The sequence below is a fragment of the Thermobia domestica genome, chromosome 14 (assembly GCF_964235325.1).
Source record: "Thermobia domestica chromosome 14, izTheDome1.hap1.1, whole genome shotgun sequence".
Classification (NCBI taxonomy): domain Eukaryota; kingdom Metazoa; phylum Arthropoda; class Insecta; order Zygentoma; family Lepismatidae; genus Thermobia; species Thermobia domestica.
In genome coordinates, this window is record NC_137467.1 from 168912082 (window position 1) to 169200439 (window position 288358).

General features: G+C 34.7%; 1 protein-coding gene across 1 annotated transcript; it reads left to right on the top strand.

Moving 5' to 3' along the window:
* The first annotated feature begins 50820 nt into the window (after positions 1-50820).
* Positions 50821-186280, top strand: LOC145670103 (vascular endothelial growth factor receptor 2-like). Its single transcript, XM_081738472.1, has 12 exons — positions 50821-50860; positions 113217-113323; positions 114028-114181; positions 128756-128980; positions 155103-155295; positions 156614-156765; positions 160070-160233; positions 165829-165951; positions 174690-174819; positions 177890-177971; positions 181022-181127; positions 185526-186280. The coding sequence occupies exons 1-12, from the start codon at positions 50821-50823 to the stop codon at positions 186018-186020; spliced, it is 1971 nt and encodes a 656-aa protein (XP_081594598.1). The 3' UTR covers positions 186021-186280.
* The last annotated feature ends 102078 nt before the right edge of the window (positions 186281-288358 follow it).

Here is a 288358-nt window from a genome sequence, read left to right on the forward strand (position 1 = left end):
TCTGCTCTCCCGTAAAGTTGTGATACGATCTACTACAGGATAAGGAATCAATTATCAATTTAACCAAGTTGTATTACTACACATCTGCTTCCGCCTCTGTCAACTCTGATCGATCTCGTTGACGCGACATTTTTGCTTTTTTATACCCCTTTCTTCGTTTACTGAACTAAACAGTAACTGTTCTGAACTGTTCTGAAATATACTACTGCGCATGCCTCGTAGATAAATATTTCTGATGCCAATAGTTTCCGTTTTGTCCAAGGCATGTTCTTTTTCTTACTCCCAACATGACCCTTTTACTACATTATATGAAGAGCATGTAGGTCTAAATACCTCATGTATTACATAGAATGTAGGTTTAACTCTTCCAGCAAAGAAGAAACATGCGATCATAGTATACAACCCACAGAAGTGATAGCTGGTAATACAGTGGTCGTAATCTCTAACGACACAGGGAGTGAACGGTGTCCTCCCCGCTGGTCTAGTGGCTAACACGTGCGTCTTTGGTGTATGGTGTCCCGGGTTCGATTCCCGGCGGGAGAGTATTTATGAATTTTAACTGTCCTCGATGTTTCTGTGTTTGTATCTCTGTCGTTACAAGTTATTAGAAAAAGCGAATTAAACGAGTGAAGCAAGTAAAATTAGCAATAAGTAAGTTACTGAAACAAGTTCGGTGAGTCAGTGAAAAAAAGTGGACAAAACACTGGCTTTTCGCGCCGTCCATGCGAATTCGAATCTATCTCGGCTTGTTTTTTTATCTATTTGAGAGAAAGTATTATTTCTTTTCCTACAGGTAGCCACTCTGATAGTATTTTTCGCCGTCCTTCACAGTTAAAGTAACTGGCTATTCTTATTCTTTCTACGAATGATGGAGCTTCTCTTTGGTTTCATGTCAAACATGCACACGTAATGAAAAGACGCAGTTAATAATAATAATAATAATAATAATAATAATAATAATAATACTAATACTAATACTAATAATAATATGAAATATCACTAGCTAACTCGTGTGTGTATTTCGACAATATAATTTTATATTATTATGTGGAAATAAGTAAGGCTGGCTGGCGCCTCCCCCTAATTTTTTCGATGCGCCTTATGGGTCCACGGTGTCCAACGTTGGTCCCATCCCACTATCACCTCCTGTTCTCTCGATATAAGTTGTCGACATTTTGCCTAAAGAGGGCTCTGCCGTGGCCCCATGACTCCCCATGACAATGTGTCTTCGTTCATTTTGCATTGAAATCGCTTATTTTTCTGAGTACTATGAGTGCATACTGTCCAACGTTGCTCCCATCACTCTACAATTTCCCGTTCTCTCGATATAAATTGCTAACATTTTGTTTGTAAGGGAGATATGGCATTACAATCATTACGTTTGAAGAAGATATTGCCTTGCCACAAAAAATAGCTGTCATTATTATTATTATTATTATTATTATTATTATTATTATTATTATTATTATTATTATTATTATTATTATTGTTTTTGTTGTTGTTGTTTTACTTATCACTAGTGTTGCTACCTTTATTTGCAATGCAATGTGTTACTAAAAAGCAAATCAAATAACACTCCTCGCCATCACGCTCCCGAACTTGAAATATATGATTTACAGTTCTCTGTGTTAGGGGAAAGCACATTTATTATATTATTCTTTCAAATAACACGTTTCACAAGTTACTTCACTTTCAATGTGTAATTTCATATCATCACTAATAATCATCTTGTTCCTATAGGAAAATAACCCCCCTCCTGCAAAAAAAAAATCCTGACCGTAGCGAAAGGACGTGAACCTTCTTTAGGCGATTAATCGGGTCCAATATTTCAATAAAAGAGGATAAGTCCCTGCACACAAATATTTCAGTAAAAGAGGAAAAGTTATTTATACTTTCTGAATACCTATTTATGGGCGAAATTTAGTTCCCTTGGAACTTTTTGAGAGTTTGAAGGGCCGCCATTTTGAACATTTTCATCTGATTATTCTGGTTAACGAACTCATCAAGATATTTCAACAATTAATGTTTGTGCGAAGTTTCGTCTCAATCCGCTGAATATTAGTGTGGTTATGGCATTCACAAATAGCGTTATATATATACAGATAGATAGATAAATAAACACACAGAGGGAGAGAGAAAAGTGTATTGCTCCCTTCTCGCCCCTGTGGTGCGTCAGAGTTAAACCGGGCCTCTTTGCAAAACGTATTGACCAGCCTAATCTAAACACTATGTATTATTAACAAAAAAATTTAAAAATGTCCTTGCCGGAGATTCGAACCGACGTCCTTCGCATTTGTAAGCGAGCACCTTAACCACTACACCAAGATCATGGCGTAGTGAACCTTTGGTTGTCGCCTTATTTGTTGTAGTTGTGTTTTATGTTTCCACTTCGGCAATTTTTAGTCTTTTTTCTCCGTTTAAGAGCTGTTTCTGGCATTCTTTTTCGGCGGCGTCCTTCATTTACACTATGCACTATTCGTATTCACAGCTTGTGTCCCTCTGCAATGTCTTATTCAGATTAGACTTTTCATTTTGTCCCTCAGTAAACATTTGATTGATTTAATTCTCATACTCTCCACGGATGGAGCGCAGGAATGCCAGAATCGAAAAATAGGTGTACAATTACTTTCCTGACAGATAATACATACATGTGTCCTTTAACATGGTTATTCTACGACGTGCATGGGGTAAACTTTGATCTGGCAAGCTTGGACGTATAAATGCGAAATACTGACGTGAGAATGCACTCCAATGTCTAGTTTACATATAACATCTAATTGTATCAACATTTCAACAACAAGAACACAAATACCTACAAAAGTTCCAACAGTCATATATACCACGTAATATGTTCAGAGAAGGTAGCCCGTTCTGCAGGTAATAAAACATACTTCTATAGGGTCGAATTATCCCCATGAAGCTCCGTTAAATGCGCAGATACCCTACGCTCTTCCTCAACACTCTAATTCGAATACGCAATTATGTAGACGTAGGGTAAACGAGCGAACTTCCGAACAAAGTTCGTAACTGTGGTCGAATATTACTACGAAGAACATAGAAACGTAACACGGGACATTCAATACCGTAATATTGTAACATTCCCAAACTGTGACAACACAACGCCCAAAGAGGTTCCGGGACTATACGACTCTATTCTCTACATATTACTTATGTAACCCACACTACACTATATATTAACCAAATCTGTTTCCATGCTATTGCCGGTTGTACATAATCCATTTACTTTATTATCTATATGCAGCAGCAATTTCCTTTTAATACCATGGTATTTTTCTACGTCAAAAATTTACACTACTTATTAACCGTTAATATAATGGAAATATCATTGTTTCAATAAATTAAAAATAACACGCCCCCCACCGTTGTACATCGAATAGTTACATCGCATGAACTAATTCTTCAATTTGTAACAAGAAGCGAAATCCACGATGTAACTCGTATGTACCATCGAATTCACCTAGCCCTTGTTTCCGATAGTCCGCGTGAATTCAACCGCCGCTAGGTGTCAGCAAGTCACAAGATAGAAACCACATCAATAGTTACCTGCATAGAATGACGTGACACGTTCATGCAGAGGCGACGTTTTGATGTTTCGGTTCGCTTACGTGCTGGTAACACCTTCAGAACAAGAAAACAAAATATGAACAAAACATTTGATTTTGTCACATCTTCTAGTGGCTGTATCCCCTAAACCCTTTAAGCTTTGTACCTAAAACTTCATTGACATTTTGAGCTTACTGTATAATATATGTCTCGGGCAGAAATTCGATTCAACCAAACGTAAAGTTTACTTGTCAGCCGTATAGTCCTTAAATGGTGCTACAAATACTTTCCAACGGTAACTCTCTAACTGAATGAGTCCAATTTTACAGTTAATAAACAAACTGTGCAGTTATACTGTGTGTTCAGCGCTTGCTTCAGAAGTATGGATTTCAGAAGATGACGACTCACGAGAGTACGACTTCTTACTATACCGCACCGCGCCCAACCTCGTGCATGAGTCACCGAACATTGTAACTGGATCATCGACGATTGCTAGGAAGGGAAATGGAGTGTTGAGCTTCGATTCCGTCTGCATTACCCTGATAGTAGACTTCAAATAACACGCCAGCCCCATAAAACCAGATTGAAAGTGTACAAGGTCATGGCTTCTAAGTGATGGTTTGGATCAATGTTTGGGTTCTTCGGTGCGTGTATTACGCAACCTCACTACATCGATGTACGTAGCACTTCTGTGGGATTACTTACATCCCTTCATATTTTCCTGTTATTCGGATTGAAATCGATTGTACCAGCAGAGAAACTGCTCCTGTCATAGATCCAGTTGGCTATTAGATGATCCGTGGAGGCATTCCACTTACTTATCCCAGATGGCTAATTAGAAGTCCGAACTTAAATCTCTGTGATCTTCTCTAAGATAACCTGGGAAAAAGTGTGCAAGCATATCAGCCACTACCGACGTCTTTAATTGATTTAATGGAAATTTCTGGAAGATATTTGGCAGGCAATACCTCCTTACTATTTTCGTCGACTTATTGAATCTATGCTTCATTGTGTGCCAACCGTTATGGAGGCCAATGAATTAGCGACTCTTTACTTCTCAGAATCTATAATTCAGTATATTTTTTTGAACATATTACTTCTACAAAATGATTCTCGAGCTCCTTCGTGGCTAAGCGGTTAGCGTACGCGCCTTTGGCGTGGGAGACCCGGGTTCGATTCCCGGCAGGAGCTCATGTGGTTCGGATTCCACGTTGATAGGTAGGTCCACGTCTCATATAGCCTCGCTGCTGAACGGGACGTAAAACTCAAAATCAACCCAAAAAATGTTTCTTACAGATATTACAGGGTTTATGGTAGTTATAGTATATCTGTGTCGAAATAACTTTATACAATGTTCTATAAACACAAATAACTTTTGTTGCTTACATATGCCAATATTTAATGCATCGAGCTCGAGTTACAAAGACTTAAAAAATATCATAGCTGATGTTAGAGCTGAGTATATTTTGTGAATAGTTAATACCAAAGCTTAACCGGCACCACATATATTTTTATTAGGTCCGGTCGTAGTATTGATGAAATATTTTATTCCAACAGCTACTGCATGGCAATCTTCCAAACAAGAACTTATTTAAAGATTAAAAATCAGCATGAAAGACGCTGGGAAACTATAAGATGACTGTTAGCAATGATTTTGAACAAAAGTAACAAATTTTTAATTTAATATTAGAAGGTGAATTCGAAATATTTTATTATTTGTATTATCTCTTAAGCACAAAATTGAGCATATATTTGTCTTGTATATAAATATTGTAATAATTAAATATAAACTTACCTTGGTATAATTCAAAATTTTAGTAGAAATTACATATTTCAAATAATTACGTGAGACCTTTCACATAGACAGTTGACATGATATAAAAGGTAACGTGATGTGTGCAGAGTAAAATTAACTCCGAGAAATAAAAGCTTATGTTAGTAACGATGAAGTGACTTCTCCCATTCTAGACACTCATTTGTATATATTTGTCTCGTTGAGTCAATTGAGTCAACTATTTCATGTTACCTTTTATTCTTTGTTCTCAACTGCAACTGAAAGATAGCCCAAGTAATTAGCAGAAGTACTAAAGTTTGGAAAAGTCTAAAGTAAAACATTTAGACGACACTCACGTCGAAACTGTGTTCAAATGTACTATTACGACAAGTTGTGGGATAGGTACGAGGGGAGTTTTGTTGCTGCGATAAATTATTTGTTGTGAGACTGGTACGTGGGGAATTGGGCCACTGCAATAAATTGTTTGTTGTGGACTGGTACGTGGGGAATTCTACCAGTGTGATGGTTAGTTTGTTGTTGGATTGGTACGAGAGGACTTCGTACGCTGTGATGGATTGTTTGCTGTGGTAGTGGTACGTGAGGAATTCTGACACTGCTAAGGATTGTTTGTTCTGGAGCTGGTACATTGGGAATTATACTACTGAGATGGATTGCTTGTTGTGGAACTGGTACGTGAGGAGTTTGGCCACTGCGATGGGTTGCTTGTTGTGGAACTGGTATGTGAGGATTTTGGCCACTGCGATGGGTTGCTTGTTGTGGAACTGGTACGTGAGGAGTTTGGCCACTGCGATGGCTTATTTGTTGTAGGACTAGTACGTGGGGAATTTGGAGGCTGTTATGGTTTATTTGTTGAGGAACATGTACTTGAAGACTTTAACCGATGGGATGGGACTAGTACTTTGGGAGTTGGACTGTTGCGATGAATTGCTCGTTGTGGGACTGCTAAGTGGGGCCTCTGACAACTGTAACAGGTTGTTGATTGTTGGACTAGTACGTGAGAATTTGACCACCGCAGGAGTTTGAGTTTTTGTGTTTTACGTCCTCATATAGTACCGAGATTATGAAAGACCTCACAATACTAAGGTGAACTCCGAACTATGCCCGGGGTTTCAATCCAATGAATTTGTGGGATGCACAGACCATCATGCTAGAAGTTCTCTTTCCCTTACATAATTCTTTTACATATATATATATATATATATATATATATATATATATATATATATATATATATATATATCAGATGTTCTAGAAATGGCGACCATGGACAACAGAGCATTAGTTTGACTTATATATATATATATAACTTTTCTTCTATTTTATTTTATATAAAATGATAGTTGAGTCCTATTCTGTACACTCATCAGAAGTTTCGTGTCAACGCAAAATTTAGAAAATTTCACGACAAATTCTATTAGTTTGTTTAGTAGTCTGTGAATTTGAGTGATTGGTTGATTTCGAACTGAAGCGAAAGGAGGTATTTTCCCGTTTCCTTTTTAAGACTGCTTTCTTCATCTCTTTGTGCTACAACGCGAAACTAACAATGGTAGCTGTTAGAAGAATACTTCGTTGCAGCTTCTCAAGTCTAAAATTCATAGGATTAAATCATCATAAAAGTTTTAGGAAGGAATAGGTTTGAAGGAAAAAAGGTAAGAGATGTTACTAAAAATATGATTATTTCAGTGTTTGCGATTGTGGAGAAAATTGAGGGTTTTGGAGACGATGTGTATTAAGTATCTATCCTAAAATGAGTCATGTCGTTTATATCTTAAACTGGTGGTCAAAATAATTCAGTGTCTCCATTTTACATACTGGTTTCTAATATTGAATAATATCGGGTTTTCGTTTTATATTCTGGTTTATAGCATAAATAATTCTCCTATCAAGTTTTCATTATTCAGATATCATTACGATAAAGTTTCGATGAAGCAATATTTGTATGATTATTATGTGAGGAAAATCCATCTTCTATTACTTCTATTATTAACAAGAATATAAAGTGTTTACATTCATTTAATTAGTCTAAATATTGCTTCGAGCTTATATTTTACCTTGGAAGTTCAGTGATATGCAATTACGAAGTAAATATTTGTTAGTAAAGTTAGTGTGGAGGAAAGAAATAAGCATTAGACTGTTATTTACGTCTAACTTAAATGAACACTGCTCGGTACATGTATCAATGTAGGGGAGAGTTGTATAAAACGAGGATGGCGCGGCAGTTGAAACGGGGACATGCTGTTTCTACATGGTTGGCGCTGCTTACAGCGTCAAGGCTATGCACTATTGTTCAAGGCCACAATTACATCATTTTGGGCAGGAATATAAACAGTTTTTGATGTATCATCTGCTTACTATTTGACTTACTGCCTGATTACGAATACAAATAAATTTCGTAAGTACACTAATGTATTCATTAGATGTAAACCATTGTTTGCACGTTTCACTTATTGGATTATCTAACCTATGAGCATAGGGAAGCCATGTTTTTCCATGTATGTCACATTCTGCCAAAACGGGGACAAATTGGAAACGTAACCATTTTATACATGTATCATCATTATAATTTATTGTTCGTATATAACAGTCCGATCGAGGACAAGAGCTTCGCAATTATCGGCCAGTGCTGAGGAAATGGTTGAGGAAGCAAGCCGGTTAAAATTAACAACATACAACAGTAGAACATACTCCTTACTTGAATATACTGGAATATACCCCTTACTGGATAACGAATATGCCCCTTAAACAGAGATGTATTTGCTGATTACTTATTTGCTCCATCTGAGACAACCGAAAGAACATGCGGATCGATAACAACTGCTGAGCCTTCTCAACTTTCAACCCCTATGCCCACTTGTTTCCCGTCACCGGCTGTTGAGCCATCTGAACACTCAAAATTTGTAACTACCACTTCTACGACATTTGCTGCTGAGGTTTCTCAACCTTCAAGATCTGTGCCAACTTGTGCGCTGCCGCCAGCTGGTGAACTATCTCAACACTTTACATCTGCGGCTGCCACTTCTCCATCAAATGTTGACCCTTCTGAACCTTCAACATCTGGGATTAATTGGGATCTGGCGGAAAGTTTTTCAGGTTTTCGCATTTCACCAAAATTGCTCATGCCTTCACCGAAAGAACTGAGCAGGATTAAGAAAAATAAAAATGATGAAAGAAGGAGTAAGGCGGTTGTTCCCACTTCCTCACCATACAAAGCTGTATTAGAAGCAAAAGCAAAACAAAAAGAAAACATAAGAAAAATCTACTAAAAGGTTGTTTAATAAAGGTACTCCTCGAGGAACAAATATTAAAGGATCTACTAGTATAGAACGAAAAGTGAGCAATCGTATTTTAATGAAAAAAGATATTTTGTCTGATAAGGGTTTGCACTGTTAGAGATTTAAGGCTAAAGAAAATTACACTCAAGACGGAAACTATACTATCTTTATCGTTGGAAGAGAATTTTAATGTTGCTTGTCTTTTTTTTTCAACGAACTCTATAGTTATTCGAAAGCAAAAGAAGGAATGATTAGTTATTATTGTTGCAATGGGTGGGCACACGATGTCTGCTCTAATCAGGACGAACAAGATATTAAATTTGTTAGTGACTTTTGTAGCACGTAAGGTTTAAAATGTATACTATACAGAATTATAGTGGTTACTATACAAAATGCCTGCTCTAATGCGGACGAAAAAGATGTTAAATTTGTTTGTGACTTTTGTAGCAAGTAAGGTTTAAAATGCTTACTCTACAAAAGTATTTTATTTCTAATTACAGCGAAACCTCTCTGAAACGGACAGCCATGGGGAATCAAAAATTGTCCGCTATAGAGAGGTGTCCGCCTTAGAGAGGGTTCAATATTTTATGACGTAAATTAGTACCAATTAGAAAACAAATATTTCTGCATGAATCATGTATTTACGAATATTACAAAAATGCCTGAATTATCCTCCGCCACCCAATACTCTATGTTCGAGGCACAACATGGAAATAAGATGATATAGTTCTCTGCTCTTTACACTTGCTACTACTTACTACATTTTCGGTATGTTGTTTTAATTTGTGAGTTAATTGCAGTTTAGTAGTGTCTTTTTTCAGACAATATGTGTACCCGCGGGCCAAAAATACCAAACTTGTCTTCTGCTTGCTTACAGATTCTAGTGGAACAGTACCATAACGTGTCATCCCAAATTCTGGGTAACTGTCAAACACTTTTCTCTCTAAAACAGTTTGGGTGGGAGTGGGATGCAAGCAAAGGACATGAGAGTGTTGTTAAAAAGAGACTTCGTCTGGGTTGCTGAGTAGCCAGTTGAGGAGGCAAAATGTCACAATGCTTCCTTGATGAAACATGTATGAACTACTAAAAATATATTTTTACTGCACTTTCCAACTTGTTTCTAGAGAAAGTGTCCGTAGTACGGAGGTAAATAATACCTGTAAAAGACAGGAAAGACTGTCCGTGTCCGTACTAGAGAGTGTCCGCTTTAGAGAGGTTTATCAATATGTTTTTTCCTATTACAGTGTTTGGGGATTACAAAATATGTCCGTTACGGGAGGTGTCCGCTTTATAGAGGTGTCCATTGTTAGAGGTTTCACTGTACTTTTGATTATTTAGTACGAAAAGCTCATTTTTATTTCTTTTCTTGAAAACAAGATATGCTTATAAGATATAAATATGGAGTATAAAATGGGTGCTCTTTTTCGGTTTTTCTTACTTTTTGTTAAAATAAACGTTTTTGTGGTGCAAAAAGGGCTGTTTTATGGTAACCAACATTCTACTGAAGATTTTGATATACATTTCGCGATTTTACCATTGACAGTTTTGGTTTTTATATACAAAAATGTATGAGTCCCCATTTTGCACAATGTTTCCCCATCTAGTCGTATGTTTTCTCTCCTCTTTATTGGAGTCATTTTAAGGAGTTGCAATTCATTCCATCTAGCGTTTGATCAATATGCAAGTAGAGTACATTAAGTTCTTCTTTGGTAGTACGCCTCGTTTGAAATAATGTCTTTAGTCGTTCCGTCGAATTTAATAATGCGAGGGTTAAATATTAATCTCTCTCTATCCAGTCATGTCTCTGCTTGTTGTACTCTCTGAGTTCGTTTTCTCTTTATATGAAAATAAAATTTTGTGTATATAATAATCATAAGAAAATTTCTATCATGTAGTTAGTATACGAGTTATAATGATCATCAAACATAAATTTGAGTATTTAATATTAAGAGTTATATATCAAGTTAGTTTGCATTCACGTTAATAGTCATATTACTTCTGTTTTATTATTCAAGTATATTAATATTAAAGTAACAGGTTATTTTACTTTTGTCCAGATAAATTCATATACATTTTCAGTATCATAAATATAAATTCTCTGTAGGAATTCAATAGTTTTACAGAGCAGTATCTACATATTTCGGTACCTCCTGTATTCACCTTACCAATTGTTTTTCCTCTTTCTCAACATATAGGAGAAGCTGCGTTTTTTGTTACGCTACGTTGAATTTCTATCAAGCTGCTTGGATAGACCATTGCAACAATCAAAAGTGATCATTATGTATTTTTACAAATAAGAGCTGTTTTCAAGAGCCTTATTTTGGACTCTTTTTCTTTAAACTTAACAAAACTGCATTTGGTTATATACAAATCTACTTGGGGAACAGTTATGGGAATTTACAACTATTTACAACATTTCATACGACACTGTTCAAAATTTTTTCACTTTTTATTTTTTTTTTACACAAATGAAAGTAGCCGTTCTTTATTGATTTTTCCCACAGAATGAGAAAACTCTACTCAAAATTCTCTCCTGGCTCAGGTTACTGAATAATTTAGCATTTTATATTTTGCATATAACACTATGGGACATAATAAGTACATAATTTGAAATTATTGTTTTACACGCTACAAAGTGTCGTTCTTGACAAGTATTTGCTGCATATTCTACTTGGCAACGTTGTACGATATCAACAGCTAGTGTGAACGCGTCATGAATGACGTGAGGCAATGATTGCAAGTTGCAAGTACCTCCACCAGTTAACGCCTCTAATCGTATTCGTGACGTTCTTCAAGCAGTATCTTGGCAGACTATTTGTGTTACTGGTGAACCAGCAGTTTGAAAGTAGAGAGTGATGATATTATCACTGTTGTACATATTGTTTTCATTGCGAAGTGTCAGTGATTGAAGAAAAAGTGCAGCAGTGCCCAGCGTTTGTAAACTTTCGGTGGAGAGTGTGTGCTATATATATATGCAGACGTGATTTATTGGTTCCAGGAGGCGGCCATTGACTGCTGCAGTGCGAAGAGAATATTTACTATACTTTGGATGTCGTGTTGGAGACAGGATCAATCATGGACTCCCCACGTTTGTTGTACGAGTTGTTCATCTAATCTAAATGCCTGGATGCATGGGAGGAACGTTGCCATGCGCTTTGATGTGCCCGTCATTTGGCGTGAACCAGCAAACCATAGTACAGACTGCAACTTTTGCATGCTACCCTACTTGAAGAAAGGTATAAATTCGAAGAAGGAGAAGAAGTTCGAATACCCATTGATACCATCTGTCATTCGTCCAGTAGCCCATGAGAAAAATTACCTGTTTCCGATTCCCTGCCACCATTTCGACGGAAAGTGATATAGAGAATGAAAGTGAAGGTGAACCTACTCCACATACCATTCACATTGAACCTTCATTTAAGTCGAAAACTAACTATCCTGAACCACACCGACTCACATAAGCGGAGCTTCATGACCTGATTAGAGTTTTGGAATTATCAAAGAATAAAGCAGCGCTCTTAGCATCTAGGTTACAGCAGCGCTACCTTCTGGAGAATACAGTCAGGGTATCAACTTTACGCGATCGTCATAAAGATCTTGCAAAATATTTCTGCTGCACCGATGAGTTAGTATTTCGTAATGATGTTCCAGGTTTGATGCAGAAACTTAAGATTCCGTACAAAGTAGAAGATTGAAGACTGATTATAGACGCCTCCGAAACAAGACTTAAGGATGTGCTCCAGTGCAACAGTAAGGAGATAACAGCATCAATCCCTGTTGCTTAGGCACCCCTAGGTAAAGAACGTTTTCTCATGTTGGAACGCATTTTGGATGTTACAAAATATCATTAACACAAGTGGTTACTTTAGCTTTTTATATTTTGCATATAACGCTATGGGACCTTATAAGTACCTGACTTGAAATTATTATTTTACACGTACAAAGTGCCGCTCTTGACAAGTATTTGCTGAATATTCTACTTCGCAACGTTGTATGTTACCAACAGGTGATTTTAAGGTGATCGCCATTTTGCTTGGTCTACAGGATGGATTTACAAAGTACAGTTGTTACATATGTGAGTGGGATAGTCGTGCGAAGAATGTCCATTACACTCAAATTGAATAGCCTCGACGAACAGCCTTGTTGCCAGGCGAATAAAACATTTCAAATGTACCTCTTGTGAACCCACAAAGCATTGTGCTACCACCATTGCACATCGAATTTGGACTCATAAAAGCGTTTGTGAAGGCCATGAACAGGAATGAACGTGCATTGGCATAGTTGTGCCAAAAGTTTCCGCGTCTAAGTACAGAAAAGATTAAGCAGGGAGTCTTTATTGATCCGCAAATACGTAAGCAATTGCAAGACGAGGTGCTTGAATCTATTCTCAGTGCTGATGAGCTACATGCGTGGCATTGTTTCCGCAATGTTTATACCAGCTTGTTGGGCAACCGCATAGCCGAAAATTACAAATAATTACTAGAAGAATTGCTATCTGCCTACGAGAAACTTGGGTGCAATATACCACTCAAAATGCACTTCCTCCATTCCCACCTTGATATCTTTCCAGTGAATTGTGGATCTTTCAGCGACGAGCAAGAAGAGCGATTTCACCAGGACATATCTGCGATGGAACAACATTACAAAAGAAAGTGGTCAGTTTCAATCAGTGGCGGATCTAGGGGGGCGATCGCAGTAGCTCTAAGTAGCAGTAGCAGTATTACAACCCTTCGCCCCCAGAAGTTCGTCCTGGATCCGCCCATGGTTTCAATGTTAGCGGATTTCTGCTGGATGATTCCAAGAGATGCTCCAGATGTTCCTCTCAAGAAACAAGCAAAGAGACGGCGTGTTTAAAACATATTCTTTACGTAACTTTTACCAATACAGTTCTTGTCCTGTAGCGCTATATGCAAAATGTTAAGACTGCTATTACACCGGTAGTGTGCCAGGAGGACGTTATAATTTTGATATTCATATTCAGTCTCCAAACATTTATAAGAGATAGATATTTTTATTTCCTTAATTATGTTAATGCTTGTTATTTTTATCTTTACAGTTTTATTATAATAGCGTTATATACAAAAGGTAAATTATGCACTCACCACTAAATCTGAGCTAGGAGCATATTACCATTATTTTTTTATTGTTCGGCGTCCAAGAAATTATAAAGAATAACTATTTTTATTTCCGTAATCATTTAAATGTTTTGTGACTTTTGCCTATATAATTTCATTATAATAGCGTTATATGTAACATGTAAATTGTATAATTACAAGTAAATCTTAGGCAGGAGCACATTTTTATTGTCAGTTTCGTGTTCAGCGTCCAAAATCAATGAAGGATGACCATTTACATTTCCTTAAAAAATTCACTGTTTCACAGTGCTAGTCGATAAGCATTCGAAACTATGTGCTTTTAAAATGTTCAAAATGGGTGACAACATTAATTTCCAGTAATAATTTTAAACTTTTGTAATTTTATTCTGAATGTAACATAATTAGCATTTCAATTTTACGAATTCGTTAATATTCGTAGATGGAGGTGAAGAATATGTTTAATGTTTATATTTAAAATCCGAAATATAGTTTGGAAATATAATATGGAAGAGAGTTGCATAAGCTGGGACACTTTTGGAATTCATATTTATTGTACAGATACTAATATAAAATATGAAAAACAAATGTGCTGATTGGGTACTTGTATCAAAGAAATAACAAATATGCAAAACCATATTTTGAACCAAAGTTTGCAAATGTCTCATCTTATGAAGCAAGTCGTGTAAGTTAGGTCAGAACGTATCTTAAGATAGGACATGCTGCTTACTCGATGTCGACGCACTATGCACAAAACTAACCTCTCCAATTGCACCAAAACACTATAAATGTAACCATCCTTCACACTGGAAGCACTGAATCCATTCTTCTATTACTGTACTGTACTGTTCCTACACACTAAACAATACTCTTTACCAGTGTTTCAAATTTATTACCTCCGTGGCGTGTACGAGAAATAACTTGAGACAAAGCTTCATGAAAGGTTATCTTTTCTTTTCCGTACAATGCTCTTCGTTGTGGAGTAGATGTTGGTTTATACGCACGTGTAGATGATGATGTTTTGGCACGAAAACTATCTTTCTACGGCGATGTAGTTAATACCTGTGCTTCCATTTTCTTTCTAGGAACAGTCCTCGGTTCCTGTTTCTGTAACTTGGAAAAAGTTTGGGAAAGAATTTATTTACTCAATACTGACACCTGATGATTCAGGGGTATGGCTAACAATTCTGGATGTAGACAGTACTTCAATATTATCGAGTTTTCGTGGTGCCGGCACTACCACAACCGCGTTACTTGTAGATTATGACGGAAGAAGACTGCCTTCATGAAGTGATTGTGAGTTTCGAAAACGCCCGTGGCGCAGATCATTCTCTGAGTGTTAGTAGGGCTACTACGTGCAGATTCACCTAGAGAAGCAATGAGATCATGGTGTGCGAAAATAGTACAATCGATAGGCCAAATACATGTTTTGCAGAAGCCACTTGAAGCATTTGCCACTTACAGTTTCTGACAGTTTGTGTTCTGTGAAGGATCTGCCAGAATGTTGGAGTGGTCACATTTGAAGAGATTTCAATTGGTTGAGTACATAAATATCCAGTGGTTGCACTTTGTGAGTATAATGTAAGAGAACGTTGAGAAAGAGGATTATGTTGTGAGAAGCAAAGTCTAATGTGGCTAGATGTGAAGTGTGAGACGTGTGCTCATCCACAGTGGGCAGTACAGGATTCCGCTGCCACGATTGAACACGAGTAGCCAAATGCTTAATGTGTGCAAATAACAATACTGCTGTGATCCATCCGTTCTTAATAACTAATTGAATCGAACTTACAGCGACCTTGTCTGTTAATATGAAAGCTGATTTCGTTATCATAACTCACTTTACAAGTGCGCCGTCGAAAGTATTAGTACAACGACAAAAATGTTTCTCTCCTTCCACAGTAATTTTGTTCTGCACCAAAGGTCATCCACAGTGTCGACTTCGGTACTACATTATTTCTGGCTGCTTTCCTTGCAGGCATTTTCTTTTCCTTGACATCACAATTACCTGCATTCATATCGGCTTCAGACCAATTACAGCTTTTAGATTTTCTCTTGTGTGTCTCGTAGGAATCATACTTTAAAAGGTACGAAAGAATTGTTTTTTAGAAATGGGAAATGAAATAAAAAGTATCATAGGCAGAGCTTGGAACCGTGGGGACAATTGTCCCCTCAAATTTCCTGTAACTTCTATAAACGGTAACTTACAACTCATTTTTGCTTTAATTTGTAATAAGAATTTTGATCCTTTCTCCTTTTCCTTCAAACAGGTTATTTGTACCAGCACCCAAACATCGAGACAAAATTGCGCTTATGCGAAACATAGACATTGAAATTGGCTGAACAGTAGGATGACCAAACATCTCATATGCCATAGATGCTAGGTTTCCTTAAATAAATTCAAATTCTCAAATTGTCCAAAGTGGCCTATTTTGATTGTCTATACTCAGCAAATAAGTTTGTGTTAAGCAGACGGAAAGATTCTTCAAGGAGTATTGGCCTACTTACTAACCTTCAAACGTGAAATGTTTCGTTGTACTTTTTTTCTACGCTTGTGATATATAATGCTTTGAGCCAAATTTATAAGATGGGATGATGTCCCATCTAACGCTCCAAGCACTACCCCGTCTTACGAACTCGTCTTGTGTAGTCGTGACCCCACTTTTTTCACTTTTTAGAAGACACTATAATATCTATGAAATCTTCGTGTTTTGTCAACATTCACATACTTATATAGTTGACACAACAGAAACGCTAGATTAAAACTGTCGTTTATCGCAGTACAGCCGAGTTTTATATACCATTGCAATATTTTAGAAACACATTGTTCATAGATACTTGCAATTATTACACATGTATTTATTCTTGCAGATCCTCACAACTAACGTTGTGTCACTTGTTCATACAACATTTACACACTAATATTCGAAGCTTGTAATGTAACTCGCTTACTCGAGCAGTGTTTCCAACATCACATTTTATAAGCCGCCCCAATTTATGCAACTCTCCCGTATATATATTACGCAAGTAGATACGTACGCATAAAAAGTATATCCCGGCGATACAAGTAGTTAATGGAGAATGATCTTAATAATTACATTAAATTGAAAGCATTTCATATGTCAAAGGACAAAAAAATACGCTGGTGGTGATCAGTCTCTGAAAAAGACGAAATTCGTTTGGTTAAGTTCTGACCCTTTTAGCCCCTACTCTACGACTTCGAATATGTTATTATTCCCCTTGATTGCCTTCATTTTTAATTTTCCCGCGCAAACAGCAGCTTGCATGTGCCTCTACGCTCCTATCATTTTCATACCTTCATTCTCACCATCGTGATTAATCCGATTGGGTAGAAAAGCATGATTAACTAAGCAAACTTATAACCATCACAACGCTGACACGTATTTGACTGACCGTTTCCGATTTTGAAAACGCTCCTGCGTATACTATTAGTCATTACTCGGAACCTTGTATATCACATCGTCATTAACAAATCATATAAAATAATTTTCTTTAAGTAAGAGTAAACACTTGTTATGTCTCTTATTGAAACATTTGGGTTGCGAGTGGAGATTAGAAGAAAATTATTAACAAATCAGTATCTTTGCAAACTGACAAGAATATTTATTTAACAGGGCGCCAATACTTTTTCGGGGTCAATCGTCGTTTACTCATTTCCAATACTTTTCCTTTTTTCCCGCTCGTACGGCACCCTCTTCCTGTCAGCGCCCGGGGCGACCTCCCACTTACCCTCGGCTCTGTAGTTTTATCGCGCGTCTGTGCAATATTACAAACATGTCTATTGAAATTAAGTTAGGTCTTAGATATTATGCAGTGAAGGTTCTTGTCTTAGGATATTCAGTTCATACCATATCCCTATTTAAACCTATCAAATTAGTGAAATTTTGCTGTGTATAGTAGGAGCATAAAAATTAGTAGTTCGATCAAGATTCATTCTCTGAGATCTCGATTATTTTTCATCAGTCTGCAACATCAGTTGGAGAAATAATGTGCTGTAGAGTAACAATTTAGCGCACCACCTATGTGTTAAAGGAAAATAAGAATTTAAGTGGGTTTATGTTACTGAATTTATAAAATATTGTGAATGGTTAATGTGTCCTGTCGACATACGGTTCAGAGTAAAGTTTTCTCATTTGAAGGTACTCATCAATTCAACTAGTGGATATTATTCGAATAGTATGTGCTTTTTGCCTGTTTAACTGACATAATGTTTTCTCCGCTTGTCTTTTAGCTGACTATTATAAAAAGGGAAATAATCAACTGAAAGAGACATACTGTTCTGAATTTAAATCTATGATCCTTGATGTACAGCGAAACCTCTCTACGTTGGCCACCATCGGTTCCATTGAAACGTGGGCAACTTAGACAGGTGGCCAACTTACAGAAAACGAAAATAAGTATAATTCATGTATTTATAGAATAGATTTTCTAGTATTACTTGATTGTAAAATTTTAATAAGCAATGGCACGACAACTACTTTTAAATAATGTATATAGAGTAATGATAACAATACTTTGCTAACTACCTCTTGCTAATAAGTTACAAGTGTTTCTGTCGGAGCAAAAGATATTTTGAGAAAATCTGAAGGGAATTCATATCTCAAAACCTCCACTACCTTTCGAGAAGGCACTAGGTGCCAATAGTTGACAATTGAGATGGTTAGCTTTAACCTTGACAATTTTCCGTAATTATTAAAGCTTCCCACTGATGGAAGGAGCCGATATAGCTAATGATTTTACTAAAAGAGACAGGGTAAACAAATACGTACAACCATTTCTTGAATTCCTGCATGTGCGTTTCCTTATTGAAATCTTCCTTCATCATCCCTTTATCAGGGTAATATTTTGGCCGTTGAACTTCAAGAAGAAATTGTGGGAATCCATGTTTCTTTGTCTCCAGTCACAAATACAGAACATCCACCTTCTATTGCTATATATATATGGGTAGGGATTTTTGATTATTTTTGCCACATATCACATCATTTTCCAGATCGGTCGCTTTTTGTTTTAGTATCAAATTTATCTTGGGCTACGTTAATGTTTCGTACGGAGCTCAACTTCGGTATAAACATGTTTGTTGATGTGTTATGAATCTGTATATCTCAATTTATGCATATTCAAAGGATGAGATCGGTTTGCACTCTCTGCAACATCACAAGGTTAACACTGTTGCCATAAATGACATTATGAGATTCGTACACGTTTCAAAATTACATGTTGAACGAATACTTGCAATTATACAGTATTACTGTACAAACTAAAGGCATTACAGTATTACAAACATCCAAATTTCGGAAGTCTCTACGACAGTAATAGTGCAGGTAAGATCAATGCACATCTATAAAGCATCGTAGCATGTAAAATGTTATGATCACGATATGATGTATTTCGAATAAATAAATAAATAAACAAATAAATAAAATTAAAAAGGATTGAAAATTTTACTTTTTAAAAGTCTTCGTTTCGAGAACGCTGCTAATAAATGTCATCCAATCATGAAAATTCTTTTTAATAGAAATAAAACTCAAAATACCATTTACAGCAATTTACATTTATATCATACCGTTCCGGAGATATCATAAATATTGGTAAAGTTTGCAACAGTTCTTAAAAGTGTTTAATTGAGGAACTTGTTTTAATTACAAGTACAAATAACTTTGGCGTTAATATTATATAAAGAAAAGGAAAGCGACAATCATTCTATTTTTAAAAAGTAATTTTAAACAGCATAGCAATCTCTACTAAAACTTTACTCCTATTAATTCGAAATACGTCATATCATGATCAATTTGTTTCACATTAAATACTTTAGATATGCGTTGTCCCGTTCAACTTACTTCTGTTATTATAGAAGTTATCAAAGTTTGGATGATCGTGACACTGATGCGTCCTTAGTTTGTAACACTGAATAATAAATGTCGCATTGTAAATTTTTGTGTAATATGTGGATTTCAAATATGTAATTGTATTAATTGCGATAGTTTTCAAGATAATACTATTTAGAAAGTGATTATTCGCTTCTTCAATGGTTTATAACTCTGAAAGAAGATGTTTTTCAACGTATGTCCATTAGAACTTTTTTCTTTCGTTCGACACAAGGAGTTACTCCGGGAATTTGGCGTTGTTGCTTTTCCGTAGCCTATATATATACGGGGTTGACAAAAAATCTAGAAACACTTCATAGAGGACACGTAAGCTTGGCCCTCCAGTGTACAACACATATTGCGGTTGCCGATCGTTTTTCTTTTTCAATGTGTCATGTGAACCTTCCTCTTCCGTCAGCAGTGAACAGTTCACCTTTGAGTGTCGTGGTGTAAAAGTGGTGCGGTAAAATGGGCGACATGAGAGACTTCGAAAGAGGCATGATCGTTGGTGCTCGTCTGGTTGGAGCTTCAGTGGCAACAGTGGCGAACATTGTGTGGGTGTCGAAAGACACTGTGTCCAATGTCACGAGGGCATACACCATTCATGGGCAAACGACGTCTGCAAAGCACAACAGTGGTCGAAAGACAATCCTGTCAGACAGGGACCGGAGGGCATTAAAACGGATTGTAGCAGTTAAAAAGAAGATCACTGCAATCAAAATTACGTCTGAACTCAATTCCGGCCTACAGAATCCGGTTTCATCGAAAACAGTGCGACGGAAACTTCATAGAATGAAAATTTATTGCAGGGTTGCTATCGCCAAACCCCCGGTCACAGCAGTAAATGCGAAGAGGCGTATCCAGTGGTACAAGAACCACAAGGCGTGGACTAGTGAGCAGTGGAAACAAGCAATGTGGTCCGACGAATCGACCTTCACATTGTTTTCAAAACCTGTCGTGTTTACGTATAGAGAACACCGTTGTAGGCCTTTGATACAGACTGTCTGCTCCCAACTGTAAAGCATAGGGGTGGTTCTGTTACAGTATGAGCAGTGATAACGTGGTTTTCTGCAGGTCTCATCATAACCCTGCATGAAATGATGAGTGCTAAGGCGTATGAGGCCATTTTGGGGAACCAGGTTCTACCCATGCCCCAAATATTGTTCCCTGATGGTGATGACACCTACCGAGATGATTTGACATCCAGTCATGCTGCAAATACAGTGAAATCATGGTTTGAGGAGCATGAACAGGAACTATCACATCTCCCCTGGGTCCCACAATTACCAGATCTGAACATAATTGAGCCATTGTGGTCTGAGTTATAAAGGCGTGTTCGGTCTCATTATCCTCCACCAGCATCCCTTAAGGAACTGGAACATGATACAAAATTCCACACACCACGATTCAGGAGCTGTATACGTCGATTCTACGTCGGATCCAAGCTGTTTTGGGGAAACAATGAAGCCCCACAACATACTAGGTATGATTTTTCACACTTTTGCAAACGTTTTAGATGTTTTGTCCAACCTCTGTGTATGTCTATCTATCTATCTATCTATCTATCTATCTATCTATCTATCTATCTATCTATCTATCTATCTATCTATCTATCTATCTATCTATCTATCTATCTATATATGCGTGTGTGTGTGTGTGTGTGTGTGTGTGTATAAAATACATATAAGGGCATAGTTAAAACATAATGACATCCATTAACAATGGTGCTCTGTAAGGTCTTTCGCTTAATAAATGCTCCGGTAAGGAAGGGAAAGAATACAGAAAAAAGCTAAGAATAATTAAATAGAAAAAAGTTGTGTAGCTTTCAGGCAAGCGTCTTATTACAATATAGGGTTATATGATATAAAGTATATAGAGGCCAAGTAAGCATGAAACAAAATACGTATTCTATTTAATAACAGTTTGTTATTATTTTTATTTTATTTTGTTGAAAATGATGGTTAACAATTTGTTTTCCCTTCTTTTTTCTTCTTTATAGTCCCTCGTACTCCGTCGGCTTCCTTACAAAAGCTTAATGAAACTTTTTACAATTATGATGAAGAATATAAGGTGAAATGCATTCTACTTGGATATCCAATTCCCGAAGTTAGGTGGTATTTCAAGAAGTGCCATAAATATCCGAGATGTGAAGGAGATTTTGAGTCCATAAAGGTACAGTTTATTATTCTCACAACATTGCTTTCAAATTTAAATACTAGGAAACAGTTCTTTTTTTACCTTACGAACTCAAGACCGATTAGATTAATCTGTACACTATGTAACAATCTTTGTGTAATAACAGTTTACGGGTATGTTAGGTTTGTTATTAGTGTGTTTATTACAAAAGATAGAATTCTGATTAAGATTTGTATACGTTTAATGTATTAATACGTCTTATATTCTTTCCTTTAATTAGTCAAATCAGTACCACGATCTTGTTCACGATAAAGAGAAGAAATCAACATTAGAGATTAATGCTACAGAGACAGGATTTTTGTCTTGTATAGCATGTAACGAACTTGGTTGCTCCAACGACACGGGCCATTTCCGCGTTCTTGGTAAGTGTTTTCTTGAAGGAACAATTTCCTGTGCGGTTACTCTTCTTTCATATATACAACATTATTATTATATTACTACCAGAATCACCAAGTAACTCAGAAATCTATATTTTCATAATACAATTTATTTTGGAAATTAAACAGATTTAACGAGTTTCAAGTTTTATGATAACGCATGTCATATACTGCTTTAACAAATATCTACTCTGACGTGATGAATGTCATAAACTAGTATAACAAGTGGCATAAAAATTTGTGGATGACATAGATTGGTATAATAAATACTGTAGATTCAGATCACGAATTCTTAGAAGATTATGGAAAATATACATTAAAAAATTGTTTCATACAGTAAAGTTCTATGGGAAATATTAAACTCAAATATTATAAAGTAACATCACGCTTAGTATAGTGTTACAAATATAATACACATAGCACGGACTAAGACTACAAGTACTAAATGTCATAGACCTGCACGAAAAATGTTATATACTGAGATCATAAATAAATACTATAGATTGAGATCAGAAATATTGTAGACCAGTTTCACAAATGAAATGAACAGGTTTAATTCGTTTTTCTAACGGCTAAGCGGTTAGCGTACGCGCCTTTGGCGCGGGAGACCCGGGTTCGTTTCCCGGCGGGAGCTCATGTGGTTCGGATTCCACGTTAATCAGTAGGTCCACGTCTCACATAGCCTCGCTGCTGAAAGGGACGCTAAACTAAAATTCAACTCAACTCAACTCGTTTTTCTAACGGTTAAGTTAATCAATTAACAATCTTTCTAACTTTTAATTTAATCAATTAAAATTTCTAGGATTTAATTTTTGTTTAAATATCGCTAAATTGTGGCAGAGCCCATATTTCATGGTCATTTTTAAGTGTATTTTATTAAGTTCATTTTTATTAAAGATTTTTATTTTGGGTTAAAGTTTGTAGAATAATAAAAGAATACGGAAACGATTAGTATCAGCAGCAAAATGTAACAGTCACTAATTTCATAATCTTATGTAACCAATTATTTAGAACACCATTTTAGCAAATTGTTTCTTGTCTGAGAATTAAGGAATAAAATGTCATAAATGTTTGAATGAGAAGAATTAATAAAATCTAATGTAAGTGCATTTGTAGAACGATTTTCAACAACAGAATCGTGAGACGAAGCATTCCAAGGATTGCCAGTTGTTGATCACAATGAGGAAACGATTTTGTTTCCTGGAGAAAAAGAGCACACGCCTCTGACGTCGTGCAGCAGCGGCGAATTCCGACGAAGAGGAAATTGAACAAAACCTGACGGACGAGAGGTCTCGAGAGAAGTAGAGGATTAGAGAATTGGAGTTGGAGAGTTGGATAGAGAATTCGATAGAGAGTTGTCGTGAGAGTGTTTCGGAGAGAGTTTTCCGAAGGAGGAGTTCGATGGTCATCATCGGTTAAGTGTGACTAACCTTAAGTCACATAAATACAACGTTCGGCAGATGAACATTATAAGTTAAATACGTCACGTATATGAGATGTTAAGCTCGCCTATAGTAGAACCACAGATGTATACGGCTTAGTCTCCTTCCCGTTCGAGATTCGAACCATCAACCAACATCGTGGAGATACAATCAACGGAGTTACCTCGCAGCCTGCAGCCCGTCAAGAAGAGAGACCATTGAGGACCAGCATCGGAGGACAAGCGGACCAGAATCCAAGAGGTATGTGTTGCTTTCAATTCATTGATCAACAGCTCAATGCTTGGTATGCGATGCGTGATCTGGCAAAACATCTAATTACCCGTTTATGAATACACGACATTTACACTTGCACACATTTTACTATGAAAATACACGTATCATTCATTATCGTATTTCTGAGTTGTTATTCCAGTACTAAAATTCCCCGTAAGGTTATGTATCGTAAGTTTAGCTCTCGATTATTAGTCAAATACATTCCCACTCATATCAGATGGTAAGTGGAAGGTAACTTCTTCAGTTCACCTAAACATCCCCGAATTACAGACGAACTGAGGAGGTTGTCAATATGTAACGATTAAAAAATTAGTCATTAATTATTTCTCCAAAATATATGAAAAAGGTATTTTGAAATGATTTTTGGCGGCTTATATCAAAAACTTAGTAAACGATTCCACAACGGTAGCTACAGAATTGACACATGTATCTGCATGTATGTCCTGCTTACAAGTATAGAAGTAACTGATATACAGAAAGTTAAATTAAAAGACATAGTTTTTATTGATTTCATTGATTCGTTGATTAACTATGCTGGTGGGATCTGATAAGCCCTGGACCCACTTTTCTTCCTTGTATTGATCAGAATATTCGATAGTCAGCTCTAGCTTTTCTAATTACTTTCGTACGCCCAAAGCTTTTATTTAACAGAAAAATTGGCAGTTGTATCAAAGACGGAGATTGGACCGGATCCCACATGCACCCTAATCTATCATTTTTTTTATCATAATGTAAGGTAATATAAAACTTTTCGTTACTGCTTATGTTGTGTACATTGTACTAGTCTGCGAACTAAGTATAAGTTGCTAATGTGAGAAGATGGTTCGACACAGATGTAAACCTGAACCATCTCCTAAAGATAATATTGTGAGAAAGGGTCATTGCTCTTTGTGCCTTCAACAGCATGATAGAAAAACAAAAATTTCTTGTATCCAGTGCTACAAACTGATATGCCTGTAAAGTGGAAAATATATGTGTACAAACTGTTAGTTAAAGTTAGTATAATGTGTTGCTCTTGTCTTGTTCACATGTGAGTTCAATATGTTCAATGTGATCTGAAATAAGTAATTCGTAACTCTGTTTTTGTTATTCATTAGAGTACATTTGGCCCCAGCAACATATTAGTGTCAGTAGATTTTACAAGCACAGTTATAGGCTAACGTCTAGAAAACAAAATAATCTTTATTACATTTAACGAAAGCTGTCATTTTCATTTTGAAGTTAATATTAATTTTAACTCTTTTTCTGACATATTTAATTTAATCACTTACATTTCCCAGCCTTATCTTTTGATTTAAATTTGTTAAAATTTTCTTTAATCTTTCAAACTATCCAAATAACTTTGGCTTAATACGAAGGAATCAACAGAAAACAACAAATATTGTAGAATCCGACGTTGAGTGTTATATTTCTACAATGAAACGTATTAGATAGAAATATGTTAACCACAATGTGCGGTAACTGATATAATAGACTAGAATAGAATCCTCAAATGAGAAGAAGAATGTCCTAATCTGAGACTGCAATTATCAGGGCTAAATAATTTAATAACATGGAATGGTAATTATCAAGTGAGAAGAAGAATACCCTAATCTGGGACGGCAAATATCAAAGATAATAGATAAAATAGAGTGGGATGGTAATTATCAAATGCGACGAAGAATGCCCTAAACTGGGACGGTAATCATCAGGGCTAATATAATTAGAATGGGATGTTAATTATCAAGTTGGAAGAAAATTGCCCTAAAATGACACGGTAATTATCAGGACTAACTAATATAATAGACGGGGATGGTATGTATCAAGTAGGAAGAAGAATGCCCTAATCTAAGACTGCAACTAGCAGGGTTAACTAATATAATAGAGTGGAATGATAATGACCAAGTGACAAGAAGAATGCTCAAATCTGAGACGGAAATTATCATCGCTATCTAACATAATAAAGTGGGATGATAATTATCAAGTGAAAAGAAGAATGCCATAAGCTGAGACGGCAATTAATAGGGCTAACTAATAGAGAGAAATGATAATCACCAAATGAGAAGAAGAATGCTCTAATCTGAGACATCAATTATCAGGGCAATCTAATATAATAAAGTGGGATGATAATTATCAAGTGAAAAGAAAAATGCCATAAGCTGAGACGTTAATTAATAGAGTTAACTAATATAATAGAGAGAAATAATAATCACCAAATGAGAAGAAGAATGCTCTAATCTGAGACGTCAATTATCAGGGCTATCTAATATAATAAAGTGGAGTCATAATTATCAAATGGGAAGAAAAATGCACTAATCTGAGATGGCAATTATCAGGGCATAATAATATAATAAAGTGGTATGGTAATTATCAAGTGGAAGAAGAATGCCCTAATCTGAGACGGCAATTATCAGGGCTAACTAATATAATACAGCGGGATGGTAATTATCAAGTAAGGAGAAGAATGCCTTAATATGAGACGGCAATTATCAGAGCTAACTAAAATAATAGACTGTGATGGTAATTATCAAGTAAGAAGAAGAATGCATTAATCTGGGACGGCAATTATCAGAGCTTACTAATATAATGGACTCGTATGGAAATTATCTAGTGAGAAGAAGAATGCCCTAATCTCGGACGGCAATTATTAGGGAAAACTAATATAATAGACTATAATGGTAATTATCAAGTGAGAAAAAGACCGCCTTAATCTGGGACGACAATTATCAGGGATAACTAATATAATGGACTTTGATGATAATTATTAATTGAGAAGAAGATTCCCCTAATCTGGGACAGCAATTATCAGGGCATAATAATATAATAAAGTGGGATGGTAATTATCAAGTGTGAAGAAGAATGCCTTAATCTGAGACGGCAATTATCAGGCCTAACTAATATAATAAAGCGGGATAGTAATTATGAAATAGAAAGAAAAATGCCCTAATGTAGTACGGCAATTATCAGGGCTAAGTAATATAATAGAATGGGATAATAATTATCAAATGTAAAGAAGAATGCCCTAATGTAAGACGACAATTATCAGGGCTAAGTAATATACTAGACTGGGATGATAATTATCAAATAGGAAATAGAAGAAGAATGTCCTAATCTGAGACGGCAATTATGAGGGCTAACTAAAATAATAGACTGGGATTGTAATTATCAAGTGAGAAGAAGAAAGCACTAATAAGAGACTGCAATTATCGGAGCTAATTAATATAATAGACTGGGATGGTAATCACCAAATGAAAACAAGAATGCTCTAATCTCAGACGGCAAATTATAAAGACCATCTAATATAATAAAGTGGGATGATAATTACCAAGTGGGAACAAAAATGCTCTAATCTGAGAAGGATAATATAAGGGCTCACTAATATAATACAGTGGGATGGTAATTATCAAGTGCAAGAAGAATGCCCTAATCTGGGACGTCAATCATCAGGGATAACAAATATTATATCGCTGGATTGCTCTAATCTGGTACGACATTTATCAGGGCTAACTAATATAATACAATAGGATGGTAATTATCGAGTGAGAAGAACAATGCCCTAATCTGAGACGGCAATAATCAGGGCTAACTATATTAATAGAGTGGGATCGTAATTATCAAGTAAGAAGAATGCCCTAATCTGAGACTGCCATTATTGGAGATAACTAATATAATAGAGTGGAATGTAACTATCACGTGAAGAGAAGAATGCCCAAATCTGAGACCGCAATTACCAGGGTTAACTAATATAATAGAGTAGGATGATAATTATCAAGTGAGAAGAAAAATGCCCTCATTTAAGGAGACAATTACCAGGAATAAGTAATAAAATAGACTGGGATGGTAATTATATGAGTAGAAGAATGCCCTAATCTGAGACAGCAATTATCAGGGCTAAGGAATATAATAGAGTGTGAATTTAATTATCAAGTGACAAAAATAATGCCCCGAAACTCAGACGGCAATTATCAGGCCTAACTAACATTCAATCTGTAAAGAAAAAATAGCAATACCTCAATTTTCAAGGTAACTTACACAGAAAACCATAGTTTTAGCCGGCTAGAAGAGGAGTAGAAGGATATTATGAGTGTGATAGTTCATTTGCATTATCTGTGACACCTATGGCGTACAACGGCGGTTACGAATTATTTATGTATCACTAATATTCTCTCCAGATGGCACCTCAGAGCGTCTCGTAAATTATTGGGGTGAGAAATCTGTATTGCATTTCTGATGTGCAGGCCAAGGTAATTAGCATTTTGTTATTGTTCTCTGCTTTGTCATTGTTTAAACAGTGTCAAGTGGCAATATTGTTGTTGTGCAGCGTTGGTTTTTGTATGAAATTGTTGCTACATATGGACTGTAAACAAGTATGATGGGTAGGAAATATGTCTTGTCGTCACGTGAACAAAACATAATTCTTGCTTTGTACAGCTAAGTTACATCTCTAATGCAGATGGCTGGACTGTTCCAAATCCACCATTCGATGGCAGAAAGAGTAATTCACAAGCAAAACAGTACAAGTAATAATCCTTTCGTCAACAGTGTGATAGAAAAAAGAAAGCATCACCCAGAGCAGATCGCCAAATAAAGTCAATAGTAGACCTACTACAGAATTAAGGAATGGCTTCCCCAACAATCGTTTCTATAATTTGAGATGATCTTGGAACTGCAGTTACTCGTACGACTGTATTGTATTAACTGTATGAAGAAGATATTACGAAGAAAAAATCGCCTGGAAAGTCGAAACTGACAAAAACACAGAAGACTCAATATACAACTATCTCGGATAAAATGGAATTCACGGAACTGATAATCCGGGAGTGATACCATAAAATCAAGGTTGGATTTTGCAATATCTTTGTCACCAAAAGGCCTTGACGATTCCCTGCACTTCCTAAAGCCCATGGTCCAGATACAAAATCTAGTCTAATGTATTGTACCTCTCAATGTTCGTACACAATACATCTTACTCTTGAGAAATTACATTTTATTGTTTAGTACTATTATTGTTGATCTTTCATACTTTTATGAATAATTCTTCCAACAGCCGTTTTTGCTGATAACACACATAGCTACTTATATATGCATATAAATTCATTATATTCATGTCAATAACCTCAAACTGCGGCGCAAGTATTAAGGATGAACTACTCATTGAGAATATGCATTGCAATATTACCAGGAATTCAAGTAAAACATTATATTGGTTAATGCATGTTCTGAAAACCATGTCCGAGCAAGTGTCGCTATTTACAGAGTGTAATAGAGTTGGCTGGCATCTACCAAGTGAGAAGAAGAATGCCCTAATCTGAGACGGCAATCATGAGGGCTAACTAATATAATACGTTTTGAAATAGAATCCATTTTCTGAGTAAAACTGAACCTTATTGAATATGGACTTGGATCCATTGTGCTCGGAACGCATCAATCATTACTTTCCTTCAATAAATTATTGACTTGAAAAAAGCAACCAATTACATAGGCTCGTAGAATAAAATTTAAAGTTAACACAACGCGAAGTGTGCTTCAAATATTACCTTTCGAATATTTATTATTTTAAAATAATTTTATTAGCATCAGTGTTCTGAAATAGTAATCAAATTTTGCAACTAAAATCTCACCCAATTCCACGAAACGTGAGTTTAGCCCCTAAGGACATAACTAGAAAACTTTCAGAAACAGTAACTCTGAAATGACTTGTCTTAGGGCTAAAATAACCGCACAAGCGTATTTCTGGTAAAAATTCTAACCTTAAAACATGTAAAATGACTCCCTTTGCATTTGAAATTTCGAATTGCAATCAAAAATGGCAGCCATGATGCTTGATAGCACCATTTGATGTGTCAGACCACTTTCAAGTTTCATCATTTTCCCTCAACCCGTTCTCAACACACAAGGGTGGTGAGTACTTTTATTTCACCATGTATATTGATAGATTGTGTGAAATCTCCATAGTAGGTAGATTTTAAAATCTACCTAAAAAGCTTATTACAGCCAAGAAAGTACTTATGAGAGTTACTGGCAAGAGGGTTAGTAAAAGGGGTCGTGACATGAAAAAGGTTGTGAGTCTATACTGAAATATTCTGTACCCAATACATTGTAGTCTTAACAGGGATAAAATAAATAAAAAGGTCGGTTACAAGCAGTGGTGCTATTCAGCCAGTTCCGACCGGTTCGCTAGAACCGGTGGTTAAATATTTCGAGCTCGCAGAACCGTTTGTTATAACCAGACATAATAGTGAAATTCACCCAGTTATACCCAGTGACAGTAAATTTCAGTTTAACTATCTTTGTTTTTAGAAATTCTGAGCTAAAGCGTTAAACATAAGAAGAAGAGTTACCTAATCTGAGGCGGCAATCATTAGGGCAACCTAATATAATAGAGTAGAATGGTATCCACCAAATGAGAAGAACAATGCTCTAATCTGAAACGGCAATTATCACGGCTATCTATCATAGAGAAGTGCAAAATTTCATTTTTTATGATTTTTTCCTGGGTTAATGTATAAAAAACTAATAGGAAGAAGAGAAATTTCGGGGAATTTTTAAAAGAAATCCCTGTGTTGCATTCCGCATGTGGAGTAAATGGTAAGTGTAATACGTGGTCTATAAGCGTAGTTATTTGTTATTCGAATGAAGTAAAAATAGCATCAATAGTGCAAATACAACTTAAGTTATACCTATTAAAGTGAGAATCAGTCATTATGTTTAAAAAAAACAGACTTTGTCGTCCATTTCCCAATATGGCGGCCAAACTCTTCACCGGATGTTTCCGGTACTTTTAGTATGTTGTTACTGTATATACACCTTCCCAAAGGTAAGTGCAAAATTTCATTTTGTTACGATTTTTTCTGGGTTAATGTATAAGAAAACTAATAGGAAGAAGAAAAATTTTGGGGCATTTTTAAAAGAAATCCTTCCGTTACTTCCTGCATGTGGAGTAAATTGGTAAGTGTAATACGTTGTCTGTAAGCGTTGTCCTTTGTTATTCGGATGAAGCGAAAATAACATCAATTTCTGGAACACCCTGTATAATGGTATGTAGAAATCTTCTGTAAACAAATATAAACTCGTGGGAAGAGAATATTATTATTATTGAAGATCTGAGAGTTCAAAGCAATATCTGAGGCTGCAGAATTCAGAAAAAAAAAGTTGAGAATGCTCCAAGAGTATTGCCAGAAGGAACTTAAAAAGAATTATTTTTTGTTATTAACTTCTACAGGCATTATATCAATTTATGTACTTTATGTACTTTATTATTATACCCATTAAAAAATTCTTGTAATATATCTATCCATTTATATTTCCTAGAGTACTAAATTTTTTCCACGTGTTTTGTTAAAGAATTCTGTTAAAACATTCTACAATATGTTGTTTTACGAAGACACATGATCAAAATAGTGGGCTCAAAATTACAAAATTCGCAAATATCGACTCTCTATGACTTACGATTCCCAAGATATGGCTCCTTAAATCTCTCGAAATCCGGACATTTTTGTTCAATATCTGGGGAACGGTCGCCAGTTGGCCAGTGGCCACTGATTATCTCTCTATGACTTACTCTTCCCGAGATATGGCGCCTTAACTCTCCCGAAATCGGATTTTTTAGCCAATATCGCGGAAACGGTAAGAGTGAAGCGAAAAATTCCATCAGTTTCTCCATGCTTTATCGAATGGAGACCTCAACATTGAAACATTCGCAAATATGAGACACACAGACAGATAGTTCAGTAACGAAACTTTGTAGTTCATTGAATACATATGGCCTAGAATGCAAAAGGAGAGAGACGGAAGGCGTGTAGTATGAAAGTTATACCAAGTGGGCGCCAAGTAAAGAAAGTTGGAAACCGCTGCATTAGATGAATAAAGGGCATTTATAATAATACAGATCTTTAGCAGTAATTTAAACACCAGACACAAAATATCATATTTAGCTATTATAATTCTATATTTAAAAACGTGATGTAAGAAGAATATTAAAAAGTAATTTCCGTTTGACAAAAAGCTACTGACAAATACACAACACACACTTATGTATTGCTATTATACGATTTACTTAATTTGTATTTAACGTTCACATATAACGTTGACGTTCTGTCAACATCGCAGATGTTATATTTTACACAATAATTAATTATCTTAAAATGATTCTGTAAATATACAAATAATTTATTTATTTTAATGTAATTATTTATGCATTGAGGAATATATCATTAAATATTAGAAAAATGAAATAAATGACAATCTATCTCACGATCTTCCGACTAGAATTCCAATCCTTCACCACCGAGCTAACATGAACACTCATTCACAGTTTCTTCTAAGGAAATATAACTGAACTACAAAGAGAGTAACATTCAAATCCGTCGCAAATGTTGTTGTTTCTTCTCCTTTGCCTTATTCATTCTACTATGGATGAATCATTTTATATGTAAGCTGTATTTACTGTTATTGGAGTTATTCTTTTACGTATGGAAATACAGGTGACAAACAAAGCATGATTTCACCTGTATACATATTGTAGTTTCGAAATACTTTATTATTATGTATTCAATGAATATTATTCTTTTCTACACTTAATACAATTTATTTTGTCTTATTTCATTTCAAAGAATAACAATACGTCTGCATAATTTTACTTCATTGCGAGGATTGGCTTGATAAATATACTAGCTGAGATGCCCTTTCTTCTCAAGGTGAAAAATTGATATGATTAAAAAGCCCACCTTGAAGTAGGTATTAACTACCTTGCAAAAGTTACTAAAAATGTTTACCCGACCCCGAAAACTATGAATTCAACAAACATTTTCGTAATTCTTTACATTTTATTTTTCATCTCTCTATTCCCTCATACTCTGCTGATGGAGATAATTTGGACTTAAAAGCCATTGCGAAGGTCACTATACATTTCAGCCACTCAGATAACTATGGATAACACACTAAGATCAATCTTTTGCATTATTTTTACATGTCACTTCTTCCAACTTCGATTTCCTGGGGTGTCTTAATACCACTGTATTTTTTTCTTAGATGGTAAGTAATATGTATTCCACATTTGTTAAAAGTTGCTCCAGACGTTCAGGAGATACGCTGGAATACACATTTATATACACATATTAAACTATTTATAATTATGCAAGCGAGCAACGCCTTCAATGTTGCCACTATAAGTTCAAAATCCAGCTGACATGCTAGTTCATGCCTAAATATGTCATTAAATGCCATTACGATTGTAATCTAAAAGCTTCACGAAACAAAATTTTAATTTCTACACTAACCTCAGTCATTTGAGACATTTTTTAAACTCCCTTCTCACTTTACAATAATATCGCTCATTTTTCTTCTTTTTACTTGTCAATCCCTTCCCACGAACCCAGGGAACTAATGGAAGCTAAATCTGGAGACTTTAAATGGTATAGCGAGTGTTGACAATCAACATAGGAGTCCCGAAAACTATAAATTCGATACTAATGTCCTTCGGTTTTGGATATTTTTCAATGTCACCATTCGCTCCAACACCAAGGGTACTAATAGATTGAATTTGGACTTAAACGGCATCAGAAGTGATGCTATTTATGTCGGTGATCCCGGAACTACACTGGCTATCCTGGCGATGGGAAGCTAACGCGTATTCCTTTGTGTTCCGAAGTTTTCGTGTAAATGCGTTCGTTTTCCTGTGTTGTACTCTCAAATGAAGTGATACAGCATAAATAGTTAGTAATGCAGATTTATTTCATATACGTAACACGTCATTTGTCTATTTTATCTACATTTAAACATTGAAAACCATGCTGCTGGTGAGCTGTGAAGTGGAGTTGTAAATAAACAATTGGTAGTTATAATCATAGTTACCAGCACCGAGTTAATATATTCGTAATGCGTCCTAATATTACTAGATTGTCGGTAATTGTATAAGAAACAAAATACTATAATAAAATGAGTGCATGTATTGAATGTGAAAAATCGATATCAAGACAAGAATTATCCAAAGTTTAAGGCACAGACTGTTATAATCTATGCCATTTGAAATGTGCAAAATTAACCAATACTGACATTGAATACATGGAGTCTATGAAACAATCATGAAGGTGTAAAAATTGCTCAAAAAACAGACGCACTAGTATGCACGCGGAAGTTGCTCAAAATCCCGATATTCCATCTTTAAGAGATATCTACAAATTGCTTCAGGATCTCAAAGACGAAATGACGAAAATAAAAAGCTCTAATAAAGAACTTAAACGTGAACTGGGAAAATCACTAGAATTTGCTTACCAAAAACTAGATGAAACAACAGCCCTAATTAAAACAAACTGAGACAATAAATGCGTTTGTTGTTAAAATTGATCAACTAAAGAAGAAAATTCACTTTTAAAGGAAGAATTAAATGAAACACGCTTTATTGCCTGATGATGTAGATCAATATAATAGGAGAATACTGTTGAAATATACGGAATTCCACAGTTACCGAATGAAAATGCTTAGGAAATTGTAAAAAGTTTCGGCCACGCTTTAGACTTAGATGTAAAAATGAAAGCAATTGATGTATGTCATACGTTGAAACAGACTACAAATCAACCTGAAAGTGCCATTATTGTTAAGTTTGTTAGGAGGTTTGATAAAGAAAAATTCTTACGAAAAGGGAAAATTGAAAGAAATTTGAACGCAATTCAAGTTGGCTTCAGAAAAAATCAACCCATGTATATCAATGAAAGTCTAACTCAATATAGAAAGAATACATAGAGACAGGCTAGGCAAGTTAAACGGGAAAAGGGTTATGCTTATTTGTGGGTGGATGATACAGGTACAATTAAAAAAAGAAAAAAGGGTAAATGATAGGAATGTATTTGTATTTAAAAAACTTGAAGATGTTTTATGTATCTAATAGGTGGATTATCATAATGGCATAACTATTTATTATCAAAATGAAAATGGTTAGAATACTAAACTTAATGAGTTTTATCTGAATAGTTTCTCTTGTGAATATGACATTATTGTTTTAAAAGAAACATGGTTACATGATGAAGTTACAAATAATAAATTATTTACTTATTCTTATAAAGTCTATAGTTCTGATACATTAAATGAAAGAGATGGTAGAGTATTGATTGCAATAAAAGAGGATATTGTCTCTTATAGAATTGATCTGGGTAATGAAAATGAAGTTATCTGTGTTAGAATAATTTTAAACCACCAAGTATATTACACTTTTGGAATTTATTTTTGTCGTGCATCTAAAATTGAAACAAATTTTATAATTTATTTGAAACAAATTATTACTGGTTTAATGAAAATGTAATTGTAATAGATTTCAATCTTCCTTTAATCACTGATTCAAGCTATGATTCTACAAGAGGAGGGGCTTGTTACAAAACACTTTCAGATTTTTCGAATATTTCTGGTTTGTGCTCAATGAATAATATTATTAGGAATTGCGATTATAGAACTCTTGACCTATTTTTATCGAACTTTAAAGAACGAATTGATACTTTAAAGAAAATGACCCATTAGTTAAACCGGATAAACACCATTCTCCATTAATTATTGTGATTAAAGAAGAAACAGTAATTAACTATATAGAAAATGACTATGCTCTTGAACGAAATTTTAAAAGAGCGGATTTTATGCAATTATATAAATTCCTAAGTGAAGCTAACTTTAATGTTGTAACTACCTCTTGTAATATAGAGGACGCAGTATATAACTTTTATTAGATTTTGAACGGAACATTTGATGTAACTGTTCCCAGGAAAAGGATATATGCTCAAAAGAAATATCTGAGTTGGTTCTCAAAGAATATTATAGAAAAATTAAAACTAAAAGAATATTATAGAAAAATAAAAATTTTCTGAATATAATAAATTTATGTCAGTACGGACCAGGAGACCATTAGAAAAAATTATAAATATTGCATATTCTAATTTTGTAAATCAAATTGAAAAAAAGGTGATATATCCGTTCTGTTTGGAATTTAGTTCAAAACAAAAAGGAAAAATGAGATATAATAACAGTATACTAAAATATCAAAATCATGTATTGGAAACTGGTAAAAGTATAGCTGATGGGTATGCCCAACTCTTTCAATTTGTATATGAAACCTCTTTCAATACTATGGACTGTCCCATTAGTGATAATATGTTAGTTTCTCATAGTGTAACTTTAATTACTGTATCTATTAATGAATTAATGAATCCGTGTAACGTGGGTTCCTGTCATCACGGCATGGCGCGTCCTCAGGTTGCGTATCGAGGAGAAGGCCTCTAGATATAGAGGTTAGCTGCGAATATACTGAATAAGCAGTCGCGGACAGCCGAGCCGACTAGGAGTGGTCCTCCAGCTTGAGGAATTGGGTAAGGGTAACACCCTCATCCTGTAAAAAAAGGTACTTGTTCAGAAACATTCACAAAAGCCTCGGACAATGACTGATAACTTGGCACGACCTCAGCAAAAGAAAATGGACATGAGATTTGGAACATGGAATATTAGAAGTCTTTATAGGGCAGGCGCGTTAAAATCTGTTACGAGTGAGTTAGAGAAATACAGGATGGACCTAGTAGGAGTTCAGGAAGTTAGGTGGGAAGGAAGTGGATCTGTGAATTCCGTAAATTTTACGTTCTTTTACGGGAAGGAAATAAAAATCACCAGTTAGGAACAGGGTTTTTCGTTCAGAAACGAATATTACCTGCAATTAAACGGGTTGAATTTGTTACTGACAGACTTTCTTTTATTGCTCTCAAGGGACGGTGGTGTGATATTCTTGCTTTAAATTTACTCCCATGCGCAAAAAAATTGCGCGTATACTGTAACTCACGATTTTTCGCAATTATTTCATTTTCCTTATGTTTATGGGTAAAATTCAGTTATTAGTATGTGGAGATAATAGAAAGTAATCCATCTAAGGAGATATTTCCAAAAAATATAATAAAATAATAAAAATATAAGCAAAAAACCAAATTATGTTCGGTTTTGTGTATACTGGCAATAATGTTTTCGAGGGAATTTTTGGAGTAGCACAGCACGATTGTAGAGGGAATTACAGAATTGGTAACAGAAGAGGGGGAGAGTTGAATCAAGGAACAGGAAACTGGAGTAAAATATTGCATTTATTGGCTTAAATCTAGGGTATAAATTGTCTGCCAAATATAAATTAGCTTCTGTAACCAAGATGTTGTACGGAAATACATAAACAATGAGAAAAACTGTTGTCTTAAGTTTGGAAGTGACATGCCCTATAGCCATGAGCATTTATTTCTTAAGAAAAAGATAGGCAACAAAAGAAATTCTGTGTGGTCAAGTGGGTAGAGTGACGGATTAGTAATTGTTATACTGTTTCGAACCCAGATCGAATCCCATCCGATCCTGTTCAATTTTTTTTCTTTACAAAACATTGTAGAAAGTGTATAATTTTTATGTTAATAAGAACCGAAACAATATAATAATGAAATCACGTTTTGTTTTTCTGATGACGTATTTATTCAGAATTAGCTTACTAGTTTATGGTTTGGTATGCTTAATCATTCCCTCTCCGTTTTTTTTAACACAGCGGAAGTAACTTCAAACTTCAACTCACTGCGAGTGTGTCTGTAAAAAACAAAACAAGCGCGACCTGCAGCTTTACACAGCGTGACGAACACAATCACAGCCATAGCTCGTTGTCTGTTCTAGTGTTTCTGTGTGTGTGTGTTCCCTTTTAGAGTTTTGACTCTCTCTTTCTCTCTCTCCTTTTGTTTCATATCAACAAGTGCAACAAATGCAAGTCTGTGTAAAAAAAATCAAGAATGCTTTCTTTAAAGAAAACTAAATTTTACAGCTCTCTTTGTGAATAACACGAATGCTTCAGACGAATTATACAGTAGCGTGAAAAACTGATAATAAAATGATCTAACATGCGTAAGCTTCTTTTTCTAGCGTGACAACACATTAAACATAACAAATTAAATTTTTGGGATTACGACGAAAGAAGAAAGTGTGGTTATAGTTATAAAAACCGAATACCAGATTTCAATGAATTCAAGTTACATGGCTCCTACATATCGAAAAAATGATTTTTCGATGTCTGTCCATCTATTCGTCTCTCGGTTCGTCACGCTTTTACACGCACTCAATAGAGGCCATACTGTTCAACGTATCTGGACCGAATTCTAGACATAACGTTTTAATGACATACTATCTTTCGAATTTTATGTCCTTCGACATCTAAAAGTAAGGGTAATTTACTGAAGGATTAAAATTTAAAACAATTCAATTTTCTCAAGTAAAAAAAGCTGTGACGATTTTATTTACTTTTTATAAATATATATTTTATTAACGAATCTCCACCGCATATGAATACTTTTTCTGAAAAAATATATATGGTGTAATTTACTGTATGGTATGCGTTGTTTTTGCAGAATTTTCTCAACCACATTTCATAAATAAACGTATCATTAATAACCTAACAAACAACTCGTTCGAAGGAGTAGCTTAATCTTAGGGTGAGGTTTACCCCGATAGTTTTCCCATTAACGCCTCAGGCAATTTTGTTCATATTTCGTAAAGAAATGTTTCATTAATAAACTAACATACAGCATAAATCGTTTATTCTGATAACATACAGAAGAAGTGATTTTCTCAAGGGTTGAATTGTTTGGACAATTTTCTCAGTAATAACTGAGACAAATTTGTTCTAATTTCAGTAAAATATTTTCTGTAATAATCTTACAATATGGTATAACTCGCTTGTTCCGAAAAGAAAAATCCAAAAGAGATACTTTGACAGTGAATTTTTTCCCGACGATTTGCTTAAAAATTACTCGATATACTGTCAAAATTACAGATAGAAGAGTTTACCTTTGGGGGTAAGCTTTTCCCGATGACCTTCCTAAAAACACTCAGGAGATGTTTGTTGTTCATACATAAATAACCTAGCTATATGGCATAATTCCCTCATCCGGAAAAACTAGAAATGGTATATTACTTTTGACAGTAAGTTTTACCCTGCGATTTTCTCAAGAACGACTCAGGCAATTGTGTTCGTATTTCATAAATAAATGTTTTACGAAAACACTAACAATATAGCATAGCTCGTTTGTCCTGAAAAGATCCACAAGGGATAATTTATTCTTGGGGGTGACTTTTTTCATGATTTTCTCAGAAATTACTCAGACGCTTTTGCTTATAGTTCACCTACAATTATATCCTTAATAATTCTAATATATGGATCAAGTTATTTCTAACGAAAATATGACCAGTGGGTACTTTACTTTTGGGCCTGAAGTTTCTTCTAGCAAAGTTTTCCAAAACATTATTTGATTCACAATTTCCCAAATAAATGTTTCAATAATAGTTACAGCCTAACATAAGTCAGTGTAAAAAATTCGAGCGAGAAAGTACAGTGCGTTTGCTCCGTATCCTTTCTTAAATATATTTTTTTATGTTACACCTAATCACAATTTTCCGAACAAAGTCGAAACTTCTTTTTAAATGTGCCTTGTTGTGGTCATATGGTTCAAGTGCATTGGTTCTGGATTTGATTTCCAGTGAGAGATAGTGTATTTTCATCCAAGAGATGTGACACGTCGGTGCAAAGAAAAAAGTGTTTAAATAAGCCTAACCAAGCTAATCAACAAAAGAAATAATACAATGTTACGAAATTATCGTAGAAATGATGTTAATATTAGGTAGGTGCGACTGAAATGTCCAAACGATTATTGTCAATTCCAAAGGCCTTTGTTTTCGTCCGGCGGGAGCTCATGTGGTTCGGATTCTACGTTAATCAGTAGGTCCACGTCTCATATAGCCTCGCTGCTGAAAGGGACGTTAAACTCAAAATCACATCACACATCTTTGTTTTCGCCTTTGTTTTAAATGTTTCTGTTCATGAGCTCCTTAGTGGCTAAGCGGTTAGCGTACGCGCCTTTGGCGTGGAAGACCCGGCTTCGATTCCCGGCGAGAGCTCACGTGCTTCGGAGTCCACGTTAATCAGTAGGCCGACGTCTCCGCTATATAGCTTCGTTGCTGAGCGAGACGTTAAACTCAAACTCAATGTCTTTGTTCATAAATGTCTTTGTGTATGGTTTTGCATATACGTGGCATGGACATTAAATTTTGATTTCTACGCCATATGTATCTAATTACATACACAGCTATAGAACGAACACAACAAACTTGGAATATCTACTGTTACACAGTTAAGCCTCGAAGTCCTAAGCCGGACTCAAATTATGGGGCGAGACGCCCGCGCTTTTCTAATTGTGGGTGTAGCATAGAAAAGAGAGAAAGGGAGAACGGAGTCAGGTGAGGCTTTGATTGTATTAGCAATCTGATGCCTCATTGACGCCAACCCACACGCATGTAATAGTGGTATGACCCTGGCTTTGATTTACTCAAATCACAGCGCCGGGTCGCGGATGTAAGTTTAGTTAACACCACGTAAGCGATAAGTACATGAAAAACATTATGTATTTGGAGCTATGCGTGAAATAAAATGTAGTAATAAATGTAAAATAGATACTTCAGCCCCGGCGTGATGGGGAAAAATCATAGAAAACCTAGAAGTCTTGGCCACTATTGAGCATGCGCGAGAAAAGCTTCTCGAAGCTCGTCAAAGCTCGTGACGTAGCTCTCGAGCGACGTCAGAACTGGCAGAAATGCGTGGGACGAAGTCGCTTTATAAGCGAAGCCCGTCGCCTAGCTCGGTTGATTTTCTTTCCAGCATTCATCCAGTGTGTTTCGCTCTTCGACCCGGACGCTCGTCGTAAAATCAGGTATGTGATTATTTTTCGATTCGGGATGAGCACCTTGAGATTTGTTAGTGATTAATATAAAGTTTAATTCCAACATGAGACCAAATTCCCCCTTCAAGAATTATCATTTTCCCTTTTGGGCCAATGCAAGTTGCGAGTACGGATTATCAAATTTACTATTTTCAATCTACCGCGGCTTAGTATAACCTTCTAGCACCCGTCTGGTAATGAAGGGGTTGTGCCCATACGTGCTATGTAGTAATAGTTTCAAGTTGTAAATTCAAGTATCCGATTTGTGAGATTCTTTGTATTTTCATTTTTATTTTTTTATTCTTATAAATAAACCGTACAATGGAAATGGTCTCTTTAATTTAGTCATGCTATCCCTCCCTAGCTAGATTCAGCTCACAGTCTTCATATGTTACCTGGGTTTCGATTTCCAGTACAAGCTCTACCTCTGAAATACGAGTCTCCCTCCCCCCCACTATTGAGACTTTTAGTGCACTTTCTCATCATCTTCGAACCAGTAAGCCAAAGACGTTTCGATACTGAGGCTTAAAGGGAGTTAGACTCAGAACCAACTTCGACATACTGGGTGGAGAGTAGAGGAGTGATCTCAAATATGATTTCACGAAAGAAAGTGTATACAAAAATAATGTCAATCTAAGAAAACAGCATAACACTACATTGTTTGCGTATGGAAAATAATCACGCTCTACTGCACTGGAGAGCCGTGTGTATGGAATTCCATACACATGGCAATCAACGTAATAAGAAATGTATAATAATAAGAATTAATAATAATAATAATAATAATAATAATAATAATAATAATAATAATAATAATAATAATAATAATAAACAGAAAACGATACGATCACTTACATAATTTATAAATATAAGTTAACATTTAATAAGCATATAACTGCAATGGAATTAAGTTGTTTCGCTCTCTCCCTGAACGCAACAGCCCTTATTGTGCTAAGGCGTAGAAGGGAACTTGTGGCACTCACGATTTGGGGCGGTGTGTGGTCACAACTTCGGATCCCTTTGTTGTTAGTCCTAGCTTTCTAGACGGATGCAGTTATTCCCGGTAGAATATACAAGCAAATATATTTTGTATTACTATTAAAGTAAATAATTATACTCATTCCCTCAATGTGATACTTGTGGTTGCTTAACCGTATACAGACAGCTGATCCATGGAAGAATCGTTGATAATAATAATAATAATAATAATAATAATAATAATAATAATAATAATAATAATAATAATAATAATAATAATAATAAAATAACACAAGGTCGACAAATATTCTTGCAAATAATAGGAAAAAGTTTCCGTCACACAGTTCACTCTGCTGGACACACCAGTGTGCCGCGTTATACCGATTGTGGCACACTGGAATATAGGGTATGTTTTTTTTTTATTATTTTTTTCCAACTATTCCAACTGCTTCAATTGAAATGGATCTATAATAATAAGAGAGTGAATTTAGTCTTCTTACCCTTCGATTTAGAAATAAGGTTCGCGAGAATTTCATAAAAGAATAATATACTCAGAATTGTATATAGTAGTTTGTTTTATTCGAAATTACATACTTCCTGCAACTGTTTTTTGATTGAAATGATTTGAAATGAAATCTTTAAGTTTTACGTCCCACGATTATGCCGGATAGGCTAAAGGAGACAGTGATGATAAGAAATGAATGAAATGATCGAGTGAAGAAAGTGGGATAAAACGGGAGAACCTCGTACAGTGTTTGTCCAGCACAAGGTTCACTTGGCGCGAGCATAGATTGAACCAAGGACTCCATGCACCAGAGGTGAACGCTCTACCACTGAAACACCGTGGGCTCTGAAATTACTTAAAGGAGAAAGGGACTACTTTATGAAAACTTGATGACGAACACATTTGTTAAAAAATACCAGCTTTTCGTGAAATATTGCTTATAGACAGGGGCAGATTAAGGCTTTTGGGGACCTAGAACCGACTGTTTTAAGGGGGCCCTATGTTAAGAATAGTTCCAGTGCATAAATTTTATTTTCTGCCTTCCACAGCCTCATAGGCTTATGGAACTACCGAGAACTATGCTGTAATATTTGAATGTGCTCCAAGTTTAGAATAATTAGTTTAGTTAAATTTATTATTAACAATTAAATAATTGCATTCATTATGAACAGGTAAATGCTGCTGATAGAAAGACTTAAATCTAGCGATACCGCGAGCGTAACGAGCGGGGGAAAAAAATAGCATCGGTCTCAAGCCTATAATATAATAAGTTGATTACTATATTTTAGTATTAAACAGAGGGATTTTAAAGGGCCCCCTGAGCTTGGGGCCCCGAAGCCTGGGCTCCATTGGCTCCGCCCTTAATCCGCTAATGCCTATAGATTATAAATTAAAGGGGACGGGCCGGGTCCGTTTTAAAAATTCCGGCCCGTGCAGACCTCTAGCCCCTGTGTATATGCTATCTTTGAAAATACAGTAGAGTTTCGCTTATCCGACATGAAACAGGCAGGCAGAACGCCGGATAATATGGATGTATTAAGGAAAGACCTATTAAAAGTCAAACTATGATATAATTTTACATATTACGCATCTAATTATCATGTTTTGCAAGAAACAAATACAATGCATTGACTCAGTGACGTATCCAGCGTGAGGTCCTGGAAGCTGTCCCTTACCAAACCTCAAGCACTTTTTAATAAACCTACTTTTTCCCTTTTGAGGTTCTTTTATGTCAGATTACTTTGAGTCAGTGTCCAAACTGTGGACAATGCGTTGTTGTTATAATTCTAACAAGTAACACTTCCCAAGTGTAACACTCCGATTTTGATAAAATTTGGCAGGTAGATACTATACATAAAATAAACATATAAGTGCTTCTTTATTTTTTGCTGAAAAACGGTTTTAGGGGGCAAAAGCCCTCACCAAAAATGTTGAAAGTTGACGCCCAAAGGCAAAAACAAGTGGACGAAAGTGAACGAAATTGTGAACAGATATTGCGGACATAAAATTAGGAAATACGTGTTTTGTATTTTCCTGGAAAAAACGGTTAGGTGGGGCACAGACCCCTCCAAACCTTTGATCATGAAATATCAAAAGTGCTAATAACAGTATGCCAGAAGTGCCTAAATTTATACGAAGAATTGGAACAAAACTTTGTGTTAGTACAATAAGCAAAAAATAAACAAATACGGCTTTTTTATTTCCTGCGAAAAAACGGTTTTAGGGGCAAAAGGTCCCACCCAGAATTTTGAAATTGGACGCAAGAAAGGCAAGAAGAAATCGACCGAACTGAATGAAATTGTTCACAAATGTTGTAGAGGTAAGATGAGGGAATACGTGCTTCGTATTTTCCTGAAAAGAAAAAAAAACTGTTGAGTGGACCGAGGCGTTGAGTGTCGGATGGAGAGGACCGAAGCGAATGAAATTGTCTGTAGATATTGGATATGAAAAATAAAGCCTCTCCTGTTTCACAAGCGTCTCCATCAGATTTCTTCAAATTTGGCGGATCAACAACAAGCACAAACAGTTAGCGTATTTTGTAGTATATCACGAGGCAACTTTAACCCTTATAATGTTTTTCCGCATAAACAAAAACACGTGCCGATTAATTTCCTGTTTGTTGTTGATGTGCCAAAATTGATAGGGACATGTTAAAAACACGAAAGTCCTTATTTTACATACAGTCTATAAAATATCTACACGCAATTTCATTTGCTTCGGTCCATTCCTTCCTGCACTTTTACGGTAATATTTACTTTTTTTTATTTTTTTGGAGGGGCTCTAGGCCCCAACACTGTTTTGTTGTACAAATTAAAACGCATTTCATTTATTGTTTTGCAAATTGTCCCTATACGAAGTTTCGTTGCAGTTCTCCATACTCTTTAGGAACTTCTGACGTATTCTTATTTGCACTTTTAATATTTCGTAATCAACAGCTTAGAAGGTCCGTTCCCCACTCAACCTCTTTTTTTCCAGGAAAATACGAAACACAATTACCTCAATTTACGTCTAGAATATCTATGCACGATTTCAAAATTTTGGGTGGGGAATTCTGCCCCCTAAAACCATTTTTTCGCAGAAAATAAACCCGTATTTGTTTGTTTTTGCGTATTGTCCCTACACAATGTGTCGTTCAAATTCTTCATGTCCTTTAAGCACTTCTGACATACTATTATTAGCACTTTTGATATTTCACGATCAAATATTTGGAGGGGTCTGTGTCCCACCCAAACGTTTTTCTTTTTTTTTTCAGGAAAATACGGAACCCATATTCCCTCATTTTTCGTCTGCAATATCTTTGCACAATTTCATTCATTTCGGTTCACTTCTTCTTGCCTTTCGGGCGTTAACTTCTAAATTTTGGGTGAGGGCTTTTGCCCCCTAAAACCGTTTTTCCGCAGAAAATAAAAAAAACCATGAATTCGTTTATTTTATGTGTAGTATCTGCCTGTCAAATTTTATCAAAATCGGAGTATTACACTTGGGAAGTGTTATTTGTAAGAATATACCGTAATGCCATTGATACCAGGTGGAATTAAAGAACACTTTTAAATGGGATTACAATTTCGTTTCCGTTCTGTTTATAACATTACTGTATTAGAACGATACACTCATTGCCACTTGCTATTTTTGTTATGTGATATACGTAGCAGACAGTTTTCCTTACATGTCTCTAGACAATATTTTTTTGATTTCGTTTGTGTTAGAATGCAGTTTGACCGGTTCATAAATGAAAAGTAAGAAATGTTTAAGAGAAATACAGAACTGTTGCATTATTATTATTATTATTATTATTATTATTATTATTATTATTATTATTATTATTATTATTATTATTATTATTATTATTATTATTATTGATATTTTTGAAACATTAGAATTACGTGCTTACGAGCTTTCGTGTCGGGCCCCCTCCGAAAAGTAAAGCTGGATATGTGCCTGCACTGAATGATAGACGTATGAGTCAAGATATAGACGGGCGTGCTAGGCGATCGAGTCCGGAGCATCAAAAACAGACTAAGACCACAACTTGCAGTTTTTCTTGCCGATTGATGCTGCTTTTTACCTGCTATGATATGTCGGATAATAATGTGAAATAAACGAAGGTCAAGACCATGGCGTATTGGTGTTTCATGCACCTAGACCTGCAAAATATTTGTGCCGAAAACATCTTTCACCCACTAGCTAAATTTGGGGGTATGATCGCACATCTTGCCTTATAAAGTATATATATAGCATGCTAAAAACCTAAAGACCAAATTCAATGATTTTCTATAGTTTTCCTTTTTAATAACGGGAAACTTGTTTATTTCATCACGATAAATCACGTTTGATACTAAGATGTCTGTTTCTGTCTATATATATTTTTCATACTTTATTGGAGACAAATTTGTTTTTTTGTTTTGTTTTTTTTTAAGAAAAGAGGATGATAAAAGAAGCTATATAACAGCATAAACTGAAAGCAATGGTAAAGTACACTAATTCTAAATAAATACGTCATCAGAGGAAACAAAAAGTTATTTCTTTATTGTATTGTTTCAGTTTTTATTAACATACACTTCTATAATATTTCGTAAAAAAAAATGAACAGGATCGGATGAGATTCGATCTGGGGTCAAAACAGTATAAGAATTACTAGTCCGTCACTCAACACACTTTTTTTAAATAGTATTTATTGAGCACTTACATAATAGTTACAATAATAGCAATTAGAAAAATGCAACTAATAACAAGAAATAGAAAAAATAAACATACCAGTAGCTAAAGCAAAAAAAGAAATTAATAGATCGCCTGATAATACTGAGCAAACCAGCGATGACGTTGAGGAACAGGTATACGCAAAAGAGAATAAGATAACCAAGAAATTTATAAATCCGGGGAGAAATCCGCAGAAAGATGAAGAAAGAGATCAGCCGTTGTAATTGTCAACCACACAACAAAATTATGTTTAACTGGAGGGAAGAAAACAAAATCGAGGCGCAAAATCATATTGTCACAAGTTATATAGTCGGTACTAGTGCGAAGGATTCTGGCAAGAATCTGAGTATATTTTTGCCAAAGAGGGTATATCCTGGTACAGGTATGAAGACGATGTGAGAGGGTATCAGTTTGTCCACAAATATGACAGAGGGAAGCAGGAGAGATGCCCCGGGTATAAGCTCGTGCATTTGTTAAAAATAAGTTATGCACCAATAAATACCAAAGCGAACGTAAGGGGGAAGATAAAACTGGGGAACCAATGTTACGCCAAATTTGAGGCCAGTTATTATTAGGAAATTTACGTACTATAAGCGGAGCGCAAGAGGGAGAAGCATAATATTGATATAATTGTGAAACGGTCATATCTTCAAGCCGAGCCCGTGCGATAAGGCCATATGCAATATCGAGAACTACCGTTTTTAAATAAGGATAGGTCTGTGACCATCCATGAACGGAGACAGGAGCAGTAAGCGTCACGTGACTCAGGCAGCGCATGATGTATTGTGACGAAAAGGAATTGCTAAAAACACAAAGCAGTTTACAGGTTCTATGAAGAAAAACACATCTGGCCTGTAAAGCAATGTCCTTGATACCAAGGCCTCCAACAGAAAGTCGACTGCAAACTACCTGGCGATTTACCCGAAGAGTATGTTGATACCAAAGAAAATATAACATATGTTTGTTTACTTTGTTAAGAATAGCAACCGAGGGCGGGAAAAGTTGCATAATAAAATATAAAAGACTAAGAGCATAAACCTGAATAAAAGTGGCACGCTCAAAAAGGGTAAGATTTCTTGTTTTATGTTGATAGAATAAAGTAACCAACTTAGAAACAACAAGATTATAATTTACCGAGATGGTATGTTTAACGGATGGATACCAGGTAATACCAAGAATTTTATGACAAGAAACAGATGTGAAGGGGGAAACAAAAGACGTATGTGCTTGGTCGGAAAGGCATAACTATTTGGTTTTCTCAACATTGAGGGTCGCACCTGAGGCTTGGCTAAATAAGTGCAAATTATATTGAATCGTATCAAGGTCACTTGAGAATGAAGAAAGAAGCTAAAATCATCAACGTACGTTTGTGGTTTTTGAGAACCGCCTTATTAAGACAAATGCCATCAATTTCACGATAAATTTTACTAATAAAAGGCATAACTGCAATGCTATACAAAAGGGTGGATAAAGGACACCCTTGGATTAGACCACGTTCAAGCCGAAATGAAGAAGTAAGCGCTCCATTAAGTTTCAATTGTGCCGTACGATCTCGATAGAGCACGGAGCATATTAAAATAACTGGTGCCCAAATGTAATGCTTCCAAAACACGAAAAAGATAGTCATGATCAATTTTATCAAAGGCCTGGGAAAAGTCAGTACTTAATATTGCTGTGGCGCGAGTGGGATAACACTCAAAAAAAGCGATGGTGTTACGAATATTTGCTAGTGCCAAATATAGGGGGTGTTGGACATCATGACCAAATTGGGAAAAATGTAAAATATTTGGGAGGAAATTACGTAAACGAAAGGCAAGAACCTTGGTTAAAAGTTTATAATCACAGCAAGTAAGACTTATAGGCTGGTACTGAGTGACACAAGGAGACTGAGACTGCTTCGGAAGTAAAACTATAATACTATGCGTAAGAGAGGTCCCTAAACGTAAGTTGACACGAAAATCATTAAAAAGTTCGGTAAAAAAAGGAATAAAAATATCAGCCAAAAGTTTGATAAAATTCATAAGGAAATCCATCCACACCACTAGATTTATGTTTTGGCGTGGTCATTATAACATGCTTGATTTCATTTTCAGTAAAAAGGGCATTCAAAACATCTTGAGCTGCAGGTTCTAAGGGAGTAAACTCAGAAAACAAATCATCAGGGCACGGAGAAAAAGGATGTCGGCTATAAAGACGGGTATAATAACGGGTAAAACAAGGAGCAACATTGGTTCCCAACCATAAACGACCCTCCTCATCTTGAATCTTACCAATTAGCCGTTGTTTGCCCCGACGGCTTTCAGCAGTTACTTGAACTAGACCGGGAGATTCAGTGGGCTGAATCGAAATAAGTTTCCTCCTCACACTAATACCGGATAACTTGGTACGATGTAATGATAAAAGAAAAGCTTTTACCTGTTTAATTTGTGATAAAACGGGAGCCCCTTGTTGATAAGCAAGATGGTACTCATGCAAAAGTCGGTAATAATAATTATACTGCTCATGAAAGTTTTACTTCGCTCACGACAATAGTCTCGACAGAGACGTCTAAGGGTAGGTTTACCCCGAGAGTCCCACCACAGCATAATGTTACGCTTACGTAAAGATTGCTTACTTATTTCATTCCATTTTTGTCGAAGAAGGGATTGAAAGGATGGATGAGACAAAATACTAGTATTAAGATGCCAAAAAAAGATTTTCGTAGAAATTGTGTTACAGGTAAATTAACAGTTAAAAGAACAGAATGATGATCAGAAAAAACAGACAGGGACCAATTCTATGCTCTGAACATAAGGAATCAAGGATGCAGAGATGAAAAAAGCATCGATGCGAGATGCTCCTTGAGAATGAACATACGTATAACCCGGGTCGTGAGGGTGAAAATGACGCCAAACATCCACGAGACCAAATTGATTAAGAACATGAAGTAAATTTGTGGAAGGGGCACGGTTCTGTAAGGAATCTTTAGAACCGGGAACTTCATTGTGATCGCCTCCCCAAATAATAGATCGAGTACCACCATGCAAGGCAGTAGCAACGACATCGCTGAAAAAATTATTACGTTGAATACGGTTTTCCGAGCCATATAGACTATAGGAATTACAAAGGTGTATAGTTTCTAAATTGCCAGTAATAATGCGGCCATCAGGATAATTATAGACCTGATCGAGGTGTAAATCACTGCGATAAATAAGTGCAGTACCTGTACCTGCTACAGTTTCATTACTAAGAAAAGTATAATTATATAAACCGGGTAAATCAGTAATTTTAACCTCTTGGGCAAACAAAATATCAATCATTCTAGTATTAATAAAGGCAGCAACTGCATCTTGTTTCGGAGCGGATGAAAGTCCGTTAAATATTATTGGACCAATCCTAACACCATACATAATATGGAAAAGAGAAAAGTAAAAATGTAAAACATAGGAAAGTAATATACAAAATGCAAAGGCTATGCACGAAGCAGAAAAATTACCACACCGCAAGAATTTAAACCCCCAAAAAATTAACCAAAAATTAAGATAGCGTTTCAGCATTCTGGTTGGACGAAAAGGAATGTTCATTAGGCACAGAGGGCACCTGTGGTTGCGAAAGTTGTTCAGATCTCGTGCGGAGAGCAATACTAGGTTCATCAGACAGAGAGGAGTCAAGCACTTTTTGAATTTTAGGAGCTTTGCTATCAAGGAGAGGGCGTTTCTTTTTCTTCGAAGTATCCAAAGGTACCATTTCAACATTCATCACACTAGGCAAATTTGCGGTGGGAATAACAGAAACACTAGGAGAGGTAACAAGTTCCGGACTAGATACTGCAGCTTGTTGTTCATGTACTGAGTGGTCACTTGAAACGTTCACTAAGGGCGTTGAAAGAGACGAGTCCACTACTAACGACATCGCAGCAGCAGCCTCTAAAGTATCATCCGAACTTACCTGATTCAATCCAGATGAAATAGAAGGTGGTGTCACACCTTTGATGGAAACATCATCAGGCGTAATAGTTACAGAAGATTTCTCTAAAGAAGGAGCTCCAGGGGTACGAAGAGAGGGAGGGTTATTCTCCACATCACCATGAGCACCAGTATTCTTGACTAGGGAAGAAGTAGAAAGTACAGGAAAAACACTGAAGTTAGTAACATCTGGAACAGCGTTAAGTTGCACTGGAGGCGGAGCCAAACGTGAATTTGACTCGGGAGGTAGTCGAGAACCTTCAGAAACCGGAACAGTCACAGGAGCACGTTTAGACAGTCGTTTATCACATTGCGAAATCAAATGCTGATCACTATCACATCGTGCACAAGTTTTAATTTGTCCAGGATATGTCACCCACAAACGAAGACCATGAACTGTGACATATGACGGAATGTTCTTTTTGAGGACGATCTTAAGTAATTTCCGCCCGGTACGCACCGGGTAAAAATGTCCAGTAGAGTAGAGTTCATCGGTAAGACTTAGAATTTCCCCATAGGAAAGAAAAACTTGTTTAAGGTGTATATCGGAAAGTTCCATTGGAACCGCATGAATGGGGACCAATTTAATCAAATATGAAGCCGAATCAATAGGTAGGTTATACGAACCTACCGCATCAGAATACTTAACAGTATCTGTAAATACATTTAAAATGCGTTCACAATCTTCCTGAGTTTTTAATTCAATATATAATAGCTTACGTGGAAAATCCATTTCTATACTGAGCACAGTTTCCAAGGGTAACCCAAAGGTATCCTTAATCCACTCATGTAAAATAATAGAAGTCGGCACAGTTACCACACTTTGAAAACTGATAAGAAGTGTATTGAGGCGAATCGTGTTCATATCGAACGTAAGTCAGAAAACTGAATCCCAAAAAAACAAAACAAAAAAACTATGTGATAATATTAAGAACAGGTGAAAAATACAATTAAATTCAGTCAGATAACACACACACAAGACAGAGGAACCGACACACTACACTAGCAGTGGTAGCTGTTCGAAAGAAACACCAGTGACCTCGAGCGAACCACGCCGAGAACCAGCTCACTCGGCTACCAGCCATGAACTCCTACCCACTTGACCACACAGACTTTCTTTTGTTGCCTATCTTTTTCTTAAGAAATAAATGCTCACGGCTATAGAGCATGTCACTTCCAAACTTAAGACAACAGTTTTTCTCTTTGTTTATATATTTCCGTACAACATCTTGGTTACAGAAGCTAATTTATATTTGGCAGACAATTTACACCCTAGATTTAAGCCAATAAATGCAATATTTTACTCCAGTTTCCTGTTCCTTGATTCAACTCTCCCCTGTTCTGTTACCAATTCTGTAATTCCCTCTACAATCGTGCTGTGCTGCTCCCAAAATTCCCTTGAAAACATTATTGCCAGTATACACAAAACCGAACATAATTTTGTTTTTTGCTTATATTTTTATTATTTTATTATATTTTTTTGGAAATATTTCCTTAGATGGATTGCTTTCTATTATCTCCACATACTAATAACTGAATTTTACCCATAAACATAAGGAAAATAAAATAATCGAGAAGAATCATGAGTTACAGTATACGCGCATTTTTTTTTTTTTTTTTTGCGCATGGGAGTACATGCTCCAACTGAAGATAAGGGTGACGATATAAAAGTTTTTACGAAGAAGTGGAATGGATATTTGGCCAACTCCCGCGATACCATATGAAGATTCTATTAGGGGATTTCAATGCGAAGATAGGACGAGAGGATATTTTCAAACCGATTATAGGGTACGAAAGTTTGCATAAGGAAAGCAATGACAACGGTGTTAGACTCGTGAACTTTGCAACATCCAAAAAGCTAATCGTGAAGAGTACAAAATTCCCACATCGCGACGTTCATAAATACACTTGGACATCACCATACGGAAAAACACATAATCAAATTGATCACGTTTTAGTAGATAGAAGAAGGCAATCTAGCATAACTGACGTCCGGTCGTTTAGAGGGGCGGATTGTGACACTGATCACTACCTGGTAGTGGCGATAATACGGGAGAGATTATCGTTCAATAAAGGTAATATTCAATGTCCGAAAACGGAGAGATTTAATTTAAAGAATTTAGAAGAGAGCCAGATAAGAGAGGAATACCAGGTTGAAGTTTCGAATAGATTCTCGGTTTTAGAAGACTCGGAGTGCACTAGTGTTGAGGATACTTGGATTGAAATTAGAGATAGCATTAAAATTTCAGCAATAGAAAAATTGGGACACGCGGAAATACGTAGAAACAAACAATGGTTCGATCAAGAATGCATTAAACTAGCAGAGAAGAGAAAACAGGAAAAATTACGGTGGCTACAAAATCCGATTGGAATAACTTTACAAAATTTCGCAGATATCAGGCGGGAAACTTCCAAAACTTTTAGAACAAAGAAACGCGATTTTCTGAAAGCTAAAATTAAGGAACTTGAAGATAATAGTAAAAATAAAAATATTCGGGACATGTATAAAGGGATCAGCGAATTTAAGAAAGGCTATCAACCTCGTGCTTATATATTAAAGAAAGCTGACGGAACAGTTCTCACTGATACGGATAGCCTCTTAAATAGATGGAAAGATTTCTTTGACGATTTGCTGAACACGCAGCCAAAAACTAATGTGCGTGGAGAAAAGAAGATACACACCGCAGAACCGTATATTCCAGAACCCAATCGAATAGAAGTAGAAACCGCTATAAAGAAATTAAAGAAACACAAATCTCCGGGTGTAGATGAACTTCCGTCTGAGTTAATTTTAGCTGGAGGCGAAAAATTGTGGAACAAGATACACAAACTCATTCTCCTTATCTGGAACAAGGAAGAATTGCCGCAAGGGTGGAAAGAATCAATCATTGTTCCAATTCACAAGAAAGGCGACAAAACTGACTGTAATAATTATCGAGGCATTTCTCTTCTGTCAACATCCTATAAAATCATTTCAAATATTCTATAAGCAAGATTGACCCCATACGCAGATGAAATTATTGGAGATTATCAGTGCGGATTTAGACGAAATCGATCAACTATCGACCAAATATTTACCATTCGACAAATACTCGAAAAAAAGTGGGAATACAATACCCCGGTACATCAACTATTTATTGATTTTAGAAAGGCGTACGACTCGGTTAGGAGAGATACATTATACAACGTTCTTACAGAAATCGGAGTACTGAGAAAGCTAATTAGATTAATTAAGATATGTTTAAGTGAATCCCAAAGTAAAGTCCGGGTAGGAAAATTTTTGTCCACAAGCTTTCACGTCGAAAATGTCCTGAAATAAGGAGATACGTTGTCGCCATTATTATTTAACTTTGTGCTGGAATACGCCATAAGGAAAATCAAAGATAGCAACCAGGGCCTAGAGTTAAACGGTATTCACCAGGTTATGGCATATGCCGACGATGTAAATTTAATAGGAGATGATAGGAGAACAATAGAAAGAAATGCAGAGATCTTATTAAACGCTTGCTGGAACATGAGTTTAGAAGTAAATGCAGATAAAACTAAATACTTGGAAGTGCGTCGGGACCGTAATACGGCAAATTGTGGAGGCGTTAAAATATTAAATAATACTTTTCATAAAGTGGATACTTTCAAATATTTAGGATCAATATTAACAGACGAAAATCATATTCACGAAGAAACTAAATGTCGACTAAAGGCAGGGAATTCGTGTTATTATTCGGTTCAAAATCTCTTGTCGTCGCGAATTCTGTCGAAGAATTTGAAGCTTAAAATATATAAAACGATAATCATGCCTGTTGTTCTGTATGGTTGCGAAACATGGTCGCTTACTCTGAGGGAAGAACATAGACTGAAGAACATAGACTGAGAACTACATCCTGAGAAGAATATTCGGACCCAAGAGGAACGAGAATGGGGAATGGCGGAAACTTCATAACGAGGAACTACATAATTCATATGGTTTACCCAACATTGTTAGGGTCGTCAAGAATGGAGGGTTAGGTGGGCAGGTCATGTAGCTAGAATGGAAGAAAGTAGAAACGCTTTCAAAGTCTTGACTGGAAGACCAACCGGAAAACAACCATTAGGAAGACCTAGGCACAGATGGGAGGATAATATTAAGATGGATCTCGCAGAGATATGAATACAAAGTAGAAACCGGATGCAATTAGCTAATGATAGAAGTCAGTGGAGAGCTTTTGTGAACGCGGCACTAAACCTCCGGGTTCCATAGGCCATAGAGTTAGTTAGTTAGTTATCTATTAATGAATATAGAATTGCTATTAAAAAACGGCTGGTGGACCTCATGGATTCCCTCCTTGCATACTTAAGGCATGCTCTGAACTACTTATGAATCCATTATGCACTATATTTAATATGATTATAAAAACTACTTGTTTCCCTACATTTTGGAAAACAACTCGAGCATGCCCTGTTTTGAAATCTGGAGATAGTAAAATAATTGAAAATTATCGAGCCATAACAATTTATGTGCACCAGCAAAAACATTAGCACAAATTTTGTTTGATCGAAATCTAAAACATGTCAAAGCACATATTTCACAGCTTCAACATGGGTTTTACCCTGGTAATTAATGACAAATTTAATTATTTACGTTCAATACATATATAGTACTATTTTCCATAGACATTCACTGTCCACTCAGTCTATGGCTTTTCCAAAGCATTTTACTTTTTTGACTTTTCCAAAGCATTTAACAAGACTGATCATACTATATAAATAAATAAACTTGATAAATTTGGATTATGTTCAAAATATATAAAACTCTTTCGGTCAAACCTTCCAAATCGAATTCAATATGTGATATATAAACAATTTAAATTCGTAGAATATAGATGTAATACCGGAGTACCTCAAGGATTCAACCTTGGACCTCTTCTTTTTATATTGTATATTAATGTTATACGGTTAAGTATGCCAACTGCCTAATGTACGCAGATGACAATAAATTATTTATCGAATAAAAAACAATTCAGATAGCCTACGTCTACAATATATTGATGAACTGTATAACTGGTCGGTAAGAAATAGACTTTAATTTAATGTTAAGAAGTGTAATTATATTGTATTTAGTAATATTAAGAATAGTCCGGAAGTTCAATATACAATTAATAAACAGTTAGTACAGAAGGTAAATTATATTATGGACTTGGGTGTAATATTAGATTCAAAACTTACATTCAACAATCACGTGGATTATATAGTAAAATGTGCATAAAATCAGTAAGGTTTTATTATCAGAAATACAACAAACTTTAAAACTATTGATTCTAACAAAGCGTTATTTAAAAGTCTAGTAAGAAGTAAGTTGGAATACGGATCCTCAATATGGAAAATTTTTGCCTTCTCCTATTCCAATAAAATGGAAGCAATTCAGAAACGTTTTCTACGCTACTTATATTTGCAGAAATATCAAGTCTCAGCTATAAGATATAGAATATCATACCAACATTTGTTAAATGAATTTTGTTATAACAAGTTATCTACTAGATAAAAGTAAATGAACAAATACTTTCATACAAACTGGTGAAAGGTACACTCATGTCCAAAATGATTGTCGCATATCTATAACTCTCTTCTTGTAAGAATATAATTTGATAATGATTTTGCAGGCCACTTTTAATACTGATACTATGTGTATAATCGGAAAATGTACATTTGTGTCAAATTTCATAGGAAAAGAATAATAAATACGAAAATTAGAGCGAATAAAACATAATGTTGCTAAATGGACAAGAAAGTTTTATTTTTGTTTTATTGTACTTATTTACTGCTCTTTTGACATGAAATTTGCCACATACATGTCTTTGACGATTGTACACGTACTAACATTGTAAGAAGTACCGGGCAAATTCAATATCAAATTATATTCCTACAACAACGTATTTATAGACATGCGACAATAATTTTGGACATGAGTGTATATACGATAACAGTTCGTTTTTGGGACTATTTGAATTTAACACAAAAATGGCTAATATTCGACAGAGATACTTATTATTATATGACATACCTCAACAGAGCATTACAGTGATTCACCATTGGTTCGAATGTGCAAAACATATAATATTATACCTCAGAAATTCCCGTATTTAGATTTTAGCATATCTTTCAAACCTATTGTGAATTATTGCAACAAAATGTTATATGGATTTCTATAAAGTATATTCACTTGTTTATTTATAAGTGTATTAAGTTCATGTATTTTTGCTACTGTAGCTATTTAAATTTAAAACAGTTTGTTAGAAAATTAATTGTATAATATTTACCTATATTCGTATTATTATTATTTCTTTTAAATTATTATAAAATAAGATTGTAAAATATTTATTTCAGGTCTTCTGTAATTAAAGAATATAGTCTCTGTTGAAGACAAATAAATAAATAAATAAATAAATGAACTATGGACTCAACATTATTATCGGTCGTTTTGAATTATTTTATATGTTCTTCCTTTGAATGTCCCAGGTGTGAGAGGGGGTCTAACGTCTACTGCAAGTTGAATTTAAACTTGAAAATCATCGGAACTGCTCCCAATGAACTTGAAGACCCCGAAAACTATGAATTTGATACTAATATGGTCATTTTTCATTATTTTTATATGTCACAAGTTCACACACTCCTTCAGAGTGCTAACTGGGGCTGAACTTAAATGGCATCTAGAGTGTAACTCTTTACATAACAAGTAAGTGATCCCCAAAATTATGGTTCGACACTAATTTCGGTCTTTTATCATTTTTACATCTACCCTTCGTACTCCTCCTAGGATGGTTTAGGGGTATTGCTACCAAGAGAGCTAAATTTGAAGTTAAACGGCATTACAACTGCTACCAATCAACTTAACTTGTTCCGATTGTGAAGGTTGGCTTGGAGATTCGAACCTGGCATCTTTGGTTTACTGGTTTCCGAAGATACCTAAAGCTGGTCTTAGAAACCTTTTGCCTTAGAACAGCCATAATCAATGCGCTCAACCCTTTTGAAACAAGGTGTACCTATCCACGGGAAAAAATGCCAGTATGTTTATTTGAAAAGTAAACAATAAATGATACTTCACAATGTAACTTATTTTTCCTTGTATCCCAAGTTAGGTAATTTACTTTGACTATTTCGGTGTGATCTGCAGTTTGCTAAAAATTATTGTAAAATTGCTAAACTGGGCATATCATTAGATTCTTCCTCCCTGTGAAACCATCCTAGAAGAATTAGTGAAACTTTAATACTGGGAAATTGACTGGGAAAGAAGGTTTTATTTCTTTTAGGAAACACGTGTCTTGTATTGCTAATAAAGATTATTACAGATTTTCGTATTTAAATTTCCTGTAAGTAAAGCAAATAATGCAATTTCGAATAATTGTTACTCACCTACCACACTGATTAGAACTGATCAAAGTGATCAGTTCATTAATTCAGCAAACTGATTAATAATTAACAACGAGTTAGCAAATCTCGTGTGAATGAAGGAAATCACAAAAATCCAGAAAACGTTTGACCACTTTCCACTCTTTAACCAAATGTCTTTTTTTTTTTAAAGTATAATGTTTCAATTATCTATAGACGCCGAGCTTGTAAACTTGATAAATGTTCAGGTCCTGGGACTAATAAGGATTTTAAATTTGGATTTGGAAATGTTCCTTCCATCTTTCTCGAACGTCATCTTCCTCTTTTAATTTCCATTTTTTTCTCTTTATCAAATCATTGATCAATTTTGTTGTTCTTCTTCTTACTCCTCGTATTCCTTCAATCTTTCTTTCTATGACAGTAGACAATTTCTTCAAAATATATGTCCAAATTAATTGGCCTTCCTACGAAGGATGATGGCTAGAAAAGGGTCCTCTTCTCTCCTACTCATTTTAAAACATCAATGTTTGTTACTCTCTCCGTCTATTTTATTTTCTGTATCTTCCTCGAACATTATCCTTCGAAGCTCTCTAAATATTTCTTCTTTATTTACATATAGACTGTAGAAATAAATATTCATTTACGTGTGAATTTAGCTATAGAAAATACAAATTTTGTTGCACACTGTCGTTGTGCTGGCAAACCAAAGACAAGCGACCTCCGTACCAAACTATGTTTTTATGCTGCTGTTATGTATACGTATGAATAAACTAAATCAGTAACTATGAATAAAGTAAATCAGTTAACTTGACGTACAAGGCGAAAGCGCTATATTTAGCTTATACAAGAAGCAGTCATAAAGTTTCCGGAATTTTGTTGCAGTTTTGACATCTGTAATGCAACCACAAAGAATCTTGTGCACTTCAATCCTTATGTTGCCAAATTATAAATATGACAAGTGTGAATACGTCTTAACAGACAGTATACGAATAGTGTAACTGAACGGAATAGTGTGTAGTAATCAGTTGTCCCAACGTCACAGCCTTATAAACAGTTAGCGCCATCGAATGTTTGGCTTTTCTCTACGCTAAAAATGGGCCTCTTCCATTTCGCCAACGTAGAAGAGATCAAAACCAACCCGACAGCTTAACTTCGGAAGATACCAAAAGAGGCATTTCGTTGGTGTTTGTACCAATCACAGGAGCGGTTGAGCAAGTGTGAGTTTCCTAAGATACCTACTTGGTAGGTGAATGAGTAAATGTATACTTATATTGTAGTAATAGAGAGCTACAACCAAATTCCAGGAACTTTTTGACTTCTCTTCATATATTCTATAACAGCTATTATCAGACAGCTAATAATAGTTATGGACCAAAACACACAGAAGAGCCTAAACCTTTGATCTAGTTATTTCGTCGTTACAACACAAAAGAAAGAGAAGAAGTAAACAAGGACGACCTTTAAATATAATCAATGCAAATGTTTTTTCTCTTGTACTATACAACGCTTAGATGTTGATACAATAGTAACAAAAGCTTAAAAATTCCTAAGAAAATAAACTGACGCATGTTTAAAATATTAACTATGACTCACCTTAGTATACATCAAGATATTTATTTATGAAACCTAGTCAATGGTTGCATCCATCATATTTTTGAGAATTTTACAGCTATTTACTTCTGACAATTAAGAGAAGCAGATCTTATTTTCAAGGAATGCGCTGAGATTGTGGAAGTTACCATCCAAAATTTTCCGTTAATTAAATATCTAAGCGTATACTAAGGAAGTCGTAATTTAATGCGTAAAAATTTCGATATAATTTCTCGAGAACATTTTGGTCAATAACTATTATTGATTGAAGCACGGGATAATCTACTATTCGCCTCAACATATACTTGTTTTTCGTCTGTTCGTCTCTAGCACAGTAGCTTTCGCAAGATTTATTAGATTTTTATGAAGCTGTTGTTCGAGAATAAAATTCATAAAGAATTAATGGATAAAAGAACTAAAATTCATCTCAAGTTGAAGTTCTCATACTCACAATGTAACAGATAATAAGTCTGTAGTTCCCGGTTGAAATTCATAAAGAATTAATGGATAAAAGGAGATAAAATTCGTTCCAAGTTAAAACCTCTCATTTTCGTAACGTGATAAGAAATAAGCTTATTCTTTGAGGTTCAAATTCATAAAGAATTAATACATAAAAAGACTTAAAATTCATTCTAAATACTACAACAATCTCTACTCAAACTCAGGTCCTATTAATTAGAAACACTTCATATCATGAAAAAAATTTTCGACATTAAGTACTTCAGATGTTCATATCCCGTTCGTCTTACTTGTATTATTAATATTATATAAGTATCAAAGTTGGGATCTTAGTTGTTCTGACGCGTCTTTAGATTGTAGCACTGAATAGCAAATGTGATTGTTTTCGTTTAATAAGTAGATTTGAAGTATGTAATAACTTAACGTAGTGCCAGTTAAAACGATATTGGTTGGGAACACTATTTATATTTTGAGAGTATAAAGCATAACAAACGACTTCACCCAATCGAGATTTCCATCGTACAGAATTCTTATATATTAGTTTAACAGTTATAGAAATATGTTTCAATGTAAAAAGTTCACCATATATATATATATATATATATATATATATATATATATATATATATATATATATATATATATATAAATTATGCATACAGGCTACGGAAGAATAACACCATCAAACTTTGGGAGGTGACTCCTTATATCAAGTGAAAGAAAAGTTCTATAAATATGTCAACAAGCCCTTTATTTCAGATTTGTAAAATGCTGAAAATTCGAAAAGTAACTTTTTGAAATGCGCTCCCTTGAAAATTATGTGCTTATGGCAAATGGATCAAGGATTTGCATTGGAACTAGCATGGGTTCTATCTAAATACCCATGTTCACGGATCCTCCGGTACGGCGAAACGAATATTGAATTCATACTTATGAAATGTATACTCCTACACCCTAACTTTGATTGTGCAATTTGCTGCTCTAATTGGCAATCTGCGATAGTTTTCAAACTAGGACGTTTTAAAAAGTGATTTTTCGTATCTTTGGCGGTTTACAACTTTGAAAGGAGAGTCACCTCCCCAATTTTGGTATGTTATTTTCCCGCATCCTATATAGATATATATAAATTACTTATAGGAGATAGTGAGAAGATGATGACATCCACCAGAACTGGTAGTCAGTTAGTTCTTTCCCTAATTAATTCATTACGTGCGGAATGGAAATAATTCGGGGAAATCTAAGAATAATTAAAGAAAAACGTTGTATGTAGTTTTCAGGCAGGCGCTTTATTGGAAGGCAGGGTAAAGCGGTATGAGATATATGCAGGCGAGGTGATCATGAAATACAATTGTAGATCTCAGTGCAAGAAGAGGACAGCTAAAATTTAACAATATCTTCAATATTAGTTTTTTAAAAGAATGTCTATTTTCTTTTTTATTTTGACGGAAACTTTTAGCAAAGTCTGTTACGAAGTCATAGGGAAAGGTCCTTTACAAAAAGTTCGGAGGTTAAAGTGAAAAAAGGATTGTAGTAGGTAGTAGGATTGTAGTTTTTTTTTCAACCGTGAAAATATTGTAATATTTGAACTGTCCCCTTCCTTGCACCCATGTCCTCAATTGTAATATATTTAATAGTAACAGTTTATTATGATTATTATTTTATTGTTTCATTTTCCTTCAAAATTGATGTTTACTAATTTGTTTTTTCCCACTTTCTTTCTTCTCCGTAGTTCAGCCGTCGGCTTCCTTACAACATAAAACTTTTTACAATTATGGCAAAAAATATAATGTAGAATGCAGCGTACTTGGATATCCAATTCCCGAAGTTAGCTGGTATTTTAAAAAGTGCAGTAACTATCCAAGATGTGATGGAGATTTTGAGTCCATAAAGGTATAATTTATTATTCTCAAAATATGGTGGAGGTATTGGCTATTTACCGAACTTGCTCAGGAGAAAGCTCAAATTATAAATACTAGAAAAAGAGTTTTTTTTCTTTTTTAACTGCTTATGAGCTCAAGACTGATTATATCATTCCATGTATTAAATAACAATCTTTTTATAATAGTTTATGGGTATGATAAATTTATTTTTATGTTTATTACGGAAGAGAATTCTGCCTAAGATCTGTATACGTTTAAAGTATTAATACCTCTTATTTTCCTTTCTTTGATTAGCCAAATCAGTACCATGATCTTCTTCAGGGTAAGGAAAAGATATCAACGCTAGAGATTAATGCTACAGAAACGGGGGTTTTGTCTTGTATAGCATGTAACGAATATAATTGCTCTAATGGCACGGAAGTTTTCGTCGTTGTTGGTAAGTGTTTTCTTCAACAAACAATTTGAGTACGGTAACTTCTCTTTTATGTTTAGCATTATTACTATATTACTACCACAATCACCAAGTAACTCGGGAGATTTTTGTATTTTGATAATAAGGAATAGTTTGTTTTAGTAATTAAACAGATAACGAGTTTCAATCTATATGATTACACATGTCATATACGTCTTTGACAAATATCGTAGACTGAAGTGATAAATGTTATAATCTAGTAAAACAAGTGTGATAGACACCTCGCGTCAATCATAGATTCATATGATAAATACTATAGATTCAGATTTCATATTCTTAGAATGGTACGAAAAATATAGACAGATAAAGTATATCATTAAGTAAAGTTCTATGGTAAATATGAGACTGAAATATTATAAAGAATGGTCTGTATTACAAATATAATAGACATAGCACTAATTGAGGTTACAAATATTAAATGTAAGAGACTTCCATGGTGTTATATACTGAAATAATAAATGTCGTAGATTGAAATCACGAATGTTATAGACAAATAAAATGACCAGGTTTATAATAAAACGGTTTTTGAAGGTTAAATTAATCAATTATTTTTTTCTAATTTTTAATTTCATCAATTAAAATTTCTAGGAGTTAATTTGTAATTAATAGTTGCTAATTGTGTTAAAAAATTAATCGTTAATTTTTTCCCAGAAACATATGAAATAGATATTCTGCAAGGATCTTTGTGGCTTATATATATAAAAAAACTAAAAACGATTCCACAACAGCAACTACAGAACTCGCACATTTATATGCATGCATGTCCTGGGTAGAAGTAAAGAAGTAATCTATACGCAGAGTTAAATTAAAACACGCGTAGTTTTCATTGATTTTTTTCCTGGCTTCTATAATACTTTAATTTTAGTTTTCAATAATTAACAGTTTTGTTTGAAAAAAGTGACTTTTCACAAGAATAGATTAATTTTCTCATGTTTTTAACTTTATCCATGAAATTTTGCATTAACCCTTAACTATGCTGGTGAGGTCTAATTTACCCTGACACTCTTGTTTATATTGACCAGATTGCTTGGTGAATAGCGCCAGCTCTTCTCATACCTTTCATACGTCCAAAGGTTTTTATTTAACAGTAGAGTTGGCACTTGTATCTAGGATCAGGGAACTCGTACTGCACCTCACCAGCACATTAACCTATCTTTTCTTTATCATAATGTATGACAATGTAAAATTTTTATTCTTCGTTACTGACGATTGCTGTGTGCATTGTACTAGTCAGCGAAGTAATTATAACTTGCTACGTGGGAAAATAATTGGACATAGATGTGAACCTATACTACTTGCTGGAGATAATGTAAGAATTGGTCATTACGAAATATACCCTCGACAGCATAACATAAAAGAAAACAAAAAATAAAAACTGATATGTTTGGAACATGGCAAATATATGTTTACAAACTGTTGGTTAAAGTTAATGTAATGTCTTGCTTTTGGCTTGTTCACATGTGAGTTAAATATATTCACTGTCACTAAAATAAGTAATTCTGCTATTGTTATTCATTGGGGTATTGTGAACCTCACTAGCATGTTTGCGTCAGTGGATTGTACCAGCACAGTTAAAGGTTAACTGTCAGAACTCAAGATAACCTTTATTGCATTATAGTGGAAGTCGTAAATTTTAATTAGTAGAGTACATATGTAGGTTCTGCCCCACTTTCCCCCCCTTCCACCCCCTAACTATCAAAATTTTATGAACCCACCCCTGACTATATTGTACTTTAACACAGAAGGATACCCCAAAGTGCGATTGAATATGCTTTTATGATATTTAAAACCATAAAAAACTTACATCTAAAAACTTATAACTAACTTACATCTAAAACTTATAACTAAAACTACAACTATTCCTCTTCTATCCCATAATGCCCCCAAGCTAACGTATTTACACCATCTCGTAGTATATATCTTTTATCATCTGAAGAATCTAATGCTAGCTTATGAACGGTTATACTATATAGGCCCTATATCGTGCTTATAACTTCTAATGAGGTTTATGTCTTTATAAGTTTTAACATTTTTAAATAAGCTTTCTTTATAATCATCAAACTGCAACTCCTTGGCAACTACGCATTTAGTTACTCCTTTAGCTTTTTTCTCTTCTTTATTTTCTACTCTATAAGCATACATCTTTGATCTCAATCCAATAAACTCTGTCATTATCTTACCTTTATTTTCATCTTTCATCTTACCTATTACTTTTTTGTTTATTAGTGGTAGTCCATATATGTTATTTTCCTTGTATTCACTCGTGTCAAACTGGTCAACTATTTCTGCTATATCTTTGTAAAAGTCTTCAGTCTCAATCTCATATATAAAGCTATCAGTATCCATATAACATAAATCTATATTGTTTCCATATTTCGGCTTCATCGTGTTATAATGAAAATCATACATTAACAGTTTTGATAGTTCTAACACACTCATACCAACATATATTGGTTTATTGAATGTCAATCGCTCTTTTTTCATATGTATAGCACATAAATTCTCTGTAAATATTGTTCTGTAATCAAAATTAGGTTTTGCAGTTAATGCTTCTACCCTCTTAGGATCACATTCTAATTGTATGGGCTGCCTCTTTCTAATATTTTCCATTGTTTTTCCAAATACCGAGTTATTCATGAGCTTATAAAAATCTTCTTCAAACTTGTTTTTAGCTTGCGTTCTCATATTTGTATTTAAATCTATGTATTTCTTTAACCAGTCTGATTGTTTGAATTCTAATACTCTATGCACTTTCTTTAATCTCATTCCAAGTGACATATATAGTTTTAAGTTCCTATAGTGAATTACATATCTTTCCTTATTATAAAGTGTCGTTAGTAGTTTTGATTGTTTAGATTCTGGTGGACGCATGTTCTCTGGAGCTAATGGTAAATCAGAATGCTTGTTATGTAAATGCTTTGGATATTCTAAATCTACTTCTAATATGTAACCAGTTTCTGAGTCATCCGGAATGTTCATTATATCTATGTAAGGTTTAACCCACTTAAAGTCTTTATAAGGCATGTATTTACTCATAGCCCATCCATATAAGTTGTTTGCGTCTAAATATGCTAGGTATGTTGAACACTCATCCTTATTATAATCTTGCATATATTTGTTGTTAGCTTTTACATATCTTTTACTACATTGTGAGATTCCCCCTCGTATGCCCTTTTCTAACATTAGTATTTTATCATAATCAGTCAACATTTCCAACTTAATTTTAGTCATCTTTAGCATTGCATCCCACGATAAGCCAGGTGCTGTATAATACCAAGCAGGATCTAATCCATATGCCTTTAAACACACATCTCTAAAGTTTTCAAATATATCTGTTAATTGAAGGACATCTGTTTTGTTATAATGTTCAGTTAAATCTTCCCCTATTTTCAGATCGAATTCTTTACAAACTCGTACATGAAGCTTATGGCGTTCAGGACTCATTTTTTCTCCTGTTAATCTGTTTGTAAATTTATCTGGAGATAATGGAACAGGTTCTTTCAATTTTTCAAATGAATCATAAAAGTCATATGGATAATCACCTTTTGTAGTAACTAGATCAAGCTTATCAATTGGAAAAAAACTTCAATGTTTCTCGAAATTGTTCTGGCTTTAAATTCTTTGTTAACTCTGCTAAACTCTTTGACATAAATCTAAATGAATCAACAAATCTTAAATTTATTCCATCTTTTTTTGCTCCTGCTTTTACATATTTTTCGTATGTTATGTACCTTTCCTCATTATTAGCGATCAGTTTAATTTTCTGTGTATCATAAGCTAACTCCCTAATAAACAAATGCGTATCATAGCCAGTTAAGTTGTGAAGAAATACAGGAACAAAGTTGGGATTTTTATAGTTTAAATTGCAATAACTGTGAGCTGCACCTCTAAACTTTCCAGTTAAATGATCATGATCTCTTACCTTTGCTTTATTTTTATTTATCTTATACAAACATTTTTTTTAATTCATGCTTCCATTCTTCTATTTTTTCACTCATATCATCTTTATCTTTGTAAAACTGTATTTTCTTCTTTAATACACCTATCTTCTTCTCAACAGCTGGTGGTAAGTCATTCAAGTTTTTCTCACATATATGACAAGTATCCGAACTGTTATAAACTTCTATTTCCTCCTCACTAAGCGGGATCATATCAACTACCCTTTTATATATTTTCATAATTTCTATTGCTTCTTTTTGTAACATTTCAATAAATACCTTCGCAGCATCCGGACCTATATAACTAACAGGAGCTTTATAGTCCCCATTTGAATATTTGACATAGTAACAAAAACTCATTGGTTCATGCTTTTGATATTTTACTGTTTTACTACAATTATGCTCTATTTTTAACTTACATAAGATACATTCAAAGTCAGCTATTATCGTAAATGGAACTCTCAAAGATCGATTATAGTTTTGAAATTCTATTTGATTGTCGTATGGTTTTGGAAGTTCTATTCTAACAGCCTCATGCTCTTTACAATCTAATTCATGTTTTTGCAACTGCTTCTCATTTCTAAAGTGTCTTGTTAAACATCTATCACAAAAGTATAGTTTTTCCTCATGTTTTGTCACTTGACTTCTTATTAATCGTGATAAGTCTTTTATCCAACAAAAATGACTGTTTTTTTCATCTTTTACATATAATAAATTGATATGAGTTTCCTGCTTATTTTTTGTGATTTGAAGTGGATATACATTATAGTTCTTGTCATAGCTGTAAACATTGATGGAGATATTACTTCTTTTTTCAAATTTAACTATATCTTTTAACTGTACAGGAAACTCAATACCATCACAATATTTCTTTTGTAATTCATTAACAAGTTGTTTATAATGAGAGGGTCTTTGAGGATTTTTTGAAACGGTTCTATCAATAGGTTTTAAATAACTTGCAATAGAATATAAGAAACATTTATTATCTTTATTTTGAATATTCATTACCGCTTTCTTATCTTTAATCTGCTTTGGAAGTTCAATATAGGAAGAAGCTCTTAATGGTACAAACTTGTTTAATCTGATTTCTAGGTGTTTAATTTGATGTAACGTCCATCTTGATCCTCGGCCTTGAAATTCTTCCATTTCTCTACGAAGTTTTTGTTTTGCATGATGTATATATTCACTTAAGTCAGTTGATTCTAATATTCTCTCGTTTGACGTTTTGAAATTTCGCTCTTGTATTTCTTTATCTTTTATATAATCACAAATGAGAACAAGGTTTACTTTAACTGGATGAAATTTTAATTCCTCTTTGATTTTGTTAATAGCAACTCTTCCACTTGTATCTAAAAATTTTATTGGGTCTTTATATCCTCCTGTGTTTTCAACTTTAACGGTTTGTAAGCGCTTCTTGAATGCTGTTTCTTCTAATTCTACTTTTATAGGTATACGTGCTGGTTTCGGTTCTTCAATTACTTCTTCTTTAAATGGGAATATATCTCTAATCTGTCTTCTGCTTTGTTCATCATCATATTGTTTAAGAAGGTTTATTAGTTCTGCTTTTCTTAATCGGGAATATCTTTTGATTCCCTTTTCTTTACATTGTTGTCTTAACTCTACTACAGTAAATCTATTATAATTACTCATCTTATTTATTATATAGAAAATTCTACTACTCAATTTTTACCTACACCAAAATTTTTTACATCATTTTCGTCCATTTTTTTAACACACATCGTTCAAACATCTGCATGTGCCTACATATGTTTAAACTGTGTGTTAGTCTAGAACTTTCATGGGAAGACCCATCAAAGTCACATATACACATATTAAAATTAAATCATTTTTGTAAACTTACTCATCATCATCATCATAATCATCACTACCATATTTATATTCATCATCACTACTCAAATCAGATGTTTTTTGTTGCATTACTAATAACTCTTTCCTTTAACAGTATTTGCTTCTCTAGTAGTGTTGCTAAGAGTTTAAGATCATGATGAATAAGTTTAAGTCCATCATGTAATAAATCAAATTCTTTCTCCATATTTGTTATATAGAAAACCAACAAAAATGAAATAAATTTAAAATCTAAGAATAAAAAACAAACATGACTAGTGCTAAGGAAATATTATCTTACAAACCTGTATTTGATTGTGTATGTAAATATTTAGATATTGGTGGTTATAACGATGAAGACAAAATAAATTTTAGCGTATCCATAGGTATGTTAGATCATTTGTTCAAGAAAGCCACTAAAGAAAACAACTCATTTCTTATACAAAACATTCTCTATGCAAACGTTATGGATTTGTCTGATGAGATATTAGATTCACTGACTAATGAACAATGGTTATCTATTGGTTATGATGATTATGAGGAGGAATATAACTATGATCACATTACAGAAGATTTCATACGCAAATATCTGCAGAAAGTTAATTTGAGCGAAATATGTTTATGGAAAAAGTTATCGGAAGAGTTTATAAGAGAATTAGCTGATAAAGTTGATTTGGAGATTATTTCAGGAAGCCAAGACTTATCAGAAGACTTTATAAGAGAATTTGCAGATAGAGTTGATTGGAAGGAAGTATCGTATAACCAAAAGCTATCTGAAGAATTTATTAATGAGTTTATAGATAAAGTTGATTTTGATGCTATATCTTATGGAAGCAAACTCTCTGAAGCCTTTATACGAAAACATGCAGATAAAGTTTCTTGGTGGCGCTTATCTGAAACTCATCAATTATCAGAAAACCTTATAAGAGATTACGCTGACAAAGTAGATTGGGAAATAATTTCATTGCTTCAAAATTTAACAGAAGGATTTATTGCAGAGTTTAAAGACAGAGTTCATTGGCATAACATTTCAATTTTTCAACGCCTCTCTATAGAGTTTATATATTTATTTAGACATTACGTAGATTGGAGAGTTATAATAAGAAAATATCATAATAATCCCGATTTAGGTAGTATATTGAATTTAGCATTCGATGTTACAACAGATGGTTTGTTTAATGTTTAACTAATTACCTTTTATGACTATTATATCATAAAAGTCGTACCTTAATTATTAGATATTAATTTTAATTATCTTTTATGATTATTATATCATAAAAGTTGTAACTTTAATTATCTAATATTAGCCTTAATTATCAGATAATAACCTATCATATAAACAATCAATTTCTCTAATCAATTCTTCTTCTGATAGTGATGTCCAAAACTCATTGCCTTTACGTTTTTACACCTATTCATCTTTTAACTCCAATCCTTTTAATTTTTCGATTACTTCATCATCTTGAATTTTTTCTATAACTTCTTTGATCGTGTTGAGTTTACACTTCAAAAATTCACCTTTATATTTAAATTCATCTAATTGTTTATGTGCAAGTGACTCTAACTTTTTAGCATCATTTGTCTTATACGTTTCTTCATAATGAAATAGCTCGAAGTCAAGTCTAAACTCATTAAACTGACCTAGGCGTTGTTCAAGGTTTTTTGTATAACCCACTTTATATATATTCTTCTCTTGGTGCTGTTTGGTAGTTGCTATATAAACAAAACCTGACTTATCATTATCTTTTTTCAATTGAGACCATCTTTTTATTTCCTGGAACAAGTCCGGATGAACGTATGTACCCCTGATTATTGTTATTCTTCCTCCACTAACCGCGTAATATATTTTTTTAGACTGATACTTTTCTTCTAATTTTTTATTAACTTTTTTGATCCTTTATTTTCTAACCAATGATCAAACCTCCTGCCACCATCTTGACATAACTTAGTAGCGTTAAAGTATCCTGTACTCTTATCTATAATCAATTTAAAATCACCAAAAATACCATACCAATAATTACCCTTAATCTGTTCATAACAAATATCATTTAAACTACACGAATTATCCATAGTACTCATATTTTATTATATAAAAATGTTGATTTAATCATTTTCGGAGTTTTTACCCACACAAATGAGTGGTTGGTAGAATCGCCCTCCATCGCCTGTTCAATGTATTCTTAAACTATCCTTTTATGGAATAATAGCCATAAAAGACAAACATTTATATTTACACTACAACATTACTTTTATCTATCCAACTATTATGTGAATCATCAAATCCTAACCATTTAACATATACTTTATCACCTTTCTTTCTTAACACTTTTTCCACCAAGTATTCATCTTTATGTTTCGTCTTTAATAGTTCTGGTTCGTAAAATCTACCTTGTACATCCTCTTCTTCTAAATCTTTAATTCTATATGTAGGTGGATTAGATGGAATAACTTCACTAATAACAAATACTTCTGTTGACCAATTAGGTGTATATCCTTTCTCAAATAACCCTTTCGATTTACTTATACGAACATAATCACCTAATTTGTATTTAGATTTAACACGCTTATATTCTTTCTTATACACTTTCTCCAATATTGTTCGCTCATTCTTCTTATTAACTTCTATAGGCTTTAAACCAATTGTTCTATGTACTCTATTATTATACTCACTAACCAGTGTTGGTAATATCTCTATCCATTTATAATTTCCTTGTGTTGTAAACCTTTTCCACATGTTTTGTTTAAGTGTTCTATTAAATCTCTCAACAACAGAAGCTTTCTTACCACTATAGGTTGAGTAGTGATTAATCTTATTTTCATCCATTAACTTCTTAAACTCTTTATTATAAAACTCTTTACCTTGATCTGTTTGTAAGTTACTAGGTTTTCTCGTTTTTAATATGGATTCGAATGCTTCTGTAACATTCTTACCACTTTTATCTTTAACAGGAACAGCAAATGCATATTTTGAAAACACATCTATAATCGTTAGCAGATACTTATAACCTTTATTTAATTTGGAAACACCTTTTAATACTCCACTATCCATTTCAACAAGATCAGCTTGCCAAAGATCATCAATACCTCTTATAACTACACTTAATCTGTCAAAGTTTTTTCTAGATGGTTTGTGAATTTCTTCTATAATGTCTTCTCTAACACCTTCACCTTCATATAGTCAATCGGGTTTTTTAATGAATTGAGTTTTAGTAACACCACATACAGAACAAATACCTTTCTTTAGATATCTTCAATTCTTTGTTTGTTCAATTCTAATGGTATCTTTGTCCGTATCTGTTAACTTCTTACACTTAACACAATACATCATCATTATTTATTGTATAGAAAATCAACAAAAAAAATTTAAAATTTATCATTACCTAATACTATACTTTTAACATTATCATCATCATCATCACTTGATTCGTTTTCATCTTCTATTTCTACATACATAATAATCAATAATAACTTACCTTCTTTCAATTCAGAATCTTTAGATGGTCTAATTGCTAACTGATCATTTATATTAAAGTGTAATGGAAAACTTTCAACTAAAACGTCATTTAAAAATAAGTCTATATGATGTTTATTAAAACTCAATTCTATATGCATTAACCTATCTCTATAAAGAAATTTATAGGCAGCAGCTAAATTATGTACAAAAAAGACTTGTTTCCCAAGATCATCTTCTGCCAATCGACATGGAACTTCAAAAATTTCTTTTCTTGTAAGTAAATTAAACTCTTTTTTCACTGATTCAAGCTGTTCTAATGTTACAACATCTTGTTTATCAATAGCATTAGATACATTACCAAAAATATCCATATTTATTATATAGCAAACGTCTTTAGGAAAGCTCTCTTTCTATGTACATCACAACAAACAATAGTTGACCTTCTTCCATAGCTGAATTTTTAGTTGGTTTAATCGTTATTATATCATTCTTCTTAAAACCAAAAGGTATATTTTCAATCAAAGTATCACCTAAATATATGTGTAAAAAGTATTTATCCAAACTTAAGTCCATGTGCATTATTTTCCCATTATAGAGAAATTTGTAACCGTTAGAGAGATTAAATATTCTAAAGATTGGCTCCTTAACGTTTTTAGCTCTTAATCGATATAGTAGAGGTACAGTTTCTTTCTGCATAACCAATTTAGTAGTATCCATCCTAATCTTTTGAAAATCTTCTTTCTTTATGTATGTGTCTTGTAACGTTTCTAATGCATCTTCAAATCGTTTTCTATCGTTCTCTAATTGGGTTTCTATTGATCTAAGTTGACTTACGCTAACAACATCATTTAAATTCTCCAACAATTTTAATTTTTCTTCACTAATATCAACATTATCTTTTCTATCTTTAACATTACCAAATATATCCATACTCATTTATTATACAGAAAATGTCCATCCTAATTTTTCAAAACATTTCTTTAACATCTCTATTTGTTTAGATGAATGTTTAAAATCAATATCAACATGAACATCGTGCTTTTTCAACACATAGTACAATACACATTTTAAGTTAATAAACAATACTCTTTTCGGATACTGTTCTTTAAAGGTTTTGTATAAGTTTTCGAAGTCCGTTATAAGTGTTTCTTCCATATGTTGTAAGTTTAATGGTTTTTGATCGTTAAGGTGATAGTGTATTAAATAAACATCATCATAATATTTTGTGTATTTGTTTTTCTTTAATACTTCTAGAACATCTTTTGTTGATATTAAATGTTTTGATATATCTCTAAATTCATCATTTAACACCTTGAACACATCTTCAGGAATAATTCTATACTGTAAAGCTTGTAAACGAGATAACTGTAACTTAAATCTTTTTATAGTATCATACCATGGTTTTCTTACGCAAGCTCTCATTCCTTCACAAGTACTGTAAACAAAACCATTCGCTACAGAACAATCATCACAAATGTATGTACCCCTACCTTTTGTTAATGACTTACTACCACAATTACTGCATTTTAATGGTCTAGAACTATAATTTTTCAACATATCCTTTAAGGTAATTATTGGATATAACTTTACCAACTCTTCTTCCGTATACAAAAATTTAGGTATTAACATTTTCCATAACTGAACAACTGTATATGCGTTGTTTTTATCTTTTAAGTCTATCCTACTAACATCCCGAAAATACCAATTAAAATTAAATCTAACTAGTGCATCTAGTTCATCCTCATTTTTCTCAAAATAATCTAAAAATCTATTGTGTAAAGCTTCCATATTTATCTTAAAACAAAACTTTTATGAACATAAACCATAAAAGTACTTAAACTTAATAATATTTAATCATTTTTAATCATATACATAACATCACTAAAAGAATACCCTTGATTTAGAAGATTTAAAACCTTAACACAAAGATGACCACATATAACTGAACTAAAGTCTTGTATTCGTTCGTCATTGTAAAATAAGTTTTCGGTACCAAGATATTGTACTAGTTGTCTAGGAGGAACACCACCATAAGAATCGAACACGTACTTTATGTTGTTATCTTTCCAATAGCATATCCAATGAGTACCAATGTTTTCTGATTTATCAAAGTTAACTACACCACATTCATTTATATAGGGTTTTTGTGGAAGTTCATCACTCATAAATACGCCTCTAAATTGTTTAATCTTTAATTCTTTAACCAACCTCTCTATATCGAAGTTGGTCAATGGTTTTAGTTTTTTGACTTCTTTGGTTTACCTGCCCCTTGCTTTTCTTCCATAGCCATATTGTGTCTTTTTTGTTCTTCAAGTTCTTGTTTATTCTTCTTAGCATCCAGTACAGTTTTAGTAATCGCTGCTGCACCACCTGCTAATGAGCCAACTGCTCCTAAAGCTGCTAAAATGGCTGGAATTGTAAAGATAAAACCACCCATATGCTCTTTCTTAATCTTTTTCATTTGTGCAGTAGTTAAAGTTAAATCCATTCCTTTACCTTCTTTAATTTTCTTAGATTTATCGTTAAGTTGTTTCTTTGTTAATACATGATCAATATTTAAATCCTTTAGTTCGTTATAAGGAACACTAAACATACAACCTTTAATAGAACACATCTTCCTATTTATTTAAGAGAAAATCTTAGTTTGTAAAAATACAGTTGTTGTTGCTCCACCAAAATCAATTAAGGAATCATTCTCATCTGTTATCCTTATCTCAAAATTGTCAACCTTGTCTTTGGATATAGGGAAAAATAATGGATAAGTAGGCTCGTAAATAATACTATGTTTGAACTCAGCATCTGTTTTGAATGACGCTATAATTCCTGTTTCCCTATGTGTATATTCTGTATCTTTAACAAACATGCCATCTGCTATATTACAGTGAACATTTATAGTATCAAACGGATGAAACTTTGGCAACTTACTTCCAATATGTGTTTTGTTCTTTTCTAAAACTTCAAAAACATTAAACCCGAGGACAGTACCTATACTCCCAATTGTAACATCATTACTATCAGTTTCGATTTTAACTCTATTTCTTAAATGATCTTCTGATAATGTTATGTTGATGGATTGAGATTTTAAATACTCATTAAGTGATTTTAAATTATATTGCCCTTCTGGTATAAAAACTTGTCTATTACCATATGAGAAACTGTTTTTTTCTGTTGTTATGTTTGGAGTTAGATATGTACTGTAAAACCCAACTAGTCCTATACTTAAATAGTTGCTACTGTTGTCTAATTCGTAATGGAGTTTCTTCTTTAAAACAGAAGTATCACTCGTTAACTTAAATACCTTAGCCATTTATTATATAATAAATGAACGAGTTTGATTTACCTAGAGATATTCCAAGAGAGAAAGTAATCAAGTTAATAGAAGATGTCATTGGAAAGTTAGAATACAGTTTAAAGAAGAAAAAGAGAAAACTACGAATTGTTAAATATGCATACTACACTTTGATCACGTTATCAGTCATACTTTCTGCAACAACTGGATTTATTAATATTTTTATACCTGTAACAATTTACTCAATATTAACAACGTCTCTTGCAACTGGAAGTGCTATAATAACAGGTTTGTCTTCTAAGTTAAACATAAGCAAAAGAAAAGACAAATATAAAACCATTGTCACTTGTATTAACTCATTTAAAGAACAGTTAGAGATGATAATAACATTAAATGATGAAATGGATAACGAATATATAAAAGATACGTTGCTTAAGATCAGAGAACAACTTAAATATATAAGATCATAAAAGAGTCGATTTTCTCTATAAGAAATGAGTAAGAAAACTATTAATTGGGATGTAAAAGAGATGATAAAAGAAACAACAGTTAAGAAAAGAAATGGAGAGCTTATACCTGATGATATTCGTTGTCTTATCGTAGGTTCATCGGGGTGTGGTAAGACGTTTTTGTTATTTAATTTTTTATTACAGCCAGGTTGGTTAAACAATAATTACTTCTACATATATTCTAAAAGCATGAATCAGCCAAAGTGTGAGCAGTTAAAAGATCGATTTGAAAAGGCAGAACTAAAGTTTAAGAAACAAATAGCAACGTTCTTAAGCGGTAATGATTCTATTGTACCTATTGATGAATGTGAAAAATACTCTGTAGTAGTGTTTGACGATTACATTTTGGAAAATCAAGATACTGTTAGAAATTACTTTACAAGAGGTAGGCATAGACATTTAGACTGTTTCTATCTTGCACAAACATATTCAAAAGTACCTAAACAGCTTATAAGAGATAACGTTAACTTCCTATGCATATTCAGACAAGATGATACTAATCTTAAACATGTGTATAATGAGTTTGTTGGAGGAGATATGTCTTATGATAAGTTTAAAGAGATATGTTCAAAATGTTGGCAAGAAGATTATGGTTTTATAGTAATTGATATGACAAGGAAGGTAAACAATGGTAAGTATAGGAACAAGATAAAACACTTCCTAAACGTTTGATGTTTATTGACGTTTATTTATGTTCTTTGACGTTTATTGACGTTTGTTCGTTTTCTATATAATAAATGGATGAGAAAGATATTAATAAGAATATCAAGTTAAAGGAGTTCTTGATAAAGGGCTTCAAATCTTGGAAGAAAGAAAGAGCAGGTATATATGATAAATTTAAGACACAAGAACAACCTGTAATTGATGCTATTCAAAACTTAGGAAGTGAGATCAAAGAAGTAGCAGAACAAAATAAAAATCTAATAACTGAACTTGTTCCAGTTGTACATAAGACGGTTTCATTAGATCCTAGTCTACTAGAAACACCTAAAAAGATAACTTATGATAGTTCCCCAAGTAGTAGTGATACGCCTATAACAGGAGAAATAAAACAAATGAGAAAACAAATTAAAGACAAAGTTGAAGGAGTAGAGCCTTTAACAACAGCACAATCATTTGGTAAGATTGCAACGAAATATTATAGTAAAAGAAATGATAGTGTGTTTGGAATAAGAACTGTAGAAGAAGATGGAAAAATAATAAATAAAATAGGAAATTCTGAAGTTAAAGTGAATGGTGATGATTTGATAATTAATGGTAAAACTTATAAGGGAACAGAAGGTCTATGGGAATTGTTAACGATGAATACTAATAAAACCATTGAAGATTATGATGATGATGATTTTGAACAGTACAAGGAAATAATAATAGAATCAGATGCTGCCTTCCCAAAATATAATCGAGATAAAAAAGTAGCATCTAATAGGGGTTCTAAGTACATTAATATTATCAAGCCTATTTGGGATAATTATATTAAACCATCTTTACCTCCAACTCCTAAAAGGACTGGTGAAGGAATTAAACAATATACAGAGATACCTAAAGAATATATATGGATGGATGATGTGAGAAAGTTAATTGATCGGTTAATAGTTATAGATGGAGAAGAAAAGGCTGGTAATAATAACTTTTATAATGAGAAAGTAGGTATAGTGAGTATGATTAATAATAAGCTTTCACAATTTATTCCTAATGATCCAAAAGGTATAGGTTATTTGATTAAGATCTTAAATACATTACCACCACGATTCTGGAATGATGAGAAGCTTGGAAAAGGACTAATGAATAAGATTTTAAACATGAAGGGAATACCAGAGTTACATATACCAGGCTTCAGATTTTGCGGGCCTTTTACGAAGCTACAAGAAAGGTTAGAGAGAGGTGATGAAGGTATTAACCCATTAGATGAGGCTTGTAAAGAACATGATATATACTACAGAGACAATAAAGATACAGAGTCAAGACATATTGCAGATAAGGAACTAGAAACTAAAGCATGGAAAAGAGCATTTAGTAGTGATGCGTCAATTGGTGAACGATTAGCTGCTTTTGGGGTTGGTACTGCTATGAATGCTAAGGTTAAGTTAGGATGGGGATTATAAGTTTTTAATTGTTATTATGTATGATTCTTTTATGGGTATATCCCATAAAAGCGTTGTTTCAAGATTTTCTTTATAATAAATGGATAGTGTTGAGAGTTACGAGTTACAAAGCTTTAAAGCTAACACAAGAACATTTAATAATTTGAATGAAGCTAACAAAGATATTGAGTTTGATTTCGATGTGGGGGATGGGTTTATACATCCACACAAAGCAGATTGTCATATGACTTTTGAAGTTGTTGGTGCATCAGTCGGAGGAACATTTGGTGCAAATGATACTATAAAACTTGTAGATAACTTCTTACCATTCTTCTTTTCTCAAATTGAGGTTAGAAAGCATGGTGTTGTTATAGACAAGATTGAGCTACCAGTATAACATCAACAGCTATCGGAACATTAAAGATTTCCAAACCAGAAGTTGAATATCTAAAGCAAGCAGGATTTGAAACAGATGATAAACTTGGTCTAAGAAAGGACTTTAGTGTTTTATATCCATTAAGATTAATTCCTGGCTTTTTAAGCGATTATAAAGAGGTTAAGTGGAAAGGTGGATTGAGAATAACATTTACAAAAGCAAACAACAATAACGATGTCTTGTATAAATGAACTGGATCAGGAGCAGGTGCAGCAGCTCCTCATGATGGAAAAATAACAATAAAAAGTATGGAGATAAGAATGCCTATTGTTGAATACGAATCTAATTATGAAAACAAGTTAAAGTTGAATATTCTTAAAGAACCTAAAATCATGTTTTCATTCCATACTTATCAATGTGTTCAAAAGACTGTTGTAGGTTCTTTCTTGGAGTTTGATGTTACTACTCAATTTAATTCTAGACAATTTGATATGCCTGATTTCGTAGTTGTAATGTTCCAAACTGATAGAAGTGGCAAACAAACAGCAGATGCAAGTAAGTTTGATCATTGTAAGGTAAAGAATATCTATCTTAAGAATGGAAGGAATGAGGTGTTTCCAAAAGAATCAAGAAACTTAGATATTGCTAACAAGGATTATTTTAAGATGTACGAAGATTATACTGCATTTAAGAGAATAACATGTGGCAATATCGAAATGTACTATGATCCTAAAGAATTTATAGATAACAGACCAATGTATGTGATTAATTGTAGTAAGAGGAAGAATGTATCGGTAAATGAGAGAACAAACATAAAGATTGTAGTAGATTTTGCAGAAGCTGTGGCTGCTAATACTATATGTTATGCGATTTTAATTGGACAAAAGAACTTTACATATGATCCTAAAAATGAGAAAGTAGTAGAAGAGTTTTAGATAGCTAAATGTATTAAAGTTTTTCCATAAACAAAATTGATAAAAAATGATAAAATATTTTTTGGTGAAGATAAAAATTGAAGAGTGTTCATTGATTTTCTATATAATAAATACGATGGCAAGTCATATTGAGCTTTTAAATAAACTTGAAAGTCTTGAACAAAAACAAGTTATTGGATTAAGAGAATTAGAATTAAATACAGAATATAAGATTGTGAAAATGGAAAATATTAAAACTAAGTTTGGGAAGAGCATTTTAGTTGAATGTGAAGAGTTCAAGGTTTTTCTTCCACCTAGATTTACAAAACACTTAACAGATAAAATGATTGATGAGATCGTTAAAGATGGAATAAAAATCAAATACACTGGTTTAAAAGATAATTATCCAACTGTTGAGTTCTCTATGTAAATGTTATGTAAATTTTATGTATGTAAATGAGGATTGGTTTTATGAATTTCTCATAAAACGAACATTTTACTTATAATAAATAAACTATGGCTAGTTATTTGAATAGAAAAAATGATGTTAAAGCATTGAGATTCCTTCGCATAGATGAGTTAGAAAAAGGTAAAGCGTACGAGATAACATTATGGAAATTGATTCAAACACAGCGTTATGGTCAAAGAGTTTTAGTACATTTAGATGAGAAATATAAGACGTTATTACCACAAAGGTATAATGATGAAACTGAGCAAGTATTGAAAGATTTGAAAAAGTATAGGCTGTTTGTTAAGTATGAAGGTTTGAAAGATTTAGATAATGGTTATAAAATACATCAGTTTTACTTTAGAAATGAATCCAAAAAATAAAACTTGTAATTTTAAGTGTATAAGTGTTTTTATGATTTCATTATCAATATCCGAACTTGTAATTTAAATGTTTTTATAGTATGAGACTATAAAAACTAAAACCTTTGGATATACAGAACATAATGTCATTTGAATTTTAAAGATACATATATAAATAAGGGATTTATTTGAGTCTTTTGTAATTATATCCTTAGAGTTATGCAATTTATAAGACATTCAATAGATAGGAAATTTATTTGTCTATTGATTGTCGTTTGAATTTTGAAAATCGGTTAATATTTGACGAAGTTACAGCAAGTTCAAAATAGTATCCTTAAAGTTATGCAAACTGCAATACAATCAAAAATAGCAAATTTTTTTCTTTATCGATTGCCGTTTGAATTTTGAAAATCGGTTAATAAACAACGATGTTATAAGGATCTGAAGATATTTTCCCTCATGAGCCGCCATTGATGTTAGGGTTTCCAAAAAATTATCATGTTTACCTTATTTAGTACTAATCCATTTGTAAGTTTCAGATCTTAATTCATAATTTTAACAATTCTGGAAAAACATGATAAAAAGAATTAGTTTCCAACCCTGTTTGTCACGTGAAGGTAAAAATCATCACGTTACAACTAAGAAGTTTAAAAAAGTTTAAAAATTTTTCGACTGCGAAGAGAGAGAAAATTGTAACTGCATAACGTGACTATGTAACGTGACGTGACAGTTTTGGTGTTGTTATTACTAGACTTCCATATACTGCCTGATTACTAAAAAGAAAGAAAGACTGCCTGAAGGAATGCAACTTGTGACTTAAAAAGAAACAAGTTCTCCTTTACATATGTTTATATGGAAGTCACGTACGCAGCTTGCATTCAAAATCTTCCTTATATACAATGGAAGTAAATAGCCTTGGCTTTAGTTCAACTTATTTTTTTTTTATTCTCACCAAGCAAACTGGATTGTGTGTGCATATATCAGTGAATTGGATGAATGAAAATATATATATATACTGTGGCTGTGCGTTTATTCAATCTAAAGTTCATCTTATTATTACTCGGGCATTTGTGAATCGATTTTAATCAAACAAAAAGTATCTGTTAAATTAAAGACAGCACTATAAGTTATAAGTTTTAGATGTAAGTTTTAGATGTAAGTTAGTTATAAGTTTTTAGATGTAAGTTTTTTATGGTTTTAAATGTCATAAAAGCATATTCAATCGCACTTTGGGGTATCCTTCTGTGTTAAAGTACAATATAGTCAGGGGTGGGTTCATAAAATTTTGATAGTTAGGGGGTAGGAAGGGGGGGAAAGTGGGGCAGAACCTACATATGTACTCTACTTAATTTTATTATTTTAATACTGAAGTCAATATAAGTGTCGCTTTTTTCTGACATTTATTTTTAATTGAATCAATTATTTTTCAATTCTTGATTTTTAAATTTTAATTTGTTAAAATTTCCCTTGATATTTCTAAGTATGTAAAGACTTTGGTTTAAATGCGAAGGCAACAACAGAAAACAACTTGTAGGGGCCGATTAAATATTGACTCGCGTGATCAGAGTGCATCTTTCCTATCAATATTCGACAAACAACGTTAAATGTATTTTTTCGGAATTTGTGTAATGACGTCAGTCGTAAGATTTTGCGATCTTGAAAATAAATTTATCTTATTTGTAATGTACCATTACAGTCCATGTAATGAGATTTTTGTTTGGAGAAGTCCAATATTTTTTGAACATCCTGTACTACGCGATTTTTCAAAATATATTTTTGGTTCATGTAGTTCTTTTTCACAAGTTCTTTTTCCTCAAACCAAAATTAATGTGGAAGCTTTGAATAATCTAGTAGAAATTATATCTTGGGGACTAATATCTTTATTTATACATTATTTTATCATGAGTTCCGTATATTGACATTTCAGATGGATGAGTATTGAAATTATCGTCTTAATGCTATACGAAAACATAGGCCCGCAATTGGACAGAAATTTTTGAAATTATCCACCAATCTGATTTTAAGCAGAATAATTTGGATCCCCTTCGTCCGTCTGAGATGCCCATATCCTGCCAAGATCCAGGTTTTGATATTTTTCATTTGTTTCATAATTTTCCGCCGCCAAATCTCTCTCTTCTGATTGAACTATTTTCTGACGCTCTCATATCAAGGGGCGATAAACTTTATTCTCCATCGGAACAAGAATCGAGCCACAAAAACGTTAGTTTGCTGCAGACATATTTTGGGATTTCTCAATTAAAAGGCAGTAATAGCAGGTAACAGTAGTTCTAGTTAGTGGATAAATAGTGAATAAGCAAGTTGAGAGTCTAAAATCACCCGAATTTCTTCTAAAACATACAGAAAATAGTACAATAGGAAATTGAAGTCAGGGACGCCATGTTCGTGCATCTACAAATAATTGTAGACAGGAGTAACATGAAGGTGCTTTGATTCTAGTGTTGGAAATCTATAAGTTTTTTTTTAAGATTCAATGATTTAAACACTTAAAATTCCCTTTCACACCTCCCAAAGTTCAGTTTAGGGTTGCAGCAGCTTGTCCATTTATATATCTGGGTAGTGTATATATTTGTGTATATAGTATATGTGATTTTTTTCAACATGGCTGTATATAATTTTACTATAGTTAGGGTAATTATTATTATGGTAGTGTAAACGTGAAAAAGGGCTCTCATTTATTCCTAAGTTGATCAAGCATCCAATAGGGATGGGTTGAAGATTTTTCGTTAGGGTTCTTTTCCCCTCAAGAAAGGGACCCTTATCATTAGTAGTTTTGATATGTCCTTCTGTAGCATTAACAGTACTTGGAAAACATGATTTAGTTTGTAGAAGGGCTACGTGGCTCTAATTATTTCGTTTCCTCTTTGCAGTGCATAGAGCCGGTTTAGAATGGCAAAGTTTAGTAATTTGTTTGATTTACATATAGTTGGACTGTGTGATAAGATGATTTACATGTGTAATGATATGTATTTGTATTTGTTTACTTGGTATATGTGTGTAATTTTAGTATTTTGACCGTAGTGATGTGTGAGTGAAAATGTGATTTATTCCTTTATGGGCAGTGTATTCCTTAAGCAGTCATCTCTTTGGCCCCTTGTAGTAAGGACATTAATTCATAATTAAAATTAAGTGCGAAGTGCCATCTCGTGCCAAATTAAGAACTGTTCGCCGCTGTTTTTCTTACTCCGAAACGTAACGATTTAGTCAACTAAAAATGACCCTTTTCTCGTGATTATTTAGAAATATGTTTCAGCTTTGGCCCAGATGAGTAGACGAACCCATCAAATACATTACTAATTGGTTATACTGAAAAGTACAAAATGTTATGTGGCCCAATAGTTAAATAGTTAACAAGAAAGAACATTTCGTTCGTTCTTAAACAGAAATTAGCCTATATGATGCTGTTTCCATTGCCAGATTGCAATGTCAATTTCTTTCCCTTTTGTTGCGTTGAATGATTAACCTCATTGTTGTTATCGGAATATAAACACATTTATTTAAAAGCATCGTCAATAATATTGCATTTCTTTGCGTATATACAAATTTAAAGCTGTGAAGTGTGTTGCAAGAGGGTCTTGGTTCATGCGACTTCTCGTGTATCGGTCAGTGCGCGATTATTTCTGTAGTGGCCCATAGGTTGTAAAATATATGATGTGACTGCTTTGAACAGTCTTGGGTATAATTAAAGTATAGGCTGTCCGAAATTGAATCTACGTTATAGAATGTAAATGAATATAAACGAATAATATATATATATATATATAATGAAATGAGTTTGAGTAAATGACAGGACACCGCTAGATATATGTGCCCAGTGTATTCGTTGCCACGTGCTAAGGTATTGAGTGTTTATATTTAATAATGAATGTTTCGAGTAGTCATTCCTACACTAGAATTTGTTATGAGGATGTGAGCTTTGTGTCATCGATGAATTATATTCACACTTTGTAGTTTGGCATTCAATCATAATATTGCATACTCAGTGAACACCTGGTCTGAGAACGTGAATGGTATCACATGGTAAACGATTCTGGATATTTTCCAAGTAATCACATAACACAATAACCGTTTGCAAAATGGATACAATCGAAATGTGCGTGTTTAGTTCATGTTTACGATACTACTCTGCAAATCTGACTTTTTTCAAGTCACCCGACCAAACCAAGTTTATTATTGTTCGTAGAAGTGACGAAGCGGACAGGATCAAATAATCTAGTAAAACTATTGCAGTAGACTCTTGTATTACCGTACTCATGTGTCGATCCTCCCTCTCCATCAAATATTTTCATTTTTCCTTAGTTTTAAACTAGGTAGCGATTGAAATTAAACGACACCCCAAGGCTGGTACCCTTGCGGTTTGTGATTCACTAGTAAGATTTGGCAGACAACTTACTAGTACAAAATTCACTTTATTTGACTTTTTAATTTTTTGCCAAATCCGTTAGTTTTTTCTAGTTATTGACATTAGTTTTCCATACTTTCCTCGAAACTTCTCAGTTTCTGATGGGTCGGATATTTTTTTATTATTTTAGAAATCCTAAATTAGGAAACTACACTGACTTGCCGGTAGTGCCGGAGTCTCCAAGGTCTCAGTCGGATTACAGTGTGGAGGGGAATTTCCCTAAAGCTTTTGTCTTTTTGAAAATTCTCTTGTGGGCACGGACTTGCTGTTGGTTTAAATATACTTATTTTAGGCTACGCGTTTTAGTAGGCAAACCATTTTCAGCATATAAAAGTATATTTGGCTGTCGATTTTTGTATGTTGAAATTCGACCAGTTATCTTTGTAGCTTTAGTGTCCAATCTTAATAATACATGTACTTTCATATTAAAATAATCTTGATAGTAAGATTATAATACATGTACTTCTTTAGCGCCGCTCTTCTTCTTTCGCTTCTCTATCTGTTCTGCTATTCTATTTTTCAAGAATTTTTTAAAACTTTTTACCTTCCCCCCTCCCCGAGTTTTGAACTTGACATATATCAATCATTTGAAGTATATCTACAGACATAATATGTATCGGTTACGATTAGTAACTTGATTTGATGTGTGTATACGAGGAATAAAGTAAAGTGAAATGTATAGACACCAGAAAAGGGTGTTTTGATAATTTTGTGTTATATTAACGGTCATGGCTAACTACGAGATAGGACTCGTAAATTTACTCAAAAATCTTTATATATGAGAAAAGACTCATTTAAATCTTCTTATAGTTTTTTCTTTTCCTTTCTTTATAGTTATGATCTAGTAAGATATAAATATATTATTTTTTTAATTCGTATCATATGTTCCAAAAATTTAAGTGAATATTTATATATATATATATATATATATATATATATATATATATATATATATATATATATATATTTGGTCTAGGAATTAATTCGTGCGGTTGGTACGCACACATTGAAGCTGTAGTACAAACACAAAATACATAAATACCTTAAGAAAAATATTGTCCATCGCTAGCCACCACTTTCGCCCATCTGTCAGGCAATGTACGGATTCCGTGGCGAAAGAAGTCCTCATCCTTGGAAGCGATCCAGTCAGAGACCCATGTTTCGATATCTTCTGAAGAAGTAAACCGCTGTCCAATCAAATCGTTGTTCATGCAATCGAACAAGTAGTAGTCGAAGGAGCAACGTCTGGTGAATACGGCGGGTGGGGTAAAACTTCCCATCCGACATTTTCTAAATAGGTTTTGACCGGTTTTGCGACATGTGGGCGAGCGTTATCATGTTGAACAATAAGTTTATCATGTCTGTTCTCCCATTCTGGTCGTGTTCTGGCCAGAGCTTGCTTCAAACGCATTAATTGTCGTCGATAACGTTCTCCATTCATAGTTTCACCCGGTTGCAGCAGCTCATAGTACACCACACCTTTCATATCCCACCATATGCACAGCATAACCTTTGCACAGTGAATATCTCGTTTTGGTTGTGATGGACCTGGTTCACCTGGTTTCACCCAGGCCTTTTTTCGTTTAAGGTTCTCGTAATGGATCCACTTCTCATCACCCGTAATAATTCGATGCAGAAACCCCTTTCTGCTCTGTCGTTGAAGCAGCAATTCGCAAATGGTTTTTCGTCTTTCAACGTCTCTGTCTTTCAATTCATGTGGAACCCAATGTGACATCTTTTGAATCATTCCCATGGCTTTCAAGCGTTTGGAGACTGTTGTTTGATCAACGCCTAATGCTGCTGCAAGTTGTTCCTGCGTTTGACACGAATCCTGCTCGAGCAATGCTGTCAATTCTTCGTCTTGAAATTTTTTTGGCTGTCCAGCTCGCTCTTGGTCTGCCAAGCCGAAATCACCACTTCTAAACCGTGCAAACCACTTCTGACACGTTCGCTCAGCTAGAGCATGGTCACCATACACTTCCACCAAAATACGATGACTTTCAGTCGCACTTTTCTGCATGTTAAAGTGATGCAGCAGGACACCCCGCAAAAACACTTTATCAGGCACAAATTGCGCCATGTTCACTTAACTACAAAAACTGGTGTTGTTGACGCTTTAATCCACTGCCCTATACTACGAACGATACGCGATGACAGGGGTTTGCAACACATGTGTGGATACACGGAACTGTGGGACGCTCCGTTCGTTGCGCCATCTCTTGTCCAACCGCACGAATTAATTCCTAGACCAAATATATATATATATATATATATATATATATATATATATATATATATATATATATATATATATATATCAGTGAATATATTTCATCACAACGCTACTGTTCGATTTCACATGTAGATTGATAGGTTCATATGTATGTTTATTGCATATTCATAATAATTCCTGTCTAATTGTAGAATAGATGTAATAAATGTTCACCAAATTGTAGTTAGATGGTATCTTTTACGTTATTCTCATCCATGTCGATATGCTGTCCTGTATGTGTGTGAGTGTGCGTGAATGAACGATAAACTTCGTTTTAAAGTGATAGTATTTAATATTGATTTACTGTGATAATATTCGTAATTGTACAATAGCATCTCATGTGTATTAGTGCATGACGGAAGTCATGAAGGAATAACTAATTCAAAAGTACTCAAAATCGGCTCTATTAGAAAAGCCAGAATATGATAAGCTAAAATAACGACAGTTTTTTTTAGAAATCTCAAGGCTTTTATTTGTGGATAAATATACACTTTGACTTTCTCTCTTTTTGGCTGATTCAGTTGTGCGTTCGATCTTCCTTTTTGAGGTTTAAATACAGATTATTCAACATTTCGAAACAATAGACAAACAATTAAATTAAACTGCTTGTCACCTGGGCTGGGTTAGGTCAACTCCCACTTGTGCAGTTGCCTGGAACCAGGTCGGGGTGTTATAAGGGAGCATGTGTCTCTTCAGGATCACTTCAGAATTGATGCTGAAATAATAGCATTTGGATATAAATTACCTCTTAATAACAATTCGAGTTCCTTCACCATATTTCCAAAATTATCCAGTAATCACTTCTCCTCTAACTTCTTATACCTTTATTTTTCCTCCTTTCCTCCTTCTCTCATACCTTCTTTTTCTTTTCCACTCCTTCTTCTCCTATTTCTAGAAAACTGAAGAGGGGTCGTGTCTGGGAGTTGCCGCTATAGACACGGTCATTAAAATTGCTTTGATGTTTGTCTTCGGAAGTCCGATAAGAATTAGTTAATCCTGAAACAAGCATCTGAAGCTAGCATTCTAAAATTCATTTATTTTAATTTTACATTTTAACTGAATTATCAAAATTACAGAAACTACAGTTTAAAAAAATTTATAGCGATGTGACCATTTCGTGGTCGAGGTCCATGTTCGGGCAGACATTTATTTGTAACCACCCAGGTAATCTGGTCGATGTCCAAGGTTCGTAGTCCTACCAATAAGTATTTTCCTGAGACCTGAACGTACCTGGATAGGACGATAAAGGACCTCTCCAAGAAGGGGTTACAAATTGTTTTCAAATCGCTCGTCGGTCTCAATGATGAGATGAGGATTAGGTGCCGAGAGGTTCGGATGTCTCGTCTCGAAAACCTCATGGACAATCAGACGATCACCCAGACCATAACGCACACGAGCATCACTCATACAAACAACGAAAACACACTGGATTAAATAACACTATGCTTATTTATTAGAATACTATTATATAAAAAATAATGAAGAGGAATAAATACAACACTTAACACATAATATGTATAATAATCTTCATTACTAAAATCACACTTTGCCCTTTTAAGGCAATGTAGCCCTTTTTATAACTTCTGTATATAAGATTATAATTCAGACTTCACTGCAAATGTTTCTCTCACACCATTGACGCACTTGGGGGATTAGCACTGGGCAGAAGTTGCCTGGATAATCCCGTGTAGAAATCCAGGTGCTGCGCCAAACAATCCTGAAGAGTTAAGATGAGTCTTCAGTAAAATATCACAGTTTCCGAAGTGGAATATTGATGTTTGAGGGCGCGATTAAAATTTTTTGGCGCACAAGGTTTATAAACCTGGGACTTATTGATTGGGGCTAGCCGTAAGAAAACGTCCTTCATCGGCTAATAGCTTGTGCCCCTTAACACAAAGTCAAACTTAATTCCCGACGTAACGTGCGTGGTGGCTCAACACAATACTGGAGTCAAACTCCCTGAGCGCTAAAGCTCAAGGTACGAGCTGCAGTGGTCGACTGAAAAGTGTTGGCAGTTCATTTTAAAAACCACTCAGTTAAATCACCTGCATGCACATGCAAACAGAATACGGAAAAGTATTTATGATAATTTTAGTCCACCGGTCACAATGCACGAGACATTGTGATAAATTGGGCGCGAGAAAGTACAGATAAGAAACTGCAAATGCAAGGTGACTGGCGTCACTCTGGTCACTTGAAAATCTGGTGAGCTAGTATCTTCATAAATGATTAAAGAAAGCACTTAATCCAATTCCAAATAACTGCAGATTATATACTGTGCAGAATAATAAGTCAGGGAGAGACAATGAAATGGTTCGTCACTAACTGAAAGGTTCTCACTAAAAAGCAATATTTCAAATATATATATATATATATATATATATATATATATATATATATATATAAAAGCAATGAAAGACTTCTTTGTCCAGTTTTGTGGGAAAGAAGGAATTCCCACCGAAGAAACAACTTATTTGCGTCGCATAATAAAGTGTAAATCGATAATAATAATGACTTTCTTTACGAAATATACAGAGCATTCACAAAAAATACTTCTATAACCTGGTAGCAGTTATAGATTTGACGTCCGTGAAGGGAACGACCTTTCAAGTGCACACGCATATAGAGAAATCCTGGAGGTATACTGAGATATGAATAAAATTAGGTTTTTCACCAAAAATTTAAAATCAGTTAGTTGGCAACACTGTGATATGGTGTGAGACTTACGTGCATAAACGATGAATGTTTTTTTCACCTGAAAAGGGGTTATTTAAAATGGTTAAATGACTTGTTCACTCTCTACAATGTGATGAGGTTCCTGCGTGAGCAGTATCCAATCCAAGTGTTCCATGAAGTAATAAGATCCTCTTGAACAATTGGTGCAGTTGAATTTCCTTACATTCCGTTTCTTCACATGTTGAGACCATGCTGTCTTCCTGTGTTGAATATCGTCCATGATTCTCCAACGATGACTTGATGAGGGGAGAAGGGAATTTTTTAACACTGGTGTGTGAAACGAGGTATGGTTTAAACACCTGCATGATAGCTTCACTGAAAAAGTGCAGAAATCGTTTATAGGGTTTTTTAAATTGTTATTTTTTTAACACATAAATACTTTTCGTAAAATATTTTAAGTGTTCCGTTTCGATCACTTTATTTTGTATAATATGAAGTAAATATACACACTTAATAACTATTCATAAAATTATTGACTTCAATAAGTATGAAACATCTCAATAAAAGTTAGTAAATGTTTTTTTTTAAATATACTGATATCTGTATTTAAAATATCAAAATGTAAATAAACAAATAGCAAAAGTCTTAAAAGTATTAAAATATTAAAATTATTGTCAAATTTTCAATGTTACTGTGATATAATCGAAAAAATATGAAAACCATTGAAAAAGTAAAATGAATGATGTAAACACATGATAAACTGACAATATATAAAGAAAATAATATTTTCACCTGTATGTCCTTTTTTTAATCGTACCTTGTGTTGTTTGGCAGAAAAGAACGAAAAATCGTTTTTCCAAAATAAAAAAAAAAGTTTAAGTGTCAAAATTGACGTTCATAGTAATTCCAAGAAATAAGCATGATTCTGGATATCAAAGAAACGATTGTGATTTCGTTTACATGTATGAAGAAAATTCGGCACGCCATAGGATCAAACTGCCATCTGCTCGCCATGAGAAAACCGAGACTTTAATTCAAACATGGTCAATACAACAAATGATTTTATTCTGAAACAAAGTTATTTTTAGCTTAGGCCTAGAAAAATAGTTGTTATTCGCTTCCAAAAACGTAAACATTGTAGGGTTACCAGAACATGTGGGTATTATCTGAAAGAGAACTTATCAATAAAGCGTTGAAAACTATACGGTGTTGATCCAAGTTTGTCAAAGGTCTGAATCAAGGAAGTTGACTCGCTAGTCCAAACATTCCTGAAAACAAAGGGTCATTACGCCATGAATTGACAAAAATCATAGGTGGGAAAATGTGTAATACTACACGTATTTACACACAAAATATGCCATCGACACCTGCGATACAAAACTAGAAACGTGAAAGGGCCTGCAACCATAAGCACTTATAAAATGTTTCTGTACAAAACTGAAATATAAACGTTAATATTCAGTAAAATACGCGTATGTTCCCTGAAACATAACATACGTCTTCCACCTAGAAAAGATGTGTAAACACACAAAATACAAATGCTTTCGTAGCATCGTAAAATATGTCTCTGCAAGACAAAATACATGAAACCTAAAAACATGCGATACAAACATGAAAATATAGTCAACGACATTACAACTTTCTTGTCGGTCTGAAACATCCAAATTAAATTCCCTAAAAATAGCTATGTCATTCCACGACAGTTAAACTTTCTTAGGCATCTTCGCTAAAAAATTATTCAAACTGGTATTATTAACGCATTAAAATTCAAGTCATCGAGCATATGAAATAATTGACAGAAAGTAATTTTCATAAAACGTTATTGCTTCATGCTGTTGGAAAGAAAGAAAATAAGATTATTTTTCGAAGTCTATAACGAATTAAAATAGTTTGTAGGACATACCGTGACTAAAATACATTTTTTAAAAATTATTATAAACATTACGACACATTAGCATACAAGCACACAATATTGTTACGATTCGTAAACATATAAACACTTCAAGATACAAACGAAAATCTGAGATTAACACTAAAAAAATTAACATTGAAAATAAGTGTAAAATTTCATATTCTACGCATGAGATTACGTACTAATTTTCAATTACAAATATGCAAATATATATATGATTAACAACCAAAACATTTTCTCATCCTGAGCATCTTGATACATTTTTTTTCTAAAAAGAAAATTAAACGTTAATGTAAATCATATGTAATAACATTTAAGAATTTAGAAAGTGGAATGGGATCCTAAAAAGAATTTCAAAATTTTAAAACACAATAAAAATATATAACTCCAAAATATCTTTCCACTTTCTGAGGTACGGAACTGCGCTATTAGTTCAAACCGTTTATAGATAAGTACGGTTCCCCTACGTATGATGATACGTTAATTATTTACTAAAATCCTAAATTCAAACATCTGAAAAAAATAATGACATTAAAATAAAAGTAAGTTGTTAATAAGGTTTCCAACGTTGGTATTAAACTGTGAAGTGCGACACGGAGTAAAGACAAAAAGAGGAAAAGAATTAACCAGCTGTGTGTCGCCCGTTATTCATACCAATAAACACGAGTGGTTCTGGAGTCTGACGACTGCCTTATCAAAACAACAAAAGGAAAAAAGAAAATTTTCATAACTGCTCTCCGCAGAACAGTTACAAGCTAGGAGCAAAAAAGTTCAAAAGAAATACGTAGTTTTTCTTTCCGTATCCAGTTGTTCTAATCAAAAACTAAAAGCAAAAAGGAAGAAAAATGAATACATGTTTATCGCCTAACAGTTGAATGAAAGATTAAAAGAAATGCTTAGTTTCCCTTACAGTCTAGGATATTTTTTTTAATAAAGTGAACCTCACGTAACATCTGTTTTAATTTTTTCTCTCTGCATAACTTCTTCGCAGTCGTAGTCCAACGGTAAGGTTGGGTGCGATCAATGGAACACATGTAGGCTTCCAGTATGGTGAATTGAAGTAATAATGTAACCAAGCATCTCCTAAATAAAGACATAGCAAACGGGTGGTTGATAAGTTGTTGACCTGTAAGGCATTTGAATTATTCTCATCGGACTTGTTGTTTTCAGATTTTGACAAGTTGACTTCTCCACTAGGGGAAAAAGAGATTGGTTCTTGAATTTCATTAACAGGTGACAAATTAAGGCCATGCAAAAGATCTGGTTCTAAGCTGGAAAAGAAATGATATATTAAAATATTAATGTTATAAGTATTCGAGCACCAACGGTCTCGATTCGAGTCGGTAGTTCGGGCGTCATTTATTTGTGACAATTTCGTGGTCGAGGTCCATGTTCGGGCAGACATTTATTTGTAACCACTCAGGTAATGTGGTCGATGTTCGCAGTTCGTGGTCCTACTAATAAGTATTTTTCTGAGACCTGAACTTACCTGGATAGGATGATGAAGGACCTCTCCAAGAAAGGGTTACAAATTGTTTTCAAGTCGCTTGTCGGTCTCAATGATGAGATGAGCATTAGGCGCCGAGAGGTTCGGATGTCTCGTCTCGAAAACCTCACGGACAATCAGACGGTCATCCAGACCATAACGCACACAGGCATCTCTCACACAAACAACGAAAACACACTGGATTAAATAACACTATGCTTATTTATTAGAATACTATTATATAAAAAATAATGAAGAGGAATAAATACAACACTTAACACATAATATGTATAATAATCTTCATTACTAAAATCACACTTTGCCCTTTTAAGGCAAAGTAGCCCTTCTTATAACTTTTGTAGAAAAGATTATAATTCAGAATTCACTGTAAAAGCTTCTCTCACACCATTGACGCACTTGGGGGATTAGCACTGGGCAGAAGTTGCCTGGATAATCCCACGTAGAAATCCAGTTGCTGCGCCAAACAATCCTGAAGAGTTAAGATGAGTCTTCAGTAAAATATCACAGTTTCCGAAGTGGAATATTGATGTTTGAGGGCGCGATTAAAATTTTTTGGCGCACAAGGTTTATAAACCTGGGACTTATTGATTGGGGCTAGCCGTAAGAAAACGTCCTTCACCGGCTAATAGCTTGTGCCCCTTAACACAAAGTCAGACTTAATTCCCGACGTAACGTGCGTGGTGGCTCAACACAATACTGGAGTCAAACTCCCTGAGCGCTAAAGCTCAAGGTACGAGCTGCAGTGGTCGACTGAAAAGTGTTGGCAGTTCTTTTTAAAAACCACTCAGTTAAATCACCTGCATGCACATGCAAACAGAATACGGAAAAGTATTTATGATAATTTTAGTCAACTGGTCACAATGCACGAGACATTGTGATAACTCGGGCGTGAGAAAGTACAGATAAGAAACTGCAAAAGCAAGGTGACTGCCGTCACTCTGGTCACTTGAAAATCTGGTCAGCTAGTATCTCCATAAATGATTAAAGAAAGCACATAATTCAATTCCAAATAACTGCAGAATATATACTGTACATAATAGAAAGTCAGGGAGAGACAATGAAATGGTTCGTCACTAACTAAAATGTTCTCACCAAAAAGCAATGTTTCAAATATATATATGAAAAAGCAATGAAAGACTTCTTTGTCCAGTTTTGTGGGAAAGAAGGAATTCCCACCGAATAAAGAACTTATTTGCGTCGCAGAATAAAGTATAAATCGAAAATAGTAATCACTGGCTTTACGAAATATACAGAGCGTCCACAGAAAATACTTCTATAACCTGGTAGCGGTTATAGCGACACCACATTATTTGTTGCTTACACTCACGATTATTTTATTTATCTTTCTCTTCATATTGAAAATTTTGAATCCGAATTTTAGAACAAAATTTCTGAATAAACAAATTCTGAATATAACAACTTCTGAATAATAATAATAATAATAATAATAATAATAATAATAATAATAATAATAATAATAATAATAATAATAATAATAATACAAATGCAGATACTGGAATACTTCGTAAACCGTACACATTAATATCGCAAATGTTTATTCTACCATGCTATACATGTATTATTTACTACTAACTCTTTATCAATTAAATGAAGGGCGCGGTGGCTCAGTGGTAGAGCGTTCACCTCCGTTGCTTGGGGTCCCAAGTTCGATCCCAGCTCGCGCTGTGTGAACTTTGTGGTGGACAAACACCGTGCTAGTGGGTCTTCTCGGGATTCTCCCGTTTCCTCCCACTTTCTTTATTCAACAATTTCACTCATTTCTCATCTTCACCGTCTTCTTTAGCCTCACGTGCATAATCGTGGAAGTAAAACTCAAAGATTTCATTTCATTTTTTCATTTAAATGAAATATAATGCACACTTACCTGAGAAACCTCAAGTTAGCATATACAGCCTGCAGATATCTAATCCTTCCTACATAAAGCTTGTATTATCAAAATTGTACAAAATCATAAGCTTTCATTTAGGATTTGATTAACATGGGTATGTTAATTGTACGCAAAGTAAAATCGCAAACACGTTGTAAACGAAGAGAAAAATTTTTCGAGACACTGTGGTTGTAAAAGTTCGGAAGAACGATATTCAATCGGCCTCTTTGTTTGTCGTAAATTGATAGCAAAGATGCGTTGAAATCGCGTAGGTCAATATTTAATCGGCCCCATATTGTAGTATCAGATGTGAAGTGATACTTTTAGAATGAAAAATAATATATAGAAATAGGCCTATGGTAATCAAAATATATGGGTAGTATGGGTAGTGAAAAATCTATTGACTAATCTCCACAGTGTCCTTCTTTAGGGAAAGTGTATAAGCTTTTCTTATCTATTAGGGAAGAATTAAACAGTCTTAGAAAATTAATAAAAACAAACAAAGTGAGGAGGAAATAGGAAAATCCTTAGCTTGTGCCACGATAATTTCAAGACTGCACAGAAACAATTGACAATCTGAAAAGTGAAAAAGATAAGAAAGATAATCTTTAAGTACAATTGGATGCTCTGGACCAATATAGTAGGCGAAATACCCTAGAAATTCACGGAGTTCCTCAAATACCGAATGAGGACGTCCTGTCCACCATAAAAAATGTTTGTTGCGAAGTTGACATAAACATTGAAGAGAACATAGTTGACGCACGCCACAGATTAAAAAAGCATCCAGGTCAAAGTTCCGCGTGTATAATTGTAAAATTCGTTAGAAGAGTTGACAAAGATAAAATTCTTCATAAAAGAAAACTAAAACGTAATCTGAATTGAACGTATATTGGGTTTTCTTCTGGAGGCTCTATTTATGTTAATCAGAGTCTTTTAATTCAAAGAAACATTGTGTTCAGTGAAGCTCGGAAAATTGAAAGAGGAAAGCATTAGTGGCGCCTTTAGCCGGTATGCTGGGTAGACACGGGCCTACCCCAAAATTTTGAAGAATATCTAAACGCTAAAAGATACAGTAAAGAGTAGATATATTTTCCCCTATTTATATTAATGGTAGATAATTCTTTAAAAAAAATAGCATTAACCACTACTGTAAAAGTAACTTCCTACTGTCATTAATCAATCAAATATATATCTGTATCCATAAGCGAGGAAGCGAGCGTACCGAAAATTAAAATCCAAAGCCGCTCCTGGAAATAATTTTGAATTTTTGTCGATCGATTGGCCAGGAAATATAAAATTAATAAAATCGGCAAATGATACGGTAGTGTATATGCTTACAACCTTAAATGATGTTAGAGCTCTGGTATAAGGATATGAGTAATTGAGACAAGTTTACTTCAATTACAAGTACAAAAAATCGACATGAATAAAGAGGCATGTACAGATTGTTTGTATCAAGGTAATAATAGGAATGAGCTCATATGTTATAATTACTGTTTACTTTCAAACCAAGTCTAAAATTGATACATATTACAATTTTTTAAAACGCTCCGAAAATGTACTTCATTTTCAGATTCATAATATAATAATTATATGGGATTTCAACATACCATCAACATCAGACTACACTTATGATTTAATGGAATGTGGTAATTTATGTAAAGCTCTTGCAAACTCTTTCCCATTATTCAATTTACAATCAGTCAATATTATAAAGAATAATAATGGAAGACATTAGATTTAATAATAACCAGTTTACACAACTTTAATATTTATCGAAGTGATAATTCATTAGTTACAAAAGATGTACATCATCCTCCATTAGAGTTTGATTTAACTATTGCTATGAAAATATCAAGTGTTAAGTTTAGCGCTTTTACTGTCTACAATTATTACAAAGCTCATTTATGTAATTTATATACGGACACACAGAATGTAGATCGGGAACAAATATGTGTTTATGAAAATTCAAATGATATCCAAAATTAATTTTAAACTGTATTGAATAAGGCAATTGATAAAAATGTCCCGAGGAAGAAACTACGTAATAAACGTTCATAGCCACGTTGGTTTACTCGAGAAATAATAGGCCTCTTAAAGGAGAAACAACTTTAGAGGAAAACAAAAAATAATATTGTAATTACATTCAATTGGTTGAATTACGTAAGAACCTACAAAACTAATTAACAAGCCATACAAATTGTATTTACATGAAGTGGAAGGGAACATTCAAGGAAACCCAAAGCTTTTCTGGAACTTTGTTAATACAGGAAAAACAATTGAAACATAAATCAAATAACACATGAAGGGAAAAGTTCACAATCAAATAAAGAAGCTGGTGATACTTTTACACATCATTGCGAAAACTTCACATAGCTCAAGCCCATCTTGTTATGAAATACCTGAACAAACGTGTAATGAAGTATCTTATTGCTTAGATACTAGTACAGTGGCTGAAAATGAGTAAAAGGTTTCAATAAGAAGGTTAAAATCGAATAAATCTACATTTTATGATGAATTTTTGACTTATATATTTAAAGGATGTGCTGATTTACTTTGTATGCCTCTTAGTTACATATACAACCTTATGTTAAAAACTCAAATGTATTCAGACACTTGGAAGAAAAGTAAAATCACACCTATATTCAAATCTGGCAATCCTAATGAAGTTAAAAACTATCAATCGATATGTCTTATCTACATCGTCAAAAATATTCGAACAAATTATATACAAACCAAATATTTATACACACAGCAAGCCATTTAGAGGATATTTCTAGACATCAACATGGATTTTATTCTAACAGGAGTACGGTTACAAACTTAGTCTCCTCTACTCAATACCTAATTAATTCTTTTAGTGACGGTCATTTTATATACGTTACTTAGATTTTTCAGAAGCCTTCGATAAAATAGATCATACACTCTTACTTCAGAAATTGTCCAACTTTGGTTTATCTTATCGCTTATTAAGGCTAGTATTATCTTACCCAAACGGGCGTTTGTAACATACAGTCAAAATCATTTAACTTTGAAGTGAAATCTGGCATACCACAAGGATCAAATTTAGGGCCATTAAGTTTTATGTTATTTATAAACGATCTTCCACGTGTCGTAAAATTTTCAAAAAAGGTTTTTATTTGCTGATGATTTTAAAATATAGAAGAACTGCTCTATAGACTGTTTAGAGTTACCAGAACGATTTAAATAAATGTTATGAAGGTTGCTGAATAACAAACTGAACTTTAATGTAAGCAAGTGTTTTGCAATTACATACTCTAGGCAATATACTTCCCTTAACTTAAAGTATGAAATGAATGAGGTGTTAATTAAGAGAACAACTAATTATAAAAGATCTAGATATAATTTTACACAGCAAAGTTTCTTATCATCAATATATAAAAAAATGCTTTAATAAAGCATACAAAGCTGTTTGTTTTTTGTGGAAGAATTCTGAAGAACTTTCAAACAATTTAACTGAGATAACATTAATAGTTTTGTTAGAAGCAAGCTAGAATGTCTCGATAGTTCGGGATCCATGTGATGAGTGCTATATTAAGGAAATTTAAAGAATACAGAATAAGTTTTTGCGATATCTATACTATAAGAAACACAAGAAGTCCTCATATAAGTAAAAAAAATCATTCAAAAGATTATTACAATAATTTAAGTGTAGTACTTTACGTGTCAGAAGACAAGTTGCAGACCACTTTTCTATATGAATTAGGTAATGGCATATTTGAAACTGAACAGCTTTATACAGTTTCTATTATAGTTTCTGGAGCAATTATACTATAATGCTACAAAGATAATTTATGAAAAAGACCATCATTCTTTTGTAAAGAATATAATACATTCTTACAATAAAACTCAGGACTGGTGAAGAGTACAAGGCAATACAATATCTTAAATAGAGATATTATAAGTATTGATTTTTCTGTTATGTAGTAAATTTATATCTCAAATAAAAATGCAATTAAAGATAAGTAATCAGTTCGAAAACGCACATCTTTCAATTTTGTACTTAGTTATCTTGTACAGTGATATATCTATCAACTATATTTGTATACTATATATTGCAACGTTTATAACATTATCGTTATATATTTTTCAATCAACCCTTGTATTTGAAGAGGATTTCTTGGAACTGCTGCGGACCAGAACAAAAATTCTCAGAAATCAAGATGCTGCGAACTCTTTTGCTCATACATTTCTATGTGTGTGTGTGTGTGTGTGTGCATCCACCTCCTAGTTTCCTCTTCGTGCGACCAAATACGGACAAAAAGTTCAACTCAGCTTAACATTCTTCTCCCTTCTTTTCCAAAGCTGAAAGGCAGATTTGGACTATACTTATAATATGCATTTTTTACACTAATTAGTTATTACTTATATCATTAGGTTTAAATGTGATTAATATGTTCCCAATAGGATAATATTCAATTAATCGATTTTTATCAGCAAAGAAATTGCTTAAAAACTAAGTGTTGTCTAGGAACTACTTTTTCATTCCGCTAGTGTATCTCTACGCCTTTAGAGCGACAACAAGGCGTAACGCGGAAAAAAGGAGGCAAGAGTTTTATCCTGGATAAAAACCGGTAAACATGTAACTCTTCAACCGTCTCATAAGGTGGATTATATTTTCAGAATATTGCAACCACAAGTGCAAAATGTCGAAATAGATACCTCAGTAAAATTTAAACATTTAATAACAAGTGCATATACAAAGTAGAATGATGGAATTATCAAAAACCAAAAGAAATAGAAGATAAAGTATCCTCCCTGTGACGTCACGAGCAATGAACAAAGAAAGAGCACCTAAGGGTCCTCCTGAAAGAATTAATTCTCCGAATGGTTTTGGTGGACGAATGTGTGTTTTATCTTAAAGAAAGATTCCGTATTTCAACGAATTATTGAAATCGCGACATTCGTGCGTTCTTATCGGTTTTGTTTCGTGTTCGTTTAAATCGTAATCTTGGGCCATTATTTCCTTTACAAAATATATTGTTTTGTTAAACAAATGTGTTTGTGGTTTCTTAAAGGTTAAAATATATATTTTGAAAATATTTTTCGCGAGTGTTAATCTCTGTGCCAAGCGATAACTTGTTAATAGTGTAATCGTGCGTATATCGTAGTGATTTTTTTTTATTTAACAGGATAAGTATTGTTGTATATCGCATGCATGTTTTAATATTTCATTTTTGCCGTAGTGATAATGTAGCGCAGTACAAGGGTGCATTAGTCCTCTCTGCAACCATCCGGTGCTAACTTTACCTTTTATACTCCTCATGATTTTCCTTCTAGATTCTATAGGAGAAGCTCTGAAATATAAATATAGTTCATATGAGACTTTTGATAACAAAAGTTCTAACCCTTCCTTTGCAAAGCGATAGGCTCGTCAGCAACTGTGGGTACACGACTAAGCCTCTTTTTATTGCTCCAATAGCACCCGAACCTAGAGACCGTGATAGTGTATTGTTCCCTTAGCGGAACATGAACCTCGATACCTTCATAGAATGGCTTATCCAAAACGGGAATGCATGGTAATCGAACCACATACTGTCATACGCTTCTCGTATTTCTTGTATTTTTTTGTTTTTATTCTTTTTTCTTATTTTCATTTCCCATATTTTCTTACAAAGCATATTAGTTTAAATTATTATTATTACTATTAATATTCCCACTTTTTTATGTATTATGTAAGGTTAATTTAATCCTTATATATTCTAATGCCTAATGTGCAAGAAGCAACTGCTCTGTTCTAGGTAATAGATAAATAAATAATGTGGGATATCTAATATAATAGACTGGGATAGCAATCAAAGAAGAATGCCCTAATCTAAGGTGGCAAGTATCATAAACTGAGTCAAAGAATAAAATATTAATATGACTAGTATAGTAAGAGTGACAAAACTATGTCGTAGACTAACCTCAAGTCATTAAATTTTCTTTATTGTGCACTAGTTCTTTGAAAGTAGGGTAATAATTAATTAATTTAAAAAATAATGATTAATCAACTAAAAAGTTTGTTATTTCTTTATTTAACCAATTTACATCGCATGAGCTAATATTTAATTTTTATTCGTAAAACAAAGTCGTAATTATTAAAAAAATAAGTCACTTTTTCTTGAAAAATCATGTAAAATGGATATTCTCTAAGAATTTTCTTGTGGTTTATTTCATGAACTTCACGAGTAATCCAACTACAGAAGTGGATTACTGTAAATCCTTTTTCCCAGAACGATTCAACTTACTTTGGAGTCTGGAACTAAACTCCTCACGAGCTCTGTAGCGATAAAATCACTATTTTTGAGGGTAATTACATGGACACCCTATTCCGAAAACAATAAGCATAATGGTTATGGATGTTTTGAAGCAAAAAGTTTCTAAGTCAACTTCGGTTATCTTCAAGAAACAGCAAACCACGGATGCCACGTTCGAACTTCCAAGCTACAATCTTAGTAATCAGGAAATATTGCCGATGTGTTGCGTTTCTTCTTTAAGTATAAAACACGTTGAAATGTTATTAAGTGTAGAAAAAGTAACACTGATTGAAATACTTAATGGTACAATATTTTCGAAACTAATATCAGCAAATGTTTGTTTTGTCATTTATGTTTCCATACGTAAAAGAACATTTCCAATGAAAGGAAAGATAGCAAACATAGTTCTCGCATCCACAGTATACTAAAACAGACAAAGGAGAAAAAGCAATTGTGTTTGCAACGTATATAGGTGTCATTGTCTTGGAAATTCAGTTATATTTCGTCAAAAGGAACTCCTCCAGAGTGATCATATTAGCTCAGTGGTAAGCCTTAAGACTTAGAATCCTAAGTTCGTGAGTTCGGTTACTATTTGAGTTAAACGTTTAGGTATCTAATGCTATTTTCCTCAATGGATGAAAAATTTATTTAAAATAATTACATTAAAATAAATCAGTTATATATCTATATCTATATCTATTCATCCATCCATTTATCTATCTATTTCTCTCCCTCTCTCTCTCTCTCTCTCTCTCTCTCTCTCTCTCTCTCTATATATATATATATATATATATATATATATATATATATATATATATATATATATATATATATATATAATCATTTTATAATATAAGTAATTATTATGTTTAAAATATAACATCTGAGATATAGTAGGTAAAGACAGAATGTCAGTATATCCTATGTGGATATTAAATACAAACTTAAAAACTAGTGTAACAGCAATAAATGAGCTGTATATTGTATTTATCTGCAGCTATTTGTCATACAGAGGTTACTTCTCAATAATTTCTCTAGAGCATGTGATTTACGTTCTTGAAATATGGTCAGAGAAGTAACGGGAACATGCGCTTCTATCTCAAATAAGGTAATTTACTTTGAATGTTTCAATAAGCTCTGTCACTGTGTTCAAATGTCTAAATAAAATTGCTAAACTGGGCATATCATTATATTCTTTCTTCCTTCCTGTGGAACTATTCTAGAAGAATCAGTAAAACCTTAATCCACGGAAATTTTTAGAAAGACTATTTTTCTTTTTGGAAACTCGTATCTTTTATTGCTAATGAAGATTATTACATCTTTTCGTTCTTAAATTTCTTGTAAGTAAAGAAAATAATGTAATTCCGGAAAATTGTTACTCACCTACCACACTGATTAAAACTGATCAAAACTGTTCAGTTCACCAGTTCATCAAAACTCATTAAAAAGTAACACTAAGCTAACAAATCTTCCATGAATGAAGAAAATCACGAAAATCCAGAGAACTAATGATCACTTTCCACTGTTCAACCAAACGTTTTTTAGAAAAAATATAATGTTCCAACTAAAAACAGATGCTGAGCTTGCAAACTCTGTCAATCTGTACCTAGAAATTTGGAATGAATTTGTGGACACTTTAGATTCACTTGCGTATATTGTAACTAATAAAGTTTCTATCTTTTAGCATATCCTGGGACTAATAAGGGTTTTAGGTTTAACTTAAGCTTCCTCTTTACACTCTCAATATTTCCTCTATTTTCCAAATAATCGATCGGCTGTGTTATTCTTCCTATTCCTCGCTTTCGTTGCTAATTTCCTTCTATAGCGGTAAACAATTTCTTTACAAAATGTATCCAAATTAATTGGCCTCCCTACGAAGGGTGCTAGCTAAAAGCGTCCTCTCTTACTCGTTTTAAAACATCTTTGTTTCTTGCGCTCTCCGTTTATTTTATCTTCTCTATCTTTCTCGAACATTACACTTTGAACCTCTAAATAATTCTTCTTTACTTCCATACAGGCCTTAGAAATGAATATTCACTTGCTTGTGAACTACGCTATATGAAACAAAAATTTTGTTGCACACTGCCTGTCACTGTGCAGATATTCCAACGACAAGCGACCATCGTACCAAACTTAGTTTTTATGCTGCTGTTATGTATGTGTCTAACTATCTGTATAGTGAGACGGACTGATTTTCCGCCTCAGTTAATTATATAATATTGTTCTCTGTACGGAAGAATGCATAAATATTTCAGTAACTTTTACACCGAAATTTCCGAAGCTTGGAAATTCCATTGCAAATATTGCTATTTGCGTTAGTCAGAATTTGCGAAAGCGCACCCGGCGCGAGGCTAGCTTGATCAAGGAAGACGTAACAATATGAGTGTTTGTACGACATATTACTCACAAAAATATGCAGAATTAGTGTTAAATAGATTTAACGTGAAGAAATAGTAATTATAGTAAAAGAAATTACAAGCCATACTGAGTTTATTGTGTGTTAAAGGATCGGAGTTACTTATATAATTACAACAATACCATAAAATATAGAAAGTCGGGTAACATCAACATGTAGACACATTTGTTTATAAATTGCTGAGGTGACGCATAAGTGGAAACTTGAGTTCATTATGGCTTGTTTTACATTTTCCGTCTCTTCTGCTTCATATGCAGATAAAGTTTAGTTACTAAGTGTATACATATATATATCCAAGATGTTTAGGAAGAAACTCGTTTTATTTGCATGACCAGTGGGACGAACTGCATGGAAACACATTTCTAATTGGAAATACTGTGGGTTTTACAGAAGTACAAACCAGGAAATTTTTGCATATATTCAGAAGGTAATAGTCTGTAGTGCGTTTCATCACCTGGAATCTCTTGAACCAAAAGCCAGCTCTCAGGGGGCTTGTGATTAAAAATTGTAAGGTCCGGGTACTGCTGGATTTTTTATATTAATCCAACGACTTCTTATTGGTGTATTGAGGTAATCTATTGCATGAATTACTATAATTTAACAAGGGATCTATCTATATTTGAGCAGTCTCGGGGCAAAATATTACAATGAGTGCTTAATTACAAACGTGTTTTCCCGCAGTGAGTTCCCACAACTTTGATAATCTTCATTCCTTTCAGCCTAAACGTCCGTCCTCAACCATTAAAAATTCAACAATTAAAGGTGATTAAAAGAAATTTCTATATGTCTATTGGTACTTCTTGCCATTATTGGTATTTAGAGCTCCTCCGTGGCTAAGTGGTTAGCGTACGCGCCTTTGGCGTGGGAGACCCGGGTTCGATTCCCGGCGGGAGCTCATGTGGTTCGGATTCCACGTTAATCAGTAGGTCCACGTCTCATATAGCCTCGCTGCTGAACGGGACGTTAAACTCAACTCAACTCAACTCAATGGTATTTAATACAGTATATAATTTGCTTCGAAATATTTACGCTTTTATGTTAATAATGTTCTTTTGATTTTGTGTTTATCATCGCTAATATTCCATAAACAAAAGTGTGTTATGTAATTGGAGATGATACCGAAGAACAGTTCCTATCAGATAATTTGTCAGGTTCTGTCTACGTATTTCAGTGCATTTTAATCAGAATTGGCTTATGATAAAAAGAACGTGTATCCCCGTCGATACTCTCTGGTCAACAATAGGAAAGTAAGCATTTACCATCATTGTCGGCGAAACTACCTACTCAGATTTGAGAAATTATTACGAAATATTCCTATTACAACGACTTACCAAGGGTAGTCGTTAACCTGGTTCGTTTGATGATATACAAATTTCGAGTGGTAGTATTTCTTTGCATGTAAAAATTAGCTTCAATAATTATATACTATTATTCTCACCTTTTTAATAAGAATGATAACGTCGATAAACGGTGCTAAAAATAGTTTATTAGTTGATATACTTTATAATATCTTTTCCTTAAAACTGTCAAGCACACAAACTTGCTGACTAGGTATCCATAAACATGTACATAGCAACAACTATCCCATAATATACATTTTACATATCTTAAAAACATTCTTCTTCTGTTATTATGAAATTAACACACTACTAAGTATAGTGCACATGTATGAGCACTTTCTGCCCAAGGTCCAGGTAATTATTAATCTAACCAAAGTATTTCGTTATATAAAAATGTCGCCCGACAAATGGACTGAATATAAAAGTCATAAGTGAGTTTGGCTTTTATCTTCAAGAACCACTGGTCCGTTTACAATAATGGTCTTAAATTACATATGTTCTTTATATTTTGATCACACCTCGTATATATCTTCATTACATTTCATATATATATATATATAGATACATTTACAACAAATCTCTCATTTCGTTAATACTTATTTTTTTTTATTACATTAATTATATTTATTTCATGATTATCAAAAACATCGTCGCTTATTAATATAACTAACGAGGGTGACACACAAATTAACATGATTAATAGTTTTGATCATTATTAGAACAGTGATGTTACAAATAATGTTTAATCTTTCAGGGCGCATTATATGATAATCATTTTAGGTGATATTTTAAAATAAACATTGGATTCCTAAGACATCACAACATAGAAGAATCTCATTTAAGACAGCCGTTGAATAATTAGTTTTATAGAATGGATCTTATTCTTAACATAATCTTTGACAATTAAGTTTTCAACACAAATCAATCTAATATAAATAACCTTTGCTTTTAATCATTTATGAATCGAATTATAATTCTTACATATATTAAAAACATTTGAAAATTATCATTGATTAATGAGAATTAAAGAAAATTAAATTGAATAAAAATAAAATAAATGTTCGTGAAAAACTATAGCTGATATGGGTTTAACCAAATTTCATTACCGGTAATCAGGTTACATTCGTACTTGCATACGATTCTAATAAAGTACATTGTACTGCACAATCATGATTAGGTTCTACATTATGTTGTACATGTATTTCATCGTGATTCTAATTTTGATATGAAGTGCCATCTCTTGACCTCCAATTACGTCTATCCACGTAGTTCGCTGTATTCCTGGAATTTCGCCATACATTCCGTCTATTTTTAAACCTATTTTGATTATATGGTCTAACATATGGATTGCTACGATTAATTAGGTTAGGCGGATTTCCTACATAACTTTGCCTATTTTGCTCATTTTGATTGCTAGAATTTATTCGGCTTAGGTTAGGTTCCGTATTACTCACACTTCGGATATTTAAATTCCGAACAGGCACAAAATGATCTGAATTATTCTTATTTTTACCCATTCCTGCTTGTTGATTCATAGCATGGTATTGAGTTTCATAGCATTGGACAAGCATTAATAAATGGTTGAAACTCATACACTGTGTGGAAAATAAGATCTGTTGTAACTTAAATGGAAGCAAATTTCGAATCGATGCTATTATTCTCGATTCCGATTGCAATGGATTAACAACCTTCAATTCGTTGTATGTATTGACAACAAATTCTACAACAGATTTATGCAATCGAGGATTGAAGTGTTGATTTCTAATGGTGGCATCTCTATTCGCAAGCAAAAAGTCATTTTCATAATTTGCGATCAGTGCCGCTTTGAATTCCTCATATGTACTGATGTGATCACGTACTGCTTTAAACCATAATGAACAAGGTGGGAGTAATACATGAGGGATTAATTTCATATATTGTGATCTATCTATACACATAATATTGCACTCGTCCTGGAATTTTTCTAAGAAAGAAGTAGCATTCTCGTTACACTTACCACTGAATTTGCTCATAGCTCGTATTTCACTCATCTTAACACTTAACTTTACCTTCCTTTTATCATTCCGTGTACTTGTTGAGTGATAGTTCCTATCCATTACGTGATGTGTCGTTACACCATCTATGTTTCGCCCATCTGTACTCTTCGGATGTATTTCTTCCAATATAATATCCTCATCAGACACCGGCGAAGGTGAGTTCATCACTGGTGAGTGGGGAAACTCCAAGCGATCACTACCCAAGTTATTACGGTATTTGTTGTCCTTAACCTGTAGCGTTCTAATCTCTTCCTGTATAGTAGCTAACAATTGCGTATTTACACGTATGTTGTTAGAATTGTTGATGACCTGGATCTTTTGCTGTTGAACGGAAGATTCTATTACTTCTAAATCTTTTTTTACAGCACTGATTTCTTGGTTTTGGTGATTGTGCTTCTCCTGACAATCCTCGGATATTCTTTTTAACTTTTCCTCGAGCTGTGAGAATATGTCATTCACCACCTGGACAATTGTCTGTTTCGTTTCATCTGACTTCTGTTCTATCCGTCTACTTAATTCTTCATATTGCTTGTTAGATTCGTCGAACTTCTGCTCCATTCGTCTACTTAATTCTTCATATTGCTTGTTAGATTCGTCGAATTTCTGTTCTATCTTCTGTTCTATCGTCTGCTTCAATTCTTCGTATTGCTTGTTGGATTCTTCAGAGTTATGCTTCATCGTCTGCTTTAACTCGGTAGACATCTGAATCAATTGCTGCTGTAATACTAGCAAGATTCGGTCTTCTGATGTCAATCCTGGTGTTACACTAGGTCCACCGTTGTCACTATTATGGGATTCATTCTCCATTGTTTCGTTGTCCATTTTTCTTACAATTATTCTACCACTTCTCAATATGGTGAAATTTGTATTCATTAACTATATGACACAAGTAAATTCAACCTTACTCTGCTTCGGGATATGAATTTACAGCAATTCCCGGGTGAGGTAAACCAAAATTTTTACAACGACTTACCAAGGGTAGTCGTTAACCTGGTTCGTTTGATGATATACAAATTTCGAGTGGTAGTATTTCTTTGCATGTAAAAATTAGCTTCAATAATTATATACTATTATTCTCACCTTTTTAATAAGAATGATAACGTCGATAAACGGTGCTAAAAATAGTTTATTAGTTGATATACTTTATAATATCTTTTCCTTAAAACTGTCAAGCACACAAACTTGCTGACTAGGTATCCATAAACATGTACATAGCAACAACTATCCCATAATATACATTTTACATATCTTAAAAACATTCTTCTTCTGTTATTATGAAATTAACACACTACTAAGTATAGTGCACATGTATGAGCACTTTCTGCCCAAGGTCCAGGTAATTATTAATCTAACCAAAGTATTTCGTTATACTATCACACCTGATAGTTTTGTAGAAGTGCACCATCAGAGTACAGTGAAGTCCGTCAAGGCTATGGGCATAAATAGATGTTAATACGATTGAGTTCCGTCTACACAGGTTACATGTCAGATGTAGGAGAGACGAGTGACGGTTGCTGAGTAAATTTCACGTATCACCAGTGAATATATTTGGGTGACGGTTGCTGAATAAATCGCACGTCCCGCTGTCAGAGTAATACTGACTTGTTTTGTATTTTAAAAGTGTAATCCCGTTTGTAGTGGTTCGGAACTAAATTTTGATAGTATTACTATTGATTGTAAGTCACGACGGCTGCGCTGGTACCTTCATAAATAAAGCAAATAAGTAAATGTTATTACGCTTACTGCTAATTGTGTAATTAGAACAAAATTTGTAGGTGTATTATTTCACGCTCTAATCAGAGAAATCAAAGGTGTGTAAGGAAAATCATTAATATGTCCAAATTTTATAACTCAATGATGTAAAGCAGTATACTTGGCCGGTGCTATTATGTACGTCGTCCTTGTCTTGTGTCCCTGAGATTAGGTTAGTGCGTCGTTTTTCTGAAGTTGGCTAGAACTGCATATTATTTCTCAGGCGTCAAATTTATACATTCATCACCTTGGATATAACAGACTTATCAGGTTCAATTACATGGAAGAAGATTAAAGAAAACTTAGTGAATACTGAGTGGATGTTCATGGACTGTTTTTTTCTTTAATGGTTTAAATTGACATTTTTTCTTTTTTTCATTTTATTTTCCTGTTTCTCCAAAGACATAACCTTGTATATCCTGACCAGCGAACGAGTGCGGGCGGCCAGTTTTGGAACTAAAATACAAACAACAGTGTTTCTAACCGTATTACTTGTAACTAATCTATCACAGTTGTTTTTGCCCTGTTCATAATAAACTACTTCACGCATATGTTCATGTTAAGACAAACATAATTTCAAAAGTTATGTAAGTTACTTTCAGAACATTTTAAGAGGCTGCATAAAAAAGTACATACACCCTCCATATTAATTTGGCAATAACTTGCGAATAAACTAACCTCAGTGTTGTACAAAGGAACACCGAGAACTTCGTAGCACTAGAGTGTAAGGAATTCCTACTTCATCTGTTAAAAAAACCTCGAAGTTAATCTTTGTGAAACAAAGTTATCTTTGGCAACTGCGCTTTCATTGTTTAAAGCAAGTTTTATTGTGTAGTTTTGAGATAAGGCGTTTTCGAAATTGCTACCAATTTGGACCATGTGATCGATCGATTGACAGTACCTTCAGTAAGAAATTTACATTGAGATCATTTTCGGATGTGCTGCAAAAGACTGGCGACAGAGAAACTGATAATCTAACCGTCTCCGAAGGAGATTTGGATCCGCCCCTAATTAAGATGGTAGATAAAGATAACTTTCTCTGATATCTAACCTGTCATTATTTAGCATGGTTTGGTAATTTAAAAATCCAGTATTTCTACCATATTTTGAAAAATTTATTTAAAAGAAATAAACCCAATGTTACATTGGGGGCGGTAGGGGAGCGATTAAAATTTAAAGTGGGGAGCCTGACAATTGATTTCTTATAGCTCCAGTGAAATTCAGAAAAAAATGAATTTCATATTAAAAAATAAATACAAAATACATTTTCATGGTAACTCTTACATTCATTATGTTATTATAAAGTTAATGGTACTTTTGAAATTGATTAGAGTGAATAGATATGTATTTAAGTAACAAAACCACTTGCGTAAGTTTTTCAAAATATCAAGTTAGAAGAACGAAGTTTGTCTTCCACTGCCATCTCATTGCTCAAAGATACCGGCGATGAAACAATTGGCCGGAAATCATGCGGCCGCTTCTTACATTAAATCATGAAGAAGATGATGAGTGCCAATGTTAGGTACGTAAGTTCAGTTTTTTTTTAAGGATCCCTCTTGGAACTATACGTAGCACATTTTAGTACTTACACTTGAAATAAAAACACAGCTGTTTAAAGACGATTGATTGTCTTTGTCTTTGAATTTCATATGTGCACACAGGATTTGTTAAACAAGACGGTACATCTGATATGTTTGAACTATATGCAACTTATACTCACGGGCTAAACTCAGTTTTCTGAAGTCAATCGACAAATGATTATGTATTACGGACACAAAGACAACACTAGACTCCCAAGTTTCAAAATTATATTGTGTATGAAAACAGATAGTAGAATGAATTCTTTGTCACAAGAGACCTAGGGTCTGAAAGAAATTCAGAGGAAGTTCAAAGGGAATTTCTATACTCATAAATAAAAGTTGTGAATTTATTGTGTATTGAACCAATGATATTTATGCTTACATTACCCATACGCTGATGTTTTATTGATACTTTTATTTCACATTTATCAAAAGGCTGAATTACGATAATAATCCTAAAAGAAAGATGCATTGTAATCAGGTTTTACAAGGCAATCCCGAAAGACAACCTATCCAATCCCGTAGCTTTTTAAAAAATTAAGGAAAATTTCTTCTTCACTTCCTTTTCCCCCCAAAGGGTTCACATTCATCGAAAAAAATGAAATGAAATTTCTTTAGCTTAACGTCCCATGATTATGCTCTTTATGCTAGAGGAGACAGATGATTAATGAAAGTGAAAGATTGTAAAATTAATTGTTGGGCTCTCACAGAACCACGTACAACAAAGACACATGCGCTAGCCAATAGACCAACGAAGAGAACTTCCACAGTTCTCGAGTGGAAACGTATCGGAATTCTTTCTTGACTACAACTTAAGAAAATAATTTAGTTGTCAATCGATAGACCTACATTAAAACAAATACAAGCATCGCGAGCCTTAACTTGATTTAAATTTACAGTTACAAGATATTGCGCAAGTATCTAAGCTACCAACCCATAATTAATCTTTTAGTAATTAACATCTTATTACTGAGTTTTACAGGTTTCTACTGTTTTAAAATGAAATCAAATAAAACGTAATCATTTTTTATATATAATCTGTTTAATACACGGTAGAAATTCACTTGTGTGCTATCTTGTTCTTAAATTGTTAATTTCCATGCACATGCCATTATCCACAATACATCTGCATTACTGCAGGAATAACAATTACTGCATTCAATATCAACTATATAATTCATGGAGTTCTTTATTAAGCGAAGCAGATTAGGCTACCTATAACATATAAACTGCAACTTTTGAAAATCGTTGGATACACTGCAGTGACGCTCTCCGTTCCCCTGTCCCACCGCGTTTACCTAGAAACTGATGTAAACACAACACTAGCGTCCTCCACGAAAAACCGCACTAATATCCTGGTGAGGTAATATTATCGAAGAAATGTGAATAATAAACATATTCCAATTGATATATATGTTTCCAAAATTACCGATAGAATAGATAGTCTGCTAACAGGCATTAGGTAGTAAGGTAAACTTGGTTACATTCTTTTAATGATATTGTTTATTGCAAATTAGTAAATTTATTTGGTTGCCCCAAAATGCAAGAGCCCTAATATGTTATCAGGTTTAATTTAAATAAAATTCCGTTGCGCGTTTGTTATAAAGTTTCCAAATCAGCCTGATTCTTGTTAGAAAGTTATCCAAGTTAAATATAATGTGTAGAAAGTAAGAGAGTAAGTTACAATAGTAAATCACCTAACTTGAGAAATAATTCAAAAGCGTTATATGTAAGTTATATATTTTATAATATCTATTATCAGGTACCTGATAATAGTTATGGACCAAAACACGTAGGAAAACTAAACTTTCGGTTCAGTTATTGCGTCGTTACAACACAGAAGAAAAAGAACTAAACAAGGCCAACCTTTAAATATAACAAGATACTTTTTCTCTTCTGCTGCACAATATGTAGATAATGATACAATAGCGCCTAAAGCTTAAAAGTTCCTAAGAAAATAAACTGATGCATGTTTGAAATATGCAATATGACTCACCTTAGTATATATCAAGATATTTAGTTATGAAACTTTGTCGATGGTCGCTTTCATAATATTTCCTGAGAATTTTACAGTTATATACTTCTGAGAATTAAGAGAAGCAGATATTATTTTGAAGGAATGTGCTGAAGAGGATTTAAGCTACCATGGAAAACTTTTCGTTAATTAAATATCTTAGCGTATGCTAAGGAGGTCGGAGTTTAATACTTAAAAATTTCGATTTAAAACCTCGAGAACATTTTGATCAATAACTGTTATTGATTGAAGCATGGGATTATCTAGTATTCGCCTCAACGTGTATTTGTTGTTTGTCTGTTCGTCTCTTACGCAGTAGCTTTCGTAAAATTTATTCGAAACTGTCGTTTGAGTATAAAATGCGCTAAGAATAAATGGTTGAAAAAACTAAAATTCATCCCAAGTTGAAGTACTCATATTTATAATGTGATATAAAATAATCTTTTGACTGCGCTTGAAATCGATTAAGAGTGAATTAATAAAAGGAGGTAAAATTCATAGGAAGAAAGCTTATTTTTTGAGGTTGGAATTCGCAAAGAGTTAATGCATAAAAGGAGGTAAAACTCATTCCAAGTTAACGTTTCACGTTCCTAATCTGAGAAGAAAACAAATTTCTACGATTGCATTCGCAAAAATTTCGTTTTTGATGCAAAGTAGCATATCTCCGCAATACTTAAAATTAAAATTTGTTAAAGCTTCATTTTGAAACATAGAGTCCATATCCTATAAAACAGACATACAATAATAATATAGTAAAAATTAACTGATTTAATAATAATAATAATATAGTAAGATAATAAGATGAGAGTCTTAATAATTTAATAATATAGCACATACTTTCTTCGAGACAAGAAGTATTGGTTGTGGTAAAACAAGTCAAGGGAAAAGGAATAAATTAAACCTCTAACTTTAGGAAAGTAATTCAATGTAATTTTCCATAAATAAATAAATCAATAAATGAAATAAAAATAAAAACGAAATAAAAACTAAAATCCGATTTGTATGAAGCATGGTTGTAACATATTTTCCCTGAGGCGTAAGAATTAAATATATTGGTTGGGAGTCTGGGAAAGGTGGTGAAATCTTCCCGTTTATACAGGATATTCATAATTTTTCCAACATTACATAATTTTATTATAAAAAACTGTTAGGTTTACGGCTATGGTTTTTTGTGTCGAAAGAAGAACGAATAATTTTTTATTGATGTGTCAATCCAACACTATGATCATTTTTAGGGTTGTAATTAAGGAAACACAAAAAAGGGGTCTTATTATTTGAAAGCTGAAAATAATAGGATTGGGAAAGAATTTCTTTTTGAAGCGCTGTGAATAATTGTTACGGGAAAGGCAATAGTTAAAAATGAAAGTACTATGACTCGGACAAAAATTTTAGTAGTAGATCAACCCCCATTTTTAGCAGTAAATTTTATTTCATATCATATCGTGATGCTGAAAACAAACATTAAACTCCAATCAAATTAAATTTGGTTCGGATAGGGTGAGTGGGTTTAAGAAAGGAGCTGAAAATGAAATTACGCGTTTGACTAGAGCCAGCAACGAATGAGACCCGAAATCCTACAGTGGGTTGTCTGTTTTGTGGGTACTTTTCAGTAGCATACGCAAGGGTGTATTCCAGGTTTTAAACTTCTCTTATTACCCAAAAATAAACAGTTTGGATTAAACATTTTAAGATAAATATGCAAACACCAGAAATGATATGAGCTTGGGATCTTGAACCCTCCTCCCTTGACAAAATCCTTCGTACGCTACTGGTACTTTCGGTAACTAAAATAATTTTTAGTTTTGGATTATTATTGGTAATCTTATAGGCGATAATGCAACATTTTGCGTTAACGTTTTATTAAACTTGTTTATTGTATATTATTTTTGTATAATAAATATAATTTGTTGTTGCAGGTGCCCAAGAAGTTTCGAATATTGGATTAATAATTCCATTGGTCATTACAAGTATAGTATTTATGCTTCTGGTAGTCGGCTTTATCTACTGTATGATTAGGTATAAGGTAGGTTTTATTCTTAATTGTATTTACCTATATGCTTCTGCTACGACTTTTTCTTTGTATCTGTATGAAGAGAAAGTAAGACGTAGCTAAGATAATATAGGAGTATTACAAGAGAAACACATAGGTGTGTGGAGGCTCTTCCTCTTCAATCGGTTTTTAATGTAAGTTTTGCTGCGTTCGCTTTTTCTAGAACGCATTCTTCTTTTAATAACAGTTATTCCATAAAAAGGAAGAACTCATTCACTGAATATTCGGTACAAAACAAGGCATTTTTTATTCAATTGATGGAAAGAGGTACTTGCATTTTCCTATTACAAAATTATATATAATTTTAAATACTATTCTCCTAAACAATATACAAGCAGGAAGGAGATAATACCTTATAAGTTTCAAAGATAGGCAAGCATACTAGAAATCGGTACCGTACCAGTGCCCTTTCTTCTTATATAAAAAAGTATTTGAGATTTTACTTCAATATTCTCAAAAGGTTGTCGTAGGTAGTAGTGATTAGAGTTGAGAATGATACGTCGTAAAAAGTACATGATCAGGAAATGGAGCTGTTGTCCTAAGTAGCATCCGCAACTGCCTAATTTAGAATTTAATTTAGAGATAACAGATTTTGGAAACTTCTGGGCAAGAATCAAAATTATATTAAAATTGTTTATTTATTCCACTACTTTACTTAACTATAATTTCCTTTACAGAGACAGTTAAAGCAAGAGTTGTCTATGTCAGAAATTGAACACTTCAATAACGGAGCAATTGATAATATCAATCCTGAACTTAGAGTGGATGATCAGGCTGAACTCTTACCCTACGATAAACAATGGGAGTTTCCTAAAGAACGGCTAAACCTAGGTAATAAACATGTAATTGTTCGAATATTTAATATCTGATTGAAAAAACATATTTGTTGTGTTGTATCCTGGAAATCAGCTTCTTATTTTGGAAATACTTTGGTGTTAGCAGATGTGGATTCTGAGCTATACATGTTAGCTTGATTTGCTTACGTTTGAGAAAAGCGTGTAATGGTATGTAATAGTTTTAAGTTTCAGTAAAACTAATTGTATGAACCAACTTTTATGAAGTACTAGTACGAAACAGATGAACAATAGATATATGAATATCAATACATAAATGAACAAATACCTTAAATAAACATAAATGCAACCACTTAGTGATCAGATAACCAAATTATTTATTATCTTGAATCAATTCATTGATTTTACCTTACTAAGAAATAATCATATAACCACTTACTTATCAAACATAATATTATCGTAGCCTCTTTTGCTGAAACAATTTACATTACATTTGATTGGAGAATTAAACTAGTTTTTTTTTCACTGAAAGAAATCAGGATATTATTTCATTGATTGGTTTAAAAGTCTAAATAAATAGTCTTGAGGAAAACATATGGTACTAAAGGAGACAAAGATTAATGTAGAAACATGATCCCATAACGTGAGAGATCTATTTCATTAGATATACTAAAGGTAATTACATGACTACGTTTAAGGTTGCTAGGACATATTACCAGAATGGAAAATACGCGTTGAATTCAGTGGCGTAGCCGGAAGCTCATAAAAGAAGGGGCTCACTCATACACAAACAGACCAAAACATTATATAGATGTTATCACATGTACTGACCTGGAAAGATCAGAAGTATAACGTTTGAATGTAAAAAAAATGTTACATACAGGGCAGAATGAAAACTCTGGCGCCCAAGGCTATACTCAAGATCCTTCCTCCCTTAAAAAAAAAAAAAAAAAAAAGTTGTGTTGTAAATTACAGTGACTAAATTGTCATCGACAATGGATACATTATTCAGTCGCCACTACACAAAATCTCGTTGTTGTATTTACGTTTGTACGGCAGGATGATCCGGGAAAAAAAACAAGCGTATTTTAATATGGAATATCGGTAATTTCTGGCACAATAAAACAATTCATTCTGTAATATCTAACAAGGGACATCAACCAATTGTCCGGCTCCGATTTCAATGAAATTTTTCTAGGTGATAGAGGACATATATGTATTATTTGTGATGACAGAAATTTTTGCCATGGTGCATGTTTTCTAGTTTTTTTAAAAATAATTTTTAAGAGTTGTGATCTGGTTATTAGAGATTACTGAAGAAGTCTCTTACTAACCTTTGTAAACGGAACGTTAATGAAAGAACTACCATGGAAGAACATACAAGGCCTAAGGAGAAGTTGTATGGTAGGTATGACATTGACGGCAGCCATCTTGAAATCCGCCATTTTGAATTAAGAAATATTTTAAATGGGAATATGGTAATATGATACATAATGTCGGACTAGAATTTAATCAGAAAGACAATGGTGAAGCTAGTTTTGAGATACGCTCATTTGGGGAAAAGTTACAGGCATTTAATTTTTCACTTACTACGTGCGCAAGTCCCTTACCTCCACTTCTAACCCACGTATAAATGATAATAAGTGGATAAAAGCTTCGGTAATACGTATTATGTTAGAGGGAAGTAATACGGTAAAGGTATCCTTGACGGCAGCCATCTTGAAATCGGCCATTTTGCATTAAAGTGAAGTTTGAAAAATGAAAACCATAGCATGTGACACCTCATTTTAATAACAAATTTTCCCCAAAAGCGAATGGTATGCTTATTTTTGTTCTATAGTTAACCAGTATGAATTTAGGACTGCTTCTAATGTGCATCAAACGTCCATTATTTAATCTTTCAAATTGGCACCACTCCTAATTTTCACCGCATGTTTTAAGATTCCCACTGGCACTTTGCAATTGTTGCCATGGCTCATGTTTTCAAAATTTATTATATTTTTTTAAGAGTTGCGATTTGTCAGTTCATGAATAGTGTCGGGATAAGCATCCAGCAATCTTTCTGAATTTTAAAGACTTGCCATATAATTATTTATTTCCTATACCTGCCCTTCAAAAACTCGTTTACTGACAAAAAAAAAAAAAAAAAAAAAAAAAAAAAAAATACTGACATGAATCATCGCACAACGAAACAACTATAACTTTACATTCAGGTAATACGGAAAACGTAGCTTATGTAGTAGACTAGACGAAAAATCAAATGAAAATTTACTTCAAAAATGAAAACGAAATATGATTCTTGTGTAAATCAAGGGTCTTTTGTTTTGTTTTATATTTATTTCTTTATTGTATATTTATTTATTTATTTATTTATTTATTTTCTATGGCAATTTTTTGGTTAGTCAGACAAAAAAAGTCATTCGCTTGCTAGCGACCGTTGTCGATGATCTATGTCTGTAAGATTTATAATCAGTATTATCGGGAACTCAATTAAGTGACACCTCATTATAAACAAGTTACCTGTTTTCATATCATGTTCATGGTACAAACAATGTTATGGGAACAGCCATATTATGCCTCTTTTTCTATCATTGCTGCTGTTCTTTTAAAGTTGTATTTATTAAAAATAATTTATTATTTGTCGTTTGCGCAACATGTAGGCTACGTTTCCTGATAATTTTGTGTTCGTACAACACTAATTTGTTATAATTTCATTTGTATTTCTTTACGTCACATAGGTCCATAGGCTTTTTATGTATTCTGGTTTGAAATAAATAATTCTTCAAAATTCAGAAAGATTGCTGGATGCTTATCCTAACACTATTCATAAAGTGACAAATCGCAACTCTTTAAAAAATGTAATAAATTTAGAAAACATAAGCCATGCCAACAATTGCAAAGTGCCAGTTGGACTCTTAAAACATGCGGTGAAAATTAGGAGTGTTGCCAATTTGAAAGATCGAATAATGGACGTTTAGTGCACATTAGAAGCAGTCCTAAATTATTTCTGGTTAACTATAGAACAAAAATAAGCATACCATTCGCTTTTTGGGAAAATTTGCTATTAAAATGAGGTGTCACATGCTATGGTTTTCATTTTCAAACTTCACTTTAATGCAAAATGGCCGATTTCAAGATGGATGTCGTTAAAGATACCCTTACGGTATTACTTCCCTCTAGGCATAATATGTATTACCGAAGCTTTTATCCACTTATTATCATTTATACGCGGGTTAGAAGCTGAGGTAAGGGACTTGCGCACTTAATAAGTGAAAAATTAAATGCCTGTAACTTTTCCCCAAATGAGCGTATCTCAAAACTAGCTTCACCATTGTCTTTCTGATTAAATTCTAGTCCGACATTATGTATCATATTACCATATTCCCATTTAAAATATTTCTTAATTCAAAATGGCGGATTTCAAGATGGCTGCCGTCAATGTCATACCTACCATACAACTTCTCCTTAGGCCTTGTATGTTCTTCCATGGTAGTTCTTTCATTAACGTTCCGTTTACAAAGGTTAGTAAGAGACTTCTTCAGTAATCTCTAATAACCAGATCACAACTCTTAAAAATTATAAAAAAACTAGAAAACATGCACCATGGCAAAAATTTCTGTCATCACAAATAATACATATATGTCCTCTATCACCTAGAAAAAGTTCATTGAAATCGGAGCCGGACAATTGGGTGATGTCCCTTGTAAGTAGCACAGTCAAATATGAGAGAAAATCAAATATGTGTCGCTGGGCTCAGCCTAGGATGGCGGATCTATCCCGGGGCCCGGGGGCCTATGCCCCCCAGTTTTTTTGTGACAAAAAGAATTTAAGCTATTATATATATATATTTGGAAGCTTTTAGTAATCGCATGATATACCTACCATAGTCTGGATTGCAGCTAGCCCCCCCCCCCCAGTTCTCACCTCCTAGATCCGCCTCTGCAGACCAGACGCTAATTCGGATCTGACCACTATCCTCGGCAGTCATCTATAGTTACACTGTACTGAGAAACTGATAAAATTTGTTAACATTTAGAGGAAAGTACTACACTCACTTTCGCTACAGTTCATATAGATCTAAGGCTGATCAGATAGCGCTCGTTCAACTGGGTGATACGTGGTCAGCCTATCACCTCCCAAGTGTCAGTGTTAATGGCTTTTTTGACTGGAGTTTGAAAAACCTTTTAATTCAGATAGATTCCCAATTTCTCCATGATGCTAGATCAACACCGCATAATTTTAATAATCCCACCAATGAGTAAGGGAACATACATACCGAAGTCGCGCGTTAACAATTCTACTAACAATTCTGTAACAATACTTTCTGCTCACAATCACAGTAGGTCAATATTGATTCACATGTCACAGAGAAAGAGATCAACAGACTGCATATAATTAATATGTTGAAATCTTACGTAGGCTTAAATATAGAATTTTTGGCAAGTAAGATATCGGTTCAGGAGAAAATATCTGCACCACTCAGTAGGGAAACAGCTTAGCGAAACATACGATGCATGTTTTTCCAAATATGTACCACGTAACTAATAAAACAAAGAATAAAAAAGTAACAAAATTTAAGGTTTCTTTAAAAAGTAAACTATTTATCTATTTTTAGTAATTATTTGAATATACTTGAATATCTAAAGAGAAAACTGTACTGTATTATTTTGCGATATTATACGACCAAGTATCTAACATAAACTATATCACTACTGAGCAGTGGCGTATTTACGATTTTGTTTCGGGAGGGGCTTTGCGAACTTTCGGGGGGGGGCTTTGCCTGGAAATGTGAAAATTCTTCAAGATATTTCATTTACTTTACTATACTAAGTAAGATTTCGGGGGGGGCTTAAGCCCGGAAGCCACCCCCTAAATACGCCACTGCTACTGAGTATAGTCAATGTACTGAATTGTCTAAACCACATAAATATGTAACTAGTGTTACTTTCCTTAGCAGTATAACACAATGAGTGACTACGAACGTACGTATTCATTCAAGTTGTGTAGTTCTGTTGAAAGCTTAAATGTAAGCTACAAGTGTAAGCACACCAAGGCAGTTGAGATACTAATTTTATTTAGTACCTTTACGTAAATTGACATTGTTTGCTGCCTGAATTAATCAAGTAATTAATGTTCTCATATTTGATTGACTAACCGATCTCACAAAGCGAATTTTATTCATTCTTAAGGAAAAATCAACAATATAAAAACATGGTGATTTGATAAAGTTCTAATTTCTAACATGCAAGTTCGTCATGGATTCGATAGTTATGCGTTGAAGGGGGAGCCCGAGGAAATTTACATATTAGAAAATATTCCCCAAATAAAAATTACCTAAATTCTTTTCTGAGTTCAACACTACGACGTATAAACTTAGATAATAATCATGACCATGAGCTTTCTGAGAATTCATCAATATCGAACTATTTTACCCACGAAGAATATTTTTTTCACTATAATATCTTCGAACTTACCGTCGTCTTCTTTAACCCATGGAACATACTCGTAAATTGTTTATATTAGTTCATATGAAAATTCACAGATTGACTGAAGTGTTTTGAACATATGAGTTAACATTTAAGCCAATACATAAACAGATATAGTAGCACCCCAGGAATATGCCCTATAGGCAAAGGGAGACGGATGATTAATAAGAGTGAATGATTATGAAAGAGTCAGTAGAATGAGCATGTTGGGGGAAACGTCAGAATCGCGAGAAAATCGATGGACCTATATTGTTCACTATAAACTCATATGACCTGACTTCGAACTGGGGACTCCGAGCACTGGAGGTGAGCATTCCAGTAGTGATCCACCGTGTCCTCTGGTAATGAATGTTTGTGATACGTCATGGCGAATAATAAACACTATTCTATTCCACTGAGCGAAGCAGTATAAGGGAAATCAATTTACACGGACAAATTTTTTTAAAAAAGGGCTGAATTCTTCAAGCATTTCATTTTATGATTTTTTGCTTTATGGACCTCCGAAAACATACAAAAACCGTACTTTTATGATATACTCTTTAGCAAGTGTACCACCATATACCAAACATAATCAGCTCGTAACTGACGAGAGAAAGAATATAAACAAACAAAATAAGTGTTCGTACGCTTAGAACACTATTTTGACAAGAACAAGTTGAAATTTTAAAATAACAACAAAAGGAGTACATTATGAATTTCTGCCAATATTCCTCCTCCTCAGACTCGAAAAATCTCGGGCGCCAGGTAGCCATGACGATTGGAAATACGAGTCTGGCGCCTAGATAATTGAAATTCAAAATAAAATTATATAGGTCATGTATCAAATTGTATTATTATGGTGCATAGTTTTGAGAACCGGTGCCTAGGTCAGAAGAAAAATTTTCGAGCACTTCTCTGTTCATTCTCCTGTTCATGATTCTCTTTCGGTGGCCTAACCATCTGTCTGCCTCTATTCGTTACAGCTTTTTTCAGCTCTAAAATACTGCGATGACCAAGAAAGCATTTCCCTTGTAGAAATATAGTGGAAAAAATAAAAAGCCATATAAAAGCGTTTCGTGTAGCATTAAGTTAAGAATAGTTGCAACAATGGTGTGGGATGACCAATTGCTAATATGTACAGGAAATAATGGAAACAATATAAGGATGTAGTAGAATACTGGTTATTTAAAGGTATTAAGAGTATTTTGGTGCAGAAAGTTCTTATTTGTAGCCATAATTAATAGCATGGAGATTCACGACGAACTTTCAAAATAAATAAAAGCTATAATATGGTGGCTTAGATATTCTCAATCTGCGCGTTATTAAGTTTGAATTGATTATATACTTATACTCCTAGTTCGGTATTCAGAGAGAATTCGTTAACCAAGGTTTAGTCACGCGGTTAGTTAATGTAGTATTAGCTGTACCAAGAAGGGTGTGCTTTTTGATATTTAGAGTCTGCTTGGAGTTTAGCTAATAAGTTGATTTGGATATGATCAACTAATATAACCCCATTATTTCGAGTGAAAATGGAAATCTAGACGTGTGCATGCGTAGTTTGTAAAAATGAAACTATATGAAATACGAAATGTTTTCTTGGTAGTTTGACTTCACAACTTATAAATAGTTACGAAATAGAACAATAATTAATGTATTCATTTTTGAGAAGTGTATTTACTGGGGGAGTAAGTAGAAGTCAATTATTATTAGCGACAACAGGAGTAATATATAGTAATTATAGGGGAAGATAATTTATCGATCAGTTGTATATTCCTCAAGAAAACTGAAATTTTCTACTCATCTCTCACTGTTCACTTTAAGAAACAGTTCTTTCATTGCGGAGGACTCGGTTTAATAGCTGCTTCATAGTTAACTCACTCTATGAGGTGAAAGGAAAGAAAGAAAGAAAAACAGGTAATTAATTACCTTAGTATTCCCATAATGTAACATTGTTGTGGCTAAACCATGGTACCCTCTGCTCCAAATTAATTAGTCATATGTGATTAACTTAGTCAACTTCTACGTGCAGATCAAAGATTCTAAATGCCCTTCTGAAACCTTGTATTAGTCAAACCCTTAGTCGGCGTGGGAGACCCGGGTTCGATTCCCGGCGGAGCTCATGTGGTTCGGATTCCACGTTAATCAGTAGGTCCACATCTCATATAGCCTCGCTGCTGAAAGGGATGCTAAACTAAAATCAACTCAACTCAAACCCTTAGTATGGCGTTAATCCTACGTCAAAACGACTTTGCAAAAGGCCCCTAATGTTTTCGGTGTAATACAATACTAAAGTAATTCTACTTGTGTACCTAAAATATTTGTAATGAGAGAACATTACAAATGACTTTTAGTGTATTTTAAATGAGAAGAATAGGTCTTATCAACACGTTAATTTTATTACAGTAAGTATTTTACTTATTTTGTCACTTTTCCTTTCACTATTCCACTAAATTATATGTAGTTTACACTGAGAAATTACAATATGTGAAGATTCCCTGAAGCTTTCAGTACGGCTCAGAGCGGGATACCGAGATATAACATCACGCGAGAACGCTTGTTTCAGTTGTCTAGATGTAAGCAGCTAATTTTTGCATTGTTTGAAACGTTGCATCTCCGTAACTAAGAAATATATTTCTGAGATTTTTGATATGTGCTATATTGGAGACTAGTTCTACACTACGGTGTTTTTAAATTACAATCTTGGTCAGAAAGGAAACTTCTATTATAGGTATTAATTATTTCAACAAGTAGAAGCTATGAAGATTACCAGGAGAAAGAGATGTTGTAAGATATATATATATATATATATATATATATATACAGAGTGAATCAAAAGTCTGGACACGGTGGAATAAATCGAGAACTTAACTTCGAATCGGAAAACCAAAAAACACGTGTTTAGTAATATTAAAAAAACTATCTGATGAAACCAAACTCGACCCTCTAGACCCACCCCCTGGGGGCTGGGGTGGGGTCAACATTGATATTTCAAATGGAAACCCCAATTTTTGATTGCAGATTTGGATTCTACGGCCCAAACTATGTAAGGTTTCATCAACACTTTTCCGTCGATGCATTATATGGCGCCATAATCGGCGAAAGTAAATTAACTGTTTGGGGTGAAAAAGAAAGACATTTTGCTCTTAGACCGAGAATCGTTAATAACAGATCGGTCACCGTTAACGGATCCGGATTACCTGCCACTTATAAACGAATCGCTCAGGTGAACGTCGCTTTAACATGTGAATGAACGAACGAGCAATGCCATCCCAATGTTGCAATCCCATGTCACGTGCCACTAAACGTGTTATAATTCACACATCCATACGTTGCATGAGAGAAGAGAAAACAATAATGAAACGAATAACACACGCACACACTCACACACAGATATCACTTCTTGTACAAATGCTCCACTATAATGCCCATTACAGGTTACGCCTATAACCTTCGTCATGTCTATCCCGAACGAAAGTTCAATCAACGTACTTAAGAGGACTCCATGCCACGAAAATGAAATGAAATTTTTCAGTTTTAGGTCCCACGATTTTGCCGGTTAGGTTAAAGGAGACGGTGATTATGAGAGAGATGAATGAAATGGTGGAATTAAGAAAGTGGGAGGAAACGGGAGATCCCCGAGAAAACCCACGCACACGGTGTTTGTCCACCACAAAGTTCATTTGGCGGGAGCAGGTTTTAAACCCAGGACCCCAAGCACCAGAAGTGGACGCTCTACCACTGAGCCATCGTGGCCCCATCCATGCCACGAAATTAAGGTGGTACCGTACATATGTATTGAAATGTGCACTCTGTTCACACAATGCTCTTTAGTGGTAACTCCTTTAGTTTTGAAATTATATTGGAACGACAGAATCTAATCTTGTCTAGGGTCCGATGTGATCAATTTATTGATGACACATTAATAATGTCGTATTTATGATTTTGTTTCGGGAGGGGCTTTGCTAACTTTCGGGGGGACTTAGCCTGGAAATGTGAAAATTCTGCAAGATATTTCATTTACTTTACTATACTAAGTAATATTTCGGGGGGGCTTAAGCTCGGAAGCCACCCCCCTAAATACGCCACTGCACATTATAGACATTTAAAAATTAAAGGATGAAAGGATTAAAAATAAAAATAAAACGTACTACTACAGACTACTACCCTTTACAGACTACTACTACTATCACTACTACTACTACTACTACAACTACTACTACTAATGCTACAATTACTACTACTACAACTAATGCTACAATTCCTATTACTACTACTGCTACTACTACTACTACTACAACTACTAGCAGATAATAATATACTATAATAATAATAATAATAATAATAATAATAATAATAATAATAATAATAATAACAATAATAAGGAGAAGAAGAAGTAAAGAAAGAATTCAATAATAATTTCACCCATCTAAAACTATGCGAGACTGCGAGCAGTCTCGTGAGTCGCAGTCCAACTATTCGCACAAATCAGGCGAAATGATGGCGAAAATCATGATGCCGTCGCTTCGGGGGACGACGTCGTGCCACTGCTGGGCCAAGACAACCGTCTGTTTCATAGCTGCCGTTCCTGAACAGCGACGGGGCCGTCACGGTGTTCGCTGCCAAGCCGTCAAATAGGCAGCCGCCTTTGAAACAGCACTAGCACACCCTTTTCGCTGCTGTCACCCAATAATCGACGACGGTCGGACAAACTTCGTCGGCAATTGTTCATGGGGAACGTCTCGGTTCCAAAACCTAATAGAGGTTCGGATCTCACTTTCAACTGTAGGTCCCGTCTCCCTCGTCCAACTGCGGAAAAGGAACGATAAACACCCTAACAAACCCAATAGTCACAAATTTTCTTTTGTTTTTTGATCACATGTATACTTCTTTCATCACGTCTACAGCATTGAAGCTAATTAAAGTTCATATAGGAAGTTCTCCTGATTTCGCCATTACAGCGCCACGTCACACAGCGACAACGATGTTTCGACTAAATCTTATAGAGGTTTGTGCGCAGAATCCGACTCTGCAATAAGAAATAAAAACTTCCATTTCAAATCTTTCAGCTAACCCCATCTAGCGGTAGGGTGCGGTATCGTGTTTGGTACCATTGAATAACTTTGTTGATCCGACGCGTATTTCTCAAAATACTGCACCTTATACAGACGGTCGGAGCTAATATCAAGCTCATAAACGAAGAGGGGAGCATCTAATTTCACCGATTACAGCATGATATCACACATCGACGAAAAAGTTTTGATTATACCTTACATTATTTGGGATGCAGTCTCCGAATCTTCAATAAAACATTGGAGTTCCCATTTGAAAAATCAATGCCCCCCCACTCCTTTTCAGAAGGTGGGGGCGGAGTGTTGCGTTTGATAACATCGGATAGCTTCTTGAAACATATTAAATACGTTTTTTTTTTTTTTTGCGCTTTTATGATCAGAAGTGTATTTCTCCAGTTACTCTACCGTGGCCAAACTTTTGGTTCATCCGTTATTTCAAACATAAATTAGCTTGACAGTTACAGGCTATTTTTGATAATTTCACACCATTCCAACATTTGCACGTTATAGGGCCAATTCTACACTATCCTGATAGCTTTTAATCGTCAGATAAGATAACACTGGTCGCAGTGGTCATGTGTTATTTTGTGTAAGATGAGATCATTCGCGACAAGGTTGGATCATTCCGATAATTTATCTTTATCAGAGAACGGTACAATCGACCCTAATGAATGTCATGCTTTAGCGATTAGAAAACAGTTATATCAATACATTTTCAACTTAGACACAGATGTCAAAAAACACCATAGTGCAATAAGCAGATACTTCAATAGCTATACTTTTATTCAATTTTCCTTTTACTTTTAATTGTTTTATTTTTTGTCCTCTACTCGCCGCTTTTGAATTTTCTGGTCTGCAACACTGATACTGCCCGAAGCCCGAATGAAGAAGGTGTGCCTTTCTCTGTGTCTTCTGTCTGTGTGTAGTGTGCTTCTATCCAGTGACGAGAAGGGACAGAGAAGTGAACCAGTGACACTGAACGAGAATAGAGGTCGGAAATACTACCAAGCTCATGAACGAAATGGGAGTATTTAGGGACCATTTATTTTCCCCGATTACTGCGCTATGTTATGCATCGACGGAAAAGTGTTGATGAAACTTTACATAGTTTGGGCCGTAGAATCCAAATCTGCAATCAAAAATTGGGGTTTCCAATAGAAATTTCAAAATTGACCCCACTCCAACCCCCAGGGGGTTGGTCTAGAGGGTCAAGTTTGTTTCATCAGATAGATTTTTTAATATTACTAAACACGTGTTTTTTGATTTTTCGATCCAAAGTTAAGTTTTCGATTTATTCCACCGTGTCCAGACTTTTGATTCACTCTGTATATACAGGGTGGGCCATTTTAATTAATCCACGGAAATATCTGAAAAATGATAAAACATAGAAGAAATGTTTCAAGTACACGTTATATATTGCAAAGGGGGAAACCCAATTCCGCCAAAAGTACTCCTCTCCGCCCCCCCTAAATGGGGGTAATGGGGGGTAACTTTGAAATGTCAAATAGGAACATGGGTCGAGTAATACCTCCATCGAAAGGTCTTGGAAAACTAAGTAACGCTGTACCAAAAGATGTTCCATATTGTGCACCGGTTTCAAAATGGCCGCCATAATATGGTTTGGAAACTCCAGTACCCGTAGTATGAAAACCATGGAAGGTAAATGAATGGAACAAAATTGAAATACGTAAATATCATAGGGCATATCGAATGATGTAATCCCTGTGATCCCAGTGGCCTCCCTGAAGGGGTCTTGTGGGCTAACTTCAAAATTTCAATGTCCGATCGGACAACGGTTCGGGCGTACGCTTGACCTACCCAATGCTGTTTAGAAGGCAGACTTCATGCATAGAGAATTGGTGCACTAAGTTAACGCGGATGGCCACAGTTACATTTTGATTAACTATTAGCATTCATGTCATATTGTGAGCTTGAGGGACGAAACGGTGTGTACGTATATCCCCGAAATGCTTTCTGAATAACCAGCACGCATTGCATAAAAGTTTCTCTTTTTTTAGTCACTACAGCGTCATCCTTACAAACAAATGTTTCAACCACACCATACCTATTTGTAAGGTTAGCCTTAATTTACGAATTAAAGTAGAGTTCTCGTTTGAACTTTCACTTTACTTTCCACCCCACTCACATACAGAGCGCAGGGAAAGATTATTTTGCAGGACTTGGATTTCTCTCTATACATTATGGCAATTTTACTATAATATTTTTATCTCTGTTGTATTATTCTCGAGCCTTGGAACGTCTCCGTGGTTTTCCTATTTAATTTTCGTTATTTTCATTTATGTCTAACCGTATTCATACCATGGGCACTAGACGTTTTCTTAGACACACTCACCATGTCTTTGCGATCATTTTGAAAACGGTGTCTCATGTCGAAAATTTTCTTACAGAAGCTGTTTGATATTAATTTGTCTATGTAACGTGATGTTACTCGCTTCAAGCTGCTATTTGAAATTTTCAAGTTGGCCCCGGATACCTTTCAGTTGGCCCTTGGAGTCACCCCGACAACACCTCTCGATGTGCCTTACGTCAGTTAGCTACTCCAGTTTTTCTTTTGTTGATTTATCTCCAATCGCTTTTATACTACGGGTACTAAACCTTTTCTCTGACATAGATACTATGTTTCGGCGGCCTTTTGAGAACACTGCCATTTCACATCAATCGTTTTCTCCTGCAATATGTTAGATTTTGCAAGATTTATCGAACGAGGTACCACTCGACTCATGTTACTATTTGAAATTTTGAAGTTAGCCCCCAAGACCCCTTTAGGGAGGCCACTGGGATCACAGGGATTACATCATTCGATATGCCCTATGATATTTACGTATTTCAATTTTGTTCCATTCATTTACCTTCCATGGTTTTCATACTACGGGTACTGGAGTTTCCGAACCATATTATGGTGGCCATTTTGAAACCGGTGCACAATATGGAACATCTTTTGGTACAGCGTTACTTAGTTTTCCAAGACCTTTCGATGGAGGTATTACTCGACCCATGTTCCCATTTGACATTTCAAAGTTACCCCCCGTTACCCCCATTTAGGGGGGGGCGGAGAGGGGTACTTTTGGCGGAATTGGGTTTCCCCCTTAGCAATATATAACGTGTACTTGAAACATTTCTTCTATGTTTTATCATTTTTCAGATATTTCCGTGGATTAATTAAAATGGCCCACCCTGTATATATAGGATGTTTCAAAACAACAACGGGAACATTAGGGACGTGATTCCTGACACCTAAATAAGACAAATACTGTACACTAACCTTGGTGCACAAATGCTTATTTTCGGAGTTTTAGGGCTGCCGAAAACATGAAAAAATGAATTTTAAAGATCCATAGATCCAAAACTATGAGATCTACAATAGTTGGATCAAGATTTCACTTAAGAACTAATATGTGCGCTATCCAAAAATACAAGTTCCAGAATCTTGCAGTACTCATGCAGCAATTTTTATAGAGGGAGTTAGGCTACAAGCATATAATTTGAAGTACCCACCAACTACCTCTATAAAAACCGTTGCGGAAGTACCGCAGGGTTATGAAACATGGATATTTGGATAGGGCATGTACTAGTTTTAAGTGAAGTCGTTACCCGACAACGCTAGGTCCCATAGTTTTAAAGCTATGGACCTTTAAAGTTCATTTTCTCATGCTTTCGGCGGCCTATAACTCCAAAAGAAAGCATTTGTGCACCCAATGCACCCAGTGCACCTAGGTTGGTCTATACTTTTCGTCTTATCCTGGTGTCAGGAATCACCTCCCATACGTTGTCGATGTTGTTTTGAAACACCCTGTATATATATATATATATATATATATATATATATATTAATATATATTACAATAACCAAGAACAAAGTAATTTTATTCTTTTTTTCTTTATTTTGTTGCTCTCCCAAATGTTTTGTGTACTTGGAAAAGTGATTTTCGATCGGGTGAGTTTTCGTTTATATTTTGTATAATACTACCATAATTATTAATTTGCTTACTTTAGTATAAAATTATGATCTGTTGGTAAGTTCATTTAGAAATTTAGTTTTCATTTTTAATTTCTTAGGCCGCCAGCTCGGCTCAGGTGCATTTGGAAGAGTGTTGAAGGCCGAAGCCATTGGTATAATTAAAGATAAACCTAAGACGATTGTTGCTGTTAAAATGGTGAAGCCGTACGCTGATTACACCTATGTTAAAACTTTAATGGCAGAACTGAAGATCATGATTCATCTGGGCAAACATCTCAATGTAGTAAATCTGTTGGGGGCTTGTACGAGGAATTTAGAAAAGAGTAAGTAGTTGCTTTCTTTTATATTCTTTCATACAGAATGGACACAATGTCGCATTACCCTTTTAACTGCAAGGTATGCAATCTGTAATTATAAGTACAGATGCACACACTATTGATAGAATTTTATGTGTAATATATACCTGTTACTTTAATGTCTAAGTGTCTAATACATCACTTGGGCTCCATCTTGCTTCGGACGCAAAATAATACGTCACTAGATGCTGTTGAATGTTCTTCTCAGCATTGTTGGAGCAACCTGTCTGAAAGTAACTCTTACAACTTCTGTCAATTCATCACTCATAGCATAACCTTCTACTGGAACAATTTTCTTGATAAATCGCCACAGTGAATTGTCACAGATTGCTAAATCCGGGCTTCGCGGTGGCCAGTCTAATGGAGCAGGCAATGAAGGCCATCCTCGGGTAATAACATAGTCCTAGAAACACCACAGTGAGATATTCTCGAACCGAAGTGACAGAATGATGATGTACTCAATCTTGCTGAAACCAACATATTCGCTTGACCCCTCGTGTTTCCAAAAGGGGAATGAATTAGTTGCTTAGCATATCAACATATCAATGTTACTTAACAGCTCTATCGAATAAAATATGGACCGCAAATGTGTTTGTTGATCTGGCCTGCCCATATCGTAACATGGGGAGGGACTATTCTCAATCTTCTCATAAAAATAAGCGTTTTCGTTTGACCAGAAGATAGATTTCTTCCTTCGGAGCTTCGCTATACGGCACCTTAATCACTGAAAATCACTTTCCGGCGTTTCGTGATAGTTTCGAACACTTGAAGAAGTGCGTCACGTGCCTCCTCTCTTAGGTTTAAATCGTCGTCAGATAATTCTTGAGCAAATTTTGGTCCATATGGGTGTAATTTTAAATCATGTTTCATGTGTTGGACTAGAAAAATGAAATGAAATCTTTGAGTTTTACGTCTCAAGGTTATACCGGTTATGCTAAAGAAGACGGTGATGATGAGTAATGAATGAATTGGTGGAATGAAGAAAGTGGGAGAACCCCGAGGAAACCCACGCACACGGTGTTTGTTCACCACAAAGTTCACTTAGCGGGGCTTGGGATCGAACCCGGGACCCCAAGCACCAGAGATGAACGATCTACCACTGAGCCACCGCGGCCCCAGTGTGTTGGAGTAGACTTGATTGGGGTATATACCAAGTTCAACGGCCCATTTGCGAGTTGACTTCATTGTTGAACTTTCCACTGACTTCTCTGCATTGTTTCTCTCTTGTTGATAGTCTACCACTTCTTAGTTTATCAGAACACTTCTTGCAGAAAACAGAGTCTGTTCCCAACACAAACGTGTTCTCTTTGGAAGGGAAGCTGGTCTGAATCATATAATATGTATCCGTTCATCGTCATACAACGAAATTGGGCACGTCAGGTATATATATATACATATACATCAGGCATGTAGCCAGGGGGGCCGGAATGTCCAGACCCCCTCCCCCTTTCGAGACCAGAAATGAAAAAGATTAAGGAAGGATAAAACGAAATGAAATGAGAAAAAGAAGAATCGGCGTTAATTAATTAAAAAAAACACTACAGAAAGCTTTTGGTTACGCTTTCTTATGAGGAGATTTGTATTACTTGCAATACGTGGTGGCAAAGTGAGTTTGATATCCTGAAAGAGTCAGGGAATTTGAAATTTCCGGAAGTTACCCAATTCTTAGAATTTTTGCTACTAGTCAGGGAGATTTCAAGTTTCTCAAAGCATAATGCCGGTTGTGCAACAGCGTAGACATTTTTGATCATAAATTTTCGTCATCGCAATCTTGCAATATCAAACATGTTATTTCAAAAATAATTTTCTACTACTCCTTGAACCTGTCATTTGGAATAGACCGTAGTTGAAGGAATAACAAAAACAAGAATTTATGTGAAATGAAAGTTCTGTTAACATTTGACTCAACGGAGAAAGGAATGCAGATAATGTAAAATATTTTACAATACATTATTGAGTTTGTACACTCATGTCCAAAATTATTGTCGCCAGTCTATAAATATGTTGTTGTAGGAGTATAATTTGATAAAGAATTCGCCCGGTATTTCTTACACTGTTAGTATGTGTATAATCGGCAAAGACGTCTATTGGCAAATTTCATGTCAAAAGAGCAGTAAATAAGAACAATAAAACAAAAATAAAACATCCTTATTCATTTAGCAACATTTCGTTTTACTCACCCTAATTTTCGTATTTATAATATTTTCCTATCAAATTTACCACAAATAGGGTCTATACATTTACTGATTATACACATGGCATCAGTATTAAGAGTACCCTGCAAAATCATTATTAAATTATATCCTTACAAGAAGGCAGTCATAGATATGCGACAATCATTTTGGACATGAGTGTACTTTTTATAATAGTTGAGGTCGTAATGAAAGGAAAATTGTTATATTTGATTGAACAGAGGAAGAACGTAAAGATTGTAAAATCATTTTCAATGCGTTTTTTTATTATTATTTTACTCGAGACTTCTTCGTAGTTTGTTATTAAAATACTTACCTACATATCCCCATTTTATTGTCCTAACAAACCAATATATGTTGATAGTACAGTAGTTTAGATTTATTGCGCCTTCAGTCTTTCATGTCACCCCCCCCCCCCGTTACGAAATCCTGGCTAAACGAACCAGTATATGTTGCAGTAAACTAGTTTAGAATGATCGAGCCCCTGGTGTGATGACCGCAGTATTTCATGTCACGGACCACCCCGTTCACGAAATCCTGGCTACGTGCATGTATACATACATACTATTATTACAGATGGATTCTTATAGATTTATTAATTTATTTAATACACATTTAATTGTAAGTATACTACAGCGATATGTGTATTTTTACTTGTATTTATATACTTCTATTTTAATATCTTTGGGGCAGACTACTTCAAATTGTTGCACAAGCTATTTAAGAAAAGGAAGAGGAAATATAGAGAAAGAAAGATATATAAATGTAATTGTTTTGCTGTTGATATTCGTTGCTGTTTTGTGTTAAAATAGAGATTTGTTGTCATAGCGACACAGTATAAATAACATATAATTGCGGAAGCATCTTATAAAAAGCTACAAGCACAATCTTTGATTTGTGTATTTATTTTAATGATTATGTGAAAAAATAAAAAGGTAATGTTTAAAACCAATAATCAGAAAAATGTTTTATGTGATTTTCGTAGCCTAATTTATGTATCAAAACATGAGGACCTTTGTATAAGTGTCGTTATAAAATTTTTGGTGGTTTACCGCCTGGAACCTTAGGAGATTCGGACGAAGTTTTGTTGACAATCTCCTAAACAGTAAAATCCAAGTGTGCAGATTGACTTTAAGGCTACATAATAGTTTTGATAAACGAAATATCAAGTCGGAGTATACTTTATTACGGAGTGGCACAAAAATTTTCAGAAATATCAAAATGAGTCGTCCTAATATTGGAAATACATCTGGAGCAGATGGCAACAGGGAAATAATCTTTTCTGACCTGGCCGATCTCATTAAGCAACAAATGGAATGAATCAACCAACTTGAGGGACAATTAAAGCAAGATTTTGGTGATCGCATGGAGCAACAAACGGAATGATTTGACAATAAAATCGATCAGCAGATGGAACAACTGAAGCAGGAATTGAAGTAAGTTCTTGATCAGCAGATGCGACAATTGAAGCAAAATCTTGGTGAACAAATGAAACAACTTGATAATAAAATCGGCATGGCACTTGATCGACACGACACGGCACATCGACACAAATGGCAATGAAACTCGTACTGATACTATGCAGACATCACAGTATCAGCATCATCATCAAAGGAACATGAAAGAAAATGATGATTCCGCTGAGTATTCGACAAGTAGTGATAATGAGGTTTGTGTGGGCCAGAATCGAAAAAACAATCGTTCCTCGCATCGTAGTAGAAATCGTCTCGTGAATTCACGACAGGTGAAGGGTAAAAACAGGTAAATTTTTGCGGGTTAGTGAAATTAAATCTCTCACAAAGTTTAGTGGTAGGTCTGATGATATACCGGCTAGCACATTTATAGAGAAATTTGAAGATTAGTGTGATTTAATAGGGGTGGATGAATCTAAATTCTTAAAAATTTTGCCACATGTGCTGTTGTCTCCATGTTCGACTTGGTTTAAGGCTATCAGAGTTAACCTGCGTAATTACTCTGACTTTAAAAATGTATTGTTATCTAACTTTGAAAATGACTTTATGTTGGACAATAGAGATGCATTAATTTGTAACAGGCATTATCACCCTAAATTGGATAAGAGTATTACGGATTTGGTAATATCCGCTTATAATTAGTTAAAATCTATTAATCCATTTCATCCTGAATCTAGAATAATAGCATCTATTAGCATCTTATTACCTTTCAAACTACAGCAAATGTTTCAGCCCAGTGCGTCAACTTCAATCATCTTATTATGATTGTACAAAATTTTGAGAGCCAATCCACGATGCAAAACCACAATAAAGGACAAGCTAATCTTGCTCGTAACCATGTTAACTATGCCACTGTTCGTAACATCAATGTCCAACAAGATGGTATTTCAAGTGCTACGAAATAATAACAGCTTTTATTATAATAGTAGAATAAATTAACAAAATGGTACCGGTATTCGAACCAACCTAAATGCAGAAATAATTAAAATACAATTAATACTTTTTCTCGGAGCAGATTCCCAGGTGGCAGAAATTACCAGAAAAGGAATCGAAATACGGTAACAGTATATAATAGGCAAGAAAATACGCAGGACTGTGAAGTACAATGTAATATAACAGAATTATCAGATGGCCGTAATTTAACCTAGATCCAGCTGACGTGGAGGGGTCAAAACCACGTCACCGTTAAATGCGCCCGAATCTTTTTCCGAAAATGAAACTAATTTTAAAATTTTAGATACAAATGATAACTATTAATATATTCCTATTGCTCGTTGTAATTGGATGTTTGATGATGAAATAGAGGAGGTAGATACTTCCGAAGATAATTTGTTTTTCTGAAAAACTTTAGTACTGCTAAAATCCATGTTAAAATTAACGGAATTCCTCTTCAAGCTTTAATTGATACAGGAGCTACAGTATCACTTCTGTCTTATTCACTTTGGCGTGAACTCACAAAAGATTATTCTAATTCTAGATTGCAAAAGGTGGATAATTTGATATTAATTGATTATACAGGTAAACACAAGAAAAAGGTTATGGGCAAAATGCAAATTGTAATTACTATACAAGATTATGAAATCACCATTCCTATTTTAGTTATCAACAAACTCAATGGAAATGTCTTAATAGGATTAGATTTTTAACGCAATTACGTGCTGTTTTCGACTTTAAAAAAAATTTGCAATACGTACACTAGTTGACAGAATTATTCAAGAATGAATTCCTGTTAGTGAAAGCATTGCTTGTCAATTCCAACCATTTATAAACAATGTTTTAAGTATCAACTCAGATAATCAGAAGAAAATTGAAAAGGAACAATTTACGATGGGCGATAATGAAGATTCATTTCATATATGTGTAGATAACATTATAAATCACATAAATATTACTGATAAAGATTTTGTATTACAATTTAGAGATATTCTTTATAAACATAAAAAGATATTTTCGCTTAGACCTTGGTGTTGCAAAGATTTTGTCTATAATATTGAAGTCGATACCAAAGATCCCATAGTAACGAAGACCTACATTGTTCCATATCAATTTAGAGAAAATGTATGCAAACAAATATCTGAAATGCTGCGAGACGGTATAATACAACCTTCCTTTTAAATCCTTTACATGTAGTACCCAAAAAGGATGGTAAACGTTGAAGAATAGTTTTGGGTTTAAGAAAATTGAATTCACATATAAAACTGCAACAAGTTAAATATCCACCAGTGGACGAAATTCTCAGCTCACTACAAGGAAATACGATATTTTGGAATCTTGATCTCGTAATGGCCTACAACCAAGTCCTGTTAGGGGAAAGTTCAAAACCATTTACTGCATTTTCCTTCGAGGGACAATTGTACGAATACAATCGTGTTGTTTTCGGTCTAATCAATGGTAGTGCTGCTTTGGCTTCATGTCTAAATCAAGTAATAGGACAAGATTTACGTAATAATGTTGTTTAGTATGCTGATGAGAGTTTGATTATTGGGAAATTTCCTAAGGATTATTCGGAAAGTTTGGATACTGTTTTGGAGCGATTAGAAAATTCAGGTTTGACTATAAATATTAAAAGTCAAATTTTTTCAGAGATCGATCGAATATTTGGGCTATTCCATTGATGCAAGCGGAATGTGTTATAGTGATTCCAAAGTGCAAGCCATTAAAGATTTACCTGTTCCCACCAATGTAAAGAAAACACGACAAATTCTTGGTTTATTTAATTGGTTTAGAAGATCTATCCCTCGATTTGCGGAAATTGCTGAACCCTTATTCTATATAAGCAAGAAGGGAGTACCGTGACAATGGGGTACTTTGCAAGAACAAAGTTTAAATAAATTAAAGATGTGCATTATGAAATGTATTCACTTAAACCATCCTAGATACGATTGTCTATTTTATATGCAATGCGATGGCTCATTATCTGGAATTTCTAGCATACTCTGGCAACCAAATCCTACAACAAATGAACTAGCTGTCATACATTGCATTAGCCGAACGTTAAAGAACGTCGAAAAAGGGTATACCAGAACAGAAATTGAATTATTTGCTGTGCACTTTTCATTGCAAAAATTCGCTCCATATCTTAGTGGATGTCATTTTACTGTTATAACTGATCATATTCTTTACATCTTAAGAAAGTACAAGGATATAACAGTCGTTTATTAAGATGGTCCTTAGAACTTCAATCTTCTGATTTTGACGTTCAGCATATAAACGGGATTGACAAAGTTCCAGCTGACACATTATCTAGATTTTTTCCGAACGAGAATGATCGGGTATTATCTATAAATGTATTTAAAATCTTACAAGAGGAAATATCCAAAATTTCTTTGGAGGGGTTACAAGAACATCAAAGAAATTATGAAGAATATGCAAAATTATACATCATTTAGCATCTTTTCTCGTACTTGGAGTGCTTTGTATCGAATGTCTAATGGTGTATTAGTAATCAAAGATTTTAAATATGAACATAGGAATAAAATTTGTATTCCACCGATATTGGTTCCTCGCATCTTAAAGGCATACCATGATCATTTTGGATATTTTGGATATTTGAAAGTGTATTCTTTGATTAGCAAATCGTTCTATTGAAAATCTCTCAGATCACAAATTAAAAATTATATCAATGATTGTGAGAAGTGTATGAGAATCAAACACAATTATCTATGACTATATAAACCTATGATGTCAATAATGCCTGAACGACCTCTTTCTTTTATTTCTGTAGATTTGTATGGTCCTCTTCCGAGAGTTCCTACAGGTGAAACTTTCCTTTTCAAGGTTATGGACATTTTACTAGATATTTAGTAACATGTCCTTTGCGTAAAGCGACTTCCTCAGCAATTGTTAACCGAATTTTAAATGTATATATACCTATAGAACACATACTTTGTGATAATGGTGGACAATTTCTGAGCAATTTGTTCATACGTGCAATAAGCAACGCCAATATTAAGGTGCATTTTGTTACACAGAACATACACAGAAATCTTGGCATTTTATTTAGACATTATTGTCGTGGTAAGCATTCTGACTGGATTAAGTATGTTACTGAAATTACATACCTTTTGAAGTATCCACTGTCAGAAACATTACGTGTAGCGCTAGTTAATATCTATAATGGAACCGATTTCATACAACGAATTGAGCAACATTTTGGCATTACGCTCAATGAGAATGATGATGTGGATTATTTTATCTTGTGAGTATGGTACACTTTCGCAGGACACAGAAATTTAGAACTCGCAATCAGAAAATAGAACAACAATAAGGTAAAACTAAGATTCAAACTAACGATTTCGTCTTTGTAAAATTACACCCACAAAGTGATGCATCTTTAAAAAGAATTTATAAGTTTTGTGATTTATTTGCCGGACCTTATCTATGTATAAGACAAGTTAATCCTAAAGTTTTCGAACTAATGGACGTGAAGACTGGAAAACTTTTGGATTTACGTAATATTGAACTTAAGTTATGGTATCCTTCAAAGTTTACTAAGAGTAAATGGATGAGTTAGTTAAAACATTAGTTCTTCCGGAAATTGTGACTAAAGTTAACATAGACAATACATAATCTTTGAGCTCATATTTAATATGATAGACTCTTTACTTGTATTATTTGTGTTAGTTTTTGCTATAATGTTAATTATTGTGTTATGTTCTCAATATTGTCAATATTTTAATTTTAATTTATATATTGTTTAAATATATCCTGTATTCCATTCTTCCTTGTGTATAATAGTAATTATGTAAATGTCGCTTTCTGTTCGCGATTTTCATAATTCTGCCCGTTAAACTGAGATAAATTTTATCAAATTTACGTCTTATGTTATGTATCAATGGCCACAAAAGGAACTGAAAGCTAAACAACTGTTAGGCCGGAATCCGCATGTACCTTTATGTTCGACGTTAATATATATATTTAAAGTGAAAATAATTAAGATGTTATAGTAAAATATAAAAATAATATTGTTGTGAAACTGAAATGTGAGATATAGTGATGATGAGAATTACAATTTTATATAAACAAGGATCATTCGGAAAGTCCAGTACCCCGTTTGTAATAATTAACGACCCAGGATTTCTCTTTTTATTTTTAGAAAAAAAAGGTCCATTTGTTCAAGGCGCCATATACAACGATACGTGTATTCTTACTTGTATTTATATACTTGTATTTTAATATCTTTGGGCAGACTGTACTTCAAATTGATGCACAAGCCATTTAAGAAAAGGAAGAAGAAATATAGAGAAGAAAGAATATATAAATGTAATTGTTTTGCTGTTGATATTCGTTGTTGTTTTGTGTTAAAATAGAGATTTGTTGTCATAGCAACACAGTATAAATAACATATAATTGCGGAAGCATCTTATGAAAAGCTACAAGCACAATCTTTGATTTGTGTACTTATTTTAATGATTATGTGCCAAAATAAAAAGGTAATGTTTAAAAGCAATAATCAAAAAAATGTTTTATGTGATTTTCGTAGCCTAATTTATGTATAAAAATAGGACGATCTTTGTATAAGTCTCGTTATAATACGAATTATTTTGAACATATTCTTCAACAGAGTAAAAGCATTGTTCTTTCAAGTATCTTTTGAGTTTCTTTCTAAATCTATTTACAGACCTGATTTATTATACATGATGGAAATAGATTGTATAATAGAGTACCTTTGTGAGGAGCTGATTTATTCTATATATTTGTTCTATGTATATGCAGGTGAATGTTTCCTTTACTTCTCGTGTTGTGCCTGTGCAATAAATTCACTACTATGTTTTTTCATATCTTTAATATTTCTAACAAATACTTTGAGGGAACAGTCACTATTTGAAGTTCGTTAAAGACATTTATATAAGGAGAGCTCCATTCTACTTTTGCAGGTATCCTTACTACTTTTTTCTGTAGCCTAAAGATGAAAATACCAATAGGAGCTGGAAATCCAAATGCACGTGTTCCAACATTTTCCTTGTTCTAAGCTTCTCGTATACCCAAGTGCTTATGACGATGCGTTCTTCATTGGTATAGTCACTTGTATCAGCCATTGTTTATTTCTAAAATGAGAAAGAAAAATACTCTGATTCTGTCAAATATATTTTCAATATGTGTAATTACAGTTTACATAGTTTGATTATTTTATACTTTAAGGGAATGAGAGGATTTCATGCCGACCCTGTAGATCGACAATTAAATTATAATTTTCTGATATAATATTTTATTTAGCTGAAATTAATGAAAGTTTCAGAGCGGACATATGAAACTGGAAATACATGATGTTAATTTTCATATCCAAGAGTAAACTGACCAAAAATATTGAGATTTTCGATCAGTGATTGTTAGTTCATAGTACACAACACAAAAAGGGAGTATGTCGTAAATACAGCAACCTCCTGACTTACGTACTACACGAATTACATCAATTTGCATTTATGTTAATAAATTTCAAAAATGACATTGTAGCTGTATGCCAATAGGTTAATATAATTATATACTTTTCATACTTTATATTCAAGAAAATATTGCTGTGTGATGTTTTATATATAAGAGAATTCTCTTCCTCTCTCTCTTTCGACATTGCACTTCGAAACGTCCACAATTGTTGGAAATAATGATTTTTACAATACAATTTATTTCTGTTTTAGAACATATAGTACTTATTTGGATGCAAAGTGTCAGCTCGCAGCAAATATTTATGAAAAATAATTGAATGCGACAGTAGCGGGGTAAAAATAATTTTTTTGCGGCACTCGCAGATAATCTGCACCGTGGATCATCCGTTCGTGTATAATAAAGCTTTACTGTATGTGTATATAATGCAGTTTCTATGAAGTTATACTTAACCAATTTACAAATTCGACTTACGTAAAATTCAAGTAATGGAATGCATAACTTACAGAAGTCAAAACGTTGCTGTACACAGAAACCGTTAAACAGTCCTTTTGATTGATTAATTAGAGTTTACCCTTTGTTTTCTGAAAGATTGAAAGAACATATTCGTCATGCCAAGAACATATTCGCCATGCTTCAATATAAAAATTCTCAAAATGTCTGAAAGATACAAACAATAACATTGATAAAGTAGCAATCAATTAAAAACAAAAAGTCTTCATCATTCATAGAAGAATAGGCATACAAAACTTTTTATTTATTCGAACGAAGGAATCAAAATTAAACTCCGACACGAGAACTTGGAACAAAAGTTGAAACATCATTGGCATCTTTAGAGTCACCATAAAAAAAAAATAATAAAAATTAAAAATACTTAGACTCAGGATTCGGGACAAAGGCTTAACATTTATTTATTGTGATAACCAGTACTTTTGAAGATGTTCGTGTTGCAGTTGATAATAGGTTGTTGTATAAAATAAGATATTACGTGTGTAATTAATTCCCTTTACCCTATCGCTACGGAACCTTTTCCCTTCTTTTCTTGCCCATGTTTTGACTATGGTGACACATTACTCAGCGAAGATTGAACGATTTTTGAGGTTTTCAGTAAGTCCATAACAGGACAGGGAAGAGCAGCAATTGGTACTTTTTGAGTTTTATAATCTGTTGGTCAATATCTGTATGTTTCTGATATGGATTAATCAGTCTGAAAGTAAAAAAAAAAATATTTATTGTCAATTTGTAGCGCATGTAATAATGAATAGTCTGTGAAGAATGTTACAATATAGTGCATAGTGTGTGAAGAGTGCCAGAGACAATAGTCTGCGGGGTTTTGCCATGATTCGACAGTTTTGTGAGTAGGAGTTGGAGAATACAAGTGTGTATGTTACAAGAATTGCAAAGACAATATTTCTTAGCATGAAAATACCAATTACGATCTACGAAGTAATTTGAAGTCCTGTGTGCATGTATCTGTACCAGTACATAAAGAGAAAACCTAGTTTTGGGAAGTAGTTTTTTACTAAGTTTATAATATAAACACTGCACTTGAGTTTATAATATACTACGGTTTACTAGTATAAATTTTACACTATACAGGGTGTTTCAAAACGACATTGACAATGTTTGGGAGGTGATTACTGACACCAAAATACGACAAAAAGTATAGACCAACCGGTGCACAAATGCTTCTTTTCGGAGTTAGAGGCTGTCGAAAACATGAAAAAATTAACTTTAAAGGCCCGTAGCTCCAAAACTATGGGACCTACCGTAGTCGGGTCAAGACTTCACTTAGGAACTAGTATGTGCCCTATCCACATATCTAAGTTTCAGAATACTGTGGTACTTCCGCAACAATTTTTACAGAGGTAGTTTGAGAGTACTTCAAATTAAATGTCTGTAGCCAAACTCCCTCTATAAAAATTGCTTTGTGAGTACCTTAGGATTCTGAAACATGTATTTTTGAATAGCACACATATTAGTTCCTCAATAAAGTCTTGACCCGACTACAGTAGGTTCCATAGTTTCGGAGCTATGTACCTTTAAATTTTTTTAATGTTTTCGGCAGCCTATAACTCAGAAAGAAAGCATTTGTGCACCCAGGTTGGTGTATACTTTTTGTCTTATCTTGGTGTCAAGAATCACCTCTCAAACGTTGCTGGTGTTGTTTTGAAACACCCTGTATATGTTATATTTTAGATCTATTTCATAATTTTTAGGGCATATATTCGTGCGTGTACTATAGAAGACTCGGACTCGGATTTCTATTATCTCAATCGCATGCTTGCATTTATAGTCTAAAATGACGAAATATAACCTAAAATGATTTCTGTCCATGGTACAACAGTATAGAATTGAAAAACAAAACTCTATGTATATCGGGGAATTTACCCCTCCAAGCAAATGCTGTAATAATGCTTCTGCTAAAACGCACGCAACTTCACACTAGGCATCTTGACTTCACTTTAGGCATCTTTAAAAATTTAGTGATATCATCTTCTATGTCTGTTAAATATACCACATACTCAAAAATATCCGTACACTCAATGTACAAGAAGAAATAAACGGGTCTAATCAAAAGTATCATTAGTGATATCAGGAGGTGGTTCGGAAACAGATACTTCCGGTGTCGTATTTCCGGTCGTGCTCAATGTGAATTCCCATTACTTTCTCAGTACTATCTTCATATCTCTCCCATCTGGTGTATGGGGTCCTCGGTTCGATTCCAGCTCGCGCCAATTGAGCTTTGTAGTGGAGAATCACCGCATACGTGGGTTTTCTGGGAGTTTCCCTGTTTTCTTTCACTTTTTCTAATGCACCATTTCATTCATTTCTCATCTTCACCGTCTCCTTTAGCCTAGCCGGCATAGTCGTGAGACGTAAAAATTAAAGGTTTCATTTCATTTTAAAAATCTCTCCAGTTTGTAGATAAAAATACTTTCCACCAATATACAGCAAAAGAATTTGTACTTCAAGCATCTTTACAGGGTAGGAGATAGAAAGAAAGAACGAGAAAGAGAAAAGTTTAGGTTGCAATTTCACTTTTCAAAATGATTATTGCTACGTGAAGTTAACCATTTCGACCCTCTCCCACTGATTCCTTCAAATCCTGTTACACGAGGCCGAATATTTCTTGTAAAAATAAAATAAAATGACATTCCGAATAACCTCCGTGCCAATACTGACTAATATATTTTTGATCAATAAATGAAATGCGCCTAAAATATAACAAAAAACATCTTTTCACGAACACATTTTAGAAACCTATACAATAGTAAAACGGAAGTGATACAAATGGGGCAGCACACATCTAAGATATCTTAGTGTGAAATACTATGATGATGATATGACTTGTTTTGAATAATTACATACAAAGTCATAGGAAGTTGAAAATTTTACTTTTTTTCAAAAGTTTAATTTCCAAAAAAAAAAGCACTTAGATAAGTATAACATTCAATTACGTAGAAAGTTTTCAAAGGACTTAAAAGTCATATTGCAATTTGATATCTCAAACGGTTCTACAGATAAAATAAGTATTGGTAAAGTTTGTAACATTGTTTAATTTCAGGGAATGGTGAGAACTTATTGTATTACAACTATCAAAAATTATTGTAGGGGTAGTTGAGGTAAAGGGGACAGGCATGTTTTCTAAAATCTGGTAAAAAACATATGAAAACAGTTTCTCCAAATTTGATGAGTGTGAACATAGTGGCATTCGTCTGGTAGAGTGATTTTAACTAATATGAAGAGTATAAAAGAATACCCCTATGCCAAAAATGGGTCCATGTTTTAGCGTGCGATCAACTTTCGTAGATCTTAAAGCGTTTGGCTATTCTGAGATAATCGTCACACAGGCACCTGGAGAAAACACTGTACGGTTAAAAAGAGATGATAAGGTACTTATAGATATTGAGTACTGTGCTATGTTTGTTAGTATATGTACAATTGAGGTGTCCCCACTTACTTCTCTTTGTACACTGGTGTAAGTGAGGACACAAGTAATTTTATACCTATAGGGAAAGGGAGTACGGACACAGATGCAGATATTTTCGATAATACATCGAAGATGATGAAGACAGTGCAATGCCTGGCTTAGAGCACGCGGAAGGAAATTCGTATTATGCAGCTGATTACGTGAAAAATTGGTATATTGGCAGAGTCGTAAAGTCAGTTAGCAAAAATGTGTATGAAGTTCCTTGAATGAATTGAGATGGAGTTTCGTTTTCCACTTTGAAAAGATGTAGATATTGTACACAAAAGGGCTATTTTCTGTGGCTCTGTCAACTTTGACAGTATGATGCCTTTCGTAATTAAGTCTTATATTGTAGCTGATATTGATAGACACCATCGTTTCTTTAAGGCAAAACTGTAGACTACAAGGGTAGTTCATGCAGTCAATGTTTTCTGTAGAATCTATTTGTATCCTATAAACTATAAGTAGATTTGGATTAGATCTTTCAATGCTGAGTAGTAGTCATCACATTTTAAGACAACGATCTATGAATCTACATAGGCGTCAAGGTGTAGCCTACATTTATTCTTACTTATCCATTTTAAAAACTGTTAGGCACCAGTAGATTGGTTAGTATCTAGTATTTGGTTGGTCTTTAGTCCAGATGCGCACTTCATCAGGAACATTTTCTTTTATGTGCTTCTCTATAGCTTATTTTGTTTGTCTCTACTTTCCCCGAACCAAATATCAAACCTTAAGGCAGACTGCAATCACATATTTTTCATTATTTCAATGTTTCTGGGATAAGTAAATGATGTCCAGCAAAAGTTTTCTGAAGAAAATAACTTTTTTTTGTAATATTGACATTACTTGTTTTTTCTACATTTGCCACAGTATCATTTTCAAAATGTTGTATCTCTCGCTAGAACTGCAGCAGAAATATGAAACTTGGATCTATCAGCAGTAGACAAGAGGTACTCTGCCCCACTTTCCCTTCTTTATTGCCCGTGTTATCACATGGAAGGGAACAAGGTTGTCCCCACTTACCCCGCGGACAATGACTCATTTTTAATAAACATTTTATTCTCGAATAAATATTTACATTACTTCAAAATTTACCTTATGGTTCTCAAGTGTAAAAACCAAAGTTAATATGACTATACGTTCAGTTTGATAATCCGAAAACAATTATTGGTACAGTAGTTGAAAGTTGAACGTTGCAAACCGTGTTCCCACTTACTCCAACTACCCCTAATATTCTGCAAGCAACCTATTTTTACAAATGTTTCCATAAAATATGTTATTTTTAAGCAGTATTGCAATCCAAAACCACGTTTTTCATATCTTCAGAACGGCATAAGGGGAGACGGTTCGCTTTCAATTGTTACTGTGACGAAACGCAATGTTATAAGTGGTTGGATTCGATTCAGTTATGTCTCTCTTCGTGATTCGCCAATTTATAAGTATTGGGGTTTGATTTCTTGAATTTCCATAAGAGAATCGACCACTTATGTAGCTAGGTTTGGACATAAGTCCAAATTCGATTCACATTCGGTAAAGTCAAATGGTTTATGGTTCGGCTCACTAACGATTCTTTTCTAGTCCCGGTAACATGATTAGGGAACCCCTAGTTTGATTCACATTTTTAGATACATGTTACTTTATTCATATAATCAAGTTACACTATACCTTTCTTTTATCAGGTCCAATTCCAATTCAATGTTTCAACTTGTAGTCTAACTGTAAGTAAACCATGAGACTACACACAAACAAGAATCAAATTTGGTTCAGGATTCCTTCAGAGGCGAGGGATCTCTGTCCCACCATTACCCTTGAATCACAGTGATGAGTATATCCGCGCGTATTGGTATTCAAGCTATTCCCTCATATTTATTTCGTCTATCAATACAAAACTCCGTACAAACATTTCTTTTCCCCTATGGTATTTTTCGAGATACTTTGGGTTTTGTGCTTTTACCCGGGGCCACTCTAGAGGAATTCAAAGTTGACGGGAGGGATTTCTGGAGGGAATTTTCCCGACTTCCTCCCAATTTTCCTGTTCATGTACATTATGGGCCCCAATACATAGTACCTCTGGAAAGCTTGTTTCATGCTGTAGAGAAAGAACTATAAACCATGACTTTCCAATGAACAATGTTGATGCAATAACTATTTCAATGCGAGTCTACGATTTTTCTTTATACTAACAAGGTTAATGGACCCCAGGGACTTACTCCTTTGTCCATGGCACCTATTTTTTGTGCATGAACATATCTTTGTTATGTTTATCAAATGGACTAGGTTTGATTGTTGTCCGGATGATAGGTTCATGTCCGTTCCTTGTCATTTAAAGCATTGAATAATAAATGTTTAATTGTCAGTTTTCGTTTATATGTAGATTTGAAATACCAGGGCAGTCAAGAAGTTCCCAAAGTATTGTTGCCACATTTTCTTAATCACCTACAAAATAGAATCTTCGGAACACATATACTTGCTGCTACAACGAATCACTTGTTCTTATAAATTGTTGAGCCATTAAAATGCCTTTATATATCTGTTTTTATACATAATTTAATAATCAAAACTGAGAAGTATACATCACGTTTACAAACTTATTTTTCAATATGTCCACTCTCTAAATTTGAATAGCTCTATTTATTTATAGTTGTCCTGACAACCTCCTATTCACAATCCTATTATTTAAAAAGAACTATACAAATATATGAATATCTTTTTCACGTCGATATTACAATTAGAATTAACATATATTTTCTTTTTCTTCTTCGACATAACCAGTCTAGTACATATATAAAAATACTTTACGACCCAATGATCGTTACAAGTAGTAACAATATATAAATACACAACGTACTGTTGTATATTATGGCGCCCATCAGATTTTTCTTTTTATTCATTTATTCAAATAAAAAGAAAAAGAATTTTGGATCGTTTACTTTTACATATCAATCATTCGAATTTTCGAATACACCTCGTATACTTGAAAATTACAATTCATATAATTATACATATATATAATATATAATTTTATAACAATATTGTTATCATATTAAATATCATATTTATTTTAAACTTTACCATCATCTTCATTTATTTATACGTTTCAACAACGATAAAGCACATCCGAAATTTGATTTGCTAGTTATTTAAGTCCTTTTTCGGGTCCCTTAAATACTTGTTACAAATTATTAATTATTTGTTTAGGCAACATGAAGAAGGTTTTGAAAAAGAAGTATGCGCTATTCATATAGTTGTTCGTCTAACGAAAAATGATTGAGTAGAGGATATAGTTAAACAAAATATAGATTAAGATTGAAATATGATAATAATCAGAAGATAACTTAATAATTAACTTCTTATTAACATCATGAAAATACGAATACTAAAGAAAACACATACTATTAAGACATATAGACAGACATGAACTCAAAGATTAAATAACATAAAATAAAATACTTTAAACAAACTTACATATTCACAGAATACTTCGTTTTCATCCTATTTGAAAACTAAGTTCCCTCTGTTAAGTTTTCTTTACATTAGCTTTCATCATAACTTCAGGAGGAACTAAAGTTTTGACTAAATCCATCCACCGTTTTCTAGTGTTTTCGGTAGGCTGCCATAACTTAATTTCATTAATATTTCGTAATCCAAAAATTTTCCCAGTTCTTATATCCATAACTTCAAATACTTTAGGATTAATTTGTTTCGTACATAAATAAGGTCCAGGAAACAAATCGCAAAATTTATATATCCTTTTCAATGAGGCATCACTCTGGGGATGTAGTCTTACGAATATCAGATCATTAGGCATAATTTTAATTTTACCAAATTGCTGTTCTTCAACTTTCAAGTTTCGTGACTTGAATTTCTGCATTCCGGGAAAATGAATCATACTCACAAAGTGTGAATAATCAGTTTCATTGTTTCCATTCATTTCAACTCCAAAATGTTGTTCAATTGGTGCAACATAATCTGTCACATTATGAATATTGGCAGGTGCAACTCCTAACGTATCAGACACCGAATAATTTAGAAAGTATGTAATTTCAGTTACATATTTGACCCAATCACTATATTTATCACGACAAAAATGTCGGAATAACATTCCAAGATTTCGATGGATATTTTCAACAACTGAACTGCTGGGATGATACGGCGTTACGAAATGTATTTTAATGCCTGCATTATTCATAGCACGCATGAATATATCACTACGGAATTGTCCTCCATTATCACATAATAAATGTTCGACAGGACCACAATGTGGGATGTAAACGTTCAATATACGGTTAACTATTGCTGATGAAGTAGCTCTACGCAGAGGATAGGCAACTATATATTTTGTAAAAACGTCTTATGATAAGCAGAAAAGTTTCACCAGTAGAAGCTCTAGGAAGTGGTCCATACAAATCTATAGAAATGAACGAATGTGGACGTTCAGGTATTATGGACAACATAGGTTTATATATAGAGATCGATAATTATGCTTGATTTTCATACATTCTTCACAATCATTAATATAATTTTTGATTTGGGATCTAAACGATTTCCAGTAAAAGGATTTGTTAATTAGGGAATACACTTTTAAATATCCAAAATGTCCCAAGTCATCATGATAAGCTTTCAATATACATGGAACCAATTGTGGTGGAACACAAATTTTGGTCCTATGTTCATATTTGAAGTCCTTAATTATCAAAATATTATTCGACATTTGATACAGGGTGTTCCAGGAACGAGGACAGTCGCATTTATCTGCAGATGACGTCAAATGTTGAATGATTTTGGCATAGGGCTCATATTCTCTTTGGAATTTTTGCAAATTCGTCCACAGAAATATTGGCAATTTCTTCCTGTAAAATTTTGAAAACATTTATCGATAACACATGATGATTTTCACTAGGAAACAGTCTAGATAATGTATCCACTGGAACGTTCTCAACTACTTTTATATGTTTGACTTCAAAATCGAAAGATTGCAATTCTAACGACCACCTTAATAAAAGACTATTATATCCTTGTATTTTCTTTAAATGACATAATGAAGCGTGATCCGTGATGACAGTAAAATGAATCCACTGAGATAGGGAGCGAATTTTTGTAACGAAAAACGTTCCGCAAGTAGTTCAATTTCCGTAATAGTATACCCCTTTTCTGCATTTTTCAAAGTTCGACTGACACAATATATTACGGAAGGTTCATTTGTAGAAATCCCAGGTTACATAGTATCCCTGAAATTGCTGTAAGCGCACCATCCCATTGAACAAAAAAGGACGATTATATTCAGGATGATTTAAACGAATGTTTTTCATAATACATGTTTTCAAACGTTGAAAACTTTGCTCTTGAGCATCTCCCCAATGGCATGGTACTCCTTTCTTTGTTATCGAAAATAAAGGTTCAGCGAATTTTGGAATTGATCTCCTGAACCAATTAAAAAGACCTAATATTTGCCGAGTTTCCTTTAAGTTAGTGGGAACTGGCAAATCTCTAATTGCTTGTACTTTGTAACCACTACAGCACATTCCACTTGCGTCGATTGAGTACCCCAAGAATTCGATGGACTTTTGAAAGAATTTAGATTTTTTAATATTTACTGTTAAGCCAAAATTTTCTAATCGCTCAAGAACTAGATCCAAATTTTTCAAATAATCTTCTGGTGTTTTTCCCATAATCAAAATATTATCGGCATAATATACGACATTACTACGTAAATCTTGCCTTAGTACTTGATTCTAACAAGATACCAATGCTGCACTGCCATTTATCAATCCAAACACCACACGATTATATTCATATAACTGACCTTCAAACAAAAATGCGGCAAAAGGTTTCGAATTTTCATCCAACATAATTTGGATATATGCCATGACCAGATCTAAATTTGCAAACACAGTGTTACCCTGTAATGAACTGAGGATTTTATTTACAAGAGGATATCTTACTTGTTGTAACTTGACATTTGAGTTTAATTTTCTGAGATCTATCACTATTTTCAGTTTTCCGTCTTTCTTTGGTACTACGTACAACGGGCTTAGATGTATACTTTGAGAAGGTCTTATTATTCCTTGCTCTAACATCTCTAATATCTGTTTACGCACATTTTCTCTAAATCGATATGGGATAATATATGGTTTCGTCACAATGGGATCTTTAGTATCCACTTCAATAGTATATACAAAATCCTTACAACAACCTGGTTTACGTGAAAACACTCTCTTATGTTTATAGATTATATCTTTAAATAATGAAACCACTTTGTTATCTACAAAATCCAAAGAATTTAGTATATTATCTACACATTTATAAATGGAAAGATCTCTTTTTTCTGTCGTAGACGATTCTTTTACCGTTTTACTATCATTACTTTCCTTCAATTCATTAGCATTATTATCCAAAACAATATTTATAAAGGGCTGGCATTGAGATGCAATACTATCCGTAGCAGGAATTAACTTTTGAACTACTAACTCATCTAATGTGCGTATTGTAAATGTTTCGTTTCCGAAATCCAAAACGGTACGTAATTGTGTTAAAAAGTCTAATGAATTAGTACCTACTCATTCAATTCGCTGATAACCAAAATCGGAATTGTGACTTTATAATTTTGCATCCCAATTTCTACTTGTGTTTTACCTAGTACTCTTTTTTATGTTTGCCTGTATAATCAACCAATATCAAATTGTCTACTTTTGTAATCTAGGGTTTGAATAATTCTCAGTAATTTCACGCCAAAAAGCATATGATAATAGGGATACGGTAGCTCCGGTATTGATTAAAGCATAAATAGGAATATCATTGACTTTTATATTGACTCTCGCCGTGCAAAAAGTTTTTAAAAAGACAAAATCTTTTTCAGTGGTATCTACATTTACTTCCATATCATCGTCAAATCTCCAAAAACAATTAACAATTGGTAGATATTTATAAGCGGCATTTGTATCTAAGGTTTTTAAATCAGTTTCATAATCAGAAAAAATAATTGGAAGTATCTAACGGTGACATGGGTTCAACCCCTTCCACATCAGCACAGCCTAGTTTAAATTACTTTGATTTATAATTTCGGTTAAATTACACTGTATTCCACATTCTTATGTACTTTCTTGGCGATTATGCATTGTTACAGCATTCAAATTTCTATGTGTGTAATTACTGCCATCTGTAAATCTCCTATCAATGTAATTTCTGGCATCTGTAAATTGATTTTGTGTGAATATGCGATGATCGTTAATCCTGTTGAAATTCCGATTATTATTTCTAAAATTCTTGTTTCCGTTTCTATGATTTGGTTGCTTCTGATTACCAGTAGCATTGTGAGGGTTTCTTCTGCTATTAAAACAATAGGAATTGAAAGTATTTTCTGGTTGTATACTTAAGTTGCGAACTGGAGCATATGGTATATGATTACGACCAGAATTGTCTTGGTCCTTGACTTTTGTCCTGTCCTCTATTACTATTTTGTATTACAAATTGACTTTCATAATTTTGGACGAGCATGATCAGATGGTTGAAATTAATACATTGCGCATACAGTAATAGCTGTTGTAATCTAAAAGGTAATAAAATCCGGATAGAAGCAATGATTCGTGATTCTGGATGACCCGGATTTAACTCTCTTAACTCGTTAAACGTAGAAACTAAAAATTCGGTAATACTTCTATTGAACTTGGAATTGAAGGGTTTCGTTCTTAGCAATGCATCTCTATTTACTATCATAAAATCGTTTTCATAGTTAGCTAGCAATGCGTTTTTTAAAGTCGGCATAAGTACGGAGATTATTCCTAATGGCCTTGAACCAAGTTAGACACGGTGGCAATAATATATGGGGTAGTAGTTTTAAGTATTGAGATTCATCTACGCCCATTAGTTCTCACTCGTCCTCGAAATTTTCGAGAAATTCCCTCGCTGGTATGTCTTCCGGTATACCACTAAATTTTGTAAGTGATTTCACTTCACTAAACCTTAATGATTTACCTGTATTAACCTTTATATACCTGTGGTGGTTCCGCTTTTGATGGGATGATCGCCTCATTATTCTTCTTTCTCCTTATGTATTATCTTCATTACAGCTCGAGGATTGATTATCTTCAAGAATTATTCTGGGATGACGTGTAGATTCCCAACCGATAGATGTGGGGTGTACAGCATTCGTGTGCCTACCATCTTGCACTGCACCTTCATGGATACACTTTTCTTTAATGGAGTTCACTTCATCCTGTAACTGCTTAATTTGATTTGCATGCTCATTTACCCCAGATTCTATAATATCTACAGAATTCTGGACTTAGGTGCATCTCTGTACTATTTTTTCCATATCTTCATCATAATGTCCGATTTTGGCAGCAATTTGTTGGTTCACCTGATTTAATTGTTCCTGTATTTGGTCCCATTTACCGTCATTACATCGCTGCAATTGTTCTAATTTTTGATCAAAATGTTGAGCTTGTTGGATCACCTTTTGAACCAGTTTTTCCAATTGTTGATTCACCTTTGCAAACTGTTCAGCTTGGTAGTCCGTAATTTGTCGTGACATTTCTCTTAACATTTCCAACATGGTATCTGAAGAATTCACTACATTAGTGACAATCGTTCCATTATTTGTAACACTCATGATGTTTCTATATATAATTCGGCCACTTCTCAAAATTGTATAATTATTATTTGGCTCAATATTGATCGCTTTTTACTGTACTTCCAAAACAATACAACTATTCACGTTCCCGGGTTACGGCACCATATACAACGAATCATTGGTTCTTATAAATTATTGAGCCATTAAAATGCCTTTATATATATATATATCTGTTTTTATACATAATTTAATAATCAAAACTGAGAAGTATACATCACGTTTACAAACTTTTTTTTTCAATATGTCCATTCTCTAAATCTGAATAGCTCTATTTATTTATGGTTGTCCTGACAACCTCCTATTCACAATCCTATTATTTAAAAAAAGCTTTACAAATATATGAATATCTTTTTCACGTCGATATTACAATTAGAATTAACATATATTTTCTTTTTCTTCTTCGACATAACCAGTGTAGTACATATATAAAAATACTTTACGACCCAATGATCGTTACAAGTAGTAACAATATATAAATATACAACGTACTGTTGTAGTGCATTGCTTCTGCCATTGCTGAAACCATCATCGAATGTCCTCTTTTGGTATCTTCCGAAGTTTAGCCGTCACGTTTCGTTTTGATGCCTTCTACGGTAGAGAAAGGGGTATCTTTGAGGCCTATTTTTCATTAAAGCTTTGTTACCTTAAACTGTTTTTAAGCCTACCAAAGTCTCGAAAGCAATTTCTCCAATTTGTTTATGTGCTTGGGGTTTAAGCGTTGTTTGAGCTGCGGCATTGCGCCAAGTAATTACCACACACTCCTCCGTCAACTTCACGTCTCGTACATTGCCTATTATGACTTGTTCACATTTGTCAAGTTCATAATTACCTAGGTGGACAACAAAATTCTTTGTGATTATATATATTCCGAAACTACAACATTCCAGGAACTTTATGACTGTCCTGGTATGTAATAGTATCTTTAAGAAATATACAAGTTTATCATATTATGGTATTGTCTGGCGGTATTGTAGATCATATCAAATAATGTTCTTCTCTCGATAGTTACTCAGCTTTTTCTCTAATGAATTAGTTCGGAGGTTAAAATTGCGTATGAAGATAAAATGGCCAACTCTGTGTATATACGCTCTTGTAACTATTAAACTAACAGACTAAAAGCTTAAAGTTTTGTACCGTGCATATAACGCAAGAGGACATTATCCGATATACTCTGTTATACCACCAGATTACCAGTGTTGCCAAGCCAACATACACTTATATTCTCTCAAGTACTACTACTACGGGTTATTACATATTTCAAATCTTCATATTAATCGAAAACTTACGATATTACATTTCTTATTCACTATTGGAAATCTATTCATCTAAATCACAAACATCTAAATTTTGGTTGCCTCTGTAGCAGTAATAACGAAAGTCAGACAAACGGGGCAGTGCACTTCCAAACTACTTTAGTGGCTAATAATATGATAATGATAATACGAATTTCGAATGAACAAAAACAAAGATACTGGGGATTGAAAAATTAACTTTCTTAAAGTTTTTGTTTCGAAGAACTACTTAGATAAGTACGTCACTCAACTACATAGATTGCTTTTAATAGATGTGAAAGTTATAAAGTTGTTTAGAGCAATTTTATATCTCAAACCAGCCTGGAGATGTGGTAAGTACGGGTTAAGTTTGCGACACTGCTTGAAATTATATAATACCGAGAACTAGTTGTAAGTACACCTACTAAAAGTGTTATTGTAGTGTTATGAAAGCAAAGTAAATCAAAACTTGGTTTGAAATGGATCCACAAATACAGCATTTTAAGCAATATATTTTTTTCATATCTCCGAAACGGTTTGAGCTATCAAATTGGTGTAAACGACTTTACGGTGTTTATATCTATTGAAAACTTTCAAGTATTTGAATGTGATACTTATCTAAACACTTTTTCCAAATAAAGTACTTTGGAAAACGACAATTTTTCAATTCCCTGTACTTTCTTTTCTACTTTTCGTTCGGTTGGCAACAGTGTTAATGTGGTGGTATTGAAGAGTATTCAGACAATGTCCCCTTTTGGAGAGAAGTTGCTCTCTTCTCGACTTGGGTGTTCGGTTACCTGGATACTCCTCCAAGATGAATGAACCGTTTTCCACCAATTTTAAGATGGTGAATTGAGAGCATGCGCTGGGTATCGTAAGAGGGCGTATATCAATATTAGATATACCATTGAAGAGTAATTACCAAAAAACGGAATGCACAAACACTAAGAAAGCAAAACCATTTGCAGCGTGAATTCTCGTTGTCAACAATAAAAACAGAATTTTCATCATTAGAAATAGGGTAAAGCCCTTTTCATTTTGTTCTGCGAAAACAATTTTTCAAATCGAAGTCCCTCTTTAATCCACTTAAGCATTCGTTTGATCGAATACTCCTCCGAGATGCCTGAACCATTATTCACTAACTTTAAGGTGGTGACTTGAGGGCGCGCGATTAGTATCATAAGCGGTCACATATCCCTATCTGGACATGCCATTGTGAAATAATCACCGAGAAACTATATTTCCGAGATGCCTGAACCATTGTTCACCAAATTTGACATGATGTTTCGAGAGCGCTCGCTAAGTGTCATTAGGGGTCGTATGTCCCGATTGGTCGTACCCTTGAGGAGTAATCACCGGAAAATTCAAATGATCAATAAAAGTCGATCGCTTCGCTTCAAATTTACAATTATAGTATACGTAGTTGATATTTGCATTGAGGTATATTCTATTAGTTGAGTGAAGTATATTATTATTTTTTGGCGTATTATAGAAGCAGATCATCGGTATCGTAGTTGGTAAGACGTCTGTTCAACTGCCTATGAGTTTTTGAACAAGTCCGTAAAGGATACAAAAGAGCAGCACTAGTACCTTGTATGTTTCTAACCGGTTACTTTCTGTGTCTTAACACCCTACATAATCCCAGATGGTGTCGAAGCATTTTTCTCATTCCGCGTCGTTCTAATGCATCAAAGAGTTTCACTCAGCCTATTAAAATAAGCAACTGTTTAAGTGGAAATGCTTATTGGCTTAAAGTGGCTTCTGCATGATGCTATCAAACCTCCGTTACTGCAGAAACCCTCCTCACTGGCTTAATGGTTAGAAGGAGTGCGCGTTTGGTGTACAGAGTTCTGTGTTCGTTTTTCAGTAAGAGAGCATTTTAACACATTACAGTAATTGGCATTCCACATTAAACTATAAGTCCACTGCTTATATACCCTCAGTCTTGAAACGGGACACTGAATTTCAACAAATAAACAAACGAACGAACAGAGTGCCGAAGTCAAGAATGTGGGAAGCCTTTCCTTCACACATACACAGTCCTTAATCCTTCGTAGCCTATCTCAAAAGTTGTAAAGGAGAAGCGGTCAACCTTTACTTATTTATGAATGAGTATCATTAGCTGAAAAAGAAATCTCAGAATACGTTCTAATTGTGTTATTTTGTAGGAGAGCTGTGGGTAATTGTGGAATTCTGTCGCTTTGGAAATCTTCAGAATTACCTCCTTCGACATCGGGACGAATTTATCAATCAAGTGGACCCAGAAACTGGAAAAATTAATCCTAACATTGGTAGTGAAATACTGGAAAGAGCCGAAGCTATTAACGCCAAACCAAAAGAAACAGAAGAAGAGTTACAAAGGTAATGATTGTTCCTTTTTAATTTAATTTTTTCACTTTTATTTTCTTTGATAAAAACTATTTTAATTGCCTTTCATAGTCCAATTCAATAACCTCTCTCTCCTATTTTTCTTTCTTTTCCTTATTTCTTTTCCTTTCTCTCCTCTCTTCTTATCCACTTCTAAAAATTTACAACGGTGAAAACTTAAAGGAAGAATTTTATTGGTTATTAGAAGCGACCCTTCCTCATTTCTTAGATTATTAAGCGGTAGCCTCAGATTGTACCTTCCTAATATATCTGATGAAGACAATTATATATTTTCAAACAGATTATCAATATAAATATTTGGTCAGATTTTATATTCAGTTGTTTGCCGTTCCGAAGCTTGAATGAATAGTATTCACTATTCAGATTTAAAAGAATGCATTCATAAAACTGAATCTACCCGTACGAGGATGAAAAACATAGTTTAACGAAATTATCTGATGAAACCCGCAACGCTGGATCGAAAAAGTATAACAGTTTTTCTCAGGCTAGAGATCCCGAGTAAAGTTTTTCGTGGGTGTCCCTCATTCATACTAGACAAATGTCGAATTGGTACATAATATACAAGTCCCAGGCTGCTTCCTTTCTTCCTCACTTTCCCGGATAATATGAAAGCCGAGGAAACCATTCATCATACGTGAAGGGTTCAAGGCTATAGATACCGCTTAGTGCCCAGAAATATGTATAAATAAATAAATAAACAAACAAATAAATAAATAAATAAATAACTTATCACAAGAAGTGGCCGTGTACTTAGTAACAATGCCTCGAATATGAGCGAAGTTATAACTTTAATTGACTGCGCTTTGTAAACCTCAGTTAGAACTTACATCAACATTTCAAATAGATGACACCTAGGGCTTATTTCGAATGCTTCTATAAATTTTATCTCGAGAACATGTGTGCAGTTTTTGCGAGTGAGAAGATGATTCAACTAGATCTGAACTTTGAGAAACCTCGTTTAGGCGGGACTTTAAATTACATAAACGTGTTTGATGTGTTTTCTCAGTTTAATTTTTCATCTTAAATGAAATAGCTAAAACATATTTATGCAAAATAAAATGTTAAATTTACATTACATCAAAATTGGTTGTTGCACTTGCCCTGCTAAGTTATTTTGCAAATCTGTACTCTGTTAATGAGTAAACAAAATTAATCAGATACCTCTTTAATAACTGAAATATCTTATTTTTAAATGCTTGTTTTTGTATGGAAACAATGAATGCTTTTGCCTGGGGACGGATTGTCTAAGCCTTTACTAACTTGGAGCTTTACTTGATTGATTGATTATCAGGGTAAACTATACGGCCGTTAGCTTCTCCAGTGGCTCATCCAGCGAAAGAAGTGCAGAACCCATCGTGGAGTACAGAGCAAACGCGAATTCCGGAAGAGGAGCAGTAGAGTCTGTCAACACAGACATGAGCGTTGTCTCATTGTCACGGTCAGGTAAATTCCAGCTTAGCTTCGTCTCTACAAATGTTTCAGAAATATAATTGCTGATATATACTGAGTAATTCCAATATGAGTATCTTACTTTGTATACGAAGTAGTAGAACTTCAGTCAGATAGTTTCAGTGTGCTTTAAAATCTTCGTCGATGACTTCTAAATGTTGGTAAACTGGATCATTTGTGAAGGTCTTTATGCATCCGGTTAAGCAACATTTAGAAGTTATCGACGAAGGTATTAGCACGCACTAAAGCTATCATACTGAAGCTTCAACTGCATCGTGATGTTATAGAACACATAATCAATAACTCAAATATGAAAAGTCTTACCGTATGCCATGGTATATTTAAACTTCAATCATACAGTTTTATTATTATATTGCTAAAGTGGATTGTCTGGGGAGTTCCGTATCCATCTGGTTTAGCAACGTTTAAAAGTTACTGACGAAGGTGTTAGCGCACACAGAAACTGTCAGATTGAAATTCAACTACTTCCTGATACAAGATAAACTTGTTCGTGTTTGATTACAAAAATATAGTTTAAATGTATTAATTTAAATAAAATTAGACAATTGTTTCCAATAGTCTTCTGCTAAGATCTTTCGAAGGGTGGAGTTATCATGGCTAAACAAAGCACTTACCTGGATTTCTTTGACCTATAAGAAGAGTAAGAATTATTTTTTCATATTCCTTAGTATTATTTTTAGATTTTGAAAATGTTTTATTTGGATATATTCAACTGTTTATAACTATATACTAAGCAGTCTTACGTATGTCAAAGAAAATAGTATCAGATCTGTTACTCTGAATACTGTTCACGCATACGATACAAGGTGATAGATATGCCTATATCAAACTGAACAAAACACAAACTAGTTATAAATATAGTGGAATGAAATTATATAACTTATTGCCACCTAGAATTAGGGAAAAAGAATTAAACTTTTAGTGTAAAAGAAAATAATGGCTAATAAACCTATACACTGGTCATATATTTAAACCATGCTGTGTCACTCCCTCGAGCCAAAGATTCGTGAAACTTGCCCTATACATAAAACGTAGTGCTAAAATATGATACAGGACACAACAGGAAGAAATACGCGATTACAACAACAAAAATACACTTTTGTAATGGCACTTTTATACAGAAGATAACTTACACTGCAAGTATTGTGACACATGGTGACCCGTTTCTGACATTACAAAAGGAGTGAAATGGTCCTCAACAGGTTATATAATCACCACGAACAGCGTTGCATGCTCTATAATGTGAATCGGTGTTGCTTATTAAATTGGTAATGAGTTGTTGTGGTACGGAGTTAGAATTTTTCACCAAATTTGTTGACAACTACTGGATGAATTTTGGTGCATCAGGACGTTTTCAAAGACGTCTCTCCATACCATTCCAAATGTGGTTGATGCGAGTCAAGCCTGAGGAACAGACAGCGAGTTCATTCATCGAACATCTCATTGTTTCAAGAGTTCTCAACTGCACTTTTCAATATGGCCGCGCATTATATCATTCATAAAGAAGTATGGGCTGATTGCATCTCTGAAAATACGCACGTGGAGAAGGAGTACAGTGTTGACCGGTGAGTGTACTCGTTCAAAAATTGTGAAGTCTATGAAGCCTTGTGCCTCCCTACACAAGAACATCAGAATACGAAAATAATCATGTTTGACAATATTCCCTGATTCATTACATATTCTTATCTCTCTTCAGAAGAGTATAGTTCAGAATCATTACTCAGAGTGAATGTGTTGTCATTGGATAAGACAACCCTACTCTTCCTCCATCTAGCTCTGATATTTTTGGCACCACCATAAAAGATCCGCTAATGCACGGATATGAATGGAATATAACGCAATAGCCGTCGGGGAAAGAGAGCATCCATGAAAGCAACTGTGGAGTGCGAGACTGAGCGGTTTGCAGTCTTCTGATTGGTCATTCTTTTGATTTTAATTTCTCTAAATAGTTTCTAGAACAACTCTAGTCTTCATATTATTCGTACTGTAGTCCAAACCTACAATTATTTTATTTCCATCATTTTTTAAATATTTGTTCATAAGTTGGTCATTTTGCAAATTTTGGAATATAACGCAATAGCCGTCGGGGAAAGAGAGCATCCATGAAGACAACTGTGGAGTGTGAGACTGAGCGGTTTGCAGTCTTCTGATTGGTCATTCTTTTGATTTTAATTTCTCTAAATAGTTTCTAGAACAACTCTAGTCTTCATATTATTCGTACTGTAGTCCAAACCTACAATTATTTTATTTCCATCATTTTTTAAATATTTGTTCATAAGTTGGTCATTTTGCAAATTTTGGAATATAACGCAATAGCCGCCGGGGAAAGAGAGCATCCATGAAGACAACTGTGGAGTGTGAGACTGAGCGGTTTGCAGTCTTCTGATTGGTCATTCTTTTGATTTTAATTTCTCTAAATAGTTTCTAGAACAACTCTAGTCTTCATATTTTCGTACTGTAGTCCAAACCTATTTACAATTATTTTATTTCCATCATTTTTTAAATATTTGTTCATAAGTTGGTCATTTTGCAAATTATGGTCAATTACTTATGTATTTGAACAATTAAATTTTAGATTGCAGTCTGTAAATGATCTTAATTAAAACATATTACGTTTAGTTAATTCTGAAAGCTTAGTAAATTTAACAACAACATTTACATTACTTAACTAAATGATATAACTAACCTAACAGCGCGAATGTATTTATTCCCGAAAAGACGTTTTCGAAAGCAGTAGCCACTTTTATCCTTATTCGCTCCAAGTACCAAAAACGATGAAAAGACAAAAACGAGCCTGTGGATTTAAAATCTTTATGGGCCCTTAATTAACATTTAAATAAAATATGAATTACGATATGTTGGCCAACATAATATAAAAATATTGGTCATAGGGCAATAAAGTGGTAAAATCTACATAAATTATTTCAGTAGTAAAGTATACAGAATGATATTCTGTGAAGTGATGATTAAAAGTAGGTAAGCTACTAGTTTTGATTTCGAGATATAGCTATGACGACAGTTTTATAGTATGTTGGTAAATATATCATAATTTACATATTATTTAATGTTAATTAAAGCCCCATAACTATGTGAGTTTAGTGTATTCACCATTTTCCGTATTTCTAGCGACTGATGATAAAAGGAACAGAGGTTTGCGAAAATATTTTAGCTGCAATAAATACATTAACTTTGTAAGGTTAGTCATACCATTCAGTTAAGAAAATTATGGGAGAGGGTTTTCAGATTTCCTCTACATTGCTTGTTGGTTTCTCTCCAGGAGAGGAGAGTGGAAACAGTGGCCAAGGTGTAACTCAACCCGATTGGAGAACAAATTACCGAGGAGACTACAGAGGCATTGATATTCGTCCAATCTGTACGAGAGATCTCTTGTGTTGGGCATTTCAAGTGGCCAGAGGAATGGATTATTTGGCTTCACGGAAGGTAAATTAGTTTGTTACGAATCTCTAAATATAGCAAATTGTAAAAATTTATCGGACATGAGAGTAAAATAGTAAACTTCGTCTGTTCATAGACAATGGAATTAACACAATTGGAATTAGAGGTTGTTTTCCTTTATTTCATGAGTGCTTAATTGTATTTGATATTACTGAAATGAAATAGTTTAGTAAAATATAGGAAAATTGACACTGTGTAACTTTGTAATGACACAGTACGGAAACTTAATAAATAAGTAATGTACTAGAAGAAAACATTAATCTATTGTGTGAAAGGAAAACAATAATTTATCGTATGAAAGTAGCACAATAGTTCATGAACAGAAAGGAACACAGTAATCCGTATCTGAAAGAAACGTAATAATTCACCGACTTTAAGAAACAGGATAATTCAACGTCCGAAAGAAACACAATAATTCATCGTACAAAAAACATAATTCAATCGTCTGAAAGAAACACAATAGCTTTATCATCTGAACGACACTCACTAATTCATCGTTTGCAAGGAACACAATCTGAAGGAACTACAATTCGTCCTACAGAAATACAACAATTCATCGTTTAAAAAGAAAAATATTTTACCCTAAGAAAGAAACAGAATAATTCATTGTTGAAAGAAATATAATCTATATATATAAAAGAGAACGCACAAAATCCTTTGTCCGCTCATCACGCTAATACGGCTGAACCGATTTCTTTCATTTTTGGGGGGTTGTTAGGATTTGGACCCTAGATGGTTTTTATCATATCACTTTAATTTTCAATTACCAGTGTCTTGAGATAATTGACCAATCAGGTGTCAATACGTACAAAAAATCCTTTGTCCGCTCATCACGGTAATACGGCTGAACCGATTTCTTTCATTTTTGGGGGGTTGTTAGGATGTGGACCCTAGATGGTTTTTATCATATCACTTTAATTTTCAATTAGCAGTGTCTTGAGATAATTGACCATTCAGGTGTCCATACGTACAAATCCTTTGTTATTAGTTCATCATAGGTATAAAAATAAACGTATTTATATGCAACCCGCATGACCCTGTGACTCGGCGGGTTAACATAACTGACAGGCTCTATAAATCACTTGAAAGCGAAAAAGTAAAAATTATCTAAGTAACAAAGTTTATTGCGTTCCGGGATGACCGCAGCGAAGCGGGGCGGGTTGGGGTGACCGCAGCGAAGCGGGGCGGGTTAACATAAATGACAGGCGATATAATGTTAACATTAGTGCAATCTTCTATGGTTTTTATCATATCACTTGAAAGCGAAAAAGTAAAAATTATCTAAGTAACAAAGTTTATTGCGTTCCGGGGTGACCGCAGCGAAGCGGGGTGAACGCTGCTAGTTTATCATTAAAAAGTAAAACAATAATCCATCATCCGAAGGAAGTAGTAGAATCTATCGTCTGAAAGAAACACAATAATTCATCAACTGAAAGAAAGTCAATAATCTATCGCCTGAATAAAACACAACAGTTCATCGCCTGAGAGAAACATACTAGTTCTTCTCTTGAAAGAAGCAATTATTATTCATCGTCTTAAAGAAAAACAGTAATTCATCGTCTCCAAGAAATACAGTAGTTCATCGTTTGAATACGGAAGAAGTAGAAAAGTGTAAAAAAAAAAAAACAAAGAGAATCGTGTCGTGTGTTTTAATCCATTTAGCTGAATGAATAAATAGCTAAGCCAAATCTCAATAAACAATTTCAAGGGGGACAATAAACGATAAGACATCGAGACATTGAACAACGCACAGTGTATATTAAAATGTTAGAAGAAGGGACACTTGAAGAAATGTTAATATAAAAGCTGATAAAGTAGAAGTGAAAATTCTATTTGCTACATAACACAGTAATAAGAAGACTAAAATGACATGGTCTTCAAAGGAATAGGCTGACAGGACTCAAGAATTCATAATTAATTATTATACTATATAGAACAAGTTTATCTAAGATTTTTATGTATGATATAATCTATAACAATTGTACAAACTTAGCCTACAATATAAATTTCTGATCCCCAGTACACAAACAAATAAATAAATCTTCTTAAAATGCAAACTTTTCCGTAGCTATAAGGCTAGCATTCATACCTTTTGCACGAGTTCCCAGCTTTGACTGTCGGTGAAAATTCATGTAGTTCGGATTCCATGTCAATCTGTCGGGTTCACAATTCAACTAGCCAAGATGCTGATAAAGAATGATGAACTCGACAGCAAGTAACTATCTTTTAAACTAAAATAATTTAATTATATTGGTGTCAAAACTATAATAATAATCAGGGCCCGGATCTTGGTGACAAGTCAACTATCTTCTGTTACGCTTAGGACAAGGCAACTTCAAATAAAAATTTTATCTATCAACTCTAGGTTTTAAAAATATATTTTTTTAGGGTCAACTTTTGGTAACTTTTTGCCGTTTTGAAGTTTCAGGTCATTTTTTAATATTTTAAGGTAACTTTTATGTCACTTATAGCCTTTTTACTCTTTTTCTTCTGCATAAGGAAATTTCAAAATGAATAGTTTATAAATGTAAAAAACACGAAGTCAAATGATCTCATTTCTTGTTTCCTGACTATTGGATGGAAAAACTGCATTCATAACAAGCTAAGGAAAACTAAGCTGGTTAACGAAAGGTGGGAGTTGGTAGGTGGCCAAACAGATAGTTTTGGGTTGTTGATCACAAAAGATGTGATCACGTGAATAACTAAATATAGATTGAAAGGCGTACACAGATTTTAAACAGGGTTTTTATCTATTATTCTCATGAATACAGTCTACACTTGCAAACATCTATTCTTCAAGTTTGCTTCCTAGTTTCAATTCGGGAGTGAATTAACGTTTTCAGTACGTACAATGTCTTACAATAGACTGTTAAACGGTCTGCCACTAACTGAAACAAAACTTGAATATGAGTGAGAAACGTTAATTAAAATCCAATTATATATATCGTTTTAAAAAAAGCACAAGTTTTAAGGTCAATTTTTGAGAAATTTAGGGTCATTTTACAGGAATTTTAGTGTCATTTTATAGGTCACATTATAGAAAGTTTTAGGTCAACAAGATCCGGGCCCTGATAATAATAATAATAATAGTATGATTATTATTTTTATTATTAGTGGTGGTGGTGGTACTACTAGTAGTAGTATCATTTGTGGTGGACAACATCGTGCCCACGGGTTTTCTTGGGGTACTCCCATTTCCTTCCACTCTTTCATTCCACCAGCTTTTCATTATCATTCACTTGCTTTAATCATCGTTTCTCTTAGTTTGAAGGACATAATCGTGTGGGACGTTAAACTCAGATTTCATTTCATTATTATAAACATAATAATAATTTCTTTACGTTTAAGTGCAATTTCTTTATATATTATTGCATGCTTTACTGATATTAACATATCAAGAAAAAAGCAAATATCAGAAGATATTTTGTGTATGTACAGCTTCGCGCATCCTGGAATAGACCACCATTTGGCGACTCCTTTAGAGTAAGCACAATTTCTTACCCTCAAGCTATACAGCCTTGCACTGAATTACCTGAGGACTCGGAAAATACCCTTCTCTAAGGTAATTGCCCAATGACTCCGTTAACGCACTCTACCTTACAGTCCATGGTTTAGACTCGGAAGGTCGCAACTGTGAGAAGACCTAAAATGTAAATGAGTATAAATGAGGGTATTACCCACACTTTTATACTTGTCACATTGAAATTACACTTATTCATTATTTAAGTCATAGTTTTTGAAAACAAAATAAAATTTCTAAATATTCCAACTGCTAATAAGACTAAACGTACCTAAAATGTTACACGTGGTATTAAAAGTACTTTGCCCTAAATACGATCAGTTCGTAGAATGAAAGTGAACGTTCCGACGATATTAATGTCCTTGTTTTATTCTGCACGTGCACACTTGCCGTTGCGAAACATAAGTCCTTTTGTTCCAATATCCACTTAATCTTCTGGAAATAAATGTCTATATTGCCGTGTCTGCCGAATGTGTAAGATGATTGCTTTGTAGGTACCTCATGGTGAGATTATTATAGATTTTGCTCATAGCACATTGAAATATTTGATGATTATACTGGAATACAGTATTCTTATGTCCTTCTTCATAATCGCTTTTCCTCTGAATTGGTATTTCGTCCTCATTCACTTTTTTTTAATGGAAATGACATGGCAAAGTTTTACTTTCGGATTTATTATAAAAACATTAGTAACTTTCATTAAAATATTAGTTATTAATTTTGCAGATAATTCAGAGCATGTTACATGCATCTTAGGTCTTTTTAACGATGACGCGCAATTAAAATATCAAATAAAAATATGAGGACGAGGCTAATATTTAAAATTCAACACAGAAGTGCCGAATCATTATCAGCACACACGCACCAATACACTTTTTCTTAGTTTTGTTTCTCAGTTCTCTCATCTTTTGTCTTCTTTTTGTATCGATATTCCTTTTAGTATTACCAAGAGGCAGCACAATCGACGAAAGGCACACACAGGGCGAACTATACAAATTTGAATGGACGTCACCAATAGACACTAACGCAAAATTTGCGTTCAAGTGAAGAAATATGTTAGGCGTAAATCCGGAGCAGTTACAACTCAAATCTTCAAAACTAAGTGTTTATTGTTAAATTGTCGAAGTAACCCTCCCTCATTCATATTAAACGAGACATAAGTTTTACCTTCTAGGTTAGAATATTTATAAAATAAAGCATAATAATTTATACACAAAAAATTAAGTAAAAAAAGTTTTTCGTTCATTTTCAATTACTTCAACAAATTTCCTAATAGTTCATATTTTATTGTAATAATTTGTACTATCATAGGCACACTACTCTTTATTATATAACATATTTATATGCGTATTATACAATAATTCTTTTTGCATTTCACAGTAAAATCACATGAACCTTTTGTCTAATCTCTCTTATTTCCTTCTTTAGTTATAGTTAGAAAACAAATAAAGCAATTATGCTTGTTGCTTGTAAAGGAATTTACACAAACAGCTACGTGGAAAATTTAAAATTGAAATTTAAAGAAAGAAAGAACTATGTACAGTCGTCGGAAAAGAAAATAATATACCTGATATAGACTACATACAGTATAAATTATATTAATTGTATTTGTCGATTACTGTATAACAAGGAATATACATATTTGTAGTGCGCTTGTAGGTATTCAATTGTAGCCATAAACAGTTAAATCTCTTGCTGTACATAGTTCTTTTGACTGACTGTAATGACAGCAACCACTTCGTATCTGACTTCCATCCACTATCTAGATCAAGGTGAACGATTCAATAACTAAATCCCAATTCTTGTCTATGTATCTTTCCTGTAGCTATATTCAATTTCGATTTTATGATTTTAATGTACAAAGTATCAAGTATTGCCTGTCAGTAGAAGAAATGATTTTTTTCAGTATGTAAATGTCGTATGATACGCTTTGATCCTTTTAACAGTTAGATTTTTATTTTCTCTAAATTTTAGTGTAGTATTACTAATGTATTGAAGTGTTATGTTTATTGAATGTTAAATACTTTTTACTTTAAAATATTAATTTGTTTTCTTCCAAGGTTTTGCATGGAGATCTTGCTGCAAGAAATATATTGTTAGCTGATGACAATGTGGTAAAAATATGTGATTTTGGATTAGCCAAAGATATGTACAAGTCTAATAATTACATGAGAAAAGGAAATGTAAGTATATATATCCAATTAGTCTTTACGTAATATCTTAGTGTATTCGGTTAAAGTTAAATAAAATAATTATAGTTCGTACAGGTTAATAGCTTCGTTATTACTAAGACCCTGAATCAGTATTTGAAGATTTAAGGGAAATAATAAATTCATAAAATTTTGCCCATTCTATGTACGAAACATCCATACGTATAAATAATTACATTGTAATAAACGTAACTGCATTTTAATCTATTTATTTCTTAAAGAGTAAATATTCCGTAGATCATGCTCACAATGTATACTGTATATGCGGTTTTGTATGTTGTTGGGTAATTTTGATCTTCGTTAGAAAATGTAAATTTAACGTATGTATTGACGTTTTAGTGATGGCTTCCTGTAAAGAGTATTGATATATAGTTCTTTTTAGCTATTCCTTCAAATTGTCTGCTTGTATGGTGCGTATTTTCACAATTCAACTTTTGTTTTATTTTGTTAAACTCATATTTAAAATTCAGCATTTTTGGATAATTCTTCTTATATGTAGCATATTTCATTAGATACACTGAGGTCTTGTGTATTATATGTTATCATCATGTGAACATTGTTTAGATGTACAATTTAATACAATGACATTGCATACTAAAACCTTATTTAGACTTGAGAGAAAATAGGTGATATATATTTGTCATTATTATTTTGTCAAGTTTTGTTACGTTATAATGTGATAAATAAAAATAATTAGTAGGATTTTTGTTTACATGCTAATAGTAGAAATATTCTTTGTACGGAAAGAATAAAGGCTATAGAAAATATCTGAAATATATATACAAGGTGAGTCAAAAGTCCTTGGACATCTGCATAAGTTTGAAAATCGAAGGAAAAAGTAAAAAGTGATGATGGGAATAGAGGTTTGACGAGGGGCCTTAACTTTTGGAGTATATGTCACTCATGGCCGCTATCTTGAAATCCGCCATTTTGGATTCAAGTCATTTTTTAAATGGGAAGGGGAATGTATGACACATCAAATAACACTAGCTTGAGCTCAGGAATTTAGTGGTGTAATTTGTTTTTTTCTATCTTGTACAGTTTGGAAGTTATTAATGTTCAAAAGTGGGAAATTACCTTGATACTGAAAGCTACATCACATGTTTATTTATTTATTTATTTATTTGTCACCTATAACAGGACGGCTGTCCCAATTACAATAGGCTTACAGGAATTAAGTTATATTCAAATACTTATATACATGTACAATAATAAGAGTAAACATAAAAATAAAATAAAACTAAAACAGAGAGGAAAAATAGAGAGAAAGACGAGCAAATAAAAATAAAATAAAATAAAATAAAGAAGGATATACATTGATTGGCATTGGTGTAAAGAAAAACAAAAACAATGTTACATCTATAACGTAACAGAAAACAAGAACTATGTATACAATGTTCGAATAATCATCTGACGCATTACTTGTCTGATATCTGTTTCAACAATTGCAAATATAAAGGATATAATAGAGAAAAATTATACAATATATACAATATTTTAATAATCATCTGACACACCTCTTATCTAATGTTTGTTTTAATAATTTCAAATATAAAGTATATGGCAAAGAAAGATCAATCTCTGGACTTTCCTTAGATACATTATTATAATTTCGACAAATTCGAATTAGGGGGGAATTCATATGCATAGAAGTTCTAGATTTTAGAGTATAAAATAGCGTTCTATTCCGTAAATTCATTTTGGCAGTATTAAAATTTAACATACTTATGCATTCATGATTATCTATAATGCCATTCACCAATTTAAATAAAAAAATCAATTGAGATATTTCTCTTCGTGTAGTTAATGGCGAATATTTAAAAATGTCTAATAATTTGCTGTAAGAAACTCTTATGTCATAGGAATTCACCCTGTACATTTTAAAATACAAATATCGTAAAAACTTCTTTTGTATTTTTTCAATATTTCTTTCCTGTTGTTTATAGTAAGGAGTCCATACTATTGACGCATACTCTAACTTGCTAGGTACTAAGCTATTAAACAAAACAGTACAAGCTCTTATGTTAGTAAATTCATTTGTATTTCTAATTAAAAATCCTAAAGATTTGTATGCCTCATTAATCATTTTATGTATATGCTGATTAAAGCATAGTTTAGAATCTATAAGGACGCCTAAATCATTTACATGTGTAACTCTTTGTATTATAATGTTATTCATAGAGTAATTGGAATTAGGTAGGGTTACCTTTCTCGAGAACGTTATTACCAAACATTTATTTATGTTGTCCATCCCGTGCAATGCACAACTGTAGTTCCCGTAACCACTCTGACTGCACACGGAGCAGAATGTCTCCTGAAATTTGGTCACAGGCTTGTTGGATGCGTTCCTCCAGGTGTCTCAAATCACGGATTCTCTGAGCATACACTATCTGCTTAAGATGTCCCCATAGATAAAAATCAAGGGGCGTTAAGTCAGGGGATCTGAGCGGCCACTCCACGGGACCACGGCGACCAATCCACTTCCCTGGCAGTTGTTCATCCAACCATTCACGGACACCAAGTCCATAGTGTGGAGGGGCTCCATCGTGCTGAAAATAAAATGGGAAAATCCGTCAGCGTTCAGTGTGGCAGGGGTCACAAGGTCCTGCAGCAGCATCAGATACTGTGGTGCAGTTAAGGTGTTGTAAATGAAAAATGGCCCATTGATGCGGGTGTCCCATATGCCATATCATACCATCACCTTCGCTGGACTATGATCTCGACTCGGGTCAACCCAGTTCGGATTTGCGTCACACCAGTATCGACAATTAGGTCAATTAACCTCCTCGTTCAAAGTGAAATACGCCTAATCGCTGAACAGTATGCCCTTCGCAAACGCAGGATCCACTTCGTGTTGTTCAGTAGCTCACATGCAGAACTCCAATCGGTGATCAGGGTCATCCTCCTTCAGTTTATGTTGCATGTGCAGCTTGTACGGATGCCACTGATTGGCGTGCAATATCCGGACAACGGAGGATTAGATTATTGCACATGCTAGGGACACACGACGGGTACTTCGTTTAGGACTTTTCACAAACGACGCAACAACCGCCGTTGCAGTTTCCTCATTGGTGGCAGCCTTTGGTCGCCAACTACGTGCCCTATCTTAAACAGAGCCCGTCTCCCGGAAGTTGGTGATCACGTGAGCCACCATGCTGTGCGATACCGGTTCTCTGTCTGGGTACCGTCTGTTGTAGTCAGCTGCTAGTGTTCGGTAGCTGTGTTCCCCTGATATAAGGGTGATTTCGATCTTCTGTTCACGTGTCAGACCCATTTTAGATCACCAGGAACAAAGATTGAACTGGGTCAGTATGAAGGTAATTTCCCATATTTGAACATTAAGAACTTCTAAACTGTACAAGATAGAAAAAAACAAATTACACCACTAAATTCCTGAGCTCAAGCTAGTTATTTGATGTGTCATACACCCCCTTCTGATTTAAAAAATTGACTTGAATCCAAAATGGAGGATTTCAAGATGGCGGCCATGAATGACATACACTTCAAAAGTTGCGGCCCCTCATCAAACCTCTATTCCCATCATCACTTTTTACTTTTCCCGTCGATTTTCAAACTTATGCAGGTGTCCAAGGCATTTGACTTACCCTATATATATATATATATATATATATATATATATATATATATATATATATATATTGGTTTAAAAATACTTGCTAAAGTTTGGTTTAACTGAAGCCTGCTTACCGTCGTTTCTGTTATGAAATGTTAGCATTGAAACACCTGTTGTGCTTAAATCGTGAGAATTATTAAACACTAAAATATATTTAAGTAAGTTTATATTTATTTCTTGTGGGCTACAAGGAAGCATCAACTACCGTCTTAGATACACCTTCATCGTCTGTGTCGCCACAGATTATTTAACTGCAAATATAGCCTACTCTCACATAACCCCTCCTGGCTACGTTTGCTGTATAATATTTACCTTACTTTTTCACAAATATTTGGTCGTTTACATTTTAAGTTTCTTTCTATCTACTTCTTTTGTTAAATATCAGATAGTAGCTCTTGCGAATTTACGTATTTCAGCAAAATATTTGCTTTGTCTACCTCACCTTTGTCGAAATAGTACTTTCTGTCGATGGGCTTTGGTTTGGTCTTCACATCTTTTACTTTAACCAAATCAATTCTTGCTTTACTACTTGGTTGTACTGAAACACACATCTAACCCATTCTGACAGACCAATTTCAAATGTTAATTTCATGCTCCATTTAGCATTACACACAACTTCACACAGTGAAATGATATTTGTTTCACATGTCAATAAGGAAACTAAAACTTGTTATTCTTCCATGCAACTAATGAACTCCCTATTTTTAATACGTTTCCACTAATGATATACTCTCCTGTGTTCAATTCCAACTTGTCTCAGAACGCCTGATATTTTTGCGTTTCCCCTGCAATATTTTAGAGTACAATTTTGAGTTCCTTTTAGATACCTAAGAATTCTTTTTACAGTAGCTAAATGCATTTCTCTTGGATCTCCGTTAAATTTTGAAAAGTAACTGATATTGAAACATGTATCAGGTTATGTGCATACAGCTAAACACATTAATTATACTCACATTTCTAGACACATGTTTTTGTCTACACTTTAGATTGTTCATATTGATACAAAATCTTGACTAACACTCCAAGTGGTAGAATAATATTACAGTCACGTATGTCGTATTTATCCAGCAGTTTATAAATGTATCTCTTTTCAGATAGTTCAAATCCATCTTTACATTTCCTTATTTCAAGGTCTAAAAACATAGTTGCAGCTTTCTTGTATATTGATACTGTCTTGTATTTTTGGTATTTTTTCTTCAATTTCTTATGTATCTTTACCAATTACTAAAACGTCATTAACATACACTACTATATTCTCCATTAACCTGCATTTTATAGATACAAGGGTGACCACCCTTTTCGTCCAAAGAACATTTCGTCCAGAGACATTTAGTCCAAAGACATTTGGTCCAGGGACATTTGGTCCAAAGGACAATTCGTCCAAAGAACATTTCGTCCAAAGAACATTTCATCCAAAAGAAATTTGGTCCAAAGGACATTTCGTCCAAAAGAAAATTGGTCCAAAGGACATTTCGTCCAAAGACATTTGGTCCAAATGGAATTTTGTCCAAAAGACAATTGATTCAAAGGACGTTTCGTCCAAAAGACAATTGGTCCAAAGGACATTTAGTCCAAGGACATTTGGTCCAAATGATATTTCGTCCAAAGAACATTTCGTCCAAAAGACAATTGGTCCAAAGGACATTTCGTTCAAAAGACAATTGGTCCAAAGGATATTTTGTCCAAAGAGAGTTGGTCCAAAGACATTTCGTCCAAAGACATTTGGTCCAAAGGACATTTCGTCCAAAAGACCATTGGTCCAAGGGACATTTCGTCCAGGGATGTTTAGTTCTAAGCACATTTCGTCCAAAGGAGATTGGGGTCCGGTAACGCTTGGGGGGCCGGGGTTTGTTTCTATTAGAAGAGTAAAAGGTGATGCGTATAACATTATGACTCAGTAGCTTCTTATTTTTAAAGGAAATTTGAAATAGAGATTTATTCCGCAATTTTCATTTCGATAGAATAAATATATGCTGAGATATTCGGAAAAACGTAAACGCCTGAAAATAAAATGGCCGAACAACAGGAATGAGGGAAAGGTTGGAGTGTGAGGTATTTTGCCGCAATAACTGCCAACGTGGCATCTAAAATTTTAATGTTGTAAATGAAATAGTTTTAAAATAAGTACCAGTAACTAATATTAATGGAGTTTCAATTTGAGTAAAATAAATATTAGGCATTCAAACCGTTGTGTTAGAAAAGTAAAAAATAATGTGTTAAGCTTCTTTGAAGAAATACTGACTAGGGATGATTCAATACCGGGACCAAATACCTGGGGAAAACATAAATCGTCTGAAAGCTCTTGTCATGAAAACTAAGAAACCGTTTTCCAATCACGGGCAAACCCGCAACTTGACCCTATGAGTGGCCGATTTGTTGGTGTTTGTAACCTTGGCAATATGGTACTATGAGCTCATATTTTATTTCTTTTGATGTATACAATTACTTAAATCTGTTATTTACAAATTCTATCCCATTATCCGTACTAACAGCTTTTATTTTTAATCCCGTTTCATTCTCGTGTCTATTTTTGAATTGCACAAACCGATTAAATTTAACTAACATATATATAGTAATACATTTACTATACACATCTACAATTAAATACATGTATTTTAAACCAACTAATGATTCATTTTGCCTTTCCCTGCAAAGATCCATGTGTATTGCTGCTAATGGCCTACTTATGTTTTCATAATTTAACGTTCTTAAGGATAGTTCAACAATTTTACTCGGAATCCACGAAGCACAAATGTTTTGCTCCCTGTTTATATTTACATCTTCAAGACTTAGCACTAAATGTTGCACTTTCGTATGTTTTATGTAGTTGTTTATATGCGCTAACCTTTTGTGTATAAACAACTTTCAATTTGGTTTATTATTTGATTTAATTGTCAAAGAGGCATTTGACAGATTAAATGTTTCTATAAGTATATATGACTATGTCATCATTACTGTTTATTATCATACTTAAAAACCAGACCAGACTATGTTATCATTTTCGTTAAGCACTTCATTGAAAGTACGTTTGATTGTATGTTATGCACGTATAAAACATTATAAATACAAAGATCTTGCACTATACCTTCAGATGGGATAAATATTGCTATTCTAATTTTACCTTGTCCAAGTAGTTCCATCGATCAGGCATTTTCTGCAACCTGTATGGACATTTTTATCTCTCGCTTAATCCCCATCGAGTCTTCACGAATGGTAATGTGGGAGGTCAACCCTGAGTCATTTTCTTTTCCATTTCACGATCCAATTTATTCAAGCACGCTCTATATGTTATATGCTGCTTCCTGTCCTTTCCTCTTTTCTTGTTTCTATCAGTCTCTCTTGTGATGATTTCCGGGACGCTTATCATTATTCTTTACCTTCTTTTCTTGTATCGTATAGCGCTGGAACTTTAAGTGTCCAATTGATCCGGCCCTGAAGCACCTTTGCGTTTCTTTGTTGTTTCCAAACTTTTTCATCTTGTACCCTGTCTTTTGTTTTCATTCAGCCTATTTTCTCCTTCTACAAGGGACTGCTGCACCTCTTCTATCTACATATCTCTTTTCATTCGCAGTACCGTTGCAATACTCTCATTTTTTAATTGAGTCCCTTCATAGTACGAAACACTGTTTCTTTTTGCATCAAGCACTTTTTCAAGTAATGTTCCTTTCCCTAGTTATGTATTGACTTACCTTTTCATTTGTGTTCATCCTCAAGTTCGTTAATTTAATGCCGAGATCAATTATTCTGCCCTGCACATTACCACAAATATTTTGTTTAGTTTGTCCCACGTCTTTCTTGCACATGTTTTGTTCAAGAACATACCCACCAGTTCTGGAGACAATGTTATTATTCTTATTGAGAAGGCCTAGTCATTTTTATAGGACCACTCACTGAACGTTTGTAGTTTTTCACCTTAAATGATGTTACGGCACAGCTCTTTACTTCATAATATTGCACCTATTTTTAGAAGCCAAATGTGATAGTTATCCATAGTTAGTAGGTCAATCTGTGATATATCCATCATTTTGTTAATTCGTTTTATTTGCACTCTTTACCCGTACTTGCACAATTACCAATACCGTTTGGTATTGCAAGTTGTTTTTACTGTTCAGCAACCACTCTTTCTTTCAGAAAGAATGCCTTCGGTGCACTTCACTTTTGGAATTTAAACACGTTCTGCTATTACTACTATGAAATATTAGCATTGAAACAGCCGTAGATTGATTTGCTTAAATTGTGAGATTTAGGAAACATCAAAATGTATTTTAATACAGTTCAAATTTCTTCTGGATTACAACGAGCCATCAACTACCCTCTTTTATTTACTTTCACCGTCTCTATGACAACAGATTATTCATAATCAAATGTATCCAAGTCCTACAATTTCATTTTTCGTAAAGTTTTAGTTTATCATTAGTCTATAGGACGTCTAGAATATTCATACAACATTTCATGATTGTACGCCAATAGTTTCAGAGATCTGGAGGATGAAATAAAAAGCAAGCCCCCTTTCTCCCTTTTGGGATCGCATTTTGTAATAAAGCCATCTTATCTACGGCCTAGGGTGCAAGGATAATATTGATGAAAAATTTTGAAGTTCTGCATCTTATAGTTTTGATGATTTGGCGCCAAGTGAATCAGTAAATGAGTTATTTTATTAATTCTTTTATCTCCCTAGGTATATATGAAAACAACACAAAGGTAGATCTTTCATCATTTAAAACATATTGTATATGTGCATATGTATATCAAGATCCATCAAGCATGGGCGTCAGAAAGGGGCAGGGGCGGGCCTCCCTGGTTCACGAAAATGTATACGTAATATAGCAAATCACGTATATCAAATACCAGAAATACCAGATGTAATGTAGCAACCATGGAGATGGGCCCTGCTAGAAAATTTTCTTCGGGTGCCCCCTGCGATCATGTACAGTTATGTGCAATATTGATAGTAAACAATATGTAGGTACAACTGTATTTATAATCTATTTCAAATTGTTTATGTCACAGCAAATATGAATTAAATGAGTTTTAAACACATGATAGGTGATCTCAATTGATTTTGCTTTTATTTCAGGGTCCTTTACCAATTAAATGGATGGCTATTGAATCCATGAGAGATCGCATATTCTCCACACAATCTGATGTCTGGTCTTTCGGAGTTGTTTTATGGGAATTCTTTTCGCTTGGACAGACTCCTTATCCAGGTTAGTTATCTCAACAAGTTCGTGTGAGATTTGAAAGACATTTAAAGCATGTGCACGTTTTTTTTTATCGCATAGCGCTGAATATAAGAAAAAAATATTAAGATGTCTTCTTAACACGAGATTATATGAAAAGGGGCCTAATAAAATAATAAAGCTTATCATTGCACCCGTGGGCCTCTTCATTTTAGTTTAATGTTTTAACTCGTTCGGGAGTCATATTCCCAAACATATGTTACATTTTGCAGGCTGGAACTCGTACAATATTATCTTTTCTGCTTTTATAAGTCCTGTAAAGAAAATAGTCACCGAATTTCCGAACTACGTTCTATTTCTTGTAACGGTTTTTGCATCAAATGTTATTTCTTGATGTCAATTTTTACTTCTCACTTTGCACACTTGTTTCTGAGTATACTACAATGTTTACATTATGATATTTTAGCTCTGAATCAACTTCTCAACGTTAATACTTAAGGCTTAAGGCACATGTTCGTTCACGGCTGTTCAATGTTTTCTATCTCGAATTAGCAGAATATCCGCAATGTTATAGAACACACATATCTGTAAAACCTACTGTTCTAGTAATGATTAGAAAAATGGTTATTACCTTTTTAATACTACAAGTACTGATTTTCTGATTTTTATCTGCATAAATGCCTCCACTACACTATACTCACTAATGAAACTTAATATATTTACAACTATGTACGAATTTCTTATTTTGCATTTAAATATTCTTCATTATTAGTTAGAAACTTAACTATAAAAATGAAGAAATAATAAACACTTCTGACCAGGGTATATACACTTGTTTATTAAAAACTAAATTACAGTGTAACGGTTTCGACAATTTAACGTTGTCTTCATCAGACATCAGAGTTAGTGTCTGATAAGGACAACGTTAAGTTGTCGAAACCATTACACTGTAATTTAGTTTTTAATAAACAAATGTATATACTCTGGTCAGAAGTGTTTATTATTTCTTTAGTGAGTTCCAGAGTCGTGAATAGAAAAAATGAAAGGAATTTTTTGAGTTTTACGTCCTACTGTTATGCCGGTAAGGCTAAAGGAGACGGTGATGATGAGCAACGAATGAAATGGTGGAATAAAGAAAGTGGGAGGAAACGGGAGATCCCGAGAAATCCCATGCACACGGTGTCTTCATTAGAAAAATACGCACAGGACACTTAATATCGTGTCTTAGCTGTCAAGTCTACACTGGTACATTATTACTGTACCGAACTTTTTCTGGTCGAGGTCTTGACTTGCAAAATAAAAAATTGTACATTATTATAACTATATTAAATTTCATCAGTGATCATAGTACACATTGAAATTAGTGTGCAAAGTCACAAGTAAGAATTAAAACCAAAAATAACATTTGATTCATAAACTAAAAATAAAAAAGTACCTGTTCTTATTCACGTGTTAGTGAACGGATAAAAATTGCAAACGAATTGTAATAAGTGTTTAAGAAATCTAGTGTAGTTCGGGAATTCGGGCTTCGTCTTCTACAGAACTTACGTAAGCAGACACCAACGTTATTATGTTATTATAAAGCCTGCAAAAACTAAAATCTGGTTGCAAGCATGACTCCCGAGTGAGTCGAAATATTAACATAACTCAAAAGAAAAGGATCACGCGTGCAAAGGTGAAGTTTATTATTTTATTAATTTTAAATTCATCCCATAGCATGCATCAGCAAATATGGAAGAAGAGCCTACTTTCATGTAAGATCCATGCTACAGCAGGTGCCCCGTTTGGAGCCGAATGTGAGATCATCCATACAAAAATATACAACTTTAGATATGTGATTAGGAATTAAATGGGTTCACTTGGATAACAGTAATATAAGAAGTGGAGGTATTTACAATTATCGTACGTGGAACAGATAAATCATCTTTCGTGTATCATCCAACATGCATATAGAAAAGTTACACATTCATATGGGTGTAAAATTGTATAGTCAACTACGTACCTGACTCATAAGAGATAATAAGAAAAATAATTCTTCCGTCAGTTTAGTGCTCAAACTATTATTCAGTAGATGAACAACTAAGCACAGCTCACTGTACCACTTCGAAAAATTATTAAATTACTTTTTGAATATATTAGCTGGTAACTGCATATATAAATATACATATACAGTAAATAGTATCATAGAATAGTATCATAAATTACTATAAAAATGATTTTACTTATAACATTTTCCAAATTGCATTTTTAATGCATTGTTTAAATTAAAGTATTATACTATTTAGTGTACGTCCTTTCGTATAACGCAATATGATCTTCAGAATAATTAACAAATGAAATCAAATGTAATTAAGGTCTGCTGAACTGTATTCTATGTTTGTGACGTCATGAAGTCTATTCAAGATATATTTTTTGTGTGATCAAGTGGCTAACGCGAGAGTTCTATGTTCGAAGACCGGTTTGAGATCGAATAAAAACTCTAGTACTGGTTCGGATCCGAGTAGGGGATTTTGAAAGGTCTCATCTCGTACAGTCTCAGTACTAAATTCGAGTGAGCCAATATATCCATTCAAAATTTAAAAAAAATAATACAAAATACTATCTTTTTTCTGGACTTAAAATTTAGTTTAGGTTTAATCGTTTAAATTAGCCTTACTGAAATACAAATAGTTCCGTATCATCATTTCCATTCCATATTCGAATAGCGGGAGACGAATTATTGGATCAGTTGCGAAAGGAATCCTCATTCAGGACAGCAATCAATAAAAATAGAATTTTCTTCTGCAAGCTTTAATTTTTTAAATATTATTTCTTCTAATTTCTTATCCTTCCGTTGTTGTAAACCAGTGGCGGCTTTGAGGTAAACAACATAAAATTTTATTGCTACAAGCTAAGGGAAAACACTTATCCAAAGTCATAATTGTTATATCCAAAAATTAGGATGTTCCCTTAGCCCCTAAACTCTATTCCCTTAGCCTGTAGCGATATAATTTTAATATTAACCGACGTTATTTCTCTCAAGAGACACAATTATAAACCTGTAGAAAATACAACGAATATCTGAGCTTTTGTGTAATTTCATTTACTGTTTCTTTAGGCATGGACGTCAATCAGTCGTTCTACAACAGACTTCTTAATGGCTACAGGATGGAGAAACCAAAATTTGCGACTAATGATATGTAAGTAATTTTTATACGTAGATTTTTACGGAATGTTTTTGTAGACAGCTTCCTTCTCTTCTACATATTTCGCACCTTCGTAATTCGTTACCTATCAAGAATAAAAAATAATATATTTTAATTCTCGTCTTTTGAAAATAAATAATAAGGCTACAATTATTTGAGTCATCATCGTCATCATCATCATAGGTATTCTGTCATTATTATAAAGGTAATAAGGAGTGTTATGTCGCTTTTTGCGGAGCTCTGTGTTTCTTTGGCCCTCACACCGTGAGTTGAATGCGAATGGAGATGAGGCGAACGTCAGTTGTTGGTGTGGGTATATCCAACATACTACCTCGTTGAGGTAATTCAGTTACACCGCGAACTTGCGGAAGGACAGAGTCAACATGCGAACTCGACAGAGCGTCATAAGAGCGTGTATGCTGTACGAGTAAAAACTGGAGCCAAACGCCGCTGCAGCGGGGTGGAAGATAAGCCACGCCTTTGGTGAGAGTGTCGTGAATACGCGGACAGTGCAACGGTGGATTAACAAGTTTAAGGGCGGTGACGCAGCACTCCAAGACACACTACGTGCCAGAATACCAACACATGTTGACAATGAAGATCTTCAGGCAGCAACTCAGGCGATTAGTGAACAGACATATGAGGAACTGGGACTACAATTCAGTGTAAGTGAAGAAACCATTCGGTAGCACCTCCATCAACTTGGGAAACACTACAAGTTGGGTCGATGATTCCCACATGATTTGACTTCGGCCAGGAGGCAACGCGAGCCGATACCTGGTATCTTTCCTGTCTCGCCTGAGGAAGGAGCCATTTCTAAACAACGTTTTGACATATGATGAGAACTGGATCCTGTATGAAGCTCCACGGCGCCGCCGTCATCATTGATTAGCATCCCATGAAGCGGATCGAAACCAGCCTAAACCAGCACTGCACCAGAAGAAGGTCCTCCTGTGTTTTTGTGGACTCCTCCCAGCATCGGGCATCGGTGATTGCTACTAGCTGGTCAGAGGATCAATGCAACTGTGTACTGTCAGCAGTTGAGCCGTGTTCAAGAAAAAACTCAATACTCTGGAGCCAACACTTCTGAATCTCAAAGGAGTCCTCCTGTTACAGTACAACGCTAAGCCCCACGTGACTAGGATGACCCGGGACACCATCCTCGCCTTGGATGGGAAACACTATCGTATCTGCCATACTCCCTGAACATTGTACCGCCCAGTTATGACCTGTTCCCTTCCTTGGACAATCACCTTAGAGGTCACCAGTTCAAATCCCTAGTATAAGTGCAAAATTCACTTGATATTTTCTGCATTTCACGACCCACCAAGTTGTACCGCGTTGGAATCCATGGCCTTCCAAAACGTTGGCAGAAGGTAGATGCTGATGGAGACTACTTTTGATCTTCCAAGTACGTCTTAGGTGACATATCGATGTTTGAATGTAATGGGCGAAAAAACGACAGGACTTTCTTGGTTAAATTTATAGCAGGTCACTTGCTGCAACTGAAAAGCTTCCATGCTCCACGGACTTCCTCTAACCTCTTTGTCTTTACATATGATTTCTGTTTTGATATCTTCCATGAATTGTAGTCTTCTTCGCCCTCTCCCTCTCTTTCCTGTCACCGTACACCCTTGCTCATCCCTCATGATACAGTTCCTTCTTGTTTAATGTCCCAACGAGCTCATCTTCCTCTTCTTAATAATATCTAAAATTGTTCTTTTCTCTTTCACCATTTCTAAGACTCTCATTCGTTTCCACTCGGCCCAACTAATTCTATCCATTCTTCTCCACATATACATTTCTAAAGCTTCCAGTCGTTTTTCATCATTCTTGCATATTTTTTTTTTTTTTTAAAAAAAGCTTCTCTCCTGAGTAATACATTAGATCGAAATCATGATTTCTGCTATACCAACAACTATGCTGAGCCATACACAAGCAAGTGATACATGCATGGTTAAAATCACATAAAGATGATATAAATTGCTCACAATCAATATTTCTTTGTCTTACAATTGGATACTATATCTTATTTAAATTATACTTATTTAGTAACACAAAATTGATACATATTTGGACGGACTCAGGGTAAAAGGTAAAAAGTCATTTTTATTCATTTTTCAGGAGAGTCATCTTATTCCCTTTTACCCAGTGTCGATTCCATTGTAGCTTAATTATTCCCTTTTGCACGTCCCTTGTACTTGTTTTTGGTCACGTTTTTTTTCATAGGGCTTCTCATACAAAAAAGCGCCATTTAAAATACTACAACTCTGTGTTAAAAACCGAAAATTGAAAAAAAAGTGACTTGTTACCTTTTACCCTGAGTCCGTCCATTTGTAGTAGTAGTAATAATAATAATAATAATAATAATAATAATAATAATAATAATAATAATAATAATAATAATAATAAATAATAATAATAATAATAATAATAATAATAATAATAATAATAATAATAAATATTTTAAGTTACAATTTATTCATTATTTCAGTAATTTTTCTGAACAGTTTTAGCAGATTTTGCTTGTCATCATTAGCGGATCAACGCCCTTTGCTGGGAAGCCATCTCACATCCCAAAGTGTTATCACTTTTTTTTGTGCACATTTATTGAAGAAGATAGAAGTCACAAATACTAATATAGCATTCGACGTTAAAAAGCTTTGCTCCAAAAACAACAAACCGAATTATTAAGATTTGTGACGTCAACTTTTTCAATAATGTGCACACAAAAGTGCAAAGGACGGGATAAATGACGTAGTCCTCTATTCCAGGTTGAAAGGCGAAATAGTGTGGTGGGAAACGACTTACATTGGGAGGATTTATTTTTCATGATAGTCTATACGCCCACCAACTGGACCTGATTCAAGCTCCAATCGTGGTAGAGCCCTTTTTATAACATAAAATATTTTTCCAGTTGTAGATAAAAATAAATAAATAACGCACAAATGAGTTTGTGAATAAATAAAATCATTTGTTTTTCACAAAATGAATTTGTAAATTATTTTATATCCATTCTCCTTAAAAACTATATATTTTTTCAGTTACCGAGTAATGGACGAATGCTGGAGATCTCAACCAAGCAGAAGACCAACGTTTCAAGAGTTAGCTAATAGACTGGGAGACATGTTGGAAGACAGTGTGAGAAGGGTAAATGAAATATTTCTCATTTAAATTATGATTACTACTTTTTAAACTGTAGTCAGCAAATGTAGATTGAAAATGATAGAATAGTTTCAGGATTTGCCTAAGCTGTCATAAGAGTGGATTTTAATGGTCACTCTTTTTGAGCTCAGCCACTCTGAATAAGGATTTCCTCATTCATACCAGGCGAATGCCTGAGTGATACCTATCTTATAGGTCCCAGACCGCTTCCTTCTTTCCCTTTCTCCGGATAGTATACTTGCCGAGGGACGTCATCCTCATACGTGACGGGGTAAATGGTCATAAATACCGGAAGCCCAGAAATCTAAACCCGAAATGCTGTTAGTTAACGGGTGTATTACATTATGAAATTATAGCGTGATTGCACGTTTTATAAAATAGAAGTTGAATGTTTCTTGTAAAAGAGTGTGTATCTCATAATTAATATTGTTAAAGCTTTACTATAGTCTTGTGCAGCTTATAAAATTAAAGTAGTTGTTACTTAATGGATTAAGTTAGTATATGTCGTTATAAAAGAATTATTCAGGTATTCTTAGTTTATGAGATGTTGCTTAGTAAGCAGTAAATTAGAGAAAATAAAAAAAAATAAATAATTACCTATAATGATAGTAGGGCTAAGTATGCTTGACCCTATCAAGATGAAAACTGGGTGTCGTAAGTCTCGAGTGAAATCCGATGAATGGTGGATTGCACAAATGCCAGTGTGACTGTATGATCATGAGTATCCTTTCTTTTTTATTTTTTTAAGAAAGACAGATTGACAATGGAAGCACAAAATAATCTACTTTAGTGTGAGGAAGAGATTCACAAACGTTAAAAATTAGACCTTTCATAAGTTCTGAAACTACTAAAGAATGAGGAAGATTTGTTTGTGTAATCTCTCATTCAACTCAAAAGGTTTTCAGTGTGCAACATGCATAGAAGTATTATCAAGAACTCGGTTTCGGCCAAACGGGAAGCTCATGCGGCAATCGGAAGAAAACTGGATTTTTAATATACATTTTCCACAAAATGCGATATAAATTACAATATTGTATAAATAACTTCTGTGAACTAACCGAACGATTGTATGTATAACGAACAAATAGTAACTAGTTTTGTCCCTTTAAAGGTAACCATTAAATATGTCACAGCATGTTTTAGCCATGACGTAACAAGTTGCTGAAGTAAAGTCACGTAACTTAGGATACATCTACAGATTTAGAAATAATTGCTTGAATTTAATTTAGGACTTTATTCATAAGTAATGAATCCAAAACACATATTAAACTTTGCAAAGGATATATTTTACCAATTCCAACAATACCCCATACACAATCCTCAAGATTGCTTCGTTCAAAGTACATAATTTCCCTTTTGACGTTGATGTAGTAATTATACAATATTCAGGCGAAAAGTAACAGGTTGGAATTTCGCAGTCTTGGTCCAAATAATTAACTGTCTTTAGAAGTAAACCACTCTAAATTTCCAATATGCCAAAGCAGGTTATAAATTTAAGAAGATCACTGAATCAAAGTTACTAATTTCGATGCCAAATTCGAATTTTCATTTCCGGTTAAATTCTGCGATCTAACCTTGTTTTAATCCCACTACTAACTGATAACTAGAGCAACCCCCATTATGCATTATTTTTTGTGTAATTATGCATTATTTTTTCCAAACTATGCTTTATTGTTATTTCAGTCGTTGTTTTATATTAATCGTGTGTAATGTAAAATATTTACTATACATTATATATTCTAAATATATTGATCTATTTATTAATATCTTATGCAACCAGTTTCTTTCGTATTTAATGAAATTTCTACTTAATGCATTGTAAAGAGACATGCTTTACTCGAGTCGGTTTTTCTTTCACTTGTGTGCGCCTTAGAGTTGCATATATAAAGAAAGGGAAAGTAAAAGATATCACCAAAAAATACAGGAAGTGCTCAAGTTCAAGAGATACACATAACAATATAGTATGGAGTTCATGTGTACTATTCATTGCTGGCGGAAGGTTTTCTTCATTTCCTTCTTTTTCTCCACATCAAAGGATTACACCAAAAAGTTTACAGAAATAAAAATTAGCTTTTCATTGTTGCATTGTTATGTTCTCAATGCTTTTGCTTTGTAAATATTGGTTTTAAAAAATATTAATATAGTATGTATGTTAAATTTGCAATTAAACAGAATTTTCCAAGAATTGTCCTATATATTTTAAATTATGTGTTATGGTTTATTTTCTAAAGTTATGCTTTATTATAAATTATGCTTTTAAAATTTGTTTCTTCGGGACCCTTAAATAACCACAATCATGTTAAAGGTACCAAACATATGTCTAAAGTCCTATTATGATTTTTATGCTTTTGGGTTGCTCTACTGATAACCAACGCCGTTTACCATCACATTCACAGAAATCTCACACGAGGGCAGCACCGGAAAATACAATAATAGATAGCCTCCAGGATTAATAGTAAGACAGCACCGCCTAGCAATAGGCAAAGAAGTTTCTAAGTCTATACTATCGCAAGTTGTCCCAAACATGGTTGCATATGATTATTAAAGAAACATGCGAATTAAACAAGAAATTTAAACATGCAACAGGTAGACTTTAACAGATTAACATATTTCTTGCCATTTTCTTCTTTTTTCTGTGATATTACAGGACAACTTTGTGTCGTTACAAATGAGAAAGAAAGAACATAGAACTGTGATGTGCACAATTCTGGCGCATGTACGGCTTGCGTCAAATTTATCGTCAAGTAGTTTGAGCAATAAAGTATTCGGGATTAAAGAGGTACTACTTTTAAAGCAATTGTGTCCAATTTTGGGACTAAGTGCATCTAACGATATATCCCGAACATAATATTACATGCATTTTAACACTAACAATTTCATAATATAATACATCCGTAATATTTAAAAACATACTTAGTTGTTGCTAGTTTATCTATACAGGATGTGACATCCTTAGAGTGACGGGAAAGTAATCATTAAGTAACACAAATATTAATAAAGCGTATGTCGACTTATTTTATATCATTTAATAATAATTAAAAGCTTAGGTTTCAAACGTTTAATGTTCACTTTTGATTTCTTAGCAATATATTAGAAAATATAAAGTTGTGCTGGTTATTTCAATCTACATTGAAACATGACCAGGACTATTGTCAATCATTTTTACGCACTCTTAATTTTAATGACTCAAAAGGTCTCTTTTCTTCTAAGCTGTTACCTTTCTTCTGCAGCCTTTGTCCTTGAGGATAAAAATATGAGTAAAGCAATAAAATATCAGGCCCTGTTCTCTTTTGTTTGGTAAATGAAGTAGCCAGTTCAGATTACTTTTATTGCCCTTTAACATAGCCTAACGTCTTAGGAAGGCATCGTGGCTCAGTGAAAGAGTGCTCACTTTTGATGCGAGCGGACTTCTCATTCGATTCTGCTCATAGGAGTTTGTGGTGAACAACATCTTGTCCGTGGATTTTCTTGGGTTCTTCTCGTTTCCTCTCACACTCTCATTCTATTAATTTCTTCATAATCATTCATTTTCATGAATCATCTATCCCTTTTAGCTTACAGGGTATATCTGTGAGACATAAAACTGAAATATTCCATTTCATTTCTTATTTCCTGACCTATCTGCGAAACACCACTTGACACCGTCTTTACACAGGACTAAGTGTTTCTGTTTTGAGATTGCCCAGAGTCCGCTACCTTTTATAATAACGTCTGCACACCTATTCTTATTATTTGTAACTAGGTCTCTAGAAGAGACCCGAAAGCGTGGAGGACTTTTCAGAAATTAGAAGTGAAATAAGTGATACATAAAATTTAAGCGTTAATTAAATTTTCTGGTTTGAAGTTGAATGTACAGCTTAATTTTTTACTTTTAATGATAGTTGTATCTTTTTGGATAACTTCACTTACTTATATCTTTTCGCTCCCTGTGGAATATAAGGCCTCTGTGCAGTATTTCTATTTTCTGCTCTTCGCCGGACTTAATATTTCAATTCTTTACCTGCTACATTAACTCTCGCTCAATTGTCGTTCACCGTGTACATATATGGTGTTCTTTCCGTCGTGCACTCTGGGGCTTCGGTTCAACGCATGTTTCTCTAGTCAGCCATACAGTTACCTTAAAATGTTCTAGTCCATTGGCATTTCCTTTCCTTTATTTACTCTACAATTGGTTTTTGATCATTATAATGTCCCTGAGTTTCTCGTTTGTGATTTCTTCAGGCTACTTTGTGTTCATGGTCTTCCTTAAGCATCTGTTTAAAACAGTTTCTAGCTTGTGTTCTATTTGGTTCATGGTTTGGTTTCATATTATTACAGAAATTATTTGTCTTTTATTTGTTTCAATCCATCCATTAATATTTGTATCTGTACTTTTTGTTTCAGCACTACGTTGATCTCAATGATCCTTACATGCAGATGAACGACACGTGGATGAAAGAAAGAAGCGATTACTTAGCTATGATGAGTGAACCTAGTCACCTCAACGCGACACGAAAAGAAACTTCACAACAAGAATATATGAATTTACCCAGCACCAGCTTCGATACAACCAATGATGGATATCTACAAATGAACAAGCCACAACCAGGCTGTTCTAGTGAAAATGCTGAATCTCCTGGTCATGAAAATCGCAGTCCCAACATTGGCAAAGAGGAATCTCTCACCGATTCCTCTGGTTACTTGTGTGCAAGGAGCCCCGCGAAACCTAAAGGTAATCATAGTGATGATAACTTTATTTTTGATGTACCGGAACGACGTAGCGCCCAGCAATTGAGATCTCCAGAAACTGCAGGAGCTGATACTTCAGAATTCGAACCAATGACCAAGAGAGAATCTTCAAATTTGGAAACAGTTGGCACAAATCCTCTGAGCTTGTAAACGAATCTAGAGGATTTTAGAAGACCTAGACGGGATTCTGGTATTAGTAGTCCAAGCTTTTTCAACCCTAGTAATCAACTATTAATTATGGTCAGTAAACCACATGACTATCTGAATAATCCGAATACGGTTGATGAAAATAACAAAATAAATCATTTATCTTTTGAATCTCACAATTCTAGTAGTTTCCACTCGAATGGCAAAGCTACAAAATTACACCAATTTGTTGATTTACCTCCTTCACCCTACGTTACTGCAACTACTATAGATCCCCAGTTATTATGAGTAAAGTCGAAAAGTAACAATTGAAAAATTCAGACGATAATCCGAAATAGTAGTACAAAATATTGTGTAAAATAGAATAAATTGCTGGTAAAAAATTGATTCTGCATTGATGTAACTCAAATGATATAAAAATGGCCACTTAAAACAAATGAATAAGGCCGAAGCACTTAGAAACTTCTCAGTGGCCCTTGTCAGTGCATTCCATTGTTTTAGTTTATTTAAGAAAAGCATTCCTAGATAATTTGAGCGATAATTTTTTCCAGTGGTTACCCTTCATTAGCTGGTGATCTTTGAAATATTTTAAACTTTATGTATTTAAAAGAAAGTTAGTGTTGAGCGTTCGATAGAATCTAACTCTTGAATAACATGTTGAAGAAAGTACTTTTATTTATGTATGTTTTTGTAGTTCACAGAAGGTACAAACATCCTTAATATTTTCATCTATATGGGCGCATGTAGTTCATGAAATACACCAACAAACGTAATATTTTCATTCATATGTGCGGTTGTTTCAGAAGTTATATCCACATGTGCATAACATATACCTAGGTATAATATGGCCAGAGTTGAAAGACAGTAAGTAATAATGTAAAATCATACAAATTCAGTTTTTTTCTATAACGAGTTCTTTGGTGCATTACCACAAAAAATAAAAAAAACTTGACTATCCATTATATATAAATTTGTTGAATATATATAATTATTGAATCATGTTACAAACAAGTACAACATCAATGGAATTTAGTGTATAATACCAGAAAGATTCATTTAAGGTTTCTCGAGCATCATTTACGTTGAGCTCTGAAGTATGAGCTCGTGATCAAGATGAAAGAAAGGTGAGTATATGAACAAAAATTACAGTTTGATAATATCTACGCACGTGGCATGTAGTTCTTTTCTTATAAAATTGCATATGTCTTGCCACGACTTAAGTTTTTTTTCTATGAAATGAATGCTTGTCTTTTGTCAGTGAAACTATTATAAAGTTTAATAATCTGTCACCAGTGAAAAGATATAGCATAACGAACACTCTTGTATATAAATTTAAGTATATTTAGTTTTAAAACGTATCATTACTAGTGCTTGTGTTAACTAAGCTAGTTTTTTAGTGTTATAAGGTCCAGCAAAACGTATTTTTTAATATTTTATGTACTCACTTTACTAAGTTAGTTTTTTAGTGTTATAAGGTCCAGCAAAACGCATTTTTTAATATTTGATATACACCTTTTACTAGTGTAAGTTTGCAAATACAATATTTTCAAGTATCGAATATATTAAGTTACTCTAATAAAAAGAGAAAATGTATCTAAGACTACAAATTTATAAGAAGTATCATATCGGCATACTTTTTGACAATGTGCCATAAATGCGTGCCATTACTACAATAGAATGAACTTTAAATGCAATCATGACTCAAACTATTACATGATGAATATTTTAATGAAGTTAAAATACGATTTATTGATACTTATTTGACAATGATATATCTTAGAAACACATACAATTATTTTGAAGGTACATAGTGTTGGTTATTTTTGCTGTTCATAACTTCGAAACAAGTGATGTTTCTTTTTTTAAGATATTAAGCACATTTTTTGATTAAATATTAGTGCAAGAATATTAATTCAAAAATTAATGAAGATATGCAGATTCGAAAAGAATGTGTCACTTCCGTGATCTTTATATTTATTTCTATTTCTGTAAGGTGTCTAATTTTAGTGCTTTTAAGGTACGAAATAGCATTACGACATGTCTTTTGTCTATTTTTCATTTAATATAACCTCGTTGGGTACAAAAATTGCCCTTACTTTTAAATGGAATAACTTTTCTGTATGAATTTTTTCACTTTTAAGATAACATTTATTCAGTATATTCTTTATTGCACATATTGCACCCACATTTAGTTTCTGACATGAATTTCACATTTTCTTTCACTCAGTAAAATATATATAAATACATTTCTTCACTCAGTATAGAATTATTTTATCTATTTTCGCTTCATTGTATCTAGCGTAGTCTTGTATTTTACAAACGTCTTACGTCTTATATTTCACAAATATCTTCTCTTGTATTTGACAAACATCTGCATTATGTACTATATTTCACAAACATCTTCACTTAAACTACCCCCGTCACAATTCGTTTTTTATAAACTATGACTACATCGCATGACCAATGTAACCCTGTTTTGCTTTCTGTTCATACACTTTCACTCACAGTAGTTTCATTTAATTTATTTTGCTGATTTCTCTCCTCACTGAAGCTTTGTTTCTACTTTCTACATAATGTTTCACTGTAATCTCATTCTCAAGAGACGCTGTTTATCCATCATGATCTAATCTTTTGCATTTAACGAACATATTAACATAATTTCTCCTCTCTTTCAATCTCTTTTACACTAATTCTTTCACAACTTATATTTTCTTGGTCTAATTTAATATATATATATATATATATCTTCATTGAATATCTAGCGGTCGTTTTTAAATCGATATTATTTATTTTCAAACAAATTTTATCTTGATCAATATTTAAAATAAATTGTTTTATTTGAACCTTACAAAGCACATAAAAGTGAGTTGAATATAAGTTAAGTTGAAGTAAAATTATAATTAAGGATTGAAAAGGGAAGTTCTGCACATGTTTTAGCACTCTCTGTCGGCACAGAATGCAAAGAAGCGAATAGTAGAATTATATTTGTCTGTTGCAACCACCTACATAGTTGTACGGGCAGGTGAGAATTACTAACAACCATAGGTTAGGAACGTAAACAAGTGCATTTAAACATTGTGCGCGTATATATTGTAATTAACGTATTCTGCTACAGTAAAATCGAGAATGGACTTATTTCGGATTTAATAGACAGAATTTGACTAATGTAGCAAAGATATTTGAAAGAAAGTAAATGTTAAAGCAATAATTCGATCAGACTGTTAAAAGATGTAGCGGAAGTTTAGACCCTTGATCATTATTAAGAAACAGCATTCAACGGGAAAACAAGTGAAGCTTGAGGCTTTTTTGCATCCTGCTAATACGCAGTTGTTAGGAATTTTTTGTTACTAATATGATTGTGTACAATAACTATTTCACATTTACGTTATACAGCATAATTTTAAATGTATTATCTTTACTTGAATATTGTTCATAACACAATCCGCAATTTAACGGACTTCGATTTTATGGATACAAACTCGTCGAATTAGTTCGCTGAATCGTGGGTTTGCTGTATTACGAAAAGAAATTCAGGTGGATTGTAAAACGAAATCTTGTGAAGTTATACAAAATTAAAAATGTAAAACTAAGCCTAGAAATTGTGGTCTAAAGGTGAAACAGAACTTAAAAAATGTACTGAAGAACCAGTTGTACTTAATTCATAATATGGCTAAACGTTTGGTACAAATCATTCCTTATGAAAGATTTCTCTTTCATCTTAAACAATATATATAGAAGTATACAAAACGTAACGAGAGACAAAGCTTAATGAAGATACGGAAGCAGTTAGATATGACAGTAGAAATAATCCGGTTTCGAATAGTCGTGAAATCCTCGTTACTAGTCTATTGAGTAGAACACGTGTCATTTTTGAATGCGGTCCTGGATTCAATTTTCACTGAGAGAGAATCAAGCCTATTGCCACGGGTCAAGACCTTATTTTAAGCTGTACTATCTCCTATTAACGTCACTTCTGAGAAGGAACATAAATACAAATCAAGCAATCAACGAAACTACGTTCATGTTTTAGGCGATGAACCATATTTTAAATATAAATTTAGGCGATGAAAAATACTTTAAATATAAGTTTAGACAATGAAGCATCCTTCAAGTATAATTTCAATATAAATTTCAGTAAATGTACCTTCGTACTGCAGCGAATATCATTTTTTTAATTCTGAATAATTTCGACCAACGCTGTAATCTTGGTCACTATCACAACCGGTGGTGTAATTTGATCCTTAATAACTCATTATTGATGTTATTACCATGTTGAATGAAAGTGGAACACAGTTTTCTGAACAAACATTAATTAGGAAAATAACGCCAATAATGACGTATTAAACATCAAGTTACACCAACGATTGTGATCATGATCACAGTAATGATTGAAATTATCCAGGATTAAACAAGAATATTCACCGCGGTGCAAAGATAAATTTACTGAAATTTATAATATAAACCTTAAAACTGCAATCAGTAAATACTAACTGATTTTAATAGTTTACCTGAATCTCAATATTACAACGTAATAGGTAAATCAGTGACTTCTGATGGAGCAAAGTGCATTACAGAAAAAAATAAGTAAGTTACTGATAATTACTGATAGTAAGTCACTGATAGTACTGATAGTAATTACTGATAGTACTGATAGTAAGTTACTGATAGTAAGTCACTTTGTCTTCCGAAGTTAGTTTTTTGACATTCAAGGTACCATCAACATCCCTGTATATTTGGACTAGTACTAAAAGAGAAAAAATGTTCCACTAGAAAGGAAACACTAAATTTCAGCTTGATTAAGTGATTTCTAATTATGCAAAACTGACACAATGGTTGCGAACCGAAAACCTCAATTTCTCACTGTAAGAAGACAAGAAAAAAGATGCAACATACTTTTATATTAACAATTAATCGCTCTTGGTTTAATACTGTAAAATATCATCATATTGTTTTGTCTTCAATATACAGTAAACCTTCACTTTAACTTACAAAATTTGACTAATGTAGTTAGTAGAGGAAAGAGTTGAGGTGAAAACTTCAACCGGTTGGAAAGTAATATGCTTCAGCTCAGATCCATTGAAAAGATCTTTCAAATATTTTTTTTAATGTAGGCTGCAATTAGCACAAATTTATTATTTCCAGTTGTTTACCTCTTGAAGCAGAAAGTCTACAATTCATTCGACGCCGAATAATAATACTAATAATAAAATTTCTAATAAAGTAATGTTTCTTATTCCTTCATTTATTTTTTTCCTATGAGAAATTAATGACTAGGACAGCATATAGCACGTTCAGTGCAGAAGGAAATCCAGTTCTCTTTTGGTCATTTTAGACATATTTCATCTTTAAAATCTCTATTTGAAGCTCCTTTAAAAGATTCATGTCCAAATATTATACAGTAAGTAAAAGGACAGAGTAAACTTTTTCCTGTTATTAATCGTTTCGTAAAAAAACAAATTTTACGTCTATTTCTCTCGCAACTTTGGTAATGCTCTGAACGCCCCAGATATTATACGAATTCTGCCAAACTGATCCGATTTAAATCAAACATCACGTGGTGGTAGATTTTGATTTGCTATACAGACTTACAAAATATTATGGTGTCCAGACCTTTCCTAAGTTGTACGTTAAGATTAAAAATCAAATAAAGTTCGTTGTTCGTGATTATGCGTAAGTTTTACTGCTATCTGTTGTTTAAAAATCAGTTAATTCACTTGCTACATTTTACTCTAAAATATAAAATTTTACACAATACAAAATGTTCATTCCCAGACATTTTGTCTTTTTACTCTGTTATTGTTAATAGACTGGAAAATAATGAAACTCGTTTTTTTTTTTAAAAAAATCAACCCTAGACTTTCGTCATATGTGTATCACACACACAAAGCAATGTAATCATAATCATTATATTTTTATCTAATGAAACACATATTAAAACCACACACACAAGTCATTTTTTTAAAAAGGAATATATATATATATATATGTCTACTCTCCTAAGGATTTTTTTAATGTTTTCGTGTTTTTAAGTGCTTGTATGCTAGTCATTTAGCGTATGTACATACATATGCATTAATGTGTGTATGTTTGTACACTGTGTTTTTGCTTTTGTTATATGTACATGCAGTACAAAGTTTATTATTGCTAATCTGAAAGGTGAGGCCAATGAAATATACTTCAATATTAAAACTTAATTGTTCTTGTTTTATTATTGTAAGGTATCACTATTTTGTTTTGTCTTAAGTACAGTAAACCTCCGATTTAATGGACAGAATTTGACTAATGTGGTTGGGAGAACGAAACAGTTGAGGCAAAAACTTCGACCAGATTGTTCAAGGAAGCGACGACAGATGCGATTGTAATGTAACATTCGTTCATACACAGAGAAACAGTTCCTTAACTACTGTTTGTTTGAGTCGGAACTTCGGTTACATTCTTGAAAATTCGTGCGCTTAAAGCGTTAGTTCAATCAGCTCTTGGTCTTTACTGTTTTGTACTTAAGCGTAGTCTTCTGTTGTACGTGGCTGTTACTCAACAGTAGATAAACATGAACGAAGGCGATCCCAGCTACCAAATTCTCAGCTATGAGGAGATAGTAGAAAATACGACAGGGATGATGTTGAAGAATCGGTCATGCCTAATCATGTGAACAATATCTTTGCATACGTAGACATCCTCAGATCTCGAATTGTTGGTTCATTATGAACATCTCAAGTAGTTCAGATCATTGATTATTATTAAGCATTTAACAGCGAGGCAACTGAAGCTTTAGCCTTTTTTACCCTTCTAATACTAAGTCATAAAGGTTTTTTATTGTTACTATAGCACGTACGTTAAATCTCCCACACTACATTATATAACACAATTTCGATCTAACGTGTTATTTAAAATATTGTTCATAACGCAAATTTGCGATTTAAGCACTTTCTCGCCGCAATCAGTTCGTTAAATGGAAGGTTTACTGTATAATAAAGAATTAAAGATAATTTAAAATAAATTTGAGAGAATATGTTGTTCGAAGTAGATATTCGCTTAAAACTATGCATTTTTGTTTATATACCGGTATACAGATTATAAGACATAATATTTCTTTATAGGTTTTAGTGTAAAACTAAACGAAAGATATGAAAATTTTCTTTCTACGTAATACTTGTTATATATAAAAAAGGGAAGTTTTTACGTGAAATATATTTTATGTATTCAATTGTTGTTTTGCAAATGATACAATATATATGGGTGTTGTATGCTTATATTGAAATAAAAAGTTTTTATTTCTATATAATATTCTTTTATTATTTGACGAGTATAAGACGAATGTATGTGATAAAGTGTAATTTTTCATCTGTTGTAATGACTTACAAAACCAACCAACCAAGTTAAAGAAACCAACTTTGAGGGTTAAATCAGATGCATTTCAAGTATAAGGGGGAGGTCATTTACCGTTTCTAGTTTTAAATAATATTTATTAGAGAATCTGATATCCCTATAGAGCCCAGCAGTTGGCGAAACCTTCCCAAACAAGAAAGGGTCTTGATCGGGTGCTGAAGCGTTGACTTCGAATCTTCTTTTAATTAGAACAAACTACAGCACTAATAAAATAGAGTAAGTTGCTGAACTAATAGTTCTTTTTATGGTTTATTTTGCCCAAATGCGTACAGTTGGGCAAGGGTTATTTATACAATATAACTACCGTTCTATCTTCTTTTGGCATCTCATTTGACGAAACACTCACAAAGTCGGACCCGTGACATCCCATGCTAATGAATGACTCATATGGTATTGTTTAAAAGAAGTTTTGCAATTTTCCAGAAAATGGTATCATACCAATGTTTCGCTTCAAACAATTCAAAGAATTCTTGATTGTTTCTATTAATAACATGACATCAGTACAAATCCAAAGAAAAGAAGGAACAAAACACTTTTGTTTTTTAATACTAAAAATTGATCATTGATTTTAATTTTTCATAATAAGTCCTGCTCAAGCACTAAATAGATCTTGTGCCAAACTTTGAAAAAATAAGTTTGAGAAGATAAAAAGAAAGCAAACCTGCATGATTTCACTTTGGCAGCTTACTGCATGGATATTATACATATTTGTAAGATGTTGATGCATATTTTCACATGTGATCTTTGAAGAAAGTGTGAATACCAATGATAAAACCCCGGATAATAGGAAATAAAGCATACTCACTCCTTTTCTCCTACAGAAGGGATTTTGGGACGACAAAACTCAGGATGTTCACAGCGCCTATGATTCTCTTTATCGTTCGGGGCGCGATGGCTCAGTGGTAGAGCGTTCACCTCCGGTGCTTGGGGTCTCTTGTTCGATCCCAGGTCTCGCCGTGTGGACTTTGTGGTGGACAAACACCGTGTTCGTGGGTTTTCTCGGGGTTCTTCCACTTTCATCATTCCACCATTTCACTCATCTCTCATCATAACCGTCTCCTTTAGCCTAACCGGCATATGCGTGGGACGTAAAACTTAAAGATTTCATTTCATTTTTTTTTCTTTTCTATCCTTCAGAGTCATGTTCAATACTCATTGAGAGAGGTCCCACATGTGATTATCTATTGTTTAGCTGACCCGGCAGAGTAGATTATTATCTTTTTGTGTTTTAACCAGTCTTTTGTTTGTGTGTTGAGTTTGCAAATTTCTTAAGCCGTATGACATTTTATCTACTAAATGGAATTACCCTCTTTATTGTGAAACAGCCTGTACCCTGAATGTATCATTTTCCTGTGATATTGTGTGTTTATTATTTTTCTTTCTTGTTTGTAAATGTGTCATAGAAGGGTACAAAAGACTTCGCTGTCGACGCGCTTAGCCACACCCTTACACCCTTTAACCAATTAGCACTTTTTATACCCTTTACATAGCATTCGGATATTTGCTTCAAACTGTTCGGAAAATAATTATACAATTTGAACTCGAGACAGGAGTTGGAAAAATAAACAAATGTTCATAGAAAGTTAGAACATTCAAGATAGAACACTCTTACAATCATACGTCATTGCACACAGCCTTCAAGGGTTGGAAGAATTGCTAGAATTAGTTTTATATATACGAGGGTCAGTACGAAAGTTTTGAGATACGCATTGTTGAGCACAGTATTTAAATTCCAACAATTGCGTTTGGTAGTGGTATCCAGAGCGAAGAAGCGAAACGAGTTTCAACTAGCCTCGCTTATCGGCGTGGCCGTATCGCCTTCACTTGTTTGTTGATGTGAGCAGTATTTAGCTGTCTAGAATGGAGCTCGAAAGGGAACATTTTCGGGCAATGATCCTTTACGATTTCAAAAGTGGTTTGAACGAGACACAAAGCCTTGACCGTTTGCAGGGGGCATTTGGGGACCTTGCTGCTTCCCATGCTACAATCTCTTAAAGATGAAGAGAGAGCTAAACGTCCGGCTAAAGCTGTGTCAGATGAAAACATTGTCGCTGTGGAACAAATGATTCGAGAAAATCCTCGAACAACTTTCAGAGACATTGAATCTACAGTGAACATTGGATCGCCAGCAGTAACAAAAATTCTTCATGATCATCTTCGGCTCAGTAAGGTTTGATCTCGTTGGGTGCCTCACACTTTGAACAGCAGAAGCGCATGCGTGTGGAATTGTGCGAAGAAATGCTTGCAAGATTTGATGGAGGCAATTCTCGACGCGGTCTCTGACATTGTTGCTAGTGATGAGACTTGGGTCTGTCAATTTCACCCTGAAAATAACCGCCAGTCTACAGTTTGGATCTTTCCAGACGAAAATCTATCCACGAAAGTGAAGCGACCGCAAAGTGTGGGGAAGAAGGTGGTCGATACTTTCTTCTCCAAATCTGACCGTGTTTCAACTGTTGCACTTGAAGAACGAAGGACTGTTACTGCTCAGTGGTACACCACTGTATGCCTAACAAAAGTGTTCCAGAACTTCGGGAACGGCGTCCAAGTACTGGATTGCGTGGGACCTTGCTTCATCATGACAACGCGTCCGCACACACGCCCAACATCACAATTCAGTTTTAGAATCTACGGACGTTAAACGTATGACTCATCCGCCGTATAGCCCTGACCTGGCCCCGTGTGATTGTTTTCTGTTCCCCAGGATCAAAGATCGCATGCGTGGGAAGAGATTTTGCAACCCTGAAGAAGCTGTAGTGGCTTACGAGAATGAACTTTCAACACTTGAAGAAAAGGACTGGCAACACTGCTTCCAAAAGTGATTTTTGAGGACGCAAAAGTGTGTACAGTGTAATGGTGAATACTTTGAGAAAATGTAAGTGTTAAATTGATTTTAAGTATGTAAGTTATTTTACATCTCAAAACTTTCGTAGTGACCCTCGTATAATGCTGTTTACAACTTCTGTCATAGTCTTCTTGATTGTTCGTTCATTATCAAAATATGAACTTTTACGTTCAGTTTAACTTTAGATAATAAAAGCAATCGCATGGAGCGAGATCCGGTGAATAGGTAGAGTGAAATAACACATAAATCCTCTATCGGACTCAAAAGTCCTTCGCAATCAAAGTCTTGTGACTAGAGCAGTCATGATGCAGACCAGCTGCTAGCATTGTGATACTCGAACTTCATACTCACCATTTTTTGCATCAAACATTTTCTTGTTCACTTTTAACTCTCCAACAACAATTTGAAGCGTAGCATTTCGGTCTTCAGCATTGATTCTAAACACTTTAGCTTCCAATTTCGGTGTTTTCACTGTCCTTTCTGCACCCGAATAATTACTGTCTTCACTCGACACTCGTTCTATATTGAAACACCTGTGCAATTTACATTCATATGCACAGAATAAACAATAGTCATCACATATTTACTGCAATATGTAAATGATTCAGTAGCAGTTTTACACTGGCACACAAGAACTTGATATTGGCGTTTTACATTCGATGTTGAAATCATGACGGACTTTCATGACACGTGCCCATAATCAGTAGCGACACAAGCGGTAGTATCACTCGAAGTCAATGAGCTGTGCATCGATTGTTAGTGAGATATAATTCACTTGTTCGCACCACAGAGCGCTTACACAGTGCCGTCACCTACCGAGAAAAGAAAATTGCTTCGATTTCAAATTGCCGCACTGTGTATATTACTATAAAACAATAAACAACCACAAATCTCTAAGTTTAGACAAATTCCTGTTAAGTTAAATTATAACCGAAAAGGAAATTGAGAGAAAGATGCATAAACTCCTTCTCCTCATCTTAAAAAACAAAAAAAAATTCACAAAGAATCGATACCAGTAATGTCACGTTTATGTCTTACTCAACACTGATTGGTGGATTGCTGGATCATGTGACAATTGTGATTCGCTCTTAGAGGTCACGTGGTCTTAGGCCACCCCGTGAGAAATTCAAAATTAACCCCGTGCCTGGGTCACGTGGTATGACGTCATGAGATCACATAGTCTTAGGCCACCTCGCGGGTAATTCAAAAATTTCCCCACCCTCAGCGTATGACGTCATCAAAATTGGATTTTTGAATTAGAGGCTATAATATAGGAGTACGTAACATCACCTTTGATATATCTCGTTCGCTTTCATGCGTATAAAATGACTATAAATTGACCAAAAAGGAAGATTTTTGACATATTTGATGACGTTTCATTACGTTGTGAATCACTATGGGGTTTAGGACATGAATTGTTAATGTCTCACCTGGAAGGTGATGTATAGACCCACTATTAAATTTGGAAATTGCCTCATATGATAGTATAACATCAATCATCTTGTCCAAGTTCGTGAATATAAAATTGCCAAAAATAAAAATTGGGAAGATTTTTAACTTATTATTATATTACATGTTTATTACCTGATAGTTTATTACATTACATGGACAAATATAGGTTCTTATTGTCTTTCAGAGGACAAGAATACATAAACGAACAATCTAAAATTTCGGGAGTACCACTAACCTGGACCAAATTGTGGAATCAAAGGTCGTCAATTTTTGACAGAACCAAGGTCATGGCCCAGGACTAATTTTGACATTTAATTACATTACACTCCCTTGGATGCATATAAAATTATTAAAAATCGAAAAATTTAGGAGGGTTACCTAACTTTGGGGTCAAAATATCAAGGTTCATTTTTGAATGATAGGTCATGGTCTATGGGTCTTTATAACCCGAAACCAGGGTGATTTATTGTCAAAATAAGAAAATGTAGTGTGTTGTTTAAGACTTAAATTAAATAATAATAATAATAATAATAATAATAATAATAATAATAATAATAATAATAATAATAATAATAATAATAATAATAATAATAATAAAATTAATAATAATATAGCTTCAATGAATAAAAACATTAGATTTTATCTCTCATAATAGATCTTGAGAAAAGCCAAAAGAATTTATAATAGGTCGCCGCTCAAATTTATGCCGTGTTAGAGTAATAAGATATTAGAGGTGTATAGTCATACTAGTGAAAATCTTTTTTCCAAAAGAGATTAAATGACTCGGTAGAGATAAACCAAAATTAATAAAATAATGTTCAATAAAAGTTTATGAAAATGAGAAATGTAAGATTTATTTGAATTTCCAATCTGTTTCTCATTACCCTGACAATACAAACCCATCTGCTAAATACTGGTTATCCTTGTCTCAACAAGACCCGAGTCCTTTCGAATGCAGTCATAAAAAAACCATATCACTTATATCTGGCTAAAAATCATATATTAACACCATTTTAGATCAAATATCAAATTTCACACAAACCTACAGTTGGTATTATTACTGTTACAGGTGCTGATGTTGTTGAGAAAATTGATGAACATGTAAGCCACTGAGAGATTTTTTAAAAAGGTTTATTCTCAAAAAACGGGATAACAAAACAACAAAAACAATATAACAGCAACAATATAAAATCTCGAACAAATAATCATGATAACCATTCAATAAATAAATAAATATGATAAATAAGTTCATTGATTAATGAAAATTCAAATTGATAATAAATCATTATAGTTCTGATGAAAATTTAAATTTGAAAATAAATAATAAGAGTTCAGTAAATAAATGATTTAAATAAGACAGATTCATATACACGTTCATCAATTAACAATACATTTTTTTCAATCAACAAACGAAAAGAAACTTGAGCCTGAAATGATCTGTCCTCACCTTGAGTAGTTCCGTATTTACAAATGATTTGCACAAATTAGACAGTACAAGAGTGAACTAAATATGTTTCTGATTCATTGATCAATAGAATTCTTTTAAAGTTAATACTTCAGTTCACAACCTCAGATTACTAATAACATTCAACTAGAGAGTCTATTATTCCATTTCTCCGTATTATAAGTCCTTTCTAATTCAAATATATCTCGTCGACTTAAGTTATAGAACTACAGAAACGCTGGACTCAAATGTTTATTATCATTTGGAAGGCTAAATTCAAGAACTTTCTTCATTATTTCGACATTTACCCGAAGAGGAAGAACTTTCAAATTGATAAAATGAAAAGGAAAGAAAAAATATACAAAACTAAGTGCTTATCATTGTTCACCAAATTAGTCCATACACTAACTTTGATAAATTGATTCTGTCACAAATAAAAATTAATCATACTTGATCAACAGAATACACAGGAAGCCAAATAATTTGATATTAGTTTCTAAATACCAGAAGACGAAAGTTTACTAAATATCCAAATGCAACTAAATTTTATGGCACGGTCCAATACAGAAAACTGAAAGTAGAATACTTTGATCTCAATTTCCAAATACCGAAGATCGAAAATGCAATTAAATATGACTGTTTACTGTATAAATTGTCACTAATACTTCATCCAGTAATCCAACCAAATGTAAAGAGAGGACGCGGTAGCTCAGTGGTAGAGTGTTCACCTCCGGTGCTTGGGGTCCCTGGTTCGATCCCAGCTTGCGCCGTGTGGACTTTGTGGTGGACAAACACTGTGCTCGTGGGTTTTCTCGGGGTTCTCCCGTTTCCTCTCACTTTCTTCATTCCACCATTCACTCATTTCTCATTATCATCGTCTCCTTTAGCCTAACCGGCATAACCATGGGACGTAAAACTTAAAGATTTCATTTCATTTCATTTCCAAATGTAAAGAAAAAGTTAATGCTTCTTTTAACTTTCAAGGTTATTGTACAAACTGAAGATGTATCCGAATTAAGATTGGTGAGAATTTTCGAGAATTGTAGACAATTATAAAAGGAAGAAGGGAAATAATCAATTTGATAAATGTCGACGTCCGATTATCAGGTAAGTCCAAAATTTCAGAACACATTGGTAAAAATATTTTTTTTCTTTTTAATTTTAAAATTCTGTCGACACGTGGAGGAAATCCAGGATCAGATTGAGAACCATTTTGATGTCCCGTCAACACGTACACATGATCATCAAATACTGTTTTAAATATCGTAATGACTTTTTTTAAAATTGGCCTTTTATTCCCATTAACTTACTGAATTCATATTGCCATGAATCAGTAATATTTCCACTTCTGGGCATTCACAAAGTTAATACTTTAAAATCGAACACAATGAATAAGACGGGGAAGTCAGCCGCGGATTATTTTTTTTTCTTTCTCAATTCCGTTACAAACTTTTACAGTGAATACTCATTTAATCATAATAGTTGCTCCGCTTAGCGTAGTCCCGGGTTCGATTCCCGGTGGGAGCACTCGGTCGAAAAAGTGTAAACCGGCTTTTCAGGCCACCCACCCTGAATGAGGTTTTCCTGCATTTTCCTTATTTGCACCAGGCAAATGCCGTGGTAGTACCTCACGTATAGGTCCCAGGGCGCTTCCTTCCTTCCCCCATCCTTTCTTCTTTCCCTTTCCCCGGATTGTGTGCTCGCCGAGGGACATCATATCTCAAAACGTGAAGTGGTAAATGACCTTAGATTCCGAAAGCTCAGAAATATAAATCCTAAATCATTTAATCATAACAATATTCTCATATTTGCATTTCATCGGTTACTCGTTAACAATTGACACGCCGCTACATAACTTATTCAATCAACGAAGAAAGGAGCTACATTTCCTAATCATTCTATAATTATATTACGATTCATTATTTTATTACAATTACATACCGAGGAAAAATCTAGTTTTAACGTTACTTGTATTTCACAAGACTCAATTCCAGCTCGAAATTTTAACATCTTTTATTTGCCCCAGAGGCCAAAGGTTCTACTACAAGTACACAAGAATAAAACAAATAAAAACTAATCTCAAAGATTCAAGGTCCTTCTTTGGAGTTCCCTAAATGTCTAACAGATATTCCGAAATACAATAATCAGTATCGTTGATGAAGGATTACAAAATAAACGAAAGGTTGGATACACTTCAAATAGCCAAAAACGCGATAACAGCTTTCCTTCATTTCGAAATTTTACATATTTCTCATCACTGATCAAACCAGAATAACTGTTACATAAACTAAGAACATGTTGAAATTAAAAGTAAACACATAATAGTTGGATAAAAATTGGAAAGAATTCAGAAAGTTAAGGTTGTAGAATCGAAATTAGACTCACAAAGTTACGATGTTCGTAACATTTTCTCTTCGAGAATGATTAGTTACAAAATTATATTCACAAACGTCCAATTAAAGGTAATAAATCGTCTCACAATCACGTCAGTGGTACACACTACCAAGATATGTTTAGAATAACGTAAAACATATTTTCCTTCGAAATTACGAAACTAAACCAAAATGTGAATAAATGACATGGAACAGCATAAACTGTCCATTTCTTTATCCTCCTTTAAATACTTTTAGTATCAGTCCTAATTAAGTTGGGTTCCCTATGCCCAAGGATAGGTGATCGATCCCCGAACATACTACAGTACAATGTTAAAATTGGCAGTAAACACACGAAAAAAACTCACATTGGTGGGCATATCATACAGAGGCCAAAGAAGACATTAATAAAACGAGAAAAACGGAATGGACAAGGGTTGTTGAGTGCAAAAAGAATGTATTTTCTTTTTAAAAAATGTATATGTGTGATGAAGTATTTTATCAGAAAGGCTATATTCAATACGACTGTCAAATGTAAATAAGAAACGAATTTTTCCGTAACTATTGTAGAAAATCACGTATCGTAAATTTATTAGAGAATATATTAAGCCAAGTAATTAGCGAATCTAAAGTTCCGAATACCAAATGTGAACATAACTATGTAAACTAGCAAATTTTTACGTGCACCGTAATTACAATACTGTGTCATGACTAGCCAAGGTTCCCAAATTTTCCCAAACTTAATACGACACGAATTGATTTAAACAATCTCGACTTTACATCTGCAACTACTGGTCTCTTGCAAAAAAAAATGTTCCGGGAGACACAAATTATTTTTGCGCGGTACTATTCTATTTATTATTATATTATAGACGAATAATTTTTGTCTTCTCTGGGGAGTACTGTCCCCCAAAAAACATACCTGGAAGAAACACTGGTAACTACCTACCTTAAAATAGAAAAATGTAATAATTACAATACTTGGATTAACTATCTCAATCTGAACCATATTCTCAATCTGAACCATCGCCCCGCACTAATCTAATCTCATAATTAATATACCGAATAATTAACATTAACAAGACGTAGAATATGTTTTGTGACAATAGAGAATACGATTTGGTTACAAGATTACGAAATAGAGATTTTCATCTTTGTTTCCTTTACGCAATAAGAAAAATATGGATCTATTTAGAAAGGATAACTGGACAGTAGATCAGCGGGATTTAGAAATGACATTGTTAATATTCTTCTAACATCAGCACACTGTTAAATAATAATCACCTTCACTACTTTCAATTCATCAAATATCAAGTTATAACAAAAATGAATTATGAGGAAGAAAATTAAGCAAATAACTAACATAAAAATGAAACTGAGATGCAGTTTTACTATACGATTCCATGGATTGTAAAATGTACGGAAAAGTTTGGGGAAGACTTTAGTTTGCCCATTTTATGTCGAGAACAGAACCCAACGAACCCCTACGAGGCTTCTAACCCGTTCCTACTTCTACTGTTACTCTTACCCCTACTCCGACTCCTACTACTACTTATGCCCCGTATAGTAAAACTCCACGGAAACTAATAATTACTTTTACATTATGACATATATTTGGAATCTAGAGAAGAGGGAGTTTATGAAAATTTTACTCTCTCATCGTCGCTATCATCTTTGTGTTACACACAAACATAGCTGGCCTATATGCGTAAACTAGACACAAAAACAAAAGAAATTCTTCCGTTTTCTCAGAAGTTATTGAGGTGAAGAAAAATAAAACTTAAATTTACGTGGGTTCCTTCTTTGTTTAATGAAATTCTAGTATTATTGGCACTCATTCACATAATTTATCTGCGGACTCACCTTAGAAGAGCTAGTCTGTGGATTATTTTAATTTGTTATGCTTCCCTCTTTTTCTGATAGACAGTGTTGCTAACTCCCCTTAATGTAAAACTCACAAAAAATTCTCCTCAACGCTTTAATAACTATTCATAAATTTCTTCGTAAAAAGTATATTTTTAAATTAAAATACATGTGCCTAATACAGAGTCGTTCTGACGCGTGATTAGTGCTATACTAAAGAGTTCAACTAACATATGTTTCCTGCAGTACTCAGGTCTTTAGTACGACGTTAATCATATTTCAAAACGACTCTCCAAAAGGCTGTATAAGTTTTGAATGGGGCTAATGGAACAAAACTGGAATTCAAAATTAGAAAAAGAAACTAGGGAGAAAATAGAAAGTGAAGAGAAAAACCGAACAACATAATGGGACGAGTAGAATTATTATGTTATATGTTCCACCCTCAAAGGACATATACATTCTCTGAGAAGACTGAAAGAGGGGAGGGAAGTTGAAGACCTGATTAGAACGTCTTAAATAATCACAACAATTAATATCGTTTCTGTTCGTAGATTAAAATTGAAATGTTCAAAAATATTTAAAAGGCTTCTTTGAGTTGACTCATAATCATGTTTTAAAACAATCGTCTGCGGCTTTTTTGTTCTGAAAGGAATTAACTGCTAGCATTAACTATATCGTGTTACATGTGTTTACTACAGCAATAATACGTAGTATCAATGACATCACTACATATTCTTTGTTAGTATCATTCATGAAACCGAACATTGATATTCTTCTCTTATTGCTTATTCAACATGTGGTAATTTAAAATGCAAATTTAATAAATTAAGATCGTCGTTATGTAATTTATTATATTCTTGTAAAACAACTTTAATGACCATTCTTCATTACTTGTGACGTCACAATATTATTCTCACCTTACGTCACAATATGGAAAAGTTCGTTTACTCTAAGTAGGATGTCAAGTGAATAGTATTTCTTCAAGAACTGAGTCTCAGTAAGTGTTTAACACTTCCGACAACCGACCGGAACCCATAATAAGTTTCATAGAAGCTATTGCGTAAAAGACGAATTGGACTCGGGCTTCGGCGTTTTGGAATAAACAGCCAACCCGAGTCTGACTTAGGCTTATGATCGAAAGTGTTAAAAATCCTTTTTTTACCCTCTGTAAGCTAAACAACCCATAAGACGAATGAATGAATGTGATTTCAAACGCATTGTTGTTTGTTTAGTAAAATTAATTGGCTACACAAATCTTCCGAAAAACCTTACGCTTTTAGGGGAAACATACTAGTTTTTCCAGGTTTTCTTTTCAATATAAAGAACAAAAACCGGGACAAACAGTTGTCCCAAAAGCATTTTTGAGACAGCTAATTATTTCATTGTAAATTGGGACTGTCCCGGAAAACAGGGACCTCTGACAACCCTATATACATATATATATATATATATATATATATATATATATATATATATATATATATATATATATATATATATATATATATATTAAATATAGGTTATTCCATTGGAAAATATCAGACTCAAAGTCAGAACTCTGGCTACGTCCCTCCCACATGCTTCTGCTGAGATAATAGAAATTGCTAGATTTTTTGTTTTGTTCTTTGTTCAAATTATAAGGATAATACTTTTGCGTTAAGATAAGTAAAATAAAATTTTTAACCCTACGCATATAGTTTCGCGGACAGTTTCATAAAATAGTTTATATAACGTGCAGCCTTTAAGACGATGGTTGTTTGAAAAAAAGAAATTTTAGCATTGATAACACATTGTTTTAAGAAGAAGAAACATTTATTATAATTTAACTATACCTTCACATTTATCCGCATCCTACTTAATATATGGCAATTGGCGTGTTAGAGATTGTGGGTACATTGGAAAAACGTGTACTTGATTGTGCTGGTTTTATTTGACGTATTGCTGAAAGAACAGGAGTAGTAGGAAATTTTATTTTATTTTATAATCCATTCTATCGGCGATATGCAGCTTCGAATTTGAATTATTCGTGATTAAACCATGGAATGAATCGTGGTGTTTTCAGTTTAAAAGGTGTATAGTTTAAACGCTTAGTCAAAAGATTAACTCCCTTTTAACAGAAATACCCAAGTTAATTTGAAATTTTAATCGCACGTGCTCATACCGGGAAACATATCAGCTGTCTTCCACCCACAGTACCGTACTCGCTTAGTCATGTGGGGTTTGTTATATTTATAGCTTTTGGGGAAAGAGTATAACCTTATTATATTTCATACATGTATACTATAATTCTTAATGGAGATTTCCTTTTAGGTTAATGTGAATATTTTAAATGGCTTTATTGTTTGTAATAATAATTACTTTTGAGTGTAGGAATACGTTATTGGAAAGTATAATTTGGTTATGCTTCTAGGAATTTGTACCACGCATATCTTAACATTATAAGAAATACAAGATACCTAAACACAATGGGTGATATGCATAAAAGTGAGATCTTTCTCTTTGCTCAAGATTTTGAGATTAATCTCAAGGTTGTATGCATAGAAACCGAGACAACATGACGTCATTTGAGTTTAATCTCTGGTACCTGACTAAATGCTCGGAAGTGCTGAATCAAACTGTGACTTCTCACTTCTCGTATGCCTAAAGTTGAGTATGATCTCAACTAGCTGAGATTAATTTACAAATTTTGTGAACCATCTCAGTACCTAGTTCACTTGTCTCACAGTGTGTTAGAGAGGGTCGAAATGGCTGAATTTATGGATCTGTAGGCAAGAAGAAAAGTGTACAAAGTTCGAAGAGACTCTGATGTGCATGACTATAAAAGTTTATATAGATTGGAAAAAACAAAATGTTCGTGACTGTACAATGGATAGCACAGCGTTTCCTTGGGAATTTACTGTAAACCAAAAATGGGACACTGAATAATGAGAAGAAGAAGAGAGCTTTTTGCTCCCACTTTGCACTCTCAATCATAAAAAATACAACAAATAAACAAACACATGTTAATAATAGTGGCCCCGCTTAACGTAGCCGCTAACGCTCTCGCTTTCGGTGCGAGCGGTCCTGGGTTCGATTCTCGGTGGAAAAAGTGGAAAAGCTTTTTCAGGCCAGCCAACCTGAATGCTGTTTTCCTCATTCACACCAGAGTGGTATCTAACTTCTAAATCCCGGGCCGCTTCCTTCCTTCCCTTTCCCCGAATTGTGCTCGCCGAGGGACGTCATCCCTCATATACGTGACGGGATAGATGGCATTTGATGCCGAAAGTCCAAAAATTTAAAATCCTAAATCCTAAATGTTAAAAAATAAATAGCAACCACCTCTTGTTCTTTAGTAATCCATAGTGGACTCCATTTTAGGGTCACTGGTTCCCCGTCCACTTTCGATTTCAACATGTGCGCTCTAATACTCGCTCTGTGTGATTACAGGTAACCTTTTATGAAGAACAAGATTGCACTTGATCAATTTTGCTATTTCTTATAATTTTTGAGCTAATCGAACTCTTTCTGCTTATTTTAAACTTTGATTCCCGTTCTTTAATCTCTTCTAGAAGTTTTCGGGAAACCGAGATTCCCATTTCTTTTTCAAAATCCGTGGAAATCCCAAACACCATTGCACGAGATAGGGGCACGGAGCCTCAGTGGTGCTCTCCCCACTGGTCTAGTGGCTAGCAGTGAGCCTTTCGTGTACGAGGGCCCGGGTTCAATCACGGGCGAGAAAGTCATTGAAATTTTAACTGTCCTCGATGTTTCTCTATTCGTGTCCCTGTCGTTAAGGAAGTTACTGGAATAACTGTAGACTGTACAGTGAAGTAAATATATTGTAAAATAAGGAAATTAAGTTACTGTTACTTGTTCGGTGAATCAGTTAACTTTTTTAAAAACGTGGTAGAGCGCTTACCTCTAGTGCGTGGGTCCTTGTTTCGATACCCGTCCAAGTGAGGTTGTGGTGGACAACATCGTGTCCGTGTACTTTCTCGGGGTATTCCCAATTCCTTCCAGTTTTTCATTCCACTAATTCTTCCACATTAATTCATTTCTTTTAATCATCGTCTCCCTTAGTCTAAATGGTATAATAGTGAGACTCAAACTGTAAGATTTCATTTCATTTTTTTACTGTTGCATGAGTTAATACTTCCGTGTTGTTTCCTTATCACAAATGCAAAAGTGCTCCCAAATTGGTTCCTCAAAATTGAAACTAGAGTTGTGGCCGTATAGTGCAAAGAACTTGGTCGCCACTGTTTTATATGCTCGAATATTCAAACGAAAGTAGCTGTACTTTAATCAATCTAATCCAGTAGTTCTCAAGTAGGGTCCGCGAACCCTTGGGGATTTGTGGGACCTAGCCAGGAGGCCCGCAACGCCTAAAAAGTGAAATGTGTTTTAATAAAATAGAACTCACAGCTGTTATGCAATAAGTGTTTTTCTCAGTTACTAAAATAAAAGCAATTAGGAATTATACCTACGTTTCTAGATTTAAATGTTCTCCTACTTTACTAAATGTCTGACCTGAAGCTGGCCAACTGTTATACAGGACTACTTCAAGTGAGAGTTCTTTCTTTGATAGGGCAATTTTTTTTTAAAACAGTTGTACATTAACTGCACGACGCCTCGGAATTTCATGGATTTCATCTTCATGTGGCGGAAAGCTCCCACCATACCACCAATTTCAGATTTTTTTAAAGAAAAAGAAATAAATGTTAGTTATTCCTATGCTTATAAACATCAAGGCTCCCCGTAATTCTGGGATCTCTAAAAACAAAGATGAGAAACCTCTCCCAATATATGTTCCTAGGTCCGCCACTGCGAGTAACGTTTGACTCAAATTGTTTTGCGTGTGCCTGTGAGTATAAAGAATTGTCTAAAAGGCCATTGCAACATTTGGGGGCTTATACAGAGTCGTTTTGGCGCGTGATTATTGTCATACTAAAGAGTTCGACTAACATGTTTCCTGCAGTAGTTAGGTATTTAATATGACGCTAATCATACGTCAAAATGACTCTGCATAAGGGCGTTGTTGCCTTTCTTTACTACTTACTTATGTGAGCAGACCTGTTTTGCTTTTCGCAGTATTGAAACTTGAAAGCTAAATCGTGTTAATGTGGAATCGGACCTAAGATTGATTTTGACAAAAAATATTCCTGAGTTTCAATGCAGTTATGGAAAAACACAACGAATATCATTCCTCACATTAGTGACCCCCCTAATTTGAGAACGTTGTTTCTCTAATGGAATTCCTACAAAAAAAATTAAGTTCAGTCCTGAAAGATACTGTCTTTTGAATTGAAATTTCGTTCACTAGGAAACAATCATGTATTTTTAGAATAAATTACTTATTGCATTATATTTCTTGATCCTTTTCTTGTCGGTGGTAATTCTAATTAGTATATATTTAATACAATGTGAAATTTCACATAGCATTGCAAGAGAGTCTAGAGATCACTTCCCGAATAAACAGGGGTCCACGCTATCGGAAAGTTTGAGAACCACTACTGATGTAATCCAACAGACGAAAAGGTCGTGCTTTTGTGCTGGATAAATAACCCTACTTATTTTAATTTTACTGACATCCTTTCACTTCCTACACACCCGTGAATTCCTGATTTAGAAAAGGGAAGGAAATAAACATCGCTTTCATTACGTCATTTCTGTATGAAACGTCATCAAAGCCAAGTTCACATGAGACGGAACTGCCTGTCACAGTGAGAACAATCTCATTCCTTTTCGTTCCTTTTATGCATACGAATTACGACTAAGAACTCACTCGTAGATTAATCTCGTTCAAGAGCTGAGATTATACTCACTAATACTTACTCATCTTTAATATCACCCAATGGAAGAAAATGAAAAAGAAAATGATAGTTTAGGGAGATGTAACCCTGCAAAGTATTCCGAACTCGTTTTTTCTTTCCTCGTGTACAATACGGAAACACGATTCGAAACGAATTAACGTGCCATATGGTATGATTCAATAGCGACTACTAAATATTAATTACTTAGAATATCCATTCCCGTGTAGCACTCAGCCGCAGAATTCCTACACGGAACGAATCGTGGGATGATGCCTTAGTCTGCCATAAAAGGAAGCGAAGTGCCTATGAAACAACGCTCTGCTATAATAAGTTTTTAGAAATCCATCCCCATACATGAATGTAATTTCCTTAAAGAACGGAGCCAATGACGGGATGGTGCCGTGATGTCGAGAGGAATTATTGTTAACAGTTTACCAGTTATTTAGTGTTTAATGCCAAGCACAATGGCGAAGACAATCATAAACCGTACTCAACGGAATTAGTCATTTTAGTTGAATAAAATTGATAGTATTAACAATATATTATAGATGACTGTAATTAATTAATTCTTATAGTTAGTAGGAAGAAGATAATATAGTTGGGTACAGTAAGGATAAAAGAAGTTAAATCCATATACATCTTATTTTGTATTGTGTATATAAATATACTGACCAGTATGAGCAGAAAAGGAAAAGGTAGTTATGCACAGATGGACAGACGGACACTCATAGCATCGGAAGAGTAGAAATCCCCTGGTTTTAAGCGGTGCAATGTTTTCATGCTAGTTCCAAGTTATGTAATATTTACAATGTCACATGCAATCAGCTATGCAATGTTTATTTAACAGGCTACAAACCCAGCGGAAGTGATAACGTAATCTTGCTCTTACTAACCCAGATTACAACTTCCGTAAATAGCAGTCATAGACCTTGTAATATTTCTTCAATAGGTAAGATCGGTTGATCTTCTAGTAAATCGTGACGTAGCTAGGGAGGACCAGTACAGGAAATAAAGATCCAAAGACCCGTTTGTCAGCGGTTACGGGCATCCACTAATACACTTTGTGGCCTATATCGTTCCCCTTACATATAAAATACAAGGGCATAGGGAGTAAAAGAGAAAACAAGAAGGTGCGGGACACCACACTAAACTTCTGTATCACGAATTTCCTAAAGTGTAAAACGTCGCCATTACTGAAGTATATGGCTAGGAGATACAAACAAAATAATTTACATCTGGAACTTTCGAATATCAGAAAGGCATCCCTCAAGAATAAAAACTCCTTACCGATTGTATTAGAAATGCTTGTGGAATATTAAAAACTCGCGTATTTCAACCTTCAGCAAATTACCTTTGGTGTTGGGAGTAAGAATACAACGTCAAAACATCCCCTGAGGAGTACTAAGAAACCTTTTGGTAACCTTTGGCAAAATGCGTGGAACAAGATGGCGCATCGACAAATGCACAGGTAACCGTAGTACACAGACAGATGGACGCATAGACGGACTGTAGAAGGTAATGAACAAGAAAAAGAGAACGGTATCTGGTAAAAAAAAAGAAAAAAAAACGAAACCTACTCGGAGTTGATTGCCAAACAAGGCATGGTCTATAATTGGCATTTGGTGGAGAGCCATTCCCCACCATTATGTCTCGCCTCCCCTAGGTCAAAAGTAGCAAATAAAACCGTTCACTATTAGTATGGTGGTCGGTGATAAAGGAAACAGGAAATCATTTTCCCCAAATGATTTTAATAACTCAAAATATTAGTACATGTCACTTATAGCCTAGGAGCTGAAATTCAGAGACGAAAAGTTCCCTCCGAGTGCAACCGCTGTAAGTTTACAAAATCCAAAGAAGAAAGACTAAGACAACTCAGAATCTTGAGAACGTCTGTTATATCAATGAACCACAGAACGGAAACCACATATCCGTTTATTCATAGAATCTTTCCTTGTGCACATTTTAAGCCTCTAAATAACTTAACATTGTAAAGCACTAGTTAACAAATATCACAGAATAAAAAGATTTTGGTCTCTTCAGAACGAGCGACTTTGGGACGGAAATATATAGCCGAGTCCTCTTTAGGTTAAATAACTAAATGTGTTCAAAATATATATGTAACAGTGCACTCACCTTAATTAAAACGGTGGGGCCGCGGTGGCTCAGTGGTAGAGCGTTCACTTCTGGTGCTTGAGGTCCCGGGTTCGATCCCAGCCTCCGCCAAGTGAACTTTGTGGTGGACAAACACCGTGTGCGTGGGTTTTCTCGGGATTCTCCCGTTTCCTCCCACTTTCTTCATTCCACCATTTCATTCATTACTCATCATCACCGTCTCCTTTAGCCTAACCGGCATAACCGTGGGACGTAAAACTCAAAGATTGATTGCATTAATTAAAACGGAACTTTATATTAAAACAGAACCACCCAGTGGGGGATCTGGTACGAAACAAGAGGCCTAGCTTCCCCTTTCAATTTGTTGGGCGACCGAAATAATTGAAGCCTGCATTTATAAATATTTGGAAGTTTATAATAAGCAGTTTTTCCTCAGAAATATTCTCTCAGGAATATTCTGTTAGTACTAACCTCCGGCAATTAATTTCTCCCATACCGGTACTGGTGCAATTGTAGGTAATATGTGGGTATATCATGTCTATGTTTGGGCTGAGAATTTGTTTGTAGATGCCTCCTAACCATGTCCAAGCAGCACAGTCCACAGAAGAAAATATGGAAGGAAGGCTTACAATCTATGATGGAGAAAGAAGACCAAGAAGGCAACCAAATTAGTATTGGGCAGAAGCAGTAAACACGAAGTATAATAAAATGTTCTTCAAGGTATTTGTATATTCAAGAGTAGCACAATCAGTTATCATACCAACAAATTTTAGAATCATAGCCAGTAGCATATAATCACAATTGTGTAAGAGGTGAGAACTAGACACGTCTTATATCAGGTACATTTAATGTAGACCATCTCTCATTTCATATATAGAGTGCAAAAATTATGCACAATTTCAAAATTATAGGTTAATCACAATAATAATAATAATAATAATAATAATAATAATAATAATAATAATAATAATAATAATAATAATAATAATAATAATAATAATAATAATAATAATAGGATCCCGAATCAAAACACTATTGGCAAGAGAAAACGCCGTCTCGTCTTGAGACTAGTGTGTCTCGTCTCGTCTCAAGTACAGCATGACCTGAATATAAACCATCAGTAATGAAATGAAAAAAAGACAACCTGTAAAGTGGATAATTTGATCTTGTTAGTTTTTTTAAAATGCTTAAATATAGAGAATGAACTTTAGTATCTATAGTAATAATAATAATAATTGAATTCGATTTTAGCTCCTGGATGGCAAGTAACGGCAAATAACTGTAATACAAACCATCTCAACGGTTTAATTAACCATTTTTTCTTTCTGTTCATTTAACATTTTCTTCATTTTTATTGACCTAGATTTGAAACGCAATGCATACGAAAGGCCATCAGACGAAGTGTACCATTGCTGATTTTTAATGTACCATAGTCCAGAGATTCTAGTATGGGATAACTGAGGGAGGATCTGAAATTTAAAAAAAAATGTTAAATAATGTAATAGGATCAAGTATAATCTATTTGTTGTCTCCCACAGAGATGAAGGTGAGCGATGTCCACATATGCATCCCAGACAACCTGTCAAGGATAATCAAGACCCAACCGGTAAACCCTTCTTGGATCCCAACGCCCGTGGGTAGGAGGCTACGATTTGAATATCCAGAATTAAATGAAGGCCATAATGCTGGAAATCTACGTGTCTCATTCCTCGTCTTCTATGTTCTGGGTCGATATGACGGAACAGAAGTTAACACATCCCCATCTGAGAGAAAATACCTTCTTTAAAATCCGTCTTTAAAGTAGCAGACATAAGCACGAGAAAAGTCAGAGCATCCACTCCGAACCAAACAAAACGAGGCAACCTAAGAAAGACGTACCATCACGCTCGTACATATCCACGTTTCCTTCCTCTAGTATCTATACTTCCAATATAAGCTAACATGGTCTACGGACCAGCATTTCGTTATAATACCAGACACAGTTACCTCTCCCATCTGTTTTTTGGGGGCTGAATCTCCTATAACGTTAAAAGCCCCTATTACTGGAGCTGAATTTCATATAACTTTAGAAGCAGTATACGTCACCCCACACTGACTTACAGAATGCCATCTATCCGAATTCAAAGGGGAAGACAGGCCATCAAATCGGAGCAAGCAAGCTGAGGAAAAGGTAACATCTCTAAGCACACACGGCCTTCTCTAGCATCTATACTTCCCATTTAAGCCAACCTGGTCTACGGACCGGAAAGGTCAGCTTTATAGGTAAACCTCTCATAACTCAAACATCCCCACTGAAGACTGTAACCCCATTGAAACGTTCCATTATGAACCATGGAATTGGTCTGAACTGGAAGTGCCCAAAGTGAATTTGACCCCTCGCTCACAAGGAAGCCGAGTAAGAAGTATGTTGCCAAGATACCCAAGGGATAATACTGAAGACACTGAGAGTAACCTTGCAGTGATCCAATGGAGCACTTTCCTATGAAATCACAAGAAAAGACGTAACTACTATCATCTATTCCAGGCAACCTGATAGGAAACTCCCCTCCCTCCCACCACTCTCCAGTTCAGAGGGGAAAGCAAGCCGTTGACCGTCACAAGGAGGGAAGCTTTTGTAATAAACAAAATCTTGTACACTCTAAATTCGTACGTCAATTCGCTCGCACCTGATGTTGAGAAAGCACTACTGTTTCCTTTACCTGTCAACCCTGAATAACAAACAATTACTGTTTTTTTTAATTTCTGTGTTTAAGAAAAGTATTTCTTACTATTTATGTAGGCATACTAAAGTTTTGGCTTTAGTCCTATTTATTAAATTGCATTTCTAGAAATAAGAACTAATTTGTTATAAAGTTAATTTCCATCATTGTTTCACTTAAGAATCGGGACAGGAAGAAAACCATTCGTATCGACATTCTGTCTTTATTTACAATTTCAAGGAAGGTAATCTTCTGTCTGTCTGGGTATGGAGTACGCAGACTACCGACCTGTGCAAATAGTGTATGAATTTAGCGTGTGTGGTAACTATATTATATATACCGCCTTATGCAAAGTCGTTTTGACGTACGATTACCATCATATTAAAGGCTTGACTACTGCAGGAAACATATGTTATTCGAACTATTTAGTACACCCGTCAGAACGACTCTGCATAAGGCCCATAGTGTCGTGTGAAATTAGTGTATATTAAATTGTATTTTGTATCCATTATATTTTGTATAGTTTATATTATCTGAAACAAATTTTAGTGCATATTAAATTGTAAATAATTGCGTATTTAGTGCCTTGTGAAGCGACAATTCATGATGCTTGCAGTAGTTCTGTGATAAACCATGAGCCCGGGAAAGCGTTACGAAGTGGTGAGAAGCGTTGCATTTTGAATGTCTTCCATGTAGAGACCTGCACAGGCCGAATTTTTCGGCCCGAGCCCAATCCAGCCCGAATGTACTTAGGCCCGGCCCAGCCCGGGCCCGAAAACTTTTGGAGATTTTTGGCTCAAGCCCGGCCCGGCCCGATAAGGTTTTTAAAATTCTTGGCCCAAGCCCGACCCGGGCCCGATAAATTTTAAATTTTTTTGGCTCGTGCCCCAATCTTTCTCAAAATTTAGTAATAAACTTAACCTAACTCTCAGAAACATTTTCTAAACTCTGGTTGACAACCTGATGCTTGCCTCCCGAATGGTAGCATTGCCTCCTAGAACTTTGCCTGTCATCGAGAGATCCAAAACTCCATTTCCTGTAACAAAAATCTAACTTAATTGATTTTAGCGTAAAGTGACAATGGCAATATTGTTTAGCGACAAGCAAAACTTTCCCACCCCTTCTTGTCATATTTTGGGTTCAGTGAAGATCAAGGTCAGAGCTCAATTTACCGCGCAATGCCTGCAATCCTCTATAGTGAAAGTGGAGCCGCTAAGCAACACAAACTGTAAATAGCTATTGCATTCTTTGTAACATTTTTCACGGGCACACTTCTTCAACGTTTGGCTTTATTCCAATTATCGTTTAACGAAAGTCAATAATTATTAAAGAATTGGAATTAACCGGCCCCAGCCCGGCCCGGCCCAAAGAAATAACAGAGTCGGCCCGCCCAAGCGCGGCCCGGCCCGTGCAGGTCTCTACTTCCATGCTTTAAGAGAACAACACCCTAATTTAACTGTTGGAAAATTAGCCGACATGACTGAGAAACAGACAACCGTAGGAAAGGCAACTGTTTATAGAATTAGGCGGGAGGCTAAATTTAATGAAAATAAATTTAAAAGTTCCAAAAATACACGTACAAGTATTTCCCTCGCGGAAAACTATGACGACTTCACGAAATCGGCAATTCGATCAAAGGCACATCAGTTCTTTTTCCGTAATGAATTGCTAACGCTAAATTAAATTTTGGCAGCTGTAAACACAGATGATGAACTTTCTTCCTTTTGTCGCACAACTTTCCATACGCTGTTGAAAATAATGAAATGCAGATATGTATTGCACAATAAAAAGTCTGTTGTAATTGATATGGATAACATAGTATTGTGGAGGAGAAAATATCTCCGTTTAATTAAGAAGTACGGAGCAGAGGATAGGAAAATCTACTATATTGATGAGACATGGGTAAATGCTTCTCACACCATGTCAAGGGTAATGGTAGAAGAAACTGTGAATTCTAGTAAACAAGCCTTTCTTTTTGGACTCTCCACTGGACTTAAGAATCCTACCGGTAAAGGTAAAATGTGACCTTGGTTTCAGAACATATTTCCACTTCTAAAACCGAACTGCGTGATAGTCATGGATAACGCATCTTATCACAGTGTAAAGGTAGATCGGCTTCCCACCATGTCTTGGACAAAAAATAAAATAAAAGAATAGCTTCAAAATAAAAGCATTTCTTATGACGACTCGTTCGTTAAAACTGAGTTAATTATTCTTATACCTCCTGCAGTCAAAAGTGAATGCCGCAAGTATAAAGTGAACAAAATGGTGGCCTCTTCAGGAAGGGAAGTTCTCAGAATACACCCCTACTACTGTACACTTAATCCAATTGAACTGATTTGGAGTCAAGTAAAGGGACATGTGGCACGAAACAATAAACGTTTTACATATAGTGAAGTGAATACCCTTTTGGAGGAAGGGTTAAAAATGGTAACAGGTGAAAAGTGGGAAGATTGTGTTCAACATGAAGTGGAGATGGAAGAAACGAAATACTGTGAACTTGATAGGATATCTGACGAAGTTACAGAAAAAAATCGTTATTAACTTTGGAGACAACAGTGACGACTCCGACGAGAGTGACTTAAGTGTGAATACAGAACCTCTGGAGAGCAGCAACTGATACTAATACCTTTTACTCGGTATTATTTGTCCTTTTGTGTGTATTTATATATGTTGATTTTATAGATGATTTGAAGTCACCCATTAATTGAATTGACTTCCAGACAAGAGTTCTGTGAGAACTCCAAACTTTTGTTGGGACCGTGGTGGCTCCGTGGTAGAGCGTTCTCCTCTTGTGCATGAGGCCCTGGCTCGATCCCAGCTAGTGCTAAGTGGGCTTTGTGGCGGACAAGCACATTTTTGCAGATTTTCTCGGAGTTCTCCCGTTTCCTCCTACTTTTTTCTTTGCACTGTTTCATTCGTTCTCGTCATCACAGTCTCCTTTAGCCTATCCGGCATAACTGCGATACGTAAAACTCAAAGATTTAATTTCATTTCCAAACTCTCCTTCTCCCTCAACGGTCGTCAGCACTGTTGACAACTCCGTTTTTATTAAAATAGTCAAGTAACAATTCAACAGTCAATTTCCTTTATTATCAATTGACTAAACTCAAGGCCGACGAAAGGGTCGGGGGAGGATTGCAACCGCACAAGGTGCCAAATTTTAGGGGATTTTCGGGGCGTCAAATTCACTATGATGATTAAGCTCCGATAATTATAATTTTGCTTCCTTTAATCTTGATGAATCTTGTATGTGTGATACTTTACCGTATATTTATTACCTTGTGTTAATAAACAATAAACAAACAAAAAAGATACTTTGATACCATCAGATCAGGTGCACGCACGAAGAGAAAAACGTAGGAAAATGATTTCATTGAAAAATAATCAATAGAAACCAAGACATTAGCCTGAGTTGAGGCGCCCGGGGCGAGAGGCATGGATTCACTATTATCAGTGTGTATACATATGGATATTTTCCTTCTGGTTCTTTTTAATGTAAGAACACCTGTAAATCAGACAGGAGAACATATGTTTATAAGAGAGGAAACAAGAAGTGTTTCATTATTATTATTATTATTATTATTATTATTATTATTAGTAGTAGTAGTAGTAGTAGTAGTAGTAGTAGTAGTAGTAGTATAGTAAATAATATTGAGGACAACGATAGGCTACAAGATGACTTAAACAGAATCATTATGTGGTTCAAGGATAACGGTATGAATATCAATTGTCTGAAAACTAAGTGCATGACCTACAGTAACAAATCGCAATACTATGTAAGTCAATACGAAATACAAGGTACTGTAATACAGAAAGTAGACACAATAAAGGATTTAGGTGTAACATTTGACAGGTCACTACGCTTTGGTGATCATATACAAAATGTATGTAATGAAGCAAGAAAAATAATCGGTTACCTGTTTAATCAATGGCCTGCTTTCTGTCAATCAAATACATATGTACTCTTATATAAATTACTGGTAAGGTCGAAACTAGAATATGCATCAGTGACTTGGAACAGCCTAACAAAAACTCTCGTAAACAAACTCGAGATGGTGCAAAAGTGTTTTATTAGAATACTTTGTTTTAAGTTAGGACTTGACTATTATTCTAGCACGTATGAATATTGGATAACGTATTTTAATTTGGAACGATTGGCTGACAGGAGAAAATTGATTGAATCTGTATTTGTAGGAAAGTTACTTGACAACCAATATACCTTAGACTATATTTTTAAAAATGTTGATTTTAAAGTTCCAACATATGGTACAAGGGCAAAAATTTTATTGCAACCGCATAATAGAAAACATATTTTAATCTGTAGGATTTTAGAAAGCTATAATGAATGCATATCTTAAATATGACTTTATTTTAGAATTTTAAATACAACTTAGTAGTTTTTATTTTATTTTATTTTTTTTACTTTTAATTTTTGACACTTCTTTGTTTTAATAATTGACGTACACTACACTGTCAAGGTTTTTATTATTAATAATTTATGATATAGATGTAAACATAATTTTATCACTAGTACTATATATTCATTGCTAAAGTAATGTAGAATAAGACAAAGTGCTGTATTTTTGCTGTATTTTAGCTGTTCTCAGCACGTAAAATAAAGTTTATTATTATTATTATTATTATTATTATTATTAATAATAATAATAATAATAATAATAATAATAATAATAATAATAATAATAATAATAATATTTCAAGTTCTATTGTTATCATCTTAACGCTCTGATAATTTACCCATACATATTGTACTTGGTTTTCGATTTTATATTATGAAATTATTGTATCAAAGCAGTAAATACCCATTAAATTACCAACCCTGACATCGATTGCCATTCCAACATTATGTCACAACCCCGACTGCCAAAAGAGAAGGAAAATAAACAATACAACTGTTCAATAAAATTTCCATTATAATGACACATGTGCTACTTACTCACTAATGCAGGTAAATGTAATTAAGTGTTTTAAAATATGTAGTGTTATTATGAGAGTTGTAATTTATTATTTAGGCCCAGACATATTTACATACACTCTATACTTCGGTATGTGGGGGCTGATGGTGGAAGACGGAACATCAACATTAACCTGTACTTGAGCGAGGTGGGGGGAAAAACTTCTTCTTTTTCCTATCAGCTTATGTGAAATAAAGGAGAGTGAGTGACACACAATCATAGTCATCCGTCTTGCGAATAAAATCAGAGAAACACACTGCTGAACAAGACTGTACGTATTTAATATAAAAACACATTTACACGTGACTTTTCGATCTTCTACCCAAGATCCTCATCAGACGTAACAAGGTAATCATCGAAGGTGTACAGTCTTGTTCAGCAGTGTGTTTTTCTGATACTAGTGAGTGCTAACGTTACCATAGCCGAACTCTTGCTTACGTGAAACTTGGGCGGAAATATAGATTTGAAGACCTGTATGGATAAGTAATGATGTCTAGTGTTAATACCAGTTCTGTAATCCAATGACGTATGATTAAAATCACGAAGAAACATACTAGTGAGTGTGTGAACTGATCATGTTGAAAACGGAAAGGACCTTGTAACAAAGGGAATAGTAAAAGAATGATATACGAAATATACAAATTGTAAAAGAGATCGCAAATAGAACAATGTAATATAAAAAGGCAAGAATAATAAAGTGTATGGAAATTATACATAAAATAGATTGTAGATATAACAGACAGTTGAAGTGGCTGAACCAATATAACAAAATTAATATAACAAAGTGGACTAAAGTACTATAGAAATGGTCACAAATGTAGGAGTTTCACAAAGAGGTCATGAGTTTTCCACGAAGTATAATAAGCGTTGAAGAGTATTAATCAGTTCCTTCTGAGTATAAGTAATCTTAATGAGTTCAAATTGAGTAATAGTAGGTCTAGCATACTGAACAATAGTACTGGTGGCATGGGTGTAGCCAAGGGGGGGCTATCGGGGCCAGGCCCCCCCCAAATGACCAGCTTTTAAAACATCATAGTAAAATTACCTCGCTTCATTAATTTAAAAGTAACAAAGTTTATTGACAATTAATAATTTACGGTAAAATAGTATGGAGAAATATTGTTTTTCCATACCGATCGGAAAATAGTATAGTATCTCTTCCTTATACCGATCGAAAAATAGGATACTTTTTTTTGTGACAGCAGATTACACAATTTACTGCGATTTATATTTGACAGTTTGAAGACAAACGTTTTAATAACATACTATAAATACAGCCATAAAACAAAGGTACTAAACTAATTTGTAAGTACAGTATATTTTTATATGCTTTAACAAGTGTTCTAAAAGACATACAGGATGGAAAATTTGGTGAGAAACAATGTTTTTAGTCAATTTGGATTTCATTCGCTCTCTCTTTTATTTCTACTCAGTGTAATAAAATAATTGTTTCTTTTAAGTCACGAATAATAAATATTTTTGTCAGAAAACCGTAAAAAAATTAAGTGAAATTTCAAAGAAAATCAATGTTGTGTAGATAGGTTCTGTATACAAGGTCTTAAATTTAAATATAAAGATAATCAAGAAAAGTTTTGTTGCTTTTTCACCCACCACCTTCTAACATCGATATGTCTCCTAACCTGGAAGATCAAAAATAGTCCTCATCAGCATCGACCTTCTGAAAACGTTCTGGTAGGTCATGGAATCCATCACGGTAGAACTTGCTGGGCCGTGAAACGAAAAAGGTATCAGGTGCATTTTGGACTTTTACTAGGGCTTTGAACTGGCGTCCTCTAAGGTGATTGTCCAAAGAATGGAACAGGTGGTAATCGGACGGTGCAACACCCGGAGAATATAGGGGTTGCAATATTGTTTTCCATCCAAGGCGGAGAATGGTGTCCTGAGTCATCCTAGCCACGTGGGACTAGCGTTGTCCAGTAAACGAGGACCCATTTGAAATTCAGAAGTGATGGCTCCAGAGTTTTGAGTTTTTTCTTGAGCACAGCTCAACTGCTGACATTACACAGTTGCATTGATACTCTGACTAGCAGGTAGCAGTTCCCGATGCACGATGCATCAAACACACAGAAGGACCTTCTTCTGATACAGTGCTGGTTTCGGCTGTTTTGAAATCGGTTCATGGGATGCTAACCAATGATGACGGCGCCGTGGAGCTTCGTATAGGACACACTTTTTATCACATATCAACGCCCTGTCCAGAAATGGCTCCGAAACAGTAAATAAACACGGGCGACTGTCGCCTTGCCTTCTGGCCCGGAGTCAAAACATGTAGGACCCATCGACCCAACTTGTAGTGTTTCTCAAGTTGATGGATGTGCTGCCGAATGGTTTCTCCACACACTGAATTGTAGTCCCAGTTCCTCTTTGTACATGTGTTGGTCTTCTTTCACGTGGTGCTTTCGGGTGTTTCATCATCGTCCTTAAACTTGTTAAACCATCGCTGCACTGTCCGCGTCGTCACTACACCCTCACCAAAGGCCTGGCATATCTTCTGTCCCGCTACAGCGGCGTTTGACCTCCATTTGAACTCGTTCAGCATACATGCTCTTATGACGCTCTGTGCATGTCCCATGCATGTCCCCTCTGTCTTTACGCAAGTTCACGGTCTTACTGAATTGCCACAACCAGGTGATATGTTGGATATACCAACACCAACAACTGACGTTCGCCTTATCTTCACTCGCATTCAACTCACGGTGTGAGGTCCAATTGAACACAGACTTCCAGGAAAAGGAAGAACTTTCTTGGTTATCTTTATAGTTATGCACGAAAGTATAGCGTTTGGTCCCGGGCAGTAGTTCTTGATTAAGCATAATAAAAACTATCTTGAATATAACTTATGGATAATAATAATAATAATAATAATAATAATAATAATAATAATAATAATTATTATTATTATTATTATTATTATTATTATTATTATTATTATTATTATTATTATTATTATTATTATTATTATTATTATTATTATAAGCTAACTTATTTTTTACGATGCTTTCCATCTTGGCATGAGAATTCTTTGCTGGAAAAATATGATACTGTCCTGAAAACTGGCCTTGAATCAATTCTGAACTGCTTCTTAAATGACGATTCTTGGACACAAGCTTGTTTACCTGTTGGTTTGGGCGGTCTTGGTATTGGACGAGCTGTGGATATGGCGATTCCTACATTCTTAGCGTCATACCACGGATCTCTGCGTTTAATCGAAGCTCTCCTTCCACAGGGTTATTGTTTATACCCAGATGGTTCAGTTCAAGAAGGCTCTAATAAGTGGGCAGACTTAGCAGATACAAGCGTTCCGGAGATTAACAAAAAGTGTTGTCAGTCATCTTGGTATACACCAATTGCATGTCAATTACATAATTATTTGTTACAATCTGTTGTTGTTCCGGAAGATAAAGCCAGGCTTCTTGCTGCCTCGTCTCCCGAAGCGGATGAATGGTTGATGGCGATACCTTCTCCGCCTTTAGGCCTTCATTTGTCAAATGAAAGCTTTCCGTTTGCTGCAGCCTTACGTTTAGGCTTAGCGGTTTGTGAGCCTCATCGCTGTCCAGCTTGTGGAGATGAGGTTAACCAACGTGGCCTGCATGGCCTTTCATGCATGAAGAGCGCTGGTAGATTTGCCCGACATTCCTCTGTAAATGATATAATACTACGAGCCCTCAACACAGCTGGATTTCCTTCAATACGGGAACCATCTGGTTTCTGTCGTTTGGATGGAAAGCAACCGGATGGGAAGACACTGGTTCCATGGATGAGAGGTAAAAGTTTATGGTGGAACTTCACATGCGCTGATACATACGCTCATTCAAGTCTCCCTCTGCCAGTAATGAACGCTGGAGCTGTTGCTAATCTCAGAGAAGCTGAAAAGCAAATAAAATACAACAACCTTGTCGAAAAGTTTGTTTTCACTCCAATCGCTATTAAAATCAGTGGTGCTTGGGGTCAAGAAGTCTTGAATTCATTAGGGAGGTAGAAAGATGCATTTCTTGTGTTTCCGGCGAATTTCGCTCCACATCTTATCTAATACAGCGCATATCCGTTTCTATCCAACGTGGTAACGTCTCGTCGGTCCTTGGCACTTTACCACCTGGCAAGGAACTGGATGAGGTGTTTATACTCTGAGAAGAATTGTTTTATATATAACAGTTCCTAGACAATAGTTTTTCTTTTGACGTTATAATTACATAATTATTTCTTATTTAATATTTCTTGTTTCGACATGAATCGACATTAATATGTTCTTTAACTTTCAAATACTATCGTAACAGTGTAATAAAGATTCACTATATAAATAATAAGCTAAAATAGTGTTTTTAGTTTTCTAGAAGGAAACCAAAATTTTCCTATCTTTCAGGCCTCAAAAACACTAGCAGCAACACATTTTTTGGCTTTGTACATTGTATCTGCTCCCCCTCAAAAACAACGGGCCCCTCCTACACAAACCTTCTGGCTACACCCCTGGCTGGTAGTAAGTCATCAAAATCACAGTTAATTGTAAAGAAAATACTCTCGATACAAGAAACTAGGTGAACATAAAATGACCCTTCCTTCTCTCATAAACTTATTTGTTCAAGCTATAAACTAACTTCCTCAGCATACCTTGGGTGAGGACGCCCAATATACTGAAAGTCCATATAGTGACCTTCAGTTCCAATGAATGGAGGAGGATGTTATGATCCAAGTTCTGAGTCCCTATACTTTGAGGATACGGCCCTGTCAAGATTCGTAAACGGGCACCAAACACACGTAACACGGATAAGTGAAGTTGAGGGAACTACCTTAACTTAGAATGTTGACGGAAATTGTAGTCGGGTTTAGCACCGGAAGCGCAGGCAGATAAGAAACACTTCTTTTTAAGTTTAAACAGTGCTTGTAGGGAAAGAAAAAGAATAGTTAAAAATAAAAATTAAAACAGTATAATGCGTAGATAATAAGGACAGGTTTCACACTCAAAGCAATATCCCAGTTACACCACGATAGAAGAATAGCATTTTTCTGTTGGGTTGCGACAGGAATCAAAGATATCTAGGTTCGACTCCCAGTCGAATTCGGTACACACCAAAAAGGTTATGTAATAAAACAATAGGAGGACAAAGTATGACACTAACTGTATTATACTTCGTTGCAACAGGAATCTTGGCCGACTGTATGCATGATCTTACCTAATGTGTGAAAGTTCTGTTCTAGGTTCGAAATAAGTTACTGGCAAAGCCTTAAAGGCCGTAAACTTGCTTTGAACCGGTCGAAACCTGTATTCCTGGCTTTTGTGTTAGGAGTGTAATGAATGCAATAGACTAACGCAAGAGGTAAGTAGAGGACGTGTTAGGTAAAGAGAGATTGGTATGTGAGTGATGGCAAGCAGAATTAATGGCGATCTCTGATGTTTAATAGATCGTCTGAAGAACGTTTCGTGATATTTTCCTCATTGAGGAACGTCTATATAACTTGTTTATGAGTTAAACAAGGAAATCTTGAGTAAGTCATTAAGACACTCACAGAAGCATTAGTATCTTGCTTATATTTTCCATGAAACAATTTAACTAGGTATTAGTTTGGGTGGAAGGTTAAGTGGCGCGGTAGGTGAGTGGTTAGAACATTGAACTTCTATTCGGTAGACCCGGGTTCGAATCCCGCCAGGCTGAAACTTTTTCAAGTGTTTTAATTTCAATTTCAATGTGTACTCAGTTTGAAAAGTAAGATCTTCTCTTCCCTAGAAAGAAAGAGATGTTGGGATAAGGAGAATTGGAGAAGGTTTGTCAATGAAGACAGTGATTTACAAACTTACTTCTAGCAGTTGTTCTATATATATCTTACCCCTTGTTTTCGTGGCAAAAGAAGGTTGCTGTCCAAATTATATACTTCCAGTTACAGTAGTATGGCATTTACGTTGATGAGTAGGTCACCTTACTTTTTATATAATAGTATAGATATGAAAGAGAAAAATTTTAAAAAGCGTCAACACATTGTAATAATTACAAACTTCTCAAATGCAATAATTAATGCAATACTGATCAGTGGCATATCCAGAAACATATCAGGGAAGACACTAATAATGTCCATAACGAAAAAGTGCGTTTCAGGCACCAAACATTATGTGACGTCACCGGTGGCTGGACGGAGAACTTAGTATATTCTGTCAGTACACAGGGGTAAGGTGAAACGCAGGAGAGGCAGATAAGAAGAAAGTTCCATTCTTTTCAGTTGTCTTTAATTACACAATATTGAAATACGGATGAAATTTGGTAAAAGGTAGTACATTAAACTTCTTGGTGCAGTAGTCATGAGAGCTATGGCCGGGCATGTAGCTCAAGTGTTATCGGGTGAAAGATAGAATCATTACTGAACAGGACGTGTGCCAACAAATTTTCATTGTTGACTGCCTCCACTACTTCATGGTACATAGATATACGTGCCGTATATTCCTCAGAGTCAAGATGAGCACATCGATGTCATAAGCCTGTTTCTTCAGTACGAAGCGCAAGGTTTGCCACACAGTGGACTTTCGAATGCCATGTTCCAAATTGAGACGACGTGTCGACGCTTTTGGACCATAGATGTTTAAACTCGCGAGCCCGGCACTCGCGTTCAACCGGGCTCAGACTCAATAATTGAGCGCGAGTCCGAGTGAACCCGAGCACTAATGAAATGAGTGAGCAGGAGCTCAAGTGAGTACGAGCCCAGTTCAGGTATATGAGCTTAAGCCCAACTGAGCACAAGTCCAGTCGAAAGAAGTGAGTGCTAGCCCGAGTGAGCGCGAGCTCAGTTTTGAGAAGTGATCGCAAGTCCGAGTGAGTACGAGCCCATTTGATGTTAGTGAGCTTGAGCCCAACTGAGTGCAAGTCCAGTGGAGAGAAGTGATCGCGAGTGTGAGTGACTGCGAGCGTAATCGAGAGAATTAAGTGCGAGCCCGAGTGAGTGCGTGCCCAGTTGACAGAAGTGATTGTGAGTTCAGTTGAGGAAAGTGAGCGCGAGCGCGAGTGAGTGTGAGCTGAGTTGAGAGAAGTGAGCGTAAGCCCCAGCGAGCGCGAAGTCAGTTGAATTCGAGCCCATGCTCGCTTCGCACTCACGTGAATTCATTTGCTTCAGAGAAACGCATTCCGTGTGCAGAATTGAAAAAGAAAATTGAAACAACTTTACAAAAAGAAGAAAATTCGAATTCTTGACGACTGTTTTAGGCCTGAGCTTTCATTTTATTGTTCAAATGAGTTCAAACACCCTTCGATAGAAACCCAAAATTTTCATAATTATAGTAAGGAGATGGTATTTGTTAAGGGCTGGTGTTTGCTTTTGTTCTTTTAGTAAAAGCTTCCATGATTTTTTTAAATTTTTTTAAAGATTAAGATCGTCATTTTCAAAAATGTTACATATAACTTCTTGACTGAAAGTGATTTTATGAATTAAATTTGGAAGGAAACATTGCAAAATGGTACCCTTAATAAAAACATAAAGACAGGGCTTATGAGGAATGGGAATTCGAGACTGACAAATCTAAATGTAAACCTTTCGGTTTCCCACACCCGATGTTTGAGAGTCGCTCTCCCAAAAAGCGTTTTCATCCTAACTTTATAATGCCTAGAGAATAAAACACGGAAAAATGCAGTGTTATTGTATGGGGTGTTTTACAGGCAATCAAATTGGTTATTTTATTCAATTCAAAATATATATCACAACATTTAAGTGAGGTATGCAGTTTCATTAGGAACGCGGAATTTGAGCCGTAACTTCGTACTACAACAGGATAATAATTCCACACATTCTCCTCAGTTTGCATTCTTCTCAATTATCTGGAAAGCAAACAAGACGCTCACATGATCATAAAAACTGAATAACCGCCAGAGTCTTCTGATTTGTTGCTCATCGAGTTTTGTGCGATGAACTTACATGACAATTCGTGAACATATACTAACGGTACTGCAGCTCTCTGGAAGGCTGTTCAAAGTTGTTGGAGACGCAGAACTTAGCAAATGTCGGATAAATTGGTTAATGCTTGGAATTTATAAAGCTATAATCAAGGTTAAAAGTCGACACTTCGATGCATTATCTAAATGGAAACAAAGCAGTATAGTTTCATTTCCTTACTTGAACAATGAGTTTGTTTTGCAAAACATGTCTAACAAACATCACTTTGTAATAATACAGTGTATTTTGAGTGAACAAATCTGAAAAATCAGAAGTGTGCTCAGACTTCGACAACGAATAGGTAACTAAGAAAGTTCAGCCGCTTTTCGTGGAGATCTGTGTTCAATTGGCCCTCACACCGTGAGTTGAATTCAAATGGAGATAACGCGAAGGTCAGCTGTTGGTGTGGGTATAGCCAGTATACTGTCTGGTTGTCGAAGTTCAGTTACACCGTGAACTTGCATAAGGACAGAGTGAATATGGGACCTCCACAGAGCGTCATAAGGACATGTTTGATACCAGATTTCAAACTAGGGTCAAACACCGCTGCAGTGGGGCGGAAGATATACCAGGCTCTTAGTGAGAGTGTCGTGACTACGGGGAAAGTGCAGCCGTGATTTAACAAGTTTAAGGACGGTGACGAAACACTCGAAGACGCACCACGTGCTGCGAAACCAATACAAGTACAAAATGAAGATCTTCAGACAGCAATTGAGGCGAACAGTGCCCAGACTTATGAGTGAGTACAACTAGGACTACAATTCAGTGTGAGTGAAGAAACTATTCGTCAGCACCTTCATCAACTTGGGAAGCACTACAAGTTAACTCGTTGGTCCCATATGATTTGATTCCGAGGTCGAGCAGACACCAGTGTTTCTTTGCTGTCTTGTCTGAAAAAGGAGCCATTCCTGGACAGCGTGTTGATATGTGATGAGAAGTGGGTCCTCTACGAAGCTCCACGGCGCCATCATAATTGACTAACATCCAATAAACCGGTGCAGTGTGAGTGAAGAAACTATTCGCCAGCACCTTCATCAACTTGGGAAGCACTACAAGTTAGGTCGTGTGTCCCACATGATTTGATTCCGAGGTCGAGCAGACACCAGTGTTTCTTTGCTGTCTTCTCTGAGAAAGGAGCCATTTCTGGACAGCGTGTTGATATGTGACGAGAAGTGGGTCCTCTACGAAGCTCCACGGCGCCATCATAATTGACTAACATCCAATAAACCGGTTACAAAAAGCCGAAATAGCACTGCACCAGAAGAAGGTCCTCCTGTGTGTTTGGTCGTGGACTGCTCGCGGCATCGTGCATCGTCATTTCATGATTTTGTTATCAAGTCGGCACAGGTTAACGTTCTCGTAGAGAGCTGCTATTTCACTAATGTGTGTTTAGGGTTACATAGAATACATTTCGCGGGAGTGCGTATCCTAAGACGAAATTACAATAAATAAAGAACACTTTAATATAAGTTATTCAACATTGTTTCACTTTTTATTGTTTACAGAAACGAAAGTAGCCGTTCTGTATTGATTTTCGGCCGCAGAACACGAAAATTGCACTTAAAATTTCGCTTCCTAGCTCAGGTTTCTGAGTAACTTAGCGTTTTATATTTGTGGGACATTATAAGTACATGATTTGAAATTATTGTTTTACACGGTACAAAGTGTCGTTCTTGACAAGTATTTGCTGCATATTCGACTTGGCAACGTTGTACGTTATCAACAGCTAGTGCGAGCGTCTCGTGAGTCACGTAATCAATGATTGCAACTTGCACCTAGCTCCAGTTAACGTCTCTAAACGTATTCGTGGCATGCTTCAAGCTGTTTGTGTTACTGGTGAATCAGCAGTTTGAAAGCAGTGAGTGAGGACATTATCGCTATTGTACATATTGTTTTCTTTGCGAAGTGTCAGTGATTAAACGAAAGTGCAGCAATGCTCCTCGTTTCTAAAAATTCGGTGGGCAATGTGTGCTACATATGTGCGGACGTGATTTGTGGTTCCAGGAAGCGACCATTGACTGCTGCAGTGCGAAGAGCATATTTACTATATTTTAGGTGTCGTGTTTGTAGACCAGGATATATAATGGGCTCTCCATGTTTGTTGTACGAGTTGTTCATCTACTCTCAATGCCTGGATGCATGGGAAGAACGTTTCCATGCGCTTTTCTGTGTCCGCCATTTGGCGTGAACCAACAAACCATAGTAGAGACTGCTACTTTGCATGCTACCCTGCCTGAAGAAAGGTATAAATACGAAGAAGAAGAAGAAGAAGGAAGATTGAATACGCAATGATACCATCTGTCATTCGTCCAGTGGCCTATGGAGAATGATTGCCTGTTCTCGATTACCCGGATGTCAAAAAGATCTTGCAAAATATTTCTGCTGCCAAATGAGTTAGTATTTTGCAATGATGTTCCAGGTTTGATGCAGAAACTGAAGATTCCGTACAAAGTAGTGCATTTGAGACTGTTTATAGACGACTCCAAAACAAGCCTTAAGTTTGTGCTCCTGTACAACAATAAGGAGATATCAGCATCAATCCCTGTTGCTTATGCACCCCTAGGTAAAGAAAGTTATCCCATGTTGAAACGCGTTCTGGATCTTATAAAATATCGTGAACGCAAGTTGTTAGTTTGTGGTGATTTTAACGTGATCGCAATTTTGCTTAGTCTACAGGATGGCTACACAAAGTACAGTGGTTACATATATGAGTGGGATAATAGTGCAAAGAACGTCCATTACACTCAAAAGGAATGGCCGCGACGAACAGCTTTGTTGCCAGGCGAAAAAAAAAAAAACATTTCAAATGTGCCTCTCGTGAACACACAAAGCATTGTGCTACCACCATTGCACATCAAACTTGGACTCATAAAGGCATTTGTGAAGGCTATAAACAGGGATGAACGTGCATTGGCATACTTGTACCAAAAGTTTCCGCGTCTAAGTACAGAAAAGATTAAGCAGGGAGTCCTTATTGGTCCGCAAATACGCAAGCTATTCCAAGACGAGGTGTTTGAATCTATTCTCAGTGCTGATGAGCTCCATGCGTGGCATTGTTTCCGCAATATTTGTACCAGATTCTTCGGCAACCACCGAGCCGAAAATTACAAGGAATTACTAGAAGAATTGCTATCTGCCTGCGAGAAACTTGGGTGCAATATGTCACTCAAAATGCACTTCCTCTATTCCCACCTTGATATCTTTCCAGTGAATTGTGGATCTTTCAGCGACGAGCAAGAAGAGCGATTTCACTAGAACATTTCTGCGATGGAACAACATTACAAAGAAAAGTGGTCAGTTTCAATGTAGCGCTATATGCAAAATGTTAAGAGTGCTATTACATCGACAGTGTGCCAGGAGGACGTTATAATTTTGATATTCATATTCATTGTCCAAACATTTATAAGAGACAGATATTTTTATTTCCTTAATTATGTTCATGTTTGTTACTTTTACCTTTACAGTTTCATTATCATATCCTTATATGCAAAATGTAAATTGTGTAATTAGTACTAAACCTGAATTCGGAACACGTATATATTGTGTTTTGCGTGTTCAGAACCCAAAAGATTATAAGGGACGGATATTTCTATTTATGTAATAATTTCAAAGGTTGGTGACATTTACCTTTACAATTTCATTATAATAGCTTTATATGCGAAAGGTAAATTATGCAATTACCACTAAATCTGGGTTAGGAGCATATTATCATTATCATTTTATTGTTCAGTGTTCAAGAAATTATGAAGAATAGCTATTTTTATTTCCGTAATCATTTCAATGTTTTGTGACTTTTACCTTTACAATTTCATTATTATAACGTTATATGTAACACGTAAATGGTGTAATTACAATTAAATCTTACAAGTAACACTTCCGAAGTGTAACACTCCATTTTGATAAAATTTGGCAGGTAGATACTACACATAAAATAATGGAATGCGTGTTTTTTTTATTTCCTGCGGAAAACCGGTTTTATGGGGGTAAAAGCGCTCACTCAAAATTTTGAAAGTTGACGCCCGAAAGGCAAAAAGAAGTGAACCGAAGTGAATGAAATTGTGCACAGATATTGTAGACGTAAAATGAGGGAAACTCAGATTCCCTTTCTTTCACCCATGACGTCTTTACCATAAACTTCACATTACTGTCGATGAAGTCAAAGGCAGCAAACACTTCTTTTGGAATAACTTGACAATTTTACAGGTAAGCAGTATACAAACTGAAAATCTGAAACAAAACTGTGTTTGGGAGTCCCGATGACTCACTGGTAGAACGCTCCCATTGAATGCAAAGATTCGTTTGTAGTGGGCAACACTGTGTTCGTGGGTTTTTTCATGGTTCTCCCGCTTCCTTACACATTCTCACTTCACCAAAATTTCCAAAACTCATTTACTTTCATTAATCATACGTCTCCTATAACTTTAAGAGAATAATCGTGAAATATTAAAACTAGAACTTTAATTTCATTTTCAAAACAATGTTTATCATGTAGTTGGAAACAACAAAGCAGAGTTATATAATAAACACTAACAATAAGTCAATCCATCTGAAATGATCCAGAAAAAATAAATTGGTTATTCGACCATTTTGGAAAATTATGTGACCTACGCAATTGTTTGCTTCATGTTTTAAGATTAGAAAACTGTGTTTACAATGTGTTTATCTCATGCGGTTTGCCAGTGGCGGCCATGTTTGTTTCGTGGTGCACGCCTACTTCCACGATCGTAAGGGTTAACAAAAATGTTCATTACGAAAAGAATAGTTGGTCTAGAAAGATAAAACAAAAATAATTTAATTTGTAATAGATCGTTGTAAAACTAGGCCTATAGATATTTACCCATGTTTCTTCTGTCTATGAGAAACTTACAAGTAAAAGTAAACATCAATATCGCTGCAATTTCACGTTTTGTAATGGTTTGTAAGTAGGAAGGAGCGGTATACACAGTTTAATTTATTTAGTGATATGAAGAGATATGTCAGTAGTTTTGTCAGTAAAAAAAAATATTGATTATGATATACTTACCCTTATTTATTTATTTTTTTTCTGATTGTGTTAAAATCACGGTTTTGTCGGAAAACCCGAAGTTTGGTTTCAAATAACTCTGACGGAACTAGAGATACAAGTCTCAAATTAGCACAGGATGTAGTGATGTATATGTTTTGTGTGTTGTATAGGTTTATGGCAAATAAAAGACATTTTTGTGTATTTTACTACTACGAAAGTTGTAGCTTCTCAAAAATGAAACATACTCCTTTGCAGTGAGATTGTTTTGGCACACCGAAAAAGGGCTATGAAGAGGGTTACTTGTCTTCAGAGCACGTTGATGTGCTGTATACTTGTCATATATGTTGTGTGTTGTTTCAATATTGGAACAATCATTATGTTTTTGTGTATTTTTTTTTATTCCCAGCACTTAAATATAAGGAGATTAAACAATATTAATAACCTGTTACTATTTGAGAGAGTACCTTACCCGAAGCGCTTAGTACAATTCAGATTGCAATAAAAAGAATATTCTTTTTTTTTTTTAAAAAAAACGTATTGTTGTTGTAAAGACAGAAAACATAACTGGATTTTAGCAAGATATCTATGTTCCATTATGTTTGATCAGTGGCGGATCTAGTCCCAGGCCTAGGCCCCCACATTTTTTTGAGTAATTAATGTAATTTAAGGTATTGTATATATTTTTGAAAGTTTATAGTAAACTCATAGTACAGCTATCATAGTCTGGATTCTGGCTGCCCACCCCAGTTTTTACCTTCTAGATCCGCCACTGTGTTTGATCCTTACAAACTAACTTGATGCAAGTGGTAGAATACGTAACACAGGATGGTCGTCGTAGTTCTTTGACTCTGAAGTAACGTAATATTTTACAATGCCTTCTGAGATAGGAACATATTTGTGGTACCTTCTAGTACCAACAAACCTAGTACAGTTGTCAAAACATATTTGTAGGGTTTCTGAGATCTTAGCTACTTCATTTGATTTCGCCAGAAAATATTTTATGTTTTGTAACTTTTCATTAGAAAATATAAACATGTCATCTACGTTGAGTATCTGATTATTTATTGACCTTTGCAAACTTGCTATTGCGACTTCTCATTTTGCAGTTCCACCCACACCAGCACATGCGTTTTTCTCATAGAATGATCCGAAAAAGTGACGTTCAGCGACAAGATCGAAGTCATGTTTGTGACAGCATAGATTAGTAAAGTATTTATTGCTTTTATATTGACTTGCTATACGTTACAAAATATACGCTATAAAATCTTTTAAAAGCAATAAAATGTCGCTGTATCGCGCTTTAAGAGATCACTTAAAAACAAACAGTATTGTGTTCTAATTTATCATTTTCCTGAAAAAGAACTCGAAAGGATGAACTGTGGTTTGGATACTGATCCTGTGCAAACTCTGTATCTCACTCTGAAAACTATGAATGAATAATTTTCTGCAAAATCTGCTAACACCAAGCATTCTTCTGCAGTAAGTTCTGCTTTTTTCTTCTTGAGAAACTGAGCGTGAGACTTTGACACAAGATTAACCGTTTCAGGTTTTCCAATTTCTCCGCTAACAATTCAAAAACTCCACTTTGCTCTTGATAACTGTGTTCATCTCTGTCTTATCAGCTGTTATCCGCTTTCTGTACTTTATTGTATCAGGCAACTCATCAGTTTCGTTGGAAGTATTAAACATGTCCAACAATGCCTGTTTACCTGCCTGTTTACACGGTACCTACAACAAAAACATTCAGATCAGGGTTGCCACACTCGAGACTCGCGATGATGCAAACACGGGTCTGAATTATGTTAGATTTTTGTAAATTATGCCAGATTTTCAAATTTTCTTTCGTAACTAATTTTAAAGACCCGCCCCTACTTTTCTTCATTATTTTAATGAAGTGTTTCAGCTGTATTCATGTACAAAGCTAATATGACGCTGTCAGGAATGATAATGAAATAAATTGGTAAATGGCACATTATAGGGGAGGAAGGTCGAATTTATATTTTATGAATGGATAACATTTTAAGAAACATATACACAACATGCCGCTTCCGACACAGCCCTGAAGCATTTCGTTTAGTATATTACTATTAGTATCCACGGGGGGCAAGAGGTGGCCGAGCCCCCCTGAATTTTGGCCGGCCCCATAAAATTTCACGGTAGGCTTGCAAATGAACTATAATATGGTGATGGAGTATAATATTATTGGGTCGGGCCCCCTAACTTCTACCGCCCCCCCTAAATTTTTGGGCTGGCTACGGGCCTGTTACTAGCAATCGCCTGACGATCATATCCCTCCCCTCTCAAGTTGTAAACTGAAAGGGACTGAAACATTCCAGATAACCACACATTCAGGTTTGAGTTGACAGTAATAAAACTATGGGCAAGTAAATGTTTTGTAGAGTCACGTTTTGCTATTTTTGAACATTTCTCTGAATTTAACAATAAATTATAACCGCGAAAATAGACTGGTTTCATTGCTCCAACCATCGCTTCAACTAAGAATAATAATTCCAGACAGTCCTTGAACCATCTAAATTTTCGTTCTTTTTCTGTTCTCCAGAGGGAAGAATGAAATTATGCTAGATTTGGCCAAGATGCTAACGTCAAGATGCTAGCTGCTAAATGTATGTGATATATGCTAGATCTAGCACCAAGATGCTAGATATGGCTTCACTGATTCAGATTTTAAAAATATAGATTCGCATGACCCTATTAAACCGTTCATATACTTGTGCCATTGGCTACAGATATGAACAGATAACTCACTACTGTCAGACTGACAGGTCACATACATCATAGCTCTATTGCGTGTTTCCATCAACACTTACGGCTATAAATACCCCTAAGCCTATCATAACGTAGTCTAGAAATGAAAAATGTTCAAATATAATTTATTGCAACTGAACTTTGATAAGTGTAAAGCTATCAACGTGCTCTGAAGACAAGCACTTCTAACACTTGCACTTCTAAACCCCTACATAACAATTCTTTAGTGCGCCCAAACGGTAGCCCTTCAATGGAGTATGTTTCTTTTTTGAGAGGCTATAACTCTTGTAGTAGTAAACTACACAACAATGTCTTCTGTTTATCATAAACATATACAACAGCACTACATCGTGTGCTAATTTGAGATTTTTATCACTAGCCCCATCAGAGTTATTTCAACCCAAACTTCCGGTTATTCGACAAAACCGGGATTTTAACACAATCATAAAAAACATAATTGTAAGTATATTACAATGAATATTTTTCTGATTAAACTACTGATATATCTCTTCATATCTCAAAATAAATTAAACTTTGTATACCGCTCCTTCCTACTTACAAAACATTACAAAACGTGAAATTGCAGCGATATTGATGTTTAATTTTACTTGTAAGTATCTCATAGAAAGGAGAAACATAGGTAAATACCTATAGGACTAGTTTTTACTTCGATCTATTACCAATCAAATGATTTTTGTTTTATCCTTCTAGACCAACTACTGTTTTCGTAATGAACGTTTTTGTTAACCCTTACAATCGTGAAAGTAGGCGCATGCCATGAACTAAACATGGCCGCCACTGGCAAACCGCTTCACATAAACATATTGTAAACACAGTTTTATAGTCTTAAAACATGAAGCAAACAACTGCGTAGGTTTCATAATTTTCAAAAATGGTTGAGCAACCACCCCCTGAATCACTTCAAATGGATTGACCCCAGTAAGACTGATTATGATGCTCCTCCTGTTGTCTAACTGGCTAATGGTTTGGTCCACGTAGTCTTGTGTTCGACACCCAGTAGGAGAACACTGGAATTTGAAGGAATTTCGATTGTTCAGATTCCATTTTGAACACTAGGTAGACGTTTCGCATATGCTCACCGAAGAAAAGGAATGCTAAACATCACCAATAAGCACACTTAATGAAAATTGCATATAATTGTGAATGCGTTATTCTTTTTTAAAAAATCCGAATTATAGTTTTTGTTTTCAAAGTGAGACAATGCAGTGTAAAAAAAATGAAATCATTGAGTTTTACGTCCCACGGTTATGCCGGTTAAGCTAAAGGAGACGGTGATGATGAGTAATGAATGGAATGGTGGAATGAATAAAGTGGGAGGAAACGGGAGAACCCCGAGAAAACCCACGCACACGGTGTTTGTCCACCACAAAGTTCACTTGGCGGGGGCTGGGATCGAACCCGGGACCCCAACAATGCCGTGTAATCGAGGCGTATGATCAGTTTACTCTTACCAGAAATTGAGGCTTGGCCTGCGTGCACTAAAGACAGGCGTTACCTACGTGTCTTTGGAAGACCATGCGTAGAAGACGAGAAAAGATAAATTACTATGGCTGGGATTTTTTTTAAAAAATTAATGCAGGTTGTAATTAACACACTGCTCGAAGTGTCACTGTGGCAATAAGGCAGCAATTATTGAAATGAGCAAACTACGCGTGCAACAAAGTGTTTGAAGAAATTTCGTCAACTAAACTGCGTATTAGCCTGTATTCAAAAGGCACGAAGGTCTAAGGGCCTTTACATCCCAAAAAAATATATATATTACGAGTTGTTATTATCTTCGGCAAAAGGCCATAAAGGAAAGTTTGCGTTGCGGAAAACAAAGTTGTTCCATATTTCAGTATCCTGTGTGAAGATGTGAAGAAAGACGGGATCTTAACAGGAAGTGGTTAAACTTCCCTTAGCAGAAGCAGACGACAGACAGTACGCGAATAACACTCATATGGAAAATATATACTAGTTCTCACTATTGTTAATCGAAGTGCTGGCCCAGGATTTTAAAATGTGTATTTAAAATAGTGCGTGACATTAAAAACGTGTGTTATTATTGTGATGTCTCTCTAACGAGAAGAAACATGAGTCGAGAACTTTGTATGCGTAATGTTTGGACATGTGTCATTCTTATTTTTATTTCTACGAGTTTCCAATTGACGAAAGGTAAGTATTGAGAATTGTCACTTTAGAAAGGTAAAGTCAGTGAAGGTTCTTGAGGGAAATCCATTCCAAAAAGAGCTTTTATCTCTACAAACTAAATTAAGAAAACTTTCCTTAGATCCTAACTGTTCTGTGCAAGAACTAGGGTATTAAGTAAGTGTTCATTCCTTACCTTGTACCAATATAAATTTATTCCGTATCAATATCATTTCCCCTTCAACAACTAATATTGACTAATGTACAGTAAAATCTTTTTTTTTTAAAAAAAAAAAGAGAAAAGATCATCGTCGCAGATGCAAAAAGCGACTGCTACCAATTCAATGCATCCCGAAATCTGAATATATTCCATTCAAAAAAAAAAAAAAAAAAAGAAGAAGAAGAAGAAGAAGAAAAGAAAGAAAGAAAGAAAAAAGAAAAGAAAAGAAACAACTATATTATCGTCATGTCTTTTGCTTACCCTGGCGAAAGGTCATTTTTGCAAAGCCTTCCAAAATAGAGCTTTCACAACATTCTGTGTAAATTACCCTTAGGAGGAACAGGAGTGAATATAATTAATATGGACTAACAGCTTCTTTTTAACATGAGACATGAACACTTTATTATATATCGAGGGTCTATGATTCTTTTATGGCACAATTATTCAGTATAAACCAAAATCACTTTAACACAGTTGTGCTGACGGAAATTTCATGGGCATATCAAAGGCATAACTTGTTATATTAATAATCTACTTTGTTATGGATTTTTGGAAGATTTAATAGCTATGATAAATTACAACTTGAAAAAATCAAATCTTTAAGTTTTACGTCCCACGATTATGCTTCTTAGGCTAAAGGAGACGTTGATGATGAGAAATGAATAAAATGATGGAAAGAAGAAAGTGGGAGAACCCCGAGGAAACCCATGCACACTGTGTTTGTTCACCACAAAACTCACTTGGCGCGAGCTGGGATCCCATGCACCAGAGGTGAACACTATCACTGAGCCACCACATCCCTCTACAAAATCTTACATAATGAACAGTGGCATATTATATAATCCATCTATTCATTCATCGGTACACTCGCATTAAAGTTTTTCGTTTACATCAAACTATTTATTGGGCCGTTCAGTGTTGATTTGATGGGTTGATAGAGAGGAGAAGGGAGAATCGCTCCCAGGGCATATCTCAAGTCATACCCAATTTGAGTTACCAGTATTTTCAGAATACTAATTTCAACTCTCCTGTATTTTACTCTCTCCCCCTCCGGAAAAATTGAAATCATCACTGGAGGTGCAAAAAAAAAGAAGAAGAAGAAGAAGAAGTCATAGACCCCAGCTATACGTAGCGCTTAGCTCATACTAGTGATGTTAAAAACTCAAATAATTTATTTCTTATTTAAACAAAATTAATAATTCGGATAATGATAAATCATTCAAATAACTAATGAATATTTTAATAATTGTTCGACGTTTTGAATAATTTTGGCACTAGTCCATACTATTTCTGTATCAACTCGTTCCCCTTAAGAAAGCAAATGAAATGAAATCTTGAAGTTTTACGTCCCACGTTCATGCCGGCTAGGCTAAAGGTGTATGTGATGATGAGAAACTAATGAAATGGTGGAATGAAAAAAGTGGGAGAAAACCCATCACAAAGTTCACTTGGTGCGAGCTGGGAAAGAACTAAGGACCCCATGCATCAGAGCGGAACGCTCTACCATTGAGCCACCGCGCCCCCATCTTGAGAAATATCATTAGCATAATTTGTATTTATTCTCCTAGGTTTTGAATATTTTAAAAGTATCAGGAAATGTCTCTTTCCGTCGGTTTATTATTATTTAATTCTTGGTGCAAGGCACGGCTCTAACCTGCTTAACTCTTGGTGGATGCACCTGATATTTCCAGCAAGCGTTTTCTGGTATTCAAAAATTCGTAGGATTAAAGAAAAGAGTTTTTCTTTTTTATTTTGGAGATACTTTGAAGATTATGAAGATTGATCTCTCATGCTTCAACCAGTTGGTGTAATATTTGTCGGGTTGATTCCGTAGTCCATCCGGAAGTGTTATATAGAATAATTTGTAACCAGTACAGCAGAATAGGAAATCGTCTTAACTTCCGTGGGATGGAGAAGGGAAAAGCTATTCTTCCTCGAAGAAAACTTTGAGAATTTTCTTCTTAATTCATCATCATTATCCAGTCCTTACGCCTCTTCTAACTGCTTTTATTTAGAAATATATGCTTGCAGGGTTTCTCTGTGGGTAGGGTAAGTGGGGCTAGCTTTTGCCCTAGAGCCCGCACCATATGAGAAAAAAGTTACACCCTTTTGGAAAATTACCAAATAATTAATAGTGCTAATTTATTATTATTATTGATATTCAAAATATTTGACCAATCAATTAAGAGATGATGACCCACCATTTTCTAAGACATTTTCAACGAACTTAAAATGTTCGTTACTGAATCCTCTATGTCTGTGGGTCTGTCTGTCTGTCTGTTATTTGGATTTTCTTCAGTTTTGAACTCTCCATCCGATAGAGCACCAAAAACTATCTGAGAAAGTAATTGGATTTTTCGCGTCACTCTTACCATTCTCCAGATATTGTCCGAAAAGTGGCCGATTTCTGAAGATTTAAGAAGCCATATCTCTGAAACCATAAGCTATAAAGAGATGATATTGCCTTTGATCAATATCTAAGAGGATGAACATTTTGGTACCAAATAGTAACCGGTGGCCACTAGTGTAACCAGTGGCCACCAGTTAATATTGGTACCAAAATATTGATCAATACCGGTACCTAAAAGGATTGTGAACATTCTGGTACCAAATAGTAACCGGTGGCCACTGGTCAACTGGCCACCGTTGAAAGCGTGTGTCCTCCCCCACTCCCATTCCATTTTAATTTTTCCCAGTTACTCTTGTCTGAAGTGGAATAAGGCTCCATGGAGTATACGTTGACGCAAACTTTGTGTTATGGTTTTATCCTTTTCAATGAGTTGGTAATATTCTGTGTGGTGACTTGCAATGCCTGTTCAAGGCACAAAGGAAGGAAAAGCAGCAGTAACACTATAAATAAATAGTCCGACTAACTCGAGCATCATCGATGCTAATTCTTATCATTTTCAGTATTGTGATTATGTAACTTTGATAGCGAAAAAAATGACATTTGACAATGTGTATATTGTCTATGAAAAGGCGCTATTGAATGATGAGCGTAGTTAGGATCTGGCGTAAGAATACAGACGCGTGATGCTAAACGCGCGAACTCTAATCTGTGCCGCCATGAAGGATTGAATAGATTAAGAAGTGCAGTCCGTATTACAAAAATCGCTAAGTTAACGAATCATCATTTAAAATGTAGTGAATTAGTTATGCAGGAGTGTAGAAGGGTAAATGCACTTACGTGAACATGAAATATTGATGGGATTATTAATTATATTCGAGAGGAACGTTAATTACTTAGAATTAATTTCAATCTCCCTCCTATTTTTCCCACTTTAGTCCCCTATTGGTGAAGTGAAGTGATAATAGTGAATTAACGTGTATTGGATGGTCATGCACAACCAAGCCGGCAATTCATAGGCAGAAATCTATTATTTCTATCAAAAATTCATTTTTCGTTACCCCTTTTTTATTTTATTTTTTATTGAATTTTACATGGACTAACAGGTATTTAAAACGTACAAAAGACTCATTAACAGAAATTTGTTGAAAAAGGGTGTATATAATTAACTTCATGTGTGAATTCTTTTATTTTTTAATCAAATAAATTTCATTCCATGTATTTCTTTGTTATCTGTTGTTTCAGCATGAATCACTACCGTGTGAATTTCTACCAAGATAGTGGGTATTACGTTCAGGTACTTGTGTTGACTCTGTAGATGTTAACGGGCGTGCCGAAGACGGTGGGTACGCGCAAGTGCAACCTCAATCAGAATCCATGTTGGTTCGCGACACAATTAGAGGTTTGCTTCCCCTTTATTCTGGTCGTTACGAATAGCGAAGTGAATTGCGCGTTCCTTCTAACCATTAAACCCACCCTAAGAAAGGCGTACCGTACCCAGGGGGGTCATAAGAATGTCTTCCCTAACAGGGACAGGCAGGAATCGAACCCCGTCGGGTTATAAGAATGGTGCCCGAACAGGGACAGAACTCCTGTACCGTTAAAGCAAAAGTAGTGATTCATGTTTAGAAACGTAAAGGTAAGTTTCTGACTCGTGTTTAGAATTTTTATACAGTTGTGCAAAATGGATGAAAGTAATGTCAAGTTATTGTTGGATGCAATTAATGCAAATAAAGCTGAAATGCAAACTTTGCACGAGTCATTAGAAGCTAAAATTCTTGCTTGTAACAAAGAAATGCAAAATTTACGCAAATCTTTAGAAAACAAAATAGAAAAAGTCAGTGATCAAACTAACAAGGTACGCGAATCCTTAGAAAGTAAATTTGTGGAAGTTAGTGAAACAACAAAAAAGCAGATTGACAATAAACTCCAGGTACAAGTAGTAAAGAAAGAAATTTGGGGTACATGTGAAGAAAAGGGGGATCGAGCATTTGAAAAAATTGAATCAATCGAAGCGCCAATTGAAAAGGTTAGTTGTGCAGATGTAGAACAAGGGTGTCAAAAGGTTGTACATGATTCAGCTGTCGCTGGCGCTTGCACTGTTAAACAAATAAGTAGTCAGCCAGTGTCAAACAAAGGTAAAGGTTCAGTTAGCCAAACTGTTACGTCAAGTAGGCCTAATGTTCGTTCGAAGTCTAACCAGCAGATAGATGTGTCGAACATAACATATTTGTCATGTTACGGAGGAAAGTGCACTGATAGGTTTTGTGCGTGTAATTGTACTAATGTAGTAATATTAATGAATGGGGCAAGAAAGTGCGCTCTTTACTCATTAGTCACATTTTGAATTTAATGGAGCTAGGATGCGTCCAAAGCACGTCACAAACAGATAGGTTAGCATGTATTCCAAGCAATGACATATGTTCGTACTTCGTGAACATAGTTATGGTTCAGATTGAGAATAGGCAAAATAGCTGTAACAGTTCCCACTTGGTAGTAACAAATGTGTATGTTACAAACTTCAAGCGCATAAGTTTTTATTGTTTTTTATGCACCCAAGTATATGTAATGAATGATGAAATCAGTTCAGGCACTTGTAGCATTGATGAGAATAATGTTAGTGAAATATCATGGTGTAAACAAGTTGAAATTTGTCAAAAATAGTTTTGGTAATTTGGAATATACTTTGAACAAATCCGTCAGGAGGTACAGATATTGGTTACGGCGTAGTAAGCATAAGCACGGTAATTTAAAAAATTGAGTAAATTAAAACGAAAAATAAAAGGCATGCACAGAATTTTGCGATCTTTTGAGAAAATTTCAAGATTTGCCCGTAGGAATGTTAAGAAAACCCAATGTCAACGTAAAGGCAATTGCATGGTCGCAAGTATTAATAAAAAAATCAATGTAATTACTGCAGAGAAACCACAATCAGAAAATTTAAGTGAAAAGTCAAAATCTAGTAAGCATCATAAATTACTCAGAAAGGTAAAAGTCAATGCGAAAAGAAACTATACGCAGAAATTAGTCGTTAAAGATCATGATGGTGTCCATGAAAAATTTAAAAATCAGGTGAATAAACCACGTTGTAGCAAAGCGTTGAAAACTCAAAACAAATGTGAGAAAAAAGCAAAAGTTAGGTTAGTCAAACGAAGTTGTGCTAGGTGGCTCGAACATCCGGTGACAGTACCTACGCGTAATCACACAGTGAAAATGAAGAACCAGTTTGATCAAAAATTAAATTCAGTGTTTCATTCAAAATCAGGCAGAAAATTTCCCGCAACAAAATTTCGAGAGGAAATAAGTGCAGTAAACAAAATTACAAAATACGTGGAAATTGTAAATTAGTGAAGCAATGTGGTAGGTTAAAAGTTAAAATATTTGCCAATATGCAATTTGATGTCATTATTGACGGTGAAAAGTCATACGTGTATGGAAAGCCAGTGTTTATTAAAGTAAATATTTGTCGCAGAAACCACACAGGTAATTATGAAAGTATGTTTATTAAATGTTCTGGAATAAAATTCAAAATTTTTGTTGTACTCGAGAAACCAAGAGTAAGAATAGGATGAAAATATATGTTTGCAAGAAAACCGGATTGTATATATTTTGGAAATTTGACCTTAGCAATGTTTAAGATTCCCGACTATTACAATAAAAATAATGATAATAAATAAAATTAAAATTTCCTTTTGAACCGCATAAAAAATTGAGAAAATTGGTAAATTGTTAGATCCTTTAACTGGTAAATCAATTGGCTCGCATTCTGTAGATCGACTTAAAGTGTGGAAGCCTACGAAACAAACTCGCAAGATTTAGTTAGATTTAACTGTAAAACATAGTTCTCAAAAATATCATGATGTTATCTCAAGTGAATTAAAAAATTCAGATTTAGAAAGTAGTGTTGAAACTGTTCTTTGCAACGCCTTAACAACAGTACCGGTATGTTTGTCTCAAAGTGTTCAGTCGAGAAGTAATAATGAACGAATACATAAAATTTTGGAAAAATTGTTGGATGTTGATAAGTATTTGAATTTTCTGTATTGTAAAAATCTATGCTCATCTGATGTATTGGAATTTGTGTTGGTAAATCTACAAAATCCTTATGTGTTATTGAATGAGCGAGTTCAAGGAATGTAAAAAATAATATTTGATATGATATATGCAGGCATCTGTGATTAGCTATGCGACTTCCAGATGGCCGTTGATATTTTCTTTTCCAAAGATATGTAAAAACTAGCGAAGATATATGCAAAGTCATTGAGATGAGGTTCCCTCCATATATTTTGGGTAATGTAATATTTCTTTAAAGCTCGGAGTAAGCAATTTTGGTAAGTCCCATTCTTTATAATTTTGAATTTTTAACCTTATATTCTATATTCCGGCCTCATCTCGGGATGGGGAAACAAATAATTCATTGTGAGTAGGTATCTTCGAAACTTAGCCAGGCACACCCTGTCGAGTGGTCAGAGAGAATCATAACTGAATTATTACATTGTAAAAATTTAGCTGTGGATCTTAAAGGCGCCGATGAATTTTATTAAATTTCGAGAAAAACGTATATTATTCAACATTGTGTGAAAATAAAGTTTTTAATATGTAATATGTTTTGAAAAATTATTTACTAATGAGAGAATTCATTTCGTATATTCATGTTACCATATTATTGCATTATATTTGAAGTTAACTAATAAGTTGATATAGTGTCGTTTAAATGTTGTATTTTAAATGTTTGAATAATGAAAATAATACGTTATTGAAAGTTATTTTGAAAGTTAGTTATAAGTATGTGTATACGTATAAAAATAGTTATTTTCCGTTTTATATGTCATTTTCCTTAAAATATTGAAAATTTTATATATTTAGTGTAGTATAATAAGAATGTTTTGTGTAAGATGTAACAACACGAGTCAGATACTTAGAAAAAAAGAGGTTGAAATTTTATGATTCATATATAATGGTGTAAAGAATATATTGGTCATTTGATGTAAATAAATATAATATGAAAACTATATATAGGTGATATAAAATGATAATATAATAGATAATCAATGTTATTCACTTTGTCCTAAAATATTGTGTTATGAGGAAAAATACAATCTTGTAAAAAAAAGCAAAGCCCATTTAAAGTGAATATCTCATAAAATAAATAGCCCATCTACGTTTGTGTAAAGTGTTAGAGAACCATAATAAATCAAGTATTAATAGTGCAAAAAGAAGAGGAGTAATAACCGGAAAAATAAATTTTAAGAAGAGGAAAATTTCAAGATTCCAGGATTCTGATAATCTTGAAAGAAGATCATCGTCCCTTCCGCGCGCCATATGTAAGCGTGTGTCCTCCCCCACTCCCATTCCATTTTAATTTTTCCCAGTTACTCTTGTCTGAAGTGGAATAAGGCTCCATGGATTATACGTTGACGCAAACTTTGTGTTATGGTTTTATCCTTTTCAATGAGTTGTTAATTATATTCCAGAGGAACGTTAATTACTTAGAGTCGCTGGAAACCACGTCGTAAAACTTAAGAATGTATAGGTTTTCATCAAGTAAAGAATTTTTAAGTTTCGTAATCAAATTTCTCATCAATTATGGTACAACTGTATAAGTTACTTGCAAGCACAATTACATCTGCAGTACTGAAACTCATTCACTTTTCAAAAAGAAAATTAAGTTTTATAAAGATTAACTATCATATGCTTCGCCCCCTACGAACCCTAAGGCAATGCCTTACCAGAATAGCAATCAAGATTTCAAAAACGCATACTTTTTACTACAGGAAGGGCAATCTTCAAATTAACTTACAAAAAAGTCCCATCCCATATATCCTGTAACAATATTTATGCCGAATTCTTATGTGAATTTTGGGTGGGAACTGTAGCCCCATATCAGTCACTATATATGCAAGAAGCATCGGAATATTAATTCTGTGAAATTTATGATTAATGTGAGGCTTACTTGCGTTCCCAAAATGCAATTTGGGATTTTGGTAACACTCCACCCATCACCTTTCTTACGCCCGTTCCCCCGGAAAAGAGGATCCTTACCAAAAATAATGTTCCAGACAACTATACTAACATTGCGGATGAGTGTTATAGTATTTTGTAGCAAATTATACTCATCTGCCCCAAATTCCTTACGAATAATTATTGGAGAAAATTGCTTCAAAAAATTAACTTTGAATCTCCTTTAAGGAAATTGAATTTTTGTGGTTACGCCCTAAAAGAGAGGATAAAGAATGACTCTCCCATTTACAGTTAAAATTTTAAAAAATCAGACATTTTCAATGGGAATGACAAATTTTGCGTTACTAGTGTGAACATTTCATCTTCTTCCAGTGCAGTAGAAAATTACATGAATTATGAAACATTCCATATATATATATATATATATATATATATATATATATATATATATGAGCGGAAATTGGGGACTATAGGGGTCAGGAGACAATTGCAACATTGCACTACAATCTAGTCACTAGACGTGTTCCAAAAAGAGGTTAACTGATTTTGGTTTGGTTTACGGTTGAAACAGAATGTGTCCGTTTATTTCAGAAAACGAACCGTAAATTTGTTCAGTTTTGTTTAACAACAGACAGTATATTGCCACTTTTCAGAATATCCATCCATATATTTGAACAGTTTCGAAAGGTGTGTAATGGTTTTGTTTTAGGCTAAGGTATTATGAATATGCTGTTTCACTTTTGAGTGGAATTACGATTCTTCATGTTTTATTCTCTATATATTTTTCTGAGAATGCGTTAATGAGCATTAGAAAATGCAACAGCTTTTCAGTTCGGATTGATTACCATTTACCGCATTGGATATGTCCATTCAAAATTAAATAAAATGAAATCTTTGAGTTTAATGTCTCACTATTATAAATGTTATATTGAGGAAGACCATGATTAAAGCATCTGAATTATCATGGACAAATTGGTGCTGAAAGTGGGAGGAAAGGGAGTGTCCCGAGAGAAATCACAAGCACGATGTTGTCCTTCTCAAGCTTACTTGCCTTTGGAAGGAACCAGAACTCCACCCATCAGATAGTTCTGTGGTCGGCTTCCCGGGTTCGATTCCGGTGGGAGAGCCTTTGAAATTTATTTGTCCTCAATGTGCTTATGTTCGTGTCTCTGTCGTTCAAGAATGTTCGAAATAACTGTGAAACGGGTATAATAGAGGTACTTTCAGTGAATCGGAGAAAAAAGTTTTCTGAGGCACCAGGTGCTAGTTAAGGGTTCTAATTACTCTTAAGTCCACTTTCTCCTTTTGTCCTTGCGTGTTTGTGTCTTTTAAAATTTAAATTTGAATTCACCACACTATAGTGTTTTATCATGATCGAAATCAGAGTGTTTCATCGTTAATAAAATATTGGAATTGTAAACGTGTACATTTTGTTACATACACGAATGTTTTTAACTATTATTTAATAGAGCAGACGTAGGGTAGAGCGTCAGCATTCTTTCGTAATTTACTGGTTCTGGGATCGATTTCCGCTGAGGTAATTAAGGAAAACTTTATCAATTACAATGTTGATACCTGTTATGCGTAATAACATGAAAAATGTTTCAATTTCTCTAGGTCTTACAAGTTAGAGCCAAAACGACTTTCTTCACAAAGGAAATACTAACAACATAACGTAACATGTCTACAACCTTGATTCATATTGTCTGAGAACGTAACGTGTTTAGCAAACAATTCAAGAATATATAAGGGTCATCCTAAGGGCCTAGTATGAGTCATAAATGTGTCTGGAACGTTATTTTTTAATAGTGGAATTATTTCTAAATTCTTCCGGTGTTACTAGATATAATAGTAATATCTTTGTCGGCATTTGCAACCCGTTTTATATATCCGTTCAACTAAAATTTGTAAGCAGGAACTACTCTTTTTTATATTTGTATGTATATTTTGTTAAAATATCAATATAACGCATACATAATCCATAGATTTTTACACTAACGAATGGGCGTTACTATGTATCGTGATGAAGACAGATCCTACTTAGTTTCTGTTAAGGCATCCTATGTTTTAATTTTCACATTGTCCAGGAGATTACACTTTTTATCCCTCTTTTCCTTCCGGACACTAATTCTTCCAAAGTATTTCTTCTAAAGAAATTCGTCCTAGACAGGGTCAAAATCAATTTCTTTTCCTTTTCCTATCTACTTCAGCATACTTATTTGCATTGGAATAGGACGTAATATGAAATCTCGAAACTTCAGTAGTAGTAATAATAATAATAATAATAATAATAATAATAATAATAATAATAATAATAATGTAGAAGACTAATTCCGTATGAAGACAGGTCGTATTAAAATTGTAAAATCGCCCCTAAGATTAAGCAAAAGTTACAAAATAGTCGGGATTGAAGAGCAATGTCCGGACCATCAGGACATACCATCTGCGTACGTTCCTAAAGTAGCTAAATGTTAAACAAAAACTTTCCAGGCAAATTTCGTGTAGAAGGTAGGGCTACTGAACTCACAAAAGCCCTAAGGAATTTGTCTTTAAGTAATTTTTATGGTGGCTAAGCTGAAGAAGACTTGATGAGAAGGAATAGAATATTGAAATAAAGAAAGTGCTAAGAACTCCGAGAAAAGCTACACACACGGCGTTTGTCCATCACAATGCCAAGTGGGCGGGAGCTGGTTGGTACCATTAAATTCACAGCACTTCAATAATAATGATAATAATAATAATGTATTAAAATTTTTAAAGTTGCCATTAAATTAGGTAAAACTTACAGAAAAGTTGGGATTTCGGGGAAGGGGGTTAGTACTCCAAGACACCCCTCTGCAACTATCCAAATTTTATAGGAAAGTGTTCCACTAAAGTTTCATGTAGAAAATATTCTACTGTACGTTTTAAAGAAAATAACTGTATATTATTAAACAGTAAGGCATATAATAAAGTAACGTTTAAAATATGGAGAGGTAATTATAAAAGCTTTGCTAGAAAAATGCCTACACATACCATAATTCAATGACCTGTGAAATACCAAGTAACAAAATTGCGTATAAGATACAGTTTACAGAGCTGTTGTTACTTACACTATTCCGAGAATCGAGATAAGACGAGATATGTTTACAATACTTTTCGTTTCGTCTCGATTCGCATCTCCAAAGCGAGACGATAATTTGAGTTAACCTTGTCCCGTCTCGAATGTAAAATGTTAATTCTCGTCCGATTTTGTTTCAGGAACGAGATGAAAAATTCTTCTTCTCGTTTGCAACATTAAACAAAACCGAAATATCCCTGTCAATCGTCACGCTTCTGCTTGTAATGGTATGATCTGAGCGACAATAATCTCCTAACGTCTAATCTTCTACGAGATAATTATTATTATTATTTGTTATTACTATTATTACTCGTGAAGATATGATAATTCAAGCATTGAAACATCCGAGTATTGAAAATCTAAACATAATATAACGTGTGTCATCGCCGATCAATCACCGCCAAAAATCCTACAGCAAAAAATAAATATACCTGCCCAACGTGGATTCGACCCGAGTACTTCTTCACTACTGGTCGACAGTGTTGGGCAAATTTCAATTGAATTAACAATTAACAATTAATTTGTAAATTTAATTGTTAATTGCAATTAACAATTGAAGTAAGTAATGGTTAATTGTTAATTGCAGTTGGCCATTAATAATGGAGAATCAATTGCAATTAATCAATTGATTGAAAGTAATTGCAGTGGAAAGTAATTGCAATTGAATTTAAAAATTCAATCGCAATTGAAATTAATTGGCAATTAATTCAATTGCAATTGATGTCCACAGCAATTACTTTCAATTGATTGATCAATTGCAATTGATTTTCACTGATTAATTTTCAACACTGTAGTTCAGAGAGGGCGTGGGGCAATGAAAACTTTAGCCACGACCAATTGACTCACCACCCATCGTGACCCACAACCCACCGTGACCCACTCTGACCCACCATCCACCATGAACCACCTTCACCCACTGTGACCCACAGACCTACCAAAACCCATTGTCATCAACTCTGACCCATGATTCAAAGAGTTTAAACTTGTAATAAAACAAGCCTATGAAATTATCACTATTCGGAGTTTGAATTTCTACGATCAATCGCTCAAGCATCACTCTATTACAATAAGGGCGCATCTGAACTTTCTAATATAAATGAAATAAAGAGTTTGTTCGTGTCTGTCTGTCTATCTTTGTGCGGCCTGTGAACCAGACGAGTGGGCCGAAACTTTTCAAAATTTGGTCATGGGTAGCTTGGTCTAGGCCCCAGGTCAAGACGAAGAGTTTTTTTTTAATTTCGAACCAGGGAGGTCTCAGAGGGACGTTTACCGAGACCGGCCTGAAGACCAGACAAGTTGACCGAGAGCTACCGAATTGTGGTCAAAGATACCTTGGTCCAGGTCCCACACCAAGGCGAAGCGTTTTTGACAAAATAGGGGGTTCTTGGGGGGCGTTTACAGGGACATGTAAAAGTAATAAAAATGATCGATATCAGTGTCGATTTCATAGTTTTCGCGGTCGATGAGATCAATGGTAAAACTCTGATCTCATTAACTTCCAAATTCACCGTATTTCGCTGCTGGCCGTGGGTTAATGAGGGGGGGGGGCGCGAAACGTAAAAGTAATCCAAAATGACTGATATTAGTGTCAAATCCATAGTTTTCGCGGATGCTGAGATCAATGGTGACACTACCATTAGCGATGACTTTCAAATTCATCCACCGTTGTATGCGGGCCTTGGGTCTCCAGAGGGGGAAGTTCCGAGACATGTAAAAATAATCAAAAACGACCGATATTAATGTCAAATTCATAGTTTTCGGGGTCGCTGAACTCAATGGTGAATCTCAAGACCGCGTTTACTTTACATTTAGCACCCATTAGCTAAGGAAGGGGGGCATTATAAAGGGGATCACGAGACATGTAAAAATAATCCACAATGACCGATATTAGTGTCAAATCCGTAGTTTTCGCGGTCGCTGAGATCAATGGTGATACTTTCATTAGCGATGATTGTCAAATTTAGCCACCATTGTTTGTGGGCCGGGAGTCACCGGGAGTGGGGAATTGCGAGACATGTAAAAATAATGGAAAATGACCGATATTAGTGTCAAATCCATAGTTTTCGCTATCGCTGAGATGAATGGTGATACTTCCACAGGCGTTGACTTCCAAATACAGCCCACATCGGCTGCGGCCCAGAGGGGTTTTTTCAAAATTGGAACCAGAGGATCATAGGGGCTTTTAACGGGATATGTAAAAGATAGTAGAAAATGCCATATGTTAGTGTCACATTCATAGTTTTCGCGGTATCGGCTGGGGCTTAGAGGAGATTTTTTTCACAATTCCAACCAAGGGGGTCTGAGGGGGCGTTCACCAGGACATGTAAAATGAACAATGTTTGTGTCGAATTCATATCGGGGTTGCTCAGATGTATAGTGTCACTCCAGATAGTATTTACGTTCAAATTCAGCCCCCATCGGCCTTCCCAAAGGAAACACATGTACGTTGTTGGATATATATTCACAGAAAATATATCCAATTTTAGAAATGTTTCTTAATTGTTCTCCCGTTGTTCAGTTTGTTTACATTGATATTTTATCTGATCATTTTGACACACTTCCGGTGACGCACAAAACGTGGAAATAGGGGAACGAAACGACACGCAAAATCACTAGTCGATGCGAAAGGAAGAACCTCGAAATTCGATAGTGGCGGAGCAATGGGTCATTTTCGTCCCACCTTTGAGGCCCATTTTGACCGTCTTCCAGTGACGCACAAAACGTCGAAATAGGCGCACAAAAGGGTACGCGATGTGAAATTAATGATCTCGAAATTCGATAGTGGCGGAACTCTTAGTCATTTTCGTCCCATCTTGGAAGCCCATTTTGACCCACTTCCGATGACGCACAAAATGTGGAAATAGGGGAACGAAACGGCACGAAAATTCACAGTCGATGCGAAAGGAAGGACCTTGAAATTCGGTAGTGGCGGAGCAATGGGTCATTTTCGTCCCACATTTGAGGCTCATTTTGACCGTCTTCCAGTGACGCACAAAACGTCGAAATAGATGCACAAAACGATACGTGATGTGAAATTAACGACCTCGAAATTCGATAGTGGCGAAACTCTTGGTCATTTTCGTCCCATCTTGGAAGCCCATTTTGACCCACTTCCGGTGACAAACAAAACGTGAAAATACGCGCTCAAAACGGCAAGATACTGGCACTAAACGATGCTAAAGAAGCGACCTCGAAATTCGTTGTTGACGGAACAGTGATTCATTTTCGTCCCATCTTGGGGACCCATTTTAACCCACTTCCCATGACGGACAAAACGTGGAAGTAGACGCACAAAACGGCACAACACGATGTGAAGGAAACGACCTCGAAATTCATTGGTGACGAACAGCAATAGCTTGTTCCCCCATATTTGTAAGTCCATTTTGACCCACTTCCGGTGACGCACAAAATGTGGGAATAGGCGCATAAAGCGACACAAAAGATGCAAAACAAAGTACCTCGAAATTCGTTGGTCGGGGAACAAGTTAATGACGCCGTGAGCACCAATATAAGTATATACTGTAGTTCTTACCATCAAGGCTGAGAACTGTACAGTCCAATTTTTTAGCCAAAGTAGAAGCTCAACCGGAATAGTGGTGTCAACCGGCTCGGCTCGGTTCAACTGAGCGTACAGCTTGAGCTGGCTTAGTTGGGATGACCCATCGATTGGGCTCAATTGAACCGATGGCTTGAGCCGGCTCGGTGGAGGCGAGTCATCGACTCGGCTCGATTGGAGCCAATGGCTCGAACCAGTTCCGTTGAAACGAGTCCATAGGCTGGGTTCGAGTCAGCTTAACTGAGCCGATGGCTCGAACCGGCTCAGTTGGGGTAAGCAATCAGCTCGGTTCGATTCGGCTCGTGTGAGCCATCGGCTCGAGCTGGCTCGGTTGGATGAGCTGTTGGCTCGACTCACTTCTCGATTCAGCTCGATAAGTGAATGAGCTGTGAGCGAGCCGCTTGAGTCGTTGACAACCTTAAACCCCGGTCGAGCAGTTTTGAACATGTTTGGCTGGAGTTCTATAACTTTTAACAATTTTTGGCTCGAGCCCGAATACTTGCTCCTCCTGAACTCAAACCTAGAACCTCGTGACCGATGTCCTTGACTCCTGAAGATTTCTTGATGACCGAGATCGACAGTCAACTAATTTTTAGTATTCAAATACAAACCGCCTATATTCCATGTTTATATAGATACACGGAGGTATAATAATAATTAGTTATAGTGATAGTAGTAGTATCGTTGATAATTATATTGTCTATCTAGGATACTTGAAGAGAGTAGTACTTGGAACTACACAAAGGATTTGGCGCAAATTGGCTCGTTTTGCCTCGACTCGATGGAAACTCGATCCGAATTCGAGTCGAGTTGGGGGAAATTTTTCGAACCGAATTCTCGAGTCGAGCTCAAAGATGTCTGCTTCGAGTCGAGTCGAGTTTTAAAGAAAACTCGCTCGTGCCCATTCCTATTGTATGCATGACGGGTATATAGAATTCTTTCGAGGGAGATAGAACAATAAACATAATATATTTAAAAAATACTTAGTTTCACGGCTTTCTTCCCAGGTTGGCGAAGGGATGGTAGTTATCCAGCATTTCTTACAAGTACCTTATTTGAAATATGTAAAACAGTAACAAGTGGACAACACAATATACTCAGATCTTCTTGTCTTTATTTTTAATTGCTGATTTCAATTGCAATTAACAATTACAATTAACAATTAAAAGTTTCAATTGTCAATTGCAATTAACAATTAAATTTTCAATTGTACCCTTTGCGATTGACAATTAACCATTAAAAATTTCAATTGCCTGGTGACCAATTAACAATTAACAATTAACAATTGACGAAAATTTAATTGCAAATGTTATGATTAAATTCAATTGCAATTGAAATTAATTGTCAATTACAAATTGAAATCAATCGCAATTGAAATCAATTGCAATTAATTTTCAGAGCAATTACTTTCAATTGATTGATCAATTGCAATTGATTTCAATTGATTTTGCCCAACACTGCTGGTCGAGCGCCTTGACCACTTTTTAATAGTATTTATTGAGCAATTACATAATAGTTGCAATAATAACAATTAGAAAATGCAACTAATAAGAAGAAAAAAAATAAACATTTTTCAGTAGGGAAAGGAAAAAACTACAAATTAATAGATCGCCTGATAATACAGAGCAAACCAGCGATGACGTTGGGGAACAAGTATACGCAAAAGTGAATAAAATAACCATGAAATGTATAAGTCCGGGTAGAAATCCGCTGAAAGATGAAGAAAAAGATCAGCCGTTGTAATCGTCAACCACACAACAAAATTATGTTTAACTGGAGGGAAGAAAAAAAATCGGGGCGCAAAATCATATTGTCACAAGTTATATAGTCGGTACTAGTGCGAAGGATCTGGCAAGAATCTGAGTATATTTTTGCCAAAGAGGGTATATCCAAGTACAGGTATGAAGACGATGTGAGAGGGTATCAGTTTGTCCACAAATATGACAGAGGAAAGCAGGAGAAATGCCAAGGGTATAAGCTCGCGTGTTAAAAATAAATTATGACCAATAAATACCAATGCGAACGTAAGGGGGAGGATAAAACTGGGTTATCGATTTACGCCAAATTTGAGGCCAGTTATTATTACGAAATTTACGTACAATAACAGGAACGTCAGAGGGAGAAGCATAATATTGATATAATTATGAAGCGGTCATATCTTCAAGCCGTGCCCGTGCGATAACGGCATATGCAATATCGAGAACCACCGTTTCTAATAAGGATAGGTCGATGACCATCCATGAACGGAGACAGAAGCAGTAAGCTTCACGTTACTCAGGCAGCTCATGATGTATTGTGACGAAAAGGAATCGCTATAAACACCAAGCACTTTACATGTTCTATGAAGAGAAAGACATCTGGCCTGTAAAGCAATGTCCTTGATACCAAGGCCTCCAACTGAAGGTCGAGTGCAAACTACCTGGCGATTTACCCTAAGAGTATGTTGATACCAAAGAAAATATAACATACGTTTGTTGACTTTGTTAAGAATAGCAACCGAGGGCGGGAAAATTTCCATAATAAAATATAAAAGACTTAGAGCGTAAACTTGAATAAAAGATACACGTTCAAAAAGGGTAAGATTTCTTGTTTTATGTTGATAGAATAAAGTAGCCAACTTAGAAACACCAAGACTATAATTTACCGATATGGTATGTTTAACGGATGGATACCAGGTAATACCAAGAATTTTAAGACAAGAAACAGATGTGAAGGGTGAAACAAAGGACGCATGTGCTTGGTCGGAAAGTCATAGCAGTTTAGTTTTATCAACATTGAGGGTCACACCTGATGCTTGACTAAATAAGTGCAAATTATATTGAATCGTATCAAGGTCACTTTGAGAATGAAAAAAGAAGCTAAAATCATCAACGTATGTTTGTAGTTTAAGAACCGCGTTATTAAGACAAATGCCATCAATTTCACGATAAATTTTACTAATAAAGGCATAACTGTAATGCTGTACAAAAGGGTGGCCAAAGGACACGCTTGAATAAGAATATGTTCAAGCCGAAAGGAAGAAGTAAGCGCTCCATTAAGTTTCAATTGTGGCGTACGGTCCCGGTAGAGAACATATGCATCCAAAACACAAAAAAGATAGTCATGATCAATTTTATCAAAAGCCTGGGAAAAGACAGTACTTACTATTGCTGTGGTGCGAGTGGGATAACGCTTAAAAAACGCGATGGTGTCACGTACATTTGCTAGTGCCAAATATAGGGGATGTTGGTCATCATAACCAAATTTGGCAAAATGTGAAATATTTGGGAGAAAATTACGTAAACGAGAAGCAAGAGCCTTGGTTAAAAGTTTATAATCGCAGGAAGCAAGACTAAAAGGTCGGTACTGAGTGACACAAAGGGACTGAGACTGCTTCGGAAGTAAAACTATAATACTATGCGTAAGAGAGATCCCTAAACGTAAGTTGACACGAAAATCATTAAAAAGTTCGCATTAAAAATTAATAAAAATATCAGCAAAAGTTTGATAAAATACATAAGGAAATCCATCCATACCACTAGATTTACGTTTTGACGTGGTCATTATAACATGCTTGATTTCATTTTCAGTAAACGGGGCATTCAAAACATCTTCAGCCGCAGTTTCTAAGGGAGTGAACTAAGAAAACAAATCATCACGGTACGGAGAAGAAGGATGTCGGCTATAAAGACGGGTAAAACAAGGAGCAACATTGATTCCCAACAATAAACGACCCCCTCACCTTGGAACTTACCGATTAGCCGTTGTTTGCTCCGACGTCTTTCGGCAGTTACTTAAACCAGACGGGGAGATTCAGTGGGCTGATTGAAAGAAAAATACTCCTCACACTAATACCGGATAACTTGGTACAATGTAAAAATAAAAGGAAAGCTTTCATCTGTTTAATGTGTGAGAAAACAGGAGCCCATTGTTGATAAGCAAGATAGTACTCATGCAAAAGTCGGTAAAAATAATTATACTGCTCATGAAAGGTTTTATTTCGCTTACGACAATAGTCTCGACAAAGACGCTTAAGGGTAGGTTTACCTCGAGAGTCCCACCACTGCACAATGTTGCGCTTAAGTAAACATTGCTTACTTATTTCATTCCATTTGTGTCGAAGAAGTGCTTGAAAGAATGGATCAGACAAAAAACTAGTATTAAGATGACAAAAAGAGATTTTCGTAGATATTGTGTTAAAGGTAAATTAACAGTTAAAAGAACAGGATGATGATCAGAAAAACACACTGAAACAAGTTCTATGCTCTGAACATAAGGAAGCAAGGATGTAGAGATGAAAAAAGCATCGATGCGAGATGCTCTTTGAGAATGAACATACATATAACCCGGGTCGTGAGGATGAAAATAACGCCAAACATCCACGAGATCAAAATCAGTAAGAACATGAAGCAAATTTGTGAAAGGAGCACGGTTCTGTAAGGAATCTTAGGAACCGGAACTTCATTGTGATCGCCTCCCCAAATAATAGATCGAGAACCAGCGTGCAATGCAGTAACAACGTCATCGATGAAAAATTTATTACGTTGAATACGGTTTTGCGAGGCAGATGGACTATAGGAATTACAAAGTTGTGTAGTTTCCAATTGCCAGTAATAATGCGACCATCAGGATAACTATAAACCTGAGCGAGTTGTAAATCACTGCGATAAATAGGTGCAGTACCTTTACCTGTTAGAGTTTCATTACTAAAAAAGTATAATTATATAAACCGTGTAAATCAGTAATTTTAACCTCTTGGGCAAACAAAATATCAATCATACTAGTATTAATAAAAGCAGCAACTGGATCTTGTTGCGTAGCGGAAGAAAGTTCGTTAAAGCTTATAGTACCAATCCTACCACCATACATAATATGGAAAATAGAAAAGTAAAAATATAAAACATAAGGGAATAATATACGAAATGCAAAACCTATGCACGAAGCAGAAAAAATACCACACCGCAAAAATTTATACCAAAAAAAGTAAAAAAAAAATAAGATGGCGTTTCTGCATTTTGGTTGGATGAAAATGAATGCTCTTTAAACACAGTAGGCACCTGTAGTTGCGAAAGATGTTTAGATCGCTTGCGGAGAGCAATACTAGGTTAATCAAACAGAGATGAGTCTAGCACTTTTTGAACTTTGGAGCTTTACTATTAAAGGGAGGGCGTTTCTTTTTCTTCGAAGTATGTAAAGATACCATCTCAACATTCATCACACTAGCCAAATTTGCGGTGGGAATAACAGAAACACTAGGAGAGGTAACAAGTTCCGGACTAGATACTGAAGCGTGTTGTTCATGTACTAAATGGTCACTTGAAACTTTCACTGAGGGCGTCGAAAGAGACGAATCCACTACTAACGACATCGCAGCAGCAGCCTCTAAAATATCGGAACTTACCTGATTCAATCCAGAAGAAATAGAAGGTAGTGTCACACCTGTGCTGGAAACATCAGCAGGCGAAATAGCTATAGAAGATTTCTCTAAAGAAGGAGTTCCAGGCTCACTAAGAGAGGGATTGTTATTCTCCACATCAACATCAGCACTAGTAGTCTTGACTAGGGAAGAAGTAGAAAATACAGGAAAAACATTGAAGGTAGTAACATCCGGAACAGTTTTAAGTTGCATTGGAGGCAGAGCCAAGCGTGAATTTGACTCGGGAGGTAGTCTAGAATCTCTAGGAACCGGAACAGTCACAGGAGCACGTTTAGACAGTCGTTTATCACATTGAGAAATCAAATGCTGATAACTATCACATCGCACACAAGTTTTAATTTGTCTAGGATATGTCACCCACAATAGAAGACCATGAACTCTGACATATGACGGAATGTACTTTTTGAGGACGATCTTAAGTAATTTCCGCCCGGTACGCACCGGGCAAAAATGTCCAGTAGAGTAGAGTTCATCGGTAAGACTTAGAATTTCCCATAGGAAAGAAAAACTTGTTTAAGGTGTAAATCGGAAAGTTCCGTTGGAACCGCATGAATGCGGACCAATTTAATCAAATATGGTTATACGAACCTACCGCATCAGAATACGTAACAGTATGTGTAAATACATTTAAAATGCGATCACAATCGTCCTGAGTTTTTAATTTAATATATAATAGCTTACGTGGAAAGTCCATTTCGGTGCTGAGCACGGTTTCCAAGGATAACCGAAAGGTATCCCTAAACCACTCATGTAAAATAATAGAAATCGGCACAGTTAACACACTTTGAAAACTGAAAACTTTGTAAGCTGAGGCGAATCGTGTTCATATCGAACTTAAGTCACAACACTCAATTCAAAAAAAAAAATATATAAACTGTGTGATAATATCAAGAACAGGTGAAAAATACAATCAAATTCTGTTAGATACCACACACACAAGAAAGAAGAACCGACACACTACACTAGCGGTATTAGCTGCTCGAAAGAGACACCAGTTACCTCGAGCGAACTACGCCGAGAACTCAACTGATCACCGAACTTATGAAAGAATACAACCACTGAACCACGATCACTATGCTGTAAGTGATTCGTCTTTAGTGTGTTAACGTTAGGTTTCTTTGCCTAAGCTTATAAAGTTTTACATTGTATTTCTTCGTTTCAAAACTTCTCTTCTTTATTTGTTTTATCACGATATATATCAATGATCTTTCGCATAATTTATATTAATAACTTGAGTTGTTTCTAAACCTTTGGTTCACAAGTTTGTTTCTTCTCCACACCAAACTACAGATATGACAGTTTTAATTCTTCTACTCTACATTTGTTTCAAAGCAGTAGGCATTACCTGATCAAAGATTTCTGTCCGCTACAATACAAAAGCAGTAAGTAATACAGGTCATCACCTGGTGCTGAGGAAAGCTATAACAAACAAAAGCAGACTAGTAATAGGTTTACGGATGGTAGGATGCGCAAAAAGCATTATAAACAAGAACATTGCTCGAAACTTTTTCTTCTGTCTTAGTCGCCAGTTCACAAAACAAATATTTGATACAGCGGCTAACATATTTTCAATTTAAATTATGCTGGAGCAAGACTCATATTTCCAGTCACCACAGCTACCTGGCGTCCACGGGAGGAATATTAGCAGAAATTCATTATGTATTTTAAGTGTTATTACTTTGAAACTTCAACTTTTCTTTTAAAGCCCTAAAAAACAGTCTCGCGTCACCTTTGATTGTGAGTAATGTTTGGAATATACTAGTGCATTTATGAAAATTAGATCGGGATAGCACTGCGTTTTTCACGATTTATGAAGTCCACAAGGGGAAAAAATCAGGGCAAATGTTTGAAGATTTTAAAATCTTTATTTAATTTTCGTTAATGTAAGTTGGTTTCTTTATATTTCTTCACTCACTGGAATATTTTATATGTTACTCGTCATGATATATCATAAGCATTTATACTCATTCAGTAATCAGGGGACATGGTTTATAAGTGGTGGAGTGCTCATCTCTGGTACGACGGGTCCCTGGTTTGATCCTAGGAAATGTAAGTTGATAATAGGAGACATTGTGTCCGCAAGGTGGGGCAATTCCTCCCACATAACAATTTCACCAAAGTCATTTTATAATCATTAATTTCCATTAATCATCCGTCTCTCTTACACTATAGGTATAAACGTGGAACTAGAATTTCTATTTCATTTTATTGAGTAATTTGCCAATTGGAACTAGTTTGTTATCATTCCTGTGTTATCATATCTATTTATTTGTTTTTTTCAAATGTTAACTCATGTGTTTAAAACACTTCAGTTGATATCTAAATTATACCTTAAACCACTGCTTACCAAACTCTATCAATTATATCAGTAAACTAATATAGACAATTCACAAGAGTTCAGTTGGGTAAAGAAAGCAACGATGAAATAATATTGTTAATGGTTAATGTATATAATAGTACTGGTGAATTCCCAGAAAGCTTATAGACGTGATTATCATCTTAAATGTGCGTGTGCTAGTATTGAATTCATTAAAGAATTTATGTTAATTTTATTTGGGGAAATTGTTTCTCCAGTGTAAATTTCCTCCTAAATGCTCCTTCCAAATGTATTCCTTATCAAATCTCGGACAAATGTGCATACCAGAAATTAGTATTCTAGTACCAAATTACTGTACTTCTATGTCGTTAAATTATTTTTATATATGAATAAGATTTCGCTTCGTAAGATCGGTTGGTGACCCAAATATGAGAAAATTAATTAATGCTTTGTTTCAGGCTTCAATCAATGCCCATTTACGTAAATGTACTATAAATGTAACCAAGAGAGTTCTGTCGCTTTTTCACTCACCAACTTCGAGCATCGATATATCACCTGAGACGTACCTGGAAGATAAAAAATAGAACACAACAGCATCGACGACCTTCTGCCAACGTTTCGGAAGGCCATAGATTCCATCGCGGTAGAATCTGGTAGGCCGTGAAGCGGAGAAGATATCACGTGCATTTTGCACCTCTACTAAGTTTTGAACTACTGTTCTCTATGGTGATTGTCCAAGGAATGGGACAGGTGATAACCGAATGGTGCAATGTAAATGAAATATGGCGGATTCGATACTGTTTCCCATCCAAGGCGTAGAATGGTTTTCTAGGTCACCCTAGCTACGCGAGGCTTAGCGTTGTCCTGTAACAGGAGGATCCCTTTGCGATTCAGAAGTGCGGCTTCAGAGTTTTGAGTTTTTCTTGAACACGGCTCAAATGCTGACAATACACAGCTATATTGATGCTATGACCAACTGGTAGCAATTCCCGATGCAAGCTGCCGCAAGCAGTCCACCAAAAACACTGAAGGAGCTTCTTGGTGCAGTGCTGGCTTGCTCTGTTTTGGAACCGGTTCATGGTATGCTAACCAATGATGACGGAGCCATGGTGCTTCCTACAGGACCCACTTCTCATCACATGTCAAAACCATGTCCAGAAATAGCTCCTTCCTCAAGTGAGATAGCAAAGAAATACAGGTGTCTACTCGCGTCGCCGTCTGGCCCGGGGTCAAATCATGTAGGACCCATCGTCCCAACTTGTAGTGCTTCCAAAGTTGATGGAGGTGCTGCCGAATGGTTTCTCCACTCACACCTGTAACAGGCTAACTATACTCCCACTTCCACATTTTGTGACCATTATTCCTCTCAATTACTGCCTGAAGATCTTTATTTTGTACATGAGTTGATCTTCCAGCACGTGATGCATCTTCGAGTGTTTCGTCATCACCCTTAACCTTCTTGAGCCAGCGCTGCACTGTCGGCGTAATCACGACACCCTCACCAAAGGCCTGGCATATCTTCCGCCCCGATTCATTTACGTTTGAACCAGTTTGAACTCGTACAGCACACAAGCTTTTATGACACTCTGTGCAGGTCCCATGTTTACTCTGTCCCTACGTAACTTCACTGTGTAACTGAACTGACACAACCAGGTAGTATGTTGGATATATCCACACTAACAACTGACCTTCGCCTAATCTCCATTCGCATTGAACTCACGGTGTGAGGGCCAATTGAACATAGACCGTCACAAAAAGCGACAGAACTCTCTTGGTTACCTTTATAAATGAAATTACCATCACTACAACCTTCATCTGCTTTTACGTACAGTTTAAATTACGGTTTTTAAAAGAATTGCATGAGAACCCATGTTTATACGTAGATACTGATTGTGCTGTGCTGCTAAGGAAAAATACACTACTTACATATTTAAGAGGTTTAGTAAATTCAATACATTCACTTTAAAACAGAGTACTGATATATGTTAGATATTTGGTTGTATAATATTTCATAAGGTCATTGCGTCGAATATGCACCCACGGGGGAAAATGCGCACTTCATACGAAAATGGACAGCATGTGGCAGTAGCTGCTATGTTGAGTTGTTGTTCTAAACAAACAGGAGGACGTTCATACCTCTGCTAGATATTGCTGCACTAAAAAGACAATTTCACTCATAACTACAGGCATATTATTGACAATTTATTATATGAATGTGTATGTGTGCCATCAAAAAGGTGCCTAATGTAATTTTGAGTGTTGGTGTATGTAAAGAAACCATCCTCCGGTCGTTGATGTAACTCCTATTTTCGGATGCTTCTTCACAATATAAAGAGATAAAAAAAAGAAGAAAGGAAATGTAAAATAAGATTGTCAATAATTGGAAAATATGCAAATGAAAGAATTGTTGAAAGAGTCTTCTAGTCGCTTTGTTAAAAAAGAAAAATGGTTAATATTTATCCTTTTAAAGAGGTGTTTAAAAAAAAGAATAAAAAATGAAGGGTGCCAATGTATGAGACGATTCGGTAGTTCGCGTGAGTCGCTATTAGCGCGGTTCCCTCCTCTCCAAGTCTTCCTCCTCGATACACCAGCTGGTTGCTTTGTCTTAACGTTTTGTTCCTGACGTGAGGAAGGTTTTCCGCTCTGTCTGTTCCTGGTGGAGTTGTTGTGTCCAGCCTTTTTCTTCGTCGCAGAGAATGACTGTATAGTGGAGCAAGTGAGTATCGAGCAAAAATAGTTTGAATGCCGAAACTTATGTTACTATTTTTCTCTTTTTGATAACATGGTTAATGAATTTTTGTATTCAAGGCACCAATTTCGTTAACTTTTTCCAAAGAATGAACTAAGCAAGGTTCTAAGAGGTTATGCCTCAAATGGAAAAAATAACTTGTTATATTAGTCAAGTTATTCGTAACGGGCTTTTAAATTACAGCCAGTATTTATTGTACATGAATGTAAGAATAGTGAATTGATGATTGAATGCTTATTTCTTATAAGCTTAATAGAAGAGTTATAGTGCCTTTTAATATGTGTAATTGGCCAGTTAGACTAGGTGTTGCTGGTATTATCCTTTAAAGGTGACATATAAAAATAAGGCTAGTGCAGTGGTAGCATGCTAGTTACTGTTTTGTTCAGAGTATCAATCATAAGATTTATTTATGACAATAAGATCTGACTTAATGAGGCAGTAGATATTTGGGCTGCTATCCTATGAATAGTATAGCTCACGTTTCCGAAGCAGTAGTGGTTTGGTGGCAACATCCTTGGTTTAATAAGGAAAGCATACTGAGCCTAAATCTATGATTAAATTATCTATAGACAGTAATAGAATTGTGAATAATCGGAAAAATATTTTCCTTTAAAGAACTATCTATTGTTCACCTAGTTTTTTAATGGTGGCATGCGAATGTGGGACAAAGGAGCATTCATTGCAAAAGACGTATGCTATGTAACATTGAAAAACTTGTTCAGAGGCCGATTGGATTAAAGTAGATAACGTTAAATATTGTTTTCTGAAGGTTCGCACCGTAGCTCAGTGATTGCATGCTTTGGCGCTTCATTAAAAGCCAATTTACGTTATTATAAATTGAAAAATTAGACGTTGGTCCTTTATGATCTTGTGGTTTCCTTTGGCCAACTAAATTGACAGGATCTTTTGAGGTAATCCTTCTTGGGCTCTTGAGCTACTTGTGCATTCCCCCCCCCCCGCCCAAAATAGATTACAGTTGTTATAAGGCATTCAAACTGAATTTTCTCGATTGGCGTGAGTGTTGAATGAAGTCAGACAACAACTTACGGATGTGGCTAAGCAGCAAAGAGGAGGTAAAAGGTGGAAATAAGTAATTTTTGATAAGGTGAGTGAACATTTTTGTTCTAGTTAATAGTGAGTATTGCGTCCATCTTTGTGGGTGTGAAAGGTTGTTGGATAGGATCGTTGTTCTGCTCCGCTTTGACTACGAAAGTTTTTCAATTCGCTTTTTGTTGACTTGTTTTCCTCCCGCATCTTCATTCTATAGATTTTTTTTGGATTGGATTCCTGCTTTGGATTTTTTTTGTTCACGATCCTCATTATTCTTTCGAATTCGGACCTTGCAGAATCGAAATTTATTATTTTTCCTCCCACATTATCATTACAATATTTTTTTTGGATAATCCGATTGGATTTATTTTTGAAATAATTCGACGACCCAAATCCAATACTTCTCTTGATATATTCTTCATTATATTTTTTTATTTATATGATTTATATTAATAAGCGTAAATAATTCGACCGAATTGAGTTCGTCAGCTTTAATTGAAACATACATTGGCAATCTCTTTATTTTTCTGAAATTAGAGTATGAAATTGCGAATCAATTAAATTATAGAAATAATTGTGAGTTATTGTATAATGAGTTCTTGAGAAATACTATATATAGGGTGTCCGAATAATATATACAGATTATTGCCTGGATTGAGAATTGTTCGATTGGAGAAGCCTTATGAAAGTAAAAAATTTCAGAATTAGTCTTGGAAGCTTATTAGCATTGAAATTAATTATTTATTAAACTAAATTTGATTAAATTATTTCATGATTGCAGAAATATAGAGTTGTATTAGAATTTGAATCAGAGCTTAGACTTTGATATTTTGAAAGTGAAATGAAATTACAATTTAGAATACGATTTAGTGAATATTAAGAGAATAGGATCGTTCTTTATTTGAACTATTAAATTCATTATTCAGATTTTTAAAGAAAATAAGATACATATATATTTATAGTCAGATTTCGGCTTTAGTTGCTTTAATGATCACGGATATATTCATATATATATTTTTCATTAGTAATTTATTGTTGTTGGTCTATAAAGTGTATATGCATCATTCAAACGCTTTGGTACATATACACTACCCTGTATTTGTAATAAAATTGTTATTCAAGATTGAAATTTGTGTTGTTATTTCATATATATATATATATATATATATATATATATATATATATATATATATATATATATATATATATATATATTGTTTTTCCTTAAGAGAAATATTGGATGGTTTCATATGAATATTAACCAACTTGAATAGATAGAAGCGTTGAGATCATCACTAGTTCCGTCTTCCAGGGAATTACTAGGCGGAGCTCAGGATTAATTTATTTATATTTTATTTTTATTCTGAATTTTCTCCGGTTCTAGCCCAGGGGGATAGGAGCGTTACATATATTGTTCTTTAGAAGAGAAATAAAGGCAAGGAGGATTGCGACTCTGGTAGCCATCGTGAAAGTAATTAATGGTTTACACAGAAAGTTGGAAATTTCCGAGCAGCATGCTAGTCTAGCTGTAGGGAGACATATATATATGTGTGTGTGTACTGTGAATGGGGAATTACGATACAGAACAATAAGAAGAGAATATTTCCCAATGGGACTGCAAGAAGACTAAATTTGTAGGCAGTAGGGAAGATGGAATTAACCTTCAGGTAGATTTCGAAAGAAATGTTATTTATTACCGTCATTACCATGTTACGATTTCGGGAAAATTTCTATCTAACTTTTAGTTTCGTGATACCTAGATCTCACTAGAGCTCAAAACGTGTTGCATAACGTGAGTGGCACTCAAATCTATAATATATTTTTTCAGTATACAAATGTCGGAATGTACACTTATGTCCAAAATGATTGTCGCATATCTATAAATGTCTTCTTGTAAGAATATAAGTTGATAATGATTTTGCAGGGTATTTTTAATACTGGTACTGTGCGCAAAATCGGGAAATGTATATTTGTGGCAAATTTTATAGGAAAGGAATTATAAATACGAAAATTAGAATGAGTAAAACAAAATGTTGCTAAGTGGAGAAGAACGTTTCATTTTTGTTTTATTGTTCTTATTTACTGCTCTTTTGACATGAAATTTTCCACATACATGTATTTTCCGATTATACACATACTAACATTACAAGAAAAATCTGGCGAACATTTAACAAATTATATTCCTACAACATCTATTTATAGACATGTGACAATAATTTTGGACATAAGTGTACCTCAGCCTGTAGGCTTGGCCAAAAGAGATTTGTTTAGTTTCTTGTGCGTATGGTTACAGGAATAAATCTGCAACTCTTGGTACGGCCCTCAGCACGTTTCGTGCGACTGGTATTTTCCCGTTAAACAGAAATGCTGTTCCTGCATATGTTTACAGTCCGTTTGCGGGTTTACGATCTCGAACAGAAGAAGACAATCGCCAATGCCAACAGGAGAGCCAGCTTTTACGGAATGTGAATAATGAGGATGCACCATAGACTAAAACTGAACTCCACGTGTTACGCAGCAACGTTTCATATGTGACCAATGACAGCAGCTCCATATCTCAATGATCATCGCCAACCACGTCGTTTGCGTCATTGTATCCATTGACACATAGTGACGCATTATCTCCTGCTACCACCGGAAGAAAACGTTAAAGTGCTAACGTTCTTACATCTGATCACTATATGACTTGCTACGTCTGAGAACAGGAAAATCCATCATCGGCAATTCGTAAGGAAAGCAATTATTGTGGTGTCACCGTCGCATTTCCGCTAGAGCAAATGTGAGGGTGCATGTACCTTAGTTGCGCATATGGCGCGTGGAGTGGTGAAGTGGTTTCCAATATTTTTTTTAAAATAAGAATCAAGGTTTATAAATGTTTCCTATATATTTTATAAAATTATCTATGGGAACCGGATACAGACTATACAGGTACAATAATGTAGGTAGAATACTTATCACGATATCCAGCCGTCCATCGCACTTCACTAAAAAAACTGAGTCTACAATTCTTGTCGCACTCGTGTTTCACTCCATGCTATGCGGTACTTCATCTTCTCAGAGCCTGATTTCCGGTGTCCTTTGTTGCGGGTTCCAAGCTGGCCGCTGCTGCCGCTGTTGCTGTTATCCTCTCGGGTCCCACGTGAAGAAGAAGGCTCTCCACCTCTCTCTAATGTATACAGTCCCCTTTGCCGGGCCTTGCGCTTGCTCCTGCCGGGAAAACTGGGAACCATCCAAAGACGTTTCAGAAAGCCTGGGACGATGTGGTGGCGCTGACTACCACAGTGGTGTCTGTAATGAACACTTTTACGCAGAAGAAAAGGACAAGAATAGATACAGCATATCAGATGCTTACTGTGGTATCATGTTTCGTGCGTATCTGCCCAAGACATGATCTTCTGGGTCTGTGATCTATGCCACAAATAAGATAGTGTTACTTTTTGTGATAGTGTTTTCTTTGTAACTGTTCAATTCATGTTATACCGGCTCAAGAGTTCGTATACAGTTCTGATCCTGGACTCCTGTGTTAGAAGTTATAATACTTGAAAGAAGTATTTTGAACTACGTCTATGATTTATTAGTACGAAGAAAATACTACAAAGGAAACAAAATTTCGCTTTTTATTACAAAGAGAAAAATCAAATTTACGTTTCCTTTCATAAAAGTTTCTTCATAATTTCTTGGTGTTTTCATCATGTGAGTTTCCAGTATTACTTCTTTGTATGATTTCATAACGAGGTTTTATATTAGGGTGTCAGATATTTGATGTATTGGTTGTCAGTAGTTTTACATTTTGGTTTGAAAACGTAATTACACATGGTGCGCATATTATCCCAGCGTCGGAAAATATGCGTCCTCACCACCCTTTGCCATATTTTATAGTATGATACCTTTCTGTAAATATTTTTTTTCTTGCTTGCCAATGGTATTATTTACGTAAGTATTAAACTTTGAAACTGCATACCGATTTTTGGGTTCCAAATTTACACCTGGACCTGAGAGCTCATTTTATCTGTAGCGGGCGCATATTCGACGCAATGACCTTATTAGTACACTACATCTTTGTCCTTAGATATTCAAGTATATTGGAATAATTGGTAATATATAAATAGGCAAATAGCTTACTTCTTAAAGAAGCCTTAAATTCTGTTACTTTTTAATTATTTTTTTCTCCATTAGCAACGTCATACAAATTTCAAAGCACGCATTGTATCTTTCTCGAATTCGTTTCCTGGAGGCACACTGACTCAGTGGTAGAGTGCTTATTTCGGAGTGTAGGGTCCGTGGTTTGATCCCTGGCCAAGTAAGTTTGTGATGGATTACATTGTGTCTGTGGGTTTCCTCAGGGTACTCCTCCCATATTATCATTCCATCATTTATTCCATTATTCAGTTGCTTTAATCAACCGTCTCCTTTAGTATAACGGGTAGAAGTGTGGGACGTTAAACAAAGATTTCATTTCATTTCATCCGTTTCCCTATTGAGCATCGCAGACAATTTCCCTTCAACAAACATGACGGTCTTTGTTTTATGCGCACGAGTAACAGACCGAAATTCAGTCGCAAAATTTTACTAGTTAAAATCATTGCATGGGCAAAAAGATGTGCTTTCCGTAATCAGCTAGCTTTTTTGAAGTATTTTAAAGCACAATAAAAGAAAATTCAGTGGAAATATTTAATGGCGCTGTTCTATTTAAATCCTGCAACTTACAAGAAAGAATGCCGCTTAGTCTGACTCGCTGTATACGAGTTTCAATTTGCGCCCTTGCCTAAGATTTGAATAAAGTACCATTGCTAATGAGAGTCATGAAAATCATCGTCTCGTCTCGAACCTCACCTCGTATTGTTATATTTCTCGTCTCACCTCCAATTAGAAAAGTACTTCTCTTCTCATTTTCACGAGAAACAGGCCCGTATCCACGGGGCAGTAATGGCGGCCACAGTCCCTAACTGTTTACTGGCCTCCCTTAAATTTGCACAGTAGGCTTGCAAATGAATTATAATATGATTGGATCTGGCCTCCCCTAACCTTTACTGTTCCTCCCTACATTTTTTGGGCTGACTACTGGTCTGCGAGAAATGAATGCACTAAGATAGAGGCTTCGCTGGATTATCCTTCCGCATCATTCTGGACTGACTGCAATGCGAAATTTGGCATTATTTTTTGTTTAATTTTGGATAATTTGATGTCTTTATATATATATATATATATATATATATATATATATATATATATAGCTATGTAAAAGTCATTACATTTAAATGTTTCCGATTATTTTTAAAATAAGTTGTTTTTATGTATATATTTATTATTTTCTCTTTCTTTAAAGCTTGGGATCCTCCGGAAATATATCCTAAGAATGACGCTATTGTGATAGATAAAAATAGCAACCTCACACGTCGATGCAAAGGACAGAACCCAGTCCAGTGGGAGATACCTAAGGACGTTCAAGCGGTAAGTATAGCTCTTTACATATACTATTCTGAAATAAAATATTAACAAAATAAAATAAAACTGGAGGCAATTTGACTTGATACTACCATTCTTCAGTTCATAATCGACTAGAATATACAGATATTCAGTTCTTAATTCACCAGAGTTGCAGATATTCAGTTCTTAATTGACCAGAGTTGCAGATATTCAGTTCCTAATTGACTAGAGAAGCAGTTATGTACTTCTTAATTGACTAGACTAGCAGTTATATAGTTCTCAATTGATTAGAGTAGCAGTGCTTCAGTTCTGAATACGCTGGTGAAGTAAATGTCATTTCCGCTTCATGTTCGGTAGCTGGTCACAAACAAACCACCTTTGAGCGGGTTATATGAAGAACTTTAAATGGTACTCGCCTATAAAAATGATTTGTTTCGTTTTCGGGCATAACCATAACAGTTTAAGTGGTACATGTATTATTTTTTTGTTTATTTGTTTGTTTGTTTTCAAAAGAATGAAATTAGAAATATTGTACTATATATATATATATTAAAGAGAAACAAAAACAAAACTAAACTGAACAAGTGATATAATGATTAATTACTAATTGGGCGAATAGATATATCTCAATCTTTTTGAAGAACACTTTTCTCTCGTTGCATATTCTGCCAGAAAGAAATTGAAATACACATATTTTTACCAAAGCTCCCTTGCTCTATCTTTTTTTTTTGTGACATTTAAGGCTAATTTCGTTGTTTAATATACACGTATATTAATATTCAGAACACTGTAAAGTCGTTTCTTAGTAAACTGATAATTGAATCACACGTCGAACAGTGCCTGCCCCAGCATGAAGTGTGATACTCTCCTCAGCGTAAGTTCGATAACAATTTTACCTTTGTGCTTACATATATGTGTAAAAATTTGAAACTCTTGATACAATTGAGATTTGCAGGCAATGGATGATTTTAAAATTGGTAAACCGGCATTACACATATATGTAAGAAACCGCATTTAAGTAATCACAAGCTAACCTAATCGTACCTTACCGCATATGAATTTTAGTAAGAGTATAGTACTGGTAATATAGTAAAGTTTAAACCAGACTTGTTAATTCGTCTCGTCCTATTTGACATAAAATATAATTGCTGCATCCTATCGATCTACGCTAAGTACGCATGAAAAATACGGGAACATTATTTGAAAGTTTATGTGTAAAATTTGTTTAATCTACGAAAATACTTCAGTACAAGAAAATTATTTATGTAGGCCTAGAGGGAGAACATAGAAACAGCGTTAAAAATGTGCCACGGCTACTAAGAAATTGAAATGCAAATACACTTGTAGTGATTACTAGCCCCAGCTAGTGTACGCTTTTCGTACCTGTCTTTCTTTCACGCATACCCAACTTCACTGATCCGCCTGCTCCCTACAGATGCATCCTTACATGTGCTCGAGCTTCCAGCTGCCTTTAATCATCATAGATGTAGTGTTCGTGAAATGACCACCCAGCGTTAAGTTGGTACGTGTTCTCCTTATGAATTTTAATATATACATGTATATGCTGGCTTGTTACAAATCTGTACGTCGTTTGTGGTAGACGCAAAGAAAATAATTCAGATAATATTAGGGCATTGTATAGGATAGTTAGAGTTATACCTTTTAAATTATTTAATTATTTGTAGTGACTCATTTCAACTTTATCCAGCGGGTTCCAAGCAAAGAATGGAAACCCGCTAACAAAAGAATGAAGAATAAATTAGAAAATTATTTCCACGAAGATGCTAAGTTTCTGAGATTATGTGTTTGTAATTGTATGGTTTAAACTGCATTGGTTATTCTAGCGCTGTACGACTTTGTTTCGAATATCTGATCACTAATTTTATAAAAATCAAGTTTCTTCCATATTAAACATTTTTACTGAAGCTTAACAAACAATATGACAGAAGTATATAGCATAACAATTTTTAATAATTGTAATTAAACTCTATCTAAAATTATTATTAATGGGTGCTCATTAGGGATATGACTTTTTAACTTTTTACAAAATTTTAATTTTCCTGATGTTGTATTTAATGAACTTTTGCCTATACATTACTTCTCTGGTGTTATTTTCGTTCGGGGTTGAAAAAACGTCCCGCACCTAATCTATTGTCATATGCGAGGTAAGTGAAAAAAAAAAACGATATATGATAAGAATTTTTGATTCGCAAAACATAATAATGGAAAGAAGTCTGGCATCTAGGAAAGGTTTAATAGACATTGGTATAATATAAATTGTGGTAATGTAATCTATTTATCGTATGTTTACAACCAAAGTGTACAGATCTTTGTCTGCACATCAACCCATCAGGCACGCAGAAATTCAAAGATTCCTATGTAAATAACACATTGTGTTTTGTTGTAAGTTACAAGTAAGCAATATAGATACAAGTTATTTTCCAAATTTTAATTTATACTATGCACATTAAATACTTTTGCAAATCAGTTTTATTAGTGTTACGAGCCTAGTAGGTTGATTTGCCGGTGATAAAACTTTAGTATTCTTTGCTTTTATACGTATTTGCAACAGTGCGTCCCTCAATTGTCTTTCTAATTGCAATCTCTTCTATTTTTAGATTAAAAATGTAATTCAAAACCAAAAGATGAAAATCAGCAGTTGAGTCAGCTGGAAAAAAAGTGGACACAGAATTTAGCGACATGTAGAAAACGCCGTCCCAGCATACCAGAAATGAAAACGGATATGAGTGAAATGTGTAAAATGCCTACAAACAGAGACGTGGTTGGTGGATATTTGGGGTTGTACGATGAACTGAAAGGGCAGTCGGATAGAATAAAGATAATCTCTTAAGAACTGTGTATACTTTGGGAGAAGCTGAATTTTCCTTTGCTTACTATGCAGCAAAGTTCAGCAAATGTTGCCAAGCTGATACAGTTGTTCGTAAAATATAGAAAAAGGAGGAATGAGGTATTTGAAAAATCTCTCAGTAGTGTCTTCGATATTACAAAAGAAAAAGGAAACTGGCTTTGCAGTGAAGACAAAGAATTGTATACAAAACAACTTGAATCTGGTGGCCGAGTCGGACACACTACAGAGAAAGTTGCCTCTATATCAATGATCCATCCTTCAAAAAGGCGAAGTAGCTCAATTAGTCCGTGCACAAGCCAAGTGCAACATGTGAGTATCAGTGATACTGAAGAAGGTAAGGTCAGCAGTGACTCTGAATTTTCAGAAGAGCCTCCCCCTATGAAACGTAAGTATCAAGCATCAAAATCTGCAGCCAAGCTCGTGTCAAAACTGTATCTGTCTACAAGAAAAGCAGCGAAAGTTCTTCAGAACTTGGCTGAGGATAAAATAAATGTACCCACACCTTCACAATCGCGGATTTTGCGTTGAGTGATCAAGAAAGCTGAAAAAATGAAGAACCGGCTTAAAGAAATTTTCAGTGAACAGGAATTCTGCTTGCATTTTGATGGCACGAGAATAGGAAAAAAAGATTATGAAGTGCAGAATTGTGCAAGAAGTCTTCGCCTTGGAGTTTTGGTTTGTGAAAGCAGATCCGCCGAGAACATCTATATCTTACTGGAAGCCTTGTTGAATGAGTCTAATGCATGGAGGAGTATTAAAATGATCATTTCTGACATCACAGCATTGAATATAGAGCACAAAAGTGGTTGTTGTTGTTTCCAGAGACATTCTAAACAAATGTGTTTTGATGAGGCTGTTTATAGGATGTCAGCACCATATTCTTGACCTGGTTCTGCGACACTGGATGGATTCAGTATTCCCAATAAAATCACGGTCATCCAGCTTCAACTATCAATTCATTGAAGATGTTTTGGCTGGGTATGAGGACTTACAAGAAAACTATTCTGGCACAGGAAAATTACCACCACCACGTGAAAACCCAGAATGGAGAAATGATTTCCGGTTTTTATTTGAACTTTCTGAAGGATATAATTTCAACCGGAAGGAGAACAATTGGCCTCAGTTGAACTGGCAGAAGCTACCTTCCCTCAACAATGCTAGGTGGAATTCACGTGCAATCTATGCATGGTTGCCTTTTTTCTCCTTCCAAAATGGAGATGTCAGCTACATCGTACTTGCGACTTCATCGCAACTAGATGGACAAAGGTATGATTTTCAATTCATCATTATACAGAGGACACATACAATGAATTGCATGCTGCTATCTCCGACCTAAACTGTCCTAAAGCTTTAAAGCATTTTTCCGCTCACTGGGTAAAACAACGTTCTATGCTGGATGTGCCTTGCTCAAATATGGTGGCCGAGCGAGCTGTGAAAGTGATGCAAGAGCATCACAACACTTGCAAAAGTGACAAATATCTCAACTGCAAGTTCATTTACAGTAATTCAAAAATTCAAAACCATTTTACTAATGTACTGTATAAAATATTCAGTGCCAAATGCAGACTGTGTAAGTAGGCGAATTTTCTTCTAATGCTAAAACAGCATCAATGTAGGTGCGGGAGCTTTTTTTACAGTTAAACAAAATCAAAGGCATTTTCGAGGTTTGCAGCCAAATGTTCATTGTTTGCCACCCCAGGCTATTCAATTTGAAAAAAGTCATATACCTAGTGCTCATGTTCCGTACATGCTTGGGGTTCTCACTCACTTGTTGTCCAGCAAGTTATTGGCGATTGAAGCAATTAAATGTAGAGTAATTTTGTATCATATTATGATAAATATAGGCTTCCTATACTTATAAAGTATGTATATTCACTGCTATTCGTGAAAATGTAGCCTTTTTTCATACTTTTAAGTTCGTCTTTCACAAGACTCACAGCTGACACATACAATGCCATTGATACTGCCTTAGAAACCACCTTAGTAACACATTGTTTGTAACCAATATGTCCGCGCCCAGTAAAATTCACAGCAGACGACTTCAGCAGCGTATTAACAAAAGTAACCAGTTTTAACTTCTTAATTAAGTAGAGTAGGAGAGATATTCAGTTCTTTATTGACAAGAGTAGCAGGTATTCAGTTCTTAATTGGCTAGAGTAGCAGATATTCAGTTTCTTATTTAGTAGTGTTGCAGGTGTTAAGTTCTTAATTGACTAGAGTAGCAGTTATGTAATTCTCAATTGATTAGAGTGGCAGTTCTTCAGTTCTCAATTGACTAAAGTAACAGGTATTACCTTCTTAATTAAGTAGAGTAGGAGAGATATTCAGTTAGTATTGACTAGAATAGAAGATATTCAGTTATTAATTGACTAGAGTAGTATATATTCAGTTCTTAATTGACTAGAGTTGCAGTTATGTAACACAATTGCTTAGAGAAGCAGTTCTTCAGTCCTCAATTGACAACAGCAGTTCTTTAGTTTTCAATTGACTAGAGTAACACTTGTTCACTTCTCTAATCAACTAGACTGACAGTTTGTCTGTTCTCAATTCACTAAAGTACCAATTCTTCAGTTGTCAATTGAATAAGTAGCAGTTCTTCAGTTCTCGATTTACTAGAGTAGCAGTTCTTCAGTTCTCAATAAACCAGAGTATCAGTTCTTAAGTTCTCAATTGACTAAAGTAATAGTTCTTCAGTTCTCAATTGACTAAAGTAGAAGTTCTTCAGTTCCCAATTGACTAAAGATAGCAGTTCTTCAGTTCTCAATTGACTAAAGTAGCAGTTCTTAAGTTTTCAATTTACTAGAGTAGCAGTTCTTAAGTTTTCATTTGACTACAGTTACAGTTCTTCAGTTTTCTATGTACTGAAGTGGCAGTTTATACCTGTAATAGAGCAGAGGTGGATCGAGGGAGCCAATCTAAACTGTAAAGCGATGTAAAGTGTTTATCTTCATTAATTAAAATTTTTCAATATCGAGTTTCCGAAGGCAAAAAAAAATCTAAACTAATTTTATTGACCGTGTTCATGAAGATGACTGCCAATCACGACATCTGTATTCAGTTAAATAAAAGTGAGTAGATAATGAAATTAGAAGGAAGAAGAAAAGACGAAGAAGAAGAAGGGAGAAGAAAGAAAGATGGATAGAAAGAAAGAAAAACGTAAAGAGGAAAGGAGGAAAGGTAGAAATATTAGAGGATTTCCTTTTTCCATATCCTTCTTGTATTGCATACCGCTCATACCACTCTAACCTGGATCCAGGTAAATATGCAATTTAAAGTTACTCAAACCCAGCCCAGTTCATAAGAAGTGGCGATTGTTTATATTTAAACTATATGTAAACCTGTATATTTACTTAAATTCTGGTAATATTTTGAGTTGCTCAAATTAAATAACAAAAGATATATAAAACAAAAAAAAAAAAAAAATAAATAAACAGAAGGTTTCACCTGACTTTAGCTTATTCTTCGATGTCGGCATGCCTTTCAGAGCCATATCAAACTAGAATTTACGATACCACATTGACTATGACTATTGTGGATTTTATAAACATTCACATATAAATATAGTAACTGCGCTTAATACCACAATAAATACTAATACTTAAAAATAAAAAAATACATCCATCCACATGCACACACACTTACACACAGGACGATGTTTTTGTTAAAGGAATTATTCTACCTAAAGTTTTTGAGTACATTAATTGTGCAGATCATAGAGAAGAAAATAGGAAACACATATTCGATGGTAAATAAAGTCGAGATGACCAAAATCATAAGAATTGGTCTACACAAAATTATAGGTTACAATATATTTGGATAAATTTTCAAACAAAATAAGGTAGAATGAAAGAATTATATATATATATATATATATATATATATATATATATATATATATATATATATATATATATATATATATATGCTTGGAATGAGTTCATCTCTCATATTATCATTAACTTCTCTTCTTAAAGCGCACGTTCACTGCACCATGTTAGGTGTCCTTACACTAAAGTGCACGTCTCTTAATAAATTAGAAGTTCATATTAATCGACACCTCGCACTACAAGAGTTGCGAGTATTAATTAAAAGGACAACTTATGTTCATGTGGTGTCTCTATTACACCTTTCCAAAACTTTTCTAGTGGATATTTTTATACATTATCCAATTTTCCACTACTTAGTCCAAATCAGTTTAATTTTCTCTAAAGTTAAATCTAACAGTCCCAAATTGAAATATACTATGAAGTTTATTAATTATCATAACGTTATAATCGTTCACTGGAGTTACAGGAACATCGGAGGGAAGTAAGTTTCAAATAATTAATAGAAAACTCTAAATTGGTTGTATCAATTGGAGAGATTAGGATTATTTTTTTTTTCAAATTCAGTTGTTTTGTCTCGCACCTTTAGATCTTAATTTCCGTCGCACTGTGAACACGATTTTACTAAGGCCAAAGAGATTTGGTAGTTTCATACTGGTAAGGTTCTAAAGTTTGGAGGCTACGAAGTTCCGTTGGACATACATCGTTATTATAACCTGCCCCTTAACATGCTTCATGCTCTTACATACATATAGGCATTAGTTTTTAGTTTGTGACGCAGGGTTATATTTCCCAACACCAAGGATTCACATGTAATATGGCATAGTGCTTCACATTCTACAACATATAATGATTATCTAACTACCGTGGAACATATTTATGAAAATTATTGCAAACACACACTGGCGGGGTAGCTAAAGACCCTTTAACAGATTCACATACATTATATTATCAATATTTACTAATACATTCATCATATTATATTTATTCTGCTTATATTTACTTTACTCTTTATTTCACGTCAATTACCCCGTTTAACTAAATTTCAAGCTTCATTACTCATTGCCACACATTAAATACAGCTACGTAGTTAAAAATCACAATAAACATACAAAAATAAGATATTAACGAATCGTTAATCACCCTTTAAATAAAATTACCGAAAATTTACGGCAGGTATTACAGAAATTTCTAGATTCCCATGGTACTCTTGGAAACGAAAAGAAATTATAAACAAAAAAAACGAAATTTTCAATAAACAATTGTTAGGCCTGTACTATGTAGGAAAAGAAAAGAAAAGGGGTCTCATACCGTGCGATCGATCTCAAACACAACTGGCCGAAACTAGTAGTATAAAGCTTCGTTGGTATTCGATAAGAGCAAATAACTTCACAAGTTCTGTCTGTAAATGTCTAAATTGAAATGTAAAAGGTTATCTCTGCTTATGAACGATTTCAGAATCAAATATAAGAATGTAAAATAAAAAAAAGAATAGCATAAAATAAAAAGGGGGAGGTGAGGGTTGAAAGATAAAATAACACGCAAATAGAAAAGTGCAGGAAAAAGAAGAGAAGAAAACGAAAGAGAGAAGGGTCGTTAAGTGATAAACGAACCACAAAAAATGTACGACAAGTGTCGATTTTAGGCCGATTTTTTATTTTTCGAAACGGGGCGGACCTAAGTAACGCCACGTTGAGGTGTCTTCTGATCGGAAAGTTTCGCAAGTCTGTGCCCAGATCAATACCTTTATAGGGAGAGAATAGTCCCCATAAATGTGTTAATACTCACCGTATCTGGCCAAACCAATCAGAATTACGAACGGTCTAGCCGTAAGGTCGGCTACGTCTATGTTTTTGGAAATTTCTAAAACAACAAAAACTGTTCGATATCCCAATGACAAAAGTATGAGTTGAGGTAAAAGAGATTTTAAAGATACTATACTCAGACGGGGATAACCAGAACAGATAAAAAATAAATTTTGCACTAACAAGTTGTTTGCCAAATTCTTCTTAGTGGCTACCAGTACACAAGGGCGCCAACCTTCAAGTGTCGTATAAATTTCCATCCTATCTAATATTAAATTACGGAAATTGAATATATACGGGGGGAGGGGAGAACGACACTCTGTTACGGAAATACATATGGTACTAAAAAGGATTTATTTACAATATTATTCCTCTTGTTCCATCCTTTACTTGTGAACCTTAATAAATTTTAAATTCGACAAACGACTGAGAAAGAAAGAAAAGAAATTTTTAAAAAATCCTAGGGGGCTAACTCACATTAATTGAGGTTTTCAAGATTAATTAGACATACTTCGGTCGTAATAATTTCATGAATTAGCTACTTTAATCCGTAGCTAAATATAAACTATTCAAAATTTATCGGTATTTGAAATTAATTTCGCTGAAAAAAACATTTCATCACCACCTTAAACCTTTCACAGATATTTCTATCTAGTCACGCTTCGATTTCTTGGTCAAAGTATCACTCATAAATAGAACAAAAGACAACAAATATTATGAATTAATTAGTACAAGGTAAACTCAATAGCCTAACTTAACACAACACTTGTTTCATGAAAGTTTGCAATGTGAGAGCCAGTGGTCAAGTGTTTTCTATCTAACGATAAATATTTAATAAGAGGTCATGTAGCACAAGTATAACTCTAGTGGCGAAAATCTCTTGGCACAAGTATACTTTGGTGTGGCCATTTACATAACCAACAATAACTCATTTTAAAATTCGATTTACTTATTATCGCGACGACCCACATTTAAAGCACACCCAATCATTAATATAACCATTTACACCACTATCATTCAATATATTAACTACTTCTAACCTACATTCATACTACTCTTTAATAAATCCTCTACTCAAATCAACATATTAGAGAAAATACAATTCACCAATGGCTAATACAAATCAAACTCCCATGAACCGAAACACTTGTATCCGTAACATACCGAATTCGTGTGTACATTACGTAAAGTTTTAGTAATACGAAAATTTTTACTATTTGGTTGAGTAATTTTATACACATATTTTACTAGAATTCAATCCTAATTATTTTTAACAGGTGGCTAGATAAAACAACACGAATGTCTGTTTATAAAGTGACTGAAATAGTGTTTTATGCTGGTAAGGTTCTAAAGTACGGAGGCTAGGAAGTTCTGTTAAAGTCGAACGCGAAGTTGAAATTTTACGATTACATAATTATTTCAAATTGGAAGAGGTAAAAATTGCCAGTACCGATTCGTCTAAATACAACCTACTAACCTGAAACTTTAGAGTTACTCCAACTGTTATCATTTTTTGTAAATATAACAAAATATCCTCCCTTTGCCAATACCTGCCGCGTTAACGCGACGACAACAATTGTTTAACGCTTGCGCGGACGCTCTTTTCCTACTAGAGGGCGCTGTGATTGCATAACCTAACCTTGTACTTATAAATTTAAAGATCTGAACACTGAATTTCGTACTGAAGAAAGAATAAATTAATTTTTGTGGATAAGGTTTCTGTCCAAAATGTAAGAAAACAAATAATTAATTGCATAAATATAACACTAAATCGTCCTCAATAATCCACTCACTCACACAACTATTTAACTACTGCACCATAATGACATCAATTACATAAGGCTACACATAATCTAAATACGAATCACTAACTAGAATCTACATTATAAAGCAAATATTTCACTATCCCAATAATATGGCTTTGAATACATAATGTAAATATTTAAAATAAATTTACGGAGGAAAAATTTTTGCTACCAATTGGCCCTGGAGTTCTCACTAAATCATTGCTAGAGAGGACCTACAAAATTGTCCTGGAGAAGATTCCCCCCTCCTGAAGGGAGAGGAATCAGCGCAATTAACCTACATTGTGGAAATGTCCTACATTATGGGAGCGACAAATGAAAAAGAATAGAAGCCCGGTTCGAATTTTAAACTAACATACTGTTGACCAACTTAGCACGCCTCAAATCATGTTGAAAAAAATCTCTTGAACACACTCTGCAAGCTGGGGATAGGGACAGGTTATTCCTATTCCAAAGAAACAGAAAATCTTGATATTTTTTTTCAAAAAATGATGACAAACTCCTAACCTCCCAATCTTGTCTGTGATAACTAACACTTTTACTCCCTGCTTGAAGACTGAAGGTTGAAATATCCAAATTTAGTTTAAATCAATTCCACTCATCCGTCACGGTGGCTGAATTCCTTCAAAATCATTATTTTCTTTGAAAATCAAATTTTGGATTCTAAATATTGTTCACTGATTACTGAAATATGTTATCTTGAACTAATAACGTCTAGGATTCCAACTGTTCCAGAACTACAAAGTATATTACCGAAGTTGGCAGACCTGATTTATAAAGTCACTGCTTCGGAAATCAGAAAATATTGATCTTTCAATGGTTGATGATAGAAGACACCGATTCTACCTCTGGACAAAGATGAGCTGAGATTTCTCAGCCAATCACAGCGAAGTGAAACACCCTCGTGACTAACGCTATGATGCTGCTTACATGTGGCAAAATTTCTGATTTTTGGGAATCTCAGAAGGGCGAAGGGTTTCTAATTTATTTTATAAATTTTATGATTGGAGGAATCTTTAACACTGCAGTAGTCGCGCGGATCACTATTGTGATCCAAGGGTATATCTTTTGTTGCCGCTAGGAATTGATAGAACTCTTGCCCTTGAGCAGCCACCTACCTTCCCCCCATATCATATGAAACGGACCAGTGCTGTCACAGCTTTTCTGCTGCCAAAAGTGCGGTTAAGGGTGCTCGTTTTTGCAGCTGGATCACTATTGTGATCCACGCGACCAAACACGGACTGCATTTTTTAAAACTTGACCCATGTTAGATTTTGTAATAACTGTGTTTGTTTTCTATATATTGCGTATATTTAGTGTTTAAAATGTCGGAGAGAGGCCGTGAAAAGATACGTGAGTAGTTAACTGAAACATAGAGTGACTGTGACGTCATTTTTGGTATAGAAGATCCAGACGAAATAGAGGAAGACCTCTTGATTGATAACGGAATGTCTTATGAATTCGACAGTAATGGAGTTCAATAAACGAAGAAGCAGAGGTTTCCACTACCTGCAGGAGTAACAGAGGAAGATATTCCAGTAGAAGTAATACCAAAAGGAGAGTCTCAACTACCTAATCTTGATTTACGTGAGTTTTATACAGATAGGGGAAAAGGAAAGAAAAGAGAACGGTATTCGAAGCCTCAATTGCCACGTACTTCTAGAGTTCCATATGTCAATATATTAGCTCCTTTTCATACATCTTGTCCTTAGGATGCAAGAGCTGCTCGTACACCTGTTGGGGCGTTTGCTTGCCTGATTGACAATAAAATGAATAAATTTGTTATGAGTTATGTTAAAATTACAAAATGTCTTATAAATAAGTGTCTTTTCTTTAAATAATTAAAAGAATGTTATTAAAATGTGCATTATACTTTGCTTTATACTCTCAAACCACCATATAATAACAGTACTATAAATATAACCGTTTGAATAAAATTAAGCTGTGGATCACAATAGTGATCCGCGCGACCAAACACGTACTCTGAAAAGCGCGACCACTGCAGTGTTAAGAAACACAGTGTTCTGACAGATGGTTTGGAAGAAAAAAATTATAAACCAGATTTTTACCCATTGTTGTTGACCAAATAAGGAAATAGGCATAGAGAAAATTTAATTACTGTTTAAGAACAAAGCGAAATTTTACCAAAAATAAAAATTTGGTCTATTTCTCTTAGTTATCATTGAATTATATGAAGAAAAAGTTAATTTTTAACGTAAAATGAATAAATTTAATAAATAAATTGAAATTTTTACTATTAAGAGCCGTTATTACATAGGGTGTTCCATTTCTACTTTCACCATAAAAAAGAAAGTATTATACGTAACTGTAATAGGTATATTACAGTTTTCCCTCGGCCATTAACAAAAAATTTGTTAAATAACAAAATTTTGCTAATGTTATTTGTATGCATCAATATGTGTAGTTTTAATTCTAGTATACTCATTCATTCATACTCGCATTCACACTTATTCAGAACGATATTCATATTCATTTCGGATATTGATGTAATAATTCCCTTTTCTTTTCTGGGGTACAATCGAAAATTTTTAAATTTTGGAACTTGTGAGCTCCGACACTTTCACCCCTTAGAGTGTGCAACACTGCGCAATTTTTCAATATGTTTACAACCAAAAATGGTCCTGTATATACTTCCATCCATTTGGCTGATTCATTTTTATTATGGAGGATAAGTTATGGGTTTTAAGCATTACCAATTGATTCTCTTAAAGAGTGACAGGATTTCCGGATTTAGTAGTACGATTTAGTGGATTTGTTGACACTTCGATATATCTGTCTTTGTCTTCAACTCGTTCCAAAGTTTTACGCAATGGGAAAGCTTTTCGATAACTCTCAACAGCAGAGTAACTTAAAAGACGTTCCACCGGCGCGCAATTTATACTTGAACATTATGAATTTTTAAGGAAGTCCTGTACTTTCACCAAATGTCTACTCCAGGTAGTTTGATCGTCATTACACCATAGTTTAATTAGTCGATTGAGCCCTTTATGGCTGCGCTCCGTTATCCCATTAACATTGGGCGAATTACTAGAAGTTCGTTTGTGCTTGATTTTGTGTTTAGCACAAAAATCCCGAAACTGTTTCGATTCAAATCGGGGTTCTTTATCCGAGAGAAACTCTTGTGGATAAGGCATTATGTGAAAATACCTCCTCTCTAGTACTGTGATTATTGCTTTAGTGTGTGCTCTTCTCAAAGAGAGGAAAGTTACAAAGTGAGAATAAATATCTAACAAAGATAAAATGTAATAATAACCCTGACTTATAGGGACCTTCCCGATAATATCAATACCAATTGTCTCATGTTGGAATCTTGCCTGAATATGAAATTCCTACTTAGCTATTGTTCGGTTTGTGAACTTTGTTTCGGCACACTCAATACAATTTCGGATAAGGTCTTTAATTGTTAATTTTTTATTTTTCTAATAGAAAATTGCTCGGCAAAATCGGTAACATTTTTGAACCCCAAAATGACCTTGGAATGAATGGTACAAATGACTGATTCGATACACTTTCGAGGTACCACCAAACACCGTTTACACCTAACAGTTTGGTAGAAATGAGTCCTTGATATATTGTGATTTTATCTAAATTTTGATTATTCTCATATTTATTGAGCATTTTTTTACATAATTCATCTGTTTTTTGATTTTCTCGTATGTTATCAATGTCGATATCAGAATAGCGAGTTTTAGTTAAAAAATCTACGTAGTGAGTCTCTGGCTGAAGTAGCACTTTGGGTGAATATCGGATGAGTGTATCAGCCACAAAGTTCTCTCGGCCCGGAAAGTGTTGGAAAATAAGATCAAATTTTTGTAGCTTCAATAATATTCCCGTAGTTCTCGGGTCTATGTTTTTCTGCGTGAACGCATGAGTTACTGCTGCGTTACCGGTTTGCACATATGGCCTATTATGTACTGTTCAAAATGTTCACAACGGAAATAACGAACAAGAGTTATAATTGAGACTTTGACAAGGACAACTCGTAAGGTCTTACTCGTCGACTGGCATACCCTATGACATTAGGATCCTAACTTCCAGGAAGATATTGTGCTAGTAAGCCAGCAAGATTTTCCATACAAGCCTCACTTTTGATGTGAAAGGGTAGAGAAACGTATGACTGACTTGAGGATTGATGACAATGTCTCGTAGCTTGTGGAAATATTGTAATGTTTCCTCGTCAAATACAAATTTTTTATCTTTTTTAAGTAATTGATGCAATTTTGCTGTAAGTCCAGAGACATTCGGAATGAATTTTCTTCGCCAACCATAAGGCCTAAAACTTTTTGCAACGCCTTCCTTGATTTAGATACAGGGAAATAGCGGATTAGTTCGTTTAGTCGGGGATCCACCCTTATTGTTTTGCCACTGATTATATGACCCAAGAATTTAATTTCGCGTAAAAAGAATTTACACTTTCGAAAATTTAACGAAAAGTTCGTTAATTTAAATATTTCAAATGTTTTCTCCAAATGAGCTAGATGTTCTTCATCAGTTGCCGATTTTACCAATACATCATCTAAATATAATACAACGAAAGTAAGAGTTGATTCATCAAAGAGGATGGTCATCTCTGATTGAAAAACAGCTGGGCTGCTTTTCAATCCTTGTGGTAAAACGGTAAGACAATATTGTCTGCCCTTATAAACGAAACTGGTGCATTGGTATTAGTCTTCATGAAGACTGATACCGTAATACGCACTAGATGCGTCGAAAGAGGAAAACCACGTAGCTTGCGAGGCACGATTCAACAGATCATTTATAGACTCTACTTGTACCTGCGGACAAATTGTTTTCAAGTTCGTTGCCCTCAAATCCAGAATAGGACGTATTCCACCAGAAGCCTTCTTTACTACATGAATGTTATTTCTGTATGGAGGCATACGTTCAATCGCAATCCCAAGGCGAAGCCATTTATTCAATTTAGCCCGAAACTCGAGTTGCACAGCTCGAGGAACGGGATAGCAAGGGTCAACAACTAGTTCATTATCCTTCAAATTTATCTTATATGGTGGATCATTAACCCGGCGCGGATATTCTGAGAACAGAGAACGGTAATGTAATAATAATTTATATAATCGTTTTGAATGTGTTTTGTCAAATCATTGCGAGTAGCAATATATTCCCTAATTTCTTCTTCAGAGACATTACTTTCGATGTCCACACATGAATCCAGTGGGGCAGCCCCATTAGTCTCTCCCGCATGGTGTCATATAAGAAGCTTGACCAAATAACTTGGGGTCAAGCCTCGGCTGTTTCGACACTGGCCACTCCGATCCACTGACTATAATGTCCTCTTCTGGAATTTTTACCAACATTACATTGGGTCGATCAGTAGCAACTGTCACCGGATTTCCCGAGTTATCCTTCATAAAAATTTCCTTTCTTTCGCGATCTATTACACAACTAAATTTATCTACAAACGGACATCCAAATATCAAGTCAGTTCGCAAATACTTAATGATAAAAACAGTAATTTCAAAAATATGACCTTGAATATTTAAGTAAAAAATTTGAACTCCCTGCACCGAAAAGCTTTCCTTTCCAGCAAAGGCACTAAGAGTAAGGCCGGTATACGGTCGTAATTTCGCGGACGGGAAACGCTGTTTGAATGTTTTCCACACCTCCCAGTCCACGAGGTATAACTCCGAGCCAGAATCTATGTTATCCGTAAGTTCGATACCTCCGATAGTTCCTTTTAGGATAGGAGATGTCGAAAAGTACAGCTCTTCGATAGATGCGAACGGATCTTCTTCTATGGAAAAATTTATTATGAATTTGTATTGGTTAGAAATTTTATAAATTTTGTCCTGAAGATTACTCTCTTCCGAATAGTTATTGTTTTCCAATTTGATGGGGTGATTGTTCCAGCAGCCGTCCTCCCCCATCTCATCAGGTGACTGCGGCATTAGTTTATCGGCTTCACCACGGTTTCTCGGCTATCGTCCCCCCAGCCAAATTAACTCTATTTTCACCATTACGCACTTGCGAAGAGGCTGGGTTCTGGGGACGAATCGTACTAATTCCGTTAGCACTATTACGACCATTTCTATTCTCTATTCCCTCGACGTTTCCACTTTCAATTCTTTCACCGTTGTTAGCATTTCTACCCGGGTTCGATTCCTGATTTGTATAGTTATAGGGGTTATACCCTCGACAGTTATTATACCTGGATCGATTCCTAAAAAATCGTCGGACATTATTGTTATTATTATTGGTTTCTAAGCTAGACCCGCTCGGATACCGAAATCCAGACTTGGTGTAGCTTAAGATGTCGGTCTGGCAGCTTGCCGTGGAGTTGTTGTTAGCCGGTTTTAATATCTACGCCTGGCGAGCAAAATGTCTTTTAGGAGGGTAGGTCCCCTCCTTTCCGCATAAAGCAGCAAGTCGTGAGGTAACCTCTCCAACCATTTGAGAAAGGTGAGATGCTATCGCTCTTGACTCTTCTGGCGGAAGAGCATTCACAATTACGTCCACTAATTCGGCCTGAGACGGAATTTCGGCTATGATAATATAGCTCAATGATTATCTAGGCATAATCTAACAGAGAGCCACATTTTGATCAGTCATATAGAAGAAACTGAAGATTTCGATTTTGCAGTCGCTCAATATGCTCGTTGCAGTATTTATCCTTAAACTGAGCCAGAAAATCATTATAATTTCTAATTCTGTATTTTATAGAGGCAAACAACGCACCAGCCGCTGCAACCAAATATTTCTCTACTATATTTAATTTTTCGGCATCGGTTAATATTGGCCATACCATCGGTTAACTTTCACCATAAAAAAGAAAGTATTATGCCTAACTATAATAGGTATATTACAAGTTTTTCAGTTCTTAATTCAATAAGTAGCAGTTCTTCAGTTCTCAATTGACTAGAGTAGCAATTCTTCAGGTCTTAATTGACTAAAGTAGCAGTTCTTTAATTCTAAACTGACTAAAGTAGCAGTTCTTCAGTTTTCAATTGGCTAGAGTAGCAGTTCTTTAGTTCTCGATTTACTGAAGTAGCAGTTCTTTAGTTGTCAATTGACTCAACTAGCAGTTCTCCAGTTCCCAATTGACTTAAGTAGCAGTTTTTTCAGTTCTGAATTAATTGAAATAGCTAGCAGTTTTTCAGTTCTCAATTGAATAATTAACAGTTCTTTAGTACTCAATTGAATAAAGTAGGAATTCCTCAGTTTTTAATTGAGTAGAGTAGCAGCTTTTCACTTCTCAATTGACTAAAGTAGCAGTTCTTCAGATCTCAATTGAGTAGAGTAGTAGTTCTTCAGTTTTCAATTGACTAGAGTAGCGGTGTTTTCAATTTTGAATTGACTAGAGTATTAGTTCTTCAGTTTTAAATTGACCAGAGCAATAGTTCTTCAGATTTCAATTGACTACAGTAGCAGTTCTTCAGTTCCCAATGGACTAGAGAAGCAGATTTCTCAATTGAGTAGTGAAGCTGATTGACGTAAACTGTATGTTATGGCCTAGTTCGTGAATTTTAGATTCTAATAAATAATTTTAAATAAGAATTTTAGTAATAATCCAAGAAAATGGATAAAAATATTGTGACTTTGGCTGAGAATTTTAGGAATGATAAAAAATTCATCAATAGACTGTGATCTTGGTCAATAATTAGTTTTTGGATTAGCAGGCACAAAATTTTTGAACAACCCCTAAATCGAGTTTTCTTCTTTTTTACGAAATAAGTACATCATGTTGAGTTAAGTGATAGTTTCGGTTCGGCTACACTATATGTAGTTTTTCAGGATTCCTGCACTGTTCGCCTTTTCCCTTCTCCCCTTATGACCCTAGCAATGAAATTTGCATGTAAAACCTGTTATCACTTTCCATTTTGATGTTAGGTGGAACGGGAAATCTTGATGTGCATTTCACATTTCGCTTTATAAACTTGATGTTGGTAGGCTTGCGAATACATTCATAGATACAATTTGATAGCGGACAATTCAAGATCGGATTTGGCTACCTAGCAATCGCCAACATGATAAAGAAGAAAGTATATATATTTCTAGGAAAAATATTTTCTTTGAAAATTTAACCTTAGTTACTAATGCTAGGCAGATGTTTTCAATTTAGTTTAGTGCTAGATTGTTTAAGTTTTTTCATGCACACTATTTTTAAAACTCAAAGAAGGGTTGCTTTGATTATAATGTATAAAATAGTTAAAATAATTAGAATAATAATTATTTTTGAATAACAAGAATAACTTTTGGAAATATTTATTATTAGTGTATTATCTGTCAGGAAAGTAAATGTACACCTATTTTTCGAGTCTGGCATTCCTGCGCTCCATCCATCGAGAGTATGAGAATTAAATCAATCAAATGTTTACTGAGGGGCAAAAAGAAAATTTAATCTGAATAAGACATTACAGAGGGGCACAACCTATGAATACGAATTGTGCATAGTGTAAATAAAGGACGACACCGAAAGAGAAAGCCAGAAACAGCTGTTAAACTTGGAAAAAAGAGTAAAAGTTGTCGAAGTGGGAACATAAAACACAAATACAAAGCTACGCCGACAACTAAACATTCATCATGCCGTGATCTTGGTGTAGTGGTTAAGGTCCTGGCTTACAAATACAAATGTCGCCAATTCGAATACTCGACAGGACACTTTAAAAAATTTTTGTTAATAATACATACAGCTCATGAGAGATGGTAAAAGAGGTTGTATATAGTATTTCGTAGCAATTATTATTGGTAATGTTTAGTACTGATAATACGTTTTGTCTTTGCATATTGCTTTTATTCTTTTCTTCATTTCAAAAGAGAAGAATATCCGAACAAATGCCACCAAAATTCCTCATATTTTGAATGTAAACGCCATTTGCAATTAGTGAAGAATAAAAATTAAACGTTTGGATGTAGCTCAAATAGTAAAAGGAAGAACATGGAAGTGGATCATACTCAAGGTTATTAAAAATACAATTTCTACATCCCTTAAAAATCCCGACCACGTTTCTACGTTAGCAAGTAAGAGGCTTGTGTCTGAGTTAGGCTGGTCAATACGTTTTGCAAAGGGGCCCGGTTTAGCTCTGACGCACCACAGGTGCGTGAAGGGAGCAAAACACTTTTTCTCTCTTCCTCT

Bases quoted from the DNA above. Each gene is read 5' to 3' on its own strand.
- LOC145670103 (XM_081738472.1), top strand. From the start codon at position 50,821: ATGGGGACCAATTTAATCAAATATGAAGCCGAATCAATAG. The intron at 174,820-177,889 runs GTTAGTTATCTC...CTGTTTCTTTAG, and splicing joins TGGACAGACTCCTTATCCAG to GCATGGACGTCAATCAGTCG. The intron at 181,128-185,525 runs GTAAATGAAATA...TTTTTGTTTCAG, and splicing joins TGGAAGACAGTGTGAGAAGG to CACTACGTTGATCTCAATGA.